General features: G+C 39.0%; 5 protein-coding genes across 5 annotated transcripts in view; 3 read left to right on the forward strand and 2 right to left on the reverse strand.

The window, feature by feature from the left end:
- Nucleotides 1–927: 927 nt before the first annotated feature.
- MGAM (maltase-glucoamylase) lies at nucleotides 928–195,475 on the reverse strand (the record flags this gene model as incomplete). The annotated part of the gene is made up of 140 exons (XM_080932402.1): nucleotides 928–3,297; nucleotides 4,586–4,759; nucleotides 10,138–10,187; nucleotides 12,856–12,944; nucleotides 13,923–14,047; nucleotides 14,441–14,497; nucleotides 15,394–15,478; nucleotides 15,566–15,714; nucleotides 16,301–16,417; nucleotides 16,518–16,552; nucleotides 16,790–16,923; nucleotides 24,281–24,419; nucleotides 24,806–24,890; nucleotides 25,293–25,427; nucleotides 26,224–26,286; nucleotides 28,827–28,934; nucleotides 30,661–30,789; nucleotides 32,184–32,309; nucleotides 32,939–33,051; nucleotides 33,479–33,575; nucleotides 34,419–34,587; nucleotides 35,559–35,713; nucleotides 36,638–36,871; nucleotides 37,373–37,528; nucleotides 38,519–38,686; nucleotides 40,082–40,131; nucleotides 40,829–40,917; nucleotides 41,694–41,818; nucleotides 43,200–43,256; nucleotides 44,210–44,294; nucleotides 44,442–44,596; nucleotides 48,449–48,565; nucleotides 49,071–49,242; nucleotides 52,713–52,830; nucleotides 57,331–57,409; nucleotides 58,177–58,290; nucleotides 60,424–60,522; nucleotides 60,617–60,748; nucleotides 62,628–62,753; nucleotides 64,728–64,840; nucleotides 65,791–65,890; nucleotides 66,928–67,099; nucleotides 67,884–68,038; nucleotides 68,321–68,430; nucleotides 68,532–68,655; nucleotides 71,068–71,144; nucleotides 74,651–74,756; nucleotides 82,949–83,065; nucleotides 90,801–90,971; nucleotides 91,518–91,561; nucleotides 92,582–92,670; nucleotides 93,637–93,761; nucleotides 95,909–95,965; nucleotides 97,214–97,298; nucleotides 97,927–98,075; nucleotides 98,429–98,545; nucleotides 98,637–98,671; nucleotides 98,786–98,919; nucleotides 99,850–99,988; nucleotides 100,839–100,926; nucleotides 101,324–101,458; nucleotides 103,536–103,598; nucleotides 103,922–104,032; nucleotides 104,276–104,404; nucleotides 105,353–105,478; nucleotides 106,525–106,637; nucleotides 107,348–107,444; nucleotides 107,693–107,861; nucleotides 108,691–108,845; nucleotides 109,074–109,274; nucleotides 109,591–109,743; nucleotides 113,038–113,205; nucleotides 113,620–113,663; nucleotides 115,933–116,021; nucleotides 117,615–117,739; nucleotides 118,833–118,889; nucleotides 119,674–119,758; nucleotides 120,308–120,456; nucleotides 120,850–120,966; nucleotides 121,061–121,095; nucleotides 121,210–121,343; nucleotides 122,076–122,214; nucleotides 123,240–123,327; nucleotides 124,044–124,178; nucleotides 128,480–128,542; nucleotides 128,824–128,934; nucleotides 129,163–129,291; nucleotides 130,521–130,646; nucleotides 131,722–131,834; nucleotides 132,749–132,845; nucleotides 133,094–133,262; nucleotides 134,581–134,735; nucleotides 136,065–136,265; nucleotides 136,590–136,739; nucleotides 140,324–140,491; nucleotides 140,880–140,929; nucleotides 145,851–145,939; nucleotides 147,427–147,551; nucleotides 149,601–149,657; nucleotides 150,553–150,637; nucleotides 151,200–151,348; nucleotides 151,743–151,859; nucleotides 151,954–151,988; nucleotides 152,103–152,236; nucleotides 153,057–153,195; nucleotides 153,900–153,987; nucleotides 154,435–154,569; nucleotides 155,073–155,135; nucleotides 155,422–155,532; nucleotides 155,760–155,888; nucleotides 157,006–157,131; nucleotides 157,726–157,838; nucleotides 158,600–158,696; nucleotides 158,945–159,113; nucleotides 160,122–160,276; nucleotides 161,994–162,194; nucleotides 162,525–162,677; nucleotides 163,841–164,008; nucleotides 164,396–164,445; nucleotides 165,444–165,532; nucleotides 168,310–168,434; nucleotides 168,908–168,964; nucleotides 169,679–169,763; nucleotides 170,982–171,136; nucleotides 172,431–172,547; nucleotides 173,865–174,036; nucleotides 175,387–175,504; nucleotides 176,753–176,837; nucleotides 177,652–177,765; nucleotides 178,595–178,711; nucleotides 178,922–179,053; nucleotides 179,847–179,972; nucleotides 180,629–180,741; nucleotides 181,373–181,472; nucleotides 182,333–182,504; nucleotides 183,661–183,812; nucleotides 184,435–184,544; nucleotides 185,824–185,941; nucleotides 193,557–193,684; nucleotides 195,352–195,475. The coding sequence occupies 140 exons, from the start codon at nucleotides 195,473–195,475 to the stop codon at nucleotides 928–930; spliced, it is 18,633 nt and encodes a 6,210-aa protein (XP_080788528.1).
- Nucleotides 195,476–225,366: 29,891 nt separating this feature from the next.
- On the forward strand, nucleotides 225,367–226,365 carry TAS2R38 (taste 2 receptor member 38; the record flags this gene model as incomplete). The annotated part of the gene is made up of 1 exon (XM_080932403.1): nucleotides 225,367–226,365. The coding sequence occupies one exon, from the start codon at nucleotides 225,367–225,369 to the stop codon at nucleotides 226,363–226,365; it is 999 nt and encodes a 332-aa protein (XP_080788529.1).
- A 14,508-nt stretch (nucleotides 226,366–240,873) lies between these two features.
- Nucleotides 240,874–248,886, forward strand: CLEC5A (C-type lectin domain containing 5A; the record flags this gene model as incomplete). Its single annotated transcript, XM_080932513.1, has 7 exons — nucleotides 240,874–240,977; nucleotides 241,356–241,454; nucleotides 242,195–242,269; nucleotides 244,821–244,880; nucleotides 245,201–245,337; nucleotides 247,374–247,480; nucleotides 248,772–248,886. The coding sequence occupies exons 2-7, from the start codon at nucleotides 241,376–241,378 to the stop codon at nucleotides 248,884–248,886; spliced, it is 573 nt and encodes a 190-aa protein (XP_080788639.1). The 5' UTR covers nucleotides 240,874–240,977; nucleotides 241,356–241,375.
- A 4,872-nt stretch (nucleotides 248,887–253,758) lies between these two features.
- OR9A4 (olfactory receptor family 9 subfamily A member 4) lies at nucleotides 253,759–254,703 on the reverse strand (the record flags this gene model as incomplete). The annotated part of the gene is made up of 1 exon (XM_080932623.1): nucleotides 253,759–254,703. The coding sequence occupies one exon, from the start codon at nucleotides 254,701–254,703 to the stop codon at nucleotides 253,759–253,761; it is 945 nt and encodes a 314-aa protein (XP_080788749.1).
- Nucleotides 254,704–284,852: 30,149 nt separating this feature from the next.
- The window catches only part of PRSS37 (serine protease 37), a gene marked incomplete at both ends in the record, with an annotated part of 4,099 nt that continues 593 nt past the window's right edge, over nucleotides 284,853–288,358 (forward strand). The window contains 4 exons of the mRNA XM_080932404.1: nucleotides 284,853–284,886; nucleotides 286,075–286,216; nucleotides 287,482–287,735; nucleotide 288,358. The exon at nucleotide 288,358 is cut by the window's right edge and continues 136 nt beyond it. Of these exons, the coding sequence (XP_080788530.1) occupies nucleotides 284,853–284,886; nucleotides 286,075–286,216; nucleotides 287,482–287,735; nucleotide 288,358 (431 nt within the window). The remainder of the gene's footprint in view (nucleotides 284,887–286,074; nucleotides 286,217–287,481; nucleotides 287,736–288,357) is intronic.

Below are 288,358 nucleotides of genomic sequence, written 5' to 3' on the forward strand. Positions count from 1 at the left end.
CAAATTGTGAAATCAATATCTGACATTCTTATAGCATCTGGATTCACAAGGTATATATTCTGTTGCCTCTCACACTTCTGGATTTATCTCCATCCGTAATGTTTTCAACACATCCTGCATTGTATGTAGTACTGATGGTGAGAATACATGTGGTCCTGGAATGAATGTATTGGAAATTACCTTGTCAGAAGTAACCAAATTTATGTGGTTTGTGTTGAAAATATATGTAAATGTGGGGACTGTAGATGCTGTGGTAAAGTTGTCAGTAGCTTCAACAGTATTACTTGTGCTATTCATTTTATTCCCTGGGAAAGATATGGTTACACTAGGAATCACAACACTAGAGTTTGCTATCGTAGAGTCTATAGGAAAGGGGTTAATTACATCAGGAAGAGTAGAACTAATTGTAATATTAGGAAAATGTATAAGGTGGGACTGTGGTAGAAATATCTACCATAGGAGTGCCATCAGGAGTAGCACGCACAGAAAAAATAATTTTACCAGAATACATAGGCTTACTTATGACAGCAATGCTGGTTCTATAAAGTTTACTCCCATAGTGTAGGATCACTAGGGCTATGAGTAACAGGAACTATAAGAAATATAGTCCCTATATCTGGAAGCAAAGAGATGGCTGTTACATTAATAATACTTGACTCAGGTGCTAACAATAGTAAGACATGTAGAGAAAGGTGTAGTTATGTCAAGAATATGGTTTTGTGTTGTTACCAGTACCTGTCTCAGTACCTGTGGTTGTGACAGGCATCACATCATTAGTGTTAGCAGCAGGCTTGTAGGAAAATGTCTAGTTATGACAAGGAAATGTGATACTCATTGTCTTATCAACAGTAAATGTCTCAGTGGTTCTAACAGGAAACACATTGCCAGTGTTAACAGTATGAGGACTGGTAGGGGAAAATGTAGTAATCAGGAAAATGTGTTTGTTTGATTGTTAATAGTACTTGCATCAGTAGCTATGGATGTGACAGGAAATACATCACTAGAGTTAGTATGAGAAGAAGTTGTAGGGGAATGTGTAGTTATGTTAGGAAATGTAGTGCTAGTTGTATTGACAACAGGACTTGTCTCAGGGGTTATGGTAATTTCAGGAAATACATCACTCGAGTTAGTATAAGAAGTTGGAGGCAAAGATGTAGTTATGTTAGGTAATGTAGTGCTAGTTGTATTGACAACAGGACTTGTCTCAGTGGTTGTGGTTGTTACAGGAAACACATTAGTAGTGTTAGTATGAGTAGAAGTTGTAGGCAAAGGTGCAGTTATGTTAGGTAATGTAGTGCTAGTTGTATTAACAACAGGACTTGTCTCAGTGGTTGTGGGTGTCACAGGGAACACATCAGTAGTGTTAGTATGAGAAGAAGTCGTAGGCAAAGGTGTAGTTATGTTAGGAAATGTAGTGCTAGTTGTATTAACAACAGGACTTGTCTCAGTGGTTGTGGGTGTTACAGGGAACACATCAGTAGTGTTAGTATGAGAAGAAGTCGTAGGCAAAGGTGTAGTTATGTTAGGTAATGTAGTGCTAGTTGTATTGACAACAGGACTTGTCTCAGTGGTTGTGAGTGTTACAGGGAACACATCAGTAGTGTTAGTATGAGTAGAAGTTGTAGGCAAAGGTGCAGTTATGTTAGGAAATGTAGTGCTAGTTGTATTAACAACAGGACTTGTCTCAGTGGTTGTGGGTGTCACAGGGAACACATCAGTAGTGTTAGTATGAGAAGAAGTCGTAGGCAAAGGTGTAGTTATGTTAGGTAATGTAGTGCTAGTTGTATTAACAACAGGACTTGTCTCAGTGGTTGTGGGTGTTACAGGGAACACGTCAGTAGTGTTAGTATGAGTAGAAGTTGTAGGCAAAGGTGCAGTTATGTTAGGAAATGTAGTGCTAGTTGTATTAACAACAGGACTTGTCTCAGTGGTTGTGGGTGTTACAGGGAACACATCACTAGTATTAGCAGTAGTAGGGCTTATAGGAAAAAGTGTTGTTATGCCAGGAAATATGGTGCTAGTTCTGTTGTCAACAGTATTTGTCTCAGTAGCTGTGGTTGTGACAGGCATCACATTGCTAGTATTCGTAGTAGGATGACTTGTAGAAAAAACTGGAGTAAAGCCAGGAGATGTAGTGCTAGTTGTATTAACAACAGGACTTGTCTCATTGGTTGTGGTTGTTACAGGAAACACATTAGTAGTGTTAGTATGAGTAGAAGTTGTAGGCAAAGGTGCAGTTATGTTAGGAAATGTGATGCTAGTTGTATTGACAACAGGACTTGTCTCAGGGGTTGTGGTTGTTACAGGAAACACATCAGTAGTGTTAGTATAAGAAGAAGTCGTAGGCAAAGGTGTAGTTATGTTAGGAAATGTCGTGCTAGTTGTATTGACAACAGGACTTGTCTCAGTGGTTGTGGGTGTTACAGGGAACACATCAGTAGTGTTAGTATGAGAAGAAGTCGTAGGCAAAGGTGTAGTTATGTTAGGAAATGTGGTGCTAGTTGTATTGACAACAGGACTTGTCTCAGGGATTATGGTAGTTTCAGGAAATACATCACTTGTGTTAGTATGAGAAGAAGTTGTAGGCAAAGGTGCAGTTATGTTAGGAAATGTAGTGCTAGTTGTATTGACAACAGGACTTGTCTCAGTGGTTGTGGGTGTTACAGGAAACACATCAGTAGTGTTAGTATGAGAAGAAGTCGTAGGCAAAGGTGTAGTTATGTTAGGAAATGTCGTGCTAGTTGTATTGACAACAGGACTTGTCTCAGTGGTTGTGGGTGTTACAGGGAACACATCAGTAGTGTTAATATGAGAAGAAGTCGTAGGCAAAGGTGTAGTTATGTTAGGAAATGTAGTGCTAGTTGTATTGACAACAGGACTTGTCTCAGTGGTTGTGGGTGTTACAGGGAACACATCAGTAGTGTTAGTATGAGAAGAAGTCGTAGGCAAAGGTGTAGTTATGTTAGGAAATGTAGTGCTAGTTGTATTGACAACAGGACTTGTCTCAGTAGCTGTGCTTGTGACAGGTATCACATTGCTAGTGTTAGTAGGAGGAGGACCTGTAGGGAAAGTTATGGTTGTATTTGGAATTGCAGCTGTTACAGTAGCTGTTATTTCAGGTGTCGTTGTGAGAGCAGAACTGGTCACAATTTCAGTGCTAGATTGAGGCGGCTGAGAGCTTGTGGGAAATACAGTGGTTGCATTTGGTGTGGGAAGAGTAGGATTTCCATAAACCCAGATAACCTCAGTCAGGTCTTCTAGGGTCATATTCTTATCAGTCAGTTGAATTGTTAGTTTCTGCCAAAAAATAAATAAATACATTGATGTATTAGAACTTATTAAAAATTATGTTATAAACATTATTCACCTTTTACTTTAACAAAAAAATAAAAACTTACTCATTATTTCCCAAAAGAACAGATGACACAAATTTTTCTGCTTATATTTATTCCAGTTTACTGTGGTAAGGTGTTTTTTTGTGTAACTAAGTGCCAGAAATCTCTTTCTTCACACATTCTTATATTTAAGCCCCAATATTCTCAAATATTTACAGTTGTTGATAAAATTAACATCTATTTTATCTTTTCATTTTGCCATTGACATTTTCCTTTGGACAGCAGGTGAGTTTCAGGTCCTCATTACTCTTAATGCTCAGATAGTGCCTGTCATAGAACAGACATTGAATATCCTATAAAGCTTCCCAAATAGTACTCTGTAATTTTCTGCAGCTGCATTCATTAGTAGCAATACTTTTATAGTAATTTTGAATCCAGTAATCCAAGAACATATTATTTATCCAAGTATGTAACAAAGAAGACTATAGAGGCACAAGCTCTACATGGGTGCTCAGAATGATCATGTTTTATAAATCCCAATGCTAGTAGAACACCTTTTTCTCCATTTGAAAGCAGAGAGTATAGCTATTTATTTCCAGTTCTCTAAACCATTCTGTTGGGCTACTGCATCTATTTATAATTAGTCCATGATCTAAAGTTACTGTTCATATTATAAAGTTACCATTACACTGGCTGCTATTCAATCAGTAATCTATCTTGCAAAATGTGGTTTCACTTGGTTCCAGAGCTGAGCAAAAGCTGTCACATTAATAGTCTTAAAATCTGATATTTATGGCACTCTGTTTTGTTAGGCAAATAAACACATCCCATATTATAAGTGAATCAGAAATAAGCAATAATATTAACAGTGAAGTGCCAACATGAAGCTTAAAAAGAACCATTTATCTTTGCAGGGCTGGGCATACTGCAGGAATAAGAAAGGGATTTCACAGGCAGTCCTTGGTTTTAGACTCTGAGGAAAAAAATGTTTCTATATTTTGTTAGGTAGCCTTGGAAAACAGTCTATTTAAACCTAATCCAATTTATTAGTAAACACAAGAGAGAGAATGTCATCAGGCTACAAATCATCAATATCAAACTATGAAGGGAAGACCACCAACATTCTATTTTTTACAATAGACCTTACAGATTTTCAGAAACATGTGCAACCATTTAACATATAGAGTGGTACAAAGATAATTTAATATAATAATAATGTGAGTTTATGATAGTATTCCTTTCAGACATACCTGATTGTAGGGCTCACTTGTAAAATCATTCATGATGAATTGTTGGTTGTTGTATATACAAATGACTTGTACCACATAAGTATAGTTTAAACCCCAGATTCTAATGTATCCAATTTTCAGTGGATTTGTGTCACTCAGATACTGATTATGTAGGATCTGGATTTTTAAGGTGTTCTACAAAAATTCATAAAGAGAAAACACATATAACACACATGTAGTAAACTGTGTTTTATATTGCAATGTGAAAATATTTTAATTACTCTAATTGTACCTTAATTTTTATTAAATATTTCATGAAGATATTGTTCCCAAGTACCAGCTATGATAAATTTTATGATGTCTGTGATGGCTAATCTTGATTTTGAACTGGAATCAACTAATACTAGTTGGATACACCAGTGAAGGGTTTTCTTGGCTGGATTATTTGAAGTGATTAAACCCACCCTAAGTCTGGGCCATATATCTTCTAACAAGAACCCACATAAAAAGTCAGAAGTAAGCTTGAGCCATATAACTTCTAATGAGATCCCACATTAAAAGACAGAAATAAGCTGTTTTCTTTTTTCTGCTCATCCGTTCTCTCTCTGGCGAATTTGTCTATGCCACACACAAGGCATTCTTTTGCTGGTATTAGAGCCTACTGCTGGGAGATTCCAATATAGACTGAAGTCCAGTTGAGATAACGAGTCTCATGAACTTATCAACTTTCAGGTTCTTGGTTTTCTGTCAGGAAACAGCCATTATTGGACTAGGCAGGCCACAGCCTGTAGGCCAGTATAATAAGTCCCCTCTATATCTGTTCGTGTGTGTGTGTGTGTGTTTATCCTAGATTATTCTATCAGCTCTATTTCTCTGAAGAATCTTAATACAATGTCAAAGACAGGTGTATGAACCAAAGAAGGTTCTGTTAATTGTTTTTGGTGTATTCATACAAATTCTTATAACAAAGCAGCATTATTTATGTTCTTCAGATAAAATGTTATAATTATCAGAATTACAGTCATCCACTTTCATAGAGTTCAGTGACATAGATGGGGTGGAATGATAGTACATTGGTAAAACAGTAGCACGGTAAACTGTCACTGAATTAAGAATGTATTCAAGGAACATAGCAAATTGTCTAAATTATGATCAAGTGTTTAAGCATCAATAATGGCTTAGAACAAGATACATTATGAGATACTATACAATAAAAGCAAAATGAAAAATCATAGCAAAAAATATTATAGGTGTTAAGGAAATGGAATAAAAGTCACCGTGGGGATGGAGTGGACATGAAAACCATCAATGGAACTCTAGAAGTCCTAGAAAGACACTTGAGTGTTTCAGGAAGCAAGAATCGGACAGTGATGGGTTCAGATGGACAAGAACTAGCATAGTACATGAAACAATACGGGTTAAAAACAAGGTTGTTGTTGAAGCCTGTCCCCCACCCGCCACCCCAGCCTGGCTGTAGCTACTTTTCCCATGCCTGCCAGCTATTCTCTGTTGTTTCTGTAATATGCTTGCCAGCGATTTCGTGTTGTTGACAGAAAAATAACTCAACTAAGAGCAGGGTCAAGTGGACCACATACCCTGTTATTCTCTATACATTCTGAGGTTTATTATGTGCTCTATTTATTCTGAGGTTTGTTAATCATAAGAAATTCCACATCCATAAGATCCACTTAGGAAAAATCAGGATAAAGGTCAGTTAGAACTGTTCTGTCTATCGAGTCAGCCGAAATGGCTTGAGTCAGAGCTGACCACCAGGCAGCACTTCCTGCACCTGCACATGAACTCACTGTGGGTTTTGTGGGGTATTTTTTTTCCTTTTATATGGTGGGATGGCCCTGACAAATGTTCAAGGTCCAGTCTTAGCTCTCGAGTCTAGGCTGGGATCCTGATCAATTAATCAGTCTCGACATATGGATTCAATCAACTACCTTTGTTTAACAGAGACTGTAGTCTGGGTGGTTTGTGTAGCAATTTCTGAACCCCAATGGTTGTGACAATTCTATGGGAAAAATCGAACAAGGAGGCAGAGATAAAAGAGTGAAGCTGTATGTTGCTTGATTCTGATGATCACATTAGAAAGAGAAATAAAAATATTCCATTATGTCTCAAAAAAACTACAAAATCAAATGTAATGGCACAAGATAATAATCCCAGGCCTGCAGAGGCTGAGGTAAAGGAATCAGGCATTAAAATCCTATTGGGCTACACAGCAAGTTAAAAATCAGTCTGAGCAAGAGAAGATGGGATTCCACGTCACAATAAATAAATAAGGAACTAGGGATAGGGCTCAGGGATTAAGAGAACTTGTGAACATCTAGAAGTCATAGATCCAGTTTTCATCACCGCACCGGGCTTAAAACCACTTAGAACTACAGCTCTGAGAAATCTGACCTTGTCTTCCTGTCTTCCTTTGGCCTTTTCAAACACCCACACATGTAAATATTTTTCATTAAAAATAAATATACAATCAGACATTTTGTGATTGGTTGGGCACAAGGAGTAAATTCGAGGAAAACTATATAACTAGAAGAAAATAATTAGACTTTAGCGTATAGATTTAAGAGCTTATTGTCAAATGTATTTTAATTTTGAAAGCTACTTGGAAAAAAAATCTTTACACTACAGAAATGAGCACATACTATCTATACCCCCTCCCACCACCAAGCTGGTTTACCAGCCAAAGTGGCACTGATAGTAATCACCCAGACCCTGGAGAAAGACAGGAGTTTCTTTTATCACAGCCTCATCTTTAGGGTGGGAAAATCTATCAAATATCATAAAAGAATTCATTGTGATTACTTTAGAATAACTAGAAAATTGAACCTTAGAGTTACAAGTTATTTAAATGAATGCTAATGTTATAAAAAAACAAGACCAGATGGAAGTGTCTCTCTTACAAATAATAATGAAGCTTGGCAGTGGTAGTGCATGCCTTTAATCCCAGAAAGGGAGTGGATTGCAGATCACTAAGAGTTCAAGGCCAACCTGGTCTACAAAGAGAGTTCCAGGACAGCCAAGGATACACAGAGAAACAAGGGAACATTTTAAGGGGATATGTATCTTTAAAACTCAACACAAAAATATCCCCCACCAAAAGAAATAATAAAGTTTGTCTGGAGAGAGGTGTCAGGCTATCTGGTAGTTCTTCTGCTGTTGGAATACAACGTAAACCATGTATTAAATTTTCTAACAGCAATATTTTTTAAAGGAGTACAAACATTGAGAAGAACTGAAAAATACCTTCTGTTTACCTACTATTTTTAAGTTAGTTCAGGGTGTATTCAGTATAACAATACTCACGAAATCTTTTAGTCTCTGTCTTTAAACTTAGCATTTGAGTATTTCAAATTAGTCTTGTCAGATTTTCAGATGGGCAATGGGTACCATATTGTATAATACAAGTGTCAGTCATGCTTTCAATCCTGGCCACCATATTTTCAGAGACTCTAGATTAACTGGAATTCAGAGTGGTCAGATCTAGAAGCCAGCTCAACACACAACACAACACAAAGAAAATGCCAAGTTTTAATACAGAAATGTGCATAATTGTAAGAGAGGACAGGGGTGTAATGAACAATATCTAATATTTGAAAGCACTGTTGCAATTGATTTGTGCTAGAGTAGCTCATGTTTTAAGTCAATGAATTATGATAAGCAGATTCTGGACCTGACTTAGAATGATTTATGTGATGTCTCAGGAGAAGACAGATTGTCCATGGAATCATCCAATACGTTGATTGCCTCTGATTATTTATTCTTCTATAACTGTCAGTGTCCATGTATTTCTTATGTTGCCATTCTGAAACAGATATAACGAGGCCCCACCCCCAGCCACATCCCCACTTCTGGACTTGGTTATGTGCACTTGGCTAACGAGAAATTAGTCAACTTGATACAGAATGTAATTTTAAAATAAGAATTTGACATTTCCCCTCATAATCTTTAAATATATGATTATTGATCTATGTATATCTGTGTATGCACCTGTGTGAATTTATGTGCATTTTATAAATGCATATGTCTTCAGAGGCCAAAAAATTAATTCTTCTGGAACTGGAGTTACAGGTAGGTATAGTCTGCCTACAGGGAGTGCTAAGAACAAACCACAGCTCCTCTGCAGAAGCTGGAATCACTTTTAACCCGAGTCCTCTCTTAGGCCCCTTAGGTTGCAGGGTATTTGACTATTGTACATAGAAAACCTATTTGTTAGCAAAATGTTAAAGCTTAAATAGATATCAGGTTTGTCATATGTAGTGAGCTGAAAAGATGTCATGAAAAGATGTAGTTTGGATGTTCCTCTAAAGGCCTCCAGAAATAAAAATACTAATAATTGAGAGTTTCTGCCTATTTTAAGGCTAGTGGGAAAGGTCTTGTGTTGTTTGCTCTGTGACTTGAGGCAAAGTCATCTGGGTGTCCTCAAAGTACCCTACCTTAAAAATAGAAACTGCTAGGCCCCTACTTACTTGGCTTGGAGCTCTCTCACCACCATAGAGGTGACAAAGTCGGCTAAGAGTTTAGAAGGAGGAGCTTAGATTCTTTTATAAGCAGTTGGATCTTTGAGAGGCTCACTTTATTTTGGTTTGGAAGAAGCTTTATGGAAGAATTTCTGGGTAAGGGTACAAGATCTTCTCTTTGGGCTTGCAGGAACAACAAAGAAATAGCAGGCAGGACACAGGTAAAACACTATTCTAGGAAAGAGAGCTAAGAAGCTGGTCTTGGGTTTGGAGGAGTTCAAAAAAAGTCTAGGCTGACTTGGTAGTATCACACAGAGAGAAAGAGATTTGTAAAAAGCCAGCAGTTTAGTTGTAGAATCGGGTGTGTAAATAGGTATTTTTTATTTAATTATGAAAATAAAGATACCTCACTGAGCTAGCCAGTTTTTACTTCAATTTATGCCTCCCGTGACTTTGCTGGTATAAATATTAGACAATTTAAAGGTTCAACCTTCACTTCTACTTTATGATATTCCATAATCATGAAAAAGTCATTCTCAGACATCCCACATAATGTTTTTGTAGCTCATCTTCAGGCCAGATGAACAGCAGTTATGGAAGTATAGCCAAGCTCAGCCAGGCTTGGCAGTGGACAGGAGGCTATGTGCTGAAACATGTGCTCCAGACAGAGTAGGTGAGATCAGCAGAACTCTGTATACTCATCAACTCACTAAACTCTTGCTGTCATTTATCTGACAGTGAAGCCATCAAGTTATTAACTATAAAACAGTATGGCATAATGGATCACTTATGTAACATGTGCACTTCAAATTTTTATCAGCTAGAAAACTTCTTATCTTTAGAAATAAGCTGTATATTGAAGAATCCATGCCCTTCTCTCAGGAAAATATGAGCTCCAAACTCTTTTTTAAAAAAATAATGGTATTCTAAAAATGTGTAAAATAACTACTTTCTTACTTAGTTTGTTGTCAATAATATAAGTTAGGCAAGGAAAGGTAGGAAGTATTTCTTCTTGAGATACTACATTTACACAGCTGTCAAATAATGTCTAATTTGTAGGTAACTGAAAAAGCACTTATGAACTCAATAAGGTAGTCTTACCTTTTCTGCTATAAAGGTAGCCAAGAAATAGTCTCCTTTCTCATATGTATCTGAAAACAAGAAGAAAAGAACAAACAGAATAAATAGTTATCTGCTACCGTTGTGGCAAATAATAGATTTGAGCCTAAAATATCTTAAATATATCACAATGACCAATGAGGTATGCTTCATCTTCCTAAGACGCAATAAGGATAATAAGTAAACCCTTAACACTAAAGGAAAATGGATTAACCTTTTCCATTTCAGGTTTTTATCTGGAAAATGCTTCTTTATACATCCCAGGACCACCTGCCCAGTGATGGCGTCATCTATAATGTGCTGAGCCTCCCATATTAACCATTAAGATATTTTACCACAGACTTTCCCATAAGCCAGCCTCTCTGGGTATTTTTTTTAAATTTAGGTTCCCTCTTCTAAAATGTCTGTAACTTGTGTCTACTTGATATAAGTAACTATCATGACTATCTGACAAAAAACAAAACAAAACAAAAACAAAAACAAAAAACAACAACAAAAACTAGGACCAGTACCAGGCATGAAAAATGACTGTGTGAGTCAGAGTAGAATAACATTAATTTCTATTATACAACTAATTAGGGGTTACATTCCTAGGAGGATCTAATTTGTTCCTATCTCTCAGTAGGCATTAGTAACATGTGCTCCTCTATTTCGGAGTGGAATCACGAAATTTCCCTTTTTGTGTTAGCAAGCCTACTGTGTTATCATTAAGTCTTGTTTAGCAGTCATTTTACAGGCATCACAAATGTAATTTCTTTTTCTTTATAGGAGAAACAGTTTCACAGTAAATTTATTTTTTTATCTACCGGTTTATGTAATCTTTCTGCTCTATCTTCCAGATGTTCCCTGAGAAGTTGTAATGTGTGTGTGTGTTTGTTAAGTTTGAACTAAACCAAAAAGCTCAACTGAAGAATACCAAGTGGCTAAGAAGCACTTAAAAAAATGTTTAACATCCTTAGCCATTAGGGAAATGCAAATCAAAACAACCCTGAGATTCCACCTCATACCAGTAAGAATGACTAAAATAAAAAACTCAGGTGACAGCAGATGCTGGCGCGAATGTAAAGAAAGAACAATACTCCTCCATTGTTGGTGGGAGTGCAAGCTGGTACAACTACTCTGAAAATTAGTCTGGCAGTTCCTCAGAAAATTGGACATAGTACTACCTGAGTACCCAGCTATACCACTCTTGGACATATACCCAAAAGATGCTCCAGCATATAAAAGAACACATGTTCCACCATGTTCATAGCAGCCTTATTTATAATAGCCAGAAGATAGAAAAAAAACCCAGTTTTATCTTTCAACAGAGAAATGGATACAGAAATGGTAATACATTTACACAATGAAGTACTACTCAGCTGTTAAAAACAATGACTTATGAAATTCTTAGGTAAATGCATGGAACTAGAAGCTATTATCCTGAGTGAGGTAACACAGTCAAAAAAGAACATATATACTATGCACTCACTGATAAGTGGATACTAGCCCCCAAAAGCTCTGACTACCCAAGAAACAATTCATAGACTTTATGAAGCTCAAAAAGAAGGAAAGCAAAAATGTGGATATATCAGTCCTTCTCAGAAGAGAGAACAAAGCACTGATGGGAGGAAATAAAGGGACAAATAGAAAAGCATGGATTGGTGAAAAGATCATCCAGAGACTGTCTCACCTGGGGACCCATTCCATATGCAGCCACCAAACCCATGAAGTATTGTTGATGCTAAGAAGTATCTGTCTACTGGTAAGAGCCTGATATAGATGCCTCCTCAGAGGCTATGCCAGAGCCATACTGATACAGATAAAGATGCTTGCAGCTAACCATCAGACTGAACTTAGGGAACCCTATGAAGGAGCTATAGAAAGGACTAAAGGAGCTAAAAGGGTTAACAAGCCCATGGAAGAACAACATTATCAACCAATCAAACCCTCCAGAGCTCCCAGAGACTAAAACAGGAACATGGATAGACCCATGGTTCCAGTTGCATATATAGCAGAGAATAGCATTGTCTGAGATCAATGGGAGGAAAAGCATTCCTCCCATTGGTCCAGTAAAGGACCCATTTTTCCCAGTGTAGGAGAATGCCAAGGCACTGAGGTGGGAGTGGGTGTTTAGGAGAGGGAGCACTTTCATGGAAGCAAGGGGAGGAGGAGGGTTATGGGATTAGGTGAAAGGGGATAACATTTGAAATGTAAATACAGAGAATATCTAATTTAAAGAAAAAAGAAATGCCTGAGCAAGAGTGTGTTCTAATGGTATGATGGGAGACAGTTATCTACAATAGAATGAGTGAAATCTCAGCTTGCAGACACAAAGCATCCTCTCGGCAAATCTTAATTTCTATGCCATCAAGAGTTTCATGAGTGTCCCTAAGTATGAGGAAAAAGACTTCAGTAGAACTCTGACCCACAAGGATGACTCTCTGATCAGCCTGCTGTTTACATGCACACTGGCTTATCAGAGTGTGGTGGTTCTGTGAAGACAGATCAGTCCTGAGTTCATCATGTTAGGCTCATGAACTTACATGAATTTGCAGTAGAATATATATGAGCTAAGTTTTAGAGGTTTCCCAAACACCATTGAGTATTTGGCATCAGTCAACACAGGGATGTGTTTTTAAGTCCCACTGGCACATGCTGAGCTTCTGTCACAAAGTTGCTCTGAATGATATGCAGGCTACTTGGGGAATTCCTACTCACCGATGCTTTGTCCATCATCCCAAAATAACTGTCCTTCAGCCTTCCCATCATTATCCAAAGCAACAGTCAATCCCATAAAATTTTGTCGACTATAAAAAAAAAGAAGTCATTATTTTTCACTTGGTTGTAGGTTGTAAGAACAAAGAATAATATCTGCTGAAAACATTCCTTATCCAGAAACGAAACTCAGTGTATTAATGTTCATAAAATGACAAAAATAGAGTGAGAAAAAATAATAACATTTAAAGTTTAATGAAGCATTTGTCAACTTCAACTTTCAATATTCAAATATACATCAATTTCTTAGTAATAAAATCCTAGAAAACAGCTTTCTGGTGCCAGGAAATAAAACCCAGACTATTTAGGATGCTATTCACAGCCTTCCGTGAACTAACTCAACTGTCTCAACTTAACATTCCCAACCTAGTTTTTACCTTTATTTCCTTAACCCACCTAGAATCTCTCCTCGTCTTCACACAGACAAATCCTATTTATGATTTAAGAGCTACCTCAGAGGGCTATTTCAGGAAAATCATACTTTTCATCAAAGGCTGATTATAGACTGCCCCGTGTGTGTGTGTGTGTGTGTGTGTGTGTGTGTGTGTGTGTGTGTGTGTTTTAATATTCTTCTTGAGGAAAAAGCATTTTTTCTTAAGAGTGTGTGTATGTGTGTGTGTGTGTGTGTGTGTGTGTGTGTGTGTGTGTGCTGAAATCTTTTTTGAATTCACCAATGTAGGCCTAAATAGAAATGGGTAGTAAATTCTTGTGCAACTACTAACTACAAGTGAAGGTAATTTTTAATATTCCCATTTTCTGTAATGCGGGGGAGGAAAATAGTTTTGTATTCTCAAGAGAATTTCACTCTGGAAAATTGTGTTCTCAGCACAAGAGCACAAGTAAAAGATCACCCAAGGACTGGATTCATGAACTTGCCTTCTAAATCCCACCAGAAGGTACCATAGATTCCAACCAGGGAAACTTCTCTGCAATTTGGTTCCTGTGTAATTTGAGTATGTCTCCATACACCCAGGTACAGAGCCAAGTCATCAAACAGTGCTTCATCATACCTGTAGTAAGTATTCATTCCAGGCTCTTGCCAAGGCAGGATGTAGCCTCCTCTGATGTGAATGTTGATGTGGTCCAGAGGAGCCAGAAGTATTTTCCACTCACCTGCTGAATTGTTGCCAAATCCCTAGAAGGAAGCATGTAGATAAGAAATGGTGACAAGTAAATGAATTAAATGAGTTACATGTTTTACTAAAAACTCTTTCTTACTAAGAAAGCATGTTGGAAGATCAGCAAAGTACTGTAAACACTAGGAAAAAATCCATTTTCATTTTTTCTCACACATTTGAAATCCTAACGCTTTCTGTCTATGTATAGAAAAGTTATAAGGTAGACAAGAGGAAATATAGGTGCTTACATATTTCCTATGTCTTTATGTAGATCCCCATTTATATAGATCTGGCGATGGATAGAGAGGTTGGAAATTATTCCTTTCTTGTTTGAGAAGTGAGAAAAGTTTTAGGCACCTCTCTAGCCTATAAAGAGCCATTTGGTTCTTCCTAAAAACATTTCAACTTACCGTGCTATGTTCATACCAACGGGCTCTGGGGAAATAAGCTTGAGTCTCAAATGTGTTCTGAAACAGAAAACCAGTGTGTTATTATGAAAATCCAACTGGGAAGCAATATTGATCTTTAAAACACTTTTTACAGAGTTAAAACTAAGATGAAATGCTATTAGTAATGTCATGAATTTGAAAAAATATTAATGAATAGGCTTTGAAAATTCCTCTTTAAATATACATAAAAATGTTTTCATTAAAATAAGAAACAACCCACAGACTGTGTGAAGATCAAGAAAAAAAGAAAAAAAGAATATATTTTAATTAAAATAGAACTGTATCACATCCCCCTTTTTTTCCTAAAGCCCCTCCCAGTTTCTCTCCTATCTCCTCAAATTAATAACCTATTTTCCTATATTATGGTTACATATATACATATGTGTATGTATAGGTACCCACAAATACTTAATTACAACCTTATAAAAAATGTGTTTGTATACTTTTGTGCAAAAATGCTTAAAAATCTGTACATTTATCTTTGTTTTTTAAAATAAAGTTAAAAAATAAGTTATAAAATAATATTAGATCATAGAATTCTAAATAAAAGACTAGTGTTGAAAAGTTTTTATTAAAAATGTCTTAAGGTTATATATTTTTTCTTGATGTTCTAGAAAATTATTTCAAAAGGGTAAGGTAAGAAATACATGAAAATATATAAAATGGTTTTTCTCCAAAGATAGTGAGATGTCTCAGTAGCTAGAGACATATACCAGTAACCTGGGAAACTTGAGTTTGATCTCTGGAGGGCAGATGGTAGAAGGCAAAAACTGATTTCTAAAAGTTGTCTTCTAATATCTATACATGTACACACACAAAGAAGCTCTATTTTTTAAATTTTAAATAAAAAAAAATTTTCCTGTGACTTTGGAACATGTGACTAGGAGGTATACGGCCTATGCTGAGAAACTCACACTTTCCAGAATAGGGCTGATCAGGATGGCTGGGCCCAGCATGAACTGGTGATCTATATCCCATGTTGTACTGTCTTCTGTGAACCTGAAAAACCCAGTATGAAAAAGCTCATCTCAGTAACACAGTTACAAATGTGCCCAGACCCACTTTTTGACTAGAGGTGACACTCACTCATGGAAAAGTGGCCGGACGACAGTGCTGCCCTCTGCGTGAGCTTTGTGCATCAGAGTATACAGGTATGGCAGCAGAAAGTATCTGGTCATCAACACTTTTCTTGAGTACTCTTCAAAAGTTGAATTCCAGGCCACAGGGTCTTGTCTCTGAAGAGGAAGTGGGTATGTGAGAACAGGTAAGATATTCTTCACGGCACCCCAAAGATCTCAAAAGAGGATGCCTGAACATTTACTCCATGTGTAAGCATTGAGTCACTTCTCTTGTCATTTCCAGCCTACTTCTTTTTGCTCCTTTGGCCACCTATAAAGCTAAAGTGAATGCTGTTTCTCTTTTTAACTGACACTAAGGTGATTAAAACAATTTAGCTTTGGCTTTGTGTGAACATGAAGTCTTATAAATAGGCCCCTGTGTACCACTGATTTATTTATTATTTGAGTAAAATACCAACTCCATATCCTTTCAAGCAGGGGAACATGTAATACTGTAGTTCAGTGTAGGAGCTAGAAAATATCTTTTCTTGGCAATGACGCTTCTAAAAAGAGAGGAAAAGTGTACTATTTAGAGTTATTCATAACCTTAGAGTTCTGAACTTTGTGTATATTCCAAATCATGGATATCCATGTGATCTTTGTGATTTTCCAGGAAATAAAAATGACACACTTGTAAATTTGAAATTAGCTGTGATTTGAACTTTGTATAAGACATCTACAGCACAAACAATGGCTGCCTCACCCTAGTCCCCGCCGTATTGTGGTTCCTGGAAAATGGATAAAAGGCCCCCAATTGCATCCAGCGGATACACATCTCATACTCAGCATCTCCAAAGAACCCACAAATGTTTGCTCCTGTCTGAAAAGAAGCAAAATCAGAGTATCACTGGGTATTCTTTCAAGACAGGTACATATACCCAGAAATCCTGGTAAGGTATAATGATCCCAGTATGACTTACATAAGGTATTCCAAACAGACTGAACTCCATCATACCTGCAATGAAATAAAATAGCCATGTTAAATGAAGACAACCTTTGGATAGGAGAGAGAAAGTTCAACCTGACTTTTTCTTTACTTCATTCACAACTCTGGACAATTCCTGATAAGCACACTGAGAGAGCATTCAGATTCTATTGCCTTTACTGCCAATCTAAACATACAAGGCATACTCAAATCATACACAGGTCCCTTCCCACCACCAGCAAAGGCCCCCGGGCACAGCCCACACACCAATGATGGATTTCCCCAGCTGGTCCCAGGCAGCTGTGTTGTCTCCCAGCCAGTGTCCTGCCCAGCGTCCGGAGGAGGGGAATGTGGAGCGGGTGATGACGATCCCTCTCTCTCCTGTCACCTCCTGCACAGCTCTGGTTGGGGCAACAAGGAAGTGAGTTTGAAGATGGTAGCCATGGAATTTCACTGCAGAGCATGCTGGGTTCATGAGGCAGTAGAGCAATTGCACCAAGAGTGGGAGAACTCTTTCTAGAAGTGAGGACATGAGCCACAAGGAACCTCCCAGCAGGGTGCAAGGATCTCATTCTTTGTTTTTTTTTTATAATTTTTTTTTATCTCATGTCACTTGTTTTGACAAGCACAGTCATTGCAAATATCAGTTCCTTTGCCACTACTGGCTTCCTGCCAAAGACTTCAGAGAAAGAGGAGATGGTTGGATTGGGTTTCTCCTGACCCTTCCTCAATGTTTAAAGTCCTATCCCTAGTGCCCACAGTAGACTTGAAGATGTAGTACTGCAGATAGTATATCTCCATAGTAGCAGCTGCATATCTGTACATTTTCTTTTTCTTTTGCATTTTTGTTGGTCATTTTATTTTTTTACAGGCCCAATTAACTGGTTACAGGTAGAGGTCAGAGGAGGGATAAAGTTTGTGGTAAAGTAAGTTTCTCGAGAACAAATCCTATACTCCAGGAAAACATGAATCAACTCCCCATCTATCATTGCTCAAACCCAGCACAGGAAGCTACTGACGATCATCATTTAAGGAATACATACTTAGGTCGGGGATAAATGATAGCATATATCCTTCTGAGTATTATTAACATATTCTGTCATATGAAAAGCAGAGTCCATTTGGCATACAGGAAAACATACATAAAATATCATTAGACATTTATATAAATATGGTTTTAATATAGGGACCCATAGTCAGGTTGAAAAAAAAAAACATGAGAGAAAAATCAGTAAAATAAAGAAGATCCTAGTATGTTTTCAATACAAATGTTTACTAAAGAAAGCACACAGATCAGTGGACACAAATGATGGTCCCCTACTGAAAGCTCTGTGGCTAACACACTCAGAGACTGAAAACCGGACGTATTTTCACAAAAGGAATAAAAGTCTATGCTCATGACAAAAATGTATTCATATACTTTTATGCAAAAATGCTTACAATTTGTACATTTATCTTTGATTATAAAATAAAGTTCTTCAATAAATAAAGAAATAAAAGTAAATAAAGATTAAAAAAGTCTATGCGCACATCAGGGCACATACATGCCTGTGTTCTCAATCTCTCTGCCTCTGTCTCTGTCTCTGCCTCTCTTTCTCTTGTTCTGTGTTTCTTTCCCCCCCTCTCGAGCACACACACACACACACACACACACACACACACACACACACACATACACAGAGGGTATGAAGGAGAGAATCACCAAACTGTGTGTCAATCTATAAGAAAACCATGTAAGAGAATGGAGTGGATAGAAAAGATGGGTCAGTCTAAAATATTTTTATGGATGGAGTAGATTTAAGCTGTTTTTAATGTATTTTCCAAGGGGTCATTTCAGACAGAGTCAGGATAGTAAGCATGAATGAGTGCTAATATATCAGGGAACACCAAAGTGTATGGGAAGCATTAAGGTTTAAAGGGTAGTTCTTTAATCTATTTAAAGGATATTCATACGCATCTATATAAATATGTGGATTTCACAGCTTGAAGGGGGAAGTGTGACTTTGAGTCAACAGGAGCAGTTCAAGTACTGATGAAATGGTCAAAAGTAGAAATCCTGCTAAGTGGTCACAGCACTCCAAACATTTCTGGATTCACTTTGTCATTTAATGGCAATGATAACCCAGGAGATGCTCTGGTGTTGGTTAACTGGGAAGTGGCATTAAGACTGTGTACCACCAACCTAAAACCAAGGCCCACTTTCTAAACCAATACAACAAACAGACTGCAGAGAAGCAAAAGCAATTCACAGAGGAACAAGCTTCCCTGAAAGATCATTTGTAGTCCCTGAGGGAAGAGATGGAGCAGATGGGATGTATGTCAGATAAGGTTTCCCTGAGGAGAGGGAGTGGGAGGGGAGTTGGCAAGGAGAAGTTTCAGAAAGAAACTAAAGCACTAATTCCTTTCTTGTCTTCTCTGTACTTCAGTCTGAGCTCTTCAAGTCTCTGAGGAGAGAAAATGCTACCCTTCTAGGACCCCACAACTGTCACTATGTGAGGAAGAATAAGAAGTAATCCCTCCTGTTGGGTCCTTCCTCTGGAAGAGTCAAACAACCCCAAGGAAAAGGGACCAACAGAACCAGTGGAGAGGAAGGAGTCCTCAACAGTAGGGATTGATTACCTTGTATTCTTCCTCACACAGCCTGAGATAAGATTACACTCAAAACACCTGTCTTATTATTTCATAGGAAGAGCTGGTTGTGTTCTGGAAGAACCAGTTTCTGCTTGGTCAGAGTATAAGAAGCATTAAATGCTTTTCAATCTAACACTGTAAACTTGGGAGTTTATAATAAAGAATTCGACGTCCATGTAAACCCCCCAACCTAGTAAAACTTTTTTTACACAAAGACCCCACTGCGTTCTTGAAATGCAGTGGCGAGGTAAACTGCCTCTTTCTTCTTTCCTTTTTTCCTTTGGGCTATTTGTTTGTTTGTTTGTTTTTTAATTGGCCAATCATGAAAGCTGAGGTTCAACCACAGCCAATGAGAAAAACACAGTCAACACCTGAGTCAGAGTAAAAAACCAAGTGAACTTCCTGCCTATCACTTCCAAAGGAAACTCCAAATGGTAGTCCAGCTACCTAGCAATGAGTCCAACATAGACTATAGGAGAATTTCAAGCAGTTAGATAAAAGCTAGAATTTCTCAGGATCTTGTGAAAGTGGTTCCCTTCTACCAAGAATAGTCATTTTCTTACCTCTGGTAAAGGGACATAGAGCTCTCCCATCAGACCCCAAAGCTCCCAGGGACAAAACCATCAACCAAAGAGGACACAAGGGGTACCCATGGCTCCAGATGGATATGTACCAGAGGATGGTCGTATCTGGCATCACTGGAAGGGGAGCCCCTTGGTCCTGTGGAAGCTTAAAGACCCAGTATAGGGGAACACTAGGCCACTGACTCAGGAGTGTGTAGGTGGGTAGGGGAGCACCCTCATAGAGGCAGTGGGAGGGAGGATGAGATAAGGGGGCTGGGGAGGGGAACCTGAGAAGAGGGATAACATTTGAAACGTAAAAAATTAAAATAATTAATAAAAACTCCAAATAGTAAACAAACAAACAAGCAAGCAAAACAAACACCTGCAGTGCCTATCAGCATACCAAGGTCCATGCTCCTTTCCAGGTTCCCTTAGTCTGGACTCACACATATTTCAAACTCTCATTTCCTGCTCCCCTGCTGCTACCCATCCTTCTTGTTACCCAGCTTTTCCCACTACTCTCTCACCGTCTCATCTCTTAGGTTATGTCCTGTTCTTACCACTATTCTCCCCCACCACTCTAGCCCAGCACATATCCAGTCTGCCTTTCGCTTTGCTCTGTACTCTTCAAGATGCCTCTGGGTGTTCGCTCTCCTATCTACAAACAAATACACCTCTTCTCTTAACCATACTATGGAGCAATCATGTGATAAGTTTATATACCATCCCAGGTTGCTCCCCTTCCTGAGCACACCCTTTGGAATAAAGAGCAAAGGGTAAAGTTTTGCCATGAACGAATTCTTCAGTTGAAGGGTTAGTGTGGTCTTTCTTTGTGACCCTAAACTGATATCTAACAAGAGAAAACTAGACTCATATAAATGAGATGATATCATGAAAAAGCAGCTGAAAAATAAAAAGGAGAGTAGAAAAATTAACAAGAATGTTGTTAGGAACCATGATATCATTTAGTGTGCATCTCCTTGCTCATGGCAATACACCCTAGATTCCTCTAAGTCCAAGAAATAGGAAGAGAGGACAGAGGACACAAAGACAGTGAAGAAAACTGAGTAGAGGAGTGAAAAAATACCTTCCTGTCCTGTAAAAAATAAACAAACAAAACTTTGAACAATCTGGATTATGACTCCGGGAGGTGGGATTATACCATCATTAATGTATTTATTGCTCAAGGGAATTTCTTGCACAAAAGAAGGTGGAAAGATTTTCCATGCTCATAGACTGGAAGGATCAATGTGGTAATAAATGGCCATTTTTGCCTAAGGTAATCTACAGATTCGATGCAATTCCCATCAAAATTCCAACTCAATTCTTTATAGAGTTAGAAAGAGCTACTTGAAAATTCATTTGGAATAATAAAATTCCTAGGAAGGCAAAAACTATACACAACAACAACAACCACAACAACAAAAAACTTCTGGAGTAATAACAATCCCTGACCTCAAGCTCTATTACAGATTAATTGTGATTTAAAAAAAAGAAAAAAGAAAAGAAAAATGCATGGTATTGGTACAGAGACAGGCAGGTAGATCAATGGCATTGAACTGAAGACCCAGAAATGAGCCCACACACCTATAGTCACTTGATCTCTGGCAAAGGAGCTAAAAACATTCAATAGGGACAAAACATCTTCAACAAATGGTGTTGGTTCAACTGACAGTCAGCATGCAGAAGAATGCAAATCAATCCTTTCTTATCTCCTTGTACAAGGTTATAATTCAAGTGGATCAAAGACCTCCACATAAAACCAGGGATCACTGAAACTAATAGAACAGAAAGTGGAGAAGAGCTTAGACATATATTCACAGGGGAAATTTTTCTGAACAGAATACCAATGGCTTATGCTCTAAGATCAAGAATTGACAAATGGGACCTCATGAAATTACAAAGCTTCTGTAAGATAAAGGACACTGTCAAAACAATAAAACTGCAGCCAAAAGGTTGGGAAAAGATCTTTACCAATCCTACATCTGATAGAGGGATAGTATTCAATATAAAAGAGGGCATCTGTGAGCTTTTTCTCCAATTAAAGTAAACTATTTAAGCAGAGCAGTTGAAAGAAACCATTTCAGAACTCAGAAGTCACCAGTCAATAAAATAATAAAAATCATCTTCCCAAAAGAAACTATTAAATCTTGTCCAGACAGTGAGGCTTGTAACCCTCTCTCTTAAGGCTGCTCCTACCTCAACCCATTCCCCAGTAACCCTCTAAGAAACACAAGGCTAATAGCTGTGAATCTCGCTGGGAGAGAATAAGTCCACTACCAGAATTTTGAGTTTAATTTGGAGCAAGCTTTAATTAAATACTGGCTAAGATGATAGACTTTGGCCACTTCCACTTTGGATTCCCTCCAAAATGGCCACCAGCAATGTTGGCCAGATGCTTATAAGGCAAACCCACAAAGTTATGCAAAACCAGCCTTTATCCAGTGGTGGCAAACATATATTCTGACATATTTCCTGCTTACCTACCTCCTGCCTAAGTGACATCAATCAATCACCTTCATTGCTGTTGGGTCAACCAAACATTTTTAGAGACATGAGAACAGGCTTATATCTTTTTATAGAAATATAATGGTTATTTTATTTATTTACATTTCAAATGTTATCTCCTTTCCCACTCTCCCCTCCACAAACTCTCTATCCTGAGAGGATTATATCTTATATGAACAACAGCCTCCAGCACCTCAGAGAGTAGATGTCCTTGAGGGATGGGTTCATAGTTTGCAGGCATTTTTATTCTATTGATCTCTCGGAAACAGTAACTAAAACTTCAAACATAACTTTGGTCCTCACACAGATTCAAAGTAAACTAAGAAATTTGAACTCCCTTTCAGTTTTGTTAAAAGTATTTTCCTCCAAACCATTAAATAGTTTATTCTAACTTCAGTTCTTCAGAAAATGAGGGATCCTTGTCAACACCTTTTGACTCAGACCACAGATCAGGACTGAGAAAACATTCCCACCTCTACAGAATTAGTTTTCAAAACTTTAGCATTGTACTGGTAATATCATGGGGACTAAGGCTGTAGTTTCATTTGGGGTAAATCATTTGGCTCAGATTTTAAAAGGATGAGAATCATAGAAACCTTCGTAAAAGGAATGCATATGCATGCCCATACTCCAATATATTCCTAGAGAAGAGCATGAACAAAGGTCCAGAAATTTTGTCAGAGTGCAGAAAGAAACCAGAAATGAAGGTAAGGCTGTCATTTAATCTCCTAAATTTGCATTTGCTTCACCTTAAGAGGCCAGGCATTCAATGTGGCTGAAGCAGGCTTAAGACAGCCATCTCCCACACTCTAGGTCTTTGAACTGACTTATCTTAGAGTATTTTCCTATTTAAAGACTGACTTTAGGAATTGTTTCTCTGCCTCTTTGTTATGTAAAGGCGTGAAAAGAATCTCTTTGAAATGCCTTCATTAGGGAACAAAGTGGGAGGAGAGAGCAGAGGGAGAGGAAACTGAAGGCTGCAGAGAAAAGTTGTTAATCCAAAAACAACTAACTCTTTGGACACTGAAGGACCCTAGGGGCTTTTGCCTGCCTTATACCCAGGGCCTCAGGTTAAGACTAAGCCAAGTACCAGCTTCCTACCTCTGGTCAAGGCTGAGCCAAGTTCTATTCTCCATCCACAGTTCTCAGGAGGATCAAGAACATTCTTGAAAAAAACAAAGAATGTACTGAACCTCTGGTTAAATGGAATTTGAATGTGTGTCATATGCTTGAGAGCCAATAGATTCAAAAGTCAATATGCTTAGCCAATAAATTTAAACTGTAACCTTACTGATGTAACCTGTACTCCTAAAAAGTATAAAAAATGCTTGTTATAGCCATTTGGGTAGCCTATCGGTCACTTGCCCCAATGGGCTGTTTGAAGGTCAACCCAGATGCACCGAAAAACAAACCTCTTGAGTTTGCATCCAACTCCATTCTTGTGTCTGACTTGGAGGGTCTCCCCGTAGTTAAGACTCATTTTGAGTCTTAAAGAGATCAAAAGAGATATTATTGCTAGAAATGTTCAGTTCTCAACACTAACAATAACAACAAAATCCACTCAAAATGTAATTAATATACAACAAAAAAGTAGTCAATAGAAATGTTGCTGAAGGAACATGGGAGGGAAGGGGATTAAACAAGGTATTATAAATGTGTTCTATAAAAACTGAAAGAAAGCATGTCTTATTAAAATAAAATTTTATTATTAAATGAATGAGGCAGGATGCAAAGATGGGGAACTTAGAGGGACAGTGGAAGAGAAAGGACTTGGATGAAAGTAAAGACTTCCAGCCCAATTAACAAAATTCACTATTATAGTGGCCTCTATGGAGACAATCTTCCTTTTACATAAAGGCATTTAAATATAAATATACCAGTGAGCCATGCTTAAGACCTAATTACATTCAACCTCCAAATACAACCTTATTGTTTCCCCTTATGTGAATGTGAAATATCTAAGAATCTGACAAACAAGATTATAAACTATTCTTACAGTGAAAATATATCCCTATGCCAGGTTTACCATTGCCAACAGTAACAAAAGCATACTCACTCGTAAGTGGGTCTGGTCTGGGACCACCCGTACAGGCTGTGCACATCATAGTGCCGCACCCTGGAACCATCTGGAAGGATCTGCTCGCTCTCCATGCACAGGGTCTTACTGCTCAGGCCCCTGTCCCTGGCTTCCAAATCTGAGGGGGAAATGAGTTATTCCCCACATATCTTGATATATATGTCAGCATGTCTGTCATAAAAGGTCTAATAACTTGGGTTTTTTAATGTAGAAAAGTAACATCCTGTGATTTCATAGTTAAGGCAAAGGAGAACATGTAGGCTAGATAAGGTATCCTCTTGCTCTAACTCAAGCGCCACCACAACAAGTTCAGTCTCACCACAACAAACTCTTTTGATGTTAAGATGTTTTCTTCCACTAGATGGTAATGTTCTCAAGGGAACAAATAGATCTTGTTCAAATCAATTCTGTCTTGATGTTTCTAAATCTTTCTTGCTTGTCAGCATTTGCCTGATAAATACAAAGTTAAGAAAGGAAGGAGATCGGTAGAAAAAATAAACATACCTGGCATGTAGGGTGGTTTATTGAGAATTTCACTGTGGCAGCCCCCAGCAGCTCCATCCACAAAGTTTGAAGGCTCATTCATATCCTGAAGTAAGCAAGCAAAGAAAGATTCTGTCATGTCAGGGCAGCATGTTCTATTTCTAAATAGAAAACTAATCTCAAAGAAACGACCAGATTGTATAATCCTGGTCTTTAACCTTGTCATGAATCAAACTGGAATTTAAAAACCCACATCAGGTTAGTGGAGTGGAACAGTGGGCATTCCTGTTGCCCATGTATTAGCATCTTGAGCAGCTGACACACCTCCTCAGTAGACTCCTCTACCAGACATGTCCTTAGGCAGGACCACAATAATCTCTGCTATTCCTGGTCCTAAAATTAAATTACCTTCCTTTTAGCTATTCAGTCCTAGCTGCCTACTCTGTTGTCTCTAAAGTACCCTCCTGAGTTAACACTTACATGTTCAAAAAATTAAAGGTGCACTTACAATCCACAGCCCATCAAACTTCAAACTCTTCTGTGGCTCCAAAGGATTTTCATAGAGCTCTTTTATCTCCTTCTTCCACCATGCAGCTGTGCTGGTACGCAGAAAGTCAGGAAAAGCAACATAGGCCCTGTATAGCTAGAAGAGCAACATATGTTTTCATGAGAAAGATCTCCCCCTATCCTGGAAGGAGAGAACTGAAGACAAAAGAGGAAATGGGGAAGCTTTTATGCCTGTCCAGCCTCTGATCTAACCTTAGTTTTTTTCTGCTGCTATTGCTGCAGAGTTTAGAATGCTCACAAAGTTGGAGGAAGGAGGAAAAGCCCTCCAAAAGCACCTTTAAAGCATCACATTTGTTTTAGGATTTGGTGTTAACTATGGACAATAAAAAACTAACAGTCAGTATCTAAACAGTTGAATTTTAAAGATTCATGGGATTCTTGTAGATTGGCCAAACTAAGGAGGACCTGCCTATTATCCCAGGGGAAATGAGCTGAATGATAACTAAGTGTGTAGGTTGAGTGGGACAAAAGGCATGAAACCAAGAACTACTTTCCTTTTTCTAGTCTGATAGTGCTGATTTTGGTCCTCAAGCAATTCATCAAAAAGCATCTACTTGTGATAGTTTAGTACTTGGGATTATATTCTAGACTTTAGTTCATTAATTTCAAGTAGCATTATATTTGAATCACAAACTATTGAATACATAGTAATCCATGAAATTTCATGATATTTTTCATTTTATATGCTTCCATTTTGGTTGGCTGTCAGGTTTTTTATTTGAGCATTTCCTTCTGTTAAAACTGAGCACCAAGCAAGCAGAGTCAAGTTAAAGCTACTTAACCAAGAAGAGGAAGATGCTCATCCACTCATACTATAATATATATGTATGTATGTATGTATGTATATATATATATATATTGCTCAACTGTACCTTAACTTGAGTTTCATGGTCAACAGATTCATCCACATTTACATTGGGCAACTCTGGCCACACCTAGACAAATAAGGAAGATCAAAACATTTAAATCCTTGCACATCAGACCAATTTTACTTATGATAATCAATGCAAAAATACTTAATAAAATTCTTACAAACCAAATCAAAGTACACATCAAAACAATCATCTATCAAAATCAAATAGGCTTCATCCCACAGATTCAGGGATGATTTAATATAAGGAAATTCATCAACATTATATATTATATAAACAAACTTTATATAATATAAAAAACTACATGATCATTCCATTAGATGCTCAGAAAGCATTTGAAAAAATTCAACACCCCTTCATGATAAAAGTCTTGGAAATATCTGAAATTAAGGTCCATATCTAAACATAGTAAAAGCAATATACAACAAACCAGTAGCCAACATCAAACTAAATGGAGAGAAACTTGAAGTAATCCTACTAATATCAGAGACTAGACAAGGCTGCCCATTCTCTCCCTACATATTCAATATAGTACTCAAAGTCCTCACCAGAGCAATTAGACAACCAAAGTAGAGCAAAGGGATACAAATTGGAAAGGAAGAAGTCAAACATTCACTCTTATTCACTCTTTGTAGATGATATGATAATATAATTAAAGGACCCTTAAAATTTCACCAGACAACTCCTACAGCTGGTAAAACAACCTTAGCAAAGTGGCTGGTTATAAAGTTAACTAGAACAAATCAGTAGCATTCCTCTACTCAAAGGATAAATAGTCTGAAAAAGAAATTACAGAATCAACACCCTTCACAATAGTCACAAACAGTATGAAATACCTTGGTGTGATCCTAACTAAGCAAGTGAAAGATCTGTATGACAAAAACTTCAAGTCTCTGAAGAAAGAAATTGAAGAAGATCTCAGAAATTGGAAAGTTCTCCCATGCTCATGGATTGGCAGCATTAATATAGTAAATATGGCCATCTTGCTGAAAGCCATCTACAGATTCAATGTAATCTCCATCAAAATTCCAACGAAATTCTTTAAAGAGTTAAAAAGAGCAATTTGCAAATTCAATTGGAATAACAAAAAACCTGGGTGTTGAAAACTATTCTCAATAATAAAAGAACTCCTAGGGGAATCATCTTCCCTGACCTTAAACTGTATTACAGAGCAATCTTGATAAAATCTGTATAGTATTGGTACAGAAACAGGTAGGTAGATCAGTGGAACAGAATTGAAGACCCAGAAATGAACCCACACACCTATGGTCATTTGATATTTGCCAAAGAAGTTGAAACCATCTAGTGGAAAAAAGAATTTATTTTTATTAGATATTCTATGTATTTATATTTCAAACGTTATCTCCTTACCCCTCGGCCTCCTTTTATGAAGATACTCACACTCCCACCCACCCACTTCCACCTCATTGCCTTGGCATTCCCCTACACTGGGGAAATGAGCCTTCACAGACAGCATTTTCAGTAATTGTTGCCTCCTTAAATTTTAAGTTGAGCACTTACTGTATCTTTTTGTAAAATAAGTAAAACATGTGTTCCACAGAAGTAGAGAAATTAAATGTTTTGCAAGCAAAAGAACATGATACACACCCTCATGCATTTGAGAGCATAACTGGTTAGTGTAAGGAGAATCTGATGAATATAGAATATTTATGAATTTGAATAAGAATCTGAGCAAGTTTAGAGCCTCAAAAATACAGAGACGAATGCTTGTAGCCAACCGTTGAGAACTGGGTCCCAAATAGAGGAGTTAGAGAAAGAACTGACGGAGCTGAAGGGGTTTGCAATCGTATAAGAGCAACAGTATCAACCAACCAGACACACTAGATCTCCCAGGAACTTTACTACCAACCACAGAGTACACATGAAGGGACCCATGGCTCCAGCAGCATATGTAAAAGAGGATGGCCTTGGTGTAAATCAATGGTTGGTCCTGGAGAGGCTCGATGCCTCCGTGCAGGAGAATGCCAAGGCAAGAAGGCAGAAGTGGTTGGGTGATTGAGGGAGCAGAGCTTTAAAAGAGGGCAGATGCAGCAGCTCATGTTTTGAAGTTCAAGTTCTAATGTGTTAGATGAGAAGGCAGAATTCAAGATGAGAGCACATGTCTAGAGCACTAGAGTGAAGTTGATAGATTAGGAAAAAGTTTAAATCTAAGAGCTACTATCATCAGGGGTCCAGGAATCTACATAAATTACCATTAATACTGAACATATGGGATGAGGACTAAAGCCATAGAAAGAAATCCAAAGCAACAAAATAAAGAGTTGGGTTTTTTAAAAAGTATTATTGGTTAAAAGTGAATGTTTATTTTAATTTATGTGGTAGAAACATAGGTCTCAGAGCCCTAATGTATTATTAATTTTGGTTTTAAAAACATTCATATTAGTATGAGTGGATGAAATATCGGATTATTTGTAAGCAATGACAACATTCCATGTTTTAGAGAATTTAATTTTGGCTCTAATGCTTGTGCTAGGTGGCCTCAGAAAGATTCCCTTTATTTTGTAATATATCTAGCATAAATTTATAGAATTTATAATAACTTATAGTGAGGTGGGAAATATAGGTATCTTTTTCAATCTTACCTTGCCCCAGACAATGTCATTGGAATCAGGCCATTTGATGAACACATTGTTTTCCTGTCCTCGAGTGAATGTAAGATAGTGTGTCTCATTGCCAGAAATGGCTGGATCCTATGGTAAGAGTTTTCAAATAAAAAAAAAAGAAAGAAAATATGAATGAAGCATCTTCAAGAAACTTCCACACCAAAACATGCTAATTCATAGCAGAAAGAATTAGTGACCCAAGAAGTAGTGTTAACCTTTTTAAAGTAGAAGACTTTACTGAGTACATTACTGAGACCAGTGAAGCACAATTATTGCTACAGGTACCCACAGGGGAATGCACAATCCTTAAGAACAATCTCAAAGACAATATAAATCTAGTCAATAAATGAAACATTCTTTACTACAGAAAGTACCTACCCAGAGCTGTAGCTTATGAAATGGGGAGGAGATTTTCAGAAACTAAGATAAAACATGACAAGAGTTATTTTTTTCCCTATCACACATAAATCCATTCAAAAAGCAAGAGGGGCAAGAGAAAAGAGAATTAAAAGAAAATATTGACTGCTAGTCATAAATTTTGTATGGTCATATTTGGAAAACAGCTTTCAAAGGTAAGGCAGATTACTAAGACATTACATTTAAAGGGAGGGGTCATGTATAACATTACACTGTATAATGGCAACACCCCTTAGGAAAGCAAAAATTCTATTCTGTGAACCAACATATAACTAAAGTATCTGTCCCCTCCTACTATATCCCATACTGACCTAGGTCATCTCTATATTATGCTGGTTTATAATTGTCAAGCAAAATATCACTGTCTAAAATTATATCTTAATACTTATTTCTTGATTGTCTTACTTCACTAGAATAAGTGATTTTTAAAAAGATAAAAAAGCACTGTCCTATTTAATAATCCATCTTTTCCCTACAACTCTACAATAATAAACTTCAAACACCAACATACAACAAATACATCAATTAACAAGTGAACAAACTCATACTCTAATTTTGGATGCTCAAAGATTCACTTGCTGATAATTAAGCACACTTGCATTCTGTATCTGTTTGTGAGTTCAAAAAAACACCGATAAAGTCCCAGGAATTCATAACTTCTAAGGATGATACTAATAGGGATATTTGGGGAGATGGTCACATGCTTTTGAGATTTTTATTTTAATTACATTTCTTTTTTCCCATTCCTTTCTTCAAGACTTCCCTGGGGAATACATCTACAAAATGCTTCCATAACCAAGGCTTAGAGAACATTGCAGACGAACGGGTAGAAAGACTGTAAGAACTAGAAGATCCTGAGCTTCCCAGTGAGATCCTGTCTACTAGTAATAACAGAAGCTACACCCATATCATCTAACCAATATAACTACCCAAATATTAACTGAATAGGGAGGAGACCAAAGAACGTTCCAAATTGCACACAGACAAGCCCAAGACAGTTTTTGACATTTCTTCTTCCCTGGGAGGAAATGAGACTGAAACACAGCAGGATCTCTGAAGCACAGCCAGAAACAGTACAGAATTCTGTTTGCTTTATTCATTGTTTCTTTCCACAGTTCTTACTTTAGCAAGAGCAAAATATCAGTAAGAGGTATTCCAGAGACACAAAAATATATACTAAAAACAAAAACCAAAAATATTTCACCTCTTTAAGGTAACTTTGACTTTTCTGTCCTTCTTTATTTATTTGCCTAAAAAGTTTTAAGAATATGTATTTAAGGGATTACAGAAAATTGTCAAAATGTACAAGGGCTTTCTTACCCATCATCTACTTTCTCCCAGTGGAATTATTTTGGAACCATGAACACAGGAACCAAAAGTCTGTCATAATACTCACCAGAATGAGAACGAATCTCATGCCATCCATCTTCATTTGATTAATCAGGGCACTGAGATTTTGAAAGCTGGGGCTGAGGGTGAAGTCCAACTTCCGGTCCATGTAATCAATGTCTATATGCTGGACATCCTATAGGAAGCAGCAGGCAAGATACTCAGGGTCTTACAGCAGATGCTTTGAAGGTACTGTAGGTGTTCTTGGCCCCTGCTTCATGACCCAGCCTGGGTGCCTTGTAAATTCCATCTTCTAACATACTCTTTTGCACATACTTTTCAATTCCATGTACTGAGATTGCTCTCTTATTCCTGCTTATATATCACTTGTCCACATTCATCATCTGCTTCTTCGACTACTGTTTCTGCTTCTCTTTCCCTCCCTCAATTCCTCTCCTCCTATATCTTCTAATCGCAAAGTGATGGTAAGCCCATCAAAGCACTGATTAAAATGTCCATGGGAGGATAGTAGGAATCCACCAAACAACAGATTGCAGATCTGAGTATTTGTCTGCCTGTGTGTGTGTTTGCACAATAAATCTCACTGAATTTATTCACTATGGAAGTGTCTTACTTTATAGCTGCCTCTACATAGCCTCATAAGAGGTTCTGTACCTGAAACTCACTCACACTGGGGTAATGAATAATAGGTAGAATAGTTAATATTCAGATGTAGAAAAGAAAGCATGCTATTTTATTTTAGCCTGAAGTGATAATCACCTAGATGTTTATTAACTCATTTGGAGAAGCATAGACTTGTAGAAAAGCCAAAACTAAGATAAGAATGAGTCAGTGAATTAACAACATTGAGGGCCTGGATCAGTTAAATGTATGAATTTTGTTCATCATGGAATTTTCTTGTATTTTTCTCATCTCTTTAATAAGTATATCATAAAACATATGTAAAAAGAGAAAAGCACAGCTTGCACCCATGTATCAAATGATCTTTAGTGAAAACTCTCATTTTATAATCCTTAATTTTCCTCTAAAATCTTAGCAGATATCTAAAACCCAAGAAAGGGTGCGAGAAAACTGGTAATTATACAAGAAGAAAAGGACCCCACAGGTGTTTTTTTGCTTGTTGATAGCCCCTAACTACTGTTTCAGAAAATTATTGGGGAATTAGATTATCGAATATACATATATGTTTCAAAAAAAGCAAAGTCTAGATCTGTAGCTGCTTCTTTCATACTCTCACTTGTCCAAAATACCCGTATTTGAGTTTCTATCATCATGGCCTGAATAATCCATAGCCACTGCAGTATTTCCAGCTGCAGACAATGAGTGTTAGTATCCTGTGTCCATCCCAATGCCCACTGGATGGTACATATATAACTCTTATTCATGAATCTTGCAAATCAAGGATGATTATGCAAAAAGGACGCATGCAATATATACAATTGTAAAGCATTCTGTAAAAGAATCTCCACAGCTCTTTCCTTACACTAGACTAACCACAGCTTTAATTTATAAACCTGTTTTCACTGTCCAATTAATATAAAAACCAGAAGGAAAGGGAGAGGTTCATACATAAGGAATCTCTGCTGCGACCATTGCAGAATACAAATTGTCAATTTCAGCATCACTCTGGTATCCATGGCGACTCAGCTGGAAACCTAAGGCCCAGTATGGAGTCATGGCTGGCCGACCAATCAACTGGAATAAAAACAAAATATCAATTACTACAATTTCTTCCTTACCTGCTGTGTATTTTTACTTAATCACCATGTCACACTCCACAATGATTTTTAAAATTTTATATTAGTTTAAAATATTCTAAATGAAATAGACAGATCCTATTAGATTTTGTAAGGAAGAAACTTGATCAGTTCTACTGAGTCCTGAGAACACTCGCTCAAGATAAATAAGGAAGTCAAGTGTAGAACAGCCAAGGAGGTGACACACTGTAGTTGAAGTTTCCTCATATTGCTAAGCTACTATCCAGAAACCTGAGACCCCTGTAGTCTTTCTTTATAGAATATTCTACAATAGAATACTGAGCAAGTGGTCAAGAGAGAGGTGGGTTCGTAGTATGGTGTCAGTACCTCATAGCACCAAAGTCTGGCATGTTGGCTTGAGTAAACTCGTGAGATCTACAAAGCCACTGTCCAGCAGATAAATGGGAAACTCTTTGAAAAACTGTTTTAGATTTGAAGAATATCAGTCTTTTCATGGGAACACCCATGAGTATAATGAACAAAAGAATCTTATGTTATTATTAAGAACATGATGTCGATATGCAGCAAATGCATGATGATGTGTCAGTGAATGGACATGTTTCCAACCTGGGTGTATTGCTGAGTTACAAGTTCAGGTGTTGGCCCCAGAACCATATAGAAGTCCAGAATCCCTCCTATGGTGCGATACGTCAGGGCAGGGGTGGGCTGGAGTGTTACATCTGTAAAGATTGGAAAAAGCCAAATTGGTAATGAGCTGTAAGTCATGCAGATAGAGATTCTATACTAAAACTGGCCATTTCATCCTCACTAATTTATATCCACTTCCTCTGGAAAGTCTTCTCTTAGATAATAGGATTGAGGTGAATTCCATGATCCTAAAATAAAATATACAATATCAAACAGCATATGTCACCCTGTGAAAAAAAAGTTAAGTCTCACAAAAAAATAGGGGGCTGTAGATATCCAAAATTTTATATTTAATATATGGTCTGGAGTATTTAATAAATCTTGAATTAATGGATGAATAAAGGAAAGCCAGTGTATTTTCCTTGCCCTTGAATATTCTTATTTCTAGTAACACCCCTGACTCCAATAGCTTGGTCACAGTTGTATATGGTGACGTATGAGTGTGCACGTTTGTCTTACCCATGGCATTGCTGTTCAACAGGAGCACTCCATGGGCATTACTATCTTCTTCCAATGCCATATAATAAGGGTGGACACCATAGGAATTTTTCCTGTACTGCAAGAAAAAACAACAGTATAGAGGGATTATCTTGTGTATTGTATGGATTCATCACTTGCCAAAAAAAAAAATCTATGTCTTATAGGAAAGGGTTGCATAAAAGTGTAACATCCATAAGGCAGAAAGAATTCTGGAATAAAGTCAGGTGTGAAAGATGCTCCCTGGCAATATGATGAGATGGACACATAGTACCTGAGCATAGGTAACCAGCAACATGGCAGAAGAGATAGGCTAAACTAAGAGGGTTATTTTAAATTATAATATAGTCAGAGAAGAGCCTATCTATGTGGCTAATATATACTAAGTCTGAGTCTTATTTCTCAGAGCATGGAGCTGGGAGAAAGAACCAGACCTTACACAATAGGGTAACTACAAATGGAAACTCCAAAAAAGTATATCCATATAACAAAGCAAACAGTGAACTTAACTCATGTTGGCTAAACTCTCCTGTCATGTTCTTCACAAAGCCTTGTTTGACCTTGTCTTCTATTCTGAGCAAAAATGTGTGAGATGTGTATATTCTCTGCCCCCTTACGATTACATAAACATATCTTAGCTTTGATTACAGAAATAGACACTTGCCTCCTAAAATTTTCAGTTGAGCACTTACTGTTATTTTCTATAAAATAAATAACATGTGTGTTCCACAGAAGTAGAGAAATTAAATGGTTTTCAAGCAAAAGACCATGATACACACCGTCATGCATTTGAGAGTATAACTGGTTAGTGTAAGGAAAAGCTGATGAATATAGAATATTTATGAATTTGAATTCATGAATTTGAAGTCTGAGCAAGTTTAGATAAAGAGTAAATGATTGATAATTGTATTTATGTCCTTACCAATGGTGGCTCATCCCGAGCAAACATTCCCCATGTGTTCCAACTCATATTTCTTCTGAAAGATGTATGATCTGTTTCCCCAAAGCCATAGATGTACTGAGAGGGAAGACGAGTTGAAATGGACAGGAATGTCTCACTGAACGTGAAGCCAGGAAGTTGGGAATCCCAACTGCAATGCAAAAACACCCTTTTATGGTAAGCTAATGACCACAGACCAGAGAAAACACAACACACAGTTGGAAGCCTCTAATTATTGGAATCCAGGTTCAAATGCTGTGAAATGATCATAACACAACAGTGGCCATAATTAAGCTTAAATTTTCCACATCTGCATTTATATTCTGTGATTTGCAAGAGTCCGTTTTGACCATGTCTCATTTATCCTTCTATGACCAGTTCTTAAAGCCTGGTATATCAGCTTGTGGAAACCTATGAAAGAGGTCCAAAATTACTGTGTGATAGAAAAATTTGAAACTCTTTAAACAACCATTTGAGATTACAAGGAATTTCCTGATGAGAGAAGTATATTTATGGATACATAGTCAAATCAACAAAAGCCCCACACAGGAAAATATACACATGCCCATGAAATGACAATCTCTACTGGGGAGAGAACTTCTTCTCAGGCAAAATTCAGACACTCCATGGTAGGATGGACCTGGTAGATGATATGGTTAATTACTGACAACCCTTGCATACTTAATAATACAAAAGAAGTTGTCTGTTATAAGAATAAGAACAAAAACTCTAAGAAGCCATTCCTCTCTCTGTGCTCCTCTCTTCGTTCCTCAGTTATTCTTAATGATGCTTAATTGAGAGCAGACTCATGACTTATGAAATCTTTTGTGCTTACTAAGTAGTTTTCTGCTCTCATTAGCAATTACAATAAACAGCATATTTTCTTTTTTTCTGAAATCAAATGACATCATTTTTTAAAAAATAATCTTTCATTAATTTTTCAGAGTTAATGACTGATAGAAAAATAAATTACCTAGAGAATCAAGAGAAATTCATATTCATGTCAACAAACATGCTTATAATTATATATTTTCTCAGGATTAGGGGTTTTCTTGTAATAATTAAAATCAATGTAATTAGATCTATAGTTGCTTTGGTTAGAAACAAATAAACAAAGCTTACATCACAGTACCGGAGCTTTTACGTTGAATTTGGAGTCCAAATGGGTTGGTCTTAACACTTACATCATACAGGCAGTTCTCAGAGGAGCCAAGCGGTGAAGAAGGGATGTTCAGAGGCACTGGGACCTCATACCTTTTGTTACTGGTACTGTAAATCTGAGAAGGCGAAAAAGGGGTGGGGGGAGTTTTAACAGGATCTTGCAGTGATGCTAATACATGTTAACAGTGCCCACTACAGAAACTAATAAAACTACTGGAAGTGAGTTAGAGTCTCTTCTGTGTATTTCCCACCAAGCAGACTCATGTTTCTCCGGGAGATGGGATGGCGTTTTAATGACATGTGTGATCTGAAATACTGATCACAACAGAAGATGCAAAACTGTGCTGGATCTAAGTTCATATCCTTACCAGCTGTCCTTTCTGACCTTGACTTCTGAAAACTTCTGCTTCCGTAAGTTAGCGATTTGCATTAATTGTCTGTCTGTCTGTCTGTAACAGAGTCTCAGTGTACCTTTGGCTGACCTGAAACTTGCTATTCAAACCAATAGACCAATCTCCATAGAGATCCACCTATCTCTGTTTTTTGAGTATTGGGATTAAGGGCATGTACTTCCATGCTGGGTCATTAACAGTCTTTCAGTGACCTCATTTGTACAGAGCCTTAAACCAAAAACATCCATATTAAGAACACAACATTCTTGTGGTACTCCTAACAATAGGGGGAGGACTGTCTCTGACTCTTTAGCCATCTTTGGGACCTTTCTCTCCTACTGGGTCACTTTATCTTCCAGTCTTGATATGAGGTTATGTGCCTAGGGTTATTGTAACTTTTTATGTCATATTTGGATGATGTCTATGAAAGGCCTGTTCTCTTTTGAGGAGACACAAACGAGGAGGAGGAGAAGGAGGAGGAGGAGGAGGAGGAGGAGGAGGAGGAGGAGGAGAAGTAGATGTGGAGGAGACAGGAGGTGAATGAGAGACTGGGGGTAGGAAGGTGGGGAAACTACAGTCAGGGGGATATAATACATGAGAAAAGGATTGCAAAAAAGGGGGAGTCAGCAACTGTAATGTGAGGATTACCTTGACCTGCAGCATATTTTCTGTATGGTAAGTCACACTCAGTTTAAGAGAGCTGATCTTTCCGGAAAGAGGATCAGAGACCAGTCTTGGAGCTGCTGCTGCCCGGGCAGATGTGGAGGTTTCCAGGAGGGTCAGGTCCATGGTAATGCCTGTGGGTTGGTACTGAATATTGCTGGCAGCATACTGGGGGATGGTGTCATAGAAACAGGTAGGCACTCCAGGAGTAGTTGTATGCTGGAATAGTAGAAGAATTTTTGTTGAACTTCTACACTACAATTTTGAGCCTCTAATTACTGAAGGAGCCAGTTAACACAGAGTAAACCTCAAAAAAGTGGGTTGAATTGCTCCCCACAAAAAGATAAGTTTTAAGCCCTAGTAGTATGTATTTGACATGTTAGAGATAATGTCTTTGCAGATGATCAAGTCAATATGAGGTCATTAAGATGGGCTTTCATTCAATATGATTAGTGTATTTATGAGGAGGGAGAGTTCAGACACATGCAAACACACACTCAGGAGAATGACATAGTTGAAGCAGTTATTAGAATGGCAATAAGTTTCTAGATACAGTGTATCTGAGAGAAATAAATATCGATCACCCATCACATAGAGTTTGCATAATGCTTATCAGCACAGTCTTGGAGTGACTAACGAGTACTCAACCTCTTCAAAGTACTTTTCAGGTGTCCAGTTACCTGCTATAATTTTTTCCAGCTTCCTGGTTAGTATCATTACCTCCCAAAGGCACCCTCGCTGCTTGCAGCTTTCCTCCGATACTGCAGGATCCTCAGGAAAGCAGTTAAATTTTTCCAGGTCACTGACTACCAGTTTCCACTCAATGGAGAATTCCTGTCCCAGTTTCAGTCCTGTGAGGTTATTAATGATCAATATCTAGGAAAAAAGAAGACTCCAGTGACAAACCAGCCTACTAGGAGTTATGGAGATATTGTCCTTGGCTGATGGTAGAGAAGTCAGGACTAGGCTCTTTCTCCAATATCACCTCAGAATATGTGGAATTTACTTGATTCATAACATTTTGGAGCCACCATAAAAGCTTATGATGCAGAGCACTTTAGAAATGTGGATCACAGCAAGCTATAATATTTAAACTTGTTATCCTTTTGTCAAGATGATTGTTAACAAGACTAATGGTGACAGTAATCAGTAGAATCCAAGTAGTGTGACAATCATATTACACATTATGTGCATTAATTCTGTACATAGACCAAGTGCTATGAGCACTATGATTGTCTCCATTATGTAGATTTAATAGCATGCCTAAGATCTTACGATGGAGAGAAAATAACCAGTATCAGTTCCTATCCTGTGCTATATGTATTTGCTGGTGGAAGACATCTTACCTAAGAAATAATAAATTTTTCAGGAAGTAAATGAGAGAGCCAATAACTTTAACCCTCTATATGAGTTCATCAAGTAAAGGAATCATTCAATGGTAACTAAGTAAGAATATAGCTTGTTTTCTCTCACATTTTATGTGAGAGCATGGAAAAAAGCTTAAAAGCAACTGCAAGGAAAAACAACAACTGCATCTCAAGCATGGTTCTAACTTCAACAAAGGACAAAAGGCAATACCCCAGAACCTCATTTCTACCATTTTATAAGCCATCTCATCCAGTTTTAAATTAGCATGAGAAACTTCTCTTTGGGCACTAATTCTTGCTATCTTCTTTATAGTCCCGATGACAATAAAAAGAAGGATTCATACTTGCATGCACACATTTCTCCTGTGATAGGATGGCTGTGCCAAGAAGAAAATTGCCTCTGTGATGATCCAAACTCACAAAGGTAAAGAAGGGAAAGCTATCAGAATCCCAGGACAAGGCTTTCAGCCAAAATCCCGGAGATGGAGTGATCTCTTACATTTGCTGAAGCATTGTAGTTGCAGCTTGAAATGGGGATGATATTGTTATTGAATAAAACATTACAATCAGTTGGTTCTTTGTCCATCCCCAAGATTCTGATGTCTGTGAACACGATGTCATTCGGATCCACATAATTATTATTTATAATTTTTGCCTGTAAATAATTCTGGGCAGGAGGGAGAAAGTAATTTTAGACATCGTGTGTACACATTCAGCATCTCTTGAAATTCAAGATGTTTCATTATTCTCTAGTTTTGTCTCTCAGGTTGATTTTCTTTTCTAAGTTGGTAATAACTACCCCTAGGGCAGGTGCTGATTTTATTTGCTCAGAAAATATAATTTCACCTTATAGAAAGTTTTAGCAGTTACAAAGCGAAGTAATCTAAGCTCACACAAAACCCAAGTTGCACACACACACACACACACACACACACACACACACACATACATTCCACAGTAGTTTTTAATTTTTATTTTATTGTTAATGATAAAAGCTAAATTTCATGAATGCTTAATAGTGGCAGACACTATGCTAAGTATCTTGCATATATTATCCCATTTGAGTTACTCGGAAAGCCATGAGATTGAAATCTCTATTTTTTTTAAAGATAAGGGTTCTAATTCATAGACAAATTAAATGACTTGTTTATAGAAACAGTTAAAAAGTAGCAAAGCTGAGCTAAACTCACTAGTAGATGGAACCTTACTTTGAGGAAAAGTAGCTCATTTTGCTAAGTACAAAGAATACAGTTCCATACAAAAAGTCTCCAGTGGTGTTTAAAAGTATTTCAAAAGCAATATAGTGGAGGAAGGAGCTTTATACAAAAAGTGCTGGGGTATCTGGATCTACATAGGCAAAGAGTTAACATATACAAATTAGACTAAAATCACCCATAAATAACAAAATAGATATAGATAATAAAAGTTTTAAAAAATAAAAAAATATAAACATCGAGAAACACTAAGCTTCTAAAGCCAGGTAGATCCAACAGAGAAAATAATAATAAATTCGGCATACCTAATTTTAATTATTTGCTTTGTGAAAGTTTTTAAGAGGAAGAAAAGGTAACATACAGAAGAAAGTATTTCCAAACCATATTTTTAGTGGCGGATAGGTATCACAGATATTTACAGGCCATTAAAACTAAGCTGTTAACCAATGCCCAGAATCATCCAGTTAGAACATAGACATGTGATATTTCATCCAACATAATATGAAAAAATAGGTAGACATGTCCAAAACTTTCATGATTAGACATCGAAGAAATAATAAAACAAGTTAAGAAGCCACACACAATGACTAAAATGGGAAAAAAATTGACAGGTTCAAACAAAAGTAATTATGTAGGAAAAACATTACTTATATATTAGTGGTACAAATATAAAATAGACAACCAATCTGAAAAATAGTGCAGATGTTTCTTACATTTAACAAATGTACTAATTTCAGACTTAGACATGAATTTTAATGAAATGAAAACACACACAGAACACCAAAACCTAAAAAAAAAAAATCACACTAGGAAACATGAAATTTATGTTCTATGAACACAGTACTTACAGATGTAACAGAGAAATCATAGAGAATGTACTTCTTTTCAGACACTGTGCCTGAAAGAGATAAAGTGATGTGAATGTACTGTTACTATGGGAAACAGTGAAACAATGGAGTCACATCCTACTTATTTGAATTCTTCTGCATATAGTCTTCTCAACCAAAAGGCCACTTTTGTCAGCCTCTGTAGAACCTCAATGGACAACTTTCTCTGAGGTCTCATGGAACTCTATGCCTCCCCTTGTTAGCATTTAAAATATTTGAATGTTCCATACGGTTCTCTATCTTCTTTGACTGTGATCTTGTCAAGGTCAATATTTATAGTACATTTATCTCTATGTGATTGGCATGCAGTGTAATAATGAGTATTAAATATTTATAAACCCTAATTCTATTTATCCTAAAAGTTGCCTGTTGTAGTTACATTTTACAACACAAAACAAAAGACCTACATTTTATACATCTCTTTCAATAGTAAGGAAAACAGTATGATGATATGCAGTAAAGAATCAAATGCAATACTATTTATTGCTTTGTCCGTGTCAATAACACATAAGGCTTACCTGTGAAATCTATTTTAACTCATTGTTTTTAGATAATGCAGCTTTTAGAATGAGTTTTAATTTTCCAAGCTATTAAAATTTTCTATGATGCTAAAATATACAACAGTGATAATGGATTTGGTGTCTCACTGCAAAGCATTTGGTGATGAATTTACAAAGAATCATCACTATGGCCAATGGCCAAATCTACCTTTAGACACGCCATCATCCCAGTACAGTTGGCCCTTTGCTTCTCGCTTATAATCCAAGGCAACGATGAGTCCCAAGGGATTCTTCCGGCTGCGGAAAACAATTCCAAGTTTCAGACAATGATGAAAGGCAGAAACCAATGAATTTGCCCCTTAATGAATCTACCCCTTGATGCCTAGGGTTGTATCCACCAGAGTCTATCCTAGAAATTAAGTGGATTTTAGCATTTTGTAAAAAGACTAGTGTGGAAAAAGTAGCAGAATGTAGAAAAGAGAGAAAGTAAGAACACGATGTAGTGAGGTGGGTTTGGGACCATTTTAACAGTGCGGATTGGACCCTGTGGCAGGTACTCTTGTGAGTACACTCCTGATACTGTCCTTTATATTAACTCACTTAAGCCCCACAAAGGTGCTAAATGATCAGGCCATCATCTTCTCTTGTTTACCAGTAACACATGTGAACACAGAGACACTGTCCAATGTTAACGCATGTGGGATACTATCAGACCAGAGTCTGAACTCAAATTCTCCAGAATCTGAGCCATGAAACTCCACACTACATTGATCTCTGCCTCCTACTGAATACTTCTCATATATTTAGGGATACACCTTAAGATAAAGTCTGTCCATAGGGAAATTCTCAGGAAGATTATTTTGACTGTTCTTACCATATGATTTAATCCAAAATACAAAAATGAAAAGTGAGACTATGTTTATCCCCCTGAAGACAATTTGGGGCCAACCTTGAAAGGAGAAGATTGCCGGGAGTGGCAGTATTTCATTTGGCCCATGTGCTCTTGGTTTTTGCTTGTTTCCCCCAAAAAGTTTTACTGAGATTCAAAGTAGTGAGAAGACACTGAAGCTTACCTGGCCTCTGTGGTTGTGTTTGGCTCCTGGGTGGGAAATATGTAGCCACCTCGAAGATGAAGTCCGATCCTGTCACGTGAGAGTGGCATGTCTATAAACTGTTTCCTCCATTGGACAGCCAGTCCCTGAGCAACCAAACGAAAGCAGATCATATAGGAGACTGCAGCCAGGAAAAACACTACAGATCCTCTAGTCCAATCAATTTATTTTAGAGAGAAGAAAATGGAGATCTTCAAAGTGAGGTGATTTCCTTCAAGGTATATGTATAGTAGAGAACGGAGCTGAGACATCAACCTATCCACCTTGTCTACCTCACCATCCTGTGTGCTATAGTTTGCATCTTGGATTTCCCCCACAGTCTTACGTGTTAGAGGCCTGGTCCCAGATTCAGTGCCATTGAGAGCTGTTAGAAACTTCAAGGAAGGGGCTCAGCATGAGCTATTTAGCTATTAGAGGTGTGTGTTTAGTGTGAAATGTAAAGCCCTGACCTCTTTCTTTTTTTTCCTCTCTTACAACACAATTTAAATAAAAGAGGAATACATATACAGATTTTTAAAGGCAATTTGGTATAACACTATGTGAATATTTTTGTCAGTACTTAATTCTTTTAGAGGTTTTATAGGATGCATTAAAATCCCACTAGTCACCATAAGCATAAAGTACATGTAGGACAGAACGTAACATGGAAACAGTCAGAGTTTTCTTGGTGAGTATAGATTAAGCATAATGATCTTTGAATACCAAAAATTGCCACAAGGCTATATTCTTAGCTCTTGGATTATTAGTGATTTAACATGACCTCATTCTTATACCGTCTGTCACCTGAGACTTTGTTCCTTCTCATGCTTTCATCACTAAACTGCCACCAGCCAAAAACAATAGAACCAAAGAATAGAGCTTTGGAAATTGAAAGCAAAAGTATAGAGAACCTTTCTCCTTATAACCTTGTTATCTTGTATATTTGTTTCAATAACAGGAAGCTGACTGACTTAATGGTGATTTCAACACTGAGTTGAATGGTCTGCTTTCACAGACAACTGTTAATAAAGTGATTAGTCCCAATTACCAGCATAGCAGTCAGATTGAGACAGTGAGATTCTATAAACCTATTGCAGATATTAGAAATAGCTTCTTTAGTGACATGAGTGTTAATGTCCCTCTAAAATTCATATGTTGAAACCTAATACTATGTGTGATTGTATTAAGAAATGATTTCTCCAGACAAGTGATTGAATCATGAAAGCTCAGTGAGAATCTACCACTGGTAAAGTTGAGAAGACATTGATCTTGGATTTTATAACCTCCAAGGGCTGTAGACAATAAAGTTCTGTTGTTAATAAATTAAAAAGTGTGAAGATTTTTAGGTTTTTATTATACCATCTTGAATGAACTAAGGTGGCTGAAAACATTACTTACAATCAACTGATTATGAAGCCTTGTGTTATCCTACCATGAATTCCCAAGCCTGTTTTAGAATTGTTTTCTGCCAGAAACCACTTCACTTACTGTCTCATAGTCATACCAGATGGCATCTGGGATATAGGCTTTCACTTGGTCCTGGCCCTAAGAAAATAAAGTAAGTAAGCAATTTTAATACACACACACACACACACACACACACAAACACACACACACAAACACACACACACACACACACAAACACACACACACACACACACACACACACACACACACACACACCTTTATAGCTTAAAGATCACCTCTACACCATTGTCCATGGCTATCTGAATGAAACTAAGAGCCATTTGAGATCCTCCTGTTATACCAGTAAAACACATGAACCCAGAAAAGCCAAAAAGCTTATTCAAAGTCATGTTGTACCTAGAAATTATGTTCATTTTATTTCTGTTTTCATGCATTTTTCTAGAAGCAGAGTTTTATTCTCAGTTACAATGTCCATTAACTCAGAGAAGACTAAGCCAACCATATCCACAGAGGAGCAAAGTCACTTGTTGATTAGATGTAACTGAGACACCACCAGCTCAAAGAGCCTTTGTTATCTATCTTTTATTTCTGGTTTGCTATCTTAGCAATAGTTTGTAAAAAGATAATCAGTATAATAAAATTTTTCCCCAACACCTCACTTCTCACCCTTGCCCATGGCCATATCTTCCTATACTCCACTTTCTCCCATCACTCTTTTGCACACATATTTTGTCTTCCTAAGCCAATCCTTCAGGAGAAAAAAAGATATCTAGATGCTCAGCTCACACACACAGACCTACACATACCAAGGCATTCAAAGTCTATTGCATTGCATGGCCACATGCCTAAGAGTATAGATTTAAAGGTAAATTTACAACATAGGACTGTTTTAGTTGAAACACTATTGGAACCAAGAACTCATATTTTTCAAATCAAACATTCATAATAGTTCAAATTTATATTTATACTTAAGAACAATCATATATACTCATAATATAGTAGATTATTCAGCTATAAAACTATGAGGACAGCTGTAACATCCTATTCCATTATTCAAGTTACAAACATACTTCATATAACACAGGTGTGATGAGGAGTCCGGGACCCCATAAGAACTGTTCATGTATAGCCCATGTTGCTGGGTCCTGATAGAACCTATGAAACACAGAGCACATCAGAGTCATGTGAATGCAATTTCCAAAAGGAAGTAGCCACCCAACACATGTGTTAATGGGCCTTGTTATACTAGCAAGGTAAAGGTAATTTGTGATCTGAAAGGGAAACCTTGGTCTAGAAACTCACTCATGTACCAGGGGTCTTGCCACCGTCTCTCCCAGGGTATGAGCTCGGTAGAAGAGGGTGTAGAGATAGGGCAGTAAGGTATAGCGGATGTTCAAATAATGTCTCGATGATTCCAATAGCAGAGAGTTAGGACCAAAGGCAGCAGGGTCCTGGTCCTAGAAGGAAATGGAAGCGAATAGTGAATGTTTCTATTATGGTACAGTTTTCTCATATGAACACAGTCATGCTCTTTGGTTTGGAAAAGGATGAAATATTTTCAGAATGTAGTTGTTTACTTTGTTTAATGGCTAAAAAAAAATCAAAGATAACATGGCTTCTCCAGTGATGCACAAGTAAGAAGCAGTTTTCACTCCACTCAGTCTTCTGAGACCAGACTACGGCAGTCCTGGGTGACAAGAAGATACCTTAAGAGATTCAGTGGATGTAAAAAAGCCAAAGAAGACTTATCTACTCTCTTAAAAATCACTCCAATATATAACTGAGGCATCTTATATTTAACTTTGGAGATAATAACGGCAATCATTTGATTTAAACTTAGTTTTACAACTTTTAGAAGCCCATTTACTCTTGTTGCATTAACTAACTGTGATCTACATCCAAACCGTTTCTTTTCTCTGGACTTCTGTGAATTTGCCATTTTTAAGCTATTTTTGTGTACTTTCCTCTGAAACTCTTTTAACCATTACAATTAGTTTCATTTTTCATATCTCAAAGACAATGGCTTTTTATGTACCTTGCCATATTAATACAACATGTAAAAACATAATAAGGACAGATTAGTGCAAATTTTATCAAAAAGCAAACAAAAAGCACTTCAACAGAGAGACTTGATTTTCCTAAAGCATTTGCCATAGTACTAAGCACTCATTTTGTACAATCTCTATGTAGTTTGGAAGATATGAAATGTATATATTTGTGTTTGTGTGTGTGTGTGTGTGTGTGTGTGTGTGTGCATGTGTGTGACATTTGACTTCATATTCTGTATCACATGATAAAAACTGAATTTAGGGGAAAATGTGTTAATCTATTCCTTTGCTTTTCTATAGAAGAGGCTGAACTCCTTTCCAAATATAGTCATTTTATGACCCTAATGTAAGGTTCATAAAAACACTGGGAATAAACACAACAAAAAATTATAAGTTTGGGGCATCCATCAACCAGCTTGTAGCTGAGGAAATCCAGAGCTGTACTGGATGCTGTGGTACCTGGAACACTGAGATAGATTTTGTAAACCTGAAGAATCCTGCTCTACTTAATTGATTGATGATTAACTTAAGTACAAATCATAAGACTGAACTGATGTAAAATCTTGTTTTCATTAGTTATTTCATTTTTATGAGGTTATATACATATATTATAATATATATTATATATTCAAAAAATTTAACACACAACTTTAAGTAGGCCAAAAGTATAAGTTGAGTTTTGAAGGTTTGGTTAAAAAAAAGTGGGGTGTAAATAGTTTAACCACCAATAGCTTAGACTGAACACTAGCTGAATAATAATGCTATGAATATATTGAATCACACAAAATATATGTTCAATGATCCCCATTTATTTCACTTCTCAACTTTCAGTTTAAAAGGGCTTGCATAATTCTTTATTATAACTAGCCCTTTACCCTAGTCACCTGGTGAGCTGGGTGTTCTTATCTGCATGAGCCCTAACAAGCCAGGCTTTGTGAACACTGCCTGCATTCCCTGTCCCAACTCACCTTCAGAAATGGTCATAGCTTTCCAGACCACACATGAATAAAGAAACCTAAGAATAAAATAATTTGAAGATTGGCTCTTCATTCTCCCAGAAAAGACCTTTCATTGCACAAAGGAAAGAACCAAAATTAAAATGATCATGAACTTACTGTTTATTTTTTAATTTTTGATATATATATATATATATATATATATATATATATATATATATGAGAGAGATTTGAATGTGTTTGTATGTTGTATACATGTTCTCATGTAACTGGATATATTACCTGTCTGAGTTTGGATTTTTAATTGGAATGATAAAACACCATGACCATCAGCAACTTGGGGAGCAAAGGGTTTATTTTGCTTACACTTCCAGGTCATAGTCCTTCATGGACTATTTCAAAGGAAATTTAGGCAGGAACACAAGAATCTTGAGGCAGGAATTGATGCCTCAAGGAACTGAGATTATGGATAAATACCTCTTATTTGCTCCTCATGGCTCACTCAACTTCATTTCTTATAGCATCGAGGACCTATGAGTAGTAGAACCCATAGTGATCTGGGTCTTCTTACATCCTACTTCAGTTATCAATAGAAAATGCACCAAAATATTGTCCATAGGCAAATCTGGTGGTGGTATATTTTTCTCCATTGAGGTTTATCTTCCAATATGTCATAAAACTAACCAACACACACACACACACACACACACACACACACACACACACACACACAGTTGTTTGGTGTAAGTATGGAGGTGCAAACTTGATGTTGAGTATCTTCCTTAATACACTTATTTATTGTGGCAGGATTTCTTGCTGAATTGAACTCAACGATTTAAGATAATTTATCTAGCCTGCTTACTTTGGGGATTCCCTGTCTCTGTCTCTGAAATGTTTCAATCACAAACCACTGTCATACCTACCCAGCTTTTACTAAGGTTCTGGTCTTCCTTAGTCGGATCGTCATATTTGTGCAGCAAGCATTTTATCTATAAGCTTCAAGGCCCCTTTAATGGGTTTATTAAACCCAGTCTAAAATATTTCAATTAATAAGCTTATCTTATTAAAATAAAACAAAGTTACTTTATTTGTTGCTGTTGCATTATAAAAACCTTAAGAAAGACTTTAAACTACTTCTGTAGGCTTACCCATTAAAAATATTATTTTAGATAAAAAAGGATAAGATAATGGTAGAATTAATCATGGGAAGCAATGGAGGGATGGTCTTTCAAATTATTCAGAAAAGGAAGAATGTTATAACAGATGAAAGAACATTTTGTATCATTGATATACCTCTCTATAATCTTTCTCCCTTGTTCATGAGCAATCTTCGTTACATCACGTAGATTAATATTAGTATTGATATACAGATTAATATATTAATATAATTAAGTTATTTTAGCAATTTTACACTAAGATAAAATTGATCTCTCAGTGTCACATCTTCTACAAAGTTATGACAAGGGATTAGAGCAGCGTAAACTTTGTAGGTGATAGTGGTAGTATTGAATCTAGAGCCTCACATGTGCTGTGTTTTAAAACAGGTCTTCTTATGCAAAGAAGACTGGCCCTAATGAAAGAAAAAGATGACTGGGCACCAATGAAAGGACAAGTCACGGGACACCAATGTTGTGAAAAGATGACGTCCCAGGTTTCGGCACCAATGTTAGGGGAAGGATGAAGAGAGTGGGGGGCATATGGCCCATGGAGGTGCAGCAAGGGAGATGCCTCTGAGGGTTCATGTTGGGAATCCCTTCCCCCTGAGGGACCAGCCAGAATAGAATAGAATTTATTCAGGTCATGGGAGAGTTAAGAGGGTAGTAGAGGCAGAGAGAGAGAGAGAGAGAGAGAGAGAGAGAGAGAGAGAGAGAGAGAGAGGTGGAAGCAAACAGCCCCTTTTATAGTGTCAGGTCACTGGGGCGGAGCATACCTGGCTACTGCCAGGTAATTGAGGGGTGAGGTTTACAGAATCCCACACCTAAAACTTGCAGCAAACCTTCCACCTCTGTTAGTTGACTGCTAGGATTTATAGGCCTGTGCCACACCATGCACCCCATCTGCATAGAAGAAATACCAAAAGTTTTTACACCTCTTTGTGGATGCACTTTTGACAGCAACTCAACATATCAATATCCATCCTTCCCATTTTTTTCATCTGAATACTCTGCCTTTTAGACATGTCCCTCAAAATTTATCTACTCTTATGAAACAAGGGACAGTATATAGTAGTGTTTTTATAACTGGTCTTTGAAAATAAGCAGATATTACCCAAGAACAACCTCTGACTTCTATTGGAAGAACTTACCCTGTATTCAGGACCATTGTGATTTCTGGATAGTGGGTAAAATGCTCCAAGTTGCATCCACCTTGTGCAGAGTTCTTCTGTGACATTGTTTTTATAGCCACAGATGTTGGCTCCTACCTGAACACACATGTAAAGAAATTATAACTAGAAAGGCAAAATATTTATCTGTATTATTATATAAGGAAGAAAAGAGAATTCTTACTAATACTATTGAATGCTTAAAAGACCTGAAAGTCCCCGAGCAAGCCCCAGTCCAATGAGAGAAACAAGAAGATGCTCATTATAAGATATACTAGGCAAACTGACTAGGTAGGACGCTGTGTTGAGGTCCCTTCCTCATAATTCAGTCTCTGATCTCACATTTACACATTCACTGACCCACTCCTGACTGAATTTTTTTCTTATACATTTGATTCACAGTAATTCTCTCCTAGAAACAGAGATGTATGGAAGACTCACCAATGCTAAAACATCATTTTGTCTTTAGAGCCATCTTACAGTACACATAGAAATTGAAATTGCCAAAATATAGACAATGAGACATGTTCTTTAGCCTTTCAGACACTTGAAAGAATGGTAATAGAAAGATTAACAAAGGACCAAGGTTGGGAATGAGGCTTACCAGGGGGATGCCAAATAGATTAAACTCAAGGATGCTGGGGATGGACCATCTGAGATCATCCCAGGTGGCTGCATTGTCGCCCAGCCAATGACCAGCGAACTTGCCAGACCCAGCAAAAGTAGAACGTGATAAGATGAAGTTCCTCTTGGAAGAAAAGACATTCCCCAGGGCTCTGAAAAAAATTTTTCAGCCAGTTGTATGTGAGGCAATTTGTAACTGTCTAGAATTCAGATTATACAAAAGCCAGCAATGGGTTTTTCAACCAAATGGAAAACAATAAAAACAAATATAGAAAAATAGATTTGCTAAGAGGTTTGCCATTTTAAACAGTTTCTTCTCAGTTCTGTGTGAGGATTAGCATCTTGTATAAGATAACATGGACCAGTTCCAGCCTGCAAAGAAATTTTTCTTGGTTCCTGCATTTTTAATTACAGGTTTGTTCTTTGGTTGACTGGTTTTGCTTTTGTTGTTAGTTTTAATGAATTCTACATCATGTTGGATCTAATTTTGTTGTGGCTCTTTTGGAGGATAATATATGTCATATGCCACAGTAAGTTAGATTCTGGTCCTATCTACTGTAACCATAGGGTTTTGAGTTTTTTGTTTGGCTTTGTTTCTTGGCCCCTTTCATCCAGGCCTTGTGGACTGGTTTCTAACCTGCTTCACATAATAAGCTTGGCTCAGGTTCAGATCCTGTCTTGGTGTGGACCACAGGACAGTTAACCCTCATTATCTTTATTGCACCATGAATCATCATTAAGAGGAAGATAGGTTCAGCCTACACAAAGTGAAACTGAAAGAGCACTGGGCATGCAGCTGAGAAGTTGCTGTCAGAGGAGGCCTTTGTGCAGCATGGATTGGATGGAGAATGTGTATCTTAGGAAAAACAATTGTTCTGGAGACCTTTCTATTTCTCTTCCTCCACTGTCTGTGTCTGCCTCTTTAATAATCATTTTCTGAGCTCTGAGAAAATCTGCTTCTTTTCATTCTAGAGAGAGAGAAATTTCACTCAGTCTAGCCCATGGCTGGATGTCCCCAAACTACTCTTCCAAATAAGACTGAGCTAAGCCTCCAGTTCTCCTGCGCTGGCCTCACTGAACGGAAAGTTTTGACACTGGGATGATAAAAGTCAGGTGTGAGAAAATAACTGAGGTTGGCCCACACATTTACTTTTTAAATCCAGCACTACCTCATTCCCAAAGACCAAAGTCCATTTATCTCTACTCTTTTCTAGAAATTTAACCTGTCCTTCCCAGCCCAGGCATGTCAGAAAGACACTTTGCTCTTACTGAGCCACAATTACCTTTAAACAATAAACCACAGCTTTTAGAATATGCTAGAATACATTACCCAAGCCAATTAGGCTTTTATAGCACTTTTATCGCACAGAGACACTGGCAGTGAAGCAATCTGAAACTCTTTTCCTTCTCAGCATTCCCTGACACATGTGTCTTAGTCACTCTCCGTCTCAACTCTCACTGTTAGACACAAGCATCTACAAGGAAAATCATGTGTGTGTGTGTGTGTGTGTGTGTGTGTGTGTAGTTTTATATATATAGTTATATGTTGGCAAAAGTCTGTTTTTATTCCCAGGGTTCAGATGGTGGCTCAGGTTGCTGAACTTTATATCTTTTCAGGAGATGCTGATATTGCCTGCCCTTGAACACCGCTTTCAACTGGTGGAGAATAGATTATTTAGAGATAGTTTAAAGCCAGAGAGGTAAGTAAATAAGTAGTCATTAATGAAAAGAATGGCGAGGACTTTAATTAAAAGGTGATTTTGAAAGAGTAACGGGTGATAATAAAATATCAAAAGTAGAAACAAAATGATCAAAAGCTGATTTCTATTTTTTCCGAAAGAAAAATAAAGATAATGTGAAAGTTGTCATTTGGGAGTTCACAAGTTAACAATGGCATTGCTGCTACCCAAGACACAGAATTTAAAATGATCAGAGTATGGTGGTTAGTTTGTAAAACTAAGCAGTGTTATACAATTGGTGCTTACTATAGTGTGAGACACTGCAAAGGGAGAAGGCTTAGAAGCTACTTAAAGAGACATAGATATACATTACATGGGTGTGTCTGTCTTTTTGTCTCATTCTTTCTCTATCTCTGTCTGTCTCTGTCTCTCTGTCTCTGTCTCTGTCTCTCTCATGTTCACTTGTACATTTGTGTGGGTGTAAGTGTCTCTGGAGGCCAAGATCCACTAGAACTGAAGTTACAGGTAACCTATTTAACGTGGTTGCATGAACTACAGTCCTCTGCAAAGGCAGTGTGCACTCTTAACCACTGAGTCATTCCAAGTTCTAGTTTTGAATATTTGTGTTCAGAAAAATCAGTGAGGCACAGGTATGAATATATACACCTTTTAAATCAACAAATTATAATAATGTCCATGGTAAGGAATAAATGACCCATATGTTGGCCTAGAGTAGAAAGACAGAAGTACAAGGACAATTATTATGTCTTATCAGTAGAAGAGCAGATGAAAAGATTAGAACAAATCTGAATATCTAATGGACATGCAGGCAAGAATGTGGTGTTACAGTGAGAGACTATAGAAAGACATCTCTCAAGAGCTAATGGACCATGATTTAAAAGTAGTTGTGAGCCATAGAGAAGGCAGGTGAGGAAAGAAAAAAGATTTGTCTAGAAAAGCCCCTTGTCCTCCCCTGCCTACAAAATTCACATCAGAATGAAAGGAAAAAGCCCAGTAAATCTTACACTAGCCTTTTCCTAAACACCTGGAAGGTTCTCAACAGCTATTCACAGCATTTTAGTTCTCCATCTCTGTTGCAAATTTAAGATTTAAAATCTTCAGTTAAGCCTCAATTTTTCCTCTCTTAGGTATAATTGTATTTTATTATCATCTAAGAGAGGAGGCAAGCGGAGTGAAGAATGAGCTGATTCCTTATTCACAAAATCTATCACTAAAATCATTGGCAAAAGGTGGGAAATGGATGGGATGTTTGATCTTACACATCTGTCTCCTTAGAGGGATGATATTGGTGGATGTGGCAAGTGTGTGTGTTTGTGTGTGTGTGTGTGTGTGTGTGTGTGTGTGTGTGTGTGTCTGTGTGATATGTACATGCAGATCAGAGAACTGAAAAGACAGGATCCAGAAGTGTAGAGTAGAGATAAGGGTGGAGATATAGCATATTGTCAGATGAAAGTAAGACATACAAAGCTGCATTAAAAAGAATAATAAATAATTGTTAGCAAAAGAATGTCCTATGAGAAGTTAACTTAGCATCGTGTAGTTTCTTTATTTTCCAAACTCTGTGGGGACCTTTATACATTCAGTAATAGCATCACGGCTGTTTTTCTGTTGGGGCCTCCAATGGTCTTACATTTTCTTGCCCATGAGTGTCACTGAAATGACAGCTTACCTTAATCATAAACCAATCAAAATTAAACTTACACACAAAACCAAATGTTATGCACCTTAAGTGTTAATTTCTGTACTCTTACAATTACACACAGTATTTAAACAGCATATTTATGCATGAAAATACCATTGACTTGGTTATCTCTCACATTCTATCTCCCACCTCCCCAAATCTAGAACCTCCCCAAATCTAGAACCTCCCCAAATCTAGAACCTCCCCAAATCTAGAACCAGGCAGACAACCAAAGCCTTACAAGTCTGTGGCTCTTGCCATGGTGTAGCCATACAGGCTATGGACGTCATAGTGAAGGCCTGAGTAAAACTCGGTGTCCATGCAGAGAGTTCCTACCAATAGAGAGTCTTTCAGGACACCTAGAGAAAACACACAGCAGTGGAGATAATTCTTCCATCAAACAACTGGAACTAAATAGACATCTAATCTTTTTCCTCATTTTTATACCTTTGCCCTGACAAAACCCTTGCCATATTTTAAATGTTATTCTTTGCTGTTTTTATATCAAGTCTACATTGAACCAGCTATGATTTCCTGGAACTCGCGAAGAATGGTGGTAAGTGGAGGCATCTGAGCAACCTTCTGCAAGCACTGGGTAATTGATCTGAGAATAAATACGAAGCACTTACTGTGTGTGTCAGAGCAACCAGACAGTGATTAGGTGGGACTTTATTTTAAAAAAAAAGACAAAAAAGAATAATATTAAGAGATTAAGAAACAAAAATGACAAATTGATCTATAAAATGGTCATCTATTTTACGGCAATAAAAGAGGCAGAGGAGACACAGACCAAGAAGAGAAGAATGAAGTTGTTAGGTGAGCATGGTGAAGATTTTGCAAGCTTCAAATTTATTTAAACTCACACATACACACACATCAGCACCCTCTCAGTAACCAGAGGGGAACGGAGAAGCAACTAAAACTTAGGTTCAGGAGTATGTAACAAATAGGCAGACCAAAGAAAATTGTTAGACCCTTTCTGAATGTTCATCTACTTCATAGTATTCTAGAAGCTCAAGTCCTTTCTAGGAAGATTAACGTCCATAGAAGTCGTTGTGTCCAAATAGAAACAAAAAGAACTATACAAAGAATCAACAAACCCAGAAGTTGGTTCTTTGAGAAAATCAACAAGATTGATAAACCCTTAGCCAGAATAAGTAGAAGCACAGAGAGAGTACCAAAATTAACAAACTCAGAAATGAAAGCGGAAACATAACATCAGAAACTGAGGAAATTCAAGAAATCATCAGACCCTACTTCAAAAGCCTATACTCAACAAAACTGGAAAATCTAGAAGAAATGGACAATTTTCTAGACAGATACCAGGTACCAAAGTTAAATAAGGATCATACAAACCATTTAAACAATTCCATAACCCTTAAAGAAATAGAAGCAGTCATCAAAAACCTCCCAAACAAAAAAAGCCCAGGACCTGATAGGTTTAGTGCAGAATTTTATCATATCTTCATAGAAGACCTAATATCAATATTTTTCAAACTATTCCACAAAATAGAAACATAGGGAATATGACTCAACTCATTCTTCGAAGCCACAATTACACTCATTCCTAAATCACACAAAGATCCTACAAATAAAGAGAACTTTAGAACAATTTTTGTCACAAACATTGATGCAAAAATACTCAATAAAATTCTTGCAAACTGAATCCAAGAACACATCAAAATGATCATTCACCATTATCAAGTAGGCTTCATCCCAGGGATGCAAGTATGATTCAATATACAAAAATCTATCAATATATTACTATATAAACAAACTCAAAGAAAAAAACCACATGATCACCTCTCTAGGTGCTGAGAAAACATTTGACATAATTCAGCACCCTTTCATGTTAAAAGTCTTGGAAAGGTCAGGAATTCAAGTCTCATACTTAAACATAGTAAAAGCAATATATAGCAAACAAGTAGCCAATATCAAACTAAACTATGAGAAATTTGAAGCAATCTCACAAAAATCAGCGGCTAGACAAGGCTGTCCACTCTCTCCCTACCTGTTCAATATAGTACTGGAAGTAGTAGCCAGAGCAATCAAAAAGCCAAAAGATATCAAAGGGATACAAAATGGAAAGGAAGAAATGAAATATCACTATTTGTAAATGATATGATAGTATTCTTAAGTGACCCCAACAATTCTATCATAGAACTTTTACAGCTGATAAACAACTTCAGCAAAGTGGCTAGATATAAAATTAACTCAAACAAATCTCAAGGGATAAACATGCTGAGAAAAAAATTAGAGAATCGACATCTTTCTCACTAGTCATAAAGAATATAAAATACTTTGGTGTGATCGTAGCCAAGCAAGTGAAGAATCTTTGTGACAAGAACTTTAAGTTTCTGAAGAAGGAAATTGAAGAAGACTTCAGAAGGTGGAAAGATCTCCCATGCCCATGGATTGGAAGGATCAACATAGTAAAAATGGCCATCTTGCTTAAGGCAATCTACAAATTCAATGCCACCCTCATCAAAATTCCAACTCAATTCTTCATAGAGTAGAAAAAGCAATTTTCAAATTCATATGGAATAATAAAAACTCAGGATAGCACAAACTATTCTCAACAAGAAAAAAATTTCTTGGGGAATCACCATCTTGACCTCAAGCTGTATTACAGATCAGTTGTGATTAAAAACTACATGGCATCGGTACAGAGAAAGGGAGGTAGATCAAGGGAATAGAAGCAAAAATCCAGAAATGATACACACATGTATTATCATTTGATCTTTGACAAAGGAGGTAAAAACATTCAATGGAAAAACAAGCCTCTTCAACAAATGGTTCTGGTTCAACTGGTAGTCAGCATGCAGAAGAATGCAAATCAATTCATTCTTATCTCTTTGTACCTAGCTCAAGTCCAAGTGAATCAAAAACTTCCACACAAAACCAGGTACACTGAAACTAATAGAACAAAAAGTGGAGAAGAGCTTAAAACACATATGCACAGAGGAAATTTTTCTGAACAGAACACCAATGGCTTCTGCTCTAAGATCAAGAATCAACAAATGGGACCTCATGAAACTGCAAAGCTTCTATAAGGCAAAGGGCACTGTCAAAGAACAAAATGGCAACCAACTAATTGCAAAAATTCTTTACCAATCCTACATCTGATAGAAAAATTGTGGTACATATACACAATGGAATACTACTCAGCCACCAGAAACAATGACTTAACCAAATTCTTAAGAAAATGGCTGCATCTAGAGAATATCATCCTGAGTGAGATAACCCAGTCACAAAAGAACAGACATAATATGCAGTCACTGATAGTGGGATGCTAACCCTAGAGGCTTGCACTCCCCCAGAAACAACTCACAGACTGTATGAAGTCCAAGAAATAAAGAAAACAAAAAATATAGATATATTCACAAAACAAGAAGACTTTGACTATTTCCATGTTGCGTTTTGTTTTGCATGTACTTTACGCTTATTGCAACTAATAGGTTTTCAATGCATACTGTGAAGCCCTTGAAAAAAATCAAGTACTGACTAAAAAACATATTCACGTGGTTTTATGTAAAATTTATTTTAATGTCTGAAAAAACAGTACTGACAAAAATGTATAATTTTAAGCAAAAAATGTTTAAAATCTTTACATTTATCTTTGTTTTGCAAAATAAAGTCGTTTAAAAAAAAAAAGAAGGCTAGTATCCAATATTTACAAACAACTCAAAAAGTTAGACTCTAGAGAATCAAATAACCCTGCTTAAAAAAAATGGGATACAGAGCTAATCAAAGGATTCTCAACTGAGGAACATAGAATGTCTGAGAAGCATCTAAAGAAACGCTCAACATCCCTAGTCATCATGGAAATGCAAATCAAAGCAACTCTAAAATACCAGTCAAAATAGCTAAGATCTAAAACTCAGGTAACAGCAGATGCTGGGGAGGATGTAAAGAAAGAGGTTGGTGGGGTTGAACACTCACTCCTGAAATCAGTATGGGAGTTTCTCAGATGCTTGCTGAGTACCTGCATTCATCTCTCTCTGCCTTCCTACAGTGGCCACAATGTGAACAGCTACCATGATACTATATTCCTCTTATCTGTTAGACAGAATAAAGCCTTCACTCCTGAGATGGTCTTTGCCAGAAATTTTACCACAGAAATAAAAAAAATTCACTAACACACTACCTTAGTCCCACGTAAACACACATATTTCAGGAGACAAAAAAAAAAAAAAAAAAAAAACAGTCTTGACTTGAAATAGGACCAATAAATAAGACATCGAAAGAAAGATTGCTGTCTAACATACCACTAATGAGAAAAGAGAAGGGGAAAGGTAAAAGGAAAGAAAATTACAGATTCACTTTAATTCAGTGAAGTTGTATCATGGAGTATTATAAACTTCTCATAAGATTTTTTAAATCAAGCTACTTTAATGCTAGTCTACCTTAAATATGGGACCATTTGACGATTTAAACTATGGCTAATAAAAAAGGATAGGAGGAGGGAGAAGCAGGGAGAAACAGAGGAATGGGGGAAAGAGAGAGAGAAGGAATATATGAATTTTAGATATATAGTTTGTGTCTGTGAGTGTTTAAATTTTCTCATAAAATCCATAACACAGTCTCCTGAGAGCTTTAGATTCAGTGAGCTGGATAAAAGAATTTAGAACTCTTGTGTGGAAGAGCCACTGAGTGAGAAGCAAGGGACCGGACTCAAATGAATCTGTTAATCACAAGTTACCCTTTGACATAAAAAGAAGTCTACAGTCCTATAGATTTTAGGGAGAAAGTCTGGGACTTGCTGGATTGCTAAGGTAGCCCTACTCCTGGCCAGGTTGAGCGGCACTGAAGTCACCTCATTGTGTTTACTTCCTGCGTTGAGGGCCAACAGAACTTACTAGGAGTGAAAGGTGGAGAGTTCAAGTGGTTTGACTCGCACTTGGGATCTGGGGAAAGCGTGGTTAGTTCATCCATTTCCTTCAGAGATAAAACACACAAGATGTAAATGCATTAATAGAAAGTGATCTGGACAGGACGTGCTCAGAGCTAGAAGCCAGGATATCCGGATACCCTCTTAGCTGCTTTCAGGATTTTAAATAACCTGCAGCGTTCCTTGGCCTCTGTTCCATTTTTATAAAAATAACTTACTTAGGTTAAATTGCATTGAAGTTATTGTACAGTTCCAAATGACATTGAACATGTTTTAACTTTTATAAGTTTATTTAAACTACTAATTAAAATAAATAATTTTAAAGGCTGACCTTTGCCTTAAAAACCATAAAGATTTTACTGCTGATGTTGCTGCTTGAATGTATTCTAAAACTAAGGATAGGATAATATTTCTTCTCTTTTTACTCTCTCTGTCTTATATTCCACAGGGGAACAATTATAAAGTATTTCTGAAGTTTTTATAGAAACCTTCACAGTTTTCCACAATAAAAAACAAGCCCCAATCATTACATCTTTATGAACTAATGCTATAAATACACCAATCATCACTTTTAATGAAGCTATATTTTTAAGTTGAAATTTAGTTAATAAGGAAAAATTGGAATTCTCTGAAAAAGTAAAGGACTTCATCAAGTTAAACAACAAAGAACATGGGGTTTTAGAAGCCTAATTCTCCATGTATATACTTGGCATGGAGTAAATAAATCATACTATTATAGATTATCGTCAACCTCCATATGAATTTTTGACATGTCAAATTCCAGTGGGTATTTGCATCTGGAATGATAACTTACAATCCACACTCCATCAAAATCCAGATGGTTATGAAATTCAGTAACTTGCTGGGTCCACCATGGAATAGAGGCTGGATTGGTAAAGTCGGGAAAGACTGACTCTCCTGCATAACCCTGTAGAACAAAGAACGAGGAGGCAGTGGCAGCACATGTGACGGTTCAGTCAGTCATTAATTTAACATTACCCTTTTTCTAAGAAATCTCATATTGATTATTATTTAGAGTCATATTTGTCATTCTGCCAGCCAACTCGAAACAATCATAGAATACATGCAAGGATCCAAATTAAAGAAGAAGAAGAAGAAGAAGAAGAAGAAGAAGAAGAAGAAGAAGAAGAAGAAGAAGAAGAAGAAGAGGAGGAGGAGGAGGAGGAGGAGGAGGAGGAGGAGGAGGAGGAGGAGGAGGAGGAGGAGGAGGAGGAAGAAGAAGAAGAAGAAGAAGAAGAAGAAGAAGAAGAAGAAGAAGAAGAAGAAGAAGAAGAAGAAGAAGAAGAAGAAGAAGAAATAATTGGATAACTGAATATCTACCATCTGTCCCTTTCTATTTAAAAAATATAAACTTTCACTATATAAGGCTGATTACAATTACAAGATATGAGATAATATCTTTTGTATGTGACTAGGAAGCTGCCCCGATAAAATCCAAACATGATTGCCTAAACAAGACTGGAGCAATGGCAAAACAATTGACATATGAATGTAGAGTAATTTCACAAAGCCCCACACTTAGATGAAGAGTTATGACAATTAATAAATGAGTGATGGTAAGGGAAGAATCAGTCTTCCACCATGATAACCCCTTTGATAAATTATCCAATCCCAAGAAGTCCCCTGTAAGCACATATACAAAGGGAAAAAAAACAAATCAACTCAGCAAGTTGCATTATAATTTTATATGGATATATAGGTGACAATAATAATTAAAGAAGAGACCATGAATTTGAGAAGTAAGAAAGAACATGGGAAGAGTTGGAGGTTGGAGAACGAGATGCAGATTGATGTATATATATTCTTACTCATATTAAAATTCTCAAATAATAATTTTTGGAAATTAAAGTAAAATTCCAGAAAGTCCAAATGTTAAATAATTCTAGAGAAAGGATGGCTAAGTATGTTTAATATATTGCTAATTTAAGTTTATAGAAACTGGTTTGAGTCTATTATAAGCAATATGTCAATTTTGGTGTGTAAATAATATTTTGCAAATGCTTGAATAAGGTTTCTTTTACCCCATTAAAAGTTTTTAATGCCATCTCTCTATTGCTTTCTGCATTTGTCAAATGGTATCTCTATCTTCCACAAGTTTCAAATAGGTATATACATAGACAAATTATTAAAATTTTGGCTTACTGGAATATAAACTGTAGAAGAACAATCTTGCCAACTTTCTCAACACATTTATAGATTGGGAATTTTAGATCATCACAATTTTTATTTGACTATAACCATGATAGTTACTAATACATGGAAAGTAGTCTATCTGGTGGTTTAGAGATTCATAGCCATAAAATAAACAGTAGAAGAAGGAACTTGGTTTGGAGAAAAAAAACTTTGCATAGCTTCATAAAAAATAAAAGTAACAAGAAAAAGTAATTAGAACGAACAAAGTAAATGAGCAAAGCTAAGTTATCTGAGTGAAGTGCAAACCGTTAACAAACCCCCAAAGATAGTTTTACAAAATAAACAATCCAGGAACTCTAAATACTTCAGAATTACATAAATTTCAGAGATGATGCACAATTTTTTATAAATTTCACATAATTCAGTCATCTGGATTAACCTTATGTGTAATTGGAAGGTGAGCTACATAATTCATTTGAAAGTACAGTCTTACAAGTGCCTCTGTCCTAAGAATCAGTTTTATCAAGAGTGTGAAGCTGATACTATAGAGTCAAACCTGGCTATGATTCTTGTATAAATTAAAAAGTATATTAATTGAACTAGGCTCCAATATTCATTATGAACGTCTTACTACAGGACTGAAGTTGAATTTAGCATCTCAGGGAAGAGAAATTGAGAGGAAGTCATTTTTAAAGTAATTTTTTACTATATTTCTTCTCTATAATCTGAAATATTAATGAGTCTAGGGATAGCCTTTTATAGCATTAGAATTTTAATAACTTTATTATCATATCTATTCATTTAAAATAGAAAAACCACCAGTCATAAAAGTTGCAATATCGTGACTTGCCTATCACCTATCTTCATATAAAAACTATTATGTACTTTGAATTTCTTGAACAATTACCTTCCCAACAGCAAAGACACTGGAGCTCATGACCCATACTCTGTTCTTGCTTCCATTGCTGAAGGTCTCATAGTCAGATTGTTTGGCGATGTCAGGATTCTAATAAATAAGAAGGGTATTAATATTGCTTTGTTAGGTGTCTTTTGCAACTTGAGAGCAAACATAAGCCACCAAGCTAAGTGTTTGAACATACCAGAATAATTACATATTTCTGTCCATTTTCATGTAGTTCATCAGCAAATTCTGAGAGCTTTGGGTAAGCTTGTTCGTCAATAGTGAAATCTTTCTTTCCATCCATGTAGTCTATGTCCGAGTACTGCACATCCTGAAAGATAGTTCTGGGCAGTGAGAACTTGGGAAATGTTACTTTGTGGGTTTCAACTCTGATTCATACTCATAAAACAAGCCACATAGCTTCATAGTCCTGGGATTTTCGAAGCTTCTGTGGCTCTTAGAAATGAATCAGCTCCCTTTAAAGATGCATCTACTCTCAGACTGTAACTGCTTTCTTATCCTGACACAAGGATGTCAGGAGGTACACTGAGGAACTTAGAATAGAAAATGTATAATGTTTATCCTTGTAATTTAAGGACTTGGATGCTGGTCATGTATTGGGTACTCATTAAATGTATATTTCAATGAACATGTGAGGGAACTTGTAACCTCAAAACTTTAGATCCTGAACATCAAGTCAAAATGTATGTTTATAAGAGGAGAAAGGTGTCTTTTGCTCTATTAAACTTCTAGAGGAATGACTAACAGTATTGAGTGAAAAAGAGATATAGAGATTTAACTATCTAAAATATCATATGTGCATTGTTTGTTTACATACTGTGTGAGAACAGGAGACTGTTTTTAATGAGACTAGAATATTAAGAAGTTAAATACTATTTTCCAGTCACTTAATAAGGAGGTAAAGGCTAACTGGGGCTTTGGTATAAGCACTTGGATCTGGATATTCTTTGTTTTCCAATATTCTATTTACCTCATGATCATATGAAAGTCTATCGTATGCTTTTCATATGGCTTGAGGCTTGTTGCTCCATGTGATATCATCTGCTCTGATCAAAAGTGGTTAAGTCGGTCCCTGGAGCCACACATAGTCACAGAAAGGAAGCTTCCAATCAGAATAGAAGTATTCATTTGTTCCTGACCTGGCAGTACCAGCAAACACAGAGGAAGACAGACCAAAAAGGCCACTACAAGTTGAGTCACAAGACTGATGCATACAAACTAGCCCTTCTGCTTAGTAGTACAGTCATGGAAAAGTGAGACCTTTTTCATTCATAAAAGAGTTATAAATAGGAGTTAGCCATGACTGTGCATGTCATTCTAGACTAATATAGATACATAAAACTTTCATCTAACTCATTCTAAAATTGAGTGCTTTCAGATACATGCAGAATATAAACTTAATCACAAATATTTCCCCTTTTTATAGAACAATATGGTGGGCATATTTCTTCTAGGAAAGCTTGATGCTTTATCTACTATCTTGGGTTCTCTGAGATCAAGCCAGTCATTTCCACTCATACAGTCTCTTTCAAAGGCTAACTACATATGTATGTCTGCACTAGTTTGAAGCATAAAGTTAATTCTGAAGGAATTCTGACAACTTCCTTGACCATGTGATAAGTTTATTAGACATTTAGGCACAGAGTTATCTTTTGATTTACAGGAGAACTTTGAACACCATAAATACTTTGTGACCATGGAGATTCAGAATTAATCTGGAAAGAGATTTTCAAGGTGAAATTAGCTTACGGCAAATCATTATTAATATTTTCAGTTCTGGCTAAATAATCACCATGTGTTGATGTCATTCATAAAATTACCACTAAATTGGATGGTGTCTGTGCTCAGAGATAGATGTGCCACATGCCTTATGTGAAGTATTTCTTACCCCAAACTCCCCAAGGTAAAGTGTAAAATTCTTACCTTTTAAAACAAAAACCACAACAATAACTAACCCAACATTGCAAGAAGATAGGAAGAAATGGGACTAAAATTCAAGTCCTCTGGCTCTATGAAGTATACCCTTTACATAGGCATATGGAAAATTCAGTATGTTAATATCAGATAATGTGTGTGTTTGTATCAATCTATTATTTTACTTACTTTTGTCTTCTTAGTTGAATAGAATGCAAAGAAAAAGGATCAAAGGAAATTGTATATAAGCACCGGTAAGAAAAGCCTTAGCTTACATATGGGATCTCAGCATCACGGGTTCGCTGTACAACTTGTCTCAGTCCATCAATGCCACCATAATCCCTGCGGCTGAGCTGAAAACCAAGGCTCCAATAGGAAGGCAAAAATGGTCGACCAACAACCTGGGAAGATAGGTAAGATAACATCTGAGCTTTTATAGCAAACACTAATGACCATCTGGATCATTTATTTCTTACTGTTTCTATGAGATTCTCAGGTCTAAAATCATCAGAATAAAAGAAATCTCCTATTGCAAAACTCCAAAGATCAAGTCTTACATCACTTAAAATATCTAAATGTATCCCAACAGCAGCAATAGCAGAAAACACTAGGATTTTCAGAATATTGGACTAATAATGTCATCCTATGGCTGTGAATCTCAACATGTGGGTTATAGACCCTTTGTGGAGTTGAATATCAAACATCCTGCAAATCAGATGTTTACATTATGATTCATAACAGTATCAAAATTGCAATTATGAAGTAGCAATGAAATAATTTTGGTCACTACAAGATGAGAATTATATTAAAAGGTCACAACATGAGAAAAATTGAGAACTGTCCTATGGGAAAGAAAATGAGCTAGAGGTGTAGTTCAGTGGGTAGAATATTTGCCTAGCATCCAAGCCAATATAGATTGAACATAATAAAAATTGAAGGAAAGGGGAAAACAGCCATCCTTCTGTCTGGCTGTAAGGTGGTACTGTAATTTCTCTTCTTGTTGCTTTGTTAAATATCCCAATAAAGGCAACTTAAGGGGAAACGTTTTTATCCTGTTTGGAGTTACAGTCCATCATAGCAGAGAAATCAAGGCAGCAGAAGGTTGAAGCTGCTGATCATATTGCTTCCACAGGTGAGAGATACAGAGAGGGTGGAGGAAGCAATAAATGTTTCCTAATGCTTTCATTGCTCTCTTCATTTTATAACCTGCCTAAGAAATAACCTCAAGATAGGTATTGGAATACAATTATTTCAGTCAAATACTTCTCTATAGGCATTTCCAAAGGCCCATCTCCTAGATAATTCTATCTGTCAACCTTTACAGTTGTTGTTTTGTTTGGTTGTTTAGTAGTGGGGCTGAGAGTAGACACCAGAGTCTCATGTATGACAGACAAACATTCTACCACTGAGTCATAATTCTGGACTTGAAAAGCAATGATATTCATTCATTCAATAATATCTCAATACTTGCAGTGTAATAAGTTCCCCATAGATATTGACACTTAGACACAAAGCACGCAATAGTTCTGTATTCTCAGACCTTGAATAAACACAACTCATGTAGCTGCAGATGGTGCTGTTTGACAGTGTTGAAAGAGTATGAACTTCTGAGACACATGGATGACAGGTGAAGAAATACTGTGTGCTAGAAGTAGTAAAAGTTTCCAAGTACTTCAAGTCAACCATGTGAAAGCAGAAAACTGCTTGACAGTTTTCTAAGAGTCCCTGTCCTCCTAATCAGAGGCTATCCCCCATGCTTCTTAATCCCATACAGTTTATTTGGACCTCATTTACAACCTTTAATACAAAATGCGTCTGGCTATGATCAACTGGGACTATATTTTTATTTTATTATAGATCCATGGGGATTTAGAAGTTCTTTCACAACCTTATATGTCAACTTAAAGGGGTCACCTCACCATTCTGTGTCTGTGGATGATTCTTTGAAGGAAGATTAGACTAAATGTAGTTTAGTTTCTTCTGTCCTGAATGTTGAATGACATAGAAGTAGGGTTTATCTCATGTAATTTCTTCTTGCTTGTTTATTTATTTGTTGCTTAAATGAAGTTTGACGATTTGTGGTCTTGGTACTTTGGAATGATTGGTTTTAGAGAGAGGAACAATAGGAGATTGGCAATGGGCATGGATAGGAAGGAGAATTAAACTTTCTTTTGTTTCTCAAAAGTTCCCATATGGTGCCTATAGCAATGTAGAAAACACCCAGTCCATTCATTAAAGAAAAAAATTATAAAATACTTGTCAACTCAGCATTTGCATTCACCCTGTCAACTACTGCTTTAACTTTTGTCTCGTTAACTCAAAACAAATATGGGAGAAAACAGCAACAACCCACGGTCAGGAGGGCAGAGCCATACCTCTAGGTACTCCTGAACAACTTCCTCCGGTGTGTTTCCCAAGAAGATATAAAAGTCAAGGATGCCCCCGGTCGTGCGGTAGGTAACGGCAGGAGCAGGCTGAAGCGTGACCTCTGGGAGGATTAGAAAGAATGGTTAGAATCCTCTGGAAACTCACATCTCTCTGGAACATGAATGGCTGAGTTGTGCCAAACATTTTCAAAGAAAAATGAATCACATGCATTTGTTTTATCTAAGCTTTGTTAATTTGAAGAAGATACCCATCAAAAGCAGAATTTTCTTATTTCATGTTGTTTATGAGGAAAAAAAGCACATTTTTTTTATTTCTGGCTACATTAAAATAAATTTCTATGATATATGAGTGATTTAATCCCACAGAAAAAATATTGGGAAGCTTATTAGATAAATTGGACTATAGTTTATACACACAACACACACACATACACAAACACACACACACACAGAGGGAGGAGACAGACAGATCTACTGAGTTATACTTTTTAAAGTAAATAATGCTTCTTGGCACATCATTAATTAGAAGCTGCAGGAATGTACCAACACAGCCTCCTGCCTGCCAGCAGACACCATGGTACATGCAGGAGTCTACAATTATTTTTGGAGTGTGCATACCAAGAAATCTTATTATCCACAAAGTATTAGGAGAAACATTTCATTAGAGGAAGTCCCTGAAGTCGTTTTCAGACAAGTGTTCCTAAGCCTGAGCTGAATTTCTGAACAGGTTAAACTGGTGTCAGGTTCCAATTTCAGTGGAAGTACTTCCATGCAACCCAGGACTGTTAAGTGAGATCCCACAACAAAAGTAATTCTGGCTGTTCTCTCTTGGAAGCCTGCTCTTCTCTGAAGAGAAATCAAAGGGTGGGTGCATCTGGGGAATAGGGGAGGTGAGGTGGGTGCTAGGAGGAATGAAAGAGGGGAAATTATGCTTGGGATTTATTATAAGAGAGAAGAATCTATTTTCAGGAGAAAAGCAACCATTCCAAAATACAAACATCATACCTAAATCTAGTCTTATCCAGAGAAGATAAAAATAAATGCTTCTTACCCATGGCATTGCTGTTCAACAGAAAAACTCCAAATGAAGCCCCACTGGTATCTTCCAGGCACAAGAAGAATGTGTGTGCTCCATACAGATTAATCATACCCTGCCAACAAGGAAGGAAATACAGAAGTAAAAGGATCATATGTTTAAAATATTTATCTTGAAAAATATGGTGGGATGCACCTTTAATTCTTGTACTCAGAAGGCAATGCCAAGTGGATAGCTACTTTTAGGACAGCCAATGCTACATAATGAGTTCCCTGCTTGATTGACACAGGGCTCTGTCTCTCATAAGCAAACAAATGTGATTTTCAGAACAGGAAAATCTTGTATATACTGTTCAACATTTAATCGGATGTTATGCCAAATTGGTATTGTCATAATAAATTGGGAAGTGAATATGGTATATGTACTCAATGCAATATTATTCAGAAAGATATACTGCAATAAGACAGCTCAAAACATCACAAGAAATAGAAAAAATAGCCATTACTACTGTTTCTGAAATGTTCTATATGCACTACAAGAGAAGATGAAGAGGAACTTTATATCTACACACTCCAATGGAATAACCCCAGATGGATATTCTTCTCTGAATATTAATTCTCTGAATTATTAAAGCCAGAAAGCATCATTTAAAAAAGCATTTTCTTCTTTTTGTGGCACTGGTATGGGATCAAGAACCTCACACACACTAAGCAATGCAAACTTCCTTTTACTAACATCCCCAGTTTTTTTTTTTTTTTGTATTTTTATTTTGAGACAGGGTCTTACTAATTAGTCCAGGCTGGCCTTGAACTTACTCTGTAGGCCTTGGCAGCTTTAAAGTTGCAATCCTCTTGTTCAGTCTCCTGAATAACTGTGATTATTGGCTTGTGCTAAGAGGCCTGGCTGTTTTTCAAATATTATTTTGCTTATCTTATGTAATCATTCAATTATATCTTCCAGGGAAGTTGGTTTTAACTTCTACATTTCGAATTTGTGAATCTATTAAACTCAATAACAAATATTCCTCAAAGCAAATTTAGGTAAATCAAGCAAAATAAGACAGAGCTGTATTTTGTCAGCTGGCTTTAGAAATGGAGGGTGAGCATCCCTGCCTTTTAGCTGTGACCAGCAGTGGGGTAGATTTAACCTCACCTCTGTGGGAGCGGTATCTCTGGTAAAGATGGGCCAGGTGTTCCAGCTCATGTTGTGGAGATATTGCTGATGCACATGTTCCCCGAGTCCATACACGTTAGCGCTGGGCAGACGGAAAGAGAGCTGCAGGTATTGCTGGTCAAATTGGAGGGGCCCGATGCCAGTGTCCAACCTGGACAGTGAGAAGAGGATAAACGGCACAGAAATATTCTGGCTCTGCACAAAGCCGCGCCTGCCTCCCAGCTTTCACAGTTGAGTGAGCTCAGATTTTACCCTCAGTTTTTCTATGCCACCTCCAGAGGTGTTCCCATTGTCATCAGTTCTTTGAATTTAGAGGAGCATCATTGGATGAATGAAACTCTATCATCAATGGTTTATGACTGGTGGAAAAATAGAAGTGCAAGTTTACATCTCCAGTTCCCACTGGAGAAGCTAAGCATTATTAGCACAGCTCCCTCTGGAAAAATGATAGGGAATACTGCCTGATAGCACACAGGAGATTGGAGACTTGTTAGTACCAGGATGTGAATGATGGCTTTATTGACATTTGTATTCATATTTTATACCATGCAATATGTGGTATAGGCTCAAATTGGTATTAGGTGCTTAATGGTAACATTCTGAGGTAATGATACTTTAAATGCTAAACAGCAAAGTTTGTGTTTGAGTATGAATGCTAACTCGAAAAAACAAAATTCCTTAATCCATAATATATGAGAACCAAAAGTATGTGTGCATATTTAGAAAAATGTATGAATGAAACTTAGTAAGTGGATTCACTATAGTTTCATACACTGCTTTACAGTCATAACAAATTGCCTTTGTTCATTAGGCGTGTAAAGTAATTTTGTATTTTTTTCTAAAATTCAACCCCATTGTCAAGTCACCCAGAGCACATCAGGATGTCTTAGATGGATCCCTGTATTCAAAGATGGGTAAAGGTTGGAGAAGCTCACAAGACTTTTTGGTTGCTCTTCCTCAGTACTCGGATGCTGAAGGGATTATTGATGACCTCTATCTTGTAGCTCAAACTAGAATTCTCAGCAGTCCCATTCATGAAGCTTACGCTTTCATAAGGGACTTCATATCGTATCTCATTAAAATCAGTGATCTGTAAGAAAGAAATATAAAATACAATTCCAAGTAAGACATCCAAGTACATCTATGGATGGAAAATGTTATGTTGGCCCTGTAGATTTTGATTTATGAAGTGAAATTACAGAATCATGTGTATCAAATGTCAAGTAAAGTAACCCTACCCATCTCCTTCAGAGATATTTTCAGAAAAACAATGAAGGTGCCTTCTGCCCATTCAATGTGCTTAGCAGACAGGTGAACAGGGTAGGGCTCCACTATTTCTGGAACTGTAGCCAGTGGTAACTTTCTCACCAACCTTAAAATGAAAACGACTGGATGTCTGGTATTCTGCTGTCAATAAGGCATCAGCAATATCATTTCCAAAAAGAGATGGAGATGACACTTTCTTCAACTGAGCAGTTAACCCTAGGGTGAGGGAATGAAAACAATGTTAACCTGTATTTCACAGCTACCCTGGCTGGACCAGAAACAGTGGCTTTCTAAGACCACTTGAGAGAAGGGCTCACCTGTATTTGAATTTTTCAGGACATTGGTGACTTCATAACCCCAGTTCTTAGGGAAGAAGCATGCAGGAACTTTGGGATCTGCTACTGGCTTCCAGCAGCATTTATGCTGCCATCGACAGGATTCCTGTAACAATAGATGCAATTACATAAAATAAAGTGACACATGTAGGCTAATTCACAACCCATGTTATTCCAAGGAAGACTTGAGATGTTTCTACTATTCTGGGGCCAACATTGAGAACCTTGGTTATCTCTGAAACTGAGGAATATGTAGCCCCAAAGGTCAGTTTCACTGTTATAAACTATGTCAAAGTCTACAGACATCTATAAAGAACAATCAATACCCAGATAAACTTCATCTCTGTGTGTGTACAATCTGCCCTAACAATTTGTTTCAGTCCCAGAAACCAAAGGTCAATTCCTGGAACAATTAATTACCAACTTCAAACTCTGTGTCTCTTTCACACACTGCTTCCCCATATTGCTTCTCTGTTTTCCATCTCTGTTCTCACTTTCCTGGTACAGGTGTTCTAAACTCATGTCGGAATGATTGATGTTGACTCCCATAAAAAACTTCTTTCTTTGTTGCTCTATAATGCCATACAACCCTAAACTGTGTCCTTAAGTTATCTTCCACATAAATTTTGTGGCATTTGTCAATCAGATAAATGAATTTAATAATAGATGGCTAATCAGAAAATCATCTAGGTCATCTCTGTGTGTTGCAGTCATAATGGCAACAAAGTCTCTGAGAGATGCCTAAATTCTATTAACAATATTCTATTGTGCTTGCAGACAGGAGGCTAAATGTTCTCTGAGAGGCTCCACCCTCTCAGACTGACTCAGGCACATGCAGACACCAACAGCCAAACTGTGGATGGAGCCTGGGGACTCTTATTGAAGAATAGGAGGAAAGATTATAGGATGACGAGTGGGATGGAAACTCTACAAGAAGACCAACAGAGTAAACGAATATGAACCCTTGGATCTCTCAGAGAGTGAACCACCAACCAAAGAACATACAAAGGTTGAACCTAGGCCTCCCCATACATATGAAGCAGATGTGGCATCCTGGACTTTGTGTCAATTAGAACAATTGGAGAAGGGCTATTCGAAAAGCTAGTGCCTGAACACATATATGTTCTTCTATCTAGGCTTGCTTTGTCTGGCCTCAATTAGAGAAGAAGCAGCTAGTCTTGCAAGGACTTGAGGTGCCAGTGTCAGGAAATAGCCAGGGGGTCCCCTACCCACTCAGAGAAGAAAGGAAGGAAGAGGGAAGGATTGTGGAAGGGGGTGAAGAAGAGGAGGGCAGTGAGCAGGATTTAAAATGAATAAGAAAAAAGTAAAATGACAAAGTGAATCATAAACTTCAGAATAAATAAATGCCTTTATTTTCCCCACAAAGAATCCATGCAAAGACATTGTCTCCAAACATCATAGCTTTATGTGAATTCCTCCAGAACTACAAAATGCCACACAACACATTGATGAGTGATAAATATTAAAACAAAGCAGAATCATTATCTATTTGTCCAAAATATAACTTCAATTAATATTACAAAGAAAAAAATTTGCTAAAAGCTTTTTGAAAAAATAATAGGAAGTTTAAGCTGATCAACAATTACCTGATAAGTAATTGTAATTTATGTTAAAGGTGAGGCATATAAAAGAATGATTAGTAAGAAAAAACATAATCAAAGTAAGCAACAGTGAGAAAATACAAGAATTGAAATTGCAATAAAAACAAGTAATAAAATACCCAGAACAATACAATCAAATACAATAGAACTTTAAATAAAACACATATTAAGAATGACACAATAATATATTGCTTAGAAGAGAAGCTTTTCATTTTTTATAGTAAGAAAATACACTAAAATCAATATAAATAATTAATATAAATAAAATTTAATATAGTCCTAATTCCTACTAAAACATACTATATATACTTAAATCTAACAAAACTGGATATAGAATGATGAATATAGGGCACAGAAATGAAATCTAAATGCATTCCATTACATAAGTCACATGTCATAATAAGACAAGGTTCAAATATTTGATGGTCTCATGAACATCATGGGAGAGGGGAATCTATTCTTTCCCATGTGTCTGTTTGGACCTCATTTCCTAGTTACTGAACTTCAGAGGATTCTTTTTTCCAAGAAGTAATATAAGTTCAAGTGATTTAGTCATCCACACTTGCTTGATGGCTTACTTCTAGAGAAGAAGCAGGCTAGTGAGCAAGCATTTAACCTCTCTAAGGTCATGTGAGTGACTAGAAATGGCCAGCTCCTAGAAATGGCTCCAGCATTGCTAACTTCCTTCTACTCTGGCCTGTGAAACTTGATTGCAACTATACGTCATTTTATAGTCTGTTTTCTGTACTTTTTCTAGCTTGTTTATTGTATTTATGATCCAGCCAAGAAATTCACAGGACCATAAGGCACTCCACCACTTCTCCCTTCCCAAATAACATACTCATTTATTTGATATAAAACCCAATAGGCTACCAGACAAGGACCCCAAAGCTGACCTCTGTCACCACCTTGCCAGGTGCACAGTCTATCCTTTCTGACTCAGAGATGTCTGGACATTCAGGAGTAAAGGAACCTGTAAACAAAATAAAGGCCAGAGTTGGTACTTGTGAAGTAATCCCAGCTGTAGATGCTAGGTCTACTTTCCAAACAAATCACTGGCTGCTGGTCCCAATATTTGTGCATGGCATTGTCTACTTCTTCAGATGTTTGATCACATTTTTACAAATTGGTTAATTGACTTTTCAAGACCCCTTTCTTCCTAGTGGATTGCATCATTCAGAGTTAATATCAGAAGACATGTCATGTTTTATTGGTATCTCTGGGTAGCCTGCCGTCCCTTTTCTGAAGAATAGATAGATAGATAGATAGATAGATAGATAGATAGATAGATAGATAGATAGATACATAGATAGGGGGTGGGTGGGTGGGTAGGTGGGTGAGTGGGTGGATAAATGAATGAATAGCAAAAATATGCCTGGCATGAAATTTTTAATGTTCTTCCTTGTATCACTGTTTTAATCTCTTCTCTGGCTAACTCATATTCCATTATGCAAGCACAGCACAGATGATGAATATTTATGTTGATTCTACCATGTGACTGTTACGTGTAATTCTCTCCTGCAGCAGTTTCTGAATGAATGTGTGTTTTCAGTTCTCTTGGTTGGTTACAAGTTTGAAGACATAATTGCTGCATCATTCTTTAATATTTTCTCCAAACTGCGAGCATGGCTGCAGCATTTTATTTTCCTCTTATCTTCCTCTTCTACATGAAGACTCAATTTCTCTGGGAACTAAAGACCACTAGCTATGTGTTTTGTTGTAGCCAACTGTATATCCTAAGCTTGTTTTCTCCAAATAACAACTGATGATGAATATGCTTTCTAGTCTTACAGTCATTTGTAGTTCTCTTAAGGAGAAAGGTCCAACTGCATTCTGTGTTCATTAAAAATTGGGTTTTCTTGTTTCTGGGTCATATTTTTTACATTACTATTATTCTTTGAGAATCTCATATAATGTATTTTGGTCCTTTCATCTCTCAAATTACTCCTAGAACATCCATTTCCACTCTCTCTTCCTTACCCACCCAACTTTGTCAGTTATTTTTTTCTTTTTTGCCCCTTTTCATTAAGTTTATTTTTGTTGCCCAACTACTCCTCCACCAGGGGCTGCCCTAGAATGCAGCCAACCTATTAAAAGTACTTCATTAAAGAAAACTGGCTGTCCTTCCCTCAGCATCTATCAAATGCCAGGATCTCTGCATCTGGTGATGATGTTCTACGCCGATGGCCCCACTGTATGCCGGGAAATCTGTCCAGCCTAAGTTTACAAGAGTTTAGTGCATGCTGTCACAATCACTGTGGGTTCATATGTGCATCATCCATATGGTGCCTTTGACATTCTTCCACCTCTGGATCTTTCCATTCTTCTACCTCTTCCTCAAAGCTCTCTGAGACTTGATAAGGGTATCATGATATATCCATCCAACTTATCACTGAGCAGCCCACAACCTTCTGTTCTCTGTACTCTGCCCAGTTGAGGTTCTCTGTGTTACTTGTCATCTACTGTAAGAAAAAGCTTCTCAGATGAACGTTGAATAATGCATTGGTCTATGTGTATAGCAATTAGTTCTTAGGAGTTATGTTGATAACTATGTCCACTTAGAAGAATAACAGCATTTTGTGACTTACTGCATTTTCTAATGTATTTTAGATGTTAACATCATATGCATCATTTCGAAATGTTAGTACATTTCCTTTGACCTCTGTTTTTCTCTACTTGATAATATCATTTAAAGGCCAAAAATTTCAGTTTTATATAAGTCCAATCTGGCTATTTTTCCCCTTTGGTTTCTGTGCTTGAATTTTGGTTAATAAACCATTGCCTAATTCATTGTTGTGAATGTTGCTATCTATGCCATTTTACTAAAGGCTCATACTTTGAATTCTTTCATTTGCATCTGAATTTATGCTTAATTAATTTTCATATATAATCCTGGGTAGAAACCCATTTTTTCGTTGCATAGGTTTATCCAATTGAACTAGCCATTTGATTTTTGGTTTATTTGCTATGCTTTGAGCGATTTCTTTGTCTGTTTGCAACAGATTCTCACTCTGTAGTCCAGATTGACCCAGAACTCATTATAACCTGTTGTATTTCACTCAAATTTAGTATTCTTGATTTAGCCTTTATCAAATTAAACTCTGCATGGCAAAGTCAGGAGTTTCATGAGTTCTTCAAGCCAGAAATTCACCTGTTTCCACATAGCAGTTACTGTGCATATAACATAGATTCATCAGTGACTTTGTTCATATTTTTAAAAAGACCCCCATCTCTCTCTTTCTCTCTCTCTCTCTCTCTCTCTCTCTCTCTCTCTCTCTCTCTCTCTCTGTGTGTGTGTGTGTGTGTGTGTGTGTGTGCTTGCATGTGTGTGTGTTTGTGTGTGTGTGTGTGTGTGTGTGAGAGAGAGAGAGAGAGAGAGAGAGAGAGAGAGAGAGAGAGAGAGAGAGAGAAGTTAAAACTGGATTAAGGATTTATTTAAATAAGGAATCTGAATCTAAGAAAACCTTGAAAGAAAATGTGGACATAATATCATATTTGACTTTGCCTAGTTTTGATTTTGTGCTCTTGTCAGGTTCACTATTGAGAGAAGTAAAACAATGCACACACAGGATCTTGCTTCCAGAACAGCTCAACTTCATCATATGTCTAATCTATGGTACTGAAGAACATTATTGAACAGAAGCTCCAAACTCAAATTTAATTAACATAGATTTTTAAATTTTACATTATTATCATTGTTTTTTGGGGGGAACAAGGATATTGCAACCCAGGCTAGCCTGGAGCTCAGGACTAAGTAACAAGGAACTCATGGTGGAACAAGGATATTACAACCCAGGCTAGCCTGGAGCTCAGGACTAAGTTACAAGGAACTCAGGACTATGTAACCAGGGTAGCAACATTTTATGCCACTTCATCCATCTCAACATCCCAAGAAAAACGATTTTTATATTATAGATGGTATTATATATGTTATGTTATTATTGAAGATATATTTCTATTGATAAGAAGTTACTCTGATGCTTCCCTGTGTCTGCAAGAGTCTGTGGGAGGGGAAGAGAGAGGGCAAGAAATAGAGGGGAACGGCTTCAAAGGCATCCATGAATAAATCACAACTGTTCCGGTCTTGAGATTAATATTGAGAGTAATGTTAATCTCAAGTAGAGGCTAATATTACTTTATCCACAAAGGCTGGCTTCATTGTTGCTCCAGTTCCCTTGAATTAATGTTCATCTCCATAATGATAGAGTTGGCATTGTTGCTGTAACTGCTCTTTTAAGCAAGATCTAGTAAGCCTAATTTTTGCATTCTATTGAAACTGCATCAGATGAGGCTAGGAGTCCCCCGATGACATTTACACCCAAACCTTAGTTGCAGAAAAAAAGAGAACACTTTCCTTAGAGAATGGCAGGTTTTGAATAGCTTGATGCAGTGAGATGAGTGAATGAAATGTTAACTCTGACATCCAGAGGGGACTTCCTTTGCCCATCCTCCACACACAACACCCACCATCACGCTTACCTGATGGTTTCTCTAGCACGAGAAGCAACAAAAGTATATCTACCGCCAGTACAACCACGTTTAAAGTGATCAGGAAAACTTCCAGTGCACTGAGCTTCCTCGCCATCTAGATGCAAACAGAAAACCAGAGGGAAGTAAACCGCAGAGTCTCAGACGCCAGTGAGAGCAGGTGTTGTCATTAAATAGTCAACATGTGAGCCTGGAGGCATGACTTGGTCAACAAAGTGTTTGGTTCAAATCACAAGGTCCTAAGTTTTGAACCTCAGTTTGACATGCTAGGGATGAGCTAAAGACAGAGAGATTGTGAGGCCTGAGATCTGGCCAGTCTACCCAGTCCTTGAGCTCTGGGTTTGATGAGAGAACTTCTTTTTAAAAAGTAAATCGATACTTAGTGTTGGTTTCTGACCTCTACATACATGTGTTCACACATACATGTACACCTGCACTCATAGTCCCATCCACTACATAGAAGCACACATAATCAGAGACACATACACAACTTGTCTACATAACAGAACTGATCACCAGCTTTTCTCTTTACATAAACCAGAAAATTTTGTTTGTATAAACAAATGTCTCCCTTGTGCATATGTAGTAATCAATTCTCTGTACTCAGTACTAAAAGGATACTTTGTTACCCTGATCTACTCAGTACTAAGATGATACTTTGTTACCCTGATCTACTCAGTACTAAGATGATACTTTGTTACCCTGATCTACTCAGTACTAAGATGATACTTTGTTACCCTGATCTACTCAGTACTAAGATGATACTTTGTTACCCTGATCTACTCAGTACTAAGATGATACTTTGCTACCCTGATCTACTCAGTGCTAAGATGATACTTAGTTACCTTGATCACACTCAGCATGGACAGAAGGGAAAAAAGGTTCAACTAGAGAGGAAAAAAAATCAAGAATGATTCAAGTCTCCTTCCAATGCCTGCAGTGTGGTGCTTAGGAGCACAACTGTTCAGAATCATGGAACCTATAAGGATGTGATGGCATAAATAAATTTGATCCTGATCTCAGCAGAATGCTTGTGTTCATGTTTTAGCACACTTAGTGGCTCTCCTTAAACATGAGGAGCATGCTTTGGTCTAAGTGTCAAAACATTAGCAGTGCTGGAAAATATGTAAACTGGGAAGTGAGGGACATGGGTTATTTCCCTGGGTTTCGAACAGGGGGTTGTTTTATTTTATTGGGCCTGTGTCTCTTCATCTACATAATACAAAGCAGACTGTGGGTTATGTCTCACATGTTTGCTTTAATTATAGAAAGTTCAACTTCACTATGCACTTTATGATTCCAGGGCACCCCGCAGCTCCAATTATGATTTTCTACCACACCTGAGTCTACCACAGAATTTAGGAGTGCCTTAAATTGTTGCACTTTGGAAGTCCTAAACACTACCCATCTATTATTTATAAGCTTATGATCTTTTTCTTCTTTTGTAATAGTTTTGAACTATGTAAATAAAATATAATTACATAATTTATCCCTTCCCTTTGTATATGTTTGTGTGTACATGACGTACTATGTGTATATGAGTGTGTGCCGTATGCACCCCCACCCATGTGCACATATGCTGAGGTGGGTAACAGGTGTCTCCCTTTCTCTTTTGAGACAGAGCCTCTCACTGAACCTGAGCCCACTGCTATGGTTCGATGCATAAGCCACCTGTCTACCGGCACCCATCAGGGAGGAGGCTACAGACAGTCATGTACATTCATTCCATCCCATCTTTTATGTTTGTGCTAGGGTTCAAAACTTTGGTCTTACTAATTGGGCAGCAAGCAATTTACACATAAGATAAACACATCTACACACACAATTCTCTAGAACAGGAGCGCTGTCATTCTCACACACTGAGCAAAGGGCCCAGTGGAGGCCCTTCCTCACTGAAAGCTCTCAAATAGCACTTCCATTGCCCGAATGTGCCTGTGATGTGCCCCAAAGGCATTCATCGAAGTTATTAGTAACAGGAGAGACAGAGAACAGCACAGCATATGAGACCATGCCCTGAGTGCAATGGGAAGGAAATGTTCCCTGAATCTTTGGAACCTCAGTGAGAATGCTGACAACAGCATTCTTGGGGGGGGGGGGGCAGATAAATGGATAGACCCAACTGTGTCTTGGTTGTGCCCTAGGCCTAAGTAGTCTCTGAGAACACTGTAAGCTAAGGATATGGGGGAAAAAAACAGGCAAAACAGACTTTCCGAGAATAATCCTATGTACTTTACATAAGCAAAAGTTAACAATAGCAACATTTTGTTTTAAGAGTAAAGGAGATAATGCAGACACAATTCAAGGCAATGTCTTCGTTTAGAGGACTTTGGACAAGTCAGGATCTGCTGACAGAAAGTGAGGTCTTCGCATTTCCTCAAACTCTACTTGGTGAAGCAGTATTGGTTTTAATGACCTTGTTAAAGTATGCGGAACCAACACAAGCATGTGCTTGGCAGAGTCCACCTGCCCTTTGTTTCTAACCAAAGCTTCTGAAAAAAAGCAACAGACAGGATCTGTGATAAAGGCACAGGGCAGTTCAGAACCATCAACTCAAGCCTCTGGATGTAGGTCTGGTACCCACAGAACACTCCTATCTGCCATAAAAATATGGCTCAGCTCTGGAATTAGGCAGGTGAATCTTAGCATCTAAATCTTAGCAAGTGGCACTTGTCAAGTCACAAGATGGGTAGTTGCCCATCTTACCCCTGAAACCAGGCAGCTATACATCTCAAGAAGAGGTGAGTTTTTCATGAGACCCCCTCAGGGGAGCCTCAAGGGATATGGGCCCCTGCTAAAACATTTAAGGAGGAATGGGAGGCTTTTGTTAACAGATTCTTAGGAAGAATCAAGATGCATGTTTAGCTGAACCATTTTTATCTCAAATAAAAAGGTTCAAACATGCTGGAGAATTATAAATACATCTGACCATGAATGTCATAGACAAGTTTTAGGAGATGTATTAAAGAGTCTGAAAGGGGAAAAGAAGGGAGGAAGGAATCAAGGGAGGAAAAGAGGGAAAGAGGGAGGGAGAGAGGGAAGGAGGGAAGAGACCAGCAGGACTAAGGAAGGACAAGAACTGATATTGTAGGGTGGGTCAGAAAGTTTAGTGCAAAAACCATGGGAAGACAGTCCCTGACAGAATGCATGTTACCATCATCTGGGAGATGCTGAAGAATCGACGGTAAACTACCTGGCTCTGTTGCCCACAGCCTAGGGCCCTGAGGGGCACTGCCAGGAGCTGAGACTCCCTCACCCTACCTGGAGGACAGAGAGAGTCCTGCCAATATTTGGAGGCTGTCTCCCAGATGCCTGGTCCAGAGCACTTGCAGGAAAATACAGACTGAAAGGCCTTGTCCTCTGTGAGGAGCCAAGAAGTGATTTCTCTCTTCCTAAAACCTGGCTTACCAGCCAAAATCGCAGGTCCATTTGTGGACACAAAAGCAGATTTTATCTCCCCTTAAAAATGCTCAATTCCTTTACTGTAACAGTTTCAGGCTACCACAGCATGCCCAGAAAAATCAGTTGTCATGACTTAACAGTTAAGAGCTATTCAAAGTTAGAACAACATCAAACTGAGTTGAGGCATAATTAGAGCTCAGTTCAGTCTTTCAAAGAGTAGACATTGCTTCCTACAGGTAATCTTTGTGTTAGGGAATTAAATAGTCCACCGGAAAAAGGCCACTACAGATAATAACATGCAAGGTCACTCCAGAGTAAACTAACTTTTAGTGGTGCACCACTCTGACTTTGGGTGGGGGAGGGTGACAACTGAACAGGAAATATATCACAGGGCAGGGTAGCTTTGAGAGCTTTCAGCCTGGCCTCACTTCCATCCACCCTGCTTCATGCTTCCAATTACAGATGTGGCCTCTCAACTTCTTGTTTTGACCGCCATGCCTGCTGGTTGCCGTGTCTCACACCCATGTTGGACTCTTAGGCTCCTTTTAGAATCATAAGCTCAAATAAATCCTCCCTTCTTTCTGCTGCCTTGGTCATGGTATTTTATGACATGACAGCAAAGGCAAAGTAACTAGAACATGCCCCATATTCTTGACTCTTTAAGGTACACAGACTTCTTTTCTTTGTTCCATCTCTTCTGTCCTCTTGGGAACTGTCATCTCTTACTGGAGACTGGCCTATGTCCCAATATTTGTTGTGTAATTTGCCATTTCTTTTTATCTCTTTACTGAATCTGTACCCTAAAGTAAAGAAGCCAAATTTTCATTACTGTGTTGATATTTTGTCTGAACATAGATAGTACAAAGATTCATCATTTCCATCCAGAACATGCACCTGTGACCCACTGATGGCTTTATTGCCTCCTAAGAGCATCAATGAAAACTCAAAGTCTTAAGTTTAATCATGATTAAGTGTTTAAACATATCTTATACTTAAATGATATCATGTCCACAAATGAAAAGTAACTGTTTTACAGAAATTACCTCATCTCTTATCTCTCAGTGCAAGCAAGCTACTCTTTAAATATTATGCCCAGTGAGCAAACTCTTTCTCCCTGTGTGAACAATGATTTTCTTTTGTCAAAATCTAATTCCTGCATTATTTTCTAGCTCTTATCATAACTGGGCTTCTGAAATGTCCACATTCTGTCAATTCTTTTCTTGCATGGTCAAGTTCTTCTTCCAAAGCTGCTTATTCCATTCATGAATATCTCAAACCATCCTCATGTGTCAAGAACTCTCTTCTTCTGTAGCTCTCTTTTTCATTGCTGAGCTATCCTTCCACATAAGTAAATTCTGTGCTGTGGATGTAATTCACTTAGCATGCTCAAGGCTCTGACCTCTGTCCTTAGCGCACCCTGATGAGCTAAGCACCACAGGCTTGTAATCCCAACATTATGGAGTTAAACACAGGAAGATGAGAAGTACAAGGCTGTCCTCTACTAACTCGTAAATTTGAAGCCAGACTGAGCTACTTTAAACTCTGTCTCCAAACAGATGACAAGAAGAAGGCAATTGCACAGTCTTCCACACTCGCCTTATTACTTCCTCCTGTATTTTTGGCACAGCTTGCATTTCCTTCACTCTATTAAATGTAATCTTACCAAGTAACCAGCATCTAAGTTACCAAATTCATGGGCACAGTCTTAGTTGTCTCACCCTATCAAACCACTCTTTCTCTCTCCCCTATAAAGCACTCCATTTATTGATATGCTCCAATTTCTATCCACAGTCCTGGATCCTTTTAAGTTTTCTGTTAATTTTCTGTTTTATTAATGCTGATATTTCTCATAAGGTCACAGAGACTCCTTTTAAACCACTTACTCTCTTTGAGCAATGTCCATTATTCATTTGCCCCCCCCCCACTAAAGGTGATAACAATTCAACCTATATTTCTCACCTAAGGATTGAGGTTCATATGTTCAGTAATTCTGTTAATGTTTCAAAAGTTCCTAAAGTTCAACAAAAATAAACATGATGTTTAAACATAATACAATCCTTCTTTTTACCCTACTCCCAACTCCTACTATCATGGTTTGTATATGCTTAGCCCAAAGAGTGGCACTATTAGGAGTTGTGGTCTTGTTGGAGTAGGTGTATCACTGTGGGTATGGGCTTAAGACCCTCATCCTAGCTGCTTGGAAACCAGTCTTCCACTAGCAGCCTTTAGATGAAGATGTAGAACTCTCAGCTCCTCCTGCACCATGCCTGCCTGGATGCTGTCATGCCACTGCCTTGATGATAACAGACTGAACCTCTAAAACTGTGAGCCAGTCCCAACCAAATGTTGTCCTTATAAGAGTTGCCTTGATCATGGTGTCTGTTCACAGCAATAAAACCCTAACTAAGATACCTACCAACCCAATCAATTAAGAACTCATATAATAATAGCTTGAATGAAAAATTTATATTTTCTTTACTTATCTTTTAAAATAAATTTATATCTAGTATGCACTGGCCAGTTTAATTGGTCCACTTTCCCTGTAACTTTGAGTTGTGTTCCCAATGACCCAACACAGTCATTAAGATCTTCTATAGCCAAGTCTTAATGGTGGACTAAACTATAAATGCATTAAACTCATGATCAAAATTTTTGTGACTCCTCTATCCTAGCCTCTTTCCTTCCTTGTGTTCTCAGAAAGTAAACCACCACTTAGGCAATGATAATAAAACTCAATATAAAAAAGCAAGCTTCACATTTGTTTTTTGTTTTAATTTTCTTGTTCTCTGACTTTACGCTCTCCTTCACTCCCATCCTTTAGGACAATTATATTAACATCTAGACAAACATTTTCATTGAAGTAAGTAATTCAATTTTTAATTGAGGTAACATTTAAGTTAGTAGATAACAATTTAAAAAAAAAGAAAGATGAGGGTTAATAACTAACAAATAATTTGCCAAAGGGGTTTAGAAATAAACTTTAGCTCTCAGAGAAACCAAGTCTGAGGGAATGAATTTGAAAGACTTAACTATTCTTAGTAACCTAAACCTGTTGGTTGACTATCTGCTACTAAATTGTTGAAAAGGTTTACTCTCTATTATATAGGAATTATATTGGGCTGGGGCTGTTGCTGAGCCATCAGAGCACTTGACTCTGAAGCAGATGGACAAGAATTCCAATCCTCAGAACTCAGTAAAAGCCATGCTGACATGCTGACTCGCCTATGATTCCACTGTGGAAATGTAGAGAGCCACAGAGCAAGCTGGCTAGCAAGACTAGCTATATAAGCAAACTCTGGGTTTGACAGAAAGATCCTGACTCTAATAAATACAAAATATGAGTAGGTAGAAAATGTTTCCTGATCTTAGCTTTGGGTATCTACATGCAGGCAGGAGCACAAGTACATGTATACACACATCACATGTGCAGTCACACACATGCAAACATGTTCTCTCTCTCTCAACACACCAGTAAAAGAAAATAGAGAAACATTTTATCATTATACTATCATAAAATCTATGTATGCAACAGTTTAAACATCATGATTCCTATTTCATAAAAAATGTTAAAGAATTTCTATTTAAACATGGTTAGAAGTAAAACTGAGGCAAGCACTGGGAGTCACTGCTTCTTCATACAGTACTTGAGTTCCTTGTCACATCACCCAGACTATAGATCTTTAAGACCTAAAAAAAAAAAAAAAAAAAAAAAAAAAAAAAAAAAAAAAAAAGAAGAAAAAAAAAAAAAAACTCTAAAGGTGGCATTTAAGGCTGTGAAAAGTCTGAAAGACTCACTGTAAACACTCACAATTCCTGACTTTATTTCTTGTTTTTTTTTTTTTTTTCAGTTGAGCTTCTTGCTTGATTTAATTGTGTTTTTTTTTATTGGACATATTTTATTTACATTTTAAATGTTATCTCCTTTCCTGGTTTGCCCTCCATAACCCCCCTATGCCATCCCCCTCCCCCTGCTTCTATGAGCGTGCTCCCCCAACCCACTCACACTCTCCTGCCTCCTCACCCTGATGTTTCTCCACACTGAGGCATCAAGCCTTGACAGGACCAGGGGCTTCTTCTCCCATTGATGCCCAATAAGGCCATCCTCTGCTATATATGCAACTAGAGCCATGGGTCCATTCATGTGTACTCTTAGGATAGTGGATTAGTCCCTGGAAGCTCTGGTTGGTTGGTATTGCTGTTCTGATGGGGTTTCCTACACATACAGCTCATGGGCAGTATCTAGCCCATTGATACAGGCCATTGACTAGCCTTTCTCCAAGTACTATTTCTCTTCCTAGGGAGAATTTTTATTTCTAACCTCAACAAAATAGAAGCATGCTCTATTTCAAGGTCTCCTTAATCTTCCCCAAAGCCAAGAGTCTACAGGGTAGCTCAGAAAATTTGGAGACTTTATCATCACTCTGAGATAAAAGCTATTGTCATCTAGGTAGAGGGAAGATGTGAATGGATTCACAGAGGCAGAAATTCTTCTCTATTCAGAAGTCCTTAAACTGGAACACATTCACCTTCCTCAGAATCCCTGCCACCTTTGACTGACTTCCACAAGGATTCCAGATGTTTGTTATTCCCATGGTTTCTCCCACTGTAAGAGGGACATCTTACATTAGACCTTTTGCCCATACATACATATATCACATACATAGGCATGTACACACACACACACACACACACACACACACACACACACACACACACACACAGCATAAAGATATATACATCTCTCCATTCTACATCTCACCATTTTTTATCCTCTATAAAGAAAATAAAATACAATATCTGGAAGGAAAATGTGACTATCTAAATACCTTACCAGAGCAGGAACAAAAATTTTTACGAAAATAAAGAATATCATGTGTTCCAAGCACTTACCTCATTGCCGACTTGCAGTGTCCTTCGCCAGGTCTGGCTCTCTGCGGTGCATATGGAGCACTGAGCAAAGGTGACAAGGCTAAATGAGCCAACTTCTGTCACAATTGTTTTACAGCCCTATATAATTGAGAGCAATTGGAGTACAGGTGTGTGCGTTTCCCAACAGACAGTAAAATAGTCCAAACATGCTCTGTGAGAAGGAGACAAAGACACTTGTTACTACATAGGGAAGGGACAGTTAGGGGTTTTTGTTGTTGTCCCTTCTTTGGTTTTTACTCACATCTGATTACTTTTCAGTATGTGGTGTTCAGTTCTCTGCACATCTAACAAAAGAAGGTGCAAAAGGAGACTCTACATTGTCTCCATGGTTTTGTCCAGCGCTTGAAATCCACAGACCTCTAGTTTTTTGTTATCTCGCAATCAGTTGACCAAGTAAAAATAAAATAAGATAAATTGCTTATGCTTGTCACGTTGTCTCTGTCTTCATTTTTGCCTCCCAAACTTTGTTTGCACTGAGTCTTTAAATCATTAAATCAAAGATGCTTTCTCCATAATTGTTTAAATTTTTACAGATTCATCTAACTTATGTATACGACTGTTTTGTCTGCACACGTGTATGTGCACTTGGCATGTGCTAGGTTTTCATAGAGCCGTGGTTAACCTTCCTAATGTTGAAACCCTTTAATATAGTTCCTCACATTGTTGTGAGCTCCAAACATAAAGTTATTTTCACGGTTACTTCATAACTGTAATTTTGCTGTTATAAATCATATTATAAATATCTGCATTTTCCAATGGCCTTAGGCAACTCCATTGAAAAGGTCATTCACCCCTCTCCCTGGGTGGTCTCAACCCACAGATTGAGAACTGCTGTATAGAGGGCAGAATCCCCCTAAAGTTATGCACATATGTTTGTTAGCCACTGAATGAATGCTGCAAACCAAAGCTAGATCCTCCAGAGAGCAACAAGTGCTCTTAACAACTAAGTCACCTCACCAGCTTTCTTGCACCTCCTCATTCTCAGTCATAACAGTAAACAACCATGAAGTGGTAAAACACCTCTGGTGGATACTTCCCATGCCTGCAATGGCTCAGCACATTTCAAAACTGTTCTTATACTCAAAGAACTTCGCGCCTTAAGAATTTTGCCTCCTCAAGAAGGAATACATTTGTTTACCTTATGTTTGTTTCAGTATAAACTAGCCTTTGTTAGAGAGAAAATGCACCTATACCTCATCTCAAATGGGGAAAATACGTTGGCCAAAGGTCAAGAAAAGAGATTTATTACTACAAAAATTTCTGATTTGTTTTTTATGGTTGTGACTTCTTAACTCCCCATAGTTCATGTCTGTGATGACACACAGCCCACACTAATCTAAAACGTACTTACAAATTATAAACTCAGTTTACCTTTCAGTTTGATAATGAGCAGTTAGAACACACAACCCACACTAATCTAAAATGTGTTTACAAATCATAAAGTCAATTCACCTTTCAGTTTGGAAATGAGCAGCTCAAAGAAATTGCATCATATACTGAGTTGATTCTTGCAAAGTTAATAGAACATCATGGAGGGAAAAAACAAACATGGAACCTGGCATCTCACAGTTGTCAGCAGACAAGCTGGAATAAAGTTGGCTTTAGGCACCTATCAAGTGGATGTAGAGATGAGCTGGTGATTGGAATCATCATGTCAGAAACACTTCCTTTCAGAGCATCAACCCCCAAGGCTAGTGCAAATCTCTCAGTGCTTCAGCTGGACAGGCAGAGGAATGAGTGTAGTGAAACTGATCATAATCACCAAGGACAGCACAACCTTGGCTTTGTTGGTACATTAGGCATTCAATGTAGCATTAGTAAAGGAAGAAGTCAATTTCTTCTTGAAATGAAAAGGTTTAGGGTTTTTTTGTTTTGTTTTGTTTTTTTGTTTTTATTTTGTTTTTGTTTTTATTTATTTATTTTTTTTTTTGACTAACTTACTGTGATCATATCAATTGTCAGCTTGGTAGGATGAATAGTGGAGAAAAGGAGACAAACATCCAGGCACTTCTGTGAGTGACAGAGTAATTCTTAAGGCTATAATCATGCCTCTGAGAAATTGTGTCTGTTGGGTTGGTTGGATGGGAAAGTCCACACTAAATTGAGTGCTGACATTCCATAGACTTGGATTTTGTACCCTCTATACAGGAGGAAGGTAGTTGAAAACACGTTTTTATTGTTCACAACTTCCTGACCATGGACATTAGGGGACTGGCTCTTGTCACTTTGCCCTTCCTTGGTGAAATATAGCCAAAACAAATCCTTCCTTAAGTTGATTTTTTTTTTGGTCAGAGTATTTTATCAAAGCAATACAAGAGGAAACTAAGACAGTTTTTTTTTTTAAGTAAACTAAAAATTTGTGATTTGGAGAGGAAATATGGCAGAAAGTAAGATCCTGTTGCTTACTAGCTGACCAGTAACTAAGAGGGGAAGTCTATGGGTCCTGGTTCCCTGGGGTAGACTCAGGTGGCCTTAGTTCTATTGAAGGTAGTTCTCAAGTCAAACTCTGGGGTCCCTGAGACATTTTCAATAATAATTTGAGGCAAACTGTTTTTGTAAAGATATCAAGAAATAGTTTCCTTTGTTAATGTCTGTTATGCTTTGCACCTGTAATGACCCTAAAAGACTCATGTTTTAACTCTCCAGTCTCAGGCTTCTGGAATAACTTGAGAACCATGAAGCCTTTTGGAGTTGGGGGGCAGGCTGATGAGAACAGGCCAGGGAAGGCAGGCCTTTGAAAGAGGTGTCCACTATCAGCCTATGCCATCTCCCGCATGATGTCTCCTCTTATTCATTCTGGCATAGATTTGTTATGCTTTTCCCTACCATGATAAAACTAAAATATCTCAGAAACTCTGAGATAGAGTAAACCTTTCCCTCCATTATTTTTTTAAGCAATTTGGTTATGGTGCATGAAAGAAGATAATATATTGTTCTTCATGCACTCACATGATATAAGAAATTTAGAATTGCAGCATAAGAACCCATCTATTTCAGTAAACCTTGAAAAGATTTGCAAAAGAATAAACTCAGGATACTCTTCTAAGTATTTCATTTGGTAAACTTATTTTTGTTAATGTGAATTTATTCTATAACATAATGGGTTTCACTATGACATCTTTAGATATTCATATAATATAGTTCACCATGACATCTTCATGTGTTTGTGTGTGTGTGTGTATGTGCTTGTGTATGTGTACACACACAAATTGGAGGTTTCAATGTTACATCTTTATATATATATATATATATATATATATATATATATATACACATACATACATATATATACACACATATATATAATTTATATACACATACTATATAAATACATATATATATACATATTTTATATAATGGGTTTTATTTTAACATATATATTAACATATATATACATAATACATATGCATATTATATATTAACATATATATACATATATAGTGGGTTTTATTTTAACATATATATATACATATATATATATCACTCTCCTCTCTCACTCATACACTTACATATATGTAGGTATATATTATACTCTAATATTATCACCCTATTATCCTCCTATTGTTCACACTCCCATGCCTCATTGAAGAAATATATATAAATATATATGTAATCAAGTAAATAAATTTTGACATTAATAATTTTTAGGAGTATAATTCCTAATTTTAAACTCTTTGAGATTTCATGACACATGATTATATAGTGACATAAGCAAAGTTATATAGATATATGTGGTAGTTTGAATGGGAATGGCTACCAATGGCCACCAAAGACTTTCATGTTTGAATGCTTGATTCACAGATGATGAAACAGTTTGGGAAGGATTCATAGGTGTGTCTCTATTGAAAGAGGTGCATCCCTGGGGTTGAGGCTTCTAAAGCCCATGCCATTTCCTGTTCTATTACTCTCTAGAACTGTAATCCCTATTAAATTATGTCTTCTGTAAATTGCCTTGGCCATTGTGTTTTGTCATAGCAATAGAAGACTAACTGATATAAATACTTATGGATGGGGCCTCAGTGAAAGACAGGCCCATGGGCCCACCACCAGCTGGCCAACTTAGCTCTCATCTGGACCTAGTTCCAGCACTTTGAGTCAGTCCACCCCAACCTCTACCCCATCTATGAACTACTGGAGTGTGCAAAGTATCTAATACTTCAACATGGATTGACACTGCGGTTTCCAGTTCCGCTGTGACAAATATTTGTTAAGGAGGTGGGAAAAAAGATCAGAGTAATTAATGAATGAGCAGTGAAGGAAAAACTAGAGACTTGGTTTCAGTGATAGGCGTGACAGAAGTCTGTTGGTGGGGGAACATGTCGTCAAGTTGGGCCAACAGGATGATGTCACATGTCACTCAGCCCCAGTCTTGACCATTGACAGGTTACCCAGAAAGATGAGCAGTACATTTTCTGGATTAGGCCTCCTCAAAAGTCCTCTATCATCATCTGTGCTGCTCTGGAGGCCACTTTGGTATCTGTGGTCTGCTGCTCCAGGCTGAGTTGAACCCTGGAGTTAATGTGGATGTCAAAGTTCTGTAGCAGCCAGGAGACATGTTGAGGCCCCTGGCATGAGGTACCACCAAAGGCCATAGAGGCATCCTTGGTCAGGGCCATCATCTGAGGTTATGCTGATGTTCAGGTCTGTGGCGTAGCTGAGAGCTGTGTCTGGGCCCACATTCCAACTACAGCAAAGGGGCTATGTTGAGGACCATGGTGTGTACTGTTACCTTTGACTGTGCTGACATCCATGGCACGTGCTGACATGGAAGACCATGTGGACGGATGTCTGTGATTTATGCTATCTCCAGACACCATGTGAAAGTCCATATCTATGATCCTGCTGGCTGTAAAAGGCAAGGAAGCAACTTTTGCCATGGTAACAATGACTACAGACTGACAGTTGAAGAAGGACATGCAAAGCTTCTGTAACAACTCCTGCCTCTACTCTACCTCACTATCTCTGTAAAAAGTAACAACCTAGACAGAAAGTCACGGAAGCAAACTCTTAAAAAATGTGATAAGGATGCTCAGGTATATCCTTCTACAGCCAATAACCTCTCTCAGAATTTGGTGTTTGTGTGTGGGGGGAGGAGGGTGGCTCCGTTTTCTTTAAGGGGCTGTCCAGTGGGAGTTTCACTACACTCCAAAGGGCAATACAAATTGGACTGTACCAGACTGCAAGGGTTCTGATGGCACAGCAAACAAGAGAGAGAAGCTCAGGTAAGTCTTCTGGACATCAGGATAGCCTAATGCCAAAGTGAGGTCCCCAAGAACAAACATCACAACACTGAGAATGTCTTTCAAGTTCATTGCTTTATTTTTCTATAGCATTTGAATTACAGATGTTTGTGTGAACTATTGCTATATACATGAGATGTGGTCAACAAAATGCATACACTTTAAGGCACACTTCTATAAAAACAACTTATTTTGTACATCCAACTCCTTTCATCTCTTCCTACTTAATCTCCTTCTCAAAGCCTTCCTGTCCATTAGAGATATTATATTTGGAAGTCACATACACACAAAAAAAATAACAAAATAAAACCATAAGATGCCCTAGCCATATTGGTAATGGAACAATTGATGATATACAATAATTATATCATTATGAAGTATAAGTAGTTTAAATCTGTTCATAGCATCTTGCTTTATGAATTATGAAGAGCTCCATGTCAGTGTCTTGAAATTATGCAGGCTGATATTTTCGTTTGCTATATTGACACGTAATATCTGTTGGAACAAACAAGCAAGAAATGTATTAAACATTTGTTATCTATTTTTTTTATATATATAAACAAACAGGGTGCGAGTCATTTAGCCACATGACCTTGGCACCAACTATTTTATTTTTACCTGGAGAAGATACTTCCTAATGCCTAGAGTGGATGATTGTTCTGTGATAGGAATGATTCCATTCATGACCACTGAGAACAAGTGCACAGGCAAGATGTCCTCCTCTCTTCTGTATGGAGCTAACTCTTTTTCTACTTTATCTTCTTCTGTCTCCTCAGAGCACTCACTCATGACTGGACATCTAAGTTGTCTCCTCAGAGCACTCACCCACTGCCTTGGAAATTTAATATTTCTGCTCCCTTATGGCAAACACTTTATAAAAGCCTCATCATATGAGCAAGTTTGAACTTGTTCATCAGTAAGTTCAGAACAGATTAGGGGAAAGTTCTTTTAGAGTTCTTGCTAAAGGTGTTTGACAAGGAAACCACAGCACAGGGGAACATTTTAAAATAGGCCAGGAAATCATAAATTGTTTACATTCATCACATACACACACACACAGAGAGAGAGAGAGAGAGAGAGAGAGAGAGAGAGAGAGAGAGAGAGAATATTATGGCAAGAACTGATCCCATTTACCACAGCACAGAATAATAGGTAATAAGATGAAATATTATATGAATCATGAGTTTCTAATTTTAACTTTTATGGGATGAGAACACGTCTGTAATTGACAAGTTTCAAAATACTGCAAATATCATAGAATGGTTGCTGTTCTCTACACATTAGGAAACATCATTGCTAACACTAGCATTGTGAATGTATGGGATACAAATCATTCAAAAAATGTTTCAGGAAGAAATTTTTAATAAGATCATAAAAACATTGGGTTAAAATACTGTCTAATACGTTTTTAGTGATCTCAGAGAAAATGTTGGACAAAAGTATAAGAATTATTTCACTCTTAAGATTTATTTATTTTATTATACGTAGAATATAACTTAATTGAAGATCTTTTAAAATAAGTATAACACATTTAGCAGTGACACCAGGTATACTGATCACATTCTGAGTCAAGCTCAATGCCCAATACTGTTGGCCAACACAAACTGGACTCTATGTGTTAAAAACAAAAACAAAAAAAAAGAAGTAGAAAGAAAACATGAAGTTGGATGGTTAGGGAGATAATGGATGTTCTGGGAGGAGTTTGGGAAGAGGGTAAAAAAATGATCATTAATAAAATACTAAGTTTATCATGCTCCAGTAGAAGGCTACATGTTCAAAAAATATAAAACACACAATGAGATTGATAGACGATAGATACATAGACATGTATACATACATAAATAATACATATGTGCACAATACATACATTGATGCACAGATAGACACAAAAGTTGGGTGGGTAGGATAGGGTGAGTGGATTTGTGAAAAGTTGGGAGAAAGAGCATGTACCATAAGATTTGGACAGAACCAATAAAAATGATATTAATCTCCAACTAATGAGGTTAAGATACTGTAAATACTTCTTTATGTTAAAATTTTCTTTGATATGAAGTAATTATGTATCTCTAACATTTACATCTGTAATATCATTTAAAATATTAAAATATTGAGAAAAAACTCTAAGCCTATGGAAATTTCCAAAAGTTTCCATGAATTTAAATGGCAAAAAAATAAGTATTAAAAGTGTTTTATTATTTTATCTTTTTCTCTTTTTTCTTTTCTTGTCTTTCTTTCTTTCTTTCTTTTATTCCTTCTCCATGGCATTTTTAGGAGTGAACCATCTCTTTTTATGGTAGTTGATAATGCCTGACATTTGACAAGATATTGTAGTTCAAGCTATTTGAGAATTTGGTTTCTGAGACAGAATGAGAAATAAGTGTCACTAAGATTTACTGGTAAGATGAGAGATGTGGAAAGGGGAGCAACAAGACTTTCAGTTCCAAATGATGAGCTGTGCCTTTGTTTCAACTCCATGCTGTCCACAGTTGACACTACACACAGTAGTTGGAGGGGCATTGCACAAAGCATTTTGAGCTTGGGAAATACCACAGGGCTTTCCAGTGGGCACAAACCTTGGTTGTGGTGTTGTAGTCAGGAAGGACTTCTTTATCAATACCGTTCCCATAGATCTTCACATTGGTAATGGAAGCTCTGTTCAATCCCCAGATTTCAATGTAGCCCAGGTTCAAGGGTGCTGTGCCATTGATGTAATTGTTAAATATTACATGTACCTGCAATGTATTCTGTCAAATTGAAAATAAAGCATAAAAAATAGAATTAGTTCAACTTTGTTTTAGGAATAAAAATAAGTCATTTATGATACATTCTGAGTCAACATCTTGTGGTCTTAGATAATAAAAACCAGGACATTAGTTCCCTGTCCCCTGCTGCTCTGCCCTGTCCACTTTGCATAGCAAGCATCATCCTAGTCTTTAGGGTAATATTCTAGTTTAAGGATGGCCTTGTAAGTTACAAGTTTCAAGTATCAGGAACTATATCTTCTACACACGGAAAGGCCACAGCATGGAAAAGGCACAGGAAGGAGGGCTAGATTACACAGAAAGATTACCCAACTGTACAGTAGTGGATTGAAAACAGTCACTGATGACACATGACTAGGTTCAAACATTTTTAGGGAGCATAAAATACTCCCCTGTGAGGTTTGGAGGAAGAGAAAAGAGAAGCAACAAAGAAATCTAGGAAGTACATACACAGCAGCCTCATGGGATCTAGTATTCTGCCAAGACAGCAGAAGCCTACACTCCCTTTGAGGAGTCAATCACACTCACCTGGCTGACATTAAACTTGGCCAAGTAGTACTTATTGTTGAGATCTGCAAACACACAAAGAGTCAGGTATCATCTGGGCATGTGTCAGAGACTTCAAATTGCTGACTTTCTTACTTGAGAGTTGGGGCTATTTTTGTTTTTGTTTTTCTTCATTACCATAAGCATCGTTTTAAAATGAATGCTCTCTCTATAGAAGTTAGTCAGATTCTACCCCCATCCCCAAATGGACACAAACCTTTGAAATGAGCATGCAAATGCCCATGATTGAGAACTATCTCATATAAAAAATATCACCCAACGACCACACTTTAACTCATTTTTCTTACAATCTACTAGTCCCAAATCTCCCTAGCCATCTCAGAATTTCCAGATTCTTTTGGCTAGAAACACACATCCATACATGTAAATACACTGGGACTTCTGCCTTGCTTTGTCTTGAGTGATAATAGCTGGGTTTGAATGTGATGTCAAGAAAACTTTAATAAAAATAAAGCTTTCTGGGAAAGCATGGTTTTTGGCTTTGTGGTGGAGGTAATGCAAAAGTTAACGTGCTGTGAAGTAGCTCCACTCAGGGCTTCCTCTGCTTCCCCAGTGCCGGCCTCTTTCTCATTTATTCCTCAATCCTCCAGGAACCACTGCCTTCTTTTACAACTGTGCTGTCCACAGCAGAAGACCCCATAAAAACTTAGCTATGTACATTTAAATGAATATAAATTAAATAAAATAAAGGTCAGTTCCTCAGATGCCCTTCTGCTGACATTTTGAGCGTCCATTTGACACTTGCGTCCACAGCAATATTGAGCGACAGAAGCTCCTTGTGGCTAAAAGTTCTTCTGTGTAGTGAAGAGGACTTGAGTTGTCCTCCTAAGAGATGACCAACTCTCATAAACTCCTGATAAAAAGTCCCTCACATAAACAGTGCATTTAGCATTGTCTCTATGGGGCAACTAATCATTCAGTTGGAGAATAGCATGAAAGTTTGTCTCAGCAGGAAGTCAGGAATTTAAGTTAATCAAGAATCTTGCCCATGAGATGGTCAGGAATTCCAGCCATCCCCTACTCACTGATGCTTATTCCATCATCCCAGAAGAGCCAGCCTTCAGCAAATCCCTCATCATTCAATGCAGCCTTGAGGCCCATTAACTTCTTCCGGCTGTAATGGGAAGGAAGAAAAGCATTAGCTCAAAACACAGTTACAGTCACAAGCCAAAAGGTTTCCTAGGAACAAAGGAGCATAATGAAGTTCTTCCTGAGGTGGAAAGTGGGTTCTCATATGAGAAGACCGACCCTAAGCAGTAGTTCTATGTGCATGCAGAAATAGCTGAACCATTCATGTCCTAAATGAATGACTTGATCAAAGCATCCAGGGCCCCTTTTCAGTAAGGCTCTCAAATTAAAAACACATATTGGCTTCCTCTTTTTCTCTTTCCTGAGGCTGTAAATCTTTTCCATGACCCATTGCCTAACACACATGGAGGAGAAATGGGTGAAGTTTGGAGGTGTGATATCAGCACCACGTGGATTTCAGTGACCTTTGGCTATCTCCATCCTGACCTAGCTTAATAACATCTCCCCTTCTTCGTCTGTGGGTGGAGATGACAGTGTTACTCAACTCACATGACTTTGTTTTTCATGAAGGACAAAAAAATAAGAAACATAACTCTTACTAATGGCATAGTCCAAGGCATACAACAGCATGTACTTGAGGCTGGTGACTGATGGCTCTCATAAAATTTATGGCAAGACCTCTTAAGTGTTTTAAAAGTAAAGCAACCTCAGGTATCAGTTGCCAGATCATTCAGTGTTATCCAGCAATGGTTTAGTCTTAAGGAAAGATTTAAAGATTCCAGAAATATAAACTATGACTACCTCATTTTAACTTATAATACTGCAAATGTCACTTCTTAGACCTGAAATTTCATACACTCTGATCTAAAATAGCTGATAAAGTTATTCAGAATTTAGGGATTTATGAAAGTCCAAATACAAAAATGCAAAATGGAAATTCAATGCAAATTTCAAATTTCCGAGTTTTACTCAAGGCATGAGGAGCCTTTTCCACACCAGAGTAAGCTCACTACTATGAAAAGCCAAACCCTAGTTCCCCACACACACTCACCTTAAGTGGGTGTTCATGGCAGGCTCCTGCCAGGGCAGAATGTAGCCCCCACGAACATGAAGATTAATGTACTCAAGGGGGGCTTGCAAGGTCTTCCACTCTCCCTTTGCATTAATATCTACACCCTGTGGGAAAAGGGGGGAGATGATGAAAGATGCACACATCCCAAACAGTGCATTTCAGCAGAAATCCTGAACATCTCCTGAACTTGTCTTCTGGTCCCCACCATTGAACACATGCCATCTATCTACATGAGCTGCATCTACCTGCTCCATAGAAAGCATCTTAAAGATGAGTTTCTGTGTGTTTATCTTTGAATGTATCTGTCTTGTCTAACACCTTTACCTTGCCTCATGTGGATCTTTATCTTTCTCGTGAGCTAATCCTTATCTTGCCACAGGTGAAGTGAATCCTGCCTCATATGTGAGAGTTGTAAGTCTCATGTCCTTTTATATTTTCTCAACTATTGCAGAGATTCTTGGTGTTGGTATCCTGGATGGTTTTGATCCAATAATTACCTGCTCTGAAGCTATATTGTGCTTTTCCCTGACTTGGAGTGGTTTAGCTCTTTTAGACCACTTGAGTCATCCTCTGTTCCAAGACAGTCACCATACTAAATTTTATGGAGACATTCAATAAGTATAGTACACTACAGCCCAGAATTGATGGACTCAGGCAATTCCCCTGCCACAGCCTACCAAAAATCTGGAACTACAGGCTTGGGGTATGCTACTCAGTAGTCTTGTCCTGGTCTTGTTAAATGTTAACCATCATTGTTTTTTCCAGGATAGTGGCACTTGGATCTCCAGACTCTACAGTATGTTTCCATAAAAGTTTTTGAAAAGCAAGTATTAGCTTACCATTACATTGTTAACTCCAAATGGAAAAGTACCTAGCATCACAAATCCTAGAACTTAGCAGAGATTTTTGCACCACAGCAAGACTATAGCTCCAATAGTCCACTGAGATGCCTGGGATGTGGACTTTAAGGCATCTACATTCTCAAGTCCAAGCCCAAGCAAAAGCAGGGCCGCCCTTCCAGTGAGGGCTTCCTTTAAGTGATGTACACTAGGTGTCTCCCTGTCTAACCGCACTAGAAGTTCTGAAACATCCAGAAAGACTGTTAAAGTGAGGCCAACCAACATGCAAATCCAGGACACTGTGAAAGCCACGGGAAATGCCTGCTCTCTTCCTCCAAGTGCCTCATGCTGAATTGAAAGCTAAGTCTTAGTGTATGTCTACCCTTAAGAGACACTAGATAGCAACCAAGAAGAAAGAAAACGACTCAGTGCCCCTAGGACAGAGAAGCTCCTTTGTCCTTGCTGAGTTTTCACCCAGATTCGCTGCAATGTCCTTGAATGAAAGAGGCTAGGGCAGGGCTCTGCTTCTGGTCTTCCTGATCTTCACAGGAAGTCAGAAGAGATGGGCTAGTTAGAGGGCAAGGATGCTCCTTGCGTTCAATTCTCCCCTAAGAATTAAGCTCTGTCTTATATATGTCCTTCAAGAGATCACCTCTGAAGTATTCTCTTAATACCCTTCCATACCAGCTTCTCTCCTATTGTCACTCTGGCCCAGATATCTGAAATAGAGAGCCCCTGTGGTTGCCTTCAAAGTGAGCATGTGTTGTTTGGACAAGGATTTGAGGGCTCACGTATTATGTAATGATTCAGAAGAACTGATCATGAGTACATATACCAGCAGTTCTCTTCCTGTAGGTTATGAACCCTTTGGAAGTCAAATGATCCATTCACAGAGGAGAACTAAGACCATCAGAAAACACAGATGTTTACATTGTAATTCATAACAGTAGAAAAATTACACTTATAAAGTAGCAACAAAAATACTTTTATGGCTGTGGGTCACCAAGACATTATGAACTATATTAAGGATTGCAGTATTAGGAAGGGTGAGAACCACAGATCTATATTATAGAAGCATATATTTATAAATAGATAGAAACAAAGGCCTCTTTACTGGAAGCAAAAATTATCTTATATATTTTCAAGAAGTGACTAATCATCATTGTGCTTAGAAATATCATACAGGAAGATAAGATGGGACAGGCACTGATGGATTTATATGTCATGTCAGCTCCCTGGTCTTGCTCTGCCCCATCTTAGAAGATGAGAAAATATCGACCACAGGAAATTCATGGTTTGTGCAAGACAATAGCACAGGGTCTCCAAGATGGTTATTTAGCACAAGATCTGTCAAATACTAAAAGAATTGTACTGTACTGTTGTCAGGTTGTATAAACATTTAGAAACCTTACCGTATAGTAGTCATACCAGCGGGCTCTGGGAAAATATGCCTGTACTTTTCTGGCATTCTGTCATTAAACACAAACAAGATGTCAGTAGAACTGTTTTCTAGGACAGAGAAACCAACACATACAGAAGGAAGCTACAACAGTCGTGAGAGCCTTGAGTCTCACTCTCCTGAAATGAGCAATAACAGGAAGGACACCTCCCCCACTCTCTTTTAATGGAAAGTTCTTTGTTTTGTTTTGTTTTACCAATGTTCCTCATAATGTCCCTTGGATCGTACAACTTGAATGACCCTTTCCTTACAAAGACACCCCAGTTTGTGTCTAGAGAGAAAAGTACTCACGTTTGGCTAAGAAGCAAAGAAAATATTCTAGGTTTAGTAAGATCTGAGTAATATTCAGCAGCCGGTCTTTCATCAGAAACCCAATCATTCTCAAAGGATGTTTAAAAAAAAAAAATATATATATATATATATATAGAGAGAGAGAGAGATAGATATAGATATTTATGTGTGTATGTATATTATTTGCACATTGTATGTATATTATATACATATATAATTAAATATTTATATATATATAGAAGTGTGGAAATTAATAAAAATATTGTAGCTGTTTTCTAGTCGCCTTGCATAAGGACCAGCTATGAGGGGACACACACTGCTGTACAGCAGTTCATCCAACAAACTTTGTTTTAATGGTGAGAGGATTGGCTGCTTGCAGTGAATTACTTTTCTTACAGTCTCCACCTAAAACCATATACTAACTAAGGGAACGCTTATATCTTCAAATATTACACAAGGTTATTTAGGTTCTTCATTGTCCTATGGAGCACAGTTGTTGATAACTTTAGAGAGAAATAATCCGAGGGAGATCATTTTGATTAATTTTGCTGAGAAAATTGTTAGAATTTAAGGTGGATTCTTCATAGTTCTAAGAAAAATTGATGAAACCAGGATGAAGGGAGGAAAAAGCAGTTGTTAAAATTTTGTCCATAACTGGAAAGAAAACTTTCTGTCTCCTCCTCGCCCATAACAGAAAGGCAACGTAAAGAAAAGATGAAACACGTGTGAGGAGCATCCATATGAGGTTTTGGCCCTGAGTGTGAGCTTCCAGAATCAGCGGAAAACCTTTCTACTATGGGTGTCCTAGCTTCACCTCAATGGCCAGTAGAACGTTTAATATTTTTTTGGCTCAGTTATAAGAAGGAAAAATGGAAAAGGTGAATCTCCAACACACAGGCCTTCTCTGCTCTGTGTTTACCCAGCCTGACAGCTGTGCTCCTTCTCCCCTCAGAGGCCCCATACTCACAGGTTCCAGCACAGGGCTGACTAGGAAGGCTGGGCCCAGCAGGAACTGTTTGTCTATGTTCCAGGTCTCCCGGTCTGACACAAACCTAAAAATGGAAATCAAGGTATCACAGTCAGATCCCAACGAAGCCTCAGCCTAAGATCCTGAAGAAATCTTCAAGTCTGGACTCAGTCCAGAAATGCAGCTGAGCCCAACAGCATCTCTATTCTACTTTAATCAGTTCATATAGACCACATTTCCTACAAGTCACTTTCCTCAAACCTCAGAAGGAATTTGGACATATTGGCTATATAAAATATCTCTATCCCTCTTCAGCTCCACATTAAATATAAGAATAAGCCTCAATCCCCAAACTTCTCCTTAAAATACCCACTTTAGTAATATTGTTGCATTTGTAAACATAAACTACAGAAGAAAAGATGTTTTTTGTGTCCCAATAAAGAAGAAATTATGGTATTTTATTTCTTATCATTTAAAAACTTTTTTGTTAAAATAAAAATACCTTCTATCCAAGATCTGTTGTGTGTGTAAAATTCAGTTATAAGAGGGAACAAAGTATTCTTTCTGATTAGAGAGCCAACAATAAACTGGACTGATAGTTTGAATAGTTGAATTCATTATTTCAATTGTTGAAAGAATTGTTGCATCAATGCCCACCCGGCAGGTTGAATGACTCATCTAGTTGGTCATCAGGATTTCTGCTGGACACTTACTCATGCAGAAGAGGCCTCACAACTGTGCTGCCCTCCATGTGGGCTTTGTACATCAAGGTGTAGAGATACGGTAACAGGGTGTATCTGGTCTCCAGCACACTTCTGGAAATATCCTCAAAATCTTTATCCCAGGATACAGGGTCTTGTCTCTACAGAAAGAGAGTGTTTAGAGTCTAGCTGTTATCTCTCAAGGGACTTAAGGTCACTTAAAGGCTATCCCAAATATTTCTACACAACTGAACTCAAGAATATTCTTAGTAGTTGAAAAACAGCTACAGCTTTCACAGGAATATGACTCTATAAAATAATCCTTATGAGACATAAAAAATTCTTCCTAAATATAAAGAATCATCATATACTGAAGAATATGCATCACAGGAATGAAGGCTTAAGCCTTAATGTCTTTGAAGATCTCCCCAAGGGACACAGATGTTAAGAATGTTCTCAGAAACCAAGGTAGAATTTCAGTGGCAGAGTACAGATGAAGAGGTTGACATCATACCCTAGTCCCAATGGTGTTGTGGTTCCTGGAGAAGGGGTAAAAGGCACCCAGCTGCATCCAGCGAACACACATCTCATATTGAGCATCTTGAAAGAACCCACAGATGTCTGACCCGGTCTGAAACAACATGGAACAAAGTCAGCTCTTGGTGCTTTCTAAGAGACACTGTCATCTTCCTAAGGAGGAGGAATATGTAAAGGACACTTACATAGGAGATGCCAAAGAGGCTGAACTCCATCATGCCTGCAATGAGAGATGCAGCAGGGTCAGGACAGGACATTCTCTGCCTCCTCCTCCTCCCCCTTCACCAAGGATCCTATCCCCATCCCTGCCTGCAGAAGAACAGAGCCCACACACCAATGATGGATTTCCCCAGCTGGTCCCAGGCAGCTGTGTTGTCTCCCAGCCAGTGTCCTCCCCAGCGTCCAGAGGAGGGGAATGTGGAGCGGGTGATGACGATCCCTCTCTCTCCTGTCACCTCCTGCACAGCTCTGGTTGGGAAATTAGAGATGTAGTTGAAGATAGAACAGGAAGGACATATATTATGTTCTCTGAAACTGTAGGACTTAGGGTCCTGCTGGCCAGTGACACAATAGTACTAATGGTTTTTCACAATAGTCAGCTAACAACCTCATCACGTAGTAAACCCATTGCACTGTCCCCAGATATTAACCAACCGCAAGACTTATCTGTTTATCCTTTCGATGTTTGGTCTTCTATAACTGATGAACTAAAAGACAAATTCTTTTTCTAGAATGAAATTGTATGAATTGTATAATTATTCATTGAGGTCCCTAAGTAGGACGAGGCTATTTCTACCCTTGGATCATGTAAGAAGAATGGCTAAACAGCTCAGTATGCGTGATTCACTTTGTAAATAAAATAGATTATAGTATCCTGTTTTGCTTTTGTCTCTTATAACTAATACTATCACATTATCAGCTGCATTGTTTAATAATTTCTTCAATCCCCATGCATGTCCTCCTCAATTGAACAATACATTTCTTAATGATGAAACACTGCCATATTTAAACCTGCCCTCCCAGTCATAACTGGGATCTGTCTCCAGGTAGAAGTACTTTATTTTTATTAAGAAATAAGAATTTTGGACCTGGAAAGATGGCTCAGTGGTTAAGAGCACTGAATGCTCTTCCAGAGGTCCTGAGTTCAAATCCCAGCAACCATATGGCTGATTACAACCATCTGTAATGAGATCTGATACCCTCTTCTGGTGTGTCTGAAGACAGCTACAATATATATGTATATATATATATATATATATATATATATATATATATATATATATATATATATATATTCTTAATCTCTTGAAGAGAAAATAGAAGGGAATACAGGAAAATTTCACCAGGAACTGTCCATCCCCACTGATAATGCCAACTGCAAAAAAATGTGCCACTCACTCGTAGGTGGGTCTGGTCTGGGACCACCCGTACAGGCTGTGCACATCATAGTGCCGCACCCTGGAACCATCTGGAAGGATCTGCTCGCTCTCCATGCACAGGGTCTTACTGCTCAGGCCCCTGTCCCTGGCTTCCAGATCTGCGGGAGAATTTATGGATGACAGGCAGTTCTGAATCTTCTCATTGCTGACCTCTTTTCTGTCATCTAAAATCTGTATCATAGGACTAAGATGACAACCCCTCAGAGCATGAGAACAGTGGCCAGCACTGGACTCCTCATTCCTTCAGGTGTTTTCAACACCAAGTTCCCTAGAGAAACTGGTGACATGAGAAAGAGCGCAAGCTATTGTACACTCTGGAACAGCTCTGAGCCGGAATGTTAATGTACCAATTGTTTCCCATAATTCCTACAAGTATTGTATCCCTGGTATAGAGTTGTCTTGATCTTGGCATAGAAAATTGAGATTCAGCAGTATCACATAACCTATGGAAGGTCACACAGTTCATGGAATAACTTATAAAACAAATCCATAGGTACTACAACTCTAAATCTCCTTAACTCCCTGAGAATGGGAAGGTCCTTTTAAATAACCACTAATGGCAACTACATTTCTGTATATAAAGTGACATAAATCTGAATAACTAACAAATTTTTCTGTTAGAATCCCTTGCAAACATTACCACTGTAGGATATTTTCTATACTGACTATTGAAGTTTGCCCAGAGATCTAGGTACACACAAACACGCAAATGCTATAAAATCTAAGAACATATTTAAAATCTGAAATCGTAGCAAACACAAACACACACACACACACACACACACACACACACACACAGGCACACACGTTTTTGATAGTAGTCCCAGTACACCACAGCATCAGTGAGAACCTGTACTTGGTAGCGAGGGTAATTTCTAGCTGCTAGGCTCCAGCAGAGTTCATGTTTCCAATCATTGATCAGTAGCAGAGAAAACTTAGGGTCCTTACATGGTATGTAGGGAGGGCGGTTCAGAGCAGCATCACTGCAGCCTGGAGGAACTGCCCCATTCACGAAGCTGGAAGGTTCATTCATGTCCTACAAATGTAAGAGATGTGATTTGCACATAAAGATACATACATATGGCCAGAGACAAGGAAGAATGAGTAAAGCAGCCAACCTCCACTGATTGCTACAGATGCTTCCCAGGGAGAACCATCATCCTCTGTGGATCATGGGGAGTAGCTAGAAAGTACAACTCAACCCTCCAGGTCAAGCAAACATCCAAATACTTTCCAGTAACCAGTCTTGCAGTAGGTTTTTTAGAGATTCTAAGAACTAGGAAGAGTCAGAACTATTCCAGACTCTGTCAGAGGAAGTGTGGAGTGGTGTACCCACAGTCTTCCTGAATGATTATCATCCTCTAGACTATAAAAAACCCACTATCACTCATATAAACACCCGCACTTATCCACGTGAACCCATACACACTTACAATCCACAGGCCATCAAACTTCAAGCTCTTTGCTGGATCCTGTGGATTGCTGTGAAGTTCTTTAATCTCCCTCTTCCACCATGTGGCAGTTGAGTTACGGAAAAAGTCTGGAAAGGCCACGTAAGCTCGGTATTGCTGTAACAGTAACAAAATTTACCTGTGAGACGTGAACACATTGGACAGCAAATACTTCCTAAGAACTTATCTCAAACAAACCTTTGCATTATGTGGTAGTAGACAGTTGTAGCCATAAAATATATTCTTAGCATATTTTAGAAATATTAAGTGCAGAGATAAATGAGCATAAACAATGCACCTCCCTTACAAATATCCATATATTTTCTGCAGACTGCTTTTCTTTTTCATGTCAACATCTTGAACTCACTCTTTTTTGTATAGATGTATAGCCCTCAAGTTGATCTCTATTTCCTAATGACTCTCTAGCGAGAAAGAAGGAACGAGTGAGAATCTACAGGAGGCAAGATATTTCTCTGGTACTGAATGCCAAATTGGTGAAGACAGATCAAAATGTATATTGAATCTTGTTAATAACATCAATAAAACATAAACTGAACTTGAATAAAATATACCAACCATTGAAATATGCCCTAATCAGTTTCTGTTCTCTCCTAACACATCTACTGTAACAGAACATAAGTATGTGCAGAAGAATCCCCATAAAACCCAGTCCTAAGTGTGAAGAATTCATTTTACATCTATAACACTACTACTCTCAAAGGGACCATGATGGTCAGAGATCAAAACCCAGTAACTGGATGTCTCTGGCTTGTACTAAAAAGTTTTACCTACTATTCTAGAGTTATCTCAAATCTAATCCATAGCCTCCAGCCATAATAGAACTATGAAATATATGACTTCCTATCCAGGACTAAACTTAGACTTGAAAACCAACTTCTCTGTGAAAAGCATGGATATCAGCTCTAATTCCTATCAACCTGATGGCTGGTCACTGCAGTTTTTTCCTAGATCACTGAAAGCCCTGAGCATTGGCAAAAATATTTACTCTAATAGTTTCCCAAGGAGTCTGTGGCACTGGGCCCTTGTGAGTAACTAAAATCCGCAACTAAAACTACTGTTCTTTGTCCCCACAAAAATGCCTAACTGGTTATTCATAACCCTAATATAATTTTTAGACACTGTAAGTTACATTACTGTTTGAGAATACACACACAAGCTTTTTCACCTAATAACCCCTGACTAGGTATCCTGGATACACAGACCTTTTCTTGGACTTCCCCAGTTCTCTAGGAAAGTTGGAAAAAAAGGAACACACACACACACACACACACACACACACACACACACTTGCCTGTCTGGAAAAAATAATTATATGGAAAAAGACTAAAGATTAGGTCAGGTACATGTTCTCCAGAAGATTCCCTCCTCACCCTAAGGGCCCTATTCACATATTATCAAACAATCAGACAATTGAGAGGAAACAAAACAGAATACACACCAGTATATTGGGTGAGCATCTTGAGCAGAAGAGGGCCAGAGCACAGACAGGAGCAAGAGGACCCACGTATTCATTCAAGCAACCAGTACATGCTAATGAAGCCCATGGGAAAATAAGTTCAGAGCATAGTGTATCCAGATCATTTACAAAGAAGAATTTGCTCCCAGAAGAAAGCAAATGTATAATACAATACTGGACTAAAGAAGTAAAAACAACCCTGAGACCCCTAGGAGAGGGAGTCAGAGATAGGATTTATAAGTATGAGGACAGAGAAGCCTGTATGTAGGGTGAAAATGTACATATAAAATAATGTCTAATTGATAAAGACAAAGGCTTGAAACTATTTAAAAGTTTTCATAGGGGGAAAAACAATCTTAACAATAAGAACCACAGTTTAGAGGGAAAAGAAATCCCTTAGCAATATCTCCCAATTGAAAGGCTCTGAACGCTTGGATTCTGACAATTTAGGATTGAAATCACCATTATGTCTTTAATAACCATGAGCAAGTAACTTACATTCTCTGAGTCTTAGACATTAGAAACAATAATATTGATATCACTATTAAAGATGAAACATAAATAGGAAGGAAATGTGTGTGGGAGGTCATCGGTACATGAATGACAGGAAGGACACATGTCACAAGTGTATCTTCATCATGCTCAATAGTACCAAGGGGAACTTCTAGAACTCTAGGTATGGCTTCCCTTTCAAGATAATTCTGACTTCACTTTTACCTCCACTTGATCATCCCAGCCTAAAGAAGGGTCCACAATGATATTAGGATAATCGGGCCAGACCTGTGAGCAGAAAAACAACAACAAAAAAAAAAAAAGAAGAAGAAAGAAAAAAAAAGGATCAACAGAAATGCCTCAGACAATCTGCCATACACAGAGTTTCCTGGAAAACTATAAGCCACAGTCCTACAATTCAACTTTCATGTAGGATTGTTATATGGAGAAGTAGATTCCATGAAGCTTTTAATTATTGTCAGTAATCATTAGCTGTAAAACCAAAACTAAATCCCAATGACCAAATGGACTAGGTGAAAGCCACATTTCCAAACAGGTTATTAATTTCTGAGTCCAGAGTGAGGATTACTGAAAGACTGCCCAGTTCATACCTTTCCCCAGACAATGCCTCCATTATTGGGATAGCTGATGAAGACGTCATCTGCCACTCCCCTGGTGAAGGCAGGGTAGGGCTGTGTCTCATTGCCAGAAATGGCTGGGTCCTGCAGTCAGAGCACAGGGCAGGTAGGAAGTTTACGACAGAAGATAGAGTGGTAGCAAAGGTTGGAGGGTTGTTATTCCCCAGTTTCAATTTGCACTATAGTTTCCATGGTTCCCAAGAAATACACTTATATTAACTACATTTCTATTTCTCTCCTAGAACAGGAAAGGACAGGCAGGCCAAGGTGATCGCCACACAAGTCCATTGTTCCATTAACAGCCTACACATTCACACAAGGACTCACCAGAATGAGGATGACCCGCATTCCATTGGCCTTCATGCGATTGATCAGGTCTGGGAACCCAGAGAACTTGGGGCTGAGCTTGAAGTCCAGCTGCCTCTCCATGTAGTCAATGTCTGAGTACTGCACATCCTAGGATGACACAAAGAAGACTGGCTGATGGCACAGACAGTTCAAGCTCCAGAAGAAAAATGTCCCTGTCCCAATCTAGTGATGCCATATTATGGGTTTGGTTTCTGGGATTTTTTTTTCTTTTTCTCATATGACTTCACCGAATACCTGAAATAACATTTAATCTAACATGTAAACAGAGTAAGATGAGTGATAAATCCTGTCTGGAAGGACTCTTGTAAATATAAATAAAAGCACTATTAAAACATGTGCTTTGAAAGCAGACGCTGTGGGGCATGGTGACTTCCAGGGCTGTCCCTGGAATCAGCGGTTCTCATTCACAGATACTGTGTGTGCTGATGAGATATGGACAGTAGTAAGTCTGCTATAAGTCAATGCAACGCAAAGCAAAACCACACAAGAACTGTGAAAAAGCAACACTGAGGGTAATCAGACACATTTTTCTCATTAAGATGATATATTTAATTACCTACTTTGATTTAATGAAAATAAGATGAAGAACAGAACAACATATAGACAAATCGATTAAATATGAAAAAGAATCTTCTAGATCTGGCCTATTGGAAGCCTCTTGCCCTCAAGCAAGGGAGGTTGGCTCCACAGGTATATCCTTTGTAAATGAAGCCCTAGACTCTGCGTTTGTGACAGTGTGCCTCGTGGTCTGAGACTGTTGGAGGCATAACAACTCCTTAAGAGGGTCTGACTAATTTGGGTTCATCTTTTGCATAGTTAAGTATAAGTACTATCATGTAAATCTTCTATTTTTATGAAAAGAACCTTACGACTAATTTCCTTGGGCCAAAATTAGTTCCTCACTCTTAGTCTGAGTCACTAATGCTCAGATCCCCAGGAGCAAGAACACACTATCATAGGAACAGGCTCTACACAGATTTGGTTGGCTCTGAGGTCGCAGAACCAGCACACCAGGACAGCAGGACATGCACGTACGTAGGGGATCTGCTTAGTCATCATCTCATCATACAAGCTGGCGATTTCAGTATCATTCTCGTATCCATAGCGACACAGCTGGAATCCCAGGGACCAGTAAGGTACCATCACAGGCCGGCCAATCATCTAGAAAACAGACAAAAAGTGTTAGTACTTCTAAAAAAAAGAATATTTGACCAGTCCAAACTAAACAAATTCAACTCTAGGAAAATATTGGGAAGACACAGCTTCCTTCCCTGGTGACACCCTGAGAAAATGTTACTAGTAACCTAAAGCTTATCTTATAGGAATTCTGAAAACTCTGGTTTCATTCTCACATTTTTAATGTTAATATTTTTATTTTTATTAATTATTTTATTTATTTACATTTCACATATCCCCACCTCCTTCTTTAAAAAAAGTCTAATGCTGTGATTAGAAGCACAAATCCCATATGTAAAATCCCTGCCTGAACAAAGAAGCTGTAGCTCTGGCAGCTAGATCACAGGGACAGTTACAGGAATTTTTTTCCTCCATATTTTGCCTTTCATAAATAAGACTAAGAGTAATTTCTCACCGTGTTTTTTATGAGTACTGCATGTGATAATGTCTGTGAAGTGATCTAACACGTAGCAGCTAATTGATGTGAAAACAGTCACACAAATGTTCGCTTTGTGAACCACGGTAGTTACCTTTTCCATATCCACCCTATCACTTTCACTAGCATGAACATCAACATTGATCCATGGTGATCATGACCCGAACCAATGTCAGCAGTAACAGGAATAGCACTAATAACATCACCCCCCCATCACACACTATCATCAACTTTATTACCACCATTATCACAATCATTATCAATATACCCATCACCCCATACTTTCAGCACTCCAAAAATAGTTTACACAAACACACCTAACTCTACTACCATCACTCTCAATCCTATCACAGTCATCATGTCCCCCCAGTACCACGACACACCACCACCACTAATACTACCTTCTGCCTATAATGCTATAACAGTTAGAATGTAATGGTGTTGAAATGCAAGGACTGGTCTCTTTTTTATAATTTACTTCTTTCTGATAAAACCATTGATTGTAATTACCATGTGAGAATTACACTAATAAACACATGACTGGGAGCAGAGGATGTGCTAAGCTTAATACATGACAACCGAATGAACTTCCTACCTCTGTGTACTGCTGAGTGACAAGCTCAGGAGTTGGCCCCAAAAATACATAAAAATCCAAAATCCCCCCCGTGGTGCGATATGTCAGAGCAGGCATGGGCTGGAATGTGACATCTGAAAACAGAAAAACATCAACAATAATGAATGTCTTCAGGTTAACCAACTAGACTTGAAAGCTCTATTTCTCGTTTCCATTTTAGACCATGGATGGCAGACATTCAGTACTAAACCAACACAGAGCTGAGAAAGGAAAAACCTGCAGGATCCTTAGTGCTTCTTATAAGAAGTTTTAAAATTATCATGACTTCTATATCATATAATCAATATGTATCAATTAATCAATTTATCAATAGTATGAAAACTCCTAAATATCTCAAAGCAGCACTAAGTCTCAGTGTGTGCCTTCCATGGCTTCACTTGCAGCTACAGTCTGTATTTCTGAATTTGATTTTATGCCATTTTTTCTTATGTAGTATGAAAATATTGCCAACACCATTCTGCCAGAGGCAGTGTTCTAACCCCAAATCTTGGCAGCAATTCAAGTTATATAGCCAGTTGCCTCCAGCTGACACCCAGAAACTTGGGGACCCTCAGGAATTAGAATTTTGCTCTGCCTTCTTATGTAAGTGTTTTACACAATACCAAATAAAAGTTTAGTAAACACAGCAATCATAAATCTCTAGAATAAAATGAAGGCTAAACAGAAAAAAAAAATCATTACCCAGAGATGTTATTTTTGACTTAAGATGTAGCCAACTCAAAACCATGATAAAACAATTCAAGAATGGTTGGTACATAATAAGAGGACACAGGTGTCATCCTACCCATGGCATTGCTGTTCATCAGGAGGACTCCATGGGCACTGCCATCCTCCTCCAGCCCCATGTAGTAAGGGTGGACACCATAGGAATTCTTCTTGTACTATGAATCATAGGAGAAATAAAGATGTTAGAAGACTGTGCATGAGAAACAATCTCCACAGAAATTTGGTTGCTAGGTTGAGTCAGCTCCCTCTGTTCAGAACAGTGGAGAAAAGAAGGCACTTAAGAATTATGTCTATTTACCTAAAAGTAGAAGGGAACAATCAATAGACATCTGTAAAGAAGAAGCACAAGCCACACAGTATGGAGGGAGGGAGAGAACATGGACCACAAACACTCTGCCCTTACCCCTGGAGGCTCATCCCTGGAAAACATGCCCCATGTGTTCCAGTTCATATCTATCTTGAAGGTTGTGTGCTCAGTTTCCCCAAAGCCATAGATGTATGTGGAGGGCAGGCGGGTGGAGATACGGATGAACATGTCATTGAAGGTGAAGCCGAGGACCTGAGAGTCCCAGCTGCAGAGGAGAAGGAATATTTACAAAAGAAAGTCATCTCCAAGGTGGCTTCTAGCAGCTCACCCTCAAACAAAGCATAATCTATCAGTGGAAAGCAATCTCGAATACTCCCGTTAGTGGCCCATTGGTCACCATCCACTCATCCTCTTTCCATAGCTGCCTTTTCAAGTATCCTTTGCATAGCAGGAAACCCAAGCCAAGCCATCTTACTACAGCAACTGCCGTCACTCACTCGTGCCCTGCTCCTTGAAGACCCTCCTGAAGGCATCCAGGGCTGCGACTAAAGAGACCCCACTGTTTAAACATCATTCTTTTTGTCTCCTCTCTGTCACAAACATTACTTCTCTTCCCTTGGAACTCCATATTGGGCTCTTCTTGATCAAGGTTCTACTTCAAATGACACCTCTTCCTCAGAGAGACAGACTCAGACCACATTATCAGAAGCAGTGACTTCCCAGTAATTATTCACCCTGTATCTTTTTCTATACAGCATGGTTACAGCCGTATTATCTTTCTGTGTGTATTGTAACACTAGCATAGTTTGCTGAGAAGAGGTACTCATGTGTCTCCAATAAAAGTCATCATAATAACATCTAAGATGCAGACGGGAACCCTGAAATATTTGTAAATGTCCCACTGTAAGTGTCTTATGGATTACCCTCAAGATACTAAAGACTTCCCCTTAATCACAGATCAAAAGGAAATTGCTTCTTTATGGTTCTGGTCATGAACAATGTGGCACTTTAAGCCAGCTGTCTTCAACAACAATGAGCCTGGTTTAGAATGTTAAGAAAAGCAGTTTTTCAGAGCCAGACTAGGAACCACTTACATTACAGTGCCTGTACCCTTCCGGCGAATTTGGATCCCAAATGGATCCTCCTTGATGAGGACATCATATAGACGGCCTTCAGGGGTGCTTGATGGAGCACTGGGGATGTTCAGAGGGACTGGGACTTCATACCGACTGTGGTTTGGATCATAGATCTAGGCCAGAGGAAATTCATTTAAAGATACAAGTGGAAAAATAGCTTCTGATGTTCTATAATACTGGTTTTTCTCATTTCTCTCTGGATTCAGTTAAGATGCAGGCTATTTTACTGTGGAAATTTAAACACAAATATGCTTTTAAGGTTCTGTATCCTCGACCAGCAAAAAGCATCAGGATTGGAAAGACCCTGTTCACACCAGACAGCACACACACCCTGTGTTTACCTTAAACTGCAGCATTTCGTTCTTGTGGTAGGTCACTTGTAGCTGCAGTTCATTCACAGGAGTAGAGGGGAAGGCACCGATGTACTTAGATGCCTTCAGGGAGATGTTGGCTCTAGCCCCATGTGAGTCATACTGCACATCGCTGACCGAGTACAGCTCATTGACAAAGTAGCAAAAAGGGGCCCCCAAAGTGCTGGACTCCTGGAAAGGAAGTCAATATTCTGTGTCAGCAGGGAAGTCTGGATTATCAGAGTTAGAAAAGGCAATTTATATAAAGAAGTATGTGTATACATGCTATATCTTAATAGCTGGTCTTCAAAAAATATACTTATTAAAAATATCACAGTTCTATTTCCAGTTATGATCCAATCTCCACCAGATTCCTGAAACAGTCCTTTTGCCCTATGAACTTGAGGCTATGCAAAAGTAAACCAGTATCTCATGCTAATGCAACACTGAGTAGTAGTAGTGCACACACATACACACACACACACACACACACCTCCAGCTACATTACCTCCCAGACACAGCCTCGGGCAATACAGTTTGCTTCAGAAACCCCATGTTGATCTGGATAGCAATTTATCTTCTCCTCATCCCTCATGCTGTCTTCCCACTCCACTGTATAGGACTCATTCAGGAGAAGTCGGATGCCTGTAATGACTGCAACCTGCAGGGGTGACCAAGGCACAAGAAATTTATCACTAGAAATGAAGCCCTTACACAATCTGAACATTTAGAAAATCAAGTAGAAATAAGAACGGAGTCTCGATAATCAAGGCACATTGATGCCTTAAAGGAGAGTTGCGGATTAGATGTGAATCTATCAGCAGTGATGGGGAGATGTCAGTCCACGACTCCATTAGTCTTTATTAAATCATGTAATTATTGGAACAAATAACAATTTTCATGTTTCTTCTCGCTCCTTTCCTGATCTATCTGCCCCTATTTATTTTCTCACAAACATTCTCTTCTGCCCTTCTAGAATTTAGATTTCCTTCTTGTGTTTCTCTCCCCAAAGCAGTGTTTCTATCAATCTGGGCACACAGAAAACATATAGTGTCAAGCATAGTCCCAGGTTTCTGCAACTGTTAATGTCTTAATGTGACTTCCCCTACACTGGAATCACCTGGAACATGGGTCTAGAACCATGTGTGTAGATTATCTTCATTGCACTGACTGGGGAGAGATTATCTGTCCTGTCTTGGATCCTGGGATGAGGAACAGTATTCATTCATCACTCTCTGCTTTGTTTGTAGATGTGATGTAACCTAATGCTTTAAGCCCCTGCCATATTGACTTTTCCACCATGATAGACCAAACTTTTTGGAAGATTTATTTACATATGTGTGTATGTATGTGTGTATGTATGTATGTATGTATGTATGTATGTATGTATGTATGTATACATGAGTACACTGTTGCTGTCTTCAGACACACCTGAAGAGGACATCTGATCCCACTACAAATGGTTGTGAGCCACCATGTTGTTGCTGGGAATTGAACTCAGAACCTTTGGAACTGCTGAGCCATGTCTCTCTATTCCCCAATGGATCTGACCTTGAAACCATGAGCCAGAATAAGTGTTTCCTTCTTTACTTGCCCTTGTCATTGCATTATATCAAAGATAACGAGGCAGCTCTGATTCTTGTATTTCTGTGAGATATTATTCAAACTAAATGATTTTTTGAATATCAATTTAATCAATTGTAAACCTAGTGAGTTATGGGAAAAATTACATGTTTTTCCATACCTAGCACTTATCCAAGTTCATCTTCTTAAACCTTGAAATTTTCTGATACCCTACTTATCAAACTAAATATTCAACATTTTCTCTAATTTTTTTTAATATTTGTCTCTTCTTAAAAACCTTTTCTTTTCTTTCTTTCTTTTTTTTTTTTTTAGGAGGCAAGCTGACAGTTTAAGGACTATTCTGATTCCCTTAATCTCCTTCTGATCTGATGCTTCTTCCTCTTACTAATTTCAACTCCCCACTACCATTTCTAATAAGGCTCAAAAATCATTGTAAGACTCTGAAGATTAAATTAAGTATGACCTTTATAGTTTACCACATAAAACCCTACAAAATCTGACTCCATATTTCCTCTGGAGTAAACTGATCTTAATAAATACTTAAAACTAAATTTTACTGATGCTACATGCACAGGACTGTCAGGGTGACATCATGAGGCTATTTTCCATTCTTAGACTGCCTTATTCTGATAAAAATAAACCAACTTTAATGGGTTTATTTTTTTATGGCAAAGTGAGGCCTACTGTGGACATACTTTCTGATTCATAAAACACATGACCTTCTGCAGTATTCATTTTAGAATTGCAAAGCTCTCGAGTGATAATTCTATCTTGATCTATTATAGCATGGCTTTGAAAAGTTTACATCAAGTTCACTCGTTCACAACTGGGCAATTGTTGCCTTCCCCCTCCTCAATCAGCTTTACCTTTGCCGTCCTCTTTCTACTATCTTTCCTTTTTGCTTATTTTGTCTTCCCTTTTTCTATATCCTAAAATAGGGGCATTTTGATAGCACTAAGCATCCACTTGCAATCATTAGAGAAGAAAGAACATGAATCCTTAGAACCTTCCGCTACTAACGTCTGCTAGAAACTCTCCATCTTCTACTATCAACAGAAAGACAAAATGTTTGCCCTTTAGGGATTTCTTGTCATGGTCAACTAAGGAATATCACCATACACAACATCTTTATAGGTTCATCTCCAATCCTTCATCATAAGCTGTGCTCAGCAATTTCACTAAGCTTTGGACACCAGCAAAAATAAAACCAACCATATACCTGAATACATGTCATCAAAACAAAATTTCAGACATGATAAAATTTCATTAAACTAGGAGAAGAAACTGGCTTATTTTTACAAAATTTGGTAAAACCTTCATATGTGCCAATTCAGCAGCTCCACTATGTGTGCTCAAGATTACTGAGAGAGACTTCTCCTTTTATTAAGACATGAAGGAATGCAACCCAACTCTGTCTGGTGAATTATTTTTAATTATCTAATCCAATACAAAAAAATACATTGGGGGAACATCTTCAAGTTCTTTATCAAAAATATGTCATTAGAGTGTATTGTGTGTTGGAGTTAGAATTTTGATACTGTAGAAAGACAGAAAGAATTAAAACTTTAAAAAAAATTTAAAAATGTAATATATTAGGCCTCAGCTCTGGCCATAAGATCTTGGATCTACATTCATCTGATCCGACCTCCACTTTCCTATCTTTGCTATTCATGTTCATGTGTGTGTGTGTGTGTGTGTGTGTGTGTGTGTGTGTGTGTGTGTGTGTGTATACATATACATATATAACACACACACAAATAAGTGTTGGATAAGGTCATATCACTTTCCAGTGAAAAATTATCTTGTTTTTATCTAATCCAATACTTAGTAATTATTCTAGTAGGATCTTCAGATTCTTTTCTCTTAAAGATGTCATTAAAGTATATATGTATATTGGAGTGTATGTGTATACACACACACGTATTATATGTTATATGTTGTTATATGTTATATGTTATGTGTTATGTGTTATGTGTCATATGTTATATGTTATATATGTGACATACATATGAGACATATATGTGACTTATTTGTATGTGTTTTATCTATGTGCATATTATGTGTGTGTTTGTGTAATAATAAAGTTAATAAGAGAGCAGAACTCTTGAGAGACAATAAGAATCAGTTTGGGAAAACAACAAAACAAAAACATAAACATCTGCCCTTATCATCCTTGTCCCAGCAGCTCCCTGACTCATTCCAGCCCAGAAATGTCATCACATGTCCCACATGACACCATACTTCCCAACAGTCTAACTTATCCACCAGACCTCAGACGTGAAGGCAGTAATCCTTTGAGAACCACAGCCACTTTGACAAAAAAGAATCACCATAATGCCAACTTCAAAACCTCAACAAAATAGAGACTTACCTTCATGTTTGGATCGTAACTGACTTGAGGAGACATCTGATTTACCATACCATTGTGTTTCACTGTGACGTTGTAAAGCGCCTTTGTTCCAAAAATTTTAATCTCCTGAAATGCTAAGTTATCAGGGTTCATGTAGGTTGAGGTTAAAGTGCTCACATGCAAGTGGTTCTGAAACATATCAAGCATAATTATGCACAGATGAATAAACTAAGGTTCTGTAGACCTTAAAATGCCTCATCCTACAGTAGATGTTCAGCTGTTGGGAAAGCCCTCAAATAGAGAGTATCCACTAATGTATATTTCGGAGAAAAAAAAAAATAAGGAAATGCAGACAGACCTTTTACTTAAATACACTGGCTGCATAAAACAATTCTATTGGAAAATGCTACTTGCTCTGATTGATGAATAGTGTTGCCTCCTTTTGACAGCATGAGTAATAAAATTACTGGGAATTAGGCCATAAACAGGAATGTGTACATCCATAGCCATTGCAGCAAATGTAGTGACACACACACATGCCAATCAAGGCTAACGGTCAGATAAAAGCCTGCTCTTCAGATTCCTAAACATTTTTCTACTTACCTGAGTGACCGAAAATTTACACAAAATATTATTGGTTGTGAGATCTGAAAACAAAAGAGAGATGAGTCAGACTAGCATGGCCACTGCAGCAGGCTGAGTTTATGTCCTCTCCCTAAAGCTGACAGTCAGTTTCAAAGACCAAAGAAGCATGTCTTTTATGACAGATGAATCTAGTAATCCCACCTCTTCATTTCATCATCAATCAGTGCAAACAAGTTGTTTGCATTTTCTGCCTACTGGCAATAATGCCACAGTGAACACAGAGTGCACATTCTCTCTGGCAAGTTCATTTCACAGCACACGCGTGTGCATTGACAAGTGGGATGATTGCATCATAAAGCCATTTTGTTTTCAACTTTTATTTCTGCAATGGCTAGACCAACTTCTATTTCCACTAAAGTATGTCAGTGGGCCCTCTGGATTTCTGCACATGCACTAATTCTTGTTACAGTTAATTATTTCATACTGTTCATACTGCAAGATGTGAGGTGATACCTCATTATAGTATTTCATTTAAATCTGAATTTCTTGCTAGTGCTCACCGTTTTCTCATGTATCTGTAGCCTCTGTGTGTGTATGTTCTCTGAAATAATATATATTACAACATTTTTCCTATTTTAAAAATCACATCATAATTCCCTTGATTTCAATTTTAAGAGTATTTTTTTATCTTCATGTTGACTTTTTTTGTCAGATACATAATTTGCTCCATTTTGTAAGCTGCCTTTGAGAACTATTATTTTGTCTTTTTCTGTATATAAGACTTCAACATTTATGTAGTATCTGTCATTGGCTTTGTCTGTGAAGACCAGTGACAAAGAATATTTCCCTATTATTTTTCTAGAAGACTTACTTACACTCAGTGCTTAACTTGAAATATTGCATACATTTTACAATTATGAAGATATGGACAGTACCTAGAAGTCCATGAGCAGATGGTTGGAAAGAAAATAATGTAATATGCACAAAATAGAGTCTTCAGCAAGTGAGAACATAGAAATTCTGTATCATGTGGCCTTGCATGATCCTAAGGCACATCATATTAAATAAAGGGACCTAGGCACAAAAAGTACTTAGCCACCACATTTATATGTGAATTAAACAAACAAAAAAATACTTAAGAGAGAGTAAATAGAACTGTTTCTGGCAAACAGCATGGGAATAGTGAAGCTAGTTGATGGGCAGAGACACTGAGTTATAGAAGCATGTTCCGAGAAGAAAGTGCATGGCATGGGTGAAACTGGATGTCTTCATTATTGATCATGTTGATGATAATCAGTAAATGATTTATATATCTAAGACATTTGTAGAAAGATTATCTTATGTCTGTGTGAATATGGCACCTGTCAATAATAAATCTGATGGCCTATGGCTTAGCCAGGAAATAAGAGGCAGAACATTCTGGAGGAGAGAGAGTTCTGGGATGGAGTTAAGCAGGAGATTGAACCAGGAAGATTTGATGAGAGAATGAACTGCACACATGGTACCTAAGCACAGAACACCAGCAACGTGGCAGAACATAGGTTAAAATAAATGGGTTTTCTTAAGTGTCATGATTTTAATTAAAGAAAAGCCAAGCCATATTGCCAAGGTGTTTGTAAATATATTTTGAGCCTGAGCCTTATTTCTAGGAGCATAGGACTGGGAGAAAAAACCAGGCCTAACTTCTTTAGATGTTGAGTATGTTCAAACTATTTTTAATCTATTATTTTCAAATAAAACTAAGATTTTTAAAACTCTATCTTGAGAATGACGAAATTTTGAATGGAGTATACATGTCCAAGCCATGGTTTTCCTTTCTTCCTGCAATTATCACCCTGCGAAGAGCTCCCCAAATGTTTCCAAAGCAAGTGTTCCATGGGAATCTATTTTCTAAGCTAGCCCAAGATCATTACTGCACAGCAACTGATGTGTATTAAAGCACTGACTGTCACATACTTAAGCAATAGGACTGTGTGTACTCACCACCAACATTTGTCCTCCAGGATTTGGGATTCTATACATTTCAGAGCATATTAATGTAAAGCATCAGTCATGAAACTATGTCCCTTAAAGGTCTGTTAAAAATATAAGAGCCAAGCCAACACAAGGGTTTGGGGACTCTGTTCTCCTTCCACCTATGTCTCATCTATCATCGCCTCTTGTCTGTATGACCAGAAGCAAATAATTTTGGTTTTAGTTTTTTTTTTTGGGGGGGGGATGCTGGTGCTAGGATGCATGGTGATATATTAGCCCCAGGTAAATAATCAGGAAGAGAAAAGAGACAGAACCTGGTGCAGGTCTACAATAGCCACACCCTCTCAAGTCACTCACCTATTGACTGCCCATCATCCCAGAACAGCTCTCCTCTTGCTTCTTTGTTCTCATCCAGAGCAATAAGAAGACCAAGAGGGTTCTTCCGACTGTGGGGAACAGATTCACATAAGACATAAATTCTTAGAGCTCAAAGAATTTTACCAAACATTTCCATCAAAATTCAACTGAGAAATGTACTAGTCTGTCACACATGACTTTTGCTTTAAGAAGGGAAGAAGAATATCAAAAGTGCCTTCTTCCAATATTAATTTTATAAAGTATTTTAAACACCTATGAAGGACTTAAGCATAGAATCTTCAGAGTTTCTGAACCATCACCACAACTAACATTAAAATTGCAGCTCCATTCACAAAATGGGTCATTAAGAGAGGAGCAAAATCCTATACAATGTTGCTATAATTCTGGGCATTTTAGACACCCAATTCCAGAAGAATCTTAGTGATTTGAAAGTTAAATCTATATGTGTCAATGATGAGAAATGAATAGTTAGAAATATAGAGCCAAATATACTACGGAAATCCTGAGATCACTCAGTGCTAAGGCACCTGCCTATCTAGTATGTCTACACCCCGTTCCTTAGGCCAAGTTTAATAAAAGCACAAACTCAAGTTCTGTAAAACAAATGACTATACTGGAGAGCAGCATCTTTGGGGCATGGAAAGCCACCTCTATCATTAACATACTGAGAAAGATAGGATTAACAAAGTCAACTTAGAAGTACATTTTCCTAGACGTGGGTATTGTATTCTTGGAGGGTTCAGACTTTTAACTAGGGAGGAACAAGGGTTTAATTTTGAAGCAGAAATTCAGAATCAGTTCACAAATTGATCTGAACCTGGCTATTTGACAGAGAAAGGGGGAAGGTGGTGGAGGGAGAAGAATGACACTACTTAGTCATTTTCTCATGAGAGAGACTAAGTTGAAATGCTAAAGAAGTGATGGAGGCTCAAAAGAAAAGGCAGTTTTCAACTCCTGTACAAAGTCTTTCTTTCTATTGAAACCTAGAATTAAACCTTGAAACATATCAGGGTTCCAATAAGCAACTCTTCTGTTGAGATAGAATTATAATTTTATAAATGAAGATGATAATAGTCAGTGGCTCATGAAAAGTGGAACAGATAAGTCTGTGTTGTTAAAATCCAAGTACAAATTTTAAAAGTACTCAGTTATTGATAATAAACAGGAAAGTGGGTTTGTCAGAGTATAGTCAACTGAACCCAAATCTAGGGCAGAGACTTGTGAGTCATGAGCAGATGACTACAGATAGGTCATCAGGCCACATCAGGTAAGAAGAATACAGAGATTGCACAGGACTGAGCCTTCTGAAGTCATGAGACAAACAATGTGAAGATGGTGACAGCCCTGAGAGAGCCAGAGATTCTGACCACCTCAATTGTCAATTTCCCCTCAAAGCTAAGGTGAGTAAGGAGAGAGAGGAAGGTCTTTCAAAGTCTAGCAATGTGAAGTTCTCTGTCAAGATCACATAGAGTAGAGAATGCAGAATATCCAAGAACAGAGTATAGTGACACCATGCACACACACGCACATACATACACACACACACAAATAAACCTAACAGAGAAAATAGATACAAAACTGATACTGGAGAGATGACTGACTCTCAGGACAAAAGAGTGACTCAGAGTTGTGCAAAGCAGAACCACATTCTCCTAATTCACCTTAAGTGAGTGTTCAGGGCAGGTTGTTGCCATGGGAGGATGTAGCCCCCACGGACATGAAGATTGATGTGTTCAAGAGGGGCTGCTAAGGTCTTCCACTGTCCTGTTGAATTGATATTTTCACCCTGGTATCAAATGGAGAAGAAATGGTGAAGCAAGCACACACTTCTCCCCAAGCAACACAAGCCACCACCCACCTCCCTACATCTGCTGATTGGTCATCACCATCACCTCAAACCTCTTTCCTCCTTTGCCCATTTACTTGCTGCCGCATGCAGTCTGGTTGTGCTTCTCTACATCTCCAGGAGAGTCCCTGCTCTTTGCAGGATCTCATATAGACCCCCAAACACCCTCACTATTCTCTCTGTTTCTAAGGCAAGATGGTACTGGACAATATCTGCATTTATTTCTTGTTGACTGGAGATATTCTGTCTCTTCTTCTACCGCCCAAAGTTGCTAAACCTTTGGTACTTCCTCCATTGCAAAGATCAGTGTGTGCAGACTTATTTACAAATTAGTTTCTTGAGTTGAAGTTTTCTGTCTTACACTTAACACCTTTACACCTCACGTGTAAAAGGGTGCTCACTCATCTGAAACATAGCCTAAAACCCTTTCACTTTTCCCAACCATAGCAGGGCTTCATAATGCAGGTACTTTTAAAAATTTTTTTCTTTTATTGAAAATGTATTTTTTCATACAATATATCCCAATTATGTTTTCATATCTATGTTTCCATTGACAGTGTCATACCTCACCTGTCTCAGCTAATCATATGAAACAATTCATTGGCCATCTGTGCAATAGCAACAGACATTTAGAAATACAGAAGGAAAAGGTCTCTATAAGAACAAACGCATGTAAACATGAGTGTGATCAAACATCACACTATTAAGTGCTTTCTGGAGTCATAAAAAAGAGATTTATTGTGTTCACCAGGTAGCTAGCAATGATATAAAGAAAGATATGCTTACATAAAGTCAGGCACAAGATGACAAGATTACATGTTTCTTTATACCACTTCTCTAAAAGAGTGACAAGTGCTTGCCTGATGAAAGTAGCAAGTGAGAAAATTTAGCTCATAAGGGTTGGGTGGCCTATGACAGACCACAGCAGGTGATTTTCAAAATCAGAATTTGCAATGTTGTTTTATGATTCTGTCATTATCAAAGGCGGTGAACTCTAACACTGTCAGGTGTTATAAATATTTAGAAAACTTACCGTGTAATAGTCATACCAGAGGGCTCTGGGGAAATATGCTTTGATGCTATATGTATTCTGAAATTAAACACAGACCAGGTAAGAGTATTGCCATCTGAGACAGAGTAAGTAGCTTGCAATGTATCCTTGCATAAAATAATAGAGCTGAAATTGGGTACAGTTACCTCAGCTTCCTAAATATCACCAATGCCAAGAACTCCTGTATTAATCCCCAATTTCCAAGGATGGAAATTTCCCAACAAAAACTTCACTAGAACCTTTGGGGAACAGAAACTCAAAAGAAGTAACCAAGTCATGCTTGATGACTTATCCATCCTTTCTCTAAGGACACAATACCCAAGGTTAGGTAGGTATAAAGCAGAAAAATCTGCAGGTTCAAAAGTATTTCAAGGTGGTTTAATTAGCTTTTTTGTTTAGGTAAGTGCTTACCTAAATACAGAGAAAATAAAGAAATGTCTCTTGCTGTATGTGTAACTATATATAGAAGTAAGTAAAGTACCACCCAGCCACAAGGTGGCACATATTGATTTGAACAGTTGTGTGCACTTCAGCTAAGCATGGCAGAGGCTATAAAGAATTTTTACACTACTTACCATACACAATTCTACATGTTTCATTTTAATCAGTGGGAAAACAATCATGTTGAAATAAACTATGGGACAATATTTCCCCTGACTGATGTAAAGAAGTATTTAAGGGAAGAAAACTAAAGACACAGAATTCTACTCTGAAGAACATTAAGAGACAAACATAGACCAAAAGACCCCATTTGAGGATCTATCTCACACCTTCATTCTCCATATTTACTCAGTCTAGCAGTTCTCAGAGGCCCCGTACTCACAGGTTCCAGCACAGGGCTGACTAGGAAGGCTGGGCCCAGCAGGAACTGTTTGTCTATGTTCCAGGTCTGCCGGTCTGACACAAATCTGGAAAGAAAATCCAAAGTGTCACAATCAGACCTCAGTAGGATTTTGGCCTCATGCCCTGAAGAAATGAGACATGTGTATTCTCTGCTCCTGTACTCTCTGCTCAGCTAATGAGCACTGAATATCCCACATCATCCTATCTGTCCTGCCTCCATAACTACAGAAATTATTTAAAGAATGTGTCCATGGACAAACTATTTCTTTAATATGACATGCCTCCAATGCTAACATGGTTTTTGTTCTTAAAGGTACCCTGAACAAATAATTAACTAAAATTATATAATAAAATAAAAGTAAAGAAGGTCACATGAGGAAAAAAATAATGCTATATAATATTGGACCTTTTCTTTTTTCTTTAAATTCAATAGCAAGCCTTTCATTCAAGACCTGTGGTAAGCAGAAAACAAAAAGACTAGTAAAATATGGGGTTCACAAGGACATCACTGACAAAAGAGAGTCACAGCTTCAAAGTAGAAGAATTGTTTTCTTAACTCCTACCAAAAAGATTAAACATATTGCCTATTAAGAGAAATCCATCTCAAAACTTACTCATGCAGAAGAGGCCGCACCACTGTGCTCCCTTCCATGTGGGCTTTGTACATCAAGGTGTAGAGATATGGCAACAGGGTGTATCTGGTCTCCAGCACAGTTCTAGAAATATCCTCAAATTTTTTATCCCAGGACACAGGATCTTGTCTCTAAAGAAGAATGAGGAAAGTGTTCAAAGCCAACTCAAGACACCCAAGAATTCAAGCTCATTGAAAAAAAATATTTAAACTATAAAATATCTCTAATGTATCATATACTAAAAAAAATTATAGATGGGACTCCTAGATTATTCTTAATGGACTGGGAAATATCAGAAATTTTCTCATTAAAGTCACTAACACATTCTATATGAGTTATAATGGAAATTAGTCTCTAAACAAAAAGAATCATCAAAATAATATTGAAGACTATGATTTATGATAAGGGAGTTAATGGTTTTAAAAATGTCCCCAGGTAACACAAACATCAGGAATGTTCAGAGAAACTGAGGTAGCATATACATCTCCAGTGACATAATATAGATGAGAAAGCTGACATCATACCCTAGTCCCAATGGTGTTGTGGTTCCTGGAGAAGGGGTAAAAGGCGCCCAGCTGCATCCAGCGAACACACATCTCATATTCAGCATCTTGAAAGAACCCACAGATGTCTGACCCAGTCTGAAACAACATGGAACAAAGAAGTCAGCTCTTGGTGCTTTCTAAGAGACACTGTCATCTTCCTAAGGAGGAGGAACATGTAAAGGACACTTACATAGGAGATGCCAAAGAGGCTGAACTCCATCATGCCTGCAATGAAAGATGCAACAGGGTCAGGACAGGACGTTCTCTGCCTCCTCCTCCTCCCCCTTCACCAAGGATCCTATCCCCATCCCTGCCTGCAGAAGAGCAGAGCCCACACACCAATGATGGATTTCCCCAGCTGGTCCCAGGCAGCTGTGTTGTCTCCCAGCCAGTGTCCTCCCCAGCGTCCAGAGGAGGGGAATGTGGATCGGGTGATGACGATTCCTCTCTCTCCTGTCACCTCCTGCACAGCTCTGGTTGGGGAAACAGGGAGAAAAAATGATGGCAGGGCAAGGGAAGTGTGGCCTCCTCTCCAAAGTCCTTCCTTTTAGAATATCATAAAAAACAAATCTACTCTGTGTGACTACAAGGAATATAGAAGTATGACCCTTTCGAGGGGTGCTGGCTGGAGGATGGGGTAATAATGGCAGAAAGACCTCTTTAAACAGTTGTTTTCAAACTATCTCACCATGTTACAAAGCCATTGGCTTGCCCCTAAGTAGTAAGCAGTTACAGAATCTAGCTGTTTATTTTTCCATACTTGACTATTGATATTTGAAGAAGAATCCTGATAGAATTTACCTTAAGATAATATCTTTCTTTTGCTTACATTGTGAGAATGCTAGCTGCATGAACAAAAGGCTCACTGACTGTCCAACATGAGTGGCCAAAGACAAATACCTAAGAGACTTACTTTCTACCAACACTCAGTTGTCTATTTTTCTCTTTTAACCAGTGATGCCACAGCACTGACTACACTGCACAGTGACTTACAGTGTCCCTGTGGGTATGCTCAAGAGGACTATTGATTTCCTCATGGGGACGGCTCCACAACTACCAAAATACTGCTTAACAAATAAGAATTGCTACATGTTCATTACAATTACATTACGCTTACCTATAGAATTGGACACAAAGGGAAAAGTAGAGATGCTACAACACCCATCCCAGAAGTAGGACCAACAGGAGACAGCAGAGTCACTCACTCGTAAGTGGGTCTGGTCTGGGACCACCCGTACAGGCTGTGCACATCATAGTGCCGCACCCTGGAACCATCTGGAAGGATCTGCTCGCTCTCCATGCACAGGGTCTTACTGCTCAGGCCCCTGTCTCTGCCTTCCAAATCTAAAGAAAGATTTAAAATTGTGAAAGACGGGTGATTATTCTTCTTATTTGTGACCACTTATTAATGAATTGATCTGCAGAATGTAAGATAAATTTGATTTCCATCTAGAGCCCCTTTTCTGACTATGATCAACTCAGAACAGTGCTCTGAGCTGAGCTGCAAGTAGTGGGCATGTACTCTCTAGTGCTGGTTTTTCCAAGAAGGTAAAAGAGGCATTGAAAACACTGAGTTTTCATTCATTGACAACAGAGTAAACTTTGACCGCAACTGCAAATACAAACCATTTATTATTTTTAACACACTACAATGCAGTTATAATATTTGCTGTTTCTTTATATATACTTTACTATAGAAAACTGACACCTAGAAAAATTGTGTGAGTTTTGAGATACCGTCTACCTCAAAGAAACTAAAATCTGGGGAACAGCCATAATTACAAATAAAACCAGAGAGTCAATTGGCTCCATGATCATTCTTTTCTAACCATTGGTTACAACAGAAATACAGGTATATGCATTATCAAAGTTGATAACTAAGGCATCTTACAGTGAGAAGAAGCCTTTGAAGACATTGCCACTTTGGGAACCATCTGGAAAAATTTGAGAAATTTGCCAATTGTCTCCTGAGTCTTGCCACACAGAATTAGGTAACATGCTTCCTATGCTTAATTTCAGACCCATTAATCCACAGCACCTATGAGAATGTACCCTCGGTGCTAGGTAACCCTTGATGGCCAGGGAGATCAACTTTATATCCAATAAGAGCACAGTAGCATGTTATTATGTAGATATAAAGCTGCGTGTATATATTTTGACGAGACCATCACACATTCCCTAGAATGTGCTAGCCTAAGAACAAAAGGTTGATTATGGGGATGTTAGTTTTCTGCTTTCCCAGATTGCCTGCCTTCTTAATAAAGTACAACTGATTTTCAGCTCCTGTCTCTCCTCAATACCATTTGTGGTGACAGGCAACATTTACTCCCGATAATGCCCCCAAACAGGAAGAGAAGCAAGATCCTTACGTGGCATGTAGGGAGGGCGGTTCAGAGCAGCATCACTGCAGCCTGGAGGAACTGCCCCATTCACAAAGCTGGAAGGTTCATTCATGTCCTACAAATATCAGAAACATTGTTTCCATTTAAATACAATCACAGCATATGAATTCAGAGTCAAGTAAATGGAAATAGAATACTAAACACCCAGTAATCTTTGGACGTCTGCAATCGTCAAATGCCAGGAAATCTAGCTATAAAGAAAGAGTAATCTCTGTAGGAAAAGTTCCCCTGGGGCATCAAGTTCCCAAGGATTTTATGTGAGGTCTTAGAACATGACGTTCAGGTAAAGACCGGCTGTGGAGAGGATCAAGGCAGCTCCACACTTGATTAGAGGGAGTGCAGTGTGACATACCCAAAGTCTGGAATGAATATTATTCTGTTAGTACACTAAGAAACACTCAGGAAGATGGACTGGAGAGATATCTCAGGGCTTAAAAGCACTGGTTGCTTTTTTGGGTTCCCATTACTAACATGATGGCTCACAACCTTCTATAAAATCAGTTCCTATTTGAGATCTGACACCTTTACAAACATTAAACACATAACGTACATACATACATATATTATATGTAAGCAAAACAGTACATGCATACACACATACATACATGTATACATATAGGCAAAATATTCATGCAAATGAAATAAATAGTAAATCTTTTTTAAAAAGTCTTTAAGAAAAAAAAAGAGATGTTTTTTAATCTTTAAAAAAATAAACATACAAGCACAACTCTCCTATACTTCATCCAAGTAAGCACACATAAACACACTTACAATCCACAGGCCATCAAACTTCAAGCTCTTTGCTGGATCCTGTGGATTGCTGTGAAGTTCTTTAATCTCCCTCTTCCACCATGTGGCAGTTGAATTACGGAAAAAGTCTGGAAAGGCCACGTAAGCTCGGTATTGCTGTAAAAGAACAAAACTTGCTTATTTGTCATGAATGATTACGTTAGGCAGCAAAATACATTTAATGTGAACATGGCTCATGCTGTCTTATACCACATGGTGGTAGATAATGATAGTACGAACCAAGTCTATGGCAGATATTTAGAACAGTATTATCTTAGAAAAGCATGTGGATGCTCCACCATGTTCATAGAAGCCTTATTTATAACAGCAAGAAGCTGGAAAGAACCCAGATGACCTTCAACAGAGAAATGGATACAGAAATTGTGGTACATTTACACAATGGAGTACTACTCAGCTTTCAAAAACTATGACTTCATGAAATTCCTAGGTAAATGGATGGAACTTGAAGTTATCTTTCTGAGTGAGGTATCCCAGTCACTAAAGAACACACATGGTACGCACTCACTGATAAGCAGATACTAGCCCAGAAAGCTCTGAATACCCAAGAAACAATTCACAGACCTTATGAAGTTCAAAAAGAAGGAAGGCCAAAATGTGGAAGCCTCAGTCCTTCTTAGAAAAAAAAAAAAAAAGAAAGAAAGAAAAAGAAAAAAATGTGTATTTATCATATATTATTATGTTACAAATTTTGTGAGATATAATGTTTTATAAAATAAATAAATTAGTAAAAAATACAAAAAAAAACAGAATAAAAGAAAAGCATATGGAAGCCAGATAAGAAAGCATACGATATCATCTACCAAGGATCTGAGAAATATCGAATGAATTTCCCCTAATATCTTTACATGAGTGGAGGTGATCAACACCCTGAATCACTAACTCATGCTCTATACCCCTTATCCCAATTGCCGGTCTTAAGGACAGATAAGATAAGGTATAAGTCCTGTGAGGCCTTAGCTAAATGTCAGGTGTCAGGTGACACGTATTAAGTTAGTATCAAGAAACCTTTGTACTGAGAAAAAAAAGTTGAAAAAGGATTCCATGTTGTAATTTTGCACCAACTTGTATGGCTTTCTGTTCGCTGTGATTTCCAAATCAGACGAAGCCTTCAGTTATATGTAATATACAGTGCGAGGACTTAAGGCTCTCATTCTAGTTTTGCTTTCTCTCCCCTCAAATTATAAAAGGGGTGTGTACATCTTATATGAAAAGTGGATTCAATGTATCATTCCTTAACTGCATTTTACAGATTTTAAAGAGCAAAGATCTTGTCTTTATATTTTCAAGTTGATCTCACATTCTCCACTGTATTTAAAAGGATTAGAGAAAGTAATAGATAATCATTCACACTCTGCCTGCTTGTGGAGTTAGCCCCTCAACAAGAGAAATTAGCCACAGAAGTCTATATGCTTCCTTCTGATATTTATTGTCAGACATTCCGTTGGTGTACCTCAACAAACAGTCTTCTCAACGTCCTTCACAGAACTGCAAGCATCAGGGATCAAAAGAATGGCATGGTAAAGAATAGAAGGACTCGGCTACGGTACTACAACATGGTGCTTACATAAACCAGTCTATTAAGTAACAACCTACATGTTCAGAGAAAGCCCAAGAGAAGATGTTGAAGAATAGATCAGAAATGATTAAGCATGCATTGCTGTTTCACAGAGGAGGCACAATGAATCATAAAAGTAATATATAAGAGTTGTAGAATTCTTTTTAGTATAAAATGGAAGTTGAAATCATGAAGCCCTTAATAGGGAGAACCTTGCCCCAGAAACTGAGATCCAGCTTACATTAAGCCAGAAATGTGGGCTTTCAAAAAGGGTGGATGGAGTATCAGGATACACAGACATTGCCAGCTACACCTGAGTGAGAATTGAATTTTCTATAGTATGTATCTATGAATACAGTGAAACTTACATTACAGTATAAAATCATTTTGCACTTCAAATTGCAGACAGGGATGTGCACATGCACCTTTTTAACTAGCTCAGCACACACACACACACACACACACACACACACACACACACACCACATGCTATATTACTTTGTTCTGAGTAAACATTTAACCTGTTGGACACATGGGAGGCTCAGTGGTCTTGGGAGCATGTAAATTCTACCACACAGAGATAGCAATGAGAAATATAAGAGAAGCCGACTACCTAACCTGTTCATCAGAGGCATAAGATTTGGAATTTCTGATTGCCTTTGTTTCCATTCCCTAATGATATGCCTGCTGGAGATAAGAAAAGAAGATGGATTGTGCGGATATTAATTTTCTGCATCTCTGGATGACCTGCCTTCTGAATGTCCCTGATAAATACAGAGTTCCTGAGTCTGCTCACTGGCATATCTGCTGATAGGCAACATTTACTCCAGCTTTTCAGTCTTACTTCTAGCCATTTCCCTGAAGGAGGAAGAAGCCCAACGGCAGGGGGCAGCGCAGTTGAAGTAGCAATACTGAAGCCAGAAGAAGCTGCCCTTTCATGAAATCATTAAAGATAGGAGCTTCATGGAACCTTTAAAAGGACTTGGCATGTTCAGATGTTCATATGGGTTGCTTGGAACACTGAATGCAACTTATGTTCTCTGACAACTGATGGAAATACTAAACTGTGTGCTCTGCTTAAATCCTCACAAAATAATAAATGATACACTGAAAATAGATGATTCATGGATACAGATTAGATAGATAGATAGATAGATAGATAGATAGATAGATAGATAGATAGATAGAATGATGGATGGATAGATGGATAGATAGATAGATGATAGATAGATAGATAGATAGATAGATAGATAGATAGATAGATAGATAGATAGATAGATGATAGATATATAATACTTACAGAATAACAAAAAGAAAATGACCTTGACCTGAGTCTGACTAATTTTGAGCAGTGTCTGAAACCTGATCAAATCAGTATCTATTTATTCTACTTTAAGTACTACCAGAAAATAAGGATACATAGTTCAATGCCTAAGCAGCGTGGTCATAGCATGGGTATTACAGTTTGCTTGCAGAGGCCCACAGATGAATGCCAGTGATCTGAGCATCACTGCCCTGTGTTGTTTACTATTCTTAGTGGTCTATAGCAGTGGTGCCAGCCTGTACACTTTTCCCTAGGCTGTGGAGTCCTATGGAATATTTTTATTTTCTATTCGAACTATCTGTTCTAAAAATTAGTTCCTTTAGACAAGTCATGAATATTGGCCATAATTTCTGACAGTTCAACTTTAGTAACAACAGTCTTTCTGCTCTAACCCTGACCACTGGCTAGAATATGACATTGTATAAAAAAAAAATTCCCCAAAGGCTCTTGGTAATGGTCCTCTGAATGTCTAATTCTTGATCTCCAAATGGCCATGTTTGTGACTAGTTCAATAAACATGTTTATCTAATTAATTCTTGAATGTGATAGTTTCTAAATGCCATAGGTTACACCATTGTTTGACCACACAGAAAGCAGCTGCTTCATCTCATCAACCTGAAACAGGTGACCAAATAACAAGGCCCTCTCTCTGACTTCCCAGCTGCACTAGGAAAGATGCGTAGGATTCACATTCCGTGATGCTATCCCTGTCTACAGGGTGACCTCTTCTGGAGAGGAGAACAAGGTGTCCAGACATGTCACTGACTCTCCACTGAACCCTTTCCTACTCTTACAATACTGAGTGCAGACTTTACAGCCATAATTCACAGCACAGAAATGAGCTGCATTCCAGCACTGGGTAAACGGAGCTAATTGCTTCTCAACCACAAAAGCTTACTGATAACTGTAAGGAAGAAGCATATGATACTTAGAATCACGATAAAGAAAGACATCTAGTCCCAGTAGAGAGCAAATGTATAACACAAGGCAATAGTGACACGGTAAAAAGCCATGGTGGGAGGATACGAAAGCACATGAATCACACAGGATTTATAACCACGAAGCTGTAACACGCTTTCTGCAATCATAAGGCATGCAGTAAAATAGTCAAACACTAAATAGAAAGGCTGCACATCCTATCTAAAAGGAACAACTAAAGAAACAAAACACACCTTAATTCAGAGAAAAATATCATTCTTAGAGGTATCATCCAATTGAAGGTCTATGAGCCTCTGGATTCTGACAAGTTTGAATTTGAAACCACAGTTGTAGTATGATACATAACCTAAGTGTTTTGAGTCTTATATCGAAATAGTAATAATAGTGATATCACAGTAGGAAGCAAGATATGAAACAGAGTGTCTATGTAAGATCATCAGGAATCAAACATCAGGAGGATAACACATGTTCTCAGTATATTTCCAAACCATATCTACTGCCACTTATGGGAATGTCTAGTCTCCTTGCCTCCACTTTTGAGAAATCCTGATTGATTCAATATCCACAAAAGCTCTTTACCTCCACCTGACTGTCCCAGTCCATAGAGGAGTTCACAATAATATTAGGGTAATCAGGCCACACCTGTGGGGGAAAAAATGATCAGCAGAAATATTCTAAACTATTTCTCATACACTGAATTTTTTGGGCAACTAGAAACTAGCTCTTTAATATTGAAAGACTGATCCAAGCAAAAGTGGGTTCTATAAACCCCTTAACTATTAACAATAATCACTAAATATTGATTTTAAAATGAATAAGAGAAACTCAGAGAGCAAAAGGAGGCAGTAAAAACATACTTATAAACACACTAACAGGGTGCCTAGCCTAGGATGAGGATTGCGGGTTCAACACCGGGCTCATACCTTTCCCCAGACAATGCCTCCATTATTGGGGTAGCTGATGAAGACGTCATCTGCCACTCCCCGGGTGAAGGCGGGATAGGGCTGTGTCTCATTGCCAGAAATGGCTGGGTCCTGCAGTCAGCACACAGGGCAGGTGAGAAAATTACAATAGAAAATTAAAAGGAGACATGGGAGAAAAAAGGAAATCCCCAGTTCAGCTTTTGCAGGAGAATTTCTGTGGCTCCCCTAAAATACACTTTTTTTTTCTCTCCTAGAACAGGGAAGGACAGGCAGGCCAAGGTGATCACCACACAAGTCCATTGTTCCATTCACAGCCTACACATTCACACAAGGACTCACCAGAATGAGGATGACCCGCATTCCATTGGCCTTCATGCGATTGATCAGGTCTGGAAACCCAGAGAACTTGGGGCTGAGCTTGAAGTCCAGCTGCCTCTCCATGTAGTCAATGTCTGAGTACTGCACATCCTAAGATGACACAAAGAAGACTGGCTGATGGCAGAGACAGTCCGGGCTCCAGCAGCCAGCACTGTTTGTGTCTGAATATTTTAATCTACACCAAATTATATCTTTGAATCTTTGGATATCCGCCGAGTATTTTTTTTAATTACACTCAAAAACAAAGAAAATTCATTTCAGTGTCAACAAAAAAAAATCTAAGTATCAATGCCTGTCTTTAGGACTGTTATAAAAAACAAATAAAACCACTGTGGGAAAAATCCTTTGACTTTCTCTATGGATGTGTCCTGAAATCTGTGATATTTGTTAACAGAAAATAATACCAAATATTTAGTCCTAAGATGACACTAATCATAAGTCTACTATAAAAGAATCAAAAGAGGCATCATTGTAGAGGGCCCAGTGTTGGAGATGTTCAAATGCAGAACTCTGAGATGTTCTATTACAACAGTGCTTCCAAATGTTTCTAATCTGCAACCCTTTAATACAGTTCTTCAAGTTGTGGTGACCCCCACATAAAATTGTTTTCATTGTTACTTCATAACTATAATTTTGTTACTCTTGTAAATCATAACATAAATAATGGTGTTTTCTAATGGTACTATGTCACCCCTATGAACAGGTCCTTCAACTCCCAAAGGGGTACAACCCAACTGTTTGAGAACCATTGATTTACGGGAAGTGTGTCGCACTAATGTAAGATTGAACAATAAATACAAGACAAGCCCAAAGAGTCACAAGATGATTTCTGATTATTGGACCTCTGGTTTTGAAATGATTGTGATTTGATTGTGTAAGTGATCCCACTGCAAACTCAGTACAGCATTCTACCATGGAGCCAACGAGAATCTCAGAGTTCAGGGAGCATTATGCTGTGCTGGACCCAAGAAAGGAATCCTGTATGAACTGAGCTCACTGGGTTGGGATTGGTGTTCTTATTTAATCAACACTAGAATAAGACCAGTATCTTATTATCATGTTAGTAAGGACATTATACTTACATATTTTGAAGTCATTCTTTTAAAAGAAGTAGAGGAAAACATGACAAAGGAGACAGTACCCTTGAGCCAGTCTTAATTTCTCACTGTTAGTCTGAGCCACTGGTGCTAGGAGGATAAGGTGATCCTCTGACTCACTGAGGAAGATCTAGGCTCAGTGTGATGTGACATGAAAAAGCAGTGTGTCACTTAAAAACCACACTTAAATCAGACAAACAAGTCTCTAACAGATGCACGTACATAGGGGATCTGCTTAGCCACCATCTCATCATACAAGCTGGCGATTTCAGCATCATTCTCGTATCCATAGCGACACAGCTGGAATCCCAGGGACCAGTAAGGTACCATCACAGGCCGGCCAATCATCTAGAAAACAGACAGAATGTTAGAACTTTAGAGGAGAAGCTGAATGAAAGTTGGATACGAAGTCAGAATATTTTATCCAAATTTTAATAGCAATTTCAAATCATAAGAGAAAGTATTGGCATGGGGTAGGTTAGACCTCCTTGGAAAACTTCTCAGAGGACACTTTTTAGGAAATCTGAAAGATCTGATTTTATTTATATATATGTATTTATTCATATATATATACATATATATACATATATATATTAAAAATATAGCCTAGAGAAAAATAGCTAACTTAGAATGTAGATTCTAAGTCTTGCTGGTTGTGTAAACTTAGACAGGTATGTGATATTTCTATGCTTGTTCCTTTACCTGTAAATGAGAGCTATTAATAGGCTCTATCTCACATTTTGACTAAGTAACAGTATGCATGACACACTTCCATGTGCATTAAAAATAGGTGCAGTGGATATTTCATGCATGTTTGTTGATGTTGTAACTAACAATGTTACTATTCCCATGGCCATGACTCACACCACCACTGCCAACGTAATCATCATCTCTATCATGACATTATAACCATCGTGGCAATGCCATGATGTGATCCTTTTTGTCACAGCTCCCATTGAGATCACAGACACATCATCATCACTAACACCATTACCACCAAAGCTATCATCACATTTAGCACTGCCATCGCTAACATGAACCTGACTATTACACGCCACCCAACATCCACTGTACTCCAACCGCTTTCATTACTGTAGTCTTATTCACATCCTAACCATTATCACCGTAACGGTCACCATCCCCACAATCACCTTCACAAATAATATTACCACAACCTTCAATACCACCATCTCTTATCACACCAAAAACCTCACAATTCCCACAACTGGTTACCACTACTATTCTGCTACTGTGCAATAAATGGAGAAAACATAATCTTAATACTTATAGGAATATATCTGATTTCCCTTATTCCTTATAATATCTTCCTCTGAGAAAGACAATCATGATTAGTAGGGTTGGAACATATTGTGAGTGTATGTTTACACACACAAATATATTTCATAAATAAATTTATTACTACCTCTGTGTATTGCTGAGTGACCATCTCTGGAGTTGGGCCCAAGAACACATAGAAGTCCAGAATGCCCCCTGTGGTTCTGTATGTCAGGGCAGGCATAGGTTGAAATGTCACATCTGAAGACACAAGAAAAAGACATCATGCTGAAATCCTGTATGTTGAGATCATTGACCCTGGAATTCCCACCTTCTCTCTCTTCTTTCATGACATATGGACAGCAGATATTCCAAAGAAGGTTAATACAATATTAAAGAAGTTAAATGAACGTTTTTACTAACAGCATTAAATTAAGGTTAGGTCATTTGCTATGTTTTTTAATGCTAAATACTGGCCCCTAAGGTCTGGTTTCCCCTAAGGATGAGATCCTCACATATAACAGTGATGCTATGTAACCCTGCTCCTTAGTTTAAAACTAGTGGTTGAAGCTGGGCAGAGGAAGAGTAGGCATTGTTTCAGTTCCGAGGCTTGGGGCATGAGACAGAGACCACAGATGGAGAGACAGAAGGTGAAGAGAGGAGAGGACAGAGGACAAAATGGCATAGGATAAGGGATCATGAGAACTAGCCATGTGAGCTAGCTAGGGGTAAAAGTGGCCCAGGGTAATATCTGGTATGTCATATAGACAACATAATTGTAGAGGGTTGATATTTGCTCAGCTTTAGAGTTGATTAAATAAATACAAATATAAACATACTTATATATAGGGTGCAAATATACTAACATAAATATGTATATTAAATATAAGATATATGGAATTATGAATATAAAAGTTTTGTGTCTTTTATCTGGAAACTGAAGGATCTAATCTGGGGTAGAAATCCCTAATTGATATTAAACATGTACTACTACAATAGCATTATAAATTAAAAGTTCAGCTTATTACATACAAATTAAATATGTATAAAGGGTCAATAAGAAGAAAATCCGATACCACAAAGACTAATTTGGTCTTTAGACAGCTAAGTCAGATACATTCTAAATAAACTGAATAATGATTGGCACACAATATAGGACACAAGTGTCATCCTACCCATGGCATTGCTGTTCATCAGGAGGACTCCATGGGCACTGCCATCCTCCTCCAGCCCCATGTAGTAAGGGTGGACACCATAGGAATTCTTCTTGTACTATGAATCATAGGAGAAATAAAGATGTAAGAAGACTGTGCATGAGAAACAATCTCCACAGAAATTTGGTTGCTAGGTTGAGTCATCTCCCTCTGTTCAGAACAGTGGAGAAAAGAAGGCACTTAAAAAATATGTCTATTTACCTAAAAGTGGAAGGGAACAATCAATAGACATCTATAATGAAGAAGCACAAGCCACACAGTATGGAGGGAGGGAGAGAACATGGACCACAAACACTCTGCCCTTACCCCTGGAGGCTCATCCCTGGAAAACATGCCCCATGTGTTCCAGTTCATATCTATCTTGAAGGTTGTGTGCTCAGTTTCCCCAAAGCCATAGATGTATGTGGAGGGCAGGCGGGTGGAGATACGGATGAACATGTCATTGAAGGTGAAGCCGAGGACCTGAGAGTCCCAGCTGCAAAAGAGAAAGGAACATTTGCAATAATTAATAATAATAATAATAATAATAGCTTCCTATTAGTTAGCAACATCTGTCTTTGTGAGGAACAGAGAGTTATTTTCACCCATCAGTACTGTAGTCCCTTCCAAATAAAGCATGCAAGTCTAATAGATTAAAATGACCACAATCATGCCTACTAAGAGTCTCAGTCACCCCCACTTTTTCTTCTACATGTATCGGTACTTCCCTTTAGTGTTGTCCACAGGAGAAAACCCACTTACTTTATCAGCATCCCTACATCAAACTCACCATGCTCTTGACCCCTAATGGTTCACTTTCTACCAGGCTTGAGATATGATCAGCTCACACCACCTCACAGGTTTGCTCTCATGCTGTTCACTTCTCATGAGAGACTCCCATGGCGATTTCAGGGTCTTTTCTGTTCTAAAGCCCACCTAGAATCCAGGCCTTTAGACCCCCTGCTTCATTCTCTTAGATACCTCAATGAGAGCTCACTGTAATAATTGATAAATTCCATTCAGCTCATGACTTACATTACTCTATCACAAATTTTCCTTTTTCACGAACTCTCTGTGGGACTTCTCCTATCTTAGGTTTTATTTCACACACCTCCTCTTCCTCAGACACAATGTGATTTCCTTTATTTTACTAGCAAAGCAGTTGTTACTGTATCAGATTCCTCTTTGTAGTATAATTTAAAATTTAGAAGAATGTCTAGAGAGACAATACCCAGAACAGCATCTAGTGCATAAAAGGAATTAGACAAATACTTGTTCACTGAATACCCACACACTTATAACTATGCCAATAATCACCCTTAGAGTATCAAACATTACCTCTAAGAGCAGATCCCATTTCCTCCCGTGTGCTGCTTACAATGAGATTTCCCCTATCATAGTTTTGGGTATTGGAAATACTTGGTCTCCAGTGAGTCACTATTGGTGAACTACTAGGGAGTGTGACCCTCCTGGAGGAAGTATCATAGTGAAGAAAGGCTTTGGGAGTTCAAGACCCTGTTTGCTTTCACCTTCCAGTGTGCAGTTCAAGATGAGAACTCTCAACCTTCCTGCTGCCATGCCTTCCTGCCTCCCATTCACCATCACAGAGTCTAACCGCCTGGAGCTACGAACTCAAATAAACTCCTTTGTAAGTTCTCTTGGTCATGGGTTTGCTTGTCTGTCTGTTTTTTATCACAGCCATGGATCTAACATAGGCAGTATGATACTTGGAGCCAGATGTCTTCCAGGACAATGGAGCTGGTGAGAACTATTGAGAAGAGCAGTAACACAGACTCACACCAGGAACCACTTACATTACAGTGCCTGTACTCTTCCGGCGAATTTGGATCCCAAATGGATTCTCCTTGATGAGGACATCATACAGACGGCCTTCAGGGGTGCTGGATGGAGCACTGGGGATGTTCAGAGGGATTGGGACTTCATACCGACTGTGGTTGGGATCATAGATCTAAGGCAGAGGAAATCATTTTATATGGAAACAAATATATGCCAGTAAATTGTAATGTTTTCCTCGCATGCTGAAAATGATAATTAGCAATATGACACTACACAATTCAATGTGTCAAATAAAGATCTTTAACTCCTACCTCACAAAATATTAAAGGATTAAAACACCAGATATCCTAAATATATGGATCACACACATAACATATAGAGCTGTCAAACCGTGGCATTAGTGGTTGAAATATTCACAGTTGTCAGTCATTTCAAAACTACACTTTGCACAAGCATAGTAATATAGAGCAGAATAACAGCATACTCCTAGGGTGTTTGGCAGACACTGGATCTTGTATGTTTCCTCTTCAATAATCTCTCAACCCAGGACTTAATCAACCTACCAGAGTACACTATCCAATTTAATAACTTGATTTGAGTCAAGTCTCATTATTATGGACTCCAGACCATGTTATTCACTTCAGCAGGAGTTGAGGCTGCACACCCAATCAAGTTCATTCTGATGAGGCCGCACACATACAGCAAATCACAATAGAGGACACAGAGCTCAAGTCCAGATGGTTCTCAGACTCTGAGGGCTCCTTAGGCCTCAATCACTGACTTATATACTCTGCCAGCAGCATGTGATGCCTCACTATGTACCAGCCTGTGTGCAGTTCCAGTACCAGCACGTGGAAGTGAAATCCCTGTCTGGGAGTAGCTCACAATTTAATAAGCAAACAAACAACAGGACAGCAAGTCAATCTCTACTCCCTTGGTTTGATTAAACCATGAAAGGAAAAGCAATCACTTTCATGAGTATTTCAAAGATGTCTCCACTTATTTCATTCAAACTCCTACTCCCCCTCTTATATTGTCAATCACAAATCTGCTCAGTTTTCTCATTTCAGTTAACATCACTACCATCCATATGTGCACATGCAATTTAGCAACAAGGTAGTGACTCCTTGGGCAGCTCCCTCTTCTAGTCCATAGAAATGACTGAGACGCTCTCAAGGTTTCAAACAAACCCACTGTTCCCCACTCTCTGTCTTATTCCAGAACCAACACAGCCATAATTGTCCTATCTTCCTAGTAGCCTCATCTACTTGGTAGATGTGTGTTCTCTCACAACCATTTCCCTTAGACACAGTGATTTTCTCAATTTGAAATTAAAAGTTGTCTCTCTATTGCATCAGACATCTAATTGATCTCAGTATTTAGATGATAGTCTACAGTATATTGCCATGAAAATAAAGTGTTTTTGTTCAGAATTTTGTAACACAAAGTAGCAAAGAGTACAGGAATGTGAGAGACCCTGTCCACACCTGATAGTGCATACCTTAAACTGCAGCATTTCGTTCTTGTGGTAGGTCACTTTCAGTTGCAGTTGATTCACGGGTGTAGAGGGGAAGGCATTGCTATAAGAAGAAGGCTTCAAGGAGATGTCCGCTGTGGCCCCAAGTGAGTCATACTTAATATTGCTGACTGAGTACAGCTCATTAGCAAAGTAACAAGAAGGGACCTCAGAAGAGTTGGATACCTAGAAAGAATGTCAGTATCCTATATCAGCAGGTATATGGAGTTATCACCCAGAGTTAGAAGAGACAAATTATCTACAGAGAAAGCCATAGGTACATTAGTCCATGTCTATAACATCTACAGAAACATGAATTTAAATCACCGGTCTCAAACCAACATAATAAATACATCCCACTCTTACCCACCCTACTCCTCCACATAAATAATGTGTATACGGAGCCTTTCTATGGATTTTAGTAAATCCATAAGTACAGGGCTGTGGTGACTTTGTTGTAGATTATATTTTAAGGGTGTTCAGTTTACTTCGACGTTTCAGCATGGTTACCTCCCAGATGCAGCCTCGAGCAGTACAGTTTTCTTCAGAAATGCCATACTGATCTGGATAGCAGTTTATTCTTTCCTCGTCTGTTATGATGTCCCACTCAACCGTATATGCTTCTCCGAGCATGAGATGGATATTTGTGATGGTGGCAACCTGAAAGAATGGATATTCATCCTCACTACAAAAGCTTTGTATGACCTAAATCTTTTTATGGAAATGGAGTATAAATGTTATTCTTAGTCTATCCTTATACCCCGCTTTTGATGTTTGGAAAAATGCACTACAAAAAAAATATGCACTACAGCATATGAGGGCACAAATGTATATGTGTTTAGTGAGTAGTCAGTGGCAAAAGGAAATTACAACTATTGTAGCAATAATTCCTATATTTCATTATCAAAAGAGGTAGACCAAGGGAAACTTGTTATGATCAATCATTTCTCATTCCTTCCATTGGACCACTTGACCACTATTTATTTTTAAGAAATGAATTATGTGGCTCAAGCTCTAAGATCAAAGATTAACAAATGGGACTTAATGAGATTGCAAAGTTTCTGTAAGGCTAAAGATATCGTCAAGAAAACGAAACGGCAACCAACAGAATGGGAAAAGATCTTTACCAACACCACATCAGATAGAGGCCTAATATCCAAGGTGTACAAGGAACTCAAAAAGCTAGACACCAGAGAATCAAATAACCCTATTAAAAAATGGGGTACAGAGCTAAACAAAACATTTTCAGTTGAGGAACACCGAATGGCCGAGAAACACCTGAGGAAGTGCTCGACATCCTTAGCCATCAGGGAAATGCAAATCAAAACAACCCTGAGATACCACCTCACACCAGTCAGATTGGCCAAGATCCAAAACTCAGATGACAGCAGATGCTGGCGAGGCTGCGGAGAAAGAGGAACACTTCTCCACTGTTGGTGGGGTTGCAAGCTAATACAACCACTCTGGAAGTCTGTCTGGCGATACCTCAGAAAATTGGATATAGTACTACCTGAAGACCCAGCTATTCCACTTCTGGGCATATACCCCAGAGACACTTCAATACACAACAAAGATATATGTACCACAATGTTCATAGCGGCTCTATTTATAATAGCCAGAAGCTGGAAGGAACCCAGATGTCCTTCAGAAGACGAATGGATACAAAAATTGTGGTACATATACACAATGGAATACTACTCAGCCACCAGAAACAATGACTTAAACAAATTCTTAAGAAAATGGCTGCATCTAGAGAATATCATCCTGAGTGAGATAACCCAGTCACAAAAGAACAGACATAATATGCAGTCACTGATAGTGGGATGCTAACCCCAGAGGCTTGCACTCCCCCAGAAACAACTCACAGACTGTATGAAGTCCAAGAAATAAAGAAAAAAAAAATATATATATATACATATATTTACAAAACAAGAAGACTTTGACTATTTCCATGCTCCGTTTTGTTTTGCATGTACTTTACGCTTATTGTAACTATTAGGTTTTCAATGCATACTGTCAAGCCCTTGAAAAAAAATCAAGTTCTGACGAAAAAAATATATTCACATGGTTTTATTTAAAAATTAAAAAAAAAAAAAGAAATGAATTATGTTCATAGTCTACCCAAAACATGATCCATTTGGTGTGGAGTTTCTAGAAAATAGAGCAGTATGAGTAATATGGCTTGGCTTATGCGTCCAGTGTTTTCTGGAATCTTACACAAATTACCCCAATTTCTTGATCTCAGATTTGCCAATTTAGTGTAAGTTTGGGGAGTGAGAAATATCATTCTGTAAATGTCCATTTCCAACATCCTATGTCGATTATATAATTAAATTTTGATAATGTAAGACTATAAGCCCTTTAATGATCTGATTCTCAACAGAGAGCATTACCAAAACAAAAGCACCCTAGGAAAACAAGGACCTTTCTAACATATATCACTGCCCATCTTCTCTGCATAAAATGTGCTCTTCTGTCTTGGTATTTAAGGTTAAGTAAGTTACAGAGTCTATCAATTAAAAAGCTAAAATTTTAATGATGGTAGGATAAGCCTGGCCACTTGCTGGGCAAGAGACTGTGGTGATAAAAGGACCCGCCCCTTCCACTTCATCTCTGCCTTAGTCTTTTGTATTTTTTCCTCTTTTCATTTTCTTTTTCTCCTCTTTTTTTCTTTTCTTTTTTTCTGTTCTTTATTTCTATAATGGAAGCATTTGTGACTGGAACCAAGCAGCTATTTCCAGTCATTATACAACATACAACTTAGTTCTGAGAAAGTTCAACTTCTGAACCCATCAGAAACTTTTCACCATTGGAAACTGTAATTACTGAAGGCAAGAAAATAGCTTTCAGTCTGTTTACCATCTCAGACTTCTTGTCACATAAACCTGATGGAGTCTGACTTATTTTTATGTGAATGAAGGGTTGCCTGCACACTTGTCTCTACATTATATGTGGGCAGTACAAGGGGAGCCAGATGTGGCATCTATTGCCTGGAACTGGAGTTACAAATGTTTGGAAGCCAACATATGGATGTTGAGATCAAACTTGGACCTCAGGAAGAGCAGTCAGTGCTATTACCTACTGAATCATCTATCTATCTCCATGAAACTCTCTCATTAAAGGTCATGTCCATTCTATGCCTTGTCCAGAGAGCTGGTCTTAACTATTCTATTAAGCTTTGGATATCAATTAAGACTAAAGCAGATATTTTACAAATGCTGATTTATACAACTTATTAATACTTGCACATAGTTTTATGTTATGTGAATTTTATCACCTACCACACAAACTCAAACAAAACATTAACTTTGGTGATAAAGTTACCTGATTTAATTTCTATCAAATACAAAGCATGTATTCATATATGTATCTGTCACCTGTCTTACATTTTGCCATAGAAACATTAACTTTGGTGATAAGGTTAACTGACTTAATTTCTATCAAATACAGAGCATGTATTCACATATGTATCTGTCAGCTGCCTTACATTTTGTGACTTTATACTGTATGTATCCTCGTCATGAACTGTCATAACAAAATGTCAAATGTATCATTTTGCCGTTTAACAAAAGTTCCAGTTGACTAGTTTCCACAAATTTGAAAGATCCTCAAAACAATGTTTATCTAGCAGCTTCACGTCCATGAGGAGCCTCAGGAGAAGTCATCAGAATGACTTGGGAAAGGTTTCTCACAGGACTGAGGAAATACAGTAATGGAAGACAAGTCATACAGAAAGAGTGGATGCCATTAAATCTGGAGAATACTACTTTCTAATCACCATCTGAGTTAATTTAGCACTATCAGCTTCTTTTCCAAAATATATTTTGTACAAATTCATATAATTAAAAAACATATGCTATGTCTTAAGAAAGCTTAAGAAAAGAAAAAAAACTTAAAAGTCAAAGAAAGAAAGAAAGAAAGAAAGAAAGAAAGAAAGAAAGAAAGCCTATAAAAATTACATCAGAGCACAAGCCATCAACTTTCAGAGTCCTTTCCTTGGATACTGTCCCCATACTCAATTAGATAAAACCAAACACAAAGTGGGAAGAAAATAAAAATTGGAAAAACTGAAATTATGTTGGCTCCAACATCTCTGTATTTACCTTCCTTCTCCAATACTCTATCCTCCTCATCTGGTCTCAGATGTGCTCCGGCCCTTCAGAAACCCATGTGACATTAGCAAGAAGTAACAACATGACACCATGGAGGTTTGTGGAAACCTTTCTCACAAAAGGAATTCTTACCTTCAGGTTTGAATTGTAAGTGACTTGAGGAGACATTTGAAGGAGAACCCCATTCTGTTTCACTCTAACATTGAGGGGTTGATGTGTCCCAAGGATTTTAATTTCTTGGAATGCCAAGTTATTTGGATCCTTGTAGTTTGGACTTGAAATGGTCACATCCAAATGGTTCTGAAATACACCAAGCATAATTATGAACATGTACATTCCCAAGGCCCACCAACATTCTCCTAGACCACACCCTTAAGCTGCTCTGAAGGCCTCTCAATTTTCCTGCTGCCGCATGTTGATGGGGATGCAACTTTATTTTCATATTCCAATGGAGAACATAGGGGGGACTCTCAGACCTTTTAGAGATTTGTCCTTTACAATAACAGCTGATTCGCTTCCTTATTACTGTTGCCTCTTATTGGTAACAAAGCTGGTATAATTATTATGAATTAAGTCATAAACAGCAATGATCTATCTCTGGTGAATATTGATAATTAAATTATAAATACAGAAAATACATAGTCATTTTTGTACATATCCCATATATTATTGACAATATGCTACTCACTTGGGTAACAGAGAATTTACTGAGAAGGTAAATGTTTTTGGCCACAGTGTCTGAAAGAAGAAAGAGATGTCAGATTGTACTCATGACCACAGGAGAAAAGGTTCATCTTATTTTCCTTAAAACTGATTCCTTGTTTTGTTTTGTTTTGTTTTTTTTCTTTTTGTCCTGACTGATGAGCACTTCACCAGATCTGCTGATCACACTTTTATCCTCTCCATCCACCAGACACCATGGATGCTTCTGGATCTTTGCTAGATGATGCCCACAGTGATATAAGAGGCCAATTATCTGTGACACACTTTCATTTCTTTTGGATGGTATATATCTAGACATGGGACTTCTGTGTTACATGGGAGTTGTATTTTTAACATGTGAAGAAGTGTCTATGGTATGCTCCATAATAGCTATATAAATACATTATATAATCTATTGCCTTTGTTTTTGTTGTCATGTTTAAGATCAAAACAGCATGACCATTGTGAAAGAAACTCTACCTTATGTTCTCTCCTACAAGTTTTAGAGAACAAATATTTAATACAAATACACACACACACACACACACACACACACACACACACACACACATATATATATATATATATATATATATATATATTTAAGAAATTAGACACAAACAAACCAAATAACCCAATTAAACATGGGCTATAAAACTAAATGGAGAATTCTCAACAAAGGTTTCTCTAACGGCTGAGAAGCACTTAAAGTAATATTCAAGATTCTTAATCATCAGGGAAGTACAAATCAAAATAAATCTGATCATTTATATTGTACACATATTATATATCAGAATGACTGAGAAAAAAATCTTACATGATATTATATGCTAGAGATGATGTGGAGCAATGGGAACACTCCTCTCTTGCTAGTGGAAGTGCAAGCTTGAACAACCACACTGGAAATTACAATTGGTGATTTCACAGAAAATTGGAAATAGACCTACCCTAAGATCCAGCTCTAAAATTCCTGGACATATATCCTCCCCCAAAATACCTCACTATACCACAAGGAGACTTGTTCAAAGCTTTATTCCTAATAATCAGAAACTGGAAAAAACCTAGATCTCCCTCAACTGAAGAATGGATAAAGAAAATATGAGGTATATTCAAACACTGGAACATTTTCAGCTATTAAAAACAATGAAATCATGAAATTTACAGGCAAATGGGTGGAACTAAAAAAAATATCATCTTGAACAAGATAACAAAGACCCAGAAGGGCATACCTTATATATTCACTTATAAGTGGACATTAGTCATAATGTACCACTTGCTACAATCCAATACAAACAGGCTGAGAAAGAAATTAGAGAATCAATACCCTTCACAATAGTCACAAAAAATATAAAATGCCTTCGTGTGACCTTAACCAAGCAAGTGAAGGATCTATATGACAAGAACTTCAAGTCTCTGAAGAAGGAAAAGGAAGACCTCAGAAGATGGAAAGATCTCCTATGCTCATGAATTGGAAGGATCAACATAGTATATATGGCCATATTGCCTAAATCAATCTACAAATTCAATGAGCCTCTTCAACAAATGGTGCTGGTTCACCTGGCAGCCAGCATGCAGAAGAATGCAAATCAATCCTTTCTTATCTCCTTGTACAAAGCTCAAGCCTAAGAGGATCAAAGACCTTTATATAAAACCAGGTACGCTGAAACTAATAGAACAGAAAGCAGAGAAGAGCTTAGAATACATAGGCACAGGAAAAAAAATTCTTGAACAGAACACCAATGGCTTATGCTCTAAGATCAAGAATTGACAAATGAGACCTTATGAAATTGCAAAGCTTCTTCTGTAAGGCAAGAGATACTGTCAAAAAGATAAAACTGAAACCAACATATTTCAAAGAGATCTTTATCAATCCTACATCAGATAGCGGGCTAGTATCCAATATATACAAATAACTCAAAAAGTTAGACTCTAGAGAATCAAATAATCCTATTAAAAATGGGGTACAGAGCTAAACAAATAATTCTCAATAGAGGAATATCAAGTGGCTGAGAAGCACCTAAAGAAATGCTCAACATCCCTAGTCATCAGGGAAATTCAAATCAAAACAACCCTTCCACTAGTCAGAATGGCTAAGGTAAAAAAAAAAAAATCAGGTGACAGCAGATGCTGGCAAGGATGTGGAAAAAAAAGAACACTCCTCCAATGTTGGTGGGATTGTAAACTTTGTAAACTGGTGTAACTACTCTGGAAATCAGTCTGGCATTTCCTCAGAAAATTGGACATAGTACTACCTGAGGACTCAGCTATACCAGTCCTGGGCATATACCCAAAAAAAAGCTCCAACATATAACAAGGACACATGCTCAACCATGTCCATAGCAGCCTTATTGATAATAGCCGGAAGCTGAAAATACTCAGATGTCCTTCAACAGAGGAATGGATACAGAAATTGTGGTACATATACACAATGGAGTACTACTCAGCTATCAAAAACTACGACTTCATGAAATTCCTAGGCAAATGGATGGAACTTGAAGCTATCATCCTGAGTGAGGTAACTCAGTCACAAAAGAACACTCATGGTATGCACTCACTTATAAGTGGATACTAGCTTTAAAAAAAAAACTCAGAATACCAAAGAAACTATCCACAGAACTTAGGAAGTGCAAAGAGAAGGAAGGCCAGAAAGTGGTATCTCAGTCTTTCTTAGAAGGAGGAACAAAACATTCATGGGAGGAAATAAAGGGACAAATAGAGAAGCAGTGATTGGAGAAAAGATAATCCAGAGACTGCCCCATAATCTAAGACAAAAAAATTAAGTAACAAGGAGGGTCCTGACTGATGTGTGAATTTCACTCAAGGGAATATTGAGTGCACTGGAGGTGCAGGGATGGAAAGAACTGGATGTAAAGTGTGGTAAGGAGTTGGATAGGGATGATAATTAGGCATGGGGAGAGAGCATGAGAGGGCTGGAAGAAGGAACATAGATCAGTGAGGAACATCTTTGGAAGTAAGCAAAGATCTGGAGTGGGGGAGGCTTCTGGGAGTCTATTGGGTGACCCTAGCTGAGACTCCTTGCAGCTAGGGTTATAGGAACCTCCTATACCCTAGACAGCACTTCCAGTGGATAGAGGGGTACATCAACCACCCACAAACCTTCAACCCAAACTTTGCTCTGTGTACAAGATGTGCAGGAATGAAGATGATGTAAAGAGTGAAGGAATGGCCACCCAATGATTGCCCCCACTTGAGATCCATCCTATCTGAGAAAGTCAACCACTGACATTATTATTGATATTCTGCTGGTTTGCAGGCAAAAGCCTAGTATAACTGTCTGCTGAGAGGCTGTATCCAGCAATTGAGGAAAAGGGTTGCAGAGAGCCACAACCAAACAGCGGTTGGAGATCAGGGAGTCTTGTGAAAGAGTGGGGGATAGGATTAAGTGAGTCAGAGGGGTCAAGGACACCAGGAGGACACACTACAGAGTCAACAAACTTGGGCTCATGGTGGCTCCTAGACACAACAACTAACCAAAGAACATGTGGAGGCTGGACTTAGTCTCCTTACATACATGTAGCAGACATCAATCTTGAGCTTTTTGTGGGTCCCCTAACAATTGGAGCATGGTCTGTATCTAACTCTGTTGCCTGCCATTTTATCCCCCTCCTTGAGCCGGACTCCCTTTGCCAGGCCTCAGTAGGAAAGAAGGTGTTTATTCCTGCTGGGACTAGCTGTCCCAGGGTTGGGTGGTACCCAAGGGGGGTGCTTTCCCTTTTCTGGAGATATTGGGAGGGGGTAAGAAGGGAAGGTATTTGTGAGGATCAAACTGGGCGAACAGGGAGATGGGCTTCAATCAAGATATAGAGTGAATAAATAAATTAATGGAAAAAAGTTTTAAGTCTATTTTGATTTTCTTTCAAAATATCCAATATAGTGAAGCAACAAACATGTCTATCAGCAAATGAATGAAAATAATAAAGTGCATGTAGAAAGTTCTAGTCATTAGTATTAAAAAAGAAGGAAGTTCTCAATTGTGAGAGCAGAGATTAATGTGGATCTTATCACACTAGGAGAAGTAGATGAGACAACAAAGGAGAAGCAATGCATGAACCCTTGATACAGAAGACAAATAGATGAGCTCATAAACAGGGGCAAGAATAGTAAGGAGTTCTCAAGGGCAGGTAGAAGGATAAATTGGAGAAAGCTGTTCAAAGACTATGAGCCCCAAGAAGAACAAGTTCTAGAGAACCAATGCTGCCATTACTGGTAATGGAAGTATCAATTGTTGCCATGGTAACCATTGCACAATGCCTGTATATGTGCAGAGTCTGCAGGGCCCCATAATTGTCTTCTCTGTAATTCTATAACCATAAAACTATCTTTTGCATCCCATAGGCAATGATCTGGTGAGAGTCATGAGGATTGTTTGTACCGTGGAGAGTAAGGAAAGAAAGGAAGAATGAAAGAGTAAAGAGAGGGAATATGGAAGGAAAAAAGAAAGAAAGGGAGGGAGGGAGGGAAGAAGGAAGGAAAGAAAGGAGGAAGAGGAAAGAAAGAAATAAAGAAAGTGTGCTGACATGCATAAGATGCACATAAAATGTGTGTGCTGTTGCCTTCCCTGACATGGCTATACATCATTAACAATACCCCCGCCCCTAGGACTTGGAGGGAAGACATTTACAGTGAAAATGAATTACAAAAACAGATATGTAAATGTGTTTTGTAAAAATGAAGTAAGACTATTAAACATTACTGACCAGAGAGAATTCAGAAAACAAAACACAGAGATAGAGAGACAAAGACAGAGAGACATTCTCTCTCTGTTGGTAGCTCATCAATCATGGCCTCTGACCAGCACAGCCAGGAGGAAATGTTTTCTCTGAAATCAGCTGAAAGGATGTCTGGTAAGATTTTGTCAGAGCTGAATGACCAGAAGCGGTGAAGCGACAGAACCTGGTGCAGGTCTACAATGGCCACACCCTCTCAAGTCACTCACCTTTTGACTGCCCATCATCCCAGAACAGCTCTCCTCTTGCTTCTTTGTTCTCATCCAGAGCAATGAGAAGACCAAGAGGGTTCTTCCGACTGTGGGGAACAGATTCACATAAGACATAAATTCTTAGAGCTCAAAGAATTTGGGGAAATATTGACACCAAATTTCAAATTGACAAAGGTACTTGTCTCAGATGACTTCTTTACTTCAGAGACAGAGGCAAGAATTTTACAAAACACTTTCTCTAGTATTTCTGTCACAAGTTAGATATATCCCAAACAGCAACAACTATCCAGACAGAAAACTAGTGTGTGAGTGTCAGAATCACTACATCAGCTATAATGAATGCTGTCCCTGCATTGACATGCAGAATGCAGACCATGAGAATAGGAGAGTGTCTCAGACAAAGATGCTGCGGCATCCTTATATGAGAAAATCTCTCCACTCACAATATAGAGTTACCATTATATAGGAGAGCCATATTTTATCAGTTTCTGAGTTAAAAACTCCTTAGCAGAGAAAGCATATTAATGTACAGCAGCTGTACATTAATGTACAGTCCTTATAGTCACGGTGGTCTCTTCACTAATGAAGGATTTCAGAACAGACTCAAACTAAAAATAGAAGGAAAAGCACATCAGCATTGGATGATACAGCTTTTTGTTTTTAAGTCTACAGTTGAATTACTGCAGCAGTAAGGGATAGTCAAAGAAACAGATAGGTTTACACCCTTCTAGCAAATCCTTCTCTGTTATAAACAAATATGATAATTCTTTCAGTAAAACATTGGCATCCTATATGGAACTCTTCAATAGACGTTTAGGCTACAGTTTGGCACCAAAATGTTATAAAGTGATATTCTGGACACTTGAGTTTGAACTCCTGAATCCTTATTTTGAAAAACAACAAAGAAAGGGCTGAGTGGGGTGGAGGTAAAGGTGAGAAACCAAAGTTTTAGAAGGACTGATGAGGAAAGCTAATCCAGAAATGAAAACTAGTGGGACAAGGGCAATGAGCATAGGGTGGACAGTCAGAACAAAGCAAGAGAGGAACCAACCAACGCAGTTCTCTCAAGATGTGAGGTTTTAGAATTAAACTTGCAACAGCCCCCAGACAAGCCAGGAGTCTGAGCACCACAGAACTGTCAGAGTCCTGAAAACTGAAAGAGTTTAAGGTGGAACAGGAAGACGTTCTCTCAAAATCAACCAAGGCAGAGATCTCTGTCCACAGGTTCTCAAGAGGACAAGAAAAATCCAAGGACAGAGCATGATCATTCACCTGCATGCATGTATACACACACAGACACACAGAGGGAGAAAGACACACAGAGACAGAGACAAACAGAGATAGAGGGGGGACATCCTTTCACACTACACCCCACCGGCTGCTTTAGCTCTCCCTATAAACAGAGGTGGACAAAATGCCCAGCTGTAAAAAGCACAATGTAAATAGAGCAGAAAAAATCATGTTCAGAAAACTACTTTGACCTTGAGAGTCATGCCCAATGTTAATGTGGCTTTTTATAACAAAGCAAGGAGCTCACCAGTATGCAAAACAGAGCCTTAGTGCTATCGCTCACCTTAAGTGAGTGTTCAGAGCAGGTCGTTGCCATGGCAAGATGTAGCCCCCTCGGACATGAAGATTAATGTGGTCAAGAGGGGCTGCCAAGGTCCTCCACTCTCCTGTTGAATTAATAGCTGCACCCTGTGGCAAAAGAGATGATGAGGGAATGAACACACACCTCCCTGAACAGTGCACCCAAGCAGACCCTGCACAAGTCAACTGCTCACCACCAACCAACAAAGGTCATTGTCCTTTTTTATAATTATTTAGTTTTTTTATTGGATATTCTCTTTGTTTACATTTCAGATGTTATCCCCTTCCTCCTAATCCCATCCCCACTCTCCGTCCCATTGCCTCCATGAAGGTGCTCTTTCTCTTAACCACCCTCTCCCACCTCTGCTCCTTGGCATGTCCCTACACTGGGAAAACAAGCCTTCACTGGACCAAAGGCCTCTCCTTTCATTTATGTCAGAGAATGCTATCCTCTGCTGCATATGCACCTGGAGCCAAGGATCTCTCCATCCAAACTCATTGCTTAATGTTTTAGCCTCTGGGAGCTGTGGTGGGTTTGGTTAGTTGATCATTTTGTTCTTCCCATGGAGTTGCAGAAAAGGTCATTGTCATACTATGTTTCCCTCTGCCATGTTGAAGCTGCTGCATTTAAAGTTTAAGATCCTGTAAGATAGGGACTCCATAGGAAGACTAACGGAGTCAACTAACCTGGACCCCTGGGAGCTCTCAGAGACTAAAACACCAACCAAAGAGCATACTTGGCTACACCAAGCTTGGCCACTGGCACATCTGTAGCAGATGTGAAGTACAGTGGCCACGTGGGTCACCCCAACAACTGGAACAGGGACTGTCACTTATGGTGTAATCTGACTGTGAAACCTGCTCTCCAATAGGGCTGCCTTGTCTAGCTTCAGAGGGAGAAAATGAGCCTAATCCTACAATAACTTAATGTGCCAGTTTAGAGACATACACGGGGCTTCTCAACCACTCATAGTAGAAAGAAACGTGGAGAAGGAAGGGGAGGAGGAGGGTAAGCCTTACAATACAGGAACTGTTTTAAATTGTGTGTCCTAGGGTTATACCTACTTAATCACAGTCCATATTAGACACCTCAACCATATCTAGACAGTCTCATGGTTAGACTATAAAGCAGTCAACCATCACACTAAAATGCATGCAATACGTGAGCCACTTAAACTGACTATTCCTTATGAAGAAAGCCCTAGAGCATCCCCACTCCATAGACAGAACTAGGCAATAGCAAAGAACATGAAGGAGTGACCAGGTACTCCCAGGACAGAGAGGAGGAAGAAATCTATTCTGTTCTTCCTCATCTAGCCTGCAACCAATCCCACTGCAATCCACTTGGGTTGTGGCCCATGCTGATGAGACATGCTTTGACTTTTGTCTGTCTGAAACTTTCTTCTCCTCGTATTATAAAAAGAGGACTTTCTTAGAGGAGAGCAAACCTTCAGCTACACTCTTATCTTGTGCTGGCCCAAACATACATCACAGAGAGTTTCTGTGGCTTCTCATCAGTAAGTTCATGTAAACAACTCAGACATCCAAGTCCTGCACCATTTGTGTCTGTGTGTTTTACATATGTATATATGTCTTATTACTATTGATCTTTGCTGGTGACACAGATCAATTCTTAAGCTTACAAATTACAGACACTGGCTTTTATTTATTTATTGTGTAGATCAGAAGAAAACTATTAATCAAACTCCAGTCACTAAGCCTATATGCTCACACCTCTCCTTGTTGGACCAATTCTCCAGCTCCAGAGACTTTGCTTGTAGTAAAATGCAGAGAGGAAAAGATCTTTTCAATTAAGAACCTCCATAACCAAAAATGAAACCTGTGACATGATTTCAAGAATTTACTGATGTCTCCCTACTATAATGATATTAACACAAAGCTGGAGAGTCACATATGAAAAAATTCCTAGCTCTCCTGGCACCAGTGAGATACACTGTGTGTCCTCTCAGAAGACTTTCATGAAGAGTAATTGGTCATGCACATAAATTATGAAATCAGGCCACAAAGATAAAGTGACCACTCAAGACCGCACAAGGTGATTTCCAGAAGTGGCACTCAGCTTGATATACATCATATCCGGACACTCTGTATGTATGCCACCACCTTCTAGATTGTGTAAATATAAGGGAAACTTACCGTGTAATAATCATACCACTGGGCTTTAGGGAAATAGGCAGTGACAGTTGTGGCATTCTGAAATGAAATACAAAGAAAGTGTGGGCAGTGGACTCAGTTTTCTAAGGCACGGTAAGCAACATACACCGGTGAGGAGTTAAAATGGCAATAAGGCTAACACATTTAGACAGAATGACATCATCTGTCTTATGGAGACAGAAAGGATACTCCTTTTCCAACAACAGAAATTAGCCTAGGGAAAACATAGGTGCTTTCAAAATGCCCCTTGGGTTACAGGACTGCAGACAAAAACAATCACCATTCCTTTATAAATATTTTCATTTCTCCCTAAAGAAATGACAAAGAATTGTTGACTATAGAAAAGAGGAAATTTATGGATGATGAAATTTGCAGGCTATGTTAATTACCTATTTGTTTTATTTAAAAAGCACTATGCACAGAGCAAGTAACTTACTGTCTAGCTTCAAGACCATGCATAGAATGAAAGGGGAAACTAACACGTATCAATAGATAACACAAAGAAAAGGGGTGATAGTGTAATTATATTTTAACCTCCAGAAGGGAGAAGTAACTAAAAAGATAAGGTGATACATATCCCTGTAATTGGCTCTCCAATTAATTTTAGTTAGGAATAACAGAAAATAAGAAAAACATTACATTTCTTGCTCTTTACTCTCCATGCTTGAGCTCAGCTCACAGAAAATGATCATATCCTTAAATACTTGACAAGGTTATCCCTCCACTCAACTGTCCCGTAAACTAAAATCCTTAGGCTAGCATTAAAAGCTTAAAAGGCAGAAGAACTCTTCGTGGAATTTAGCTGGGAAGAATCAGAAGACACAAATGTAGAGTAAGAAACCATCTCTCAAGACCCCTCGGCACCAAGCCCCATGCCACTCCGGGAATCCAGCCCATTAGTGGAGTCCTTAACACCCAGGGCCTCTATACTCACAGGCTCCAGCACAGGGCTGACTAGGAAGGCTGGGCCCAGCAGGAACTGTTTGTGTACATTCCAGGTCTCCCGGTCTGCCAGAAACCTGAACGGGGAAAGACAGGCACCAGTCTGACATCAGAGTGACCCCAGTGCTCCAGTTCAGAGTCCAGAAATCCACCTACATCCTCTGCCTTCTTTACAGTTCATGAGACTGATAAGGATCACATAGAACCAATGTCCCCCGTGGCATATTCTCCAAACTTCAGAAACACATTATCAGCTATAAAGCATCTTCCATTTCCATACTGTAAGGCAAAGAAGAAGCTTCCCCTGCCATCTTTCCCTGGGATGCTTACTTAGGTTATACAAACATACCCTGGTAAAGGTCCACATATCAAAACTCCTACACCAAATAGAGAAATCTTCATTGGACAATATAAGAAAGAAATCTTGTGCTCAGTTTCCTGAGTTCAGTAAATGCTTGACACCCAACATAAGTGTTACATATAACACTGTATACAAAGGAGCAATAGTGATACTCTGTCTAGAGCAATTATACAAAAGTTGACTTATTGTCTAAGTGTGGAAAATGGTTTCGATCCACTTCCCCCCAACATGATAAGTAAATTGCCCACTGTACAGTAGCATTTCTGCTGGACACTTACTCATGCAGAAGAGGCCGCACCACTGTGTTCCCTTCCATGTGGGCTTTGTACATCAAGGTGTAGAGATATGGCAACAGGGTGTATCTGGTCTCCAGCACACTTCTGGAAATATCCTCAAAGGTTTTATCCCAGGATACAGGGTCTTGTCTCTAAAGCAGAATGAGGAAAGTGTTCAAAGCCTACTCAAGACCCCTAAGAATTCAAGGTCACCCAAGGCTAAATGGAATTGCATACTACAACACTAAAATGCCATATATAAAAAAACATTATGGATGATGCATCTAGAACAATAATAATGGACTGGGAAAATCTGAAAAATTCTCTAAGAAAATTAAAAATACTAAAAATGTTTTTCATGAAATACAGTGGAAAAGAGTTTCTAACCAAAACATCACTAAAATCATATTAAAGAATACAGTTTATAAGAAGAATAGTTAATGGCTTTAAAGATATCTTGAGGATAACAGCAGGAATGTTCAGAGAAACTGAGGTAGCATGTACATCTCCAGTGACATAATAAAGATGAGAAAGCTGACATCATACCCTGGTCCCAATGGTGTTGTGGTTCCTGGAGAAGGGGTAAAAGGCGCCCAGCTGCATCCAGCGAACACACATCTCATATTCAGCATCTTGAAAGAATCCACAGATGTCTGACCCAGTCTGAAACAACATGGAACAAAGAAGTCAGCTCTTGGTGCTTTCTAAGAGACACTGTCATCTTCCTAAGGAGGAGGAACATGTAAAGGACACTTACATAGGAGATGCCAAAGAGGCTGAACTCCATCATGCCTGCAATGAAAGATGCAGCAGGGTCAGGACAGGACATTCTCTGCCTCCTCCTCCTTCCCCTTCACCAAGAATCCTATCCCCATCCCTGCCTGCAGAAGAGCAGAGCCCACACACCAATGATGGATTTCCCCAGCTGGTCCCAGGCAGCTGTGTTGTCTCCCAGCCAGTGTCCTCCCCAGCGTCCGGAGGAGGGGAATGTGGAGCGGGTGATGACGATCCCTCTCTCTCCTGTCACCTCCTGCACAGCTCTGGTTGGAACACAAAGAGATATATTGAAGAAAGGCTGGGAAAGGAAGGAAATAGAGTCTCTCCCCCAGAACCTTGCGCGTAAAGTATGGCGGCAAATATGCACTGCATCCTTGGAGGGAAACTAGGGAACTGATTTGGGAGGGTTCTACTGGTGATAGGGACAACAATGGCAGGGATTCCTTTCCATGCCTTCCGTCATTTACAAAAGCAAGACAGAAAACAGAAACAAAACCAACAACAACAACAAAGTCTCATCATGTGATGCCCACAGGGGTTGTCACCAAACTTAGGCAATAACGGTCCTTAGTTACTCACTCAAATACTTGAGTTTCTATATTTGAGGAAGAGACACAGAAATTCCAAGTTTCCCATAAAATAATTACTATTATACATTGAGCACAAAACATGGGATTATTCAATAAAAGAAGCATTGATTATTTTATAAAGGTGTCCCGAATGATTTTAAAAGATGCAAAAATGAAATAGCAAACATCTGAAAAGATTATTCAATTCTGACATAAAAAAGGAAAGTTTTAGTCATCCTTTACCTGTTTTGTCTCTTCTAACTAAAGGTACTTCTTGCTACATTGTTTAATGACCTAGTGTCCCATATGAGTGGGTCCTCTAGCCCATCGTTTTTCACAGATGTGATGGTGCCTTGTTTAAATCTTCCTTCTCAATTTTAATCACAAATTTCTATAAGGTTAAAGTTAAGTTACTTTTCATTCCATAGTATGGAAAATAAAGGACACATGAGGGAAAATAAACCCATCACCACTGTCTCCTGCACATCCCATCAACCAGAGGATGGTCACTCACTCGTAGGTGGGTTTGGTCTGGGACCACCCATACAGGCTGTGCACATCATAGTGCCGCACCCTGGAACCATCTGGAAGGATGTGCTCACTCTCCATGCACAGGGTCTTGCTGCTCAGGCCCCTGTCTCTGGCTTCAATATCTGAGGGAAATGATGAAAGTCAGTGAATATTAGACTTGACTCTCAATTCTTGACTGCTTTTTAGGATATATTAAGTCTAATGGCCTCTGTCTGGATCCAGGCTCCCTTTCAGGATCATGAGAGTAATGGTTCTCTCTGAGTAACACAGTAACTGATTTTCAACATCAAATTCACTTAAAAAAAAAAAGGGATTGTGGAAAGAGTAGAAGTTGTCAAATATTTACTATAAGGCAGGTCTGCTCAACCATCCTTTCTGTCCCACAAGTTTTAGTGCACAAATTATTTCATAAATTTCTTATATTTCTGTGAGGGGATACTGTGGTCTGCCTCTCACTGTGTAGAAACTTTAATTTGGTAATGTCTTTGCAAAGTCACACAACTCAAAATATATACAATATGGAGCTAAGCTCTCAGTGTGCAAACTTCCAAAGACTATGGGCTCCACGTTTATACATATTGGTGAAAAGAGAAATTCTGTAAGTTATGACAGCACAGATACATCACAGTCAAGTGAAATCTTGACAAATTCAAGAAACCCTTTCTAACATCTCCTGTTAAATAAAATAGTGTGCTTTTGTCTCGAGCCACATTAAACAAAAACAGTGTTGGAGAGGTTCCCTTGGTGATAAGGGTACCTCCCCAGATGCCTGGCTCATCTTCCTTCTAGTCACTGTGCAACAAGTATAAGGGTCCAAGGTCCTTACGTGGCATGTAGGGTGGACGGTTCAGAGTAGTGTCACTGCAGCCGGAAGGAACTGCCCCATTCACAAAGCTGGAAGGCTCATTCATGTCCTACAAATAGCAAAATTGTGAGTTATCTTTAAAGATTCCTAAATCTTCCCAATTCAGGAACAAGGAAACAGTTACACATTCAGTATCCAGCAATCTCTTCTCTGTAGATCCTGCCCAGAGAGGATCAGAATCTACCAGGGAGGTACAAGCTAGGAAGAGAAATTAACCTCAACATTACTGGCTAGATCATTTATTTATTATTATCCCCTTAGGAAAAAAAATGTTTTGTGGAATTTCCATTCATTAGCGTTGAGGTTTTATAGCAGAAACTTCAGACAAGTTCCTTGGTACTATATTGATGATGATTCTAAGTCCGATTGGATGATTAGAACTTGAATGTGTCTAAACTCTTTTTCTAGAAATTATTATTACCTCCCTAAATGCCAAGGATCCACATGCTGAAACCAATGCACACATGCATGTACACACACATGCAGACACACTTACAATCCATAGGCCGTCAAACTTCAGGCTCTTGGCAGGATCTTGTGGGTTGCTGTGGAGTTCTTGAATCTCCTTCTTCCACCAGAGGGCGGTTGATTTCCGGAAAAAGTCTGGGAAGGCCACATAGGCTCGGTATTGCTGCCAGATTAAAACACAATAAGAGTATTGTCAATGAATATCTTTTGCCGGAGGTAAGCACTTACTAAACTGAACTCCATGGATTCTGATACCTCCACAGATATACATCTGAATAGAGTCTATAAAATAAAATTTGCTTGACTTATTAAAAATATTTAGAGTAAAGGTGTATAAACACAAATGATATGCCTTCCCAGCATTTGGAAGCCATTCTCATTGTATGGAACAGACTGGTAAAGGGGTTCCGGAGCTTTGGATGGTGAAAGCCTAAATTTAAAACGTTTTCACTTGGGTTTAGACTCCTTCTTCTTCTCACAGTCCCATTGTTACAAATTCCTACCCCCACTAACACCTCACCTTAACCCCCATACTGCCCAACCCATTTACCATGGTTCTTAAGTTATTCTCCCTTGAATATCTCTTTCCTAAGTGTATCCACATCTAGTATCCTAGCTATTACTGGTAACCCTGACAACATCCAGAATGCACAAAGGGCCTTTTACCTCCACCTGACTGTCCCAGCCTAGAGAAGGGTCCACAGTGATATTAGGGTAATCAGGCCAGACCTATGAAGAGAAAAGATTTAACAGGACATAACAAATAATGTCTTAGGGAACTGTAAGTCATGTTTCACAGAAGTCAGTAGGATTGCTCTAAAAAAGAATGGGTTCCACAAATACCTTAAGAAAATCTACTGATATGCACTGAAAAAAGAAAAGAAAAAGAAAAAAAAGAAAGAAACCCACAAGTTCAGAAACCAAACCTAAAGGACACAAAATTAACATTCCCAATAAGCACTAATAGTGACTCTGGCCCAGGGTGAGTCTTGGTGTATCACTACACAGCCCATACCTTTCCCCAGACAATGCCTCCATTATTGGGATATCTGATGAAGACGTCATCTGCCACTCCCCGGGTGAAGGCTGGATAGGGCTGTGTCTCATTGCCAGAAATGGCTGGGTCCTGCAGTCAGAGCACAGGGCAGGTGGGGAAATTACAATAGAAAATTAAAAGGAGACATGGGAGAAAAAATGAAATCTCTAGTTCAACTTGTGCAGAAGAATTTCTGTGACTCCCCTAAAATACACTTCTTTTTCTCTCCTAGAACAGGAAAGGACAAGCAGGCCAAGGTGATCGCCACACAAGTCCATTGTTCCATTCACAGCCTACACATTCACACAAGGACTCACCAAAATGAGGATGACCCGCATCCCATTGGCCTTCATGCGATTGATCAGGTCTGGAAACCCAGAGAACTTGGGGCTGAGCTTGAAGTCCAGCTGCCTCTCCATGTAGTCAATGTCTGAGTACTGCACATCCTAGGATGACACAAAGAAGACTGGCTGATGGCAGAGACAGTCCAAGCTCCAGAGCATTGATTCTGACCATTTCAAACCTGACCTATCATATGATGTGGATATAGATCCTAAGGTAGTCAGTGATTGTTATTGTCTAATATTTACTCAAGAATGAAAAAAATCCGAGTCAACAATACCAACAAATAGATGAGGAAAACCGATGCCTGTGTCGGTCTGGAAGGGTTACAGAAAAATAACCATAAGCAGTGTAAAAGGAAGTACTATGAAAACAGAATATGCAAGATGTGAGTGTAGCAATGAGACTCTGGAAGCTACCATTGAAATCAGTGTGTGTGTGTGTGTGTGTGTGTGTGTGTGTGTGTGTGTGTGTGTGTGTGTGTGTGTGTTTTCAGAGAAAATAAGGTTAGCTGTCTAGTCCTGTTACAGCATGAACTATAAAGGTACTACATGATAATGCAAAACAAAACAGGTAGTTAGCATGTAATAGTCAGTGTTCAGAGCAATCAGATTTCTTGTTAAATGATATATTAGAGGTGGTACTTCTCATCTCTTGAACAGCATTTAAAAATAAAAACACAAGTACAATTCCATCGGTTGTGATGGTGGTCTACAGAATCTCCTAAAAGTGTTGGATCCCAAGTCCTCAAATAAAAAAAGGTAGGTTCAGTGTTTTCTACTATAAACTCAATCTAAGTCTACTGCCTTCAGTAAGCAGCAGTGGAGAAGAAGCAACTCAAATAAAATGCTTTACCAGCTTTAAAACTAAAGACAAATCTATCCATGAACGGCTGAGTTTAGGTCAACACTTTTGAGACATAATTACCTTTAGAAAAATCTCTTAATCTTATAAAGAATATTATGACTGGATGTCTTGATGTCATCCTTTTAAAAAATAAATAGAAACATGGTACAGCAGAAACTGCCTTGGCCCAGCCTTACCTCTCTTTTGTTATGCTGAGCCATGAGTGCACTCAGAAGATCTTTTGTTAGAGTCAGAAACACTGTGACATGTGGTAAAGCAATGAGTCACTGCAGAACTTATCCAACACATTATAGTATAGAGATATGTGAGTTGACTATGAAGTCACAGAGACCATATACTAAGACATATACATACATAGGGGATCTGCTTAGCCACCATCTCATCATACAAGCTGGCGATTTCAGCATCATTCTCGTATCCATAGCGACACAGCTGGAATCCCAGGGACCAGTAAGGTACCATCACAGGCCGGCCAATCAACTAGAAAACAGAGAGAGAGGCACAATGGAGGTTGTACATAAAGTAGAAAAGGAGTTATATAATCTACCAATTATAATCCAGAAGACAAAGGTTCCTTTCCTTTAAGGAAAAACTCCTTATAGCCTGGAGTTTTACTTTAGATTTCTTTCTGATTCTTACATGGATAATTTAGAAATAAAACAACCAGACACATGCTGCCAGGTTCAGAGTATAATTTCTAGACCCTCCTAGATTATGACATTGGACAAAATGAAGTTATTTTGTGTTTATTTCTTAATGGTCAAATGGGGGATATTGGTAGCATCTATCCCATAGTGGGTTTATGAAGAATGAATTACATATGAAGTGATCTGACAGACATGTATGTGGCAATAGTTTTGCACATGTGTTGGTTAATTATTGTACAGTCAATATAACACCCTCCGTGCCATCATAGGTCAGTATTTTTGTCATCACCACTATTATGACCATTAAAAATACCTTCAACATCACAAAAATAACCCAGTCGTGGAAACTATGATATACTGATCACCATCACAGCTATCATCACTAGGGCAAGGAATGTGCTGCAGAATCAAATTAATTTATTCCTACCTCTGTGTATTGTTGAGTAACAATCTCTGGAGTTGGACCCAAAAACACATAGAAGTCCAGAATGCCTCCTATGGTTCTATATGTCAGGGCAGGCATAGGCTGGAAAGTCACATCTGAAAAGACAAAAAACATACAAAATATATAATCTAAATGCATCATCTTCACACTGAGAAAGAATCAGGTCTAAAACACTTACTAACATTTTTTCTACTGCAGTGTACTGACAGCAGATACTTTGCAGTTGACCCACACAGAACAAGAAGCTGAAGAAAAGTCCCCCAACCATGCAAGCATGGTTTCATTCTGGCGTATCCTGTAATGCTATTATGCTGCTTTGAATGCACTCAAATTTGTTATTATAAGCTTTGTTTTGCAATAGTTTATGATTCATAAACAGTATTAAAAACAGTGTAGTGATCGGCAGTATTTATTTCCTATAAGGTTCCTAGTAGTGACATTTTATACAAATAGTGTATATTGGCAAAACTACTGTGGATAAAAAAGGCAGTTAATTCCACTAAAGATGGTGCTCATATTGCACCAGTTTTGTATACATTCTTTTCCAGATTCTTGGCTATTTACCATCTTTGAATATATCGCAAAGATTGATCTATACAACCTCATTCTCCTAAAGTGAATGTTCTGAATCTCAGCTTCAAATTAATTCAACTTATGTAGCTGGCTTCACCAGCTGATGAAAATTATTATGAACTCACTCAATTCTATTGTATTGCTGTTTGTGGTTATTACCAAAAAAAAAAAAAATAATAAGTATTCTATGAGAGGCTGTATCAAAGACAGCTAGGTCAACTACATTATGGCATTATGCAAGAAAAACCAGCACACATAAAAACAGATAAAGGTAATGTCCTACCCATGGCATTGCTGTTCATCAGGAGGACTCCATGGGCACTGCCATCCTCCTCCAGCCCCATGTAGTAAGGGTGGACACCATAGGAATTCTTCTTGTACTATGAATCATAGGAGAAATAAAGATGTTAGAAGACTGTGCATGAGAAACAATCTCCACAGAAATTTGGTTGCTAGGTTGAGTCAGCTCCCTCTGTTCAGAACAGTGGAGAAAAGAAGGCACTTAAAAAATATGTCTATTTACCTAAAAGTAGAAGGGAATAATCAATAGACATCTATAAAGAAGAAGCACAAGCCACACAGTATAAAGGGAGGGAGAGAACATGGACCACAAACACTCTGCCCTTACCCCTGGAGGCTCATCCCTGGAAAACATGCCCCATGTGTTCCAGTTCATATCTATCTTGAAGGTTGTGTGCTCAGTTTCCCCAAAGCCATAGATGTATGTGGAGGGCAGGCGGGTGGAGATACGGATGAACATGTCATTGAAGGTGAAGCCGAGGACCTGAGAGTCCCAGCTGCAAAAGAGAAAGGAACATTTGTAAAAGAAAGTCTGCTTCTTAGAGGTTTACAGCCACTGCATTTGCAAGGACCACAGAGCCTTCTAGCTTAACCCTCCAATTTTAAAGTCTCTGCCCAACAAAATGTACAGTGGACACAATCATTCTTGTGTCACCATTAATTGTTCTCATCCACTGTATCTGTACTTCCCATTACTGTTATGCACAGTGTAAAGTAAAATCAGTTTGTCATATTTCCACTTCATACTCTCAATGCCTTCTGCTCTTGAACCCTGATGGCCCACTTTCTACATGTAGCCAGGCCTAAGATATGAGCACGTGACACAACCTCACATTCTTGCTCTCCTGCCTGCTTACTTCTCATCAGAGCCTCTGGTGAAGACTCCCAGGCTTATCCTGTTCTAAAGCTGATCTTGTACCCAAGCTTTGTCTCCTATCTTCATCCTCTTAGTTATCTCAATGAAATCCCTCTGTTTTAACTGATAAATATTCTCCAGTTTTTGGCTTACATAACGAATACACACATACATAGAACTGCCTTAGTAATTGCTCTTAGAGTATTAAAGATTCCCTCTATGAACAAAACACACTTTCTCAGATGTGGAGGTTAGAATGAGAGATTCCCTGTAGTTTCATGTATTTTGGATACTTAATCCCCAGTGGGGCACTCCTTTCCTCTTTGCAGTTCAAGATGCGAACTCTCAACTTTTCTGCTGCTACATCTACCTGCTACCTCTTCACCACCATACACTCTGACCCTCTGAATCCATAAATGCAAATAAACTCTTTTGTAAGTTTTCTTGGCCATTTTGTTTGTTTATATGTTTTTGTTTGTTTTGTTTTGTTTTGTTTTGTTTAGGTTTTATCACGGCCATGGAAAGTAACTGACACATCATAGATTTAACATAGGCAGGATGATGCTTGGTGCCAGATGTCTTCAAGGACAATGGAGCTGGTGAGGACTATTGAGAAGAGAAGTAACACAGACTCACACCAGGAACTTACATTACAGTGCCTGTACTCTTCCGGCGAATTTGAATACCAAATGGATTCTTCTTGATGAAGACATCATATAGACGGCCTTCAGGAGTGCTCGATGGGGTACTGGGGATGTTTAGAGGGACTGGGACTTCATAGCGACTGTGCTTGGGGTCATAGATCTAGGCCAGAGGAAATCATTTTGTGTAAAGACAAATGTATACTATTGCATGATATTGTACCATATAATTCAAAATTACATGTAAAGATTTTGAATTCCTACCTCACAAAATTTTAGAAATACCAGATATCCTAAGCATACTTAACAGATCACTGAATACCATATAAATTGGTCAAAGCATGACATTAATGGTGTAAATATTCACAGTTATTTGTTATTTCAAAACAACACTTTGCACAAGTATAGTAATCTAGAGGTAAATAACTCTTCATACTCTTAGTGTGTTTGACAGAGACTGGAGGTTGTAAGTACTGTCTTCTATAACTTTACTATCCAGGGGTTAATCAACCTACCAGATAACAATGTCCAATGTAATAGCTTAGTCTGGGTTCAGGTCTCATTATTATGGGCCTATATCTAGAACATTTGTTCATCTATTTCAGCATTGTGGTTAGCATCAAAATGTCATTCTGAAATTGGTGTCAGATTTATAAACATGACGTATTGTTTTGTATGTGAAGGTAGGGGACCCAAAAGTATGGAACTAAAAATAAATTTTGATTTAAAAAATTCCACTGAAAATGAAATAAAAATTAAGTAATTAAGGATCCAGTTCTACTATTGGTTCAATAATAACTCATGAGGAGGGGTCCTAAATTGGCCAAGGTTATTATCATGGAACACTTGTGAATCATGGAAAATAGTGGAGAAGAATTCAGCGCAGTTGAAGGACATGAACTAATATAACCTCTATAAAGGAAGGTTTATAAATACAGAGAAGAAAATGACTTGGGTCATTAAGGGGGGTTCATGAAAGAATTACAGGATGAATCTTAAAAGCTTTGTAGCAGTAAAACAAGTACAAAACCGAGAGCAAACAGTTCTGGTAAAGACACAACAAAAGCAAAGACTCAGAGTGTTAACATGGGCTCAGGAAGACATTACACATGGTGGGGAGAACTACTGGAGAACTTTGTGGTGAGTGGGGAGGAGTTGAGGCTGCACACCCAATCAAGTTCATTCTGATGAGGCCGCACACACACAGCAAATCACAATAGAGGACACAGAGCTCAAGTCCAGATGATTCTCAGACTCTGAGGGCTCCTTAGGCCTCAATCACTGACTTATATACTCTGCCAGCAGCATGTGATGCCTCACTATGTACCAGCCTGTGTGCAGTTCCAGTACCACCATGTGGAAATAAAATCCCTGTCTGGGAGTAGCTCACAATTTAATAAGCAAACAAACAACAGGACAGCTAGTCAATCTCTACTCCCTTGGTTTGATTAAACCATGAAAGGAAAAGCAATCACTTTCCTTTCAAAAACAACAAGGTAGTGACTCCTTGGGCAGCTCCCTCTTCTAGTCCATAGAAATGACTGAAATGCTCTCAAGGTTTCAAACAACCCACTGTTCCCCACTCTCTGTCTTATTCCAGAACCAACACAGCCATAATTGTCCTATCTTCCTAGTAGCCTCATCTACTTGGTAGATGTGTGTTCTCTCACAACCATTTCCCTTAGACACAGTGATTTTCTCAATTTGAAATTAAAAGTTGTCTCTCTATTGCATCAGACATCTAATTGATCTCATTATTTAGATAATAGTCTACAGTATATTACCATGAAAATAAAGTGTTTTTGTTCAGAATTTTGTAACACAAAGTAGCAAAGAGTACAGGAATGTGAGAGGCCCTGTCCACACCTGATAGTGCATACCTTAAACTGCAGCATTTCATTCTTGTGGTAGGTCACTTTCAGTTGCAGTTGATTCACGGGTGTAGAGGGGAAGGCATTGCTATAAGAAGAAGGCTTCAAGGAGATGTCCGCTGTGGCCCCAAGTGAGTCATACGTAATATTGCTGACTGAGTACAGCTCATTAACAAAGTAGCAGGGAGGGACCTCAGAAGAGTTGGATACCTAGAAAGAAAGTAAGTATACTGTATGAACAAGGATATGGAGTTATCAACCAGAGTTAGAAGAGACAAATTATCTAGAGAGAAAACCATAAGTATATTTGTTTATGTCTCTAGCATTTAAGTAAGTAGGTATTTAAATTCCTGCTCCGATGCAGAAATTATAGTAGTAAATCCACCCCACTCTTACCCACCTCACTTCTCAACCTAAATAGTGTGTATATGAAGCTTTTCTGTGGATTTTAATAAACTCATGTATAAGCGCTGTGATAAAGACATTGTAGATTATATTTCAAGGATGTTCAGTTTACATGAACATCTTCAACATGGTTACCTCCCAGATACAGCCACGGGCAATGCAGTTGGCCTCAGAAGCACCATGCTCATCTGGATAGCAATTAATCCTTTCCTCCTCCCTTATGATGGTGTCCCACTCAACCGTATATGCTTTTCCTAGCATGAGATGGATATCTGTGATGGTAGCAACCTGAAAAAATAGAAATTCATCATCAGTACAAAAGTCTTACAATACCTAAAACATTTTATGAAAATTAAGTATAAATCTATTTTTAGTCTATCCTTAAGTCCCACTTTTAATATTTTGAACAACACACTACAGCATATAAGGGCACAAGTGTAAATGTGCTTAGAATACAGTCAGTGGCATAGAAAAATATAACTCTTCTATAAAAACATTCTATATTTCATTGTCTAAAGAGATAGACCAAGGAAAACCTGTTATGATCACACATTTTTCATTCTACTCTATGGTCCACTTAACCACCATTTATTTTGTCAGAAATATTTTTATTCCTCTTTTAAAATTAAGCTCTTGTTTCTTACTCATTACCTCCCTATATCATGCCCCTCTTTGGTGTGGAGTGCCTAGTTTATAGGGTATATATGTAATGTAATATAACTTAGTAAAATATATATCCTCTTTGTATTGTCATAATAAAAAAATCCAATGTGATCAATATGCCATGTAATTGAATGTCTTGGTTGACTGATTTACCCAAATTTAAAAGATCCTTAAAACACTATTGATTCAGAACCCCAGATTCATGAGGAGAAGTCATCAGAATTGCCTTGGGAAAGGTTCCTCACAAGACTGAGGAAGTAGAGAAATGGAAGACAAGTCCCACAGAAACAGTGGATCCCATTACATCTGGAGAATACCACTTTCTAATCACTGTCTAAGTTAGTTAGCACCATCAACTCTTTTTCCATAAAATATTTTCTGTAAATGCCTATGATAGGGAACATATGATATGTCTTAATAAAGCTAAAGAAAAGGAAAGGAACATTAAAAGTTAAATAAATGAAAGCCCTGTAAAATTTTATTCATATGATCACTCTTTTCCTTCACCTTAGAGAACAAGCCATCAACTGAGTCTTTTCCTTGTATCCTGTCCCATATCCAGTTAAAGAAAACCAAACAAAAAGCAAGAAGAAAATAAGGATAGGGAAATCTGAAAACATGGTGACTCTGACATCTCTGGTTTTAACCTTCCTTCTTCAATACTCTATCCTCCTCATCTGGCCTCAGATGTGCTCCGGCCCTTCAGAAACCCATGTGACCTTAGCAAGAAGTAACATCATGACACCATGGAGGTTTGTGGAAACCTTCCTCACAAAAGGAATTCTTACCTTCAGGTTTGAATTGTAAGTGACTTGAGGAGACATTTGAAGGAGAACCCCATTCTGTTTCACTCTAACATTGCGAAATTCCTGTATCCCAAGGATTTTAATTTCCTGGAATTCCAGGTTATTGGGATCATTGTAGTTTGTACTTGAAATGGTCACATCCAAACCGTACTGAAACACACCAAGCATAATTATAAACAAATTACAAACATGTAAAACCACTAGGCCTTCCATCATTCCATCCTAGACCACACCCTTGAGCTGCTCTGAAGGCCTCTCAATTTCCCTGCTGCCGTATGTTGATGGGGATGCAAACTTATTTTCATATTCCAATGGGGGGACTCTCAGACCTTTTAGAGAATTGTTCTTTAGAATAATAGCTGATTGGCTTATTACTATTGCCTCTTATTGATAACAAAGTTAGTATAATGATTATGAATTAAGGAACAAACAACAATTATTTATTCCAGTAAATATTGATAATTAAATTAGAAATACAGAGCATATAGTTATTTTCAAGAAAATCCGACACAATAGTCACAAAAATATGCTACTCACTTGAGTGGCAGAAAATTCACTGAAAAGGTAAATTTTTTTGGCCACAGTGTCTGAAAGAAGAAAGAGATGTCATGTGGTTAGAATTATAAGAGGACAGGACTGTCATTGGATGAGAAGGAAGTGTAGGCAGGAACAGAGTTTTAGAAAGAGTAAGAGAGGAGAAACAATGAGAAGCCAAGGAAGTAACATGGAGGCAGATGTAGACATTCCTTTCTTTGAGTTTCTGCATAGATACAGTGTTATGAATATTTTATAAGAAATGGAATTGTACAGAATGACCTGACCCGTCTAGGTGTGCAGATTTTATCATACCAATTGGATCAGAGTTTATTGTGTGGTTCTTTTCTTTATGCAGCTACTCAACACCAAGGGAACTGTGAGAGGGTAACCACCACTGAAACCATGAAATGGCAACAGAAAATGTGAGCAGAGCTCCCGGCTAGCAGAGAGGAAGCTGGGAGGGAGATATTAACGAAAGATAAATTAATGTTAGCTCCATATGGCTCACTGGTGCTGGAATTAATGCCAGGGAGCAGCACAGTGAGATGCCAGGCAGCTCAGGGACCACCTGGGTCAGAATACACTTGGGGACAGCAGGAAGCCACTGAGATAAATTAGTGTTACTTTGATATGCTAATGGTAAGTGCTCATAATCAGGAATGTGTGTGCTATGCTTGCTGAGTATGCTTTTCATATCATCCATGTTCCCTGCCCCAAGGACTTGGAGGGAAGATATTTACAGTGAAAGTGGATTACATGAACAATCACGTAAACCTGTTTTGTAAAAATGAAGTGGGAGACTGTTAAACAGTTCTGACAGTGAATTCAGAAAGAGAGACACAGAGATAGAGATGAAGAAAGATGCTCTCTCTATCTGTGGTTTATCCATCGTGGCCTCTGACCAGTACAACCAGAAGCAAATGCTTTCTCTGGGATGCTACCACTAGGATGCCTGGTGAGATATTACCCACAGCTGAATGATCAGCAGGACTAAATGGACAGAGCCTGATGTGGATCTGCAATGGCCACACCCTCTCAAGGCACTCACCCTTTGACTCTCCATCATCCCAAAACAGCTCTCCTCTTGCTTTTTTGTCCTCATCCAGGGCAACGATCAGACCAAGAGGATTCTTGCGGCTGTGGGGAACAGATTCATACAAGATACAAATCCTTAGGGCTCAAAAGATTTTGACAAACATTTGAACCCTGTTTAAATTGGGTAAAGTTATTATTAGCAGCTGATGCTGTTTTCCTTCCAATACAAAGACAAGATTGGCAGGTGCTTCTTTCTCTAGTACCAATAGTTCACATGGCATGGAAATGCCCTAAAGCATTTCCATAAAAACATATGAAGGAGGCAGGAATATGAGGCCAGAATCAATGGGTACAATAAAAATGTAGCTGAAAGTATTATTTAAAAGGTAGATTATCAGAGAGGAAGAAATCTTCCTCCGTAGTGCTATGGGTGGGTATTTAGCATACATGATTAAGGAGGAGTATCAATTGCTATGAAAAAGACATACTTTTCCCTCCTAAAACAGCTTTTCCAATCAAGCAAAACCATTCAATTGGATCATATATAGAATGGCCACTTTCCTTATTTGATTACTTGTTATTTTGTCTTGTGAGACAAACTTAGATCACCAGGAGTTTGATAGCACTCACTCTGCCAGAGATGGGGATAGCCACTGACCCTAGCCTTTGAGAAAGAAATTGGAAGTGGGAATAGATGTAGCTCAGTGAAAATGCATTTTTCAAATATATATAGTCTTTTGCAAAGCATGATGGGTGAGAAGCCGAAATGCACCAAGATGGATGACTGTGGCTGGAGTGGAGTAGCATGCTCTGCCAGAGCGGGTCTGTGTACTGAAAGGACTCCAGGGAAACTGCTGTACGAGGCAAAGTGAAACTATGCTCTGTTATTTCTAAACACTCTACTCTGGCCGTGGAGATCTCAAGCCAGGTCATTGTTTTTATTTTAGGAAGGGAGAATTTAGTAGCTACGTGCAAAGCAGCCTGGTATATAACAATTAGAGGGGGAAAAAAACCAGAAGTCTTTGTTTTTATTTTCACAAAAAGCTAATCATTTGAAGTTTTAGGATAACAAATGTAGTTCAATAGGGAAACATCGGTTTCCAGATTCTCAGCATATTAAAATCAAATAATGTGCACATCTTCTACATATGAGTTGGGAACCTCAGCCAACCAGTGTATGTTCTTTAGTTGGTTGCTCAATCTCTACAAGCCCCCAAAAGTCCAGATTAATTGACACTGATGGTTTTCCTGTGGAGTTCTTATCCTCTTCAAGGCCCTCAATCCTTCTAACTCTTCCATAAAAGTCCCCAACCTCAATTCAGTGTTAGGCTGTGTGTCTCTGCGTTTGTTTCAGTCTGCTGCTGGGTGCATTCCCTCAAGAGAACACTTATGCTAGGTTTCTATCTGGAAGCATAACAGCCGATCGTTAATAGTGTTAGGGATTGTTGCTTGCCCATGGGAAGGGTCTCAAGTTGGACTGGCTATTAGTTGGCCATTCCCTCAGTCCCTACTCCATCTTTGTCCCTGTATTTCTTATAGCAGTTGGGCAGCTCGGTTTTCATGTGGGTCCCCCGACAACTGGAACAGAGACTGTCTCTAGAGCTGTTGCCTGTCTATGTAATCTGTACCCCAAATTGGTCTGCCTTGCCTGGCCTCAGTAGGAGAAGATGAGCCTAGCAGAGACTTGATGTCCCAGGGTGGGAGGAGAAGGAGAGGAGGCATGGGGGAGGAATTCTGTTACAGGCAGACAAGAAAGAAAGGCAGATTGGGATTTTTAATTAATTAATTAATTAATTAATTAAGTAAATCAAATAAAAGAATAGTTTCAGAAACACATAACAGAAACATGCAGCTGGTCAGTGAAATGCAAATGGACTCTAAAGCTGGACTCAGTGATGAGTAAATATCTGTGACATTGGTTAGGAGACTCATTATTATTATCATTATTATTATTATTACTATTATTATTATTACTATCATTACTATTATTATTATATAATTTTTATATTATTAAATTTTTAATATATTTTGATCATATTCTTTCCCTCCCCCAAGCCCTTCCAGATTTCACCCCTCAAGATCCAACTTTAAGTTTTTCCTCAAAAAAGCAAACAAAAAACCATACAAAAAAAGCAGAAAACAATAAATGAAACAAATAAAGCCACACCCAAAAAGAAAAAAAATAAATACCACACTGCAAAAGCACATATAAAAAAACCCAACAAACAAACAAACAAAACCCAAACAACAACAACAGAACTAAAAGTCTATCATATGTCCTGAAAATGAGGCCTGTTCTGGAGTAATTGACATACCCACTGTCACTCTATTGGAGAAACTGATTGTCCCTCTCCGTATATGTATATGTGTGTATGTGACACTTCAGTTGTTAACCTTTCCCCTAAAGCTGGATTTTAATTTGTCACAGGAAGGAAAGAAAAGGAAAGTGAAGGTTATCAAACGTGGATCCAAATCTAGACATGAGAATTCGTGGGCCAAGAGCAGAGAACCACCAACAGACAAGTGGATGAAGGCAGGTATGTGATCACCTAACTGGGTTTTCCCAGAATGGAGTCTTCCAAAGAAATAAGACTTTCAGTACCACTGCTGGCCAAGTCTTTGGAAACCAAGAATACAGAGCATTCTAGCTGTCGGTGTATTCTGACACATGCAGAGAAGTCGGGGAGGGATAGAATAAAACCCTTTAAAAACCAATGAGGGTACAGCTCTAGGTCATAAGCTTCTAGTAAAAGGTCAAGCAAAGTCAAAAAAGACACACTCCACTCCAGCACTTTTCAAACCCATAGTCTAGGGCAGACCATCCCAGAAATGACGTCCTTTGTCAGCCCTGTGCCCACTTAAAGAATCCCATGCTATACCTGGCTTCTGTGGTTGTGGCTGGCTGCTGTGTGGGGAAGATGTAACCCCCTCGAAGGTGAAGTCCAATCTTATCTTCAGGAAGTTCCATCTCAATGCTTTGCTTTCTCCAGGCCAATTGCTCTCCCTGAGGCAGGCAGATAAATCAAACACATTAGCTTCATAGTATGTGGACCTCCATCATGCTGAGTTCCCTATAGTACTATCTCTCTCCACTTAGCAGAATTACTCTCTATCCAGACCATCAACAAAAGAAAGGCAAAATGCAGCTCAGCTCCATTTTGCCATGCTGAGAATGATTGACGTATGCTATGAAAACTGATGCTTCTGAGCTAATCATCTGATTTCTCACCAAACTCCAATTGCCCATGAAGCTCTCTAGTGCTTGCTCATGAGAAGAGCTTTGTGTGTTTATATTGTTGCTGAATAAAAGTGTAAAGGTGACAGATTAGCTCTTCCAAAGCTGTGCTCGGAACTTACAGAAAACACTGCAAAAGTACTCCTCCGTGCATGAACGGTGGGTCCCTAGCTCTAGAGAGCCAGCCTCTCTATGCAGCTGCAGCTGCTGTCTTGAGTTTAAGAACAGTTCCAGCTACTTACCGTCTCGTAGTCATACCAAGTGGCATCAGGCACATATGCTTTCACTTTCTCTGCACCCTAAAATTAAATTTTAAAATATTATCCTCACAACCCAGCCTCTGATGACATAAGGATGTCTTAGTATAGAGCAGGGACTTCCCATCCATATTCGGAGAACATACAGTCTCCCCAACCCACATCCCCCATTATTGAACTATGGCATTTTTCTAGTACAAGTAAGTGGCAATCTGGATCAGGGTGGCCACAAATGGGCTGGATTGTAATTAGAAATAACAAAAATGATGATGAGATATACAGAGGGCATAATTCCAGCTTTCTGGGAATTGTCTCATTTAATAGTCTCTGTGCCTCATTATATTAGATGCAGTTATAATCCCTGCCTTTGGAGTTGAGAGGCCTTCATTCCCACCCAGGTGGCAACGATCATCTACTCTGAAAACTTTGACTTCAGAGTGAGTGTCGGCCTCTGCTTCATCGTGGCTCCAACATCTCAGAGCCACAGTAGTCAGCTATAATGAGGCTCGTTCCCAAATAGAAATCACCAGTAGGCGCCTTTACACTGATTGAGAACCTGCCTAGAAAAGGAGTCCTCTAAAGAAGAAAATGTGTATCAGATATGATACTTCAAAATTCTCCTGGATACTCTTCTCCATTGACCCAACTGCAGATACCAGCAGTGAGTTTGTAAGAGGGGTAGGAGATTGGAGGGGGAGGGGTAATGAGCAGGAACAGAGGCAGAGGCTGCCTGCTTGCCTCCATGAGAACACTTGCCTGATCCAGGACAGGAGTGATGAGGAGACCTGGTCCCCACAGAAATTGACGGTCTATGCCCCAAGTATTGCTGTCTTCATAGAACCTCGATATCAAAGAGATAAGTCACAGAGAGGTGAGTCGGTGCCCCCGAAATCTCCCTTACAATCTAACCAAAGCATATAAGCTGCCCGAAAAACACCTACGATCATCACTGTGTGGTACCTACACCTCCCTCCACCCCATGCAGATCTCTGTCCCCAGCCCATATACCTTTTTTCTCTTCCCCTAGGTGACACAGAAATTCCTGTTCTGGTATTTATTCTAGGCAGATCTCAGGCTGTGCTATTGTTTACTGTATCTCCCACTGAAATCTAAGTAAGACAACCTAACATTTTACGACCAGCTCATTGTCAAAAAAGCTCTGGGGCTAGACCTAGCAGCTCAGTGCCAGAATTCCCAGATAGTGGATGTCAGAATGATCATAGCTTCAAGTCCCTCCTGAGCTCCAGAAAAGGTATAGGCCTACCTAAGAGATTTAACAAATCCTGTCTCAAAACAAAAAGTGTTTAAAAAGGATTGACTTATAGCTCAGTGGCAGAGTACTTGCGGACTATGTGCAGGGCTCAAAGTTCACCCCTCGGTCTTACCCTCCACCCCCACCCCCCAAGCACAGCAAAAGTAAAGAACTGCAGCAGATCAAAAAATACCAGAATACACAACATTTTAAATTTTTCATTTTAAGATATCTGTTTTTAAACAAGTGATTACCGTTTATAATTTTACCCCAGAAGTGATCATGAGTGTGTGTGCATGTCTAAGGTTCAAATCTACAACACATACGTGAGTTGGCATTATTTTAAAAAGGAAAGTTTCCCAAGAAACTGCCTGCTGAGTTAAATCAGAGGTTCCAACTGGCTTGCTAACAAGAATAATGGAATTCTCAGGATTGTTTCTGAGATTTTTACCTGCTTACAACTTCCCTTATTCCTAGACACTCAACAGAATCCTAGCATCATAACACACACACATAGTACACAGCCTTGTTTTCATATCTTTCAGGTTAAACCAAAAAGAATAGAGAGGGGTAGGTAAGAGGTAGATTTCCTGCCCAGAATATGCAAAGCCTTGGGACTTATCTACAGTGTACACACACACACACACACACACACACACACACACACACACACACACACACTCACTCACTCACTCACTCACTCAACTGAATACCTTACCTTGCTTGGGTGGTTTTATATTTTACTCTGGTATTCTGACACAGTCAACAACCCTCAGCTTGTATTAAGAGAATGTTCGGAGAACTTACTCATGCAGAAGAGGTCTAGCTACGGTGTCTCCCCGGCTGTGTGCTCTGTAGAAAAGAGTGTAGAGGTAAGGCAGCAGCGTGTAGCGGATGTTCAGGTAGTGCCTAGATGAGTTCAACAGCAAGGAGTCAGGTCCAAAAGAGGCAGGATCTTGGTCCTAAAAAAAAAAAAAAAAAGGAAGAGTTTGCCATTGTGAGCTGATTATGAGAAAGCTGCTCACACCGAGAATGACGTCAGAGAGCATGCAGCATCAGAGAGCATGCAGCATGACCCAGAGTTTCATGCTGTATGGTCTGGGGCTTCAGTTTCCCTTTGTCTCTGAGTGACACAGCTGGAGAACCGAACGGTGACACTGAATAAGCTGCCATTGCAACTTACAACTCAACCTATCCCGCTGACATGTTAGAACTGCCCAGTTAAGAGGCATAGTTAACTAACTAATTAAGGCGTTGTTAAATAATTTTGAAATGTTTCTCCACCTTCATTCTCATTACAAAAATGAGCGATATAGGAAGAGGTTTTATAAACTCTTGATGTCTCATCATTACCGTTTTTTCTTTTTAGCTTTCTGGAATTTCCACTTTTGTTTTAATGATGTGATAAGCCCCTGTCAGCTTCCTAGCATCTGACTAACCTCCTACTCTGTGACACGTCCCTCCGGCTGCCTTGTAAGGGGTTTGCTTTGTGCCAGCTGCTGAGTCAGCTAGTTATTTTAATTATTTATTAAATATTAATTAAATATTTATTGGATTCAATTACTCTAAATATTTGATTATTAAAACGTTAAATATTAATTAAATTATTCTCTAAAGCAAGGTATTTATCTGTATTTCTCATCTGTTGATTTTTAAAATAACTTTGCTAGGTAACACAGGCTAGTCTTGAACTCCTGATCCTCCTGCCTCTACCTCCCTAAGGAGCTGGAATTACAGATCTATTGAGCGAGGCTCAATCTCAAACTCTTAACCCTTTGCTTAAAGGTCAACTGGTTTAGTAAGAGAGTGGGGAGTCTTTTGGTTTTTGGTTTTCAAAACAGGGTTTGTCTGGGTAGCCCTGGCTCTTCTGGAACTCTCACTGTAGCTCAGGCTAGCCTCGAATCCAGAGATCCATCTGCCTCTGCCTCTCAAGTGCTGGGCTACCCTCACCCAGCATCAGGCTGACTCTTAACATCATTATTTAAATATGTGCCTCCAGATTCTAGACCCAAGGGAGCCAGCCATTCACACAAAAATGAGCAACCAGTAACTATTTTTTAAATTAAACTTGTTCTGATGAGAAACTGGAATATTGGGACATTCTCTGATCAGCAAGTCCTCATTCATGGCCAGTGGGTCCCAAGTCAGCATACATGCAGTATATTATAAAGCTGGCTCAGCAGATTTAATGGTGGGAATACAAACAGATTCAGCTGTACTGCACATCCAGTGTACTTTGATTGTATAGCTGCGTACCTTGAAACCTTGGCCGTTGTGATTCCGGGAAAATGGATAAAACGCCCCCAGCTGCATCCAGCGCCTGCAGAGCTCCTCATATGTGTCCTGGGCAAAGCCACATATATCGGCCCCTACCTATAAAAACACATGGACAACATGTTTATGACACTCCCACCCCTTCTGCTGTTTTCTACCAGGGACTTTTTAACTGAACTGTGTTCAAAGCTTTTACCCAGAAGGTTAATGTGGTGTGTCAGGAATGAGCATTTAGCCCATGTCCACATCACGGTTAGATGAGTCCTTTCTTGCTGTTTTATTAAACCGATGGAGTGCTGTAACTTTTCATGGATGGTAGTTGCTAGTGCCAATATTATTGGAGCACATCCTTTTCTGAAGCCTGTCTCTGATCACGTCACTCACCTCAACTAGCTCTCCACAGTTTCCTTGCCATCCCTTCTATCAGATCTTTAAACAGGTTGCAATCTACCCTTGCAGATGGCCTCCTGCTCCAGTTTTCCACTGTGATCTTAGAGGCACACCTACCATCCCCTTTAAGTCCAATTTGCTTGAGATTATTTCATGGTCTTAAAATGAGCTTCTCCCTGGCTCCCCTGGTTCTACTTAAGCACCATCTTTTTTAGGGGGGGTCATTTGACCTCCTTCCTGACTCACTCTGTCCCTTATAATCATATCAAGTTAATAAATATCCTGATCAGAATCTCTCATAATGCTTAGTATGTGCATTCCTTTGGGATTTTGTCCAGGCTTGCCATAATTATTTGTTTGCATGGGTGCCTCTGTATTCTGTTCTTGTGTGCCACCCATACTTCATTTAGTATCTGGAACACAGTAAGCACTCAATAAATGTACTGATGAATTTGAGTAAGCACATGCTATGCGGTAGACTTGTTTGCATGTCTGGGAACTAGTTACATAGGTGTGTTCTGTGTATGCATGCATTGAATTAGTTACATAGGTGTGTTCCATGTGTGCATGCACCCAATTGGTTACATAGGTATGTTCCATGTAACTCATTCATCTGATTAGTTACATAGGTATGTTCCAGGTATTCATGCATCTGATTAGTTACATAGATTTGTTCCATATATCATAGATTTGTTCCATATATTCATGCATCTGATTAGTTATATAGGTGTGTTCAATTACATAGGCATGTTCCATGCATGCATGTGTCTGGTTTAGACTACAGAAATAGCGTGCTTTTTCTGTGTCAGACACTTAAGAAGAATATTTCAGGCACTATCAAGGTTGCACTTTCTATTTGCATCCTGCAGCTCAGACAATGTACTTATGGTGTCAGGCCCACAGTGATGGTGATAAAGAATGACGGTAAAGTCCTAGGCTATGTCAGACTTTTTAGTATGAAAATTTGTCAGAAGGAAAACTTCATGCAGACTGAGAGTCATAAGAGAGCTTGGCAAAAGGACTCACCATTGGGATACCAAAGAGGTTGAACTCGAGCATGCCTGGGATGGACCACTGAAGGTCCTTCCAGGTGGCAGTGTTATCTCCTAGCCAATGGGCTGCAAATTTGCCAGAACCAGCGAAGGTAGAACGTGTCAGGATGAAGCTTCTCTTGTCTGGGAACACGGTCTTCACAGCTCTGGGAAGGCAGATTTAGGGGTCAGTGAGGAGATCAGCTGGTAGAACAACAGTAGCAAGAAAAGTAAAAACCAAATATCTCATTCTCTTCTGTTCCTTTCTTCAAAAATTGTTAAAGGGATTGTTAAAAGAAAGTACCAGAGCATGAGTTCATGTTTTGTTTAGCATAATTTCCTACAACTTCAAAAGCAGCCTTGAAAGTGTTGAGAGCTAGAGGTCTATAAATTTCATAAAACAGAAGCAAACTATAACCTAAGTAAAAAATACATTTAGTCTATCACAAGACCAAATAAACAAAAGAAAAGTGGACTTTTCAACATTACTTTTGAAAGTTATATGTAGAAAGACACTTTGGTAATAATTTTTATAAGAAAGAATGTTTTAAAATTGAATATAATTAATGTGTGTATTTTGTAACTAAATGCATAAAATAAATTTTAGTTAAAGGTCTTCATATGTACGTACTATTAAAAACCTAAACATGGGTAGCTTTGTAGCTCAACGGTAGAGCACTTGCCTATAAGTTAAAGCCATGGACTCATCTCCTGCACTGAATAAACAAGACTGTGAAACTTTTCCATTTTTCTCAAAATGGCTAAAACTAAACCTGTTACTTTATTAATTCATGAATATGCTCTTGGCCTTGTTTCTTACTCTCGGTGTTAAGTAAGAAGACCAAATTCTCATTACATTTTATTATTAGGGAAATCAATTTCACATAGTAGAAGTCTGTGGGTCCAAACTAAAACTCGTGAATATCTACAAGTTACTTAACTCTCTATATCCTTTATTTTACAAATGGAGGAAGACAGAGTGCATAAAGAGAAAGGCTTAAATGTTGCTTACAGTATTTTAGATACTTGACTTTGAATAAATGTCTTAATAGTTTTCTTCTGATTTTCTATTAATTTGTCTACTCATTTGTTATCTCATTTTTTATATATTAAGCAAATATGTGTTGAATTTCTTATCCTCTGCGTGCCAGTTTTTCATCAGTAACCATATCTTTTTAATATTTGCGAAAGCTTAAGTATATATGTGAACCTGTATATATTGGATATGTACACATTTTATGCAGGTGCCAGAAAGGACCAGAAGAGTGAATCTGATTCCATGAAACTGGACTTAACAGGCAATTGTGAGCCACCCAACATAGGTTCTGGGAATCAAATAAAGATCCTCTAGGAGAGCAGCACATGTTCTTAGTTGTAAAAACATCTGTCCAGGACTGCCACCCGGATCCCAGTTCACCCTTTATTTATACCTTTAATAAACACTATATATAAGCCACCAAGCCTCTAACAGATCCATAGTTTGATCACATATAAATCCAGGATAATAACAGACTCACTCTGCTGTGGCAATGGCCATGGAGTAGCCGTACAGATTGTGAACGTCATACTGCTTTCCCCAGTGCTGAACTGCGTCCATGCAGAGAGTCTTAGAGAACAAGCTCCTATCCAGGACCTCTGCAACAACACAACAAATCACCAGTCAGGGAAAACCTTACATGCCAATTTCTTGCTTAACTACAGTATAACTGGCAAAGATGGCTGCACTGGGCAGACCTTAATTGTGGCCCTCCTAAAAACAAACATGCTGTGTTCTTATCATTAGAAGATTATCTAACTGATGTAGTTTTCTGATGCAAAAATATATCCTGTCACTCATACACCCCTGTTTCTCAGAGGTAGATAAGATAATCTAATTCAACTAGAATTTACATCTGAGTTTTCCATCAGATGTGACTCAAAATATGAAACATTGGGTGAAATTTTAATTTAATGTCTGACTCCTTTTGCCCTTGATCATATTTGCATAGAGATATTCCTAATCTTAGTTTCATTCCTGGATTCTCTGCTCCTCCTGTACCACTGTGGTTCCCACAGAAATTGCCTCTGTATTCTAGTTATTAAAATAGCTTCTTAATAATTTATTTACTTATGATCTACTTTTGAAATTCATTTGTTTGTGCTAATGTCAAATTAATACTTCTAAAAGCCAGCTGACAATCCTAAAGCCCCTGACAAAACTATAAATAGTTTCTATCTCTGAAAGAATTAAATGAGAATGGTTTGGCCTCCAATCAAGTTTCCTCAAGACTTCATTCTCACCTATATCTGCTTCAACTTCGTAATTTGCCATCAGATTAAAGTGACCATGGCTGTTGTAATCTTCAAAGTTTTGATCTATTTTTGATTAAATACATTTTTCTTCGTGGTTTTGTGTCTTTCTTCAAACTAAAATTAATTCTATTGTTCCAAAACCATATCCCAAGAGGTCTGACTTTATTTGACTATATATACAGCTCATGCCTACCCTTCAAGCTGTAGACAGCACCAGAAGTATCCCTTACCTAAAGATCAAGACTAGCCTTCTGGTATCTCTTGTAAGTTCTGGCCTATAAGGTTCATCCTAAGAGTGGCACTAACAACTAGCCTCTTGAATCAGCATCATGTTCTTTGCATGCTTCCCTACAATGACATGGAAAGGGTATTGGAGGACTATACTGCCCATTGAGAATTTATGCTTCTTCAAAAAACCATGAACAGTATATTGAGACTCTTTCCTAGTTTTCTGTATGTAGCACCCACATTTTTCTTTCCCTGTAAATTTTATGTACAAATTTCCTTGTCTAGTGGTTCAGGTCTATCCTTTTAAATTTAAAAGATCACACAAACTGTGTTTTGTCAATCAAGCTGACCACAATGACTTACTTGGTGTGAATGGGGGATTATTCAGGTTGTTTTGGGGGCATCCAGAAACTGAACCATCAACAAAGTTAGAGACTTCATTCATATCCTACCAAACAGAGAAGAAATTTTATTAGGCGAAGGAGAATGCCATGTTTGTAATACTAGTGTTACTCTTTTTTTTTTTCCGAAAAATCAGAAAAATTAGAATAGATATTTATTTTTAAGAGTAGTCCATGGATATGGTAGAAATAGATGTTCTTTTCTTCTCTACCCACTGAAAATTTCACAGAGTACTTACTCAAAATAACTTTGAAAGGATGTATATTTATAATTACTAAAAGTAAAAAATTTCCAAATATTACCAAAAGTTTCAGTTTCTTTGCTATCATATATTTTAACCTGTGTGTCCATGTGCCTAAAAAGAACTGTGAATATACCTCTGTGTACACACACACACACACACACACACACACACACACACACACACACACACAAAGGGGGACAATGTATCCATCTTTTGGTGCCATACTTTTATAGAATTTTTGATGTTATCTTTTTTATTGTATTATGTGAATATTCTACAGTTCTTCTATAAATAGAAAAATTTTAACCTTAAGCCTAAACTTTCTTCAACATTTGTTAATGTTAACCTATGTTACATTCATTTTCATTTGACTTATGAGATATTACTCCTTAAGAGAGCCAGATGGTACTCTGTGCCTGCATACTTTGGTTCTGATTAATCTGTCATCATGTCAAAAATTTTAAAAGTCTCCAACTGAAAACTGAACGTTTGGGTACTTTATGACAATATAAGAAATATGGGGCACTTGTTTTTACTTTTATTTTTTCTATACTCCATGGTTCATAGACATAGCTAGAGTTACACACTGCTAATGAATAAAAGACTTAAAACTCACAATCCATATTCCATCAAACTCCACTACATTGTGGAAAAGTTCAATTTCTTTTGTCCACCAAGCAGCACAGGTGGGACTGGTGTAATCAGGAAACACAGTTGTTCCAGGCCAGACCTGTGAGAAACAAACAAACAAAAAAAACATATATAATAAGTTAAATAAATGTAGAATAAGCAAAAGACTTTGCATAGGAATTCCTACTGTGATTATGGAGACAGAGGCAGAAGCCACAAATCTCAGCACAGAGTAAAATCTCTCAGAGAATCAATCACTCTCGGGAGAAATAAAAAGCCATTTATTTTAAATGAATTAATCCAACGATTAAAAACAATGTTTAGTCTTCAACTCTGGTTCACAATACCATGTTGCTTCCTCTACTCTGAAGTCTAAGAATTTAAAATGGAGAAGTTATGTATGAATTTCAGTTGACCCATTACAATATATAGATTCTTATGTTAGTTACATTTTTTATTCTTTTTCTATTCAATTCCTTAGACGCTGTACTAGGAAAAGGTAGACAAGAATATTGAAAGTAAAACAGGGAATAATGCCTTCATGAAAAAGAAGACAATAAAGTATACTTATAAGGTGGTAAGTATATTAATCTTTGACAAGAAACTGAGTCGCATGGCCCATATCCATTGGATTTTCTTAGTAGAAGGTGACTAGTGTCACTTGCCAAGCAGTGTCAGTGGAGCATTGTGAGGAGTGTAGTGACATGAGGGGACAGAGCGAGGCAGTGGACATTCCATAAGTGAGTTGCCATTTAGTGAGTTCTGGTTGAGAAAAGCATGTAAGAGCTACAGTAGATGGTACGCATTTGGGAATGAAAATGCAAAGAGAACCTTATCCTCAGTATGCCTAAGTCCTTTGAGTATGCACCAGAAAACAGCATACCAAACACACTCAAACCCAGCCAGAGCCACAGTTTCTCCACCGTTACCTTTCCAATGAGTGCAGTGATGCCATCAGAACTATTCACCCAGATTTTCAAGGCTGAACCCCTATCATACGGGTCATAGGGTTTACTTGAGAGAGAGTCGTTGGAAATGGCTGGATCCTAAGGGAAAAAAAAAGAAAACATAATGGAAAAAAAACTTACTTTAAGCTAAAGGCTGTGCTTCAAAAAAGTACCAATAAAATAATCAAACTAAAATACAACCATTGAAAGCATTAAAATAGGTTAATTTTTCTGGATGGCAAGGAAGAAGAAGGGAGCGTGAAAAGAATGAACAAACCCCTGATTTTGGAGGGAAAGGGAAGCACATACCAAAATGATAACAAGTTTCTGCCCGTTATTATGTAGCTCCTTAACAAACTCTGGGAAGCCTTTAAAATTCACTGGGTCATAAGTAAAGTCCTTCCTCTGATCCATATAATCAATATCAGCGTGCTGAACATCCTGAAAGAATATAGGCATGCACAATTTAGCATCTACACATTTCCCAATTCCAGCAACCAACAAATTATGACTCTTACTGTTCAAGAGAAAAGCCAAATGCTGTGCTGGAGTCTAAATGCCACACTGTCTGTCCCTGTTGTCCAAATGAACTTTTTCCCAGAGCGGTTTGAGAAAGAAATGGTTTTATTATTTCCTAATACATACATATATATATATATATATATATATATATATATATATATATATATATATATATATATATATATATATATATATATATATGGCAATAAATCTGCATTGAGAAGCATAAGCTAAAACATAAGCTAAAGAGGGAATTAACTTGGGCTGGAGAGATGGCTCAGAAGTTGAGAACACTGGCTGCTCTTCCAGAGATCCTGAGTTCAATTCCCAGCAACCACATGGTGGCTCACAACCATCTGTAATGGAACCTGATGCCCTCTTCTGGTGTGTCTGCAGACAGCTACAGTGTACTGATATAAATCTGGGAGAGGGGGAAGGAATCGACTTGAGAGCTCAAAGTTGAGTGCTGTGAAAATGTCCTGAGCACTGTGAGCATAAGAAAAATGAACTAATGGAACTCACAACAGTCAGACCGAGTTTGCTGCCTCCTCTGTCCTGTCAGTCTGTAAGCACCACTTCTTACTGGAAGTAACTTCCATGTGTGAAGACAAGTTATTGATATGACAAATTCTTTAGTTCTCTAAATGCATAAAAATTTGTTTTATTAGCTAAAATAGAAGGAAAAACTCAAAGCAAAAGTACGCTTACTTACATAAGGGAGCTGTGCTGCACGGTTCCTCTCCACAACTGCTTTCATTTTATCCAGGGTTTCATAATCATAGCGACTGAGCTGAAAACCAAGTGTCCAGTATGAAGGCAGAGCTGGTCGCCCAATGAGCTGAAAGGAATATGTAAAATGAAAGTTGGCGTGATGGTGGGTGTACATGTCGGAGACAGAGGTCTATGTAGCGTGTCGTCCTTAGTCTTCCTCTATCTTAGCTTTAAGATCAGGTCTCTCTCACACTGAACTTGGAATTCACAGATTGGTCCTACTGTATTCATGGCTGGTGAGCGCACCCCAAGGATCCCCCATGTCTTGTCACTCCAAAGATTAAGCATGTGCATCTAGCCTTTTACATAAGTGTTGAGGATCTGAACATAGGTCCTCATGTTCATGCAGCCAGAAATTTACCAATCAAATCATCTAATCAGCACAGTACTTTTCCATACTTTTTAAAACAAAGCCTTTTAGACATCGCTTAGGAATACAAAATATATTCAATTTTACATTGTATTAATTCATTACTATTACAAGGTTAACCAACTTGTACATTCTGTCTTGAGAGTAAGGATACCTTTGGGGTATCTTTATATTCTTTCATATTTTTATAATATAAAAATGTTATAAAAATTTTTATCACATAGATAAAGTCTGTCCCTTGGCTTAAATGGGACAGCTCAAGTGTGTTTAGCTCACATGTCTGTCTAAGCTTACATCTCTTAAAGGTTTGCTACATGGGATTCCATCAATCACAACCATAATTTCATGTTTACCTCTAGATATTCTTGAACAACTTGCTCAGGTGTGTTCCCCAAGAACACATAGAAGTCCAGAATTCCCCCAGTGGTGCGATATGTGATTGCTGGGGTGGGCTGAAGAGTAACCTCTTAAAAAACCAAATTAGAAGAAAATAAAATTCAAGAGTTATTCTATTAAATGGTAGATCTACAAAAGAACATAAAATTGATTATGAAAAAAAGACTATGCAGTCCTTTGGATGCTAAGTCAATGATTACTCTCAATGTATATGTTCATCTTATATGGGCACTCTGTGAACCATATCTTTGAGTAGCACTGATCTAAGCCAACAATTCTCAATTGGAAGGTAAGGCTAAATGTCCTACACTACCTACACAGCCCCAGGAGATATTGACCTATCTTTTTTTCCTTTGTGGTGACTATACTAGAACTGCCAGTCAAGACCACTTAATGTGGGACTAAGGAGGGATCATGTTCAAGAACCTGTCTTACAGTAGATTTCAGGAAGAGTTATCCTAACATTGTAACAGCAAATACTCCAATGCAAGCAACCAGATTCAGTAGCTGAAAAGCAAGGACCATTTCGCACATAGATCCCATTAGGCAAGAATGTAAGGCTGCAGAACTAGAGACCACAACCACCCCAAAGACATGCTTTAAAGGCTGTAAACGGGTTCCCTCATTCAAACACTGCTATGAAAAGGGGGTACTGATACACCCTATGCTTGCTGGTTTGAGACTCTTCCTTTGTCCTTTACCCATGGCATTGCTGTTCATCAGAAACACCCCAAAGGACAATCCACTGTTATCTTCAAGGCACAGGAAGAATGTCTGCACACCGTACAAGTTATTTCCGGCCTGTAAAAGACAGTTGAAAAATAAGCATTTACAATTAGTCTACATATCACATCATGTCTAATGAAGATGCCGGGGAACTTTATGAGTCCAGAACTCTGTTCAGAGGATGTTAACAAGTGACAATTTTAGCATGAATGTGGAGATCCTGACTTTGCTAAAATATGAAAAGATGAGGATTCTGAAAGTACAGTTCATAGAATCTCTCTTCTCAAAGAAACCTGTCTGATCCCAACCTAACTTTATATGCCAGTGGTCTATTCAGTCTAGATATAAATAGCCACCATATGGAGCCCTAATGGGGCCTAAAGTTCCCTGCCTTGTTCATGCTTTACACATTGACTGGCAAAGGTCTTAAAGCTCTGGATTAGGTCATTATCAGCTGCTCTACATAAACTACTCTCTCAACACATTTCCTGATTTTCTGTTAGAAAAATGTGTTTAAATGGGATAGAGTGAGGATAAGATGCTGTCTCTGTTGCCTGAAAATCAGTTTACCATGGGCTCTTGATTTCAATGGGAAATGTATGGAGCATGTTCTATGTAACATTTATGCTTCTAGATACTTTATACCTTTCACTCATTCAATCCTTTATCACCACCTATGAGATGAGTACATGAACCCCACTTTAAGTTTCACAGCCCCTGAATGAACCATCTAAGCGCCTGTCATTACCCCTGTTTTATAGATGAGGAACCAAACACCCAAAGAAATAACACCTTGCCCAGAATCATATAGTTGGTAATTAGAAGATCTAAAAAGCAAAACAGCCTCACTCCAGAGTCCCACTCTAAACAACTATACTATGTAGCCCTCCAGATTAAGATTGTGATAGTCAGAGGAAAGGAGCCTGAAAGCTTACCTCATCTGGTGTTGTGTCTCTGGAAAACATGGCCCAGGTCTTCCAGTTCATATCATGTCGATACTGCTGGTGCACATGTTCACCCAGACCATATACATTAGCACTTGGCAGGTGGGTGGAGAGCTGCAGGAACTGGTCAGAGAAGAGGAGGGGCCCAATGCTTGAGTCAAACCTAAACACAGGAGGGAAGCACAGACGTGGCTGAGAAGTAGGGAGAGGACTCAGGACATAGACAAGAGCTTCCCACAGTTTGCCAACACAGCACTCCCTCTCCAAGCCTTCCTCTGACACGTTCCATAGATACCCAAAGAGAAAACATCTCCAAGCCAGGTTTCACTGTGGCACAACCCTTGCTTGTTCCTTAGATGCATTACAACATAACCAGAGCACTGAATTCAAATGATCATAGAACCTTAACAAGTCTTGATTGGTACTCATGTAATTAGGTAGACAGACAAAGGGGAAAGAAAAATGTGCAGACAGAGGAAGTAAAAAGAAGGAAGACTCTACACACACACACACACACACACACACACACACACACACACACATGGGCACAGGAAGGTCAGAGGCTTACACGTGTCCCCTTATCATCTTTCTACTGCCATCCCCCATGATATGTTTCCAAACTTTAAAATTTCTTTTTCTCATTCTCTTTATATCTGACTCACTACCTCCATTCCAGTCACCCCTCCCACAATCCTGTCCCACATCTCCTTCCCCTTTTCCTTTTGGGAGGCAGGGCCCCCCTGGACATTCCCCTACCCTGACACTTAAGTCTCTCCAAAGCTAGGTGCTTCTTCTCCCACTAAGGTCGGAAAAGGCAGCCCAACTAGTAGAATGTACCCCACATATGGGCAACAGCTTTTGGAATAACCCTCATTCCAGTTGTTCAAGACCCACATGAAGGTCAAGCTGCACATCTGCTACATGCAAATGGATGGAACTTGACATCCTGAATGAGGTAACCCAGTCCCAAAAGGACATACACAATATGTACTCACTTTATATTAACTATAAAATGCAGGCAAGATGTGACACTCCACAGACCCAAAAAAGCTAATCAAGAAGGAAGGCCCAAGCAAGAAAGCTTGAATACGACTTAGAAGGAGGAATAAAATAGTCATGAGACAGATGGAGGGAGGGAACTGGGTTGGAGGGGGATGGAGAGGGAAATGGGGCAGGTGTGGAGAAGGACAGGAGAGATGGATAGATGGCCATGAAAATGAATGAAAATCTGCAACTGACAAAGATGAGGAGATGGGGAGCATCTCCAGGACCAGGAGGAGACCTGGAATAAGAAAGGCACCCGAGTTTCCAAAACTTACAGCACACGGTTATTGCTTTTTCTGGTGATTTGGATGCTAAATGGTTCCTTGAAGACCTTAACTTTGTAGTTCAAGGAAGAAGCAGCATTTCCACTGAAGGATTGCACATGCTCATGAGGCACTTCATACCTCTTCTTGGTTTGGTCAGTCAACTGCACAGAGAGGAGAACAGAAACAAAGTCCAAATAAAAACGTACCCATCTTTATAAACCATCAGTGGCCTTTCTATCACTAGTACTCCCTGTGCCGATGGTCCTGGACATTGGACAGTGATCAAACTGACATTATATCTAAAGAAACTCAATTGCTACATTGCCACCTTCATACATTTATTTGTTGGACATACATCAGTCTTTAGGTAGACGTACATGGTGATTCTGAAGACACAGATTGCCTCTAGGAAGTTCAAAGCTGTGGCACCACCTTGTTCCCTTTAACAATTCTCATGGTATCTATGAAAAATGCTCATTGGTAAACTCAGTATGTATTGAGGAAGTTTCAACACAGAAAGAAAACTATTGTAGAGCCCCCACAAACCAGCATCACATAACTACAAAGTGTTCTCCTCCACAGGAACTGCAGTTATGAGGTATAGAAGACCCTTTAATAGATTTTTTCCTCTTTTTTATTGGACATTCTCTGTATTTACCTTTCAGGAATTACCCTCTTTCTGCCAACCCCATCTCTTCTCCCCCTCCCATTGACTCCATAAAGGTGCTTCCTCTCCCAACCACCCTTTCACTTCAGCGCCTTGGCATTCCATCAAACTCCAACCTTAAAATGGAAGCGATTCGATGTCTGATACTCTGCTGTAAGCAGGATGTTTTCAATGCTATTTCCAAACACGGGTGCAGAAGGTAAGTTTTTCAGTGCAGCTGTGAATCCTAACATGTGGAGGAGAAAAATAATTTTATACTCGGTTCTCTAAATTTGCACATAATGGCTACATAAAATTAAACTTCTGATCAAAGTGACAGGGAAACAAAAACTTTGGTTTACCAAAGAAGGAAATATATAGATACATACGCTCTCATATACACATCTCATCTTGAACTGGACCCTGAAGCCAACTTAATACCCTATCCAAAACTCCACATCCTTTGTCTATAAGGAGTGAAATCATAACCCAAAGGAATAACTCATATGTTTTCTGCTCATCAGTCATTCCTTGTGGCTCATACACATTTATGTCTCCAATTACTATCTTTCTCAGTTATGTTCTCACTACGCTCCAGACTATCCTGTACACTGAGTGTATGTCCTCAGATAACAGCAACTGAAGGTTGCATCCTTGAAGAACCCCCAGGGCATTCCACAGTAGTGCTCACTGTCATTCTTACCCCAGAAGCCTCAGCATGGTGCTCTTTGCTTAGGGATAGGAAGAATATTATTTCATGAAGACTGACACTAACCAGATAACTTCTAGATGAGTATAAACTTGTAACTCTTTCCATTTTATTAAAATAGCACCAGAATAGAGTCATAAGGAATTGTGGAAGTTATTAACTTCAAATTCTATACTTTAAAAATAATAAACTTGAGAACAAAAGGATGATCATGACAATTATATTAAGTCATGAAGGTGTATAAAAGTAAAGCCAGACCTCTGCATACATGCTCTGGTTGTTTAGTTTGGAGTGTTTGATGGAAACCTAAACAATTGAAGTGGGTGTGTCTCTGACTCTTTTGCCTGCTCAAGGGTCCTTTTCCCTCCTACTAGGTTGCCTCCTCCAGCCTTGCTATGAGGTTTGTGCCTATTCTTCTTGCATCATGTTATACCATTGATATCACTGGGAGGCCTGCTCTCTTCTGAATGGAAATGAAGAAACAGTGTATCTGGGGGAGAAAGCAGGTAGGAGAAGGGCTAGAAGGAGGGGAGGGAAGAGAGGCTGTGGTCAGGTTGTATATTGTATGTGAGAAGAATAAAGAAAAAAAGAAAATGAATAAATCTTTATATACAATGAAAGGAAAGAAACAGGACACAGTCTCTAAATTCCCAAGGTGGAAGGAAATTATTCTTTGACTCCAAATAGAATCTGACCACTGATAAGAGCAGTGCCTACCTTTGTCACATGGGCAGTGTGACAGTACTTTATGTGCTGCTGCAGATGTCCCCTAGGAAGGAGCCAGGCCTCCAGGTCTAAGGTTCTAGATTTAGCATACCTGCGTCTGTGTTTACAGGGTCATTCTCCATTTTGTAGCCATGATTCCTGGAATAGTAGCAAGGAACACGGATGGATCCCTGGGGGTCCCAGCAGCAGCCACGCTGGTCACATGTTTCCTGAAACAGAGATTAAACTGATCAACTCCACTCAGTCATAAGACATTTCCTTTGAGGAAATACAAGTCGGTTCTCTTGAGACTGTGATATCAACAACTTCACATTTACAAATGAAACCTCGGGCAGAACACTATCGGACAGAAATTCCTCAGTTTTCCTTGTCAGTGTTCTTAGGAAATGGTATAAGAAATACAAGGAATGTTTCACACACAAAATCTGATAAATACATTTGCAAATTCTAAACCATAATATCATATCTCAAAATACAAATGGAGTCTCATGTAAATTACATTAGAATTGTAAAAATGACAAAATATAACAAGACTTTGAAATCAATTCTTCTCAGATATTTTCAAATCAAACCAAATTTTATTTGGCTTTATATATTGTTTATTGATTTGTTTATGGAGTGCAGGGGTATCATCATTTGTTGGTATCATCATATGTATGAACTAAATATACTCAACACAGCAAATGTAACAGCAGAAGTTGACATGTGAAGTCAAGATAAATCATGTCTAAGGGAGATCCCAGATCTATCTTGTCCTCATGATAAGGGTGTCCTCAGTTCTGTCTTGTTTGAACTTTCAGAAGGACTAGGTGGAAAGGCCATACTATTTTTTAAAGGTTCAAAGAAGAAAACAATTTAAATCTATATATTATATGTCTCTCTGTATGTATGCATGTATATTCCACACATGACATGTATCTCAACTCCCCAAAATACAGAAAGTCAATTTTTTAAACCAAATAGAATATAATTTTGCCTTGAGAAATGTGCCTACCTATACCACAGTTGATGTCTGAGTCAAGTGAAAGCTAAAATGAGTACATCCTCTTTTCTCATGAACCTAATTTAGGAGAAGCATCCAGGATGCTTACATCAACTGGATGCAAATGTTAACAGTGCAAAGAAATTTGTCCTCATCTGTGTAGGCTTGAGACTAGTGTTTTGTAGCTAAAAGGAAACAGTAGAATGACACTCCCTAGATTCTGTCAGTCCTAGACACAGAGGGTAGCTTTGGCCTTGTAACTAATAGGAAACAGTTTTACAATATGCCCCAGTTCTGTCTGTGCTACAGACAGAAGGTAGCTTTGGTCTTGCTCATTCTCTTTCAGTTTCTCCATTGGAGCATCTACTATGGGAAACACAAGCTGCTGTATCATAAGAGGGACCGTGGATCAAAGGACTCAAGGTGGGATTCTCAGTATGACAACTCCACAGACCGGAGTCACGACAAAACACACACAGGTAAGCTATAATGGTCAATGTGTTGTCAGAAGAAACCTTTAATGTGGCTTCTGAGAATCTCAAAGGTAGAGTTACCCCACCAAACCAAAGCCAGACAGATTTTCAATATAGGAAAATGAGAAAATACAGCTTGTTCCATTGAGCCATTATCTTTGGGGATAATGTGTTCCATAGCAATAGATGACTAATATAACCTGTCACACTGCTTTACAGATATAGAACTCAAAGTCCACAGAGTGAAGTGTTATGTATGTGAAATTCCTGCCAACGGTTCCTCAGCAATAATCATGAAAGCCAAAGCTCTCCATTTCTCCATGTTCTGAGATTCACTAGATATGCATTGATGAAAATACATCAATATCTTGCAGGTGTCAAGTTTAGAAAAAAGTACTATATACAAATATATTGAATCAAATATTATTTTTAAATCAATACCCAATACAATTTAAATATTCTTTACCCAAAAGGTTTGGGATTGAATGGTTTGAATTTCAGAATATTTTCTCAGATTTTTGCATTGTTTGTATTTACATGATAAAATATTTTAAGGACAGAACACTCTAAACACAAAGTTCATCATGTTTAAATAATAATATACATAACCTGAAGGTAAAAGATGTTTTGGATCCCTTGTTTTCTCTGCAGCACCAGTGTTGAACCTAGGTCTTCTTGCATGCCAGGCAAGCACTATACTACCAAACCATAGTCCTGGCCCTTGGAAAACACATTTACATTCTCTCTAGAGAAACAACTGCTGAGGGACACTGTGACAACAGAACAGTGACGGGGAAGAAGACACACAGAAGGAAAATAGATAGATAATGCCAAGTTCAATGTGAGAATGAACATTTAACAGATACGGTCCAAACAGTACAGAAAGTATAACTATTAATATATTGGGGAGCAAATAATCTGAGCAAGGAAGAGATCTCCAAACGTTAAAAAAAAATGGAAGAAGACAGAAAGTAAAGCACAGACAGAAAGAAAAGAAAAAAAACTCCCTAGGGAAAGCAATCATGGCAAGCATCATGTGACTTGAATACCTGAAGATGTCAGGATAGGAGCTGGCAATGGGACTTGGTTGATAGGATGCTTGCCTCACATGCACACAGCCCTAGCTTCCGTCCCTGGCAGCTAGGGATTTATGATTGTAATCGCAACACTAGTGTGGTGATTTCAGAAAAATCAGAGATTCAAGGTCACCCTCCTTTGCTACAGTGAACTCAAAGACACATGATGCTGGATGTGTGAGACCCTGTCTCAAAAGTAAACAGATAAAATGATGTTGGAAGAAGACACGAGATTCACGAAAGCGGAGGTTGTACATTTCCTCTCCTATGTAGATTTAATGGGGGAAAGGACATAAGGGTGAACGGTAAAATATTTGTGATGTAGGAGGCAGGAGGACATGAGAGCAGGCTGAGCATTTAATAGAGGGAGGGACCACAGAAAAGAACATGATGAGGCCCTGTGTTTAATACAATTAATGTGCCACAAGGGGAAAGAAATGTAATTATAGGTAAAGAAACAAACCTTTAGAAAATGTGCTACAGCAGACACATCTAACATTTAAGCTCACAAAGTCCCCAAATACAAGGGAGAAGAACGGTGCTTTAAGAGTAGCATTCATGTCAGAAGACGTTCTCAAAACTCAGCCCAGCCTCACAGCTGATAGGAAGTCCTTTAGCCCACCAGGGAGAGATCACAGGACAGATATGACACATACCCAAGCAAGAAGAATCAAAACATGTGGAAAAAAAATCTTTGAATTGCAGAAATAAAACTGAGACAGCACATAGCGAATTATTTTAAAGGCACACCCCTGAGTAACTGATAGAAAATGTAGACCAAAAAGATGCAGACACGTTACTTTTTACATAATAGACATATATCTAGTCTCCTATATCCACAAATTTAATCCACATCCAAGAATTTAACTAATCTTAGATAAAAATAATGTAAACAGGTGCATCTGTACCTAGCACCATCTTTTCTCCTTATTATCTCCTAAAGCACAGAACATTACAATTCTTTACCTATCACATTAGACTAGCTCACTCAAGCAATCTAAGAATGACCAATAGTATAATAGTGTAAAGGAAGACATGTGGAGTCTTTATGAATGGCAAACCATTTACTCAAGGCATTCAGCATCTGCAGGCTTTTGGTGTATGGGGGTCTTGCGGAAGTATATTTAGGCTTTAGCTCCAACACATATGACTGAGCTGAACTCACGGGTGCATCGAAATCAAACCCTGACGCTACTGTTTTAAAATATAAATCAAGCTCGACACCGTCCATCGCTTACTTGTCTTGAGATTTAAGAGCAATAGAAGATGGGAAATGAAAAGGTATTTCATACTAAAAGTTCACAGGAATGAGAAAGTATAAACCAGTGGGTGTCACCACTGAGTCTGGCTGGCTCATGACAGATTTGGTCAACAATGCTGTTCCTCAGCCTGGATGATAAGAGGACAGGCAGACTTATGCTAGTCTCTTACAGTCCTGAGCTTTCAGGAAAGAAATCCAATTACCCTGGCCAACAAAGAGTCTCTAGCCTCTTCGAAGGTTTCTGAATCTTCACAAAAGGGGGAAAAATCACCCAAGTAGAAACATTTTCTCAGCTTTTTTGATCAAGGTGACAGATGCATGGGTGAATCTATCTTGAATCTCTCCACCATAGCAGATCAGCCATGGGGTGAATCTGCAACACACCTGAAGCCAGCAGCATTCAGCACAGAAAAGAGCAAGGCAAGCCCAATGTGGGTCTCAACCCCATATGATCTTGGCCGGCAATGCAGTATTTATAATGTTGTAACATTAAGTTTGAAGTAGTTACTTTATCACAAATATATGGGGAGATGGGCTACTGCATAAGAAGCCTTACTGTGCAAACACAAGGAATCCAAATCCCACATACCCACATAATAATCCAGGCATAGCAATATGTACCTAATGACTCTATTGCTGTGGAGTCAGAGACAGCACTATACTAGGATTGGTTGGTTGCCAAGATAGTTTCAGGTTCAACCAGAGAACATGTCCCGAGAGAATAAAGTGAGATAAAGCAGGGTCTGACATCCTCTGCTGACACTCATCCACCTTTACCACACACACAATTACATATAAAGAGAAGCCACAGAATATAATATAATATATAATATAAGAATACAGACTTTAGTTCAATGTGAGTGATTCTTGTGTTATGTTGAAAGCATCTGCCTCAGAGTTCAGAGATTTCCAATGTGATGACATTAAAGAGAAAGAGCCCCTAATCAGTGATCAAACATTGATGTCTTCACTGTGTGAATGGGATCCACTGACTTTTCCCTTCTCCCCATATGAGAATGTAGCAATAGGGCCTACATCATCATGACTATGAACTTCCCAGCATCCAGAACGATGGGAGGTAAATGTCTGTTCTTTACAAGTGACCCAGTATTGGGTATTCAGTTACAGCAACACACACTGCATTAAGCTAGGAAGATTTAGTCAAACCCAGAGAGTGTGGGTCAGGTGATATGCAATAGGCTCACAGTCACCCAGCACTTCTCAGGGTAGTGATGTCATTGAGCTAAGAGTATATAGCAGCCCAATATTTGTTCATGTCAGCGCTCCACTCTGCTGTGGTGACAAATTAAGACAATCTTCCTGTGTCTTTGCCTCTCTATCAGGAGGAGAAGTGTCTTATTTTCTGGTAAAAACAGAAATTTTAGAAATTAAAGTACTTAACAATAAAAGGATCCTTAGTAACATCTACTCACAAAAGCAGCCCTGGTCATTTGTGCGTGCAGCAATTTTGTAGAAACAAAAAGTAAACGAAGTCAATCTTGACCTAACAAGATGGCTCTTGCAGCCAAGCCTGACGACCTGAGTTCAGTCCCTAGGACACACATGATAGAAGGAGAGAACCAACTATCACAGAATGTCCTCTGATCTCTACATGTGTACAGAGGTATATGAACACACAAGATATACACAGATAAGAAAGCATGCAATAAAATAAATAAAATTAACCTTAAACCATGGGAATGTGTTGATTATATACTGTTTCATAATATTTCATTTTGAGTAAGGTATTAAAAGTTAACATGATTGCTTTGTTCCATGTCAAGGTAAGATCTGATAGTACAATTTTAAAGAAATACACTTTCTCAGACATTTAATGATCCAGACCTTCAAGTCTCCAAATCAGGTTACAAGTTATTTTCAGGGAAGATTTTCCATGGCAATTAAGATTATAATTGTAAGGTTTTTAATAAAATATAGAATGGAGAAAAGTGGAGGGGGTACATGGTGAGGAAAGACATAAATTTGGGAGGGAACATATGAGAAGCTCTGAAAGAGGTTGGAGGCTAAATTAAATGTGATCAAAATTATACATTATGAAATTGTCAACAGAGAATACATCTTTAAAGTGTTTTTAGACACAGAGTGTAATAGTGTTAAAAATCACTGGTTAACGGATATATTGGTCTGAACATACAGTGTCTCATTGACTAATAACTTGAAACGGCAGACAAAGAAATGTGAAGTTCTCCAGGCAGACTTCTTCAAAGCAGACCCAGGATGAGAACCCAGGCAGAAGCTCTACTTCTCTGATGTGCTCAGGCCCCATTTCTAAACATTGCACAACTTCAAGTCCATTTATAGGACTTTGTAGCTCTCCCTAGAACCACCTAATGGCTATGCTGTGGCATTAAGTAATCCCAGAGTAGTTTTTAAGTGGCCACTCATAATTATATTAGCAAAATGTACTATCTTTGCTGATAAGTCATAAAACGTGATCACTTAAATACATTGGTAAGAAACTGGAATTTGGAAAAGGACATCATAAGCCAAATTCAGAAGAGATTGCAAAGTGTGTATTCTATAAAAGATAAAAGCATTTTAAATATTAAAAGCTAACCTTTATTATCATAAGAATTATCATAACTGTTCATAAAAAATATATGCCAATAACTTTCATATTAGTGACTATCATGGTGATTAAAAGGATAAAAGATTGTGTTAAGTGTGTAAATTTTTCTTTGTAATCACAAAAAGACCTAACCCTGAAAACTTAAAGTGTTTAAACATATTATTTAATATCCTTTTTCTGAGCTAAATATCTGGATTTAACTATATATTTCTGTTCTCTGCCATCAGTGAAATCTGGAATTAGGGATAAAAGCCCACATTAAGAAGGAAGGTAATGGTGCCCTGCTTATAAAGAATGAGCTCAAATTCCATATCAAGAGCCGACTCTAAAATCATGGATTACGAGGGTGTAAGAAGGCTAAATGGTCTGAAATAATAGGACAAACTATTGAAACTTGACCCAACATACAGACTGGACTGTTAAAAGTACAGTCAGGCATATGCAGGGAGCATTTTTAGTGTAAGTGTAAGTACACTGATAAGAAATTGAAATCTCAGCGATTAGAGGAGGTCTCTGGAGGGCTGGTGGTGATTTGTGCTGGGAATGGAAGTGCAGTAGTAAAGTAGCATAGCCATAAACTGACCCATCCTGACATTCTGCTAATTGCATAGGTGAGTGTCTTACTTAGCCATACACAGAGAAGCACGTGCAGCAAGTGGGAACAGAGCAGCTACCACACATGTCCAAGAAACACGTGCCACAGGCACCCACTGTGCATTTACTACTAATCAGTTGTTTCACATGAGTGGACTTCATTTAGATATTTTGATTTGCTCGATGTGAATGGCCAATCATGTGCAATGACTTTATTGTCATAATACTCATGGATATGCCTAAGCTGGTTGCCTAGAAACGCTGGAGTAAAGTGCCATGCCCCTGTTAAGTTCTTTACTCTGGCATTAATTACCTTCTTCCTTCCAAACTATAACCCTTGAAACTTTGCCCTTATGTTAAATCATGCCTTGTTCACATGCATGCTATTTTACTGATAACCTTTTGAAACGGCATGTTGCCAGCAACAGGAAAGGCAATGAGAGAGCTGAGGACTACAATCAAGTGTAAAGATAGCATGAAAGATAAACACACTCTCACTAGATCTAAAACCTCACGTGGAGCATACTTATGATAAAAATATGCTCATTTTTCTGAAATTCTGATATAACTTGCTAAACCTCACAACCCAAGGATAAGTCCTAGCTCTTCTTCCCTTGAAGCTATGTGACCCTACATACATGAATACAGGTTTAGGTTGTGTGAGTTACCAAAGCTGTCATACACACAACTTTCTATGAAATGGGGCAGGGGGAGAGAGGAAGACAATAGGAAGAAGATGAAGAGGAGAAAGCTAAGGAGAGGAGAAAGAGGAAAATAGAGAAGGCAGATGAGAAGAAACTTCACCATAGCATGAATTCTTCAGTGCAAACAAGACGCATGCCACAAACCTTGTTAGATGCCTCATCGGGGATGCAGTTTATCCGTTCCAGCTCTTTTAGCGATGGGCAACTGGGAGCGTTAAGGGTGGTCCTGGTGACTGTAGTGCCTGGAGTGCTAGTTGTTTCAGGGTCTACAGCTACTATATCAGAAAAGTAGATGAAGTAGCCGTTAGAACTGTGATCACAGGCGTCCAGCAGGATAGGATCTCAGTCTTTCCAAGTCTGTTAACCCCTCTGCTAGCTGTGCTCTAGTTCCATGTGCTAAAAATCCTGCAGCCTTACTTTGTAACACCTTGTTTTGTCCTTGCTAACTGTATCCAACTCTGTGTGTACCAACATCATTTTCTTCTCTGCTGGAATTCCCTGCATTGTGGTACATACAAGAAGAGGACTCCATCATCAGATGCTTGGAAAACTAGACATCAGCTTCCCTTTAGGCCAGCTGACTGAACCATACTCTTTCGGTCCATTCAGGTCAAAAAGTATGTCTAAAAATGAAGTATTCCTGGACCATAAATGTACTCATTTACTGATAGCCACTTTATGCTGGGATGGCAATAGTCCACATGATAACAGAAACGGAGTGACTCATGCAATCTAAAGACTGAAGGTCGGGGGACAGCCTGCATGAGTTTCTCTCTCCGTCATGTGGCTTTCAGAGACTGACCTCAAATTTTCAAGCTTGGCCCCAAGTGCCTGTTACTACCAAACTACCATCTCATCAGCCCTGGCAATCTAATACCTGTTCTCTGGGGACCCACACTGGAGGTATACACAGAGAAGGCACTAACAATGCCTTCTTAATCACAGGGACTTCAATTCTGTTTTCTCAGGTGATCCCTAGTCCCTTAGGACACCACCAAGTGGTAGTATTCTTTGGAAAAATAAACTCCCAAGTGGAAATAACAACATAAAAGGATCCACAAGTCTAGAAACTACCCAAGGGCTACAAAACTTTGATTTCTAACTTAAAAATCAGTAAAACATAAAAGGCATTCTTGTTGCACTCTGAAATGGGAAAGAAGATTTATTTAAGATATGGCCTTAATGAACAAAGACAGTAAAACAAGAAAATGTCTCCCCTTTGCATTAAGGTTTTCATTTGAAAAACAATACATTAAATAAATTGTGTTTGTACCCGCATGTGCATAAGGCCTTGGCTCCCTCTTCAGGATTATAGAATGTGAAAAGTTAAATAATTTTTAAAACCATTATTTTCTGCAAAAAGCCGGGATTGATGGAGCTAGGAGTTGAATGGAAGGGACAAAACTGGTTTGGCTGCAGTCATAGGCTGGCGCGTCATTGCCTGGTTCCTACAAGAAGTGATTCTTGTGGGGAACAGATAGGAAAGCCTGGATCACTCAGCATGCTCTAACCCTTATTTTGAGATGTATCAGCTATAAAAACACAATGAAAATAACATGAATAAGTTATTAAGAAACAAATTTGCACCTTAAAGAGTTAAATTAATATATAGTAAATACACCTATTTCCTTTTACACAGCATGTTGTCCATTATCAATATTTATAGAATTATAATTATTTTTATAACATTCAGCAAAGATATTTCAGAGAATGCAGAGCTGGACCCAGGACAATACTTAGAAATGGAGATGAAAGTTTCAGAATTCAAACCTACTGTCTATTGACCTTCCCTGGTTAGTAGATACTCAATGAGGTACGTTCAATCTGCATGCATTCATTTCCACATTCGTACATACATGAAGCCATATAAAAGCGTGCCGTCTCTACCATGGGCGGTGAGCTTGATCTGGCATGGGAGAGACTCAGAGAGACGTGTTACCATTTGGTGGTGTGGCGGTGGCTAAGAGGACAATCAGAACCACTGCGGTGATGAACAACACAAGCAGCAGGACAATGAGCACGAGCTCCAGGGTGCTGAACTTCTTAAACCTCCGTCTCGCCATCTGGAAAGGCAGAAGGCAGCTTCAGATTGGAAAACGCATTCACCAGCACCCGGTCCGTGTTAAACACCAAAGCCCAAATGCATGCAGGACCTTCCACCCGAATTTTCAAAAGCAGATGGTTTTTGAAACATCTCAACATTTTCGTTTGATCTTTACTCCTGTTTGGTTGCCAGTCGCCCTGCTCCTGCATTGTTAGGAGGCAAGTCTCAGACTTCACGTCTTCCTTCGAAAATATTAAAATTTATTTTCAGAAATGCAAGAAACTTTACGAAACCACCATCGTGACACCTACATGCTTTTACAGTAATTCCTTATTGTCACCAAATACCTAACCTGCATAGAAACTTCTCAAGTGACTTTGATCATTTTTAGAGTAGACTTCATAAAAGTTGGGTCTGACAAAGATGAAAGCAATCTGTCTGCATTGTAATTCCTTCATATCCGAGTCCCTTTGCATCAGAAGGGCCTGTTCTGCACATAGCCTGGATGTCATTAATTGCATTCTCACCATGTTACCACAGTTTTCTTCTATTTGAAGTGAGTCAATGGGATATAGACTTTTCCTGGGTGTATTTTGATGGTGTTAGCGGCAAAGGAGGATAGATGGAAGGGCATCTTCATCTGAGAACGTGATATCGTGTTTTCTTTCCTCTAGTATCACAGCCATTGGCATTTCCCAGATTTATTAACTCATTTGGAATTATATAACACCAGTACTGTGACTCTTTAATCCTTTAACTGTGAGAGGAAAAAGTCCTATAGACAAAAATAACACCCTATCTACTATTCAGTTCAGAGGCAGCAGTTCCCAGAGGGAATTCAGTGTTTAACTCCTTTGTTTACTACTTGTCAAAATGCTTGTTTTTCTGGTATCCTTTAAGAGATATTGGATTTAATTAGTCGCTAATCATTTTCATAAATTTAAGCACAGTTAACTCCTATTAACCCATTGATAACATTAATTCACGTGTCTTCCTGTCTTTGCTTAGTGGGAATCTTCTCAAGTTCCCAAACCCCTAAGAACCTTTAGTGGTATACTTCCTTTCTGACACAATATGATGTCCCTGGTTCCTCTTACATTTTCCATGCCCTGGTTGTAATTGCATATCTGCAAGGATTCTGTTATTTTTAATTTGTGTAATATTTCTGGACAATAGTAGAGATGAAAGTTAATGGAAAAACAAGCTTAATAATTTCAAATTCCACAGCTTCATGCATCAGCTTAGGTAATGCTCACTTTCTCAGGGGGTCTTCCAAGGAGTTCTTTAGGATGTGCTATTTTAATTTATTTTAGATTAACTTTATTTTGTATGTATAACTCTTTTACTTGCATGCATGTATGTGCACCACATGTGTGCCTGGTACCTGTAAAATTCAGAAGAGAGTTGCAGCTGCTGATCCTCTGGAAACGGAGTGAACAGATATAATGTTTTGTAACCCACCATGTGGGTGCTAGGAGTCTAACCCAGATACTTTGCAAGAGCAACAGATACTCTTAACTACTGAGCCATCTCCCCAGCCCCCAGGAACTGTTATTTTAAAAATACAGACATTACACATTTTCATTTTGTTATGATTTGACTGTATATACATCCTTCCTGTGATGCAACCTAGCGCTCAGTTTTGAGGTAATAAAAGATGGTGTCCTTGAGGAAGAGATCCTCCTGAGGGGTTTGATCGGATGCACGGTGTGAAGTTCTGTTCTTATCAGCATGCTCTACTGTAACCTTCTTATCCTCTAACTGTTTTATCGCCCTATTATCTGAAACACACATACCATAAAGAAGGCCCATGTGTATTGATCATTCAAGGCTGCCTTCCTCCTCACCCCACCCACTACTTTACAGGCTGGCTTATAAACCATACACTGTCTGCTCAAAGAGAACGTGTCCTCGTGGCTTTCCACAGACCTTGATGTATGACTCTGATAGTTCCTACATCTTCTCTCGCTCATCTATCGCTGTGTGCTCATATTCCCTCTCTCAGCCAGAAGCATTCCACTGTTCTCTGCCCAGAGATTAGATGACAGGAGGAGTTTCTTCTCATATACTCATCAGAGAACACAGCGAGCAAAACTGACTCTTACTATACAAAAGAAAGTGGAGCTGAAAGACCTTTGTGGACTGCCCTGTGTTTTTCTAGAACCAAGAACCTAACTCTAGAGCTCCGGACTATTATCTCCAATACCCCACATTAGCACAAGCCTTATAAGAAACCCCCCAATAGTTGTCTTTCTTGTAAAATTCCACAAAGATTAATAATATTTTATAATGACTAAAATTGAATCAAACTAATAAGACAAAAACTGACCCTAGGTTCACTGTAGGCGTAGAACTATGAGAATGACATTCCGAGTTACCGTGGATCTTTCTCTTTGGTGACTGCTCACAGCTGTGATACAGGAAGCTGTTCTTTATGCTCGTATTTTAAATACTATGATATGTGCTACCATATGATACATGCTACCATATCCACAGCAATACACACCATGGACTCCATAATATCTTGGCAAAAATTTAAAGTTAGACCCATAACCCAGGAGTTCCATCTGTGACACTTCATCCGATCAGTGCAACTGTGTATTTGAGAAGCAATAAATGCAGTGGTGATCTTTCATCATGACAACAATATCCTGCCCACCAGGAGGCCTCTGAGTGCACAAGACAACAAGAAATAGAAGACTAATTTGATGTCCCAAGGATGTACACTTGGCTTCTGGAGGAAGAGATGGTTTAACTTGGAAATAACTGGTAGCTAAGTCCATTGGCCCAGGAAAGAAAACAGAAGTGATGCTCCAATGTCCACTAAGCTCTTTCTGAGGCAGGAAGAGATATCTCAAAAAAGAAGACAAGAGGCAGTCAGGGGAGAACTTTTGACACACTGATAATAGTATATTCCTTGATCAGAGGGGCCTGGTAAAGAAGAAGCACCTAAACAAAATCAACAAGGCTTGGAGGGTTGCAAGTACTCTGAAACTTCTGATTAATAAAGTTCTCAGCCAAAGTTATATCCGGCCACCTAAGAGCTTGAGTTGGGAAAGAAACCAGAAGTGCATGAGCCACTATGTCCTAGAGAAACAAAAACAAACAAACAACAGAGCAAAACAAAGAACTTCACCTACCTAAAAATTATAAAGTAGAGAAAGAGTAGCAGAGACTTTTAGAGGCTTCATAAAAAATTTTTAAAAAGTAGAAATCCTGAATCAGTAGTTGGCTGAAAGTCAGTCAGACTACAGATACAGGAAGCCAAGCTAAGCAGCTTCCATGCCCTCTCTTTGGTACCATGACTGAGGACACAATACAAATGAAGACCTGGAACAGTAGAGAAGTTTCTCCCCAAGTGTCTGACTCTGAGACGAAAGGCAGCGACCAAAGGAGAGAAGAGGAAGAGGAGAAATGGGGAAGAATAGAATGAAATGGAGGATGTGGAGGATGTAGTCTAACTGCTTTCAGAAGCAGAAGGATGAAAACTGGAGATGTTCTGAAGAAACCAAAGCCATGAAGACGAGTCCACCTAACAGCAGTAGCAAAGGAATCACCAAGAGACCATGGAAATGGTGTCAGCATAAGATGAATAGTCACTGTGACAGATGAATATGAGAAAACTGGGGATGAGCAGAAAGTTCCCAGTCCATGGGGGAAAAGCTACACTTTCCCTAACTACCCTAAAGATTCTGCCAGACTACAGGTCATTTCAAAGTCCTAAAAGCAGATCTGTGGACTTCTATGACATCCAAGGTGACATAATTACTGTAATGGGAGAAACATTGAAATTATGATTCCCACAGCCAGTACAGCAAAGGGGGGGGATCTGGGCTCATGTTAATCTGCCTTGGCAGGTGAGGCAAACAAAGCAGGAGGTGCCTGCCACTTCTGTCTGTGTTCTCTAAATTCTTTTCTTATCCCCAGTGCTGGCCCTATAAATTCCATAACCCTCTGCTTTACCCCAGGTACCGTAAATTCTGTAGTACTTTCCCCATCTCCTCAGCCTTCAAATACTGACTTACAGAAAATATTTTTGTCTATAAAGAAATATATGAAGAAATAGAGATCCTACGTTCTAGTCAACTTTGACTTTCAGAGAACAAAGATGAAAGGAATCACTCTATGGGAAAAGACCATCTAACTCTGAGATTTTCCTACCCTTCTCCTAACCCTAAGCCTACCCAACCCTATGGGATGAGGGCTTAAGACAGAGAATTCTACTCTATTCTCAAGTTTGCCCTTGAATTAGCTAGTTCCTTCAACCAATCCCTATTCCTGTCCCCAGGTTTTGATTTTTGTGGGTTTCAGTGTTTGGTTTTGTATCTTTTGAAGCTCAGCAAGAGATGATCTTTAGATTCTGGTAACAACAGCTCAGGTTGAATGGCCAAGAAGCTCATGTGGTCATATACTTTTTCAACCTTTCTGTCCACAGATTATTCTGTGTTCTCTCTCTCTCTCTCTCTCTCTCTCTCTCTCTCTCTCTCTCTCTCTCTCTCTCTCTCTCTCTCTCTCTGTATGTGTGTGTGAGTGTGCACACGCGTGCGCGTTTGTGTGTGTGTGTTACTTTAAAGTAACCACATATCTAGAGAATTAGTAGATGAATGTAGCTGGGCTGTAAAGTGGGCAGACAGCAGCCTTTGGTAATTTAATTACACTGAGGAAGCAATTGGAGAGCCTGCCTGTCACACGTGAGGCCTGAGTATCATCACCAGAACCACAAGTTTTAAAACTTTGTTTATGAATTTAAAAAAGCAAAGAAGACTGGGAAATAAAAATAAAATGCTTTTAACAACTGCTTCTTGGCAACCTGTCATCATTCCATGACTATTCTTTTTGTTAAGTCAGCATATACTTGAAATTTTAATGCTAAAGATAATCGTAGTTAACAATGCTTGAGCGAATGAATTAAGCACTCTCCAGAATTCTCAAACAACAAGGAGAAAAACTAAGCTTCATCAGATCATGTGACCTGCCACACAGCAGATAAGAGGGGACCAGGGACCCAAATGCTGCCTTGTGGACTGCACAGCAAGCTTTCTGTCTCTACGCTGTACTCTCTGCTGCTGGACCCACAGCACACAATGTACAGTAGCTTATGCTTTATGGGTGGTTGCAGTTTTGCTATGTATCCTTTGGCTCATTAGCCAGGGCTAGACTGCAAAACATAACTGCCTATGCACATCATACATGCATATTTTTTTAGTTCTCATAATCATTGTCCAGTAGGAATTATTTTCTCCATTTCAAAAATAAACTAACTGAGATTTATAGAACATGGTAGTCCAAAACTCACTCCTGCAACAGAGCCAAGTGTTAACAGACAACCAGAAGCCAATACCTACTGCATGCCACAAGGCAAAAAAGTATGTATACCCAAGAAAAATAAGTGTTTTTAAATGAAGAGGTAAGAGAAGCTTCTATGTAAAGACAACCAAAGGGCTTACAAAAGGAAACAAGCTTTCTGTCATTTCTGACTCCACAGCAGCTGAGACATTTGTATAAATGTCAATAAATATCAAATTGGCTTGTGTTTAGGGACCATAGCATAGTCTCTGTGACTGAAGAGAAAAGGGCTACCGATGTGCATTATTGATCTGATTTATTCATCATAAAGTTATCAAGGCTACGGTTTTAAGTGGGAGAAGGGAAGTATGCTTGCAGTTTGTTAGTTTGCCACATTTATTAAGCCCCCACTGTATGTAGGCATTCTTCCAGAAGCTGGTTATGCTCGATGAACCAAACGTAAATATCTTCACCATGGTGGGACCTACATCCTTGTGAATAGAAAGGCAAGGCAACATACCAAATAAATCAACCATACAGCATGTTACACTATGTAAGGACTGTGGGAAAGTAAGCAGGAGAGAGAACAGGGGAACGTGGGGTGGGGGAGATAATATAATGTAATAAAATGGTCAGTCCGGGAAAACCTAAAAGATAAGAATTATTACTGCACATGTATCGTGTAGATCCAATAGAAAGTTTTCCATTTTGAATAAATAGTTGTCATGTCTCATTTTATGAGCACCATTATAGTCATTTGTGCAAAGTAAACGACATGAGGGTCAAATTATTCAGATGGGCTTGTCGGTGACATGACATCATTGTGTAACTCTCCTCCTCTCTGAAGGAAAGCCAGTGTCAGACCCGGGTGTTCTTTCATGTGATAACAGGTAAGAAATCTAGTAGGAAGCTTTATAGAGGACCAGAATGAGTGAGTTAGAAGACTCCAACTAGCATGGTTGTTTCACAGATATGTTCATCAATATTTAGCAAGTTTGTCTGTGACCTCCTGGCTACTGTGAGAATACAAAGGGAAAAATTAGCTAAGTGGAGAAATCTATTCCTATCTGGTTGTGGGACCTCAGGGGTGGGGTGAACTCCATTTTTCCAGCACCCTTTGAAGACGCTGTATCCTTCTGTTATTTCAAGCCAAGGTACACAAAGCTTTCTCTTCCTTATCACCCCCACCATTATGGTCTAAACCAAGTTTACTTGGAAATTTCTTCTTCCAGATCCCTCTCATTCTTAGCGTCCTATATGGAACACTTTGTGATGTGACTCAATAGTTCATTAAAACTCCAGTGGGAGGGAATGGCTGTTTAAATCCAGGGGTATCCATATGGCTGAAATGGCAATGCACTTACTCAGGACACTGGAGAAAATGTCACTCCACTTCCTTTCACTTTTTCCAGAACAGCAGACCCAAAGCCACGCCCTGGAGCACCCAACATCCTCCCTTCCCTTAAGTGCTCTGTCCTGTCCTGTGTCACCAGTACAGCAGTCAGAGATCAGGAGTTCTCTGGGCACACCAGAACCTCTGCTCCTGTAGGGAACACACTGGCAGCTTGTCCTGCAAGTATGGGGAGTGGGTCTTTTCCTTTTCCCAGTGACAATACCTCCCTCCTTCTGTGGCCAATCATAAAAGAGGTGCCCACTGTCTAGATAGACTCTGTCAACTTAGTTTACTATTAACTGTAAATAACGATCCCTTGCCTTCTTCTCTTTCCCCAGGCTGCTCTGTGTCCGGTCTAAATATGCACGATTCCCTTTGTGGCTCCCCTCAGAGCTCTCCTAAGTCGTACTTCACATGTCCCTCTGGATATCATCACACCTTTAGTCACATCTCCTTGGTCTCTTCAGTAAAACAATTCTGTATATGATCATTAAAGCTACCAAAGCCATAATCAGTAGATTACCGGCAGATAAACCAATTGAGCCTTCTTTGTCCTGCCAACCGTGGATACGCTAATTACCATTCCTCAGCCACAGCTCCCCGCCCTTTCAGAAATGACTGTCCCCCAAAACTGCACCCTCACCTCCAGTTAAACTCCTTTACTTCATCTCTCCTGAGTCATTCGAAGAATCTGAATTTCTTTCCGATATTTCACCCCAGATACTATTCTTCACACGTCAACACCGTCATACACAAGCACATAGATTTATCGATAATCAGGCTTAAAGATCGTGCAGGGATGCAGAGGAAGGCACAAGTAAACACACATGAAACACAGGCTTAACCAGAGGGGAAAAGGTGAGTTAAATTTTAAGTGTGTGCTTGCATAATTTGGATGGTTGTTGGTTTTATCCAAAGTATCAAAGGCCCTTTGACTGAAGAAGGTCAGCAAAAATCCCTGCCAGCTTGTACACACACGCTTGCACACAAGTCTGAAGCCACAAAGGAATATGTCGTTCATAGACAAACCTCATTGTCTGCTGCAGCTGCTCCCAGTGGCTCTGAAGAATGGCCTAGCAATAAAGGCTGAGGTGAGCAATTCACAGAAAGCAATCGAAAGGCTGGTGACTGCTATCTGGCCAATCAGGAAAATGTTAATGATTTTTGAATGCAAATCACAACCCAACTTTCATTTTCAAGACCAGAACTGTTAGTTAATTAGTAATCAGTCTTCCTCTAAGGAAACAGTTCTTCACCTGTGGGTGACAACTCCTTTGTGTGTAGGAGTACAAGGAGGTGTCAAATTCTCTTTTCATAGAGATCACCAAAGAGCATCAGAAATTGTATTTGTAAACAGTATTTGTATTATGATTCACAACAGTAGCAAAATTAGTTATGAAGTAGCAACGAAAATAATTTTATAACTGGGTGTCACCACAGCACAGATCTCAGCATTAGGAAGGTTGAGAACCACTGCTCTGAGGAGAACATCTCTAAGATCTAAGGGCAAGAAGTTATAGGCATGAGCCATTTTTTTTCATATGAGTTTATTTAGCCCTCAGGACCTTTACAGTTTCTGTTAGAATAACACAAAGTTAACTAAATTTGTAGACAGTAAAGGAGAAAGAAGAATAACTGGTCTGAAATCCTAAAGTAACTCTAGTCTCTCTCAGAGATTGTCAACTTCTCAGAAACTCATTGGCAATAACACGATCTGTTGATTTGTGATAGAAGAAAATTGTCTTGAAAATGTTACCAAAGTACTGTGATCTTACTACCATGAAAATATTCTCAAGATTGTATTCTGCTAGGGAGGCCCTTTGGCAACTTCATATCTGGATATGCTTAGAGCTTTTTTAAATGTATGGGTAAAATATACAAAAAGTATAAAAAGAAAACTATAATGAAATGATTACCAGATCATTTTAATTGCAATAATAATTTTAATTAATAATATTTTGACTAATGGTATAACAATAGGTATAATAATTATTGGTATTTCTGAGTAGTAATAAGTATTAATAATCTCTCAATATTATCTTAATCATATGAAGTAATATAACCTCTTAGACCAAAGTTACAAGTACTTCTTAATACTATGAGTTCTCTAGTTTATATCTAGAGACTACAGGTACAGAACCCTCCTTTATCACTGAGTAAGTGTTCTTTACGTAGAGCAGAGTCCTCTCCAGTGACTACCTCACATGTGACCCATAAACCTGGGATACCAGTACTTGAAGAAATAAGAACAAAAGATCAAAAATCTGTAGGAAGGCTTTTATGACAATATACTTGTAACTTAATGTCTGTTGACCTTAATAATTTTTAAGTATAAATTTTATTTTTAACCCTGTTTTTTTAATTTTATTCTCTAATAATTTATTTTTAATTTTATAAAGATCTCACTCTATGACATGCTGAAATTTTAAAAGCTTAAAGCTGTTCTTTCAGTAAGCACCATTTTAAAGGCCCTGCTTCATCAGCCTTACACCTGTCTGCTTCAATGGACCACTAAAGAGTCAGGAAATATTGAGACAAAAAATCATGTTTATGAACTATATTTATAACCCAAACAAACAAATGTTACCATCTCTCATCCTGCTCACATCATAACAGCCTGGAACAATCAAAGTGGAATTATTTTGTCCTTTTTGACAGTTCCTTGTCCTTAGGTTTCTCCTTTCACCATTTATCATGAAAATCTTGTCAGGAATCAAGCTTCATCAGAGAACCAAAGGGACCAACTGCTAGTGAGCCATCTATTCCAAAGACTTCAGGAGATAGAACTACATAAACACAAGGGTCTACATGACAATCCCTTTGACTACTCCTCCCTGGAAAGTGTGGCCTACAGAGTTGTCTCCCTAAGCATCAGCCTCTCACACACTGGGAGTGCTTTATTGCACAGTGGTCCCTTTGGCCATTGGTACTCTCATCCTTCGAGAGTACCATATTTACTGTGTAACATAATCTATGCTCTGAATGTCCCATCTGAATTCATTCCACATAGAACACAGTTACTGGGGAGTGGAATGGAGGCCAGAATAATATCTCAATAACATTATACAAATATAGGCCCCTCCTATTATAGATGAGGAAACCAAGACCCAGAAATGTTGTGAGGTTTGTTTTGCTGCTGACCAAAAAAAGGTATAGATCTGAGTTCAAAGCCCAGGTCTTCTTGCTAAAGCAGAAATTTGGGAAGTAAATCTGTTTCCTTAACTTAGATGATAAAAGTGTTACCTTGCCAAAAACTTATAAAACAAATCAATGTAGGTAGAAGTTTATGTTACAATTATTGTAAGACTGAAGCTTTGCCAAGACATGAGCTTCTTTGACTGTGTCAACGTCTCTGCCATGTATAACTCATGATTCTGAGCACACCAAGGGGGAAAAATGGAACATCTGTTTCACAAAAGGCCTATCCCTTTTGTGACCTTGCATCACCTTGTCTGACTATAGTAATAAGATTTAGGAAATTCTGCTCTGAGCCCTTGATTTAAAAGACAACTCAGGCAAGTCTGAGGTACGAGCACTAGGGTGTTTTTAGTAGCTTGCTGCTGAGTGACAAAGCCTTCCCTTGGCCTTAGAGATGTCATGAAAACATGGCTCATCAGGAGCTTTGAAGATACTTAAATTCGAGGAATAATAACAGGATGAAAATGGGTAACAGGACATTTTCTCTATCCCTGAGAATCCTTTGAGTGGTTCTCAGATTCCAATGTCTAAATCAAGCATTAGTCCCTTGGCTATTCTGCACTTGCAGTGGCAGTAACTATAGTAACGACCCACTTCTTGACACAGTGTAATTCAATGTATAGCTTTTGTGTGCTGTAAAAGAGGCACCGTCAGAATTCAACACTGATAAAGGGATCCTTATGCCTTGTATTATACTAAATGACTCAAACACTTTCTTTATTTCTTCCTCGGTCTATACTCTGAAATAGGTATTATTAGCCCTCAAGATGAGAAACTTGAAGCACCAACAAAAATCTGCCCAACCAGGGAACACAACAAACTTTCTAGTATTTAATTCAAAATATGACCTGTCCCTCTCCCATGGTCCCCAGTAGTGCAAATGTATCTGGATGAGGAACACTGGAAGATGTGCAAGGTGTGTCAATTGGCACAAGGTTAGTGGCTATGAGAAAGAAATAAGAGAGTTCATGTGACCACTTAACATAATCATATGTCATGGCAAGCACATGTTGCCTTTCTCATATCTCATTTTCCTCAAGGATTTCCTTCAGGGCATAGCACACCCTTGGGTACCCACTGAGGCTGTGTTAGCTGAGTTTCTTCCTGTGGTACAAACCCAACATTCCAGTACTCAGGAGGGAGAGGCAGGAGATCACAAGCCTGTGGCCAGTCAAGGTTATGTAGTGAAACCCTATCTCAAAAACCCAATAACTAAGGCTCTAGTTCACTGATAGAGTGCATACCATGGGCATAGCCCTGGGTTCCAATCTCCTATATCAACACAAGGCTGTTTCTCCAATTTGTTAGTCTCCCGATAGCTTCCATTGAACTGAACTAAATGAAAGGATCTTTCCAATCACTGAAAACTGATGCATGGAGGAGATTCATTATATCACACACTAAACTGATCCTACAGGATAATGGAAGAAAACTAAACCCAGGTACCATGCCCAACTCACTACAACAGACACACACACACACACACACACACACACACACACACATGCTCAAGCCCATTCCATCTTCCCTCTGTTTCCCTATTGAAACAATTTCTACACACACTTTACAGTGGACCACTTTGTTAAAGCTGAGATCTTTCCTTACCTTTGATCCACATGGAAGCTAAGCCAGTCACATCACACACCACCTGGACGAGGAGAAAAGGAATTAAAGTGAGAAGCAGTCTTCTCTGCCCAGAAATGGTAGAGGAAGGTGAGGATATAAACAACACAGAGAGAGGGTTGCAGAATTTCCTCGTGTTGTGAAATGCCTACTGTTCCACCATTTTATACTGCCTTTGTCATTCCCCACCCCTGGGCACAGATAAGAGCATGTGCAAGCAAGGATCAAGGAGAAAGGCACTAATTAGCTAATACTCACGTGTTCATAATAAAACTATGCATCTGTACCAGACACCTTGCAGCTTTCTGGACATTTAATCTGCATCATCTTTTAGATAAGAACAGTCCCATGGGACAAGGCAGGTATTTTAACCCCCATCAATAAATGAGGAAAGAGGAAAAAGCATCTGCTAAAGGTCACCTGGTGCCATACCCACTGCTATGATTTTAATCTAGTAATCTAAGGTTCTTAGAGTCTATAGTCAGTAAACCTAGAAAAGTGCCTTTCGGATTAAAAGTTGGTCCTCATAGAAGCAGGGGGAGGGAACATGGGATAGGGGGTTTCTGGAGAGGAAACTGGGAAAAGGGATAGCATTTGAAATGTAAATGATATATATACATATATATATATATATATATATATATACATATACATATACATACATACATACATACATACATACATACATACATATATATATATATATATATATATATATATATATATATATATATATATGTTGGTCCTTGCCCTCAACAAATTGAATATTCATTTGCTGCCAGTTTTCCAGAACAGAAACCCTTGAATTCTACCAGTTATCAGATTCTACTGCTAGTCTCCTGAGATGGCTTCCTCCCTCCGACTCAGAGCTTATATAAAAACTCTCATTTTCTCTGTGGTTTCTTCACCCTACTGAGATGTCCTCCCCACCCCCCAACAGTCCATTCTTGCAAAGAACGACCCACATAACCCTGACCTTATGCTCACAACCCAAACAACCAGCGCTGAACAGATAATTCAAACTTCCTAAGTGGATTCTCCACCTAGACGTTTGGATTGGAGGTATGAAATAGGCATTTTCTTGCTGAGCAGTGGGCCTGTGGGTTGTGTTACACTGGTGAGAAACAGAAAGTAACAAGTTTAACTAAGTACTTGTTTGTCCTAAAGAAAATTTAATAGATGTACAAAGAACAGTAGATTAAGACAATTCAAAAATCTGCTGTGGCTTGGATATAGTTTGTCCACTAAGGGACACTATTGTGTTCTGGAAGGAAGCCATGGGCCTGTAAGAAGTGGAGCCTGGGAAGTGGGCCACCGAACATCTTGCCTATGAAAAGAAACAATGCACATCTTACAGGAGTCTGGTCAGTTCTGGTGACAGTACAGAAACGTAACTGTCCCTTCCTTGAGCTTTGGCTCTGTGTCACACTAAGTAATTTCTCCTTCCTGAAAAAGCCCCTTCTCCCTGCCATGGTGGAATGAAGCCAACCCAGCCCCCAACTCCCATCCAGATCTAGCATACTGCTTAGACTTTGATCCCTCAAAACTGAGAGCTAAATAGACCTGTAAAAATAATAATAACATTAACTTTCCAACTGAAACCAGCCTAGTATAAAAAACAAAACCAGACAGAACTGCCTGTGTTTTTCTAATTCCTCTGAAGTTGATGTATAATCTTCATGTGACACTTCTCATGGCCCACAGTGGGAATACGTGTGTCCTGTTACTGTTTCTGAATAGTTCCAAGCCATGTAAGTAAAAGGTCCCTGCCAGTCCTCAAACTCAAGCGGTCTTCTTTCACCCAGTACAAACAAATATCTCTGCTCAGACTTTAATCACTCCAGTTTATCCTGCGAACCACATATTTCCAACTGCTTGTGTTTTGATGGATATCATAATCATCTACAATTGTAGAACCTCCAGATTTCCACAAAAACAATCTATAAATTGTTTGGGGTGTGTGTGTGTGTGTGTGTGTGTGTGTGTGTGTGTGTGTGTGTGTGTGTGTGTGTATGTGTGTGTGTGTGTGTGTGTGTGTTGTATATTTGAAGTAAAAGTCATGTGTTCTAAGGGGTATATGATGACATAGTTAGAGCTGCACAATACATTCTCGCTTTGATTCAATTTTAGACTAAGAATGTTGAAGAAGAATAAATAACATCAATCAACTTTGAATCACAAAAATACAGTAGTAAATATGACCATACGTAAATATGTGTGATTTCCTCTAAATGGTCTTTGATAATTGTATCTCCTTCCATTCTCTCGGGTGAACAGCTAATCAGATGTAAAGGTACACTAAGTAAACTTGGTAAGGTTGAGCGGTTTTGAAATCCCAGAGCAGAAGTTTCATCTGCTTCTCACCAGGCCCCTGTCACGTGACCACACTCCCTACATAGGAATGTGACCTATGGTCACATAAATCAGAACATAGTTCTCCACGCTTACAAGGTATCTAGAGATCCTGAGGGTTTAACCAATAAGCTTCCCTTCCTAGACATTCCTTCCAGTAAAAGATATTTAATCTCTGGTCCACCCTGAGGAGGTAGTATGCACCCATTTTCCATGATGAACAGTCAATAAAGGATATAGATAAACATGGAGTCTCATTTATCAAGAACTATCATAGGGAGCATGAAGAAAGCCTTCATATAAAAGGTCACAGCCTGTTTCCCTAGAAGGCCTTCTGTGATTCCAGACAATGGCCACTGCTAACCTAAGATAGAGTTCCCCATATCTCTCTACCCTCCCTGCCCTGGGTTATCCTCAGCTTGCCAGCCTCCTCCATTCATGGTTTTCCCGTGACTTCCACCAGCATCTGAATGTCCAGGAGTCTGAGAACCCCTGACTCAGCCTCTCAGGGTGTGGACCCAGGCCTGTGGACCCGGACTCTCCATTTCTGACTCACTTTCATGGTTTCCAGTGGCAATTGGCATGCCAGGGAGTCAGGGCACCCCAGCTTCTGCCTCCAACATGCTAGGCTGCGTTTTCTCACCCCCTAAGCTATGTATTGGTACGTTCCTTGAGCCCAGGACCCCTACTGCAGCACAGAGTAAATGCAGTATGGTGTCTCCTAATTTCATCTATGCAGTGGAGTTACCACACCCCGGAAGCAGAGCAAAACATGGAACCATACCTACTCACAGCCCCTGCCAAGGAAGTGAGCCTATGTATGCCCCTAATCATAAGGTTTCATGTTGGTGTCATTACTGGCCATATAGCACCTAATACAGACACACACAACTGAAGTCTGTACTGTGTGACAACTCCACATCTCCATGCTATCTGCACATAGAACCTTGAGAAATTTGGAAGAATGATTAATCAATAACTGGGGGAAAGGGACAGAGTAACACTAACAGGAGCTAGGTGAGACCAAATCCTTAACTTCACAGCATACTAGCATGGCTCAGTCCAACTCCCCTTGACAGTTATGTGTGCTGAAGTCATATGCTTTAAAGGGGAAGAACTAAAAACATCTTTTCTTTCTACTTGTGTTCCTCCTGTTTTCTGATTAATTGTGACAAACTTAGGAACCAAATTTACCTCCTCATCCCATTCCTGGTTTCACATGCTGTAATAGACAATTAGATTTTGGATGCTTCTTAAACACCAGGCACCTCTCATTTCTCTCCTTCTACAAATATTTTAGTAACAGATCTTCTCTTCTGTCTCTCCTACCCTCCTTCTTTTCTCACTCCTTCTTTCCACTCTGGATATTTGAGTACCAAAGACTAAATTCCCTATCAGATTGGTTAATATTTACATTCAGCTTCCAGTTGAGCTCAAATATCATGGCTTGAAGACAGGGAATTTTCATGTATCACACCATGAAGAGCCTGGCAGACCGCAGCAGTTGCTGGTCTGCATTCAGTTGCCCTAGGATCTGAGGAATCTGGGGACTCAGGGTGAGAGTTTGAGATTTGTCTTTCAGTTGTCTCCAATCACAGTAGTCAAGTTTCTACACACACACACACACACACACACACACAAATGTGTCAGGGCTTCCTAAAATGTTTCACCTAATTATTTCTTGCACATCATCAGCTTTAACATATACATATAATACATATCCTATTTCTAGTTGGGAAAGTTTGCATATCCAACAAACAAAAGGGCTGTTAGTAATGAAGCAGAGGGTTCAAATTACATAGGCACTTGGTACTACGCACCACACAGGATGGTAATCTCGTGTGTGGACCCGTCTTAGGCTAACCATGTGCTCCAACCTTAATTGGTACAGACTTCTGCCTCAGCAGAATAAACTCTCACTATATTCCCTTTCCTGTTACATACCTCACATAAGAGCAATAATTCTGAGAGCTTTTTAGGACCCTGGGAACTTTAAAATATTCAAAACCAATTAAGATCCTTCAGTCTCTAACTGAATATCTATCTACACACACACACACACACACACACACACACACACATATATATATATATATATATATATATATATATATATATATATATATATATATATATTCTCTATCTATGTCTGAGTTTTACTGTATAGGTCTGGCTGGCCTAGAACTCACTATGTAGACTAGGTTGGCCTGCAAGTCACGGAGATATGCCTGTATCTGCCTCTTGAGAGCTCAATTACAGGTATGTATTGCCACACCCAGCCAAAGTGATTTCTGCACTTATTATTTTTATTTGTGTACACATATGACATGGACATATGCCTATATGAGTAAATGTGAGTAAATGCCACATGTGTGTGAGAGAGAACCCACAGAGGCCAAAATAGGACTTGGAGCGACAGGTGGTTGTGAGCAACTTGACATGAGTACTGGGAGACAATCTCGGGTCCTCTGGAAGAACAAGTCATCTTAAACATCAAAATGATCTCTCCAGCTATGTTGGATCTCATGTTTTAAGCATTCAAGAGAATGGCAAATAATTCCTATGGCTAAGAAGACAACATGGACCCTGAAGAAAGGTCCAGTATGCAAACCATGTTTTAGTTCCTGCAGAGTGAGTGAACATTGCTGAGCTCCTGGGAAAACTCTTTTCTCCCTTATGTCTTGACCAAGCCAGCTCAGCCAACAGGTTCTAAGGGAGGGAGTGGGGATTGAAAAGAAAAAGACAATTAGACAGCACTGTTCATGACTCCAGCCAGTGCTGAGGCTGAAGGTGGTTTATTTTTTCCCAGTCAGCTTTTATACCATTCTGGGTACTTGCAGAGAATAGGGTCAGTTCTTAGATCAAAGACAAAGTCATCAAACAGGGTAATAAGCAAAGAGATCAAACTAGGTAATAATCAAACAAAGCAATAAACAAAGTCCCCAGAGTCACTGGTCTGGGGGCTTATCAGGATTACCAAGACAAAAGGGAAGTCACACATTCCTTGGCTGTGTTTATCTTGATCCTTGCATTAGCTTAAATGTGAATATTCTTATCTGATCCTACTTCCTCCTCAGAGTCCAGGGACAAGTACTTGCCAAAATTTCTATAAGCAGCACCAATAGCTCTCTAAAATATCTTAATGCTCTTCTGATGTAAGTGTGCAGTGTGCATTAGAATCTCCCAATATCTTGCTAAATGCAGACTATGGGGCATTAGGTTTCTGACACTGTAAGTCACACTGGAGACTCACATACTCCACTTCCTAAAAATCAGTATTTTGGAGCCTAACTTTTTGAGTTCTTTATATATTTTGGATATTATCCCTGTATCAGATGTAGGATTAGTGAAGATCTTTTCTCAATCTATAGGTTGCTGTTTTGTCCTATTGACTGCGTCCTTTGCCTTACAAAAGCTTTTCAGTCTAATGAGGTCCCACTTGTCAATTGTTGATTTTAGAGCCCAAGGCATTATTAGTGTTTTGTTCAGGAAACTTTCCCCTTGGTCAATGACTTTAGGGCTTTTTCTCACTTTCTCTTCTAGTAGATTCAATACATCCATTCAGAGTAGACAATGCATGTCGAGGTCTTGATCCACTTGGACTTGAACTTTGTACAAGGTGATAAATATGGATCAATTTGCGGTCTTCTACATGCAGCCAGTTAGACCAGCACCATTTGTTGGAGGTGCTTTCTTTTTAACACGGTGGTTTTAGCTTCTTTGTCAAAGATCAAGTGTCCATGGGTGTGTGGGTTTATTTCGGGGTCTTCAATTCCATTTCGTTGATTGGCTTGGCTGTCTCTGTAAAAACCAAATACCCCAATTAAAAACTGGGGAACAGAGCTAGACATAGAATTCTCAACAGAGGAATCTCAAATGGCTGAGCAGCACTTAATGAAATGTTCAACATCCTTAGTCATCAGAGAAATGCAAGAAAATGTGACTCTGAGATTCCACCTCACACCAGTCAGAATGACTAAGATCAAAAGCTCAAGTGACAGCAGATGCTGGCAATGATGTGGAGAAAACAGGAATACTTGTCCATTGTTGGTAAGATTGTAAACTGGTACAACCATTCTAGAAATTAAACTGGTAGTTCCTCAGAAAATTTGAAATAGTGCTACCCAAAGACCTAGATATACCACTCCTGGGCATATAACCAAAGAATGCTCCAACCTATAACAAAGAAAAGTACTTCAATATGTTCATAGCAACCTTATTTGTAATAGCCTTAAGCTGGAAACAACCTACCTGTCCCTCAGCCAAAAAATGGATAGAGAAAATGTGGGTCATTTACACAATGAAATATTATTCAGCTATTAAAAACAAGGACATCATGAGTTTTGCAGGTAAATGGATGGAACCAGAAAATATCATTCTGAATGAGGCAACCCAGACCCCAAAGTACATGCCTGGTATGTACTCACTAATAATATTAGCCAAAAAGTACAGAATACCCTTGATAGGACTCACAGACCCTATAAAGTTTAACAAGCAGGAAGGCCCAGCGGGGGAATGCTTCAATCCCACTTAGAAGGGGGAGCAAAATAATCATCGGAAACAGAAGAAGGGGGGAACACAATAGGAGAGGGAAGAAGGAGAGGGGAAAAGGGGGCAGGATCAGGTATAGGGAGACTGGGGAGAAACCCAGTGGGCCAGGAGAATGAATACTCAGCAGGGAGTAGGATGGGAGAACCTCTAGAAAGTCCCAGAACCTGGGATGTGAGAGGTTCCCTGGACTCAGTGGGGATGACCTTAGCCCAAATGCCCAACAGTTCAAATATGGAAGCTGAAGAGACTACCTCTAGTAGTTAGACAGGGCCTCCAGTGGAGAGATGGGGCCACCCACTAATCTTCAATTTTTTTTTTGACCCAGAATTGTTCCTGTCTAAAGTAAATGCAGGAACAAAAATGGAGCAGAGACTGGAGAAAAGGATACCCAGTGACTAGCTCAGTGGGATCTATCCCATGAGCAGGTACCAAACCCTGACACTATTGCTGATGATGCCATGCTGTGCCTGCGGGTGAGCCTGGCACCGCTGTTCTCTGAGAGACTCTGCCAGCACCTCACTAAGACAGAGGTGATACTCACAGCCAACCATTGGACTGAGGTTGGGGACTCCAAGAGTTAGAGGAAGGACTGAAGGAGCTGAAAGGGACAGCAACCCCATAGGAAGAACAACGGTATTAACTAATCCGGGCACCTCAGAGCTCACGGAGTCTAAGCCAGCAGACAAAGAGCATACGTGGACTGGGTGCTTTCTAAGTGGTTACACAGCAGGTGAGTTCCTAACCTATTTGTTAGTTCCCAACAGAAGTCTCCATTCAGCTATGGTGGCACTACACCCTTAGTGTAAACAGAATGATGACAACGATGCAGTCACCCAGAAGAGGCAATAAAAGATGGCCTCATCCCAGATCCATCTGGAGGAAGTCTGAGTTTTCTTTCCAAGGTCTTATTTTACTAAAACCTATGCTAACCTTGTATGGAGACAAGCATATTGTTTCAGCCAGTGTAGTGAGAGTCTCCTGCTTTTTTCTTTAGCCATAATAATGGTCTCTTAAAGAGATGTGAACCTACCCAGATTCCATTTTTCCAACTCTCCTGAAAATGGAGTTGAACTATCTATCTCCTTCTTCTACCTCCCTGGGGTTGTTCCCCAATAGCTTGTTTACCATCTCAACAGTCGGCACCCAACCCCTCCAAATATATATATATTAAAAAAGGGCTGAAGGTAAAGGACGCTGCCAGACTTTCTCATCCTGCCAAGGCACAGCATCTTCCTCCCTTAGAGAAGGAGTACTGAAATCCTAGCCCCTCACTTGCCTTGGATAATTTTGGCCAAGATATTTGATTATTTGACCTTTCTGAAGCCTCTGCTGCCCCGTTAGCAAATTAGAATTTGTAGGGAAATTTGAAATTTGAAATTAAGGAAAGTTGAATATACCATCAGTTACTTCAAATATAGGAACAAAATATGACTGGATTAAAATAAATGCCTGGAGCAAGCACACAAGACCAGACAACGGGAAATTCTAGAAGTCCCAGTGGTCTGGCGCCACCTAGTGGGAGGCACCAGTGTTAAAGGGCCTTAAAGCTTGCAATAGGAAATGTCCTGGCAAGTGGCAAGATAATTTTTTTTAACTTTCTCTTTTTATTTTAATTTTTAGAACGTTTTAATGATTTCTTTACATCTGTTTTTAATTGAAAAACTTTATTTTAAAACAACAGATATGAATGTAGAATTTTGAAAGCATTTTTGCATAAAAGTATATGAATACGTTTTGTCAGTACTTGATTTTTTCAAAGGTTTGATAGTATGCCTTAAAATCTTACTAGTTACAATGAGCATAAAGTACATGTAAAACAAGATGTAACCAGGAAATAGTCAAAGTTTTCTTGGTGTGTAAAGATAAAGAATAATGATTTTTTTTTTTTTTTTTTTTTTTTTTTTTTTGACCTTTCCTTTTCTTGAACTTCATGAAATCTGTGAGTTGTTTCTGGGGTGTTCAGAGCTTTCTGGGGCTAGTATCCAATTATCAGTGACTGCATATTGTATCTGTTCTTTTGTCACTGGGTTATCTCATTCAGGATGATATTATAAAGATGAATCCATTTTCTTAAGAATTACATAAAGTCATTGTTTCTGATAGCTGAATAGTACTCCAGTGTGTAAATATACCACAATTTCTGTATCCATTCATCTAAAGAAGGACATCTGGGTTCTTTCCAGCTACTGACTATTATAAATAGAGCTGCTATGAACATTGTGGTGCATATATCTTTGTGGTATGGTGAAGCGTCTCTGTGTTATATGCTGAGAAGTGAAATAACTGGGTTTTCAGATAGTACTATGTCTAATTTTCTGAGGCAGTACTATGTCCAATTTTCTGAGGTATCGCCAGACTGATTTCCAGAGTGGTTGTATTAGTTTGCAACCCCACCAACGGTGGAGAAATGTTCCTCTTTCTCCGCAACCTCGCCAGCATCTGCTGTCATGTGAGTTTTGGATCTTGGCCAATCTGACTGGTGTGAGGTGGAATCTCAGGGTTGTTTTGATTTGCATTTCCCTGATGGCTAAGGATGTTGAACACTTCCTCAAATGTTTCTCAGCCATTCAATATTAATCTCAATATCAATTGAGAACGTTTTGTTTAGCTCTGTACCCCATTTTTAATAGGGTTGTTTGAGTCTCTGGTGTCTAGCTCTTTGAGTTCTTTGTATACCTTGGATATTAGGCCTCTGTCTGATATGGAGTTGGTAAAGATCTTTTCCCATTCTGTTGGCTGCCGTTTTGTTTTCCTGACAGTGTCCTTAGCCTTACAGAAACTTTGCAATCTCATTAAGTCCCATTTGTTAATCTTTGACCTTAGAGGTTGAGCCAGTGGTGTTTTGTTCAGAAAATTTTCTCCTGTGCCTATGTGTTCTAAGGTTTTCCCTACTTTTTCATCTAATAGTTTCAGTGTATCTGGTTTAATGTGGAGATCTTTGATCCACTTACATTTGAGCTTTGTACAAGGAGATAAGAAAGGGTCTATTTTCATTCTTCTGCGTGCTGAGTGCCAGTTGGACCAACATGATTTGTTGAATAGGCTGTCCTTTTTCCACTGAATGTTTACAGCTTCTTTGTCAACAATCAAGTGACCATATATGTGAGGGCTCATTTCTGGATCTTCTATTTTTCCATTGATCCACATGCCTATCTGTGTACCACTATGATGCAAATTTTAACATAATTGCCTTGTAATATAGCTTGAGGACAGTGATGGTAATTTCTGCAGATGTTTTCTTCTTGTTGAGGATGGATTTTGCTGTTCTAATGAAACTGCATATTGCTCTTTCCAACTCTATGAAGAATTGGGTTGGAATTTTGATGGATATTGCATTGAATCTGTAGATTGCTTTTGGTAAGATGGCCATTTTTACAATGTTGATCCTTCCAATCCATGAACATGGGAGATCTTTCCATTTTCTGAGATCTTCCTCAATTTCCTTCTTAAGAGATTTGAAGTTCTTGTTATAAAGGTCCTTTACTTTAGTTAGAGTCACACCAAGGTATTTCATATTGTTTGTGACTATTGTGAAGGGTATCTTTTCCCTAATTTCTTTCTCCACACGATTGTCCTTTGAGTAGAGGAAAGATACTGATTTGTTTGAGTTAATTTTATATCCAGCCACTTTATTGAACTTGTTTATCAGCTGTAGAAGTTTTCTGGTGGAACTTTTGGGGTCACTTACATACACTATCATGTCATCTGCAAACAGTGATGTTTTTACTTTTTCCTTTCCAATTTGTATCCCTTTGATTTCCTTCTGCTATCTAATTGCCCTGGCCAGGACTTCCAGTACTATGTTGAATAGGTAGGGGGAGAGTGGGTAGCCTTGCCTAGTCCCTGATGTTAGTGGAATTGCTTCAAGTTTCTCACCTTTAAGTTTTATGTTGACTATTGGTTTGCTGTATATTGCTTTTACTATATTTAGGTATAAGCCTTGGATTCCTGTTTTTTCCAAGACTTTTAACATGAAGGGGTTTTGAATTTTGACAAATGCTTTCTCAGCATCTAGTAAGATGACCATGTGGTTTTTTTTCTTTGAGTTTGTTTATATGGTGAATTATGTTGATGGATTTCCATATATTAAACTATCCCAGCATCCCAAGGATGAAGCCTACTTGATCATGGTGAATGATCGTTTTGATGTGTTCTTGGATTAAGTTTGCAAGGATTTTGTTGAGTATTTTTCCATCAATGTTCATAAGTGAGATTGGTCTGAAGTTCTCTTTCCTTGTAGGGACTTTGTGTGGTTTAGGAACAAGGGTTATTGTGGCCTCGAAAATGAGTTAGGTAGTGTTCTGTTTGACTCTATTTTGTAGAATAGTTTGGAGAGTATTGGTATTAAGTCGTCAATAAATGTGTTATAGAATTCTGTACTGAACTCATCTTGACCTGGGCTTTTTTTTGGTTGGGAAGCTTTTGATGACTGCTTCTATTTCTTTAGGTGTTATGGGATTATTTATATGGTTTACCTGGTCCTGATTTAACTTTAGTATCTGGCATCTGTCTAGGAATTCATCCATTTTTTCTAGATTTTCTATTTCTGTTTAGTATAGGCTTTTGTACTAGGATCTGAAGATATCTTGGATTTCCTCAGTTTCAGTTGTTATGTCTCCACTTTCCTTTCTGATTTTGTTAATTTTTATACTCTCTCTTTGCCCTCTAGTTAGTCTGGCTAAGGGTTTATCAATCTTGTTAAATTTCTCAAAGAACCAGCTCTTGGTTTTGTTGAATTTTTGAATGGTTCTTTTTGTGTCTATTTAGTCAGTTTCTACTCTTAGTTTGATTATTTCTTGCCATCTACTCCTCTAGGCTGTATCTGCTTCCTTTTGTTCTCGAGCTTTCAACAGTGCTGTCAAGTTGCTAGTGTGTTCTTTCCAGTTTCTTTTTGGAAGCACTCAGAGGTATGAGTTTTCCTCTCAGTACTGCTTTCATTGCATCCCATAGGTTTGGGTATGTTGTGTTTTCGTTTTTATTAAATTATAGAAAATCCTTAATTTCTTTCTTTATTTCTTTTTTGACCATGCTATTGTTTAATAGGGCATTATTTAGTTTTCATGTGTATATGGGCTTTGTGTTGTCTTTGTTATTAAAGACCAGCCTTAGATCATGGTGATCTGAAAAGATGCATGGGAGTATTTCAATCTTCTTATATCTATTGAGGCTTGTTTTTTTGACTGATTACATGTTCAATTTTGGAGAAGGGAGGGTGCTGTGAGGTGCTGTGAAGAAGGTGTATTCTTTTATTTTAGGATGAAATGTTCTGTAGATATCTATTAATTCCAATTGTTTCATAACCTCTGCGAGTTTCACTGTGTCCTTGTTCAGTTTCTGTTTCCATGATCTGTCTATTGATGATAGTGTGGTGTTGAGGTCTTTCACTATTATTGTTTGGGGTGCAACGTATTTTTCGAGCTTTATTAGAGTTTCTTTTATGACTATCAGTGCTCTTGTATTTGGACCATATATGTTAAGGATTGAGAGTTCCTCCTGACAAATTTTCCCTGTAATGAGTAAAACCTGTCATTCCTTATCTTTTTTGATAACCTTTGGTTGAAAATCTACTTTATTCCATATTAGAATGGCTACTCCACATTGTTTCTTGTGGCCATTTGCTTAGAAGGTTTTTTCCCAACTTTTTACTCTGAGATAGTGTCTGTCTTTGTCTCTGAGATGAGTTTCCTGTATGCAGCAAAATGTTGGATTCTGTTTATGTATCCAGTCTGATAGCTTATGTCTTTTTATTGGGGAACTGAGTCCATTTATGTTAACAGATATTAAGGAATACTGGTTGCTGTTTTTTGCTATTATTGCTTTTAGAGGTAGAATTGTGCCTGTGTGTCTTTCTTCTTCTTTTTTTTTTTTTTTCTTGCTTAGGTATTTTCTTGTTTTTACTAGGATGTAGTTTCCCTCCTTGTATTGGGTTTTCCACCTATAATTCGTTGTAGTTCTGGGTTTGTTGTCAGATATTGTGTAAATTTAGTTTTGTCCTGGAATATCTTGGTCTCTCCATCTATGGTGATTGAGAGTTTTGCTGAGTATAGCAGCTTGGGCTGACACTTGTGTTCTCTTAGAGTCTTAATGATGTCTGTCCAGGATCTTCTAGCTTTCATAGTCTCTGTTGAGAAATCGGGTGTGATTCTGATTGGTCTGCCTTTATATGTTACATGACCTTTTTCTCTTACTGCTTTTAGTATTCTTTCTTTGCTTTGGGCACTTTGCGTTTTGACTATTATGTTTTGGAAGGAATTTCTTTTCTGGTCCACTCTATTTGGAGTTCTGTAGGCTTCTTTTATGCTCATGGTCATCTCATTCTTAAGGGTACGGAAGTTTTCTTCTATGATTTTGTTGAAGAGATTTACTGTGCCTCTTAGTTGGTATTCTTTGCCCTCTTCTATTCCTATTATCCTTAGGTTTGGTCTTCTCATTGTGCCCTGGATCTCCTGGACATTTTGGCTTGGGAGCTTTTTGGCTTTTGCATCTTCTCTGACTGTTTTGTCTGTTTTCAATGTTGTCCTCGGCCCCCGAGATTCTCTCTTCCATCTCTTGTACTCTGTTGGAGATGCTTGCATCTGTGACTCCTGATTTCTTTTTTAGGTTTTCTACCTCCAAGGTTGTCTCTTTTAGTGTTTTCTTTATTGTTTCCATTTCAAGTTTTAATTCCTTTTTCAATTCTTTCATCTCTTTGGTTCTGTTTCCTCTAGATTGTTTTTATTTCTTTGATTGTTTTTTTGTGTTTCCTCTTTAAAAGCTTCTATTTCTTTATGCTTTTCCTCCCGTTCTTCTTTAAAGATCTCCATCATCATTTTGAGGTATGATTTCAGGTCTGAGTCTTCTTTTTCTGGAGTGTTTGGCATTCTGCTGTTTGCTGTGATGGGAGAGCTGGGTTCTCATGTTGCCAGGTTGTCTTGGTTTCCATTGAGTAAGTTCTTTCACTTTCCTCTTGCCATCTTGTTGTCTGTGATTATAAGTGGTCTTGTTGTCAGTGATTGGTTTCCATCTCTCCCGTGTACCTGTCCTGTGTCCCTGGATCTCTGCTGTTTTAGGTGGCAAATGGCTTGAGCACTTGGTCTGCAAGCAAGGGTTTTCCAGGTGGAAACCGAGTCCCTAAGGCAGAGTTCCTACTCCCCTGAACCAATTTGCAGGGGCACTCTTTCTGCAAGCCAGGCCTAGCCCTCTCTGCACCCTGGCTACTCGCAGTGCAGTCTCACAAGGCCTGTGTCTCTGGATCTCTACTATTCCTGGTGGCAAATGGCCAGAGTGTTTGGTATTTTTTTTTTACCTTTCAAACTTGTAATTAGGCTTTTACTATCCTGTTAGTGGGTTGTATTACCAATCTATGAACATGCCAGAGGTGTAACTGATAGGAATATATGTATAAAAGTGTAAAGTTTTATAAAAATTGAAAAATGAATGTGTTATTGTGGTGATGTTCCTTCTAGGTAAAGTTCTTGGCATCATGTGTGTATATTCTTGTACACTTTCTATTGTCAGTCACAAATTTAGATTAGGATAAGCTATATCTTGTATTTTACTTTAAACTTTATTGTGGCAACTTATTTTGTTAACATTATAAAAACTTACTTAAAAATACTATTTTATTATAAAACAAAAACATTTATTACAAAAAATAAATGTATAAAATTGTGTATAAGTTGGGTAAATCAAAACACATAATTTGAATAAGTGCATAATATATTTCATTTAAAATGACATTAAAAATATAATATTATCTCAAATGATTTATTTTCTCAGTAATTTATTTTGTATTAACTTTACATACAATGGCAGCAGCCTTCCTTCTTTCCCTTCCTAGCTCAGATTCTTGTTACTGGTTGGGTTTGGAGCCTGAAGTGGTCACCTTTCATAACCAGGCAGGACTTGAGGGGCACATCACCCACCCACAAAACCTTCAACCCAAAAGTTGTCTTGCCTTCAGCACACATAGACATAAACATGGAGCAAAGACTGAAGGAATGACTCACCAATAATTGTCCAGCTTGAGACCTGCCCCATGGGAAAGAGCCAATCCGACACTATTGGTGATACTCTGCTAGTTTGCAGACAATAACTGTATCCTGAAAGGCTTCGTCAAGAAGCAAGTGAAAACAGATGCAGAGACCCACATCTAAATCCCAGGGAAGAGCTCTGGGAGTCTTGTGGAAGGGTGGGGGACAGGACTCACAGAGACTGAACCACCGTCCAAAAGAGCATGTGTGTGGGCTGAACCTGGGACCCCTACATATTTATAGCATATGTGCATGCTGGTCTTCATGTGGGCCCTCTAACAGGTGGCACAGAGACTGTCTGTGACTCTGTTGTCTGCCATCAGATCCCCTGGTCCTAACTGGGCTGCCTGGTTGGGCCTCAGTTGGAAAGGATGTGCTTTAACCTTGCTGGGACTAGATTTTCCATGGTGGGATGGTAACCAAGGGAGGCTTCCCCTTCTCTGAGAACAATGGATGGGAGTAATGAGGGAAAGAATTTGGAAGGGATGGCTGGGAGAAGAGGATTATGAACTCCTAATTTCAATCCCTTTTACCTTGTGTGTGTGTGTGTGTGTGTGTGTGTGTGTGTGTGTGTGTGTGTGTAAATTGTGATTAGAACAGGAGATGGGAATTAACTAGTCATTTTAGGGGTAGGGAACTAAAAACTGATCAATTCATTGTTGTCCTTGTCCAGAAGCATGAAATGTCCTTGTGCGTCAGGGGAGGAATGCCAGAGGGCACTTTGGTTTATCTTTTTCTAAATGAGCATCTCTTCTTGGCAGCACTACATACTATGTGACTGTCATGCCAGTCCAAATGGCAACCCCTTCCAGAAAATGGCTTTGCAACTAGCTCGCTGGATGTTTGTGGCAGAAAGTATTGCATTTATTTCTCAATTTCAGCCATCTCCTGAACAACATTAGTGTTACCTCTTCAGAGTGGAGAACATTATAAAAGCCTTGATCGGGATTCCGTTGAGGGCTAATAGTGCAAAGCTATGTCTTCCTAGGGAAAAGAATGAAATCTGCCTCTTGTCTAAACCCCACCAAGCGTAAGTTACAGCAATGCGTGTCAGCTGCCTCGTAGACAGCAGCTCCTGGGAAGGCTGACATCTTCTTACCAGAAGAGACTGGAAGAATAATTATTTCCTTAATGCGATTTTTCTTCCCGACCCTGATTCAGTTTCAGCTGCTTATGGAGTTATAACCATGTAGCCTGACTGCTTTTCTAACCGTGAAATCTGTAACTTTTTTTCTTCTTCCTTTACTCTTTTGCATTTTCTTTTCTTTTTGTTTATTTTTCTTGGATACTGGCTGTGGCCTGGGCATGCTTCCCTGGACACTCTGGGCTTACTTACTCTTGTCATCTGAAACTGTTCACCACTACCTTCTTCCACCACACGCTAACAAAGGGCATAGTTCTCTCTTCCTCTTCTCCAGCTTCCTTAATGCAACAGCTCCCTGCCCGGGTTTTTTTTTTTTTTTTTTTTTTTTTAATCTAATAGCATTGTCCTCAAGCTTTTCCCCCCTGAGTCCATTCTTACTCTCAGGTAGGACTAAGTGTTCCTATAGCAACAGAGATGCAGGGATTTGTTCCCAGTAATCACACTTGCTAAAAGAAGGTATTTCACCCTTTCCCATGAGTGGGACCCAAGCCATATTACATCTGCCTGACCCTAGGAAAATGACTGAACCATATCTCCATGTATGAATGGGGACAAGCTGGGAAAAGAACCAGTCACTGGACATTTTATATTTTAACTCACAAAAAAGCCAAAGAAGTCACTGTGGCCCCAGCATAGTCTGAACTGTTCCCTTCAGTCTCACTTCCTGCTACAGGTCAGCCTGGCTCCCTCTGTTTGTAAAACACCCTTTTTCTCTATACCCCTGAAGTGCTGTTCTCTGCTTTTCATGATCTTCACCCTTTCTCCCTCAGGATGTCACCTCCTAGTCTGTTCACTGCCAATGTTCTATCCTTTTAACATCAACTTGGTGGTTTTTTTTTTCAGCTATGTTTACAATCTGTGGTCATTTGGTGGTATTTTCCCTCTAAGTAAAATGACCTCCTCCAGTAAGGAATATGTTCTGTTTACATATATATGGCAGTTTCCATAATGTCCCCATCAGCTTATTTTCTCTGTGCTTTACTGTGACTTCCCTGCCCTCTCTTCACCTCTGCCCCATTGATTGAATTCTTTTTTTTTTTATTGGTTATTTTATTTATTTACATTTCAAATGTTATCTCCCCTTCCCAGTTTCACCTCTGCAAACCCAGTATCTTCTCCCCTCCAATCCTGCTTCTATGAGGGGGCTCGCCCACCCACCCACTCCCACTCCTGCCTCACCGCCTTGGCATTCTCCTACACTGGGGCATCAAGCTTCCACAGGACCAAGGGCCTAATGATGCCAGATAAGGCCATCATCTGTTACATATGCAGCTGTAGCCATGTGTACTCTTAGGTAGGTAGTTTAGTACCTGGGAGATCTGGGGCTGGGGGTGGGGCTGGTTAGTTGGTAATCTTGTTCTTCCTACGGGTTGCAAACCTCTTCAGCTCATTCAGTCCTTCCCCTAACTACTTCATTGGGGTCCCTATGTTTGGCTGCATGTTTGGCTGCAATCATCCCCACCTATATTGGTCAGGCTCTGGCAGAGCCTCTCAGGGGACAGCTATACCAGGCTCCTGTCAGCAAACCCTTCTTAGCATCAGCAACAGTGTCTGGGTTTGGTGGCTGCATATGGAATGGATTCCCAGGTGGGGCAGTCTCTGGATGGCCTTTCCTTCGGGCTCTGCTCCACTGTTTGTCCCTGTATTTTCTTTAGACCAGCAATTCTGGGTTAAATTTTTTTACATGGGTGGGTGGGCCCCTTCCTCCATCAAGGGCCATGCTATGTAGATTGGGTTGGCTATACATTATGGAGGGTGAAGATTAAGAATTCTTGGATAAGAACATTCAACTGATCATATTAAAGTATGCTTACAGTAAGTCAGACCTCGGTTGTGAAATGAGAAATGCAAATGTGAAGAGACCCCATTTCAAAGCCTAATCCACTTATGATATTTGTTTTGCCTACAGGCAGTGTCCCTGGGCCCATAAACAAATCTTTCTCTTTTCTGTGCTCACAGGTTCATGTGGGCATGTAAAACCAGACCCTGCCTGGTTAGGGAATGGAAACTCAATCTTGTTTACATTCCTGTTGCTGCAATGTGACTTAGGGGTGGGGATGGGGATGGGGCTCTTGGGTAGGTAACACCTGGGTTTATTAAAGCTTTTGCATCATCCCAGAGGAAGACCCATCATTGCTCCTCCCTTACTATAGATATTCATGATAAACCACAAGATACTGTGAAGTGACAACATCCCCTCCAGGTTTCCTATTGGGGATTTGTGTTCCTAGGTGGGAGAACCTGGGCAAGATTTGGGGATCCTTGCAAAGAAAGGCTCTCAGTTCAAGAGAAAAACTTTCCTGCTCTGGCAGGTGAAATCAGAGTTTCAGATTAATCAGAGAAGGGGCGCCATGTTGACTCTGACTCCAGTCTTAACTGTGTCCTATGAAGCCAAGATTTCATTTCTGTTCCTTTCAGTCGTGGAGTTTGCAGTGGGGATCCTGGCCAATGCGTTCATTGTCTTGGTAAACTTTTGGGACATGGTAAAAAAGCAGCCATTGAACAACTGTGACATCGCACTACTGTGTCTCAGCATCACCCGGCTTTTCCTGCAGGGCCTTCTGCTTCTTGATGCTATTCAGCTCGCCTGCTTCCAGCAGATGAAAGACCCAATAAACCACAACTACCAAGCCATCCTCACTCTCTGGATGATCACAAACCAAGTGAGCCTCTGGCTTGCTGCCTGCCTCAGTCTCCTCTACTGCGCCAAGATTGTCCGTTTCTCTCACACCTTCCCATTCCACTTAGCAAGCTGGGTCTCCAGGAGATTTCTCCAGATGCTTCTGGTTGCTCTTCTTTTCTCCGGCATCTGCACCGCCCTCTGTTTGTGGGACTACTTTAGCAGATCTCAATCCACAGCCACATCCGAGTTGCACATGAACAACACAGAATTCAGTTTGCGAATTACAAAACTCAGTTTCTTTTACTCATTTATCTTCTGCAATGTGGGCTCTGTCCCCCCTTCTCTAGCTTTCCTGATTTCCTCTGGAGTGCTGGTTATCTCCCTGGGAAGTCACATGAGGACGATGAAGTCCCAAACCAGAGGCTCTCGTGACCCCAGCCTTGAGGCCCACGTCAGGGCCATCCTATTTCTGGTCTCCTTTCTCTGTTTTTATGTGTTGTCATTCAGTGCTGCTTTGCTGTCAATACCCTTACTAGTGCTATGGCACAATAAGGGGGCAGTGATGGTTTGCATAGGGATCATGGCAGCCTGTCCTTCTGGGCATGCAGCCATCCTGATATCAGGCAATGCCAAACTGAGGGGGACCATAGAGGCCGTGCTATTTTGGTTTCAAAGCAGAGGAAAGGTGAGAAGAGACCACGGGGAACTTCCCAGGACACTCTGCTAAGTCATTAAATATGCTCCTCAATTTTTCATGAAGTTTTACAGGTTCTTCCATAAAATATAACTGGAATCCAATCTCCTTGATGTCAACAGACTCTCTAATACAAGCAAATATAAGAGTGTTGGCTCCTTAGATGTGTTTGATAAAATGAACCAAAGGAAAAAAATGAAAGATTCATTGTAAATCCTTTAGCACTATTGATTATAGTGCGCCATGGGAAGCCCCTTGTTCTAAAAGAATAGCGAGCCTTAAAGAACTAGTCCTGTCTTTTAAGGCATTTGCTAAGGCTTTTGTTCAGAACAGGTACTGGAATCACACATGAAAACAGTTGCTGCCCCGTTGATCATTCAGTGTTCTTCAGACCCCACGGTTTCCATGGAAATATGAGATGAGGAAAAGTGCGCAGAAACAACTATGCCATAACTTCTGCTTCAAAGTGTGCTATATCACAGCTCTAATGGGGTCCATGACTAGGATTCATTTTGAAAATATGCTGAATCCAAAGCGTACTTCTGCCTGTTTCCTAGACAAAGAAGAGTGAGGTAGGATTTGCTCTTCCTGAGCTCTGACTAACAGCATCTGCTGTTCCTCCTGACTTCCCAGGTGCCTTCGTCTATCTAAGCAGGCCGTCTGCCGGAACTGAAACTTCCAGGCAGGGCCGGGAAGACCCAGCTCTCTGTCTTCCTGCATAGGAACTGAACCTGGACAGCTTTCCAAACTTCAGCTGTAGAGAGTCAAGAGAGAAGGTTAGAGGTCAGGTATTTAAATCTGTCAGGGCGCTCAGCTCACAGATCTCCCAGGAAGGAAGGTTTTCCTTTTGTGTAAGTCCAACTGAAGAGCACTGTCTCTTCTCAGGCCTCTTATTGATAAATTTGATTCTTACATTTTTCAAGCAAACAAATCTTTTCTTCAGTTCCATCGACCAAGACTTCCTCGGTGGAGTGGACGTAGTTTAACGTTTTCTTCAGCAGCTCTAATCCCCACTCACGATTCTAAGTATAATCATGAGAGAAACACTTCAGACCAACAAAATCAAATATTTAGAGATGGACATAGATGTCATATTTCTAGAATCTATGATACAGCTAAAATAAAAAACCACTACTCTTGGTGCCCTATCATTTGAGTGAGATGGTGGGATGCCCTCAAATTATATCATTGCCTTTGGCCCCATTTCTCCCTATGGTTTTTATGGAATATCATCTGAAAGGGGAGACATAAGTGTAATACCTCCTTTTGTTTCCTTCTTTTTTTTATTGAGTATTATCTGAATTATATCATCTTTTTTATGTCTTATTGTTCTCTGTGATATTTTTAAGAGCACCATTTGAAGCAATTTAAGGCCACAGAAAAACACATAGCTAAAATTACACAGCCCATGCAGCCTCCTGAGATTTGGGACTTTCACTTAATATCCTACATCTGAGCTTTTTCTGTCTTCTTATGGGTTGGCGGCTTGTTTCTTTCTGTGCTGAGTCATATTCTGTGGTCTGGATAAGCCACCCTTGATCCGTTCACTCACTGAAGAGTGACTTGGCTGTTTCCGAGGCTTAGCAATTGTTAGTAATGCTACAAGGAACGTGCTGATTCTCTGTGTACATGGGCTTCTGGTTCTTGGATTCGTTCCAGGAAATCAAATGCTGTATTACATGATGAAAATGTGTTTAACTCTGTGAGGATCTACCAAACTCATCCCTTTGCATTGCCACCACAGTGAGCGACATTTCCCATTGTTGTGAGTCTCTGCAGACGCTGTGCCTACCCTGGCCTAGAGCATTATGACAGCTCTGTAGTAGATCTTACTGCTTTCACTGTTGTTTCCCTGGAAACACTCATGTGGGTCTCTTCTTGTGTTCTTTTTTTCAGTAGTTTTGGCATATTTCTTAAGTTTATCCTTAATGTTATATGAATCCCAACTTACCCTTTATTTAACATTTTTACAGTCAATAAATATTTAATCATATCTTTCCCCAACTCCTTGCAGACCTTCCCTACCTCCCTAGACACCCAACTTCATGATCTTTCTCTCTCACGCTTTCTCAAAAAGAACCATAAAACAATTGAAATACGCAAAACTAATAAGATAAAAAATGCTAAAACGCAAATTTATAGTTTCACTATAAAGATGCTGCATTTGTATAGTAAGCAGATTTTATTAATAAAGTTTCTATAAATACTCTTGAATTCATCCTTTTGTGGGCCAAGTTTTGGGTCTCTTATATACTTAGGTGTGCAGTTGCTATGTTTAAAAAAAAAAAAACAGCTGGTACACATTCAAATACAAAAAAAAAAATTGTTCAAGTTTTTCGAAGTGATCCTAATATTTGACACCACCCACCACAATATAGGGAAGTCATTCCACATTCTCACCAGTAGAAACTTACTACTTACTACTTCTTACTACTAGTCTTACTACTTACTACTGCTAGTCTCAGTTTTGGTCACTAAAGTGAGACTGAAATGTCCTTAATTTCTATTTCTCTAATAACTCCAACATGAACCACATCTCTATGTATTTCTTGGCCATCTTATTATACATTTTCTACTACAAATGAATTTGTACATGTTTTATGCTGAGATGTGATTTTTTAGGACTTTATTGATTTTGACATTTTACACATATAATATATATACATATATATATATAACTCCTATATATAAATATGCATATAATTTACAATTTTAAGAGTTTATTTTTACTTATTATTTATATTGTATATATGTATACATAGGTTATATATACATGCTTCATCTTTGCATATGTGTGTGAATACAAATCTACTCCAGAATTCATTCAGCAAAATTCATCCATGTGAAATATAGGTACTATTATAACCCAAAATATGGTTTATCTTTTCATCTTCTTGATCATACACTGATAAGCAGAAATTCTGGGTTTTGATAAATTCCACAATATTTGTAATTTTTGTATTTCCTCTAGGACATATCTACTTGCCTCTAAAAGGCCACGTTCTTCTCTAAAGTTATAAGAGGTTTTATTTTTTAAGAATAAATTTCAGGTTTGACTAATTTTAAAATGTGAATTCTTTTGTAGTTTATTGAAGGGACTGCTGAAGTTTCTTTGTGTCTGATCCATGCACTCAGTATCATTTATCAAAAGCTTTCATGCCATTCATGTCTTCATTAAACTAACTCTAATGGCTCCATGCATGTTGTTTATTCTCTGGTCTCAATGTTGCACTCCATATATTTTTCTAGGCTTTTATCTTAACACTACTTTTGTGATCAGTGTAGATGACTAGTAAAGTATGAAGCCAGACACCATGAATCTTCCAAATTTAAATTTTTATAATGTATATACATATGTGTGTGCATGTGTCTGCGTGTGTGCACATATTCATAGACATAGCTTTATTGGGACTCCAGGTTTTATTGTACTGAATCTGAATATCAACTTGAAAGATTTCACTTTATAAAAATATTCAGTTTGAGTGTGAACATTAATATCTTTGTTTACTAGCATTGGTGATTTTCCATATGTTTTATAATTCTTAGTAAAATCTCTTATAAAATCATGTCTAAATACTAAATATCTCAACATCTTTCCCACATTAGGATCTTAACATGCTATTTTTTATATTTTTATGTATTCTTTCTTATACTTTTTGGTGTGCCTTTAAGTCTTTGATTTTTAGTTTAATCTACTTTTTATTGATCTTTTGGTAGTTTTTTAACAGCTTGTCATATCAATGATTATGGCAGTCTATTTAAGAGTTAATATTGTACACAGGGGTCAGCAGGCTGGCTCAGTAAGTAAGGGTACTTGCTACCAAGCCTGAGAAGTCTGAATTCTATTCCCAGGTCCCACAAGAAGAAAGAGAGACCTGGCTTCTGCAATTGGTCATCTGACCATCCTTCTCCTTCTCCCTCTCGCTCTTCCTCTCCCCCTCTCTCTCATGCTCCCCACCTGCTGTGTGTGTCTCTCTGTGTGTGTCTGCACCCATCCATCATTCTGTTCATCTGTTTGTCTGTCTGTCTGTCTGTCTGAATTAAATACTGAAATACATTTAGGTTACATTTAGGTTATTGTGATGATTTGTATAAACTCTGTCTAGGGTGTGGCACTATTAGAAGGTATGACCCTGTTGGAGTAGGTGTGTCACTGTGGGTGTGGGCTTTAATACCCTTGTACTAGCTGCCTGGAAGTGAGTCTTTCACTAGCAGCCTTCAGATGAAGATGTAGAACTCTCAGCTCTGCCTGTACCATACCTGCCTAGATGCTGCCATGTTCCTGCTTTGATGATAATGGACTGAACTTCTGAACCTGTAAGCCAGTATCAATTAAATATTGTCCTTTATAAAAGTCACTTTGGTCATTGTGTCTCTTCACAGCAGTAAAACCCTAAGACAGTTATTTGGAGACTACTGTGAATAGGGTGCCAGTGAACACTACTGACCAAGTATCTGTGAAGTAGGATATCAAGTCCTTTGGGAATATGCCAAGGAGTGGTATACCTGGGTCATACTGTAGACTTATTTTTAGTGTTTGAAGATTTTTCATGCTGCATTCCAGAGAGAGACAGCTCTAATTTGCATTTCTGTCACCAGTGAATAAAGGCTCCTCTGTCCACAGCATCACCAACATGGTTACCAGGGTTTTTTTTGTTTTGTTTTGTTTGTTTTGTTTTGTCTTTTTTTACCTTAGCCATTTTAATGGGCCTGAGATAACATCTCAACACTGTTTTAATTTGCATTTTCCTAACCACTAAGAATGATGAATATCTTTAAGGTGCCCTTTAGCCATTTTTATTTCTTCTACTGAGAACCCTCCTAGCCATTATTAATTGGGTCATTTGTTTCCTTGACTCTTTGTTTTGGAGTTTTTTGTATATTCAGGATATTGATGTCTGCCAGATTTATAAATGGCAAAGATTCTCTTCCATTCTGTGGGTTTCTTCTTCACTTGAACATTTGTTTTCTTAGTTGTAAAGAAGCACTTTTCTATGGGGTCACAGTTGTCTATTGTTGACCTTAATTTCTGGGACAAATGGAGTTCTATTCAGAAAATTCTTTCCTACATCTACGTCTTGTCAGGAATTATCTTTAGGAATGACCTAATTGTTTTTCAAAAAATGAATAATAAAATGTGGTAATTATACACAACAGAATAGTATTCAATTGTGAGGAAAATGATCTCACTAAATTTGGAAGTGAGTGCCTGGGACTTTAAAGATTATATTGAGCTAAATTATATCTGGAACGACAAACATCATGTTTTCTTTTATCTATGGCCCTTAGCTCCAAGTTCTCAGATATCAGTATAGCCATAGTATCACCTATCAAGGTAACCGTGCTACATCCACAGACCCAAAGAAAATGGGAGGACTCAAGGGAGGATTATGAATTTCCCTCAAAATAGGAAACAAAATAGTCATCAGAGATGGATGGTGAGAGGGAACCTGGGCGGGAGAGGAGGAGAGGAAAGGAATAGGGATGGCAATCAGGTGAGAGGAAGGGGGGCAGAATAGGGCTGGGAAAGAAAACGGTAACCAGTCGGGGATATCTCTGGAACTAGCTGGAGGCCTGGGCCAGGAGGCTACAGGAAGTCTCTGGAGGTAACTGTAGCTGAGATTCCCTTAAGCAGGGAATATAAAAACTAAATGAACTACCTCCTATAACCAGACAAGACTTTTAGTGGAGGAAGGGAGGACATAAAACCTCCAACCCAGAATTTGTCCTACCTGCAAGATGTGCAAGAATAAAGATGGAGCAGCCAACCAGTGACTGGCCCAACCTAAGGCCCATCCCATGCGGAAGAGCCAACACCCTGACACTATTAATGATACTCTGCTACGTTTGTAGACAGGAGCCTAGCATAACTGTGTCCTAAGAGGCTTCATCCAACAGTGGATGAAAACAGACGCAGAGACCCACAACTAAACATCAGGAAGATCTCAGAGAGTCTTGAGGAAGAGTGTGAACAGAATTGAGAAAGCTGGAGGGGTCAAGGAAAACACAAGAAGACATACATAAACAACTAGACCCAGAATTGGGGGGGGGGGGGCTCGCAGAGACTGAACCACCAGCCAAAGAGCATGCATTGGCTAAACCTAGACCCCTAAATGTTTATAGTAGATGTGCAACTTGTTCTTCATGTGAGTCCCCTAACGATTGGAGCAGACGCTGTCTTTGATTCCGTTGCCTACTATTGGGTCCCCTTTCCTTACCTGGACTGCTGGTTGGGCCTCAGAGGGTGTGCCCAGTCTTACTAGGAGGTCTCAGGATAGGAGAATTGGAGGTGGTAATAGGGAGGAATTTATAATGGTAGGACTGGAGGAGAGGAGGGAAGGGAGCTGTGATAAGGATATAAATAAATAAAATATATAAATTATTGAGGAAAAACAAGTTAGCATGCTTCCTTGGTTTTTCCTCATCACTATAAAAATGTCTTGCATTGTATTCCAGCCTAGACTACCTTTGGACTTTATGCCTTTCTGCTTGTAATGTTATAGTTTTCTATAACTGTCTTCAAAATAGTCAGTTTTCAGAAACTGACCATGAAGTGTATAGATGTGTGTTTCTTTGTATGCAGCCTATCTAGAGTTTGATAACTTTCCTGGATCTACAACCTGAGTTACTAAAGTCCTGAGGATCAAACCCAAGACCTCACATGGGGTATGAAAACATTTTGATTCTGAGCTATATCCCTATCCAATTCAGTACAGAAGTCTTCCTGTGTGGGCTGAACTGACCTCAAAGATTTCTTATTCTGATGATTTACCCATTGTATGAGTCTAGACTATCCTCTCCAACACTAGCTTTTACACCCCTACTCTCACCTTGATCTTCATCTAATTTAACAGGTAACAACACTGAATTTGTCTTATGTTTCATCCTTTGACCCATAAGTCACTAAGCTTCTTTAAAAGACTCTTAAGAGAAAATGCCTCAGTGTGTCCCCATCTCAGGCTTTCTACCCTCATGCATTTACTAGAGAATCCTTACAGAAGGGATGGTGAGGTGGCCGAATTGCAACTGAGTGGGCTGAGGAACTCCAATTTAGTTCTCACTAGGCACAGAGAATAATCAAACACAGTCAGTACTTGATTCTTAGTTCAGAAATATATACACAGAGACAAAAATAAAATAATGATAAAGTGCATTTAATTAGGTATCTGAATATTATCATAAGCAAAATGTGTGAAAAGTTTGGATCAGAATTTACATTAACAATATGGAAAAAAAGATTTAGATGAATGAGCAGAGCCAAGGTTTAATGGGGACTTCTCATATTAGTGCTTATCACAGACCTAAACTAAGGACGTGACATGGTTGTGACAATTATTTTATGGAGACTCAAATGACAATGTTGTGTGGGATTATTCTGAAAGACCTAAGGCAAAGTGCTTGGGACATTTACACCTCAATCATAGTCAAAGGAGATGAGATTTGTCTCAGGATGTGGCAGTGGAAATAGAGAAGTTAGAAGAGATCTAAAAATGCTTTGGAAAAGCATCATCATCTAGTGACTAGTGAGAGTGGTCGGTAGAAAAGGAATTATCATGGATGACTCAGTGCTGAGTGCCGTTATGACGCAATCACCAGCAAGAAATGAGAAGTTGAGAGAAGAAGTTGGCTTCTCTCCAGCTTTGAGGAAATACTAGTGTAGCTTAGAACTTACTACAACAGAGTTGACAACTGATCACTGGAAGAGGTTTAGAAATGAGGAGCACCTGATTCACATTAGATGTCAGATCTAAAACTGGACTCATAACCAAATGAAAAGTTTGTCTTTACAAATGTAGATTTGGGGTTAGGTTGTATGTCAGAAACTTGGTGTAGGAACAAAAAGGCAGGAACTGAGGCAGGTACTACTTACTGGCTTTTTTCCAGGCTCACTTTTAGCTTCCTTCTGATATAGCATAGGCCCACCTCTCTAGGAAAGAAACCACTCATGTGGCCTGGGCCCTCCTCCTAATTGCTATGTCAATTAGCAACAAATAAAATTCTCCACATTGGTCAATTACTCCCACAAGAATTGTGCCACAAAATTTTGCAGACTAGACAGACTGTAGTTCAAAGGTTTTGTGGCTGGGCTGTTGTTACCATTTCTCTTTTTGTAGCCTGCAAACTACTTCCCCATACCAAAGACACTATAACATAGGAGTGAATGTTCTATGTGGGTACCTGTTCACCCTCTACAGTGCCTGATTTGACTTAAGCCCCACTCTATAAAAAGTATGCCATGCCCAACACTCCTTGGGTGACCAATAACCAAAGACTGGGTGGCCCAAAGACATTGAATAAAACCAAATACTACTGGTCTAAAAAAGAAAAAAAGAGTAACAGTAAAATGACTTCTAATGACATTCTGCTAGACTCACAGATTAGTGCCTTGCTCAGCCATCATGATCATCCTATAACAGATGGAAACATTCATAGGGACCCAAGCCAGATATTACTCTGCAAAGATCCCTTGGAACACAAAATTCTAATTGGGATTTCTGTATAAAATCCCTCCTCTTGGAGCTCAGCGAACCCCGCAGAAGAGGAAGCAGAAGAAGCATAAGAACCAAAGGGGAACATTTACACAATGGAATACTACTCAGCTATTAAAAGCAATGACTTCATGAAATTCGTAGGCAAATGGATAGACCTAGAAAATATGACCCTGAGTGAAGTAACCCAATCACAAAAAAAAAAAAAAAAAAAAAAAAATACACAGATGGTATACACTCACTGGTAAGTGGATATTAGCCCAAAAGCTCGGATACCTCAAGATACAGTTTACAGACCACCTGAAGCTCAAGAAGAAGAAAGACCAAAGTGCAGATGCTTCAGTCCTTCTTAGAAGGGGGAACAAAAATATTCACCAGAGGAAATAAGGAGACAAAGTTTGAAGCAGAGACTGAAGCAAAGACCATCCAGAGACTGCCCCACCTGGAGATCCAGCCCAAATACAGCCACTAAACCCAGACAATATTGCTGAGGCCAAGAAGTACATGCTGACAGGAGCCTGATATAGCTGTCTCCTGAGAAGCTCTGCCAGACTATGACAAAAACAGAGGCGGATGCTCATAGCCAATCACTGAACTGAGAACAGGGTCCCCAAATAGAGGAGTTAGAGAAAGGATTGAAAGAGTTGAAGGGGTTCGCAACCCCATAAGAACAACAATACCAGCCAACCAGAGCTTCCAGAAACTAAACCACTATTCAAAGAGTACATATGGATGGACCCATGGCTCCAGCTGCACATGTAGCAGAAGATGGCTTTGTTGAGCATCAATATAAAGAGACTCCCTTGGTCCTGCCAAGGCTCGATACCCCAGTATAGGGGAATGTCAGGGCTGGGAGACAGGTGGGTGGGGAGTTGGGGGGAGCATCCTCATAGAAGCAGGAGAGGGGGTATCGGATAGGAGGTTTATGGAGGGGAAAGGGATAACATTTGAAATGTAAATAAAATATCCAATAAAAAGCAAAGAACCAGAGGGGACGTAGACACAAGGAGAACAAAGCCCCCAATTGAACAATGGTCATATGAATTCAGAGATTGAAGCAGAAAGCATGGGGCTGGCATGGATCTGCACGAGGTCCTCTGAATATACATTATAGCTTTAAGTTGAGTATTTTGTGGTATGGAACTCTTGAATGCCCAAATGGGTGTGTCTGATTCTTCTGCCTTCTCTTGGGACTCGTTTGTTGGTTTGCCTTGTTCAATTTCAGTGTAATGGTTTTTATTTTATCTTACTATACTTTATTTTGTTGTGTTGAACGGGTTACTTCGAAATGATAAAATTGACATACAAAAAGAAACTAAATGAAAAAAGGAAACAGAAAAATGAAAAAAAAAAAAAAGGGAAAGAAATATTCACATAAATGACATGGGCCTATCTGATAGAAGCAGCTCCTCAACTGAGCTTACTTTTCCCTAAAACCATTTGAGGCTCGGATCAGTCTGACAGCTGAAAGTATGGCACATGATACATAAATACCTTTAAGATAAAAATGTTTATGACATTTTAAACTTATGCTTCCCATACAAATTGCTACTTATAAGTCTTAGTTTTTACAGCTTACATTTAAAAATTTTGTCAAAAACCTTAGGCAAGTTTTTAAAGATATTTCAAGTCTTCTGTTTCTTGAGTTGGGTTTGGTTAGTAATACAACATGTTTCATAAAATTTTGAATTGCCATGACTTTTTTTAAGATAAAATTTTTATTTTATTTTCCCCCAAAATTTATTTATTGAAAAATTTCTTCATTTACATTTCAGATGTTATCCATTTCCCACAATCCCATCCCCCTCCCTCTTCATTGCCTCCATGGAGGTGCTCCCTCTCCCAATATCTCTCTCCCACTTCGGCATCTTGGCAATCCCCTACTCTGGGAAAATGAGCCTTTCCTAGACCGAAGACCTCTCCTCCCATTGATGTCAGAAAATGCTGTCCTCTGCTGCATATGCACCTGAGACCATGGGTCTTTCCATGCAAACTATTTAAAATTGTTGGTGTTTTAGTCCCTGGGAACTGTGGTGGGTTTTGGATAATTGATAATTTTGTTCTTCCCATTGGGTTGTAGACCCTTTCAGCTCCTTCAATCCTTTCTCTAGCTCCTCCAGTAGGGTCCTCTTGTTCAGTCTGATGGTTATCTGTGAATTGCCATGGCTTTAATTCATGCTGTTCTTTGTTGGTTTATTTCATGGGATCTAAGACGATATCAGTGGATGATTCCTCATTGTATTATATATTATTAAGGATTAAAAATTAAAGTATAATGAACAAGTAGCCATTGTATAAATGAGCTTTTTGTTTGCAAATTCAACTGGCAAAAATACTTTTAAAAATTATATTTGTAGAAATCTAAAATGTATTAAAGTGTTTAGAGGATTGCATAGGTATCTTTTGCATAAGGACCTTAGTCATCATCATTTTTAGATTATGAGGTTGGGAGACGAGGTTCTAAGTGACTATAGAGTGCTGTATTAACCACACTTTTATTTCTGTTATAAAATACATAACTTAAAGGAGAAAGACTTTATTTTGGCTCCTTGTTTCAGATGATGCAGTCTATGGTTGGCTGGCTCTATTGTTTTGGAGCCACGTTGAGAGAAAGCATCAGTGTAAAGGGGAGTAATAGAGGAGAAATACTCACCTCATGATAGCCAGAACGTATAAAAAAGACAGGAAAGGACCCAGGCAGGAAATAACCATTAATGACATTCTTGACACCTCCCAATGATCTAACTTCCACTGTCCCACACGTACCAACATTTGATTCAAAATTTAAATGCTTTGATGGACTAAGTCATTGATGAAGGCAGATACTTCTTGGAGGCCCCTCTTCTGAGTAATATTTACAACAGGGACCAAGTCTCCATACATAAGCCATTGGGGCAAATGGTGCCTATCCTAATTATAACAAGCAAAAACCCTTCTTATTGTTGGATAAGAGCTATCCGAAGTGAATCTTAGAGCCAGTAAATACTAAATACCTTAAATCTATACACACACACACATATATGTATATATACATATATATACATATATTTCACTCTAATGGTGATAAAATAATCTTGTGCTAGAAATCCAATTCATCCTGCAAAGCCCTAGAATTTTTATGATTCTAGACATTCAAGCCTGTGTAACACTCAGCCTTAGTTACCACATTCATGAACATATTAGCACAATGTGTTTCCTGATAAATGGTGCAATGAACAGACCTCAGTTCTTTATCATTGTGAAAGGTGGCCACAGTGGTCTTAGTTACTGTTTACATGGCCTTAAGATGTTTCACACAGAACTTCTATCCCATCATGCTTACCAGTTTTCATAGTAAAATGCCAAGGCTTTTCTAACACATAAAATTAAATCATATCTTGATATTTTATAGATTATAGGAAAATTCTTAGTACCAACTGTTCATCAATACTACAGATTATTATTACTAACTACCCACAATTGTTGTTTACATTACTTATATCTTTATGGCTAATTTTTGTCTACTAAGACCTGAGCAATATTAATTTTCTTCAGCAACAGTGTATCCAGCTAGAATAGGTTTTTCCATTAGATTTTATTTAAACAATGTGTTTTTCCTGCACTCCATAGACATCCTTTGGGGGAATATGTTATCTATAAAAAGATCACAATAGCATCATGAATTTACTTGCAATGAAAATCTTAGTTCTTTCCTTAGTTAATTTAACTTTCATTGGTATCTTTTATGTAGAGGAGATATTTTTTAATTTACTTCATAATAGTATCTCTAGTTGTGTTTTCATTGGACCCAATATTAACATCGCTATATTTCTTCTCTACTTATCCTTTTTTCCTTTTACTCTGACTTCTGAATGGCTTTTTCAGTGATGGCTTCTGTCTTTCTCATCATTTTCTTATGGTATCTAATATACTATTCAGAGCCCTTCATCCTACTGTTGGTTGCTTTTTAATCATCAACTAAACCTCCAAGTGATTCTTGTCAATGTAAAGGCATTTTCCTTTTACAGAATCAATGTTTTCCAACATCTTTCTAAAAGTATGGGTGAGGTGTGGTCTATTATTTCCTGTGTCTTAAAAGTTATGACTCATAGATGGAAACTCGGTCATTCCTTATAATCCTTATTTAATTTTAGTTATGTTCACATATACTTTTTTCCTTTTCTTAAGCTATTTTGGGAAATGGGGAACAGGTTCTGAGACAGGGTTTCTCTTTGTAGACCTACCTGGTTGTCCTGAAACTACCTTTGTAGACCAGGCTGGCCTCAAACTCAGAAGTCTGCCTGCCTCTGACTCTCCAGTACAGTGACTAAAGGTGTGTGCCACCACACCCAGCCTCCTTTATATTAAACATCTAAGTGAGATAGTAGAAAGCTTTATCCATATGCACATCTGCAATGGCTACTGTTAGACACTGTGATAGTCAGATATTACAGGACTTAATGAAGAAAGATGGGAGTTGTTGTTTTTTTTTTTTTACAACTATTCCAGGTTTTGGTTAAAGACATGTGAGTAGGGAGTCTGTCTTTTGAGTATTGAGTCTAGAAGTAAAACAGCTCAATATTAATGAGGTAGTAGTGTCTTTAGCATCTAACTAGAATGACTTCCCTCTGCATAGGACCTGCAGGTTATTCAACCAGACATTACAGTAAGTGGGAGCCAAGTGTGTTTCCATGATATCTCTGTTCCTGGTAGGCTGCAGACATGAGAGCTTTGAACTATACCTGTTCCACACCCACACCTTCCCCTTACCTCCATACCCTAACATATCAGTTTGTGTATATCACAGTGTTCTATTAGGGGGCATTTACATTTATCAAAAAACAGATTTTTCTATAAACTTTGAGTTGCTATATAAGCTGAGTTGCAACTTACATTCAAACTACATACTATGTGTAATATAAGTTAACTTTGTTTACAAACAAGGGGATGGTTAGTTATTCTGAGTACTGTCAGCACAGTCTTCAGTCCATGGGTTTTAATCAGGAATTTACATGTTTTAGAAGTGGTCTAACATCTACATTATCTTTGAAAACAAAGACAACCAACTCATCAATTTGGATAAGTAGTGTCACACAAAAATCAAAGATAATAAATATTTATTTTATAGGTCTAATGATAAGTCCACAAATAAAAGCCTAGAAACAAGACATCATTCTCAAGTACAGTGATTCAAAGGCTGTGGCTGTGCCAGTGAGAAAAGAAATAGCTTGAGCCTACATGGTTTCAGAGTGTGGAAATTACAGTGCACAGGCAGATAATCATGAAAAAACTCCCAAGGAGTAGGTACCTAGTATCATGATGCTAGGTAAGGGATACCTAAACCCAAGCAGGACAGGCAAGTGGAGGATTGGCAAAAGAATTTTCCTGAAGAAAGTGGGGTCTAAGGGATACAACAGAATTATCTAGTCAAAGAGAACATCAAGGAGTCTATTGTGTAGCAGAGGGGGGGGAGGGAGGGAGGGAGGGAGGGAGGGAGGAAGGGAGGGAGAGAGGGAGGAGAGAGGGAGGAAGGGAGGGAGGAGAGAGGGAGGAAGGGAGGGAGGGAGGGAGGGAGGGAGAGAGAGAGAGAGAGAGAGAGAGAGAGAGAGAGAGAGAGAGAGAGAGAGAGAACATGACACCAGAGAAAAAATGTATAAAAATGTTCAGTTCAGCAGCTAAGACCAGGGCAGATTTGGTGCCAATGAGAGGTACAAAACCACCACATATATCCAAGGCTAAGAGAATATCTACCATGTGTCTGAGTACTTAGCATTCATAAAAGCAGGAATATGCAAAGATTTACATACTACACTGAGGAGCCAAATTTTATATGAGCAAAAGAAAGTTATCAGATGAAGAGTAAGTTTGTGCTGAGGCATGTGGTTTTCCAAATTCTTCTAGAAAGTTTCCCCCGAAAGGAACCTTCCTCCTACCGATACAGAGCTTCCCTTCCCCTTTTTGCCCTGCCTGCTCCTTTGCCAAGAGTACTGAACAGGAAGAAGTGTTTGCTTTGAGATGCTGCTAGGACAGAGAGCTTGTGAACAAGGACAACACTACCCATTACCCAAGCCGGAGCATACATTCAGAAGACAAAGAACCCTGCTCACTGCACCAAACATTAACTTATCACAAAGACTCCTATCTGTATCCCAACCCAAACTTCTGGAAAGAGATCAGGTAAGTCCGCCTTGTCTGTCTGTCTGTCTGTCTGTCTGTCTGTCCTTTGTTCATCTGGCACGCTTGAGATTGTAGCGTTTATGAGTGAAATTGGCATTGCTCATGAGCAAGGGTCATCTCAAGACTAAATATTCTTGAATCACAGGACAATTCCTTATTAGACAGAATTTATGGAACCACAAATGGAGACAAGGTTAAGATCTAATCCTAAAGTATCTATGAAAGAGAGTTTCCTATCAGTGTCCTGGACATGTATTGGTCACTGTCAATGGAATGCCTGTCTTCTGGCTCTCCCTTGGGTACTCTGAGAAGCACACAAGGACAAGGCCAGCAGCTTCACCCCCCAGATTCTGATGATGTTGCTCTTATCCCTCACAGGTCCCTGTATCCCCATCATCATGAACTGGCACCTGATCATCTCAGGGCTTATAGTAGTAGTGATCAAAGTTGTTGGAATGACCTTTTTTCTGCTGTATTGTGAGTATTTGTGGAAGCCTTCTCCCCAGCATCTTTATTGTTTTATTCTATTCAGAATGCCAGATTGAGCGTAAAGGTTCAGTGCCCAAGTTCTTCTACATTGTCTTCCCACACTCTAGCAGATACGGGGGGTCAGGTTCCATGATCTACAATGGGCATACACAACCGACTGTAAAAAGGATAGAGCCCTTACATGAAGCTTTTTCAAGAGAGTCTTCACTGGATAATCTAAACTGGAATATTTTGCCTGGCTTTTTTATTGTTGCTCTAATTTTAAAAATTACTGTTCCAGTTCAACCCAATAAAGCTGTATGAAGAGCTAACTATAAGCAAGATTTAACAGAGGGGTGTGTGTGTGTGTGTGTGTGTGTGTGTGTGTGTGTGTGTGTGTGTGTGTACATAAATTATTCTCAATAAATTTATTAGTATAAGAAGCCTTGTAGCAAAGATTTAGTTCTGAAGCCAGTAGGAAAACATGGAGGAAGGAAATGTGGGTAAATTGCAGCAGTTGGGTAAGAAGTATTTTCTCTATGACCCAATGTGAGCGCGTAATAACTATACTGGGCTCAGGAAAGATATACAAGTAGGTAAGCAAAGTGTGAACATACACCCACCCCCACGGAGTTAGAGAGCTCAGTGCTTCCTCTTGTGGTCACAGTTTCCTGGCATCCCCTGTGGCTCATTTACTGTCTTCTTTACAGCCACCCTGGGGCTGAGCCACTAGCTGATTTTCTTTGCAGTCCCACAGGTTTTTGGCAAAAGTAATGATGGCTTCATCCCCACGGAGAGCTATGGAACCACTAATGTGCAGAATGGTAATCTCTCTAGTATCCAGATTCTATGTCCTAAGTTCTAACCGTTCCTGTGAATTTTCATACAGACGCTATGCAAAGGTCCTGTTCTCCTTTATAGGTGTGAAGATGAACAGCAAGCTCATTAATCACTGTCTCTTCCTGACTTTCTCCCCTATTGGTACTGGGGATCAAATCCAGGGCCTTGCTCATAGAAAGCACAAAGTCTAGCACTGAGCTACATGCACCCCCAGCCCCCGAATGAAATTTATAATCCTCAGTTTTCCTCCTGTGCTTGAGAATGATTTGTGTGGGACTACTATAATGGATTGTAAGTGAATGTCACAGATTCCTGTGAGGGATTGGTACAAACCAAAGTCTATCCAGGTGTGGATAAAGGCCCACACATTGAATCCCAGCACTCTAGAGGCAGAGACAGGTAGATCTCTAAGTTTGAAGCTAGTCTGGTTAACAGAGCGAGTTCCAGACCAGCCAGGGCTACACAGAGAAACCCTGTCTGGAAAATAGAAAAGAAACAAAATTCTGGTATTAGAAGATGGTTCATTTGATAACATGTCTGCCCATCATGCATGAGGACCTGAGCATAGAGCTCCAGCACACAAGTAAAGTCAAGTCTTTGTAGTGTGTGTCTGTAACAGCAAGACTGGTGGACAGAAATAGGAGGAGCCCTGATGCTCATTGGCCAGTCAGTGTAATTGAATTCATGAACTTCAGATTCAGAAAGAGATCTTGTCTTAATACATAAGATGGACAATGGTTGAGGAACGCACCTAGTGACATCCAGTGGCCCCCTCACACATTCACACGCAAGTGTAAACATCCTCACACACATGCACATATATCTACTCAAACATGTAGACACAACAAACACACAAACACACTCATATACACACACACATACATGAAAGAAATCATGTTCCACACCAAAGAAAAAGGACTAGGCATCATTTTGTGTACTAAAAATTATGCTTGACCAACCATGGGATAAGAATAAGAACAGACCGATAATCAAGCCTCACTTATGAACAAGAAGATTAATGGGGATTTTTCACATAGAGAGGCATGGTGCTGGTAATCCCACCTCTCTCCTTTTATTTAGTTTATTCATTTTTATGTGTGTGAATGATTTATATTCACATATATGCCATTTGCATGGAGTGTCTGTGGATGCCAGAGGGACAGTGTGTCCTCTGAAACTAAAGTTACAGGTGGTGTGAACAGCATGGGGGTGCTGGGAACTGTGCCGTCGCTCGGAGGTGCTATGCCAAGACTCTAGCCCCACACTTCCGTGCAGCTTTCTACAGGAAGTCCCTGCCACTGCCTTTTAATACGTGAGTTACTATGGGCATCTTTAGGAGCAAAGGAGTAATTTCTAACTTACAAAAACTGGTCTATTGTAATAGCAGTCTGAGCGAGGAAGCACAATAGAATACGAATGCGCGTGTCTGTTTTACCGGTAAGATTTAAAGTGACCAGTTGGCATCAGGTAGATGAAAGATATAACTATAAGTATATATTATTATACACTTATAGTTTTGAGTATAATAATAAATAACCAGCACTCCTGAAAGGACATTTCAATATGGCTGCTCAGACAGCCAGTGCATCCAAGGAAAAGGAACCCCTTAGAGGCCATTAATCTCTACATTATTTTAAGTGAACTTCCATTCTTAGAGGAATCTCTAGATCAGTTACCTATTTCCTTATCCGCTGCAACTCCCTGGATCCTGGATCTGCTTTTGTCAGTTACCATTCATAGAGCTAAGGAAGTATTAATGAGAAAAGCTTCTAAGGGTTTCCAGGATAATAGCCTCTAAAAAAGGGTTTGGACTTCAGAAATAAAGGGAACAGCAAAACTTCTGTTGGAACCTGGAGTAAAAGTATCTGGGTAACAAAAAAAATGGACTTGGAATTATTTATTTTTCCCCTTCTTTTTTGCTGGAGGTCACAAGGGTGGATGAGCACAAGACTAGGAGAACTGGACTGGGAAGTGAAGGTGACCAGGGTGCATTATGTAAAACTCCCAAATAATCGATAAAAATATTTTGGTGGGTAAAAATCAAACAAAAGTGCTTCAAATGGCTCTCTGGAAACAAGGTTGTAAACCACCCTGAGAGGGCTTCTTCCCTGTAACCCCCCCATCTTGCTCTCTTTCTCTAAGCATTTCACATCTACTATCATAATGAGGGAAAGAGAGGTAGACAGACAGATAGTAGGGCTTGAGTACCAAGCATAATAAATCATGGTAACAGTTGGATGCTTCAAAGACAGTATTTCTGACATTCTAATTCAGAGTAGCCAAGGTCCTTGTCCTCTCTGTAACGTTTCTTTCAGCCTCTCTTCCCTGCTTCCCTCCTTCTTTCTGCACCCTCCCATCTCAAATCTACATGCCCCAAGTAGGATTTTCATCAAGGATGGTGGTTTTTCTTTCCACCTCTGGATCATCTAGAACATCAGGGATATTTAGAAACAAATGCTCGGAACTCAGCAGCCCATGACCTAATGACTGCTGTGTTCACCATATCCTAACCATCGGGATTTCTTTTCATTTCAGTCTCACAGATTTTTGGGAGAAATGACGAAAGCTTTATTCCTACAGGGAGCTACGGAACAGGTACAGTGAATTATCCTGGGCTCCTCCCACCCTCTTGGTATTCACAAGCTGGATTCTCAAGGACCTTTTTGAACATTTTGCTCAAAGAGACCATGAATAGCTTCATTTCCTTTATGTGAGGAACAGAAAACCAGACTAAAGTAGTGGAGTTTCTTTCTGAATTGGGAAGAATTTATATTATGATGTAGTTACAAAAAAAAAAAAAAAAAAATGTGCCCCATCATTTTACGAATCCAGTGCAGGGCTCACACTCCAAAATACTAATCACATGTATTCCTCTCTGCCTTTGTCTCTGCTATTTCCTCCCCCAATCTCTCCAGTCTGCCCCAAAGACTGGGATTTTCATCAAGGAAGATGCTTTTTCTTCTCCACCTACGAATCATCTTGGAAAGACAGCAGGGATTATTGTGCAACAAAAGGATCCACACTGGCAATTGTCAACACTCCAGAGAAACTGGTAAAGCTTTGGGATGGTGTAGGAAAATAGTCTGCCCTACACCCGCAGTGAGTGGAGTGTATGGAACGGTGTAGTGACATGAGAATAGGATGATGGGAGAAGTGGAGATGTGCCTAGCTGAGAAGTTAGTGCATGTTTTAAATCTGAGATTGGAAGGTTCTTCATTTCCATCTAAACTAGAAATCCAGATGCTGTGTCTTTCCTAAAAACCACAGCATCAGGCTAGTACCCTAGGGGCAGACCATGACATTTACAGTACAAGAACTGACCAAAGACCTGAAGAAGTGTCTTCAGGACTGTGAGGTTAGCTCAGTGGGTAAAGGCATGCGCTACCAAGCTTGATGACCTGAGTTCAGTATCAGAGATCTGAGATTCTCATAATACAAGGAGAGAAGCAACTCTTGAAAATTATCCTCTGATCTTCACAGACTGTCACTCACACGTGAGCACATACATATGAATAAAATAAATAAATGTCATATGAACCTACTAAGAGGGTTTAACCGATTAAGGTTTCTTCCACTAGGTCTGGTGACCTGAGTGGCCATGAGACTCACATGATCCCAGAGAGAACCAGCTCCCACAGTTGGTCCTCTAGCCTCCAAAAGCACCACATGTATGATTGTACACATAAATATATACACACAAGCTCACAAAAACACACTGACACAAAAATGAGTGAATGACGCATGTTAAATATAATAAAAATTTAAGTTACAGAATATTTTTGAAATGTTAGTGTATATAGTAGAGGAGGAAGATATGAGTTACTAAAATATTAATGTTTAACATCACATCGTACATAAGAAAAATAGGTTAACATAATCAGTAATGTGAAAAACAAAGAATTGAATAAAAGTTTGCAGTTTACCTTTGTGATAATGAAAATAGACCAATACTATGTTAGCAGCTTTGTTTATTGTATCATTTTGCCTAATGATAGCCACAAACATTATTATGCATATTTTATGAATATGCAATGAGTAAATGGGAGAAACGAAATGTTTGAGAGAGAGAGAGAGAGAGAGAGAGAGAGAGAGAGAGACAGAGAGAGTGTGTTCATATGGGCACACATGTGCCACAGCAAGCATGTAAATGTCAGAGGACAGCCTCACCTTCAACCTTTCTCCAGACAGGGTACCTTATTATTCATAACTAGGTTAACTACTTCCTTCCCCCAGTCTTCTAGGCATCCTGTTTCTGTCTCTCATCTTGCCATAGGAGAGCTGGGATTACAGAAGTTCATTGCATTATTGGGCTTTCCAATGGGTTCTAGGAATCTCATCCCAGGTAGTCACACTTATCAAGCAGGTGCTTCACCAACTGATACACCTTCTTCGCTACAATAAAAGTTACCTGATTGAAATCATACGTATAAACAATAGAACTTTATATTCACCAATTTATAGTTGTCTCTTTTTCAAACCTTAGCACTAAACTAAGCTATTCATGTTTTTCTCCTCTATTACTTCCTCCCAAAAAAATCATCCTTTGATGGGGCAGAATTTTCAAGAAGGCTGTCCCTAAATAGATGACCAAGGTCAGAAATCAGAATCCCACAAATTCTCTACAATGAAGTACTCAAGTGGAAAAAGAAATATGTTTTCAGGTAGTGAGAGAGAGGCAGAGGATGGGGAGAGAAAACAGAGGGTGAAGAGAAGAGAGGATGAGAAAACTTGAGCCCTGTATTTCCTCTGCTTCCCATTTAAATTTTGGTGTCTGATTCCCACCATACTACTCTGCCCAGCCTCCTATGCACATTGACCACAGAAAACGGTCACAACATTGATGTAAGTTCTTCATCCTCTACGTTAGTGCCTGCACCAGAAGCCAGGCACTCTGTGTTTGGTCCAGATACCCAGGTGATCTTACTTCCTGCAAAGTTTCAGAACTTCTCTGGGATCAACGGCATGTATGCCAGCCAGCATCGAATCCTCTGCTGCCTCCCTGATTCCCAGAACCAGGAAAACCATTTACCACCAGCTTAGGATTCAGCAGTGAAGAACTCACTGATGAGATTTTTTTTTAATTTCTAGAAGTTTCTTCAGGACATTGCTGGTGCTGAAAATTACTTTATTGGTTTGATCCGTCAGCCTGGAGAGAAAAAGTGGCTCTGGGTCAACAACTCTGTGTTCAATGGCAAGTATGTGAACAGCCTATGTTTCTCTAAAGACTTTTGCATAAGACAAAACCTGAGAGTCAGACTGAAATAGATCAGAGGCTTAGACTGGACTCTCTTCTACTTTTCTAGTTGCTTCCAACCCATTTCTTTCATATTTAACATTTTTATTCTTTTTATTTATATTATAATAATCAAATGTTATATTCTGTATTATTTTTTTAATATATTGTAATGGTATACTTATATTAAGTTATATATTATATTAATATAATACATTAATATATTATAATATATATTAGAGCTGCTGCTGTATCTCATATGATGTATTTTATAAGCCATTAAATTATTTATCATGTCATTTCACCAAATATAGTTCCTTCATTTAAAAAGAGTTTATTATATACCTAAGCCTTATCTAGCAAAAAAGTTGAACCTATAACCGTGAAGAGCTCTTCAAGGCATCACTCCATGGAGCCAAAGTTTGCAGGAGGCTGTGATGTTCAAAAGTTTTCCAGAGGCTATGATATTCCAGTATTCATATGTAAATGATGAGTCTGACAAGGGTCTCCAACCTCTACATGGATTTCCTTACAAGGGGAGGAAACCTAATATCTACCCAGTGTCTACTCTCTGTCAGACACTATGCTGTGTGAAGCATGGATTACAACTTTGTGTGTTTATTGAGATGCCATGGAGAAAGCATCTATTACTCCCAAGCTGTTGAACTGGATGTGAGAATCGTTAGAAGTGTGTTGAATTTCATATATCAACAGGGTAGAGCTATCACTTGACTCTACAGTCCCTTGATCTCAAATAGCATGCAACTTTTTTATGAGATGAGACTTTACAGTCAGAGCAAAAGGATTTGAATGACAGAAAGGAACTATGAGAATGCCTTCACTAAGTTTTCCCTAGAGCCAGCTCAAATCCAGGAAAGAATAAAAAAATCCCTCTCCTTTTGCCTTGGTTCTTCCTGTTATAAACAAGCATCCAACTCTAAAATATGATTGGGGGTGACCGCACATGGGATATTTTGAACCTAATATGAGCACATTAGACCTAGATTCTTGGAATCTGTGAATGTTCACAAGAGAGTTTAGAGGAAGCAGTGGGTATGGGGCTGGGTTAGTGACAGTGTATTGAGAGGCAGGGTTCTAAATTGGGATGAAAGACCCAGTGCCAAAGAGGAGGGTGTGTGCTTGCATGAGGCTGGATTCCTTCCATGCACAGCTCCCATGAGAACCTCGCCTCACTAACAGTTCAAGTCAGAATAGAAACCAGGAGCCTAACCAAGCTTTCTCTTTTCATTTAGTGTAACCAACCAGGATCAGAACTTCGATTGTGCCACAATAGGTCTGACAAAGACATTTGATGCTGCATCATGTGACGTCAGCTATCGCTGGATCTGCGAGGGGACTCCCAAATGATCATAGATCTACACGAATGACTCTTTGCTGAGCCAGCAAAAGAGATTGGTTGTGACTGAAACCAGTCCAGGAAATATAGAGCATCAAAGACTGTGCCCATCTTCCACAGGTGGAGTTCCCTGATGAATCCTCAGAGTCAATATGTTACTCCTTTTCACAAACATCTTCACATGGTAAACTTCTTTTCTGCACCAGGTATTCTCCAAGACCACACTTCCTATGAGAGGGGTCTGGATTCTAGTTATCTCCAGACAGGACTGTGTTTTTGGAGATGAAATCAATATGGAGCTGCAGTCGGCTTCTGCAGAGCTGAGCCTTTTGACTAATCAGTAGGTTTTTGTCTGTTGACAGAATCTATTTCTTTTTATTGGTTATTTTATTTATTTACATTTCAAATGGTTTCCCCTTCCTAGTTTCCTCTACACAAGTCCCCTATCCCCTCCTCCCTCCTCCCTTCCTCTGTGAGGGTGCTCCTCCATCTGCCTACCTTCATCCTTAGAGAGCACTCTTATGTCACTGAGAAGAAACTGCTCATGGAGCAGATATGAGAACTGTTAGGAAGCACCGTGGGCAGAATACATCAGCTTCACAACCTCCCCTATTCTTCAAGATTCCGTTTCTACTCCATCCAAGAAGCAGGGCCTCCTAAAATGAGGGAGGACATCTACAGCCTTTATTAGAACTGAACAAATAAATAGGGGGTGAGGAAAGTTCTGAATAGGACAGAGACAAACAAGGATAAGGAAAGAGATGGAAGAAGGGGGAAGTGGGAAGGAGGGAGTTATGAAGTGATGGGCAGGAGGAAAAGAGACAGGAGGGGCCAGGAGAAAAGTCGAATGTGACACATAGAATACCTTTTCATTAGAAGAGAAAAGGCAAAATTGGGGACAAAGAGAAATCACAAGAGCTGAGGCAGAGGTTCGTTCGTTCACAAAGAAAGAATAACAGGAATGAGGTAAAAATGTCTTGCGCACTTAAACTGTTATCACAAGAAAATACAAGCTACATACACACCTAAATCATAGGAAAAAAGAGATATATTGGCTGCTTTAAGTAGCGAGAATTAAACTACAGAGACGTCTACAGAAAACTAAAGGAATTAAAGCCACCCAATGATCATTATTAGCAATATGTACATGTGCCACTAGTCACAATAGTCACAATAAATTATAAATTGTTATTACAATAAGTTATTTGCCTAATTTCTAGGTTTCATATTTGATGTATTAGCATATTTACATTTTTAATGAGTTAATCTACTACTATTAAAACCTGCTTGAAGAAGTCCATCAAAAATAATCTGGTAGATACTGGAATTACATGTGTACCCAGTGAGCTATGTGTAGCCTGATGGTCTTAACACAGAGGCGTCAAAGCTGGGACAAGATGAGCTGAATCGATGGTAGAAAGAAGAGATTGAGTTCTAACCAGATGTAAACCCCAGAACTCAGACAGCAGAAAGGAAATCTTGGTCCTTTTTGAAAAAAGGGAACTTCCATTGCCACACTTCCTGTCTTATGACAGAATAGTTGCCGACCCCTGGGGTCAGGAAGTGAGGACATCAAGAGATTTCTGTGGTTGAAGTCTGAATATCCCACAAGATGAGAAGTTACTCATGTGCAGGTTCTTCAAGAAGCCTGGACAGGAGATGGCTGGAGAAGGAGAATATTCAGGGACTCTGTGTATGTTTCAGTTACTGGGAAGGAACTCAGGAAGGGTAGATAAATGTGGCCTTTGTTAGCAAGCAGTGATATGAGTTTTCAAATGGGTTTAGTAAGAAACTTGGGCTGGAGTTTCTTACTCAGGCACACTAGGTATAGTCTTTATAGCTTCATTAGGATATAAGTAACATGTCTTAAAATTTGCCCATTTGAAATATACAGCTCAATAGGTTTGGTACATTGACAGTAGTTTACAGCCATCACTTCAGAAAGAAATCCTGTAAGCATTCAGTGTCACTACAGCATCTTTGTATTCCTCTCAGCCCTGTAGAGCCACACTGCACTAATTCCTGTCTCTACACAGTTCCTTATGCTGGGTGTCATATGAATAGAATTATACAATGTCTGCTTATTTTTTTTTACTCTTTTCTCTGCTTAGAATAAGATTTTCAAGATTTGCCCATAGGTCAAAGACTCATTCCCTAGAATTGTGATATTGGGACATGGTAGAGCCTTTAAGGAGTAATAGCTTCTGGGATGTATTTAGGTCCCCGAGAATGTGCTTTCTCAGCCCTTTCATTTTGCTCTCAAGCCAGAACTGGTTGTCCTCTATTACATGCTTTTAACATGAAGTGGGGCCAACTAGTTATGGATTGGAATTTCCAAAACCTTTTGATAAGTTATTAATCTCTGTGTTACAGTAGTACCACGGAGTTATCACAATCTGTATTTTATTCTATGGATGAATACTACTCTGTTTGTTTATTGCTTCAACGGCTGATTGGTATTTTAACCTTGTATCTGTCAACTATTATGACAATTAGAAACATCCATTTCTCAAGTACACATCTAGGAGTGGGATTGATAGTTCTCAGTTTTACATCCAAAAATGTTCCCAAAAATACCATGACTTAAAATCAGGATGACTTAACAAAATCTCTCTTTAGTTGAACAAATGTGCATGTATGTGACAAAGATCTTGAGCCTATGGCATATATTAAAATTGGGTAGGAGTTTGACTTTGCAAACCATTTAAGACAAATAAGAGAGATTTGATTATTTTGTTTTGTGTAGAAATTTTTGTTTATAATGTATAAGATAAATTAGTATGTGTCTGCAGAAATAAAAAGAATATTAAAAGGTGAACATTGCCAAGTCTCCCCTTCCTTCTGCCCACTTCATTGCCATAATTTCAGGACAACTGGTTACCACTTCCTTTTTACTTTTTTTAGAGATGTATTTATTTATTTATTTTATGTATATGACACTGTATCTGTCTTCAGACACACCAGAAGAAGGCATCCAATTCCATTACAGATGATGTGAGCCAACATGTAGTTGCTGGGAATCGAACTCAGGACCTCTGGAAGAGCAGTCAGTGCTCTAACCACTGAGCAATCTTTCCAGCCCACCACTTCCTTTTTCTGTTGCCATCCACAGGATCTATGACTGTGCTGAGACTATCTAACCATTGCAGAAAGAACGCCATTGTTCTGTCAGCTTGCATGGATGAAATGTCTAAACAGCTCCCTACAAACATCCCACACGGCATCAATTCATACCCTTTAAAAATGCTACAGTACATTATTTCACAAAGTGGTCATGACCAAAGAAATGGAAACAGTGAGACCAGGAACAGGGTGGAGCCGGCAGGAAAGAGGGAAGTTGGGTTTGAGAGCAGCACTGGAGATAGCTGGACAACTGAATGAAAAACTTTTGATTATTTTGAGTAAGGGAAACATGAGAACCTAGGAGTACACTGAAGAACGGGAACCACCAAAAGCAGAACACAGAAATGAACGGGGAAGAACAGCAGGACGGGATGAGCAAATGAAGGACTGAAGGAGAGGAGGCATTGCAGGACTGGAATAAGATGAAGATGGAGCAAGCATCCCAGAGAGGACCAGAGGTGGCCTCTTCTTCAGCCCTGTGCACCGCATCCCTCGGCCCAGGATGATGGGAATCCCAGCCCTCGTCTCTTTCTGTCTCCATCACCCAACTCCTTTGGGGCAGCAGTAGGATATGTGTGATAATGTAAGAGAGTATCCCTTCCCCAGCTGTCTCTAACAGCTCAAGAAAGCTCACCAACTAGGAAGGTGACTGCTAGGTCTCAGGTAGTCCATATGTCTGGGGTGAGCTCATTCTGGAATAAGAAAGGATTTCTGATGGCTAGACAAAAGCCAGCATTCCTCAGGAACTTGTGAAACTGATTTCCATCTACCCAAAGGAGTCATTTCCTCTAGCAAAAGAGACATATGGCTACCTGGAGTTGCATATGTGGCCCATGCTGGCCTCCAGATTCCCTAAGTCCCTTTTAACAAGTGCTTGTACATTTCCAAATCTACCCTGGTCCCCTCATCCTTCCCGAACATGCGCACACTCGTCTTTCTCATACTCCACATCTGTGGCTTTGCTCTTGTTCTCTTGCTGCTCTCACTGATCTCTCTCTTGCTATGCTCAGTTCTCTATCTCGTGTTATCTCCACCACGTTCTCCCACATCTCTAGCCCTGGCTGTGTCCCATCTCTTCTCTCTCTGCTATGTACTCTTCCAGATGCCTCTGGATATATTCTCTCTTGTTGACAAGAAAAAAAGAAAAAAGAAAAAAAAAACCTGCCTCTAATAATGGACCAGCCTTGTCAACAATTTCCTTCCTATGCCCTTTCTAGTGGTTTTTAATTTTCCCATAAAAAATCAGGGCAGATGCACAGATGAACTCACAGGGACTGAGACAGAATGCAGGAGACTAATGCAAGCCAGAATAGGAAATCCCAGCACAAAGGAGAGGAAGTGAACACAAAATCCCACTGATCCAAGAAGCTATTTGCAACTGAAAGCTTCCAGGAGAGGGAAATTTGATTTTCTTCAATGGAGTGACACTGGTGAATCAACCACGCTCCCCAGTAAGCACAATGCTCAGGAGTAGATGATCAGCACAGAGAAGACTCAGTGTTTTTAGGGAGACCTTTGTTGTTGTCATTGCTTTGCTTTTCTAAGAAAGAGAATATGAAGTTGGGTGGGTAGGGAAGGGGGTCGGATCTGGGAATAAATAAATAAACAGACTAACAAACAAATGTGATCACAATTTAAAGTCTTTGAACACAGATTATTTGGTAATGGCGGTGACCGTAGAGCAGCTCAAAGATGTTCTTCTCAGATGATTCCAAGCATCTGTAGCACGTGTTTGGCCATGTAGATGCCTCAGGAGAAGGCTAGCTCTTGCATAGGTGGTAGCAACGGCTCACTCCATCCCGCAGGGCTTCCATGACTTTGTCATTGCGAAGTGTGAAGATGAAAGGGTTGAGGAAAGGAGTTACGATCGAAATCATCAAAGAAACCACCCTATTGTAGTCGGCCGCCTGTGTCTGCTTGGGTTTCACATAGAGGAACAGGCAGCAGCCGTAGCCAATGACAACGCAGGTGAAGTGGGAGGCACAGGTGGAGAAGGCTTTCCTCCGGCCAGAGGCTGAGCGGATCTTGAGGATGGTGGAGATGATGTAGGTGTAGGAGACAATTGTGGGGATCAAAGAACCAAAAAGAACAAAGACCGCCATTAAAAAGAGGATAAACTCTATAAGAATAGTATTATTGCAGGATAATTTGAGCAACTGCCCTCGGTCACAGAAGAAATTATCCACCACATTTGATTTGCAGTAGTTAAGGTGAAATGTGGCATACACTGGCCAAATTTGATAAAGGAACCCAAATATCCATGACACAATTACCACAGAGTTACAGGTGTGACTGGTCATGATGACGCTATACCTCAAAGGGTTGCAGACAGCCACATAACGGTCCACGGCCATAGCTCCTAGCAAAGAAAACTCCGTGGTCCCTAGAGCAAGTTGCAGGAAAAGTTGGGCAACACACCCAGCCAAAGATATACTTTGCATTCCAGGGAGCAGCAACCCCCAAAGCATCACAGGCACAATTACAGTTGTGACCAAGATCTCCAAGATGGAGAGGTGAACAAGGAAGAAATACATGGGGGACTGCAGACGTTTATCAACACAGACAATCACAATGATGACCATGTTTCCCACTAATGTCACTAAGTAGAAGAAGCAGAAGACAGCAAAAAGGATGTGGTGCAGTTTTTCAGAGCCAGGAAAGCCAACAAGATAAAATTTAGTGGCACTTGTGTGATTTCCCAACATTTAGTTCTGAGTCTCTGTGCCTTGGGAAACCTAGATAGCAAAAGAGAGAAGAGGACAAAATGTTTTTCACCTCAGAATTCCTGAGGGTGTTACCAGATTCAAGAAACATTCCCTACGTGTCTATTTCTATCCAAAGTTGCTGTTGAATGTTTAAGAAATTATGTATGAATTCATATGTGAAAACATACGTGGGTACATAATAGAAGTGTGCAGGTTCAAATGGATAAGTGCTAATCATCAGTGCCACAATGTTTACATCCCAAGCAGGGAAACACACCCAGTATAGCATGTTCCTTTGTCTCTCAGTTTGATAGAAATCCTCCTACATTCTGCTGCGATCGGCCACCCTACTCCTTCTCAGATCATGGTCTGCTCAGTTATAGTACCTCTTCTCTGCAATTGAGTCCCAATTTTACAAACCCTGCTGCACTTCAGTGATTCTCAGTGCTGGTCAATCTGACCTAAATGGGGCTCTTTGTGTCCTTTCCATCCTCCAGACGCAGCCTCTGTTTCTATTGTGTTCACTTGAAAGTTTCTGCCTCTGCAATATGGACGAGTTGTGGGGTGTGGCTGGGAAGTAGAACCTACACAGGACACTGTCATAAGACATGGCTCTTTCTGACTGAAAGTATTACATCTTCCTCGGACTCTGGGCTTGCTCCCTGAGATAGCTTACACTCTACCAATATGGCGGGAGAGAGGAAGACGAAAGGTATCCTTGCCTCTTACCTTACAGAATAAGTTTTCAGCAAGCAAGGAAGAAGCCAGACTGAGTGAGGGGGCTCAACCTTTAATCTTCAATTTCCATCTGTCCTGAGAAGTCTCCACCTGGGACCAGAAGGCAAGAAAAATAACTGGAGCAGAGACAGCATCTCCTACCCCTCGGGTCTCAAGCTCTACTTTCCATGGGAGTCAGAACCTCAAATGACAAGTGCACTAGTCTAACCTGCCACTGACTCAGTCCCACCAAAGCTTCAAAAACGGCACCTCAACTCTACTGTGACTGCATGTTTTCTCCACAGTCCTGAGAGGAAAGGAAAACACCAGGACACACCAATGGGTCAGCCTGGGTTCCTTCTCTCACCTCATTCAGATCTTTGCACAAATGTCTCCTCCTCCTTCTCCTCCTCCTCCTCCCTCTCCCTGCCTTACCTGCAAAGAAACCCCATTTTCTCGAAAGCAGCACAGCACACCTATGCTACCCTCCACTAGGTTGTATTTTCCTTACCACTGCTCTTGTAGGTAAGATCTACCATCAAATCATATGTTTGCTTGCTTACAAATGTAGCTTCAGAACCCCACATTTAATTGACATTTCCCCCAACTTACCCTTCCTTCACTTTCTCTCACTTATATTACCAGTGTAAAAAAAAAAATGGTGACATATGAACTCAGTAGATTTTTTAAATGAGTATGCCAATGAATAGAGGCAAGGACATGGGGACTAAACAGAGAGTACAGCGTGATGTTGTAGATCTGCCAGTCTTAGGGCTCTACAGAATGGTGGGCAGATAGAAGAATGGGGTGGGATTTGGGAACAAGGAAGCACTTTGTACCAACCCTACACAGAGCCAGGTAGATGTGTTCTTTGCAAGGAGTAAGATGTGAAGCCAAAATCGCCCTTTGTGCAGCTCCTCAGTCTCTTCAGTGTGTCAGTGTCCTTAAAAGGTGACAAGCCAAGCATTTCCATGATGGTGCTTTACTGTTCTGTATCTCACAGGCAGGAGCCACTGGAAGACATCTCCAAACAACGGAGTCAACTACAAAGTTCATTGCCTTTCCAGGGATCACCCACACTAGCAATCTCCTGGCTAGTTTAGAGCTATGGCCATAAGGCAGAGCCAGCGGCTTCTTTCCTCATTCATAAAAGAACACCGTCCACACACACAGTGAAGCTTAGGCAAACATCCAGAAATCTTATAGTTGCAGAAAGTTCATTTGTCTTCTTAGATTCTCTGCTTCCTCTTTTCTTTCCAAAATATGCCCCCCAAGGATAGTTAGCTATTCACTAAGGTACAATTTGTAAAAATTCAAAGATACACAAGGGATACTAGCAAAGAAAATCTGAACAGAACTTTTGTCCTTCTCTCTGGAGGCTAATCAACTTCTGGAACCCTGAAAAGTCATTTAGTCAGGAAACTTGAAGCTTCCGTCATCAGGAACTTCTGAATCCCCAGGTTCGCTTCTCTCGGGTTCTACATTATGAATCAAGAACCCAGGCTAGAAAGTGCAGCCTCGTCATCAGATCTGTGCCTACCCTTGATGCAGATTAGCCCAAAAGAACCTCAGCTACTCTCAGGCTAGTGCTCTCACTAAGGGCTCCTATAGGAATATCAAAACCCAAAGTCACAAAGTGAACTGCCAAGGATTGTCTGTGTGTCTGTGTTAGGAGCCCACTTTCCCAACTGAGTTCCATCTCCTGTCAAATTTACTCTGCCTGAAGTTTTGTGAATTATGTTAAGGAAAAACAAATGAGGGAGAACTGCCCCCTATTTAAGCATCATAGTCTGTTAGTCAGAGATTACTGAGTCTCTCCAGCGTGCACACTTTCCAATGGAGACCACTCACCTCAGCCATGCATTTTTGCGAGTCTTCTCTGGATATGCCTACTTGTCTGAATTGAAAAGTAAAATATAAAGAACTAGTATTTGGAGGCAACAGTACATATTATATAAAAATGAAGATGCCTGGGATGCTGGATGAATGGAAAAAGTACATGTAAAATATTATGTTTAGGATTTTAGATAAGTAATGGGACGAGTACTTGTTGCACAAACACTTAGAACCCGGGTAAAAAGATGTGATTGGTAGTCTGAGCATATCACTCCTGAAACAGAGGATTCCAGGGGCTTTCTAGCCAGCCGGTCCAGGCCATCAGTATGCTCCAGGTACAATGAAAGAGTCTATCTCAAAAATATAAGATGGAGACCAGCAATGAAGGTACATAATGTTAATCTCTCACCTTTACATGCATAGGCACAAGTGAGCACACCCACACACATGCACATACATGCATAGGACATACATACACACACACTTCAATAATAAATAATCTTGGATTTTTACATCTTGTGAAATGTGTACAATTTTTTAAGTAATGGGCAGATAGATTAAAGTTTTAAAACAAAATTGCATTGATCAAGCAGAAAGCTCTGCCCTGTCCCCTGTGCCCAGACCACAGCTCTTGCTGCATTCCCAGAGGCCTGCTGCAAGGCAGGGACTACCAGGCCTAGAAACACAAAGACAACCAGGTGGCTAAAGGCCAGCATAAGAACACAATAAACAAAAGCCAAGACAATATGGCACCACTAGAACTCAGATATCTTACTATAAAAAACTCTGGATATTCCAACACAACTGAAGCACTAGAAAATTATCTTATATCCAATCTTACAAAGATGATAGAAGCCTTTAAAGAGAAAATGAATAAGTCCCTTAGAGAAATACAGGAAAATATATTCACTGAACCTACATCCAACAGAGAACTGACATCCAAAATATATATATAAAGAGTTCAAGAAATTAGACACCATCAAGCCAAATAATCCAGCTAAAAATGGGATACAGACCTTCACAATAGTCACAAACAATATGAAATACCTTGGTGTGACTCTAACTAAGCAAGTGAAAGATCTGTATGACAAGAACTTCAAATCTCTGAAGAATGAAATTGAAGAAGATCTCAGAAGATGGAAAGATCTCCTATGCTCATGGATTGGAAGGATCAACATTGTAAAAATGGCCATCTTACCAAAAGCAATCTACAGATTCAATGCAATCCGCATTAAAATCCCAACTCAATTCTTCATAGAGTTTGAAAGAACAATTTGTAAATTCATCTGGAATAATAAAAAACCTAGAATAACAAAATCTATTCTCAAAAAAAAAAAAAAAAAAAAAAACCTGCGGGAATTACCATCCCTGACCTCAAACTATATTACAAAGTAATCGTGTTAAAAACTGTGTGGTATTGGTACAGAGTTGGGCAGGTGGATCAATGGAATAGAATAGAAGATCCAGAAATGAACTCTCACACATATGGTCACTTGATCTTTGACAAATGAGCTGAAAACATTCAATAGAAAAAGATCAGCCTCTTCAACAAATGACATTGGTTCAGCATGCAGAAGAATGTAAATCGATCCTTTCTTATCTCCTTGTACAAAGCTCAAGTCCAAGTGGATCAAATATCTCCATATAAAACCAGGTACACTGAAACAATTATAAGAGAAAACCCAACAACTGGGCTTTTCCTAAAGTGTTACCTATCTGTGGATTATAGACCCCTAACTGGGGATGCCTTGTCTAGCCTCAGGGGAGAGGATGTCGTAGCTTTAGAGACTTGATGCTCCAGGTTGGGGAGGTACCCAGGAGAGTCTCCTCCCTGTCGGAGATAAGGGAATGGTTGATGGAAGAGAAACTGTTTGAGGGAGTGACCAAGAAGGGATGTCAAGTGAGTGAGTGAGTGGGTGGGTGGGTGAGTGGGTGGGTGGGTGGGTGGATGGATGGATGGATGGATGGATGGATAGATAGATAGATAGATAGATAGATAGATAGATAGATAGATAGATAGATAGATAGAAAAATAAAAACAGACATCACAAAAATTTTAGGCAAATGGATAGAACTAGAAAATATTATTTCAAGTGAGGTAACCCAGACTGGGAAAGACACACAGGATATAGGCACTTATTGGCCACATAGGACAGGATAACCACACTACAATCTACAGATACAAAGAAGCTAAGTAATAAAGAGGGCCCAAGGGAGGATTCATGAATCTCACTCAAGAGGGGAAATAAAATGGACATCTAGAGTAGATTAAGAGAAGAAACTGGGAGGGATAGGTGTTTGGAGGGGGAAAGGGTGGAGATCAAGTATGTGGAGGAGAGGCCTGGGGAAAGTGAACAGAAATCAAGGGGGCAAATCTGGTACTTGAGGGAAGACTCCCAGGTGTCTTTGGGGGGTGACCCTACCTGAGACTCCTAGCAGCAGGAAATATGGATCCTGAAGAGGCTACATTCTTTATCTAGGCAGGACTTCCTGTGGTGGGAGACAGACACCAACCCACACACAAAATCTTCAACCCAAAATTTGTCCTGCCTACAAGAATTACAGGAATAAAGATGGAGTATATATGGAGGAAGTAGCCAACCAAAGATTGGTCCAACTTGAGACCCATTCCATGAGAAAGCCAAGCCCTGACACTATTCATAATATTCAGTTATGCCTGTATACAAGAGCCTAGCATAATTGTCTTCTGAGAAGTTTCATCCAGCAACTGATGGAAACAAGGGAGAGACCCACAGCCAAACAATAACTAGAGTATGAGGAGCTTGTAGAAGAGTAGAAAAGGAATGAGGGAGCTAGGGTGGTTAGGTACATGACATGAAGACCTAGAGAGTAAACTAACCTGGGCCCACCTGGGCTAACCTGAACCACAAAAACAAAGAGCATACATGGGCTGGACCTATACCCTTTATACATATGTAACAGATGTGCAACTTATTCTGCATGTGGGTCCCCCTATAACTGGAATTTGGGCTGTCTCTGACTCTGGTGCCTGCCTTTGAATACCTTTTCTATAGCTGGGCTGCCTTGTCTAGCCTCAGTGCGAGAAGATTATTTAGTTCTGCTATAGCTTGATGTACCAGAGTGCATGGGTACCCATGGAGGGTCTCCTACTCTTTGAGGATAAGAGGAAGAAGGAATGGGGAAACAAAGTAGAAAGGCAGGATAGGATAAGAGGGGGGATGGGGAACTGTTATCAGAATGTAAAGAGAATAAATCAATGAATTAATAGAAAAAAATGTATGGATTTTGTGAAGGTCTTTTTCAGGCAGCATACATGTTGATTTCATTCATGAGTGCCCTCTATCATATCCAGAGGACACTGTTTCTCCATGGTCCTCCCTGACCTCTGACTCCTACAATCTTTCCTTCCTTCTGCAATGATTCCTGGGCCTTGCAAAGTAACGATGTGGTATAGAAGTTCCATTTGTGACAGAACACTTAATAGACACTTGTTTTCTTTGCTTTGGCCAGTTGTGAGTTTCTTTGTCAACCTCTGTTCTGTACACAAAGAAGCTTCTCTAATGAGGCCTCAGGGATTTGTAAATATATGAGTATAGAAATATAAATCTAGAAAGCTATTTGATATTTGTCCATTTAGCCAAAAAAAAAAAAAAAAAAAAAAAACTGTAGTAAATTCACCTTGAGGCTGATGCTTTTTCCAATCACAGGTTCTTGGACATATTTAAAGTACCAAGTGTATTTTCCTTCTATAGAGCTGACCTTAAATCCAATGAGAATGTGACTGGTTACTTGCATAATATTCATACCAATATGGAATCCATGAACATAGCTTGTCAAGCTGGTCATTACTTGTAACTCAAAGCATTCACAAGCTGGGTAAGATAATTGGTGATGGCTTATTTTCCCCAGGCACCATACTTAACACCTTTATGGTACTATGAATATTCCTAGAAGAAAGAAAAATTCAAGGCCAACACCAAGCCAGCCAGCATTTGAACAAGTGGAGGAAGGGCTGAAAGCTCCTACTTCTGACTAAGGAGTTACTGATCATTTATAGTCATTTTTCTTTAAGAATGTAGCCCCTATATCAGGCATAAAGCATAGAACACCCATGCTACAAAACACAGAACCAAAGAAGCTAAGTAACAAGGGGGGGGGGATGGGTGACAGGGAGACTTTTAGATCTCACTGAAAAGGGGAAATAGATTAGACATTGTGGGTAAATGCGAAAAGGTAACAGGATGAGACTGAGGTTTGGAATGAGAAAAGGAGGGATCAGGTTGGAAAAGGACAGAATACAAAAACAGAGACTGGGATAGGGGCTGAATTCTCTAGGATAATCTAGAAAGTCCTAGAAAATGGAAACTCCTAGAAATACATGACTAGCTAAGACTCCTAGCAATAAAGGAAATGGAACTTGAACCTGCCATCTTCTGGAACTAGGCAAGACTTCCATTGAAGGGACTGGAACACCAACACAGCCACAAAACCTAAGATTTACCAGCTGTGCCTTCTACAAGGTGCGCTGAGGGTAAAGTTGGAGCAGAAATCGAGGGAGCAGTCAACCAATGACTGACCCAACTTGAGACCCGTGCCATGAGAGGAACACCCCTGACACTGTTAATGATAATCTGCTACACTTGCAGACAGGATCCCAGCATAATCACCATCAGAGAGACTTCACCCAGCAACTGCTGGAAACAGATGCAGAGACCCACAGCCAAACATCAGTTGGAGCTTTGGGAATCTTTTAGAAGAAGAGAGATTGTAAGAGACAAAGGAGTCAAGGATACCACAAGAAAACCCACAGAGCCAAGTAACCTAGGCTCACAGCAGCTCAGAGACTGAACTGCCAACCAGGAAGCCTGTACGGGCCTGATCTAGGCCCTCCACAAGTATGTTACAGTTGTGTAGCTTGGTCTTCACTTGGGACTCCTAAAACGGGAGCAGGGGACTGTCTCTGACTACATTGCCTGCCTTTGGGGCCCTTTCCTTCTACTGGACTGCCTCATATGACATCAGGAGAATATATGTGGCACACCTAGTCTTTCTGCAACTTGATATTCTATGGCTGGTTGATATTCAGGGAAGGTCTCCCCTTTTCTGAAAAGAAACGGAGGAAGTGTAGATTGGGAGGTGGAGGGCTGAGAGGAGAGGTGGGGAACTTCGGTCAGATTGTAAAATTAATTATTTTAAAAAGGAGTGTAGATCAGGATAGGTCAACCAGGATCACGTGAACGGCCCCACACCTATGAGGTAGTCGTTAAGTAGTATCCTGTTCCCTTCAAATGCTGTCTTGTTGTGTTCAGTCTTTGGTTCAGGCACGTCAGGGGCACAGCACATAACGTATTAAAGAAGAAGTGCACAGCTGAGCACTGGGCTCACTGGACTACTAAAATGGCATGAGGTCTCTAAGAGAATAAGATACATCTTAAAGGAGTAAGGGTGAGAACTAAAAAGAGAATGTGATCAAAGTATACTATATGTGTTATGAAATTACCAAGTAAATGATAAAATACTATGTATTTTCAAATAAAATTGTATAAAGTGACATATTATAAAATATTACTGTCCCCCATTCCCTCATAGTAGGGTATCCACCAAGAAGACTACTTCACATAAACCTAGGCCAATAGAAAGTCTTTATTTGACAGCAGGATATTACAATGGGTCCCAGGATCCCAGTATAACCCCAAACCTTTCTCAGGGAGATATTTTAAAAAACACATCCTGTGTTAACATGCCTCAGCAAGAACAGTTAGTCAGATGTGGAACTACAAAAGCCAAAAAGCCAGGTTAGTAAACTTAGAGACCATCCCAGAGCCATTGACTTTGGTGGAATAGGCCTTTTGTTTTCATTTTGACAAGTAGTGCCATCTGTGTGATGAGTTTTGTGGCCTGAATGGTGCTTCCATGGGGGTGAAAGTTGTGCTAAGGTCTGGGGGTCTGTTACACACTGTGCTTGATCCCCTTGATACATTTGTGATATGGGACTGGAACATCTGCAGGCAACCTGGACACAGTAATATGTGGATGCAGATGGAGAACTATATACATACAGGTATATGAGTATAAGCATGAAAGAAACTTTTCCAAATTACCATTTACATATCCATCACATATAAATGTATATGTTATGAATATCATTGTATTATGGCTACAATAATATATATGCAATTAGTATGCTACCCATAAACATCTCTTTTATTTAACTTTTTAGTGCTGTGATCTTCTACTCTGTTTCTGTTACTGTGACAACACATTGACCAAAAGCCCTTGGGGAGGAGAGGGTTTACTTGAGCTTGCATTCTTCCATATCACAGGCCACCACTGAGTGAAGTCAGGGCAAGACCTCAAAGCGGGAACTTGAAGCAGAACCCCAGAGGAACCCTGCTTACCGGCTCCTCAGCTCCCATTCTGCCACCTTTTTATATAGTCCAGCCCCACCTGCCTATATGTGATACTACTCACAGTAGACTGGACCTGACATTCATAATCAATCAAGAAAATAGCCCAATAACATATCTACAGATAAATCTAATGCACAGGGGTGATGTATTTGTATAAATATTAATTTGTGAAATCATGCTAAATGTCAGGTATTAGCCAAACACACTCTAGTCAAGCACAGAAATCTGTAACCTCATTAAATGACATCATTTACTGACTACCACGAGGGTCTCTTGACAGAATGTTACAGTGTTATTTATATACAGATCTTAAAAATGAAATAAGGACATAACCAAAGGTCCCTACCCCCATGGCAGCTATGAGTCCAGTTGCTCAGACAGTTGCAGTTTGGTGTCCAGGTGATGGCATTTAAGTGGCATGAAAGGCAGGCTGCTGAAAAATGAAAACCCTAAAAAATGCTACCTTAAAAAGAGTAGAGGCCCACTCTCGTTCATGCTCGCTCTTCCTCTCCCCTTCCCTGCCTGATATTATAAAATTGAATAAATTCCCTCTTTGCAGGCTTAATTCGAGGTCCCTATCTGTTTCTCCAGAATTCTTAACTATATGTTGGTATAGTAGAAAGTAGAACAGAAGCAATGGATGTAAAGTGATAAAACTCCATTTGAAAAAAGTCTTTTTTCTTTCTTTCTTTCTTTATTTTTTATATTTACACTCTAGATTTAACTCCCCTCAAAGTCCACCCGCCAACTGTTTCACATCCTATACCTTTTCCCTGCCCCACTCCCATTCCCCCACATCTCCATGAGGATGTCCCAACCCCACCCACACCATCAGATGTCACCTCCAGTCCCTTGAGGGTTAGGTGCATCTTCTCTGACTGAATCCTGACCCAGCAGTCCTCTGCTGTGTATGTGTTGGGGCCTCATATCAGCTGGTGTGTGCTGCCTGGGAAGTGATCCATGTCTGAAAGATCTCAGGGGTCCAGGTTAATTGAGACTGCTGGTCCTCCTACAGGGTCGCCCTCCTCCTCCCCTTCCTCCAGCTTTTCCCTAATTCAGCCACAGGGGTCAGCAGCTTCTGCCCATTGGTTGGATGTAAATATCTGCATCTGACTCTTTCAGCTGCTTGTTGGGTCTTTCAGAGGGCAGTCATGATAGGTCACTTTTTGTGAGTGCTTCATAGCCTCAGTAATGGTGTCAGGCCATTGGGGCAGCACCTTGAGCTGGATCCCCTTTAGGCCTGTCACTGGACTTCTTCTCCTCAGGCTCCATTTCTCCTGTAGTTCTATCAGTCAGGAACAATTATGGGTCAGAGCTTTGACTGTGAGACGGCAACCTCATCCCCACTGTCTTTCTGCTGAGGTGGTCTCTACAAGTTCTCTTTCCTCACTGTAGGGCATTTCGTCTAGGGCACCTCCCTCTTTGAGTCCTGAGAGTCTCTCACCTCCTAGGTCTCTGGTGCATTCTGGAGGGTCCTTTCAAACTCCTACCTCCCGATGTTGCCCATTTCCATTCTTTCTGCTAGCCCTCAGGGCTTCAGCCCTTTTCCCCCACCCAATACCAGATCTGAAAAAAGACTATTTCTGATAAACATAATGTATAGCTACCTTAACAACCACCAATTCTACTTTTATGTAGTTGCCAAAAATAAATGACTGTGTGTGCTCATATTGAATTTCATTGTGATGTCCAGATTATTGATTTTATTGAACAGTGACTAAAATATCCATTGGCAAGAGAACTTTATATAATAGTCTTAAAAGTACATACTTCTGAGCAGTGAGAAGTTTTAGCTAGTGATACACAAAAGGAATGATCTCAGAGTCCTCATATTAATGGAAAGATGAATAGACCCTAAGCATCTCATGCTTTGTGGTACTATCACAGCATGATAAAGAATGGGAAGAAAACACAGCAAACTACTCCTGGGGATGATTGTCTCAGTGCTAGTGGGAAATGTAAAAACAGAATGATTTGGGGTAAGCTATTAGCTTTAACAATGACTGGTTTATGTTTGGCTGACTTTAGTTAGGATTGGACCTATGTGTTAGTGAGAAATACTTCCCATAGTTTTTCTTTCCTGTAAAAATCTTTCATGGGTTTTTCACACTATTAGAACTTTGCTTATCATAAAATGCTTCTAAAAACATGCTTTTTGCTTTATTTAAATAGCTATCACTGTTTGCTTTATTTAAATATTTGGAAAGCATCATCAATTACTATATCTAGACATGAGATTTTTGTTTGTTTGTTTGTTTGTTTTTACAAGAAAGGAGTTTAATGGTTTTATAAGAAGTCTACCAAGTCCCTCCTGTTTAGGGAGAGGAGAAGCTATTTAACTGTAAATCTTCATCAGACAATCCTACAGGTTAACTATCTCCTCAATCTACAAAAAAAAAAAAAAAAAAAAAAAAAACAAAAAAAAACAAACAAACAAATATGTCTATTAGCACTGGAATTGTACCTTTTCTTTATTGTCTTGGGGCTTTTTGTGTAGTCCCAGCTTTTCTGGATATCTACAAGATAGCCTCAAATTGGTCTGTCTTCTGGGATTTAAGGCACTTGAGTGTCTTCATCTACAAGCCATTAACTTTCTTTTAAACTAAGAGGCTAGCAGAATCAAGAGCTCCCTTCCCCACAGCAAAAAAAAAAAAACCCACCAACTGTTCCTCGCTGTACAAGTCTAATGCCCACAACATCCTACCTCATTTTTATACAGGAAAGAGATTGCAATGGTCACACCACATACTGAGGCCACCAGGCAGGTTCTAAGAGTAACCCTACAGAGAGAGGGTCTTTGGGCATCCAAAAGGGTCTCACCAAATAGCTGACTGGCCTTTCTAGAAAGTCAATTTTTTGGGAGGAGGACATAGAAAAAAAACTATGAAAAATAGTTTCTATTAAGGTATCTAGGTATCCATGCATTATACTAAAGAAATATGGTTATGATAGTGCATCCTTGACAGACCATTGAGTAGGTCATATTAAAAATACCCACTGACCGTGAACAGCAGAAAGCCAGGGATGCAGGCCTGGTGAGACCACACTGCTAGTAGCGAGGGCACAGAGAGGTCTGGCCCGAGCACACAGAAAGTGTGCCCCCCCCCCATTGGTTCAGGGGAGCAGGGACTCTGCATTAGGAAATTGGTTTCACTGGTCTTTGATAACAAAAAGACAAAAAAGCCCATATGCTCATGGAAATCAAACAATGCTCTATTGAACAATAGCATGGTCAAAGAAGAAATAAAGAGAGAAATTAAGAATTTTCTAGAATTTAATGAAAATGAAAACACAACATACCCAAACCTATGAGGTGCAATGAAAGCAGTACTGAGAGGAAAACTCATGCCTCTGAGTGCTTCCAAAAAGAAACTAGAGAGAGCATACACTAGCAACTTGACATCACAGCTGAAAGCTCTAGAACAAAAGGAAGCAGATACACCCAGGAGGAATAGACAGCAAGAAATAATCAAATTCAGAGCAGGAATTGACCAAATAGAAAAAAAAAAAGAACCATTGAAAGAATCAACAAAACCAAGAGATGGTTCATTGAGAACATAAACAAGATTGATAAACCCTTAGCCACACTAACTAGAGGGCAAAGAGAGAATATCCAAATTAACAAAATAAGAAAGGAAAGTGAAGACATAATAACAGAAACTGAGAAAATTCAAGAAATTATCAGATCCTACTACAAAAGCCTATACTCAACAAAGCTGGAAAATCTGGAGGAAATGGATGAATTCCTAGACAAATACCAGATAGTGAAGTTAAACAAGGACCGGGTAAACAATCTAAATAATCCCGTAACACCTAAAGAAATAAAAGAAGTCATCAAAAGTCTCCCAACAAAAAAAGCCCAGGTCTAGATGTGTTCAGTGCAGAATTCTATCAGACATTTATTGACGACCTAATACCAATACTCTCCAAACTATTCCAAAAAATAGAGTCAAATGGAACACTATCTAGCTCATTTTTCTGGCTACAATAACCCTCATTCATAAACCACACAAAGACCCTACAAGGAAAGAGAACTTCAGACCAATCTCACTTAAGAAAATTGATGTAAAAATACTCAACAAAATCTGGGCAAACCAAGTCAAAGAACACATCAACATGATCATTCACCAAGATCAAGTAGGTTTCCTTCCTGGGATGCAGGGATGGTTTAATATACGGAAATCCATCAACGTAATCCACCATATAAACAAACTCAAAAAAAAAAAAAAAAACCCACATGGTCATCTCACTAGATGCTGAGAAGGCATTTGTCAAAATATAACACCCCTTCATGTTAAAAGTCTTGAAAAGAACAGGAATCCAAGGTCCATAACTAAACATAATGAAAAGAATATACAGCAAACCAATAGCCAACATAAAAAATAACACTAAGAAACTTGAAGCAATCCCATTAAAATAAGGGACTAGACAAGGCTGCCCACTCTCCCCCATCTATTCAACATAGTACTGGAAGTCCTGGCCGGAGCAATTAAACAACAAAAGGAAATCAAAGGAATATAAATTGGAAAGGAAGAAGTAAAAACATCACTATTTACAAATGACATGATAGTGTATGTAAGTGACCCCACAAATTCCACCAGAGAACTTCTACAGCTGATAAACGAGTTCAGCAGAATGGCTGAATATAAAATTAACTCAAATAAATCGGTAGCCTTCCTCTACTCAAAGGACAAACATGTGGAGAAAGAAATTAGAGGAAAGATACCTTCACAATAGTCACAAACAATATGAAATACCTTGGTGTGACTCTAACTAAGCAAGTGAAGGACCTGTATGACAAGAACTTCAAATCTCTAAAGAAGAAAATTGAGGAAGATTTCAGAAAATGGAAAGATCTCCCATGCTCATGGATTGGAAGGATCAACATTGTAAAATTGGCCATCTTACCAACAGCAATCTACATATTCAATGCAATCCCCATCAAAATTCCAACCCAAGTCTTCATAGAGTTGGAAAGATCAATGTGCAATTTCATCTGAAATAACAAAAGACCTAGAATAGCAAAATGCATCCTCAACAACAAGAAAACATCTGCGGGAATCACCATCCCTTACCTCAAGCTATATTACAAGGAAATTGTGTTAAAAACTGCATGGCAATGGTACAGAGAGAGGCACGTGGATCAATGGAATAGAATAGAAGATCCAGAAATGAGCCCTCACATATATGGTCACTTGATTTTTGACAAAGGAGATATAAACATTCAATAAAAAAAAGCACAGCCTCTTCAACAAATCATATTGGTCCAACTGGCACTCAGCATGCAGAAGAATGAAAATAGACCCTTTCTTATCTCCTTGTACAAAGCTCAAGTACAAGTGGATCAAAGATCTCCACATTAAACCAGGTAGAGTGAAACTATTAGAATAGAAAGTAGGGAAAATCTTAGAATACATAGGCACAGGAGAAAATTTCCTGAACACAACACCAATGGCTCGTGCTCTAAGGTCCAAGATTGACAAATGGGACTTAATGAGATTGCAAAGTTTCTGTAAGGCTAAGGACACTGTCAAGAAAGCAAAACAGCAGCCGACAGATTGGGAAAAGATCTTTACCAACCTCATATCTGATAGAGGCCTGATATCCAAAGATATACAAAGAACTCAAGAAGTTAGACTCCAGAGAATCAAACAACGCCATTAAAAAATGAGGTACAGAGCTAAACAAAAAGTTCTCAATTGAGGAATATCGAATGGCTGAGAAGCATCTAAGGAAGTGCTCAACATTATTAGCCATCAGGGAAATGCAAATCAAAACAACCCTGAAATTCCACCTCACACCAACCAGAATGGCTAAGATCAAAAATTCAGATGGCAGCAGATGCTGGTGAGGATGCAGAGAAAGAGGAACATTTCTCCACTGTTGGTGGGGTTGTAAACTGGTACAGCCACTCTGGAAATCAGTCTGGCGATTCCTCAGAAAATTGGACATAGTACTACTTGAAGGCCCAGTTATTCTACTTCTGGGCATTTACCCCAGAGATGCTCCAACATACAACAAAGACACATGCACCACAATGTTCATAGCAGCTCTATTTATAATAGCCAGAAGCTGGAAAGATCCCAGATGTCCTTCAGTAGATGAATGGATACAAAAATTGTAGTATATTTACACAATGGAGTACTACTCAGCTATCAGAAACAATGACTTTATGAAATTAAGAAAATGGATGCATCTAGAGAATATCATCTTGAGTGAGGTAACCCAGTCACAAAAGAACAGACATAATATGCAGTCACTTGTAATTGGATACTAACCCCAGAAAGCTCTGAACACCCCAGAAACAACTCACAGACTATATGAAGTTCAAGAAAAGCAAAGGCCAAAAAAAATAAAAAAGAAAAAAAATGAAAACCATTCTGTTTAATCTTTACACACCAAGAAAACTTTGACTATTTCCAGGTTACATTTTGTTTAACGTGTACTTTATGCTTATGATAACTAGTAAGATTTCAATGCATACTATCAAACCTTTAAAAAAAATCAAGTACTGACAAAAAAATGTATTCATATACTTCTATAAAAAAATGCTTAAAATCTGTACTTTTATCTTTGTTTTTTAAAATAAAGTTGTTCAATTTAAAAAAAAAGAACACCCACTGAAAATATATTAAGAACACACAGGTCAAGTTCCACTGTATTCTTAATTATACTGGACCTCTATGACACAACATTTCTAAATTTAAAAGGCCACTGTTCCTTCTCTGCAATTAGATGAATACCATATCTAGTTGCCACTTACAAACTTTGTTTCTCAAAGCTTCTCTAAGACTTGATATGTTGGAGGGGGGAGGACATGACAAGGTATTGGGTGGGGGAAAAGGACTAAAGCCTGGAGGGCCAGCACAAAGAACAGAAACAGGCAACCTGGACAGGTAGGAGGTTGGGAGGAACCTCCAGAATGTACCAGAAACCCGGGAGATGAGAGACTCTAGCCCACCTCCAGCAGAAAGACAGGGCATCAAGTAAGGGATGGGGTTGCCATCCCACAGTCAAAACTCTGACCCATAATTGTTCCTGTCTGAAAAACAATAACAGGTATAGAAATGAAGAAGAGCCTGAGGAAAAGAAGGTTCAGTGACAGGCCCAAAGTGGGGTCCAGCTCAAGGGGAGGCCCCATGGCCTGACACCATTACTGAGGCTATGAAGCACTCACAAAAAGTGACCTATCATGACTGCCCTCTGAAAGACCCAACAAGCAGCTGAAAGAGTCAGATGCAGATATTTACATCCAACCAATGGACAGAAGCTGATGACCCTGTGGCTGAATTAGGGAAAAGCTGGAGGAAGAGGAGGAGGAGGGCGACCCTGTAGGAGGACCAGCAGTCTCAACTAACCTGGACCCCTGAGATCTTTCAGACATGGATCACTGCCCAGGCAGCACACACCAGCTGATATGAGGCCCCAACACATATACAGCAGAGGACTGCTGGGTCAGGATTCAGTCAGAGAAGATGCACCTAACCCTCAAGGGACTGAAGGTGACATCTGATGGTGTGGGTGGGGTTGGGACATTCTCATGGAGATGTGGGGGAACAGGGGATGTAAGGAAGAGGTATAGGATGTGGAACAATTGGAGAGTGGACCCAGAGGGGAATAAAATCTAGAATGTAAAATAAATAAATAAATAAACGTTAAAAATTAAACTATTGTTTTAAGCTTCTTTATATTTCCCTTTTCTTTGAAACTGAATTAGAATTTATCATACAATGTATTTTGATCATATTTTCCCTCCCCTCAACTCCTCCCAAAGTTTCCTTACCCCTGTCCAATTTCATGTTCTACCCTCCATCTTTTTACACAAATGTAAGTGTATCTCTCACCTCTCGTTAAAGAAGCATCTTTCTTGCAACAGAAGGAGATTATTACAAAAACCTACAACCAGCAGAATTCAGAGACTATCCAGCTGTAGAGTATACAGCACCAATTGGTGGATGTACAACACAACTCCTGAACCCAAGGCTCAGGGATCTTTGTGGAAGAAGGTACAGAAATATTGTAAGCCATAGGTTGAAGATTTTGTACCTTCTATCTCTGACAAGCTACATCCATGAAATATCATCTAATCACTTCCTAATCAAGAACTGAACAATTCCAACAGTTGACATTCCAGCATGGAATTCTCACATGGCAGCCCCAGCCCTGGATGAAGAGCCACAGGCAATTAACAATTAAAAAGAGAATTAGTCTTCCCCAGGGATGAGCTCCCTCAGTCTTCATTCTCAGACCAAGTGCTCAGTCCAAGAAACATACATGCAAGCTGAACTGAATGGAATCAGCAGTTTGTTTTTATGTTTACTTGTTTTATGTGTATGTGACGATGATGGAAAAAAAATAAAGAAAGCTGTGAATTTAACCAGGGCAGGAAGGACAAGAAGAAGGGGTAAATGATCTAATTATATTATAATTAAGTTAATTTTGACAACAACAATTAAAAGATACTGAGCCCAGCAACTCACACTGGTTAAGCAAGCATCAGCAGCTTTGTAGCAAGAGAGAGACAATAGTTACCAGGCTCGTTCTTTCATACCATGTGATGGTTTTTGTGTTAAAACACAGCAAGAAATTATCTACCAAATGCCATTCAGATGCTAGCACCATGCTGTTGGAATTCCCAGTTTCTAAAACTATGATCCAAACAAACTTCCCTTCTTTATAAATTACCCAGCTTCAAGTATTTGTTGGAAGACCAGAAAATAGAACAAAATAAACACTGGTTATCAAGAAACAGTATTGTTACCACACATATATCTGAAAATACATAAGTATCGTAGGGGGGGGGGGTAGGTATCTGGTAGAGATTTGGGCAGCTTTGAATATGACAAAAAGCTTTTGCTGTCAATTGAATGAGGACCACTAATCTTGCTCTGCTGTGTCAATATGCCTAAGAAAAACCTTTTAAAAGAGGAGCATGAACAATTCTTGTGTGCTCACAGTACTGAGGTTTCAATCTGTGATCACTTGGATCCGTTGTTTCTGGGCAGAACATCATTGTCAGGGCTATGTTGTAAAGCAAATAGCTCATCTGGTGGCAGACAGGAGACAGAGTTACCTAAGGAAGGGCAAAGGAACAAGTCAAACTCTTCAAAGTTATGCTTTCAGCAACCTGCCTGTTCCAAGCAGAACCCAGTTCCTGATACTTCCAATTCTGGCTTCTGGGACTCTACATATATTTTGGAATCTTTAGTATAATTGTCTTAGAGACAGCTGTACTTTGTATAGGACTAAAATAAAGGGATGTACATAGGAGAAGGAAGGGCTGATTTGAACAGTTTGTGGACAGCTAAGACTTGAAACTAGGGAGAAAGCAACCTGCATGATAAGAAACTCAGTGAGAGAGTGTTCTACTTAGCCTATTACACAGTTTTACAAGTTCTCAACTCTGATCACCCTCAGGAGAAATGGGGTAATAGTTTCTCTGGCTTTCTCTAGACTGTATCCCTAGGGTCCCAATGAACTAACTTTGTTCACTGAACAACTTCCCTTAGGGAACCACAGTGGGGTAGGGTGAGAGGTCACAGAGGGAAAAAGAAAAAAACCAATGAGACACCCAATAGCACTAGGCATTCTGGGTTTTCCCTAAATTCAAGTGTAGGGAAAGTTCCTTGTGTCTGAAAATAAAGACAGAAGCAGCTTGTTGTAGCCCGTAGAGCATGCTCTGGGCTGATCAGCCAGGAGGTAGCCTGGCTGAACTGCAGCATTTCCTTCAGGTCAGTTCTTTTCTATGGAGGCGAGTCTCTCCCAAGAGTTCCTTTCTGTCAAGGAGAGAGGAGCATGCACTGACATGAACATCTCCAGGGATGGCTGCCTAGTAGAATCCTAACAATGAGACCCCGAGGAGGGACATAGGGGTGGGGGGCAGTAAAATAGACAGAGGCAGAAGAAGGGCCTTTTCCAAGGGATAGACCACTTCTAGCTCTGATCAGGCTCCATGTTAGAGACAGACAGAGATCTTGGAATTACTAAACCCACATCTCTCTAACTTTTCATATCATCCTGGCTAGTCAAAGATTGTAAAAAACAGGTTACTGAGTTCTCACAGCCAATCTAACCCTACTCCACTGCAGCTATTAAATAAAGATCTACCTAAAAAGACTGAAGGTTGAAAGGACAGTGTCATAAAGACAGAGGAAAGTAAAAATAGATGCACCAGAATTGGTCATAGCAAAGGTAGGATAAGCTTTGCTTATAGTTTTTTTTTCCTTCATTAATTCACAGACTAACTAAAAAATAATCATTGAGAACCAGCACACAGTAGGCAGAATGAGCAAAAAAGGCAAGGTTATTGATGTCATAGTGTGAGCACATGGTGAGTCTCGTGACAGAAAATAAACAGGACTTGACATTTAACTTCAAGAGCTGACATCATAAGCCAGGCCATGCCACATTTCAGTTTAATTTCTGCAAATCAAATCTATTAGATCATTTCTACTGTGACCGGGACAGTTGTTCAAGCTCTCCTGTGAAAACACCCTTTTCACAGAGTTTATTCTGTTTCTAATGGCTGTTTTAATTATCATTGGTTCCATGATCCTCACAGTTACCTCTCACGCCTACATCATCTCCACCATCTTCAAGATCCGCTCAGCCTCTGGCCGGAAGAAAGCCTTCTCCACCTATGCCTCCCACTTCACCTGTGTTGTCATTGGCTGTGGCAGCTGTTTGTTCCTCTCTGTGAAACCCAAGCAGACACAGGCAGCTGAGTATAACAGGGTGGCAGCACTGCTGGTGGTGACCCACTTTCAGAATCCTTTCATCTTCACTCTTCAAAATGACAAATTCACAGAGGCCTTCGGAGATGGAGTGAAGTGCTCCTGCCAATGTGTCAAACATTAGGGCTGCTTTGGGTCCATCTTCATTGTGGGCTTTAGCAATCTGAAAATGACTAGCGATTCAAACCATTTTGTAATAAACACTTCACAATGGACTGTGGATGGTTCACAATGGATATTAAGATTCTGAGTAGCTCCCATTTGTAACTCAGTAGATTCTATGTGGATTACCCAACTATTGTTAGTTGTGTTTTGTTTTGTGGTCTTGGATATTGAATTTATGCTCATGTACATGTTAAACAAGCGCTGTATCATTAAGCTGTAACGCAGCCTTCAGCCTGTTATTTTTAGTAGATCAATATACACATGTTCAGCATGGGAGAGTGCTACCAGCATCACCTCAGGACTGTCACACATGCAACTCAAGTGTTTGGTTGTTGCACACACTAAAACTTTCTACTACACCCAATTTTTTTACAACTTTATTTAAAAAAAAAACATAAAAGTACAGATTTTAAGTATTTATGTATAAAAGTATGTGAATACATTTTTATCAGTACTTAATTTTTTAAAGGTTTGATAGTATGCATTAACATCTTGCTAGTTACAATGAGCATAAAGTACACATAAAACAAGATGTACTGGAAATAGTCAAAGTATTCTTGCTGTTTAAAGATTAATCATAATGGATTTTCATTTTCTTTTCTTTTTTTTTTTTGGCCTTTGTTTTTTCTTGAACTTCATATAGTCAATGAGTTATTTCTAGAGTGTTCAGAGCTTTGTGCGGGTTAGTATCCAATTATCAGTGACTGCATATTGTGTCTGTTCTTTTGTGACTGGGTTATCTCACTCAGGATGATATTCTCTAGATGCATCCATTTTCTTAAGAATTCCATAAAGTCATTGATTCTAATAGCTGAGTAATACTCCGTTGTGTAAATGTACCACAATTTTTGTATCCATTCATCTACTGAAGGACATCTGGATTCTTTCCAGCTTCTGGTTATTATAAATAGGGCTGCTAAGATCATTGTGGTGCATGTGTCTTTGTTGTATGTTGGAGCTTTTCTAGAGTATATGCAAAGAAGTGGAATAACTGGGTCTTCAGGTAGTATTATGTCCAATTTTCTGAGAAATCACCAGACTGATTTCCAGAATTTTTGATCTTAGCCATTCTGGTTGGTGTGAGGTGGAATTTCAGGGTTGTTTTGATTTGCATTTCCCTGATGGCTAATAATGTTGAGCACTTTCTTAGATGCTTCTCAGCCATTCGATATTCCTCAATTGAGAACTTTTTGTTTAGCTCTGTACCCCATTTTTTAATGGTGTTGTTTGATTCTCTGGAGTCTAACTTCTTGAGTTCTTTGTATATCTTTGGATATCAGGCCTCTATCAGATATGAGGTTGGTAAAGATCTTTTCCCAATCTGTTGGCTGCCGTTTTGCTTTCTTGACAGTGTCCTTAGCCTTACAGAAACTTTGCAATCTCATTAAGTCCCATTTGTCAATCTTGGACCTTAGAGCACGAGCCATTGGTGTTGTGTTCAGGAAATTTTCTCCTGTGCCTATGTATTCTAAGATTTTCCCTACTTTCTATTCTAATAGTTTCACTCTACCTGGTTTAATGTGGAGATCTTTGATCCACTTGTACTTGAGCTTTGTACAAGGAGATAAGAAAGGGTCTATTTTCATTCTTCTGCATGCTGAGTGCCAGTTGGACCAACATGATTTGTTGAAGAGGCTGTGCTTTTTTTTATTGAATGTTTACATCTCCTTTGTGAAAAATCAAGTGACCATATATGTGAGGGCTCATTTCTGGATCTTCTATTCTATTCCATTGATCCATGTGCCTCTCTCTGTACCATTACCATGCAGTTTTTAACACAATTTCCTTGTAATATAGCTTGAGGTAAGGGATGGTGATTCCCGCAGATGTTTTCTTGTTGTTGAGGATGGATTTTGCTATTCTAGGTCTTTTGTTATTTCAGATGAAATTGCACATTGATCTTTCCAACTCTATGAAAAATTGGGTTGGAATTTTTATGGGGATTACATTCAATCTGTAGATTGCTTTTGGTAAGATGGCCAATTTTACAATGTTGATCCTTCCAATCCATAAGCATGGGAGAGCTTTCCATTTTCTGAGATCTTCTTGGATTTCCTTCTTTAGATATTTGAATTTCTTTTATCTTTAGTATCCGGTATCTGTCTAGGAATTCATCCATTTCTTCCAGATTTTCTAGCTGTGATGAGTATAGGCTTTTTTACTAGGATCTGATGATTTCTTGAATTTCCTCAGTTTTAGTTGTTATGTCTCCACTTTCCTTTCTGATTTAGTTAATTTGGATACTCTCTCTTTTCCCTATAGTTAGGCTGGCTAAGGGTTTATCAATCTTGTTAATTTTGTCAAAGAACCAGCTCTTGGTTTTGTTGAATCTTTGAATGCTTCTTTTTGTTTCTATTTAGTCAATTTCTACTCTGAGTTTGATTATTTCTTGTCACCTACTCCTCTTGATGTATCTTCTTCCTTTTGCTCTAGAGCTGCCAAGTTGCTAGTGTATGTTCTCTCCAGTTTCTTTTCAGAAGCATTCAGAGCTATGAGTTTTTCTCTCACTACTGCTTTCATTGCATTCCATAGGTTTGGGTATATTGTGTTTTTGATTTCATTAAATTCTAGAAAATCCTTAATTTCTTTGTTTATTACTTCTCTGACCACGCTATCGTTTAATAGAGCATTATTTAGTTTCCATGTGTATATAGGTTTTTTGTTGTCTTTGTTGTTATTAAAGACCAGCCTTAGACATGGTGATCTGATAGGATGCATGGGAGTATTTCAATCTTCTTATATCTATTGAGGCTTGTTTTGTGACCAATTACATGTTCAGTTTTGGAGAAGGTGCCGTGAGGTGCTGAGAAGAAGGTGTATTCTTTTGTTTTATGATGATATGTTCTGTAGATATCTATTCATTCCAATTGGTTCATAACCTGTACTAGTTTCACTGTGTCCTTGTTCAGTTCTGTTTCCATGATCTGTCTATTGATGTGAGTGGTGTGCTGAGGTCTCCCACTATTATTGTGTTGGGTGCAATGTATTTTTTGAGTTTTAGTAGCGTTTTTTTTTTTTTTTTTTTTTTTTATGGATATGGATGCTTTTGTATTTGGAGCATATATGCTAAGGATTGAGACTTCCTCCTCACAAATTTTCCCTGTATTGAGTAAAAAGTTCCTTCCTTATCTTTTTTCATAACTTTTGGGTTGAAAATCTACTTTATTCGATATTAGAATGGCCACTCCAGAATGCTTCTTGGGGCCATTTGCTTGGAAGGTTTTTTCCCAATCTTTTACTCTGAGATAGTGTCTGTCTTTGTGTCTGAGATGAGTTTCCTGTATGCAGCAAAATGTTGGATTCTGTTTATGTATCCAGTCTGATAGCCTATATCGTTTTTTTGGGGAATTGGGTCAATTATGTTAACAGATATTAAGAAATAGTGGATGCTGTTTCCTGATATTTTTGCTTTTAGAGTTGGAATTGTGCCTCTGTGTCTTTCTTCTTTTGTTTTTCTTGCTTAGGTATTTTCTTGTTTTTACTAGGAAGTAGTTTCCCTCCTTGTATTGGGTTTTCCACCTATAATTCATTGTAGTTCTGGGTTTTTGGTCAAATATTGTGTAAATTCAGTTTTGTTCTGGAATATCTTGGTCTCTCCATCTATGGTGATTGAGAGTTTTGCTGAGTATAGCAGCTTGGGCTGATACTTATGCTCTCTTAGGATCTTGTAGCTTTCATAGTCTCTGTTGAGAAATCGGGTGTGATTCTGATTGGTCTGCCTTTATATGTTACATGACCTTTTTTCCTTACTGCTTTTGCTATTCTTTCTTTGCTTTGGGCACTTTGCGTTTTGACTATTATGTTTTGGGAGGAATTTCTTTTCTGGTCCACTCTAATTGGAGTTCTGTAGGCTTCTTTTATGCTCATGGTCATCTCATTCTTAAGGGTAGGGAAGTTTTCTTCTATGATTTTGTTGAAGATATTTACTGTGCCTCTTAGTTGGTATTCTTCGCCCTCTTCTATTCCTATTATCCTTAGTTTTGGTCTTCTCATTGTGCCCTGGATCTCCTGGACATTTCGGGTTAGGAGCTTTTTGGCTTTTGCATCTTCTCTGACTGTTCTATGTTTTCAATGTTGTCCTCGGCCTTTGAAATTCTCTCCTCCATCTCTTGTAGTCTGTTGGAGATGCTTGCATCTGTGACTCCTGATTTCTTTTTTAGGTTTTCTACCTCCAGGTTTGTCTCTTTTAGTGTTTTCTTAATTGTATCAATTTCCATTTTAAATTCCTTCTTCAATTCCTTCATCTCTTTGGTTCTGCTTTCCTCTAATTCTTTTATTTCTTTGAGTGTTTTTCTTGTTTCCTCTTTAAAAGCTTCTATTTCTTTATTTTTTTCTTCCTGTTTTTGTTTAAGGATCTCTATCATCATCTTGAGGTATGATTTTGGGTCTGAGTCTTCTTTTTCTGGAGTGTTTGGCATTCTGCTATTTGCTGTGATGGGAGAGCTGGGTTCTGGAGTTGCCAGGTTGTCTTGGTTTACCTGGGGTAAGTTCTTTTGCTTTCCTCTTGCCATCTTGTTGTCTGTGATTATATGTGGTCTTGTTGTCAGTAATTGGTTCCCGCCTCTCCCATGTACCTGGCCTGTGTCCCTGGATCTCCGCTGTTCCCGGTGGCTAATTGCCTGAGCGTTTGTTCTGCATGCACAGGCCCTCCAGTTGGAAACGAAATTGCTACGGCAAAGTTCCTGCTCCCCTGAACTGATGGGGGGAGTCGGTTTCCGGGAGCTCAGCCCAGACCTCTCTGTGCCCCAGCTACTCACAGGACAGTCTCACCAGGCCTGTGTCCCTGTATCTCAGCTGTTCCTGGTGGCAGATGGCCTGAGCTCCTGTTCTGTAAGCCACCAATATTTATTAGTTAATTAATTTGTTTATTTATTTACCCACATCCTGAACAAAGCTTCCCCTCCTCTTCTCCTCTTTTTTCTTTTCATAACATTTCTTATTAATATTACATCCCAATCACTGTCCTCTCCCTCCTCTCATTGTATTATAAAAAGAAAGAAAATGAAGTCATCCACCACAGAGATGCCTTCATGCGCCTATCTATAGCTAAGATATAGATCAAACTGGAAACCTTTCATTGATGGAAGGATCATAAAAAGCATGGGAATGCTATTCATTATGTAAAATAATGACTCCAAACATTTTCAGCAAAATGGAAGTAACCATTAAATTAGGAAAATATTCTCAACACTGAAAAGTTTTCTGCCTGACTCCCAAGGGACCAATTATTTCCCCAGTCTGAAAAGTTTGTAAGGAATCAAAACAATTATCACCTTCCTAAAGAACACATATACCTTAGCTTTTATTAATAAATATACCATGACACAAATCACTTGAATTTTTCTCTTGGGACATTCTTCTATAGTTGTTTTAGTTTGGTTTTTTATAGCTGTGATAAACACCATGACCATAAGCATCTTAGCAATAAAAAGGTTTGACTGAGATTCTATCTTACACCCATCACAATGGCTATATCCAAACAGAAGTGATAGCACATGCTGGTTAGGGTGTGCAGAAAGGGAACCACTTCTCCATTGCTGCTGGGAGTGCAAATGTGTACAGCCTTCTTGGAAATCAATTTGACAGTTTTTCAGGAAATTGGAAACAGTTTCACCTCAAGACTCACCTATACGACTCCTGGGCATATACTCAACAGACCATACTCCAAGAACACTTATCAACTGTGTTAATATCAGCTTTATTCATAATAACCATAAACTGCAAACAACCTAGAAGTTCCTCAACCAAAGAATGGATTAAGAAAATGTGGGACATTTACTCAAAGGAATATTACTCAGCTATCAAAAAACAACCATAAAATCTGCAGACAAATAGATGGAACTAGAAAGAGAGCATCCTGGGTGAGGTAATCTAGACCCAGAAACATGCACATGCTATTCTCCCTTATAAATGAGCAATGGTGCTACAATTCAGAGACTCAAGGAAGCTGAGAAAAGGGAGGACCCAAAGGGTGGGTGTGTCACTTGAATCTCATTGAGCAAGGGAAGTAGAAGAGACATCAAGGGTCAATTGAGGAAGGGAACTGAGTTGGAGAGGAGTAGAGGTGAGCAGGAAGGATATATTGGGGGGAGGATGGAAGGAGAAAATACTAAAAGAGACAACCACAATCAGGAGAGCATCTCTGGGACAAGCTAGAAAATGCATGACCCTCTTCTTTTCTTCTCTTGCTCTTGTTCCCTTACCTCTCCCCACCCCTCTCCATTTCCCCCATCCCCCTCCCCCTCTCTCTCTCTTATCATTATGGCTGGCCTATACTTCTACTTCTCTCTCTCCCTCTTCTTTTCCTTCTCTCTCTCTCTCTGTCTTTGTCTCTGTCTCTGTCTCTACTACTGCCTCAACTCCCCTCTCCATATCCTAAATAAACTCTATTCTAAATTACAAAAGAAAAAAGAAAATCTTTGATCATTGAGGCTTCCATGAATTCATGGAAAGGATGACCCTAAGACTCCTAGCAATGGGGTGTATGGAACCGGAAACAGTCTTCTCTGGTAACCAAAAAAAAAAAAAAAAAAAAAAAAAAAAAAAAAAAAAAAGACTTCCAAGGTAGAATCCAAACAATAACCCAAACACAAAACTTTAGACCCACGATTTGTCCTACCTATGTGAGGTTCATGGGTAAAGATGGAGCATAAATTAAGGAAAATAAAAACTAATGACTGGCCCAGCTTGAGACTCATGCTTGAGAAGAAGACCACCCCTGACACTATTAATGTCATTCTGCTATACTTCCAGACAGCAGCCTAGCATAACTGTCATCTTAGAGGATTTTCTTAGGAACTGATGAAAATAAATATAGAGACCCACAGTCAAACATTAAGTAAAGGTTGGGGAATCCTGTAGAAGATAGGGGAGAAGGAGAGAAGGAGCCAGGGGTGTCAAGAACACCATAGGAAAATCTACAGAATCTACTAACCTGGGCCCATAGGATCTCATAGAGACTGAACTGCCAACCAGAGGGCACACATGGGATGGACCTAGGCGCTCTGCACATATGTAACAGTTGTGTAGCTGGGTCTTCATGTGGGACTCCTAAAGCAGAAGCAGGGGCTGTCTCTGACTACATTGTCTACCTTTGGATCTTTTCCCCCTAAATGGGCTGCTTTGTCTCAACTCAATAGAAAAAGATACACCTAGCTTTACTGCAACTTGCTGTGCCAAGTCTGGATGATATCTGTAGTAATAATAAGTCTATAGACAGGTTTCTCAAGGAATATTCTTAAAGATGAGCAACAAAACACAGACAAAATGGAAGGCAAATAGAATCATAATGTGAATCATATAAGCATAGGATCTTTGAAGTAAAGTCTAAATAAAGCTACAGGATGATGAAATCAACTCCTTCCTTCCTGATCTGAGGGTCAGACATGATTGATGCAGAAGGTTATAGGTATAATGAGAACCAAAGAAAAGGGATGAATCATCCACTTGACCATACAAAATACTGTTCGGTTCCCTCTGCCATGTCCTTTACTAACCATACCCAAACCAGTAGCTTGAACAAAGGATCCTTATTGGCTTGAACTAGAGATCCATTACTACTCAATGTGCCTCAACTAGGGGAGGATCACAGAACAATAGTCTCAATGTGTGGAAAAGAAAAATGAACCAGAAAAGAAATCTGTAGCAGCGACTTGTATAATGGTGTGAGGAATTGGAGACCGAGCACAAAATTTCTGAAAGTCTTGATAGACTAAGTTAAAACATCAACGTATAAATCAAAAAGCTGAAGAGACAACTATATACAGCATTATAAAGGCACAGTCACTTGCTTTTCCACCAGTCTATCTGGAGACATCACTTTCCATTGCTTATACCCGTAGCTGTTTTCCAATCCCACTGATTGCCCGTGTCTGCTGACAGTGGTAAATATCCCTGAAGAAGCAAGTGAGATGTGGGCACCAACTACTGATAATCTTCTATAGCTTGTAGGGAAAGAGCTGGTCCAACATGAAACACAGGAAGATTAGAAATACAGTCACACATTCTAAATGTTAGTCATGTGATTAACTTTCTTAAACAAAAGTAGATAGGTACATGCATACATACATACATGCATGCATACATACATACATACATACATACATACATACATACATACATACATACAATACAGGATACAGATTGACTGATACATTTATATTGAAATGTAAGAAGATATGCAGAAAGAGATCCATTCTCAAGTATACTCAGGTCCAGAAGACCGGAAGACATAAGCAGGACTGATCATTGAAGAATTGACAGTCGAACCAATAAAAGAGAGCTTATAACTAAAACGCATGATTTACTCTAGAGCAACAATTGATGAGATATGAGACCAGAGAAAACTTAGATGAAAGATTTTAGCATGTAAGCAGAAGACAGATAATTTCTGAGATTTCTCATGGAGATATGAGGCTACATCTAGTTCAGTTGGGTAAGAACATAAAATATATTTGGCATATTATAAACAAGAATGGTCACATTATAAACTTTAATTAGGCAGTAAAAGGGAAAACATATAATCAGCAAAAACTGAACTCTGGGTCAGGATGGGGTTTTAGCATCTGGGAATCAGACAGAAAAAAAGCATCCATGTGAGGCCACCCTGGGATATATGAAAAGACCCTGACTCATAAATCATAAGAGAGTTATCTTCTAGCCTATCTTCTTTCCTTTGGGTCAGCTACCAATCCCAAGAAACATTTCTGCCAGGGACTCCCCATGGCCACACCAGACTGGATGCAGACCAGTACCTTGCTCAGCTACCTTCCCAGAAGCTTCATGCAGTAGATGGGAACAGAGACCTTCACAACTAAACAATGTTCACAGACTGAAAGGCCTTAAAGTACCAAGTCCTAAATGGGATGTTTTCATCAAATCCCTCTCCCCATACCTCAGTAAGCCTGCAAAAGAGGAGGTGGAAAGATTGGAAGGGCCTGAAGGGAACAATGACCCCAAGGAAACATCATCTTCCAAACACAAAAGGACTGATGTACAGATGAACTCAGAATAGAGCAGCACACATAAAGCCTGCCAAGGCCCCACAGATGGGTTTCCACTTCTAACCAAGGAGCTGTGTACAATTGGTAAAAACAACAAACAAACAAACAAACAAAAACAAAATATTTTTCTCCAGTGAAGCCTTTCTGGGTATATTAACCACACTTCAGGGTAGGCCTCAGTCTCAGGAGTAATTGGCCAACAGAAAAAAAACTCCGTATTTTTGTAGACTTTTTGTATCTTTTTTGCTTGTTTTGGGCATTTCTTTGGACTTGTTAGTCCTTTGCTTTTGAAGTTGGGTGGGTAGGGAATAGATAAGATCTAGGGGGTGGAATTAGGATAGGAGAAAAACATGATCAAGATATATTGTATGAAAGTATTTTTCAATTAAGAAATATCCAATAAAAAAGAAAACAGAGAAAAGAGTAGAAAATGGAACAGGCCATGGACTCACTCATAGAGGGAGAGAATACTTAACTCTGTGTCTGGAAGTCAGTACGTGTTCAGGGAAGGCAAGCTGTTGGGGTTGGTGCTCTTTTTGTGAGTATAAGCTTCCTAATATCTAATACTGACCCTGGTCATGTAGTTAGCTGGAAAATCATTTCATTACTTTATTATGTAAAAGTCACTTGAAGGGGTCTGTCTTCTGAATTGTCATCAACACATTAAATCTTAGATTCAATGTCATCTAGAATGTACACCATTTTCCAGCTGTCAAAGATAATTAACTGTTCCATGTGAGCTTTCATTTCATATCCTCAGCTCAGAGATGCTGGTCAGAACCAAAAAAGGGCCGCCTGGTGATGATATCTGAATGATGAAACAGTGATGGATGTAACAAAGATGGGAGGGGCTAAGGGGAGTGTCAAGTGACCATTAGGAGGTTCAGAGCAAACCATTAAGGGCATGCTCTCCCTGAGCCAAGGTAGAGCATTCTGTTCCTCACAGCTGTCTTCACAAATTCTGCAAGAAAGGTAAGTCTTCAGCGTGGAGCTCCTCTTTCCAAACAGTTGAACTAGCTAGCTACATAGTTCTTGGAGCTTTTAGGAGAGTAGTATATAGGGAGACTTGGACTGAGAAGTTTATCAATTCAAGCATCTTTCCTTTTGCCTGAAAAAGTCCTAATACAAGCATAGTCTCCTGTTTCTCAGTCTTTCTATCTGGAGTCCTTTCCACCTGCTCTTTTTACCTAGAACACTTCTTACCTGCTGGCTCTGGTAGACATTCGTCAGGAGGCAAGTAGGTAGAAGTTTCTGGCCTCTGCTGATCTTCTTTCTACATTTCGCAAGGAAAGAGCTGGACCATCATGAAATTTATCGTCTATTTCACCATCCTAGCTGGTATGTATTTAAGACTTTGTACTCTGTTCATTAAAGTGTGGGTTAATATAGAATATAGTGAGGTGAAATGAGTAGGTTGATAGGTTGCAGATCTATGCATATCTACTGATATGAGTGGAATCTGGGTCTCCTCACTTAGACCCTATCCAAGGGCTTAGCACAAAATGTCTACCTTAAGTGTTAAGCTATCATATAGTCTATGGCACATGCCTGAATGTTGTGAAATATGAGCCTCATTGCCTTCTGGAAGGTTCCTAATGTGGTCACAAGAACAGAAGGCTCAGTTTGACTTCGACTTTCTCTTCTGTCCCATAACTTGGAATGCAGGAAATGGTAAAGGTGGGAATAAGAGACTTAATTTGATCATTTCTACTTCTGTAGTCTCTGCTGCCTCCATAAAGTTTGGATTGAAGATTTTCTACCACCCCATGTCACACACTAGCTGGGTTGAGATTGGGCAAAGCTAACTAACACAGCACCTAATATAGAACTCAAAATATTTTGCCTTTATTAATATAACCTATCCTCTTTGCTTTGAAGATTTTAAGCATGGTCACACAGAGGTGAGGCATGGGCCCAGATGTGAGTGCGTCGGCAGAAGTACCAGTAAGAGCATAGAAGAGAGTCATAGACCCAGCCTATCTCTCTCCTATACTCCACTGCTTTTATTACTCTTTAAATTTTTTAAATCAAGTGTCACTAATATTATTTCTTATGTATTCTACTTGCTTGAGTGTTTTTTATTTCTTTGTCTAATATTACATATTACATACTTATCCTTACAGTGTTTAAATACTATTATGTATTGCTAAAAATGAATATACTTTTTTTAAATTTTTCCCTACATCTGGTTATGTCCACTTTAAAAATGGATCCCTATTGTTGGAATTCTCAAACCACAAGTTATGAACTAGTTAAAGCTCTTAGTGCCATTTCTTAACTGCTTTCCAAGAAAATAAGATCAACATATAAGCAGTAACTGTATTATTTATAGTATACCTTTTCTTACTATGAATATTGCCAATTTTTGTATTCTTGTGTCTTATATAAAGTATGACACTTTAATTTACAATTTTACTAGAGAAAAATGTTTCTCCAGCCAATTGATTACTCCGTGAAAATCATGCATAGTCTTTCTGTGGGGAAGATGTGAATGTCTCATTTACTCTGATATTTATGTTTTCTCAGGAGCTGCTTTATTCACTCACTCGGCTGTGCAGAAAGAGGACCATGCTCCTTACTTAGCATACCTCAAGTCTAACTTCAACCCCTGTGTAGGTGTCCTCATCCAGGCCAGCTGGGTGCTGGCCCCATCTCACTGCTATTTACCGTGAGTACTGAACATCTCCCTCCCCAAATGGGTTCTCCTCATCCTGGATCCTGGATCTCCATCAGGGACAACTTTTCTCCGGGATATGTTTAGAAAGGTCTGAAGGTATTTTGGATTTTCACAATCGGGAATAGTGCTGTGAGCACCAAATGGGAAGCGCACTAGCAAGACGCTGTAAAATTTCTGTAGAAGATGTCTCCACCTAATACTCTGTGCTGCTGTTGACTGGTGCTATACCTCTCCTGCTGCCCCATCAGCTTTTCAAGGTTTTTCCCCCTGAAAATGTGATTACATCTAATCAAGTAGCGGTTCAGCAGGTGACTCAAATTCATAAGCTGAGTAAATTGAAAAAAAATGTTCTTTAAAAGAACTAATAGTAAAAAGATAGTTCCATGTCCCACAAGAGAAATATTGGGCAAATACAGTGACCATCCTTATCCTAAGGGAAAAGAATGGTCTTAATAGAATAGGAACAAATCCTGCATAAAGACACTATGTGGTAGGAACTGTGACTTTTGCCAAAAGGCCTTTTTTAAAAATCTGGGCCAGTGCCTCCTGGAAAAGGTCTGTGAAAATAAATACTCCAACCTCACCCCTTCTTGCTCCAAATACTTTCTTGAACTTCCTATTGACTGGAAGCCAGAGAAGAAGTCTCATTGATTTAAACCACATCACCTTCCAAATCTTCAAAAAAGGGTTGTTGGTGGGTTTCAACACTCTGGTCACTTTATTCCCATGTATCCACTAGGATGGAAATTATCCACTTGAATAAGTGAGGCCCAGAGAGGGTCGAAAATGAACTTATATCTATTGCTTTTCTCTACACTGTACTGTATTCAAAAACAGTAGATAATGACTCCACTATTTACTATGAACACAAGTAAATCACTACTGTGTGTGAGCGCGTCCTTTGTAAAATGAGAATTGACATAGACCCACTGCACAAAATTACTGTAAGTAAAAGGAAACCCAGATGCAGCTCTTGTCATAGCATCTTGTACAGTGTATCGGCTAATAAATAAAATGGTGGTAATGATGATGGTGGGTGGTGGTGAGTGATGACAGTGATAATGATGATGGTGGTGAGTGACAATGATGATGGTAATGATGGTGATAGTGATGATGATGGTGATGATGATGATGATGATGGTGGTGGTGATGATGATGATGGTGGTGGTGGTGGTGTTGATTTGCAATAGTGGTGGTAGTGGGTGATGATGTAGTGGTGAGAGTAACTATTTTTTTCCTATTCCTGCTTTCTCCAGAAATCTGAGGGTGATGTTGGGAAATTTCAAGAGCAGAGTCAGAGATGGGACAGAGCAGACAATTTATCCCATCCAGATTATCCGCTACTGGAACTACAGCCACACGGCCCCGCAGGATGACCTCATGCTTATTAAACTAGCTAAGCCCGCCACCTTCAACCACAAAGTCCAGGTTCTTCCCATAGCCACCACCAACGTCCGGCCGGGCACTGTCTGCACACTTTCAGGTTTGGACTGGAGTCAGGAAAACGACGGTAAGCACACTTTCCACAGCAAGTAAAGCCATCAGCTTCACCCCTGACGAGGAACATCCGTGTCCTCAGAGCTGTGAGGGAGGTGGAGTAGAAAATGGCTCAAGGCCAAAGGGCGAAGCTACAGGAGGGCTCGAAGGAAAGAGAGGGCTGTGTAGACCTCCAATGTTCCTCTACTGTCAAGGGACCTTCAGTGTCCTCTGCAGGACTGCAGCAGCTGGATCCCGTGGGCCATCTGACTGCATGGAGGCCATACATACCTTATTGTCACATCAAGGGGGTGGCGCTCCTACTCCGCAATTCTCCTGTCACATGGAAAGGGCGTTTTTGAAGAACCTGAATCAGATCATTTGTAGACACAGAGTGGAAAGAAAATTGCGCTCCAAAGAGCATGAGACTATTTCACATTGGGAAAGTGCTACTATGTGTACCGAGTACTTCATTTGTAAAATAAGGATCGTCTGCAGGGTTAATGCTCATCCACACAAAACTTTGGATTTGTTTTGTTTTGTTTTCCTTTCTTGCTTTTTAAATGCATACACAAAATACTATCCACTGAAGTACTGGGGGTGAGGATTTCGGAGAGGCCACAGCGGTGACATGAGCCAGATGTCCTTCCCCTCAGG

The sequence above is a fragment of the Micromys minutus genome (genome assembly GCF_963924665.1).
Source record: "Micromys minutus genome assembly, chromosome: 18".
In the NCBI taxonomy this organism is placed as follows: Eukaryota; Metazoa; Chordata; class Mammalia; order Rodentia; family Muridae; genus Micromys; species Micromys minutus.